This window comes from Protomyctophum parallelum (assembly GCF_964188405.1).
Source record: "Protomyctophum parallelum genome assembly, chromosome: 17".
Taxonomy (NCBI): Eukaryota; Metazoa; Chordata; class Actinopteri; order Myctophiformes; family Myctophidae; genus Protomyctophum; species Protomyctophum parallelum.
The window spans coordinates 29,735,010-29,983,093 of record NC_139719.1 but is presented as its reverse complement, the minus strand read 5'-3'; the positions used below and the strand labels follow the sequence as shown (position 1 = coordinate 29,983,093).

General features: G+C 42.5%; 8 protein-coding genes across 12 annotated transcripts; 4 read left to right on the top strand and 4 right to left on the bottom strand.

The window, feature by feature from the left end:
* Positions 1-1,854: 1,854 nt before the first annotated feature.
* Positions 1,855-2,928, top strand: LOC310874932 (hemoglobin subunit alpha-B-like). Its single transcript, XM_083787866.1, has 3 exons — positions 1,855-2,013; positions 2,137-2,347; positions 2,702-2,928. The coding sequence occupies exons 1-3, from the start codon at positions 1,919-1,921 to the stop codon at positions 2,828-2,830; spliced, it is 435 nt and encodes a 144-aa protein (XP_083643992.1). The 5' UTR covers positions 1,855-1,918; the 3' UTR covers positions 2,831-2,928.
* A 1,818-nt stretch (positions 2,929-4,746) lies between these two features.
* On the bottom strand, positions 4,747-8,511 carry LOC310874930 (aquaporin-8-like). The gene is made up of 5 exons (XM_083787864.1): positions 8,070-8,511; positions 7,750-7,876; positions 7,010-7,224; positions 6,239-6,373; positions 4,747-6,134 (listed from the first exon to the last, which is right to left on the bottom strand). Exons 1-5 carry the CDS (start codon positions 8,327-8,329, stop codon positions 6,092-6,094), a joined length of 780 nt encoding a protein of 259 aa, XP_083643990.1. The 5' UTR covers positions 8,330-8,511; the 3' UTR covers positions 4,747-6,091.
* Positions 8,512-12,324: 3,813 nt separating this feature from the next.
* LOC310874695 (uncharacterized protein) lies at positions 12,325-22,917 on the bottom strand (the record flags this gene model as incomplete). The annotated part of the gene is made up of 10 exons (XM_083787556.1): positions 22,782-22,917; positions 20,884-21,245; positions 20,331-20,457; positions 18,287-18,501; positions 16,854-16,988; positions 13,784-14,071; positions 13,429-13,555; positions 12,924-13,138; positions 12,472-12,606; positions 12,325-12,367 (listed from the first exon to the last, which is right to left on the bottom strand). The coding sequence occupies exons 2-10, from the start codon at positions 21,168-21,170 to the stop codon at positions 12,325-12,327; spliced, it is 1,572 nt and encodes a 523-aa protein (XP_083643682.1). The 5' UTR covers positions 21,171-21,245; positions 22,782-22,917.
* Positions 21,255-35,279, bottom strand: lcmt1 (leucine carboxyl methyltransferase 1). 2 transcript variants are annotated; one of them, XR_014570540.1, is made up of 13 exons: positions 35,078-35,279; positions 34,894-34,972; positions 34,323-34,414; positions 32,378-32,499; positions 32,057-32,133; positions 31,761-31,822; positions 31,136-31,238; positions 28,018-28,138; positions 27,568-27,669; positions 26,722-26,813; positions 26,360-26,457; positions 23,565-23,716; positions 21,255-22,865 (listed from the first exon to the last, which is right to left on the bottom strand). XR_014570540.1 is itself a non-coding variant. In XM_083786871.1 (11 exons), the coding sequence occupies exons 1-11, from the start codon at positions 34,977-34,979 to the stop codon at positions 23,694-23,696; spliced, it is 978 nt and encodes a 325-aa protein (XP_083642997.1). In that variant the 5' UTR covers positions 34,980-35,269; the 3' UTR covers positions 23,576-23,693. The 2 variants fall into 2 exon arrangements, 1 of the variants encoding a protein (XP_083642997.1); XM_083786871.1 differs by lacking the exon at positions 21,255-22,865 and having other exon boundaries at positions 23,576-23,716; positions 34,894-35,269.
* Positions 35,280-53,913: 18,634 nt separating this feature from the next.
* Positions 53,914-98,751, top strand: arhgap17a (Rho GTPase activating protein 17a). Of its 4 annotated transcripts, XM_083787897.1 has the most exons (21): positions 53,914-54,412; positions 66,944-66,983; positions 75,767-75,871; positions 76,833-76,865; positions 77,755-77,831; positions 79,515-79,626; positions 79,844-79,920; positions 80,138-80,255; positions 81,390-81,458; positions 81,790-81,871; positions 83,248-83,375; positions 84,669-84,780; positions 85,011-85,092; positions 85,653-85,847; positions 86,674-86,765; positions 88,085-88,235; positions 90,047-90,313; positions 91,259-91,410; positions 93,456-94,016; positions 94,454-94,479; positions 96,397-96,536. In XM_083787897.1, exons 1-20 carry the CDS (start codon positions 54,360-54,362, stop codon positions 94,456-94,458), a joined length of 2,511 nt encoding a protein of 836 aa, XP_083644023.1. In that variant the 5' UTR covers positions 53,914-54,359; the 3' UTR covers positions 94,459-94,479; positions 96,397-96,536. The 4 variants fall into 4 exon arrangements, with proteins under 4 accessions (XP_083644023.1, XP_083644021.1, XP_083644022.1 ...); XM_083787895.1 differs by lacking the exon at positions 94,454-94,479 and having other exon boundaries at positions 96,397-98,751; XM_083787896.1 differs by lacking the exons at positions 76,833-76,865; positions 94,454-94,479 and having other exon boundaries at positions 96,397-98,751.
* A 13,957-nt stretch (positions 98,752-112,708) lies between these two features.
* grid2ipb (glutamate receptor, ionotropic, delta 2 (Grid2) interacting protein, b) lies at positions 112,709-153,751 on the bottom strand (the record flags this gene model as incomplete). The annotated part of the gene is made up of 25 exons (XM_083787555.1): positions 112,709-113,821; positions 114,710-114,874; positions 115,070-115,188; positions 115,987-116,116; positions 116,197-116,286; positions 117,502-117,657; positions 118,677-118,873; positions 119,865-119,942; positions 121,017-121,104; positions 121,438-121,578; positions 122,226-123,005; positions 125,047-125,085; positions 126,188-126,525; positions 126,707-126,863; positions 127,577-127,662; positions 129,251-129,388; positions 129,826-129,977; positions 131,707-131,862; positions 132,586-132,729; positions 135,278-135,347; positions 136,865-136,950; positions 139,995-140,288; positions 152,053-152,207; positions 152,994-153,314; positions 153,506-153,751. 25 exons carry the CDS (start codon positions 153,749-153,751, stop codon positions 113,750-113,752), a joined length of 4,398 nt encoding a protein of 1,465 aa, XP_083643681.1. The 3' UTR covers positions 112,709-113,749.
* Positions 153,752-157,959: 4,208 nt separating this feature from the next.
* On the top strand, positions 157,960-244,880 carry pemt (phosphatidylethanolamine N-methyltransferase). The gene is made up of 11 exons (XM_083788063.1): positions 157,960-158,398; positions 158,730-158,803; positions 159,558-159,736; positions 160,080-160,205; positions 160,689-160,933; positions 183,311-183,418; positions 201,111-201,226; positions 209,360-209,505; positions 214,469-214,580; positions 232,671-232,745; positions 244,112-244,880. Exons 1-11 carry the CDS (start codon positions 158,276-158,278, stop codon positions 244,164-244,166), a joined length of 1,359 nt encoding a protein of 452 aa, XP_083644189.1. The 5' UTR covers positions 157,960-158,275; the 3' UTR covers positions 244,167-244,880.
* Positions 196,391-197,483, top strand: LOC310875036 (hemoglobin subunit beta-like). The gene is made up of 3 exons (XM_083788064.1): positions 196,391-196,549; positions 196,736-196,958; positions 197,221-197,483. Exons 1-3 carry the CDS (start codon positions 196,458-196,460, stop codon positions 197,347-197,349), a joined length of 444 nt encoding a protein of 147 aa, XP_083644190.1. The 5' UTR covers positions 196,391-196,457; the 3' UTR covers positions 197,350-197,483.
* Positions 244,881-248,084: the final 3,204 nt, after the last annotated feature.

The following is a 248,084-nucleotide window of genomic DNA, read 5'->3' as shown; positions in this document are numbered from 1 at the left end:
TATATGTATACATTTATATTTCAATCTCTTCCGATGGGAAATTAAACTATGACGCAGTAAATGGGTTCAAAATGCCTATACGTTAAAACCAGCTGGCACAATATTGCCACATTATCTGTATAAACACACAAGTGTTATCTTCAGCAGCATGTGCCACCCCCACCCTGCCAACGAGAGGACCAAATGCGTAAGCTTCTTGATTAAGAAAATGAACTTGAGCAGGGTGATAACGATGCCCTGCGTTATTTAGTACTTATGGCATTCGGTGGTCACTGGTGGACCAAAGAACACATTATAGGCTACTAAATTTAACGAGACACGATTTTATTCAATCTGTTTTGCTTAGGCCTATAAGTAAAAACACGTTTGTTCGTGTAATATATTTATTCTGTTAAACGTGCAGAATGCAACATATCACAGGAACCAACATGTTTTTACTCATGCATGCAAAAGTGTTTGAATAAAATCGTGTCACATTATTCAGGTAGTGCCTGAATAATGTGGCTAATACTGTATAGCCATTTATTTATTTGTTTGATTGTTTGTTTGTTTAATATAAGGCATTTTTTGCTGAATTAAGGCATGTCATAATGCCCTCAATCTCCGAACTATATGCATGCAGCAACGAGAAAAACAAACATCGCATGGATATTATGTCCTCAGAGTCAGTGGTTTTGTATCCCAACACTGACTGTATACGGAATAAATTGTTACTGTTAGTATATTTAATAATAATATAGCCTAATTCCAATTTATTTAGCCCTCAAAGACGTATACCCCAACGAAAAACGTTATTATGCCAATTGTCAATGCAAAGAAATTAGCTATAAAATGAAGGCTATATATCTCACCCCATGCAGATGATTTGGCATGGGCTACACATGAAGTAGAGTAGTAGACTATATTTTTATATCCTTTTTTTGTCCCATTGAATGTTCAAACAAGTTGAATTGTGTTGAATAATTATTCTGAAATGAGGGCGACACTACGGTAACCTATTTGTTTTTTAATGGAGGCACTGGGAACCAAGTAACTTTTACAATCGCTTTTCGTAACCCGACTTCGTCTTTCGCGACTCGCCGTTAGCTTATTATCAGTATCAGTTTATGGAGATGATGATGATGATGATGATACATCAGCTATAAGGTCCAAGTCTGGGAGAGGCTAGCCCATATAGGCTATACAATCTAGCCTACATTATTTATGTTAGGGTATAGGGCTAGGCCGTCGTTTTTCTATAATAAGCTATAAGGAGAAATGTGTGGTTTGGTCGACAGCTCTACCATGACGGCGCCGGTAGTCTATTGCCTATACTTGAGAGTGAGAAGTATATTTGCTTGAATTTTGACATGCCACAAGATCAGAATTAACGTCTGACCATCAGCAAATGGCATAATGCTATGATGTCGGACCTAGGCCTAAAACAATTAAGATATGGCCTCCAGTCCATATAGCCAAATAGGCTATATTTAGGAAACACACACTTTTTTCGACCCACACACACACACACACACACACACACACACACACACACACACACGCACACGCACACGCACGCGCGCGCACACACACACACACACACACACACACACACACACACACACACACACACACACACACACACACACACACACACACACTAAAATAAAAAAGATTATTTCACACATTTCGTTGGACTATTTTTTCCTTTATTACTATAGCTTTCATATAATTATGTTAATTGGCTCTCCTCCATGAATGGTTATATCAGCTGAAGATGGAAGATGGGTGCAGGGTGAACCTGCGTCACTGACTTGGCACCAATTCAAGAGGCGCCCCTCCCGAGACCATGTGAATATAAAAGCATGGTGGCTTTGTAGACCACGCCAGTGCATCTCTCCTTTCCCCTTTTGATTCAGCACCAGACACAGAGGGAACCATGAGTCTGACCAGTAAAGACAAGGCCTTGGTCAAGGTCGGGTGGGCCATGGTGCAAAGGAGATCTGAACAGGTCGGAATTGAGGCTATTTCCAGGTATATATGCATATGTTACACATATTATTAATAGTCCAATAAAAGAAGCATATAGCCTTTATGACAATGAATAACGAAAACGTCGAATTTCTCGATTTTTAACATTTTCTGATTATTTGACAGGATGTTCTTTACTTTGCCTCAAACCAAGTCCTACTTCGCTCACTGGGGTCAAGATCTGGGCCCCAAGAGCCCCCATGTGAAGAAACAGGCCCAGAAGATCATGGGCGCTATTACAAAAGCCGTGGCTAACATGGACAGCTTGGACGAGGACATGTTGGCTCTGAGCGAGCAGCACGCCTTCCAGCTCCGCGTGGATCCAGTCAACTTCAAGGTGAACTGAACACTGACACCAACGGATCCTATAGTCACTGGTATAACTGCTGTGCATGGCTGAGCCGCTGAGAATGATATATTTGTGCAGATGAGATCAAATAAAAATAAATCCGTCTCGTCAAATTAAGAGTTAAGCCATAATGTGATGCCAGTGATAGGCTGGCTTGTTTGATAGATGCCAAGCCCTAGACAACACTATACATTCATTTTTTTATATTATTTTATAATAGCCTCTTCCAACAATGCAATTATTTGTCAATTGATTGAGGTCAGGTTCATTAATATAGGCTACCTATAGGCCTATTCATATACGATCACTTCTGACATAATACGCTTTCTTTATTGTCCACAGTTCCTGATCTTCAACCTTCATTTGACGATTGCCAAGTCTTTCCCAGATGAGTTCACTCCTGTTATGCACTTGGCTTTGGATAAGTTCCTGAACCTCGTAGCCCTGGCTCTCTCTGACAAGTACAGATAAGGTGCGCCTGCCCCTGGATAGACTGCAGACGCGCAGTCCGCCGAGTGAAAGGCCACATTTATCCTTGTCATTCCTGGTGAAATAATAAATATATGTAATTGATACAAAACTTAAAACATGTCCTTTATTCAATGTGTCTATATGTTGGTGTTTGTTTGTTTATTTATATATTTATTTTAGAGATCAAAAATAAATCCAGCACAGCAGTTAACCCATAGGTCCAATAGTTGGCCATGCATAATGGGTAAATGGCCTGGTAACAGTAGGTTCACTTCAACATGTCCCTGAGGCCTACATCTCCAATGGATCAGCATATAGGCAAAATTATAGCCTATTTGTTAGTTTTAAGCGAACTTATCTCTAAATGTGCAGCCTATTATTCCTTAAAAAGACATGGCAACAGGCTATATAGCTGCTATATTAATGTATGGTATAGGTGGTCGTAATATATAAGAAAGTTTGTTTTACAGATTAATACATTATTTTTAAATCAATATTATAGTTAATCAATTATTTGGGACAACAGGAAAATAAATTAATGTTACTATTTGTAAATTTGCAATTCAGCAGATGCCTTTAAACGACTAAACAACCATGCGAGATAGAGTGCAAAGAATACCATTGCTACAAAGTAGGGGAATACGTGTCTAAACAACATGGCATGCTATCTAAATAACATATTGGCAATGATGCCCTGTTATCTTCCACTGCTATCCCGGGGTGTGTGCTTCTCTCACCACTATTGTTTTGTACATGTCATCATGAGGACCGACTATCATAAAGTTGGCAGCTGATTGCAGTGCAATATTGTGTCCATGTCGTAATGATTAAACTGATCATGGTCCTAGTGGTGCAAACACCCCTTCTTGGATATAAATGTGTCTAAAACAAAGAAATTTTAAATTAGGCCATGTCAATCTACGCTAAAAAGGGTGACCCAAAATAAATTGCAAAAGTAATCGTTCAAGGTTTTTTATTATCCTTCCAAATAACATTAAAAATCACACCCGTGTGCATGAGGGGCACTAATATATTAAAATCTAACTCATGTTGATTAGGTGATGTAATGTGATGTCAAACAAACGGTGCAAACACAAACATTAAAACGCCACTAACAATAAAGAGACAATATTGTAACGAGGGAACTTCCATCCTGTGCCTTGCTACTGTAAGCCTATTTAGTGTGTGTAGTTACTAAGTCTAATGTGTTCTGATTGGATCTTAGCCTCAGAGGGTTCTGGGTAGTTTCTGTGGAGCCCGCCAGTTTAGTGTGTTGTTTTCCGGTTTTCTATGTGTATGGACGTCTGAGTGATTCCTCCTCCGTCTCTGCCTGAGAACCACGGACCGACAACAACCAAAGAAAGACTTATGCAAAGAGTGTGAGTTTAACTATACTTGCCGTTATTTGTGGCAAGTTCTGTCAACATTATCTGCAACAGTTCTGTAACTCTGCCGACGTTCTGACAAGTAAACATCCTATGGAAACACTTGTTGTGGCATCATTACCACTCGCCTCCAATGCACCACATAATTAAGTCCACAACAATATGATGTAATGAGGCACATTATGAGTAAACTTTCCCTTCATTGTCAATGGCGTTTTAAAAACAAAGATTGAACTAAAGACAAACATCAAACCTCTCAGAAATAGAGTATTATATAAACTGCAGGATCATAGTAAATTCAGAGGTTGAAAGTTGGAGTAGGCTACCATTAAAAACCTATAGGACCGTCCCTATCTGGCAAAAAATAAATCTAATTTTAATTATGCTTTAAGGCAAGCAGCATGTAATGTGTCAAACAGGGTTTTTCATGATTCTGAATCCATTCCAAGCATTAGTTTTGCACGAAAAACACTCATTGGGCCTTAGCCACTTTCTCAAAATGTGCTGCATGACCTCATGACATTTGGGCAAGAGTGATTGATTGATTGATTGATTAACAGATTGGAGAATTACAGTAGACCTATACATTTCAAGCACAACTCAATAATAACTGTGGACGACACCATAAAATCATTACACTTGTTTACAATATGGGTCCACCATGTTCAATTCATCATAACAGAGACGTACAAATATACACTTCTATATAACCAAAAATAGGAAATCAGATAAAAAGCGGGGAAAACATGTCCAGTGAGGGGGAAAAGGGTCGGGTGGGGGAATCAGATTTTACGGGGCCAGTTTCGAATTGCAGCCGTCCGTATAGGTGCTCTTTGAGAGCGCTTTTGAAGGAGTCAAGGGATTCGCATTATGTCTTAATGACTGTTGGTATGGGCGTTTCACATTTTGGTGGCATAGGAGCTAAAATAATGTAGTCCCTTGTTTGTGCCAAATCTGGGTTGCACATGGTTTGTTGAGGGTGTGGACTGAGTTAACATTAAGGAAGTATTTAGACAGGTGCATGGGTATCTTGGTGGTGTATCAAATTTTGTGGAACAGACCCATTGCAAAATGCTGTAGCCTACTCTGTCGTCAACTCTAAGCCATTCCTCCAGCCTATTAAAGTGGGCAGGGGTGAGGTGGGTTTGGGGAGTGAGGCCAAGTAGTAGCCTGACCAGTTTGTTTTTGGGAAGTCTGGAGCCTTGTTTTAAGGGCCTTTGAGGTGCTGTGGTACCAAGAGGTGCATGCATAGTCAAAGAAACCTTGTATGTAACCAATCACATGCAAGGCAACAGGAATTCTGATTGCTGATTGGCCAGTATGAGATGATGCATGATGATGTATTATGTTGATAAGAGCTGATAATTCCGCTAAACCATTATACGCCATTGACATTGAAGGGAAAACTTACGCCAAACGAGCAAATTGGCTAACCAATCACATGTGCAGCGCTTTGCCAATAAGGGACCACCTTATGTAGCCTATACCAATCGATTTAAAATCATCACCTACAGTACCACCAGTGACACAAATATTACTGGTTCAAAACAACAGTACCGAATGCAGGGATTTTGTCCAGCTGTAAACTGGTGAGAGAAATAGAGTAGGCCTACATAAATCCACCAACTCTGTCAAACTGCAATTTATTAAGGCACTAAACCGCAATGTTCCAAAGGTCTATGCAAAAAGGACACATTTTCAGTTTCAGTTTCTAAAGAAGCAAAACAAATAGAAAACTATAGAAAACACAATATGGACTACATTTACCTATAGTGAAATTGCATCTTCAAGTATTTACTGACATCTGCTGGTGGATGAAGTTAGCCTACACAAGCAACATTTCAGAAGGGAAACGTCTACACAGAAGACAAGTTTATCACTTCATAATAAGCCGCATATTTTCATCACCAAGGATGGTCCTGTAATTAAAAAAAAAGAAAAGTAAAAATCAATATATTTTTTGTAGGTGTTTTTGCTTTTTACACATAAGTTCATGCATGGGAAGGCATACCAGGCCTCCTACCTAAGAAGTCCAACAGCCAGCAGAGCTCCTCCTATTGGTCCAGCCCAGTAAACCCAGTGGTAGGTCCAATAGTTGGCCATCACAGCTGGACCAAAGGCCCTGGCAGGGTTCATGCATGTCCCTGATACATCTCCACTGGATCAGAACAGAGAGCACAATAAGAGCTTTTGGAGTAAAAGTTGTTGGTTAATCAGAATTTGCCAATATATTAAAACATTTCTATATTTCTTAGAAATTTCAGAAGGTGTGTACGATACGTGTAAGATGGTGGAAATGGTGTTTTACAGGTGAAGATACAGCGTTATATGTTTTTGCTGTAAGGATGGCTATATGTCCGTCAGTTTGTCCAGCCATCTATAACACTTCTGGCTGGACTGCCATGGAAGTGCAACTCCATGCTCTGTAGAGCAGTGACTCAAGTATTCAAAAAATACATGCTTTGGAAAATATTTAAGTATTGAAAAATAAAAATACAAAATGCGTTTTGTTTTTTATATCAGCATTGCTGTATAGACATTTCATTAAAATATATTCAATATATTTGTAATACGGCTAAGACTTAAGTGGTCAACGAATATATCATTTTCCCCTTTCTGGAAAAGTAGTGGAGTCAAACTGCAATATTTGTTTTGGAAATGTAGTCAAAAAGTGAGTCAAAGTGAAAGTCAAAGTATCGAAAAAAGTACAAATACTCAAATTCAGATTACAGTACAGTATTGAAGTTACTGTGCACCATTTCAAGGAAAGTTGGCCACATTCACATTATCTCACCCAGCCAGGATGTTGGAGATGACGGTGCAGCCCACTAAGAAGGGAGCCAAAGGGGTTTTTGTCTTTTTGTTGACTGCCACTAGCAGCACCACCACAGTGATTAAGCAGGTCATGGCAATTTCTCCAAAGATGGCTCCTGCTAGCTGGTTTTCTGACTTGAGAATGTTGAAAGCTGCCCCAGTGGCATTGAAGTAACGGTCTGCAGGTGTCATGATCTAGTGTGAAATATTTGTAATAATGAAATAAGAAAACACCACAAAATACATCATTTCACAGCTAGAGTGTGTCTTATTATACAGCAGTTTCAATTGAAAAAATAAGTAGCCCCATGCATGGCTTTCTATTAAAGCCTATATTTATTAAAACCCAATATATTTATACAGGTTCAATGTTCATTTGTAAACGCCATTGACAATGAAGGGAAAATTTACGTCATATTGTGTCTTTATTGTTAATGGCGTTTAATGTTCGTGTTAGCACCGTTTGTTTTACATCACCATTACATCACCTAATCAACATGTGTTATACTTTCATATATTAGCGCCCCTCACTTCACACAGATGTGATTTCTTACCTTTTTGACCATCCTTTTTCCCGCCACTATACGAAAATAGCTGATCATCAGGTTCATTGTGTTGCAATGTGACATGTTTGGCAATCTGCTTGGCAATCTGCTATCTTTGAGGAATGTTCAACCCAGAATAGGGATGCTAGGGTTCAAGTGGTTAATTTACACTGACCTTCGCCATTCCAGCTCCCAGGACACCTCCGATGAGTTGACTGGCGAGATAGGGCCCCACCATCATTAGCTCCATGCCTCCACACAGGTAGATGGCTATGGTGAAAGGCGGGTTGAAATGGGAACCACTGGGAGTGGAGTGAGAAAAGAAGAGTGAGAAACAAAGAGCAAGAGCAGGTGCATATTTCCATTGTAAGTTAAGCATATGTGCACTGCAGGTGATGTAATTCTATTCTGAACATGAATTTTCCAAAGGATTCGTAGTAAGACAATGAGAATCAACAAAAAAATCTATTTTATTTGAAACAACACATAGGCTACCTGATGTTGGCCATGGCAGCAACCATCACTGCCACAGCCAGTCCATGCACCAATGCCGGCTGCACCCTTCCTGCTGCAGGCACATTTTCTATGACAGACACACAGCCAATGAACACAAAAAACATGGTCCCCACGATCTCCGCCAGGCAGGGCTGGAACACCTTCTCGAAATTGTTGGGAGGCCTGGCTTCAGGCGGCTCCTTGCCCTTCTCCATCAGTGTGGAGTCAGTATCCTTCATCTCCATTTGTTCAGATGCCATTGTGGGTAAAAACGTATTCTTGACCTGCCTGTTGCCCTGTTATAGTAACAATAAACCAAATGTCCATGTATCTCTGTGGACTGTGAGACGCAAGACTGGATGAGTTAACTCCTGTTATGCACTTGGCTATGGATAAGTTCCTGAACCTCGCAGCCCTGGCCCTCTCTGACAAGTACAGATAAGGTGCGCCTGCCCTGGATATAGACTGCATGCCAGTCGCAGTCCATCAAGTGAAAGGCCTACATCTCATTCATGGTGAAAATAATAAATATGATACAAAACTTAATCATTGTCCTTTATTCAATGTGTCAATAATATGCCCTCCTATGTCCAGCTTTTAGTTTTTGTCCACAAACTTTGTCATTACATTAAGTTAGGGAAAATTAGCAAAAGTTATGGCAAATCTTTATGCACATATAAGTTATTAAGCATGTCTGGGACATACAAAAGCAGGCATGGCCAACTTTTTGGCCAGGAGTCATTTTTGCAGAAAATTAATCGTTGGAACGGATTCAGCACCCCAAAAACCCCTATTTACACATGTCACAAGCTCATATTGGCCAATTTTAAAATGTCCTGCTTTTAGCCTATAGGCTCCGGGTACCCCAACTTTGATTAGCTCCCACAGGAGGGGTCCAGAGTCCAGACACTTCGGAGCATTAGCTAGGCTGAGTTGTTGTGAGGATAAGATGGCATCGATGTCCTGTGTTCGTCATCATCACTACTATGCAACTATAACATAGAGGCATCAAACATTAGGCCATAGATATTATATAAAATATAGGCCGATTTAACCTAGGCGGAGGGAGGGGAGGAACCCTTCTCTTATCTCAAGGCTAAAGTTGGCCATAGCCGCATTACTATCTCACCCAGCATTATGTCGATGATGTAGCCGGTAGCCTATTACAACCAACCAGGAAGGGCCCAGGCAAGGTTTTGTGGCTCCTACTGTAGGAGTTCTGCTCTGCAACTTGCCACAACACAGATCCACTTCATAGCTCGAAAGTTTAATAGTCCTATATATGCTGCACTTTTGGGTGAATAACCTAGCAAATTTAAGAAGTGAATCAATTGCTACATTTAGGACAAAGTAGAAACCTTGCTGATGCAATGGTCATTTATGACCAGCATGGCAGGGTATGAAGTCTACCCCAAAGGGAATGCCATTTGCTGCCAAGTATCACTCTGAACTGTGATATACCAGTAATTGCTTACTCATGATTTTATAGCAAGGAACTGTCAGTGTATTGTTCATTGTTCAGAGTGTATTGTTCATACTATAAAGTATTGTTTTCACAAGTCACTTTAACTGATGACTCTATTGTCCCTTACTGAAACATCATGCAATGTTTGGCTGACAGGACTTACAGCAGCCAAAATGAGTATAGTCCAATGCTGGAAACCTACTGCATCACACACTGGCAGTGGCTACAGAGATTTTTGGACATTGCTTATCTGGAACTGTGTTCAGACTTGCTCAACAAGGCAGGATTTCACTATGGACACATTTAATATAATCAGATCTAAAATATCTTAATGATTAATGATGCAATGGGTATGTTGTGCAACTTGTGTTGCTCAATTAATAGGACGGTGGGAGGAGGAAGCTGGTTGGGAAGGGATGGTGTAACTGCTCCTAAACCATCTTCATCTGGTGCAGAAATAAGACAACGTCCTAACTGATATCGAGAGGGCTTTTTATTTATCCCAAGCGACAACGTGAAAAACTGCAAATAAATCACATACAATATTCATAACAATGAAATATGATATATGAATGTCCTTGTTGTCAATCATGATGTCCGTATTATATAAACAACACAATGAAATGTACACAAAACAATTAAACAATACAATGGCAATATAACTTTTACAGACACAAACAAAACAACTGGGAACATACCGTATGCGCCTTCTGCACAGACTTTTAGGAGTTCAGTTAAGTTCTTGTTCTTTTTTATATCATTTTCTTTCTTATCTTTGTCATGTGACAGACTCTCTGACATGAAAGAGCTCCTCTCTTCACCCCTGCTCTGTTTGTTCTGCTCAACCATACCCAAACCCAACAGGTGATTGAAATGAGGTGATTAGAATGAGGTGATTAGAGCAGGTGAGCCTAATAAAAAATGCCCATGAACCAGACAAACAGACCACAAATACAGAGCACAGTAGATGGCACTATCTCACCATGCATTTACCATACAAATACCCAAATAAACACACATATAATGTTCACATATACATTTTCAGAAAGGTGAGCAATAAAATAGAATATTACAAGATACCCATTGCTGGGACAGCTACAGATGGGATGATGAAAGGTGGGTCAAAGGGAGAATTGGGTATACTGGAATTGAATTATGTTGATTTTGCACTGCTTGAGATGTATATTTGATGTGGAAAACTGTGTGATAACTTATAGGGTTCCTGAGGTTGCCACAAGCGACCTTTAAATATGGGCATGGAATGGATTACCTGGATGGTGCAAAGAAATGTGTATTGCTTTTTATTGACTTCTCCTGCAGCTTTTAACTGTTCCAGCTGCTTCACATTGTAAAACATTGACCATGGATTGATTAGTATGCAAGCTCATCTCACCACTATTATTTGTTTTGTACACACATGTAGGCCTACAGTATGTCATCATGATAACTAATCATAAAGTTGGCAGGTGATTACCTTAGAGTATATTTTACACTATTGTGTACATGCTCAGTAACGATGAAATTGACCATAGTCCAGTCAGGTGGATTAATTTATTGACTGGATATAAATGTGTCTAAAACAAAGGAAATGAAAATGGACTTCAGGAAGCCTCTTTCTATTCATGGCCAGGCTGTTCTACAGTATTTGGGATACAATAATTCATGATAAGTTAACCTTATAAAGTTTGAACCAAATACTGTTGTTGTTTGCACCTGCAAAGACCCTTCAGTGTATTTACAAAGAAAGTTAGTTCAGAGGTTTCAATGTCTACACCACCTTTATGAGAATGTTATATTATTGTATTATTGAATCTGATTAACCTTCTCTTTTATTTGCAGATAATGTACTGTAAAGTCAAAGAAGGCTCAGTCAATTAGGCTATTGCTGATGATAGTCGCCCCTTGTTCAGTGAGTTCAGGTTGGTTTTATCTGGTTGCAGATATAAATTATCTGCCTGCCAAGATGCAGTACCTACCTACCAATAGATTCTGTCCCTCCCTGCCGTTTCTGGCCTTTTAAATAACACTATTTTAATGTGTAGCAGACATATGTTTGTGTGTAATTGCCGTCATTGCCGTGTGTTGGATGTTAATGATACTGCCGACTGTGCGACAAAGTGCCCTTTGGGAATAATAGTGTTAAACCTTGAAATTCTAAAATTGACCTGAAATTATTTTTGTGTCTCAGTCTTCATCTGAAAATCCAAGAAATATAGGCCTATATGGTCATTGGCTGTTTTGACACAATGAAAGGCAATAATGAAGAACAACAGCTTTCCTCTTCAAATAGTTATTCCACTAACTATGAAGCATTTTCCTCCTGTCAACCATTTGGCTGTTGAGCCCTGTCGCCATGTCAGTCTCAGTGACAGAGGTTGTTATCACATTAGCCTACAGTATGTACATCTTACAAAGCAATGTCTCTCACCTGCACAATGTGATTCTGCTGCAAATGTTTTCCTACTGCACAAGAAGCATATTCTGCCTAATTCTATTTCTATTTTGCCGTACAGTATATTTGTGTTGTGTTATCTGACTCTCTCTCTCTACATCAATGTTGCCCATGCCCACCAACACTATCAAACTGCAATTTATTACACTGCAATTCCCAAATGTGTGTGTCTAGAGGACAAAAAGGACACATTTCAGTTACCTTGTTTATTTGATAATAAGTGCACTTCTTCTTCAGAAGAAAAAATCTAAAACAATAGAAAACACAGGGATGCAAGAAGAGTTAGCCTACACAAGCAACATTTCAGAAGAGAAACATCTACAGAGAAGAGACGTTTATCACTTCATAATAAGCCGAATCTTTTCATCACCAAGGATGGTCCTGTAATAAAAAAAGATTAAAAATATAATCAAGATTTATTTTTGTATAGGTTTTTTTTGCTTTTTACACAGTACATGGGAAGGCACACACGGCACACTGTATACCTGAGAAGTCCAGCGGCTAGCAGGCCTCCTCCTATTGGTCCAGCCCAGTAAACCCAGTGGTAGGTCCAATAGTTGGCCATCACAGCTGGACCAAAGGCCCTGGCAGGGTTCAAGCATGTCCCTGATACATCTCCACTGGATCAGAACAGAGAGCACAATAAGAGCTTTTTGGGGGAAATTTGTTGGCTAAATATTTTTATTTTATTTTTATATATATATTTTTTATGATTCAAAGTTTTATTGCTTTTATATGTCTTAAAATTGCCTATTTAAGAAGACGAGACTATGGTGGAAATGGTGTTTTTGTCAGTTAGTTCGTCCAGCCGTGTAACGCTATCCAAAGACACAAATACTCAAGTAAAGTAGCAGATGATAAAAGAAAAGGTATGCACAGTATTGCAGTTTCTGTGCACCATTCCACTTCAAAGTTGGCCACATTCACATTATCTTACCCAGCCAGGATGTTGATGATGACGGTGCAGCCCACTAAGAAGGGAGCCAAAGGGGTTTTTGTCTTTTTGTTGACTGCCACTAGCAGCACCACCATAGTGACTAAGCAGGTCATGGCAATTTCTCCAAAGATGGCTCCTGCTAGCTGGTTTTCTGACTTGAGAATGTCGAAAGCAGCCCCAGTGGCATTGAAGTAACGGTCTGCAGGTGTCATGATCTAGGGTGAAATATTTTTTAATAATAAAATAGATTTATACTGTATTTGAATGTTAAATGTAATAATTTGTAAGAAACTATTAGGCTAAACTATGCCTATATAAACTGCACACACCCACAAGACCCAACAAGAAAACACTATGAAATGCATTATTTCACAGCTAGAAAGTGTCCTACTATACAGCAGTTTCACTTGAATAATTATGTAGCCATGGCTTTATATTAAACCGTATATTTACTTAAACCCTATATACTTTGTTGACCTTTATTGGCTATGGATTTGACACTGACCTTCGCCATTCCAGCTCCCAGGACACCTCCGATGAGTTGACTGACGAGATAGGGCCCCACCATTATTAGCTCCATGCCTCCACACAGGTAGATGGCTATGGTGAAAGGCGGGTTGAAATGGGAACCACTGGGAGTGGAGTGAGAAAAGAAGAGTGAGAAACAAAGAGCAAATTTCCATTGTAAGCATATGTGCACTGAAGGTGATGTAATTCTATTCTGAACATGCATTTAGTATTTTCCAAAGGATGCACTAAGACAATGAGAATCAACAATACTATAAAGCAGCATTTCCATATTCAGTGTAAGTCAGTGTAACTGTAAAGCAAATCTATTTTATTAATAAAGAGAACAAAACCTGATGTTGTCCATGACAGCAACCATCACTGCCACAGCCAGTCCATGCACCAATGCCGGCTGCACTCTTCCTGCTGCAGGCACATTTTCTATGACAGACACACAGCCAATGAACACAAAAAACATGGTCCCCACGATCTCCGCCAGGCAGGGCTGGATCAGCTTCTCGAACTTGTTGGGAGGTCTGGCGGCAGGCGGCTTCGTGCCCTTCTCCATCAGTGTGGAGTCAGTATCCTCCATCTCCATTTTTTCAGTTGCCATTGTGGGTAAAAAGGTATTCTTGACCTGCCTGTTATAGTAATGTAACAACAAAGCACCGGTCCACGACTCTCTGTGGACTGTCAGACGCAACACTGGCACCTGTGATTATATAGTCTGCGTGAACAATATTATAAATGACAAAATCTGGCAGAGCTGGACTGATATGACCACATATCGTAAAACCTCAGAGGGCCTATTACAGTACACCAGCATTCAAACCAGCACATAGACTGACCTCGATCTTTAACCCAAAACCCACTTATTGGCATCTTGTCCAAGCTATTGTGAAGATAAAGCTGGACAGTTTTACATGAAGGGATCAAAGTGACAGTGTATTGAAACGGTTGATGCTGCTAATCTAATCTGATATTAAGCAAATAGTGGTGAAGGACATGGGATGATCAAAGATTCCTCTCTGCAGTACCGAAAGTGGGTGGAAAGTGGTGCAACTGGAGTTAGATTGATTGATTGAATACTTTATTAGACAGAAATGTAACAGTACAATCAAGGTAGGCCTAAAGTCAGACACCATCATTGTTTGTTTGCAGATCCACAAACATCGGTCTGTGGATCTGGTTCAGAATGAAAAACCACCATAGCCCTCGCTCTACTCCTCCTTGATTGTCACAGCCTCCAGGTATAGTACCTCACTCCCTTGAATACTTATTCAATCAGAACTGAATTTGTTAGAAGAATCAATTTGAATTAAGACATTGAAAAAGGCATGGGAGAGACCAACGCATGCATATATATACTATAGTACCGTATGTGCAAACATTACACAGGCTTCATGGCATTCTTATGTGTATGCAAATGTGACTGGCATAGCATACATTCTTGGGGGTCCTATGAGGTGAGATGGGGAGAGAGGTGTAGAAACATTCCTACGTGCATAATTTGGGAACACAAATAATTATGTGCCGACAGTAAAGAAGGAGGCTGTACATTGCTACAGCATGTTAAGGTTATGTTTAAGTGCAGACAAGGGCACTCCTTTATTATGACTTTAATCTAGCTTTATTGTGCACTGCAGTTCAGTGCCCTGTCCTTGCAAAGTAGCATGGTTTTCCATTCTGGAACTTTGAACCAAACAATGATTATAAAAAAAGACAGTAAACCGATAACAGAAACATTTAATCATTTGTCAGTATTGATTTAATTATTACATTTCATACAAATTGCTCCAGCCATATAAACAAATATTTCAGTTCACAAAAGTGGGGTTTCAGGGGTTTGAAACTTTTGACACCCACTAGTGTTAATATTTAACCTCAAATTCTGTTCTTTTATGGAACTTTTGTTTTGCAGATTAATCTGATTTCAGATCAAAGCTGAGTGCATCTCAATCCATGCCCATCCATCTACATGTGACACATGTTATAGATGGATGCGTTTTTGCTTAGTCTGCAAACCACTTTCAACCTGATATCCGTATTTTGTGCATCCGTATTTTGTGCATAGGCAAACATTCCCCACCATCCCCTGTTTTTTCTGAAAAGAGGTTTAAATGCTGTACATTTAAAAAACCCAGTGATGGACAGGTTTCAGTTATACAATCCAATCTCTGTCTTAAATAATATATATATAAAATAATTGGAGGCCTTCTCTAGTCTTCTTTCATCATCATTCGAGTCCCCTGATCTCCAAACAAAAATCTGCAATAAAGAACACAAAGAAATAAGTAAATGGATGTCAGAACTGCCATTGATAGATCAATAAGTTAACACCTTTGTTTCCAAAATCATTATCAATTAAGGTACACCAGAGTGATGTAATACAGCTGTAAAGAAAAGGTTAACATTTTGTATCAGACCAATTAGATTGTGTTATGAAGCAAGGACACAGGTTTTCTGGCCTGGCAAATAGCCTACTGTTAAGCAATCCGTCATGTCTACCAAATTCATGCAGATGGATCTAATATAATTCAGCCGTATGTGTCTTAAGTTTAAATTCACTGTCCCAGTCACCAGTAATACAACTTCAGTTAGTTCTGAAGTCTGTTTGTCTAGACTAGAATCCATTGTCAGACTTCTGATTGGTCCCTACCCAACCAACCAGCAGGCTCCTTCCTCCTCGTTCTGCCCTGGTTTCCTACTGTTTTGTTCTGTTCATCCTAACTTTGCAAAACAATGCAAAAAAAAGTAAACAAATTTAGGAAAAAAAAAGAAAAAACACGTTATGCCCTCCAGCCAAGATGTAACTTTTTTACTGAGGCCAAGTTTAAAATAAGAATTGAATAGATTACATCATGGCATGCAGGAGGGAGTGGTATTAGTTGGAGAGAAAATATGTTTGATCAACTGAGCCCACTAACAAATAATTTTGCTCTGACCATGGTTCACAATATCTTGGATTATAAAGAAAAGTACAATTAAAGCACAACCTGTTGGCTGTTAAAATTGGCATAAATAGGCAATGATAGATATGCTGAAGTTATGTTTGCTAGAATAAAAGGCAAATTTCCTTGCGATAGGATTAAATGATTGAAGTGTCAATAACTCTCAAAATCATCTTTCAAAAATGATCTGACCTATAAACAATCTAGAACGACATTCACGTTTTACCTAATCAATCAGTTGGAATGGATCTAATTTAAGTGCAGCATTTTACTCCCTTTGCACAAAATCAAAACAGCAAATTGGCCCGGCTATAATTTTGCAACTTAAAATAACAGACAACCACAAAATTACTCTAGGCGCCTATACAAAATATGAAAAGACTTGTTTATAAATTCCACAGAATATTCCAGACTCCCATAGCATATAACAGTGGATCCCAGTTGATGGCTAGTTCTACTATCTTATACATACCTGACGAAGATGGCAGTGATCAGTGATCCAGTGAAGGGTCCGACCCAGTAGATCCAGTGATGATCCCAAAAGTTGGCTGCCACTGCAGCGCCGAAGGCTCTAGCTGGGTTCATGCAGCCGCCAGATACTGACGCTCTGAAACCACAGATATTGGGTGAAACCACAGGGATGAATACCAGTAAGACGCCCGAGGGTGAGAAGCGACCTCGCCCTATAAGGGCGAAATCGTGTGCACGCATCCGCCTCGTTGACGGCATACTGCTGGGCGAGCGCTGGTGCTTTGACATGGGATCAACATGGATTGACTTCTGTACTGGCCATATAAGGAGCATGTACAGGGTTTGATGAGGTCAGATCAACATATGGAATGTCAGAACAGGTCAGCTCCATATATGGAGATCTAAGGGTGAGCCAGTGTCTTGAGTGTACAGGGTTTGATGAGGGCCCAGGTGGGGCCGGGCCTTAATTTTCGGGTCTGTTGAGAATTCTAGTTTTCGCTGGCTGCCGGGCGTGGCTGCACTAATAACTTTGGGGCAGGCCCGTCTAGAGTTTGACATTGTAATGGACAGGTATAAGTCAAAAGGGAGACATCAAAGAGGAATGATGGGTGGGGTAGGATCAACAAATTGGTTCTAACATATATCCATATATGGAGAGACTAAGGGTTTGAGGTTATAGATCAGATGTAGGGTTGTTGGCCAATATGATGAAATCGGGGATATCCAAATATGGGCTTAACTGCGACAGCGGATCGCATTTACTATGACATCAGGGATCTCATCCCTGCTTTCAAAGGTGTGATTTGGGGCCCTAAGGAGGATGAACAAAATGAATATCAACATCCTAATATTGTCCAATACTTAGATAGGGAGGGGGGTGAAATTATGACAGGCAGTTGCCGCTGTCAAAATATGACCGTCAAAAAAACACTTTGTGTTTGAAATAGACACTATTGCTTTCTAAGGTGTGATTTGGGGCCCTATACGATGAATACAGAATAAATATCAACATCCTAATACTGACCAATAATTAGATTGGGAGGAAATTATGACGGGCAGTTGCTGCTGTCAAATTATGACCCCCCCAGTCAAAAAACACTTTGTGTTTGAAATAGACACGTGCTTTCTGAGGGGTGATTTGGGGCCCTAAGGATTAATCCAAAATTAATATCAACATCCTAATACTGTCCAATACCTAGATAGGGAGGGGGTGAAATTATAACAGGCAGTTGCGATAAGAGCAGCAGACATACAGACACACAGACCAACCCTCTTCAAGATGGCTCGCCTGCTAAGAGCCATGCTGCAAAACAAATTATAAAATAATTCTGAACATAGAAATATTCCCTGTGTACTGAAAAACCTAATCTATTATACATTTGCAATGATTGATCAAATAAAAATAATTTAAGAAAATGTAGCTCTGAGCCTTACGTAGCCAGAATACAAGCAGTCAGAGTAAGGCCGATGGTGAAGGGAGCCATCAGGGAACTAGTGCGGGCGTTGACAGCTACCATGCACACCACTAAGGTGAGGAGGAAGGTACACATCAATTCCGCCACGGTGGCTCCAGCGAAGAAGTCTGGGCCCTTCACCTGAATGAAGGCACCGCCGGAAAATAAGGCGTACCGTGCAGCGGGGAAAAGTACCTGGATAAATAAGAGAGATTAGGTTAGTTATATTATATTATAATTGTCTCCATCAGGCCGAAGGCCAGGACACTGAAAGTACAACACTTTCCATCGACAGCCTTAGCCACAGAAGACACATTGCCGTCGCTACAGTCATATACAAAATGCACCCCGACCCCCCCCCACTGCACTAGGGACCTCCAGGACATGCTCCATCCACCTTACACCAGACGGCGAAACACCCGCCTATGCACAGCCACAACAGAACATGCTCTCGACCCCCCAGGCTACAAAACACGCACATTGGACAGAATCTTTCTCCACACTGCTGTCCAGGTGTGGAACAGCCTACCAGAGCATGTAGTGGACTCCATCACAGACAAAGGTCTTCAAGCCTTTAAACACAGAGTTCACAGACATCTCCTGACCACCCCTCACACAGACTGTTTTTTTTTTTTTATATATTCTTTATCCCACGATTTTGTAACCCATTTTTCACCCCTGTGTCAATCATCTAATGTGATCCTGGGCTCTACACACCCTCCGCCAACCTGGGGAGAGCAACGGACTTAACTCATGCTTCCTTCATGCTTGAGTGTCCAAGTTGCTCCTTTACACCTGACAGGGGGAGTTTCCCTGGTTGGACGTAGCGCGTGGAAGGACCAGTTCCTTTCCCCTCCATCAGGCGCCCCAGCTGGCCAGGGGGAGGCAGTTTAGAGACCAGGATTACTGCATGTTTTTGTGAGGGTATCTACCCTAGGGGACACGGGGAGAACATGCAAACTCCACACAGAAAGGCCCTTTCGCCAACCCCGCCTTCGGGTATGGGCACTGATGACGCGGAGGAGGAAACACGCCACCAGCACCCACAGCGCCCCGAGCGGGAATCGAACCCAGGAACTTCTAGCTGTGAGGCGACAGCACTACCAACTGTGCCACCGTGCCCCCTCACACTGACTGTTGAGCTGCAGTGCACCATTTGATTGGCCAATGGATATGTATCTTACTTATCTTACTTTAATATGCAATTATTTGTTCACAATTGCATTAAAAAAAAAGGGAAAAAAAAGACATGGGGCGAGTACAGTATGTTTTGCACTCAGTCCGTCCGTCTGTCTGTCTGTCCGTACGTCCGTCTGTCTGTCGTCTGTCATCAGCTAATCTCTGGCACCGTTGGCTTGATGGCAGCCTTGCAGTGCACACACACTCCCTGGATGCCAGAGATGAACCTCTGCCCCACATCTTTCACGTGAGCCTGTTATAGCCGATTCTTGTAAAACACATTTTGACGGTACACTTACAGATTTTGTCCAAACATCACACAAAACGGTACACAGTCTCTCTATAGCTATTAAATGAAACGGGTTTTCAGATTTATCATACTCCATCCTTATTGGCTAAGATTCGCTTCCAAATTTCGCAGGAGTGCTCCGTTTTGAACAGAATGCCTCAAATCATGAACACAGCATATGATTTCCATGACATTTTGCACGCACATTCCCACTGGGGCCCGAGGAAGAAATGTCAATTGAACATTTTCATATCAGCCTCATGGTGGTGCTATAACTGGCCGATTTGTGTTATTACCTATAACTGCACAATCTGTGTAATTCGTCTAAAAGCGCCAAATTTTGCACAGATGTAGCCCAGGGCATGCTCTAATGATTTAGCTAGGGCGCCAGAGCCGGCAACTTTCGGGGTTGCCACAGCGGCCAAATCCATATGGCCACCATTAACAATTTATATAGCATGTGGTGTGTAGGGGGTTTTCATTCATTCATGCACAAAAAAACACTCTACATAGTGGGACAAACTGGGACATTATACTAAGACCAGTTGACTCCTACCTGGGCAAAAGCGGCACCAATCATTGCTCCAGTTAGCTGAGCCAGGGCATAGGGGAACAGTAGGGCGAGCTTCATTCCTCCACACAGGTACACACTCAGAGACACCGCAGGGTTGAAGTGCCCTCCACTGAAACCATAGAGTACATCACCTTAGGTCAACTCTCTCACCTGTTTTCTTTCCTTCTTCTATTTGCATTCTATTTCACCCACACTTTGGATAACAGCATACATCAAATGGCATATTTCATTCTGTTCCATACAAGACAGATTTGTCTGGAATTTTGGGTGGGCATATCTCCAAAGAAACAACGGTGCCAGATGAAAAATGTACATTTCGTTAACAAGTATAAGCTCTGTCTGGGCAACAGTAGGATGCACCTTTGTAATATTTTGGGAATAAAAACTGATCATAACATTTTCTCTCTCATTAAATTAAGACGTGATGCTGTTAAGCCCCCCACTTTAGCCCGGTCAACATTACATTCAAGATCAAGTTCCCATTACATAGTCCACATATAAAGCTTACACACTCAGATATTTCTGTGTGCTTTACCTGATCTGTCCAAACATTGCGATGACCACTGCAAGTGCCAGCCCATGTGCCAAAGCAGGCTGGATGGAGTGTGGAGCAGTGTTATCCATTATTGAGGAACAACCTATGAACACAAAGAGGGTAGTTCCCACCAACTCAGCCAGACATGGCTGGACAATCTGTTCAAACATGTTGACCATCTTGCTTTTTGATTTGAGATTCCCTTGCTCCGTCTGCATCTCGGCCATGGTGAAGACCGCCGGCTTCGTCTCTGTGCCAGACATCTTGACCGTCTCTGTGCCAGACATCTTGACCGTTGTGGTGTGTCAGGTGCACCTGCTGGTTCTACTGGTCAAATGCTCAGATAAGTTGTGGACGCCTTTCTGATGCACACAGGAGAGGACACATGCACATCCCTGGTTGTTTCTGTCGCCCCACCTACTCAGTATTATTCAAGCTCTCATTGTTATTGGCACTAATCCATAGAAAGTATTAGCTCTTGGTGTTATTGGCTATCGAAGAACACAGAGAGACATAAGTATGAGGGATAGCTTATCATTACAATACAACACTATCCAGAAGGATCACACCTTGTTTTACAGATTGCATTTCAAAATAAGTACAGTATGGAAGCAAGGACAATCCTTTTAATGACAAATTTATTTTAACTTATGCAAAAGGATGTCCATTATCACACATGACCAAATGCCACCATTGATGGTTAAAACAAGGCCATTTTTGTCGTTTCCTGATGAAAAGTGTTACTGCTGATAAGTTAATGAGCTACAAGTAGCAGATATAAAAGGTGTTTTACTGATGCTGAGATTTAAGCTGACGATTAAATCTCACCCTCAATAGGACTTTGGCATTCAATAACATCCAGTGGCTTTGGATTGCATTAATACTCCTTGACGTTTCATGCATGTTGTGGTGTCTGAATGCCAATGACATTTTGTGTCAATAGTCAAATCAAAATATCTTTCTAATCACCAAGTGACATTATGCATTAATTATGAGCAGATGAATGACACATGGTCCCAATTTAATCCATTTTGAATTCAGACTGCAACACCAACATGGATTAAAAGTCAAGGTATTAGGTATGTAACAGAATGTGACTGGTGATTACACAAAAAGGACATCTTTATTCAACTGCACCAGATTAGCATTCATCGTCTTATGAGAAATTGGTATCTCAGTTTCTAATATTTGAAGAAAAATAGTTCCCACTATCACATTTATTTATTTCTTCTTCTTTTTTATAGAAAATGTGTTACAGGCAAATCAGCCAGCATTGGCAATTTTATGCAAATCAGGCAATACTAAAAAACAAGACACGCATGCAGGTGAACATATAGTGCCCGATTTCTGTTTTTATGAAAATATCTTTCTGGGAAGTACAACTTATAAATAAATAAAACAAAGAAACAATGGCACAACGAAAGACAAATGACACAGAGGTACAAGGGGTCTTCAACTCAGTCTTGTAAAAACCAGACACACATGATGCTGACAAACTGACTAAGTCAGACTTATACAGAGTGAAACTGATTATTTTACTTCAGTCTATGTTCCATATTTGAAAGGGTTCCAGCCAAGTTATACATATGCCTAGTGCAGAAGCCAGCTTAGTGTATTAAGTCAGCTTTGTGAATTATGCACTGGATGACTAAAATTAGTCGTGGTAAACAAACAAAAAGTATATACCTTTAGGATAGTATAGGCAAAATCAAATCTTATGGTGAAGTTGTTCCATAGCAGCATAACCTCTACTGAAAAATGTTCACTCTGGCCGTGACATTTCCACATGAGATAAGTGATGTTCAGTTTATGGTTCAAATTACATGTAGGAACGAAGTAAAACTGGAAGCTGTATACATCGAATTGATTAATGTAAGCCAACGCTCAAAAATACTCACATTCCTGGGTATTTTGTAATTTTCTTCCTGGACCGACAACAAAATCCCTGGACTGTCCAGGTGAATCCTGGACATGTGGCAACCCTAGAGGCAATCACAAGATCTCTGAAGTTCTTAAAACTTCATTACATTCTTCAATCATCCAAAACATACCAAAACGGATTACACAGAGTGGACACATGATCATTTACACCTGCTCGTGAACGCAAACAGCCTGCTCTTCCAAACGGCAAATACTGGATCAGACAAGGTCAAGAGGTCCATTTACTGATCGACTAGTTTTATACTTTGTTGTGCTGGTGTCACACACCGAAAAGAGCTGCTCTACAAGCTCATAACATGTCACGCTGCGATTTGTTGTGAGCTTGCAAGATTGCCATTTTCGGTGTGCTACACTGATGTGCACCTACTGTATGTATAAATCAGGCTTAAGCATTAGCGCGGGAAAGATGATTAATCTAAGTGACTTTCAAGTGAACACAGCATTATTGTTGGTGCAGTGGTCCTAGCAGCCAGCAAAGGGGGGGGGGGGGGTCCTACTCATTGCTAGGCAGGTGTGACTAATATTTCATGACTTGTTAAATAAAATAAATGGCACCCTGTGATTAGAAAAGATCTGACACATTCCTTCATACAGGATACGCCCTCTGTAGCATCACGTAAATCACCCCCACTTAATCATGGCACAAAACTAACCAAAGAAAAGAACATGCTGCGAACACTTCAGGGACGCAAAGAAAAACAAAGGAGGGGCATTTCAGCTGTTGCTTAGAGAATCCACACGTTTACTGCTTCCAGAGGACAAGCTTGGCGGAGGAAGACGGCTTCCTCTTCCGTGTGCCTCTCCTTCCTCTTCCTACGGCAATCGTTGATTGTGGCGCGCACCGATCGACCAGCACTCTGATTTCACACTCAAAACGACACCTGTGACAGACCTGAGGAAACAAAACATGCTTACAGTAAAACGCTTCAGGGACAGTATAAACTAAAGCATGCATGACCCCATGCTAGTCCGATCGGTGTAGAAGAGTGCATTTAGGTGAAAGGTTGAATGAATAAAGCCTGATGCATACTACACCAGAACTGACATCAGTTTGGAACCGAAAAAATAAATAAATAAACGGTAGACGGACCACGACTTGCGATATTTGCTCTGACTGAAGCAGGGTACACTATAGAGAGTCACAGTCCCGCCCCCTTGAGAACCGGAAAATAAATCCCTGTTCATTTTCCTCATAGACTTTTCAGAAAGTATTTATTTAAAGACGTTTACGCCGCGGACAAAGCCAACTCTTGTCGTGACAAATCATGACAACACACACAATTTTTCGGGCCAAACAAAGAATTAGAAAAAAGCGGCAGGTTACAACACTTTTTGTTGTTTTTCTTCTTTGTGATTATTTGTTTGGTCCAAAATATTGTGTGTGTTGTCATGATTTGTCACGACAAGAGTTGGCTTCGTACGACGGTTAAAAGGTCTTTAAATAAATAAGTTTTGAAATGTCTATGGGAAAAATGCATTGAGATTCATTTCCTGGGCCTGGTGTCGTTATGAAAGGGGACGGGACTGCGACGCTCTATAGCCAGCAGCACTACTGGAACAGATGCAGATGGTTAAATTAATACCTGGATATCGCCTGCGACGCAGAGAATTTCTGACGGAGGTATGGACGTTTTTCCTTTCTATGCGATAGGTTGTTTTTATAAATGTGTTTATAAATGGTCACTAGTCACTAGACAGGTATTATAACACTGGATGGATTGTAACAGTGTGAGCAAAACAATGGTTATTTACAGATGAATAGTTCGTTTTTAGATTTGTTTTGTCTTCCTCGTCTTTCACGGCTCTGACAGCCACACTGACAGTTCTGACAGCCCTGTGTTTTCATGAGTAAACACCTAAGCAAAGCCTTCCGCTGAATCTGAAGTGTGCAAAGCAGCAGGGCCAAGACCGCATTACAAGGCAGGTTCAGAGCATAATGAAACAGTTATCAGGAGTTTTGTTTTGTTTTCAATAAGTCACTCCATCAGAGAAGAGTTCCATCATGCTTCAATCAGCTTTTTTTTATCATTATTTGGAAATTAAATAAAGTAACAATATTACAATAATTAGATCATTAAGTCTGACTTATACAGTCATATTTAAGGTTTTAAATGTACATTATCTGGCGAATCGAGCATAGTGATGGAAGAACTTGGTGGAAGAACTTGGTGAAACATTGCACAAACATTACAGTAATACAAAAAGAAAGATGATTATGTACGCTGCTATGTTAAAGGTATAAGAAAAAGCAAAGCCAACTAAAACATGCTAGGCCTCGTTGGTTTATACTCCGTAGTATGACAGTGTCACATACCAAAACATTAAACAAGCAGCTCTCCAAGCCTACTGTATAGTGTATACCAAATAATGTGTAAGCTTGTACCGGTAGATCTATTCGTCTGTCCCGGATACTTTGTTCTTTTTGGCAATTGACACGGCTGCATGTCGGGTTTTCAACTGGTTGTCCGTTGACCACTGGTGGTCCGTGAAGGTTTTGGTATAGGAAAATGAAGATTTAGAATCTTTTAGATTTAGAAAGGGAAAGCTCTGGGCCACTAGCAAATGTCAGTTAAATGATGACTGTTAAGGGCTTGATTTAATTCACCTCAAATTAACAAATTAAATGAAGCCCTTAACGGACAATATTTCATTTCAAGCCTTTCCCCCCACACCAAGCCCATATCCCCCTCCCAACACAACAGTGGTCTCCAGGTTGATTCTTAGTCAAGATTCTGCTGACCCGTTTCAGATCAACCTATGTATTTGAAAGCGCCTTCTCAACATTATCAAGTCAAAACGCTCTCAGTGACAAGCAGTTGCTGTGTGTGACTGCACAGCAACCTCCATAGATACGACTGAGGAGTGGCCAAAATGCAGACTCAAGTTAAGTAAGTAATTCTCTCTCTCCTTCTATCTCTCCCCCTCCATCCCTCTGTTTTCAAGTGTAGGCCTATATTTAAATTGAGTATTTTGCCTTATTTTCTGATTTATTGCACGGTAACTATTACATTTGGTGAATGAAGCCTGTTTCTTGATTTGGAATAATTTATGTCCAGAGAGCCTTGTGATTATATCCAGATAGCCTGAAAACAAAATAGTTTTCACAACTTCGGTAGACTGTTATTTAAATTTCAGTAGTTATTGGCCTCTTACCTACTGTACCTCTGATATATTTTCAACAGTAATCTGTTAATGTTCTCTTCACATTTTGTGAATAAAAGCCTCCTTTTGTCACTTCAATTCATTATTAATTGATTCCATGTCATGACAATAATGTTGTTCAATGAGGTTTGGCCTTTCCTAGATGGAAATGTAGGCCGTTTTCTGTGTTTCCTCAATTTTTAGACTACTCATAGTGCGTTAGAAAATCACTGACAATATAGGACCAACATTATTTGGGCTTGTGGCCCTTGGACTTTTGTTTTTGCTGAGTGGCCCCTTAGCCATCTTAAATTGAGTAGCCCTGAGATAGATTATGCAAACACACACATGATGTGTAGGCCTATTAACTTCGAGGCTTCGTGAAAAACCTTACCCAGTTTAAGCTTGTCTTTGGTGGCCCAGCAGATGCTGTAGTGCTGAAGGAGTTGTTGCAACAGTTCCCTCTCATCGAGGAACTCCAGATGTTCAATTCTGGGAACAAATGACAAACAGTCCTAATACACGTACACGTAATAAAATGAGACAACAATTATATGTATATGTATTATGAACATATGAACATCTTTGTTTACATTCCAGGCTCACAGCCAGAGGAAGGTTCGGACCTTTCACAGGGTTTGAATGATGCCCATAACAGCTGTATATTTTATGCAGCAATGGACCCATATGGGATGGAACTGAGCAGTACTGATATCCCTTTAAAGAAAAGTCTTGGATGAGGTGGAACTGGATTACCTTATTATATCCTCCTGAGGAAGAACACTGTATACAGTCATCATGTCCAGAGCATCTGCATGCTCCCATCCAGTCTTCAGAAACCGCTCTTTCTGCACACACACACACACACACACACACACACACACACACACACACACACACACACGTCTCAGGCTTATGTGAATACCCCGGGCAGTTATTAAGTTGCTTGATTCTGTAATTAGATATTTGATATTCATTTTGGCTGCCCCGCCCCCTTTCTATACAAACCCATTATAACTTAAAACTCAATCAACACCTAAACTTTTTTCTGTTGACTGATATCGTCCTTCTAATACGTGAGGAGGCCGTGGTTTGTCATTTATTTTTAATAATTATTTTGGAAAAGAACCTTCAGCAACTCCAGCTCCTCCTCCTCCTCACAAAATCAAAAATAATTATTAAAAATAAATGAAAACAGTAAATGACAAACCAGGACATTATCAGTCAACAGAAAATAGGTTGGGTGTTTTCAATGAATCTATCATGGTTAAAATGAAGTTTTAAGTTATATTAGGTTTGTATAGGAAGGGGCGGGGCAGATAAAATTAATATCAAATATCTAATTACTGAATCAAGCAACTTAAAAACTGTCTGGGGTGTTCACATAAGCCTGAGTAGATGATGAAATGACCAAAAGTTTTTTTTTAAAGTGAAATATCCCTTAAGCAATGCCTACAGCAGGCCTGGTAAAGTTTGGTAGAAAGGTTTTCACTTGAAAACTCTTCTTCTAATCTTCATTCTGCGCTATAGCATGTTTCGGCAATGCTAATAGAAACAATATCAGCTGGATCAGCTCATGTGACAGAGGATAATGTGAGTTACCTGGGATTCCAGAGACTGACAGGCCTCTACTCCTGCCAGGATACATTGTCTTCGCTGCAGGTTCTCAATCATTACATAGCCAAAACGATCCATCATGTTCACCTGGATTAAAACAGTTTACCAAATAAGAAGAGAAGCAAGTAGCTTTGAGAACCAATGTTTACTGAGCCATGTGGCCCATAGAACAGGAGACTATCAACAGTTTCTGCAGCGTGAGGCGGCCTGATGTACAAATACACCCCCCTGCCATGACATGAATGTTACCCCCTGGGGGAGCCCGGAATCGGACTGGGAACCTCACGGTTCCCATCTGGGCGTCCTAATAACACAATAACCGTAATCAAGAACCGTTCTACACATAACACATTATTGATCTTTATAACACACTGTGTGTTGAATAATTCCCCAAGCACTGTGCTCTTCTGTACCATCAAAAAGTCTTACAGTTACCTGTTCATAGTTGATAAACATGGCAGTGTGGAAGTTGTCTGCAGCCCAGTGCAACAGGTTGGAGGACTGGGCGGGGGTCATGTAGACCAGCACACACTCTGACACAAGCAGTGTGGGTAGCCTGGTGGAGAATACAATTTGATGTTAGAAGAGAATGTACAGGTATGTTTTAAGAGGAAGGCATTGTGGAACAACTAGAAAGATGCAATCCTGGGGAATTGAGAGTGTGGTTGCCTATATATGAATATTGTCCAATCAGAAGAGGAAAGGACAGATACACATATTGTGATGTCACCGTATATTGTTCAATCATATGGCTGGTGTGTGTAAACATTGTCCGATCAGAGGAGAGAACAAAAAGACCAATAACAATATTAGACGATGAGGGAACATCAAAATAAGTTGCGCTGCAGGGGATGTCAGGGAGACATCCCTGTTTACTGCCCCGCCACCAGGAGATGTTCTGGCTAAGTTGCAAAACATCCATGAATGGTGGTACCCAGCTGATGACCCTGCAATGCTAACTTTTTGGTATGCGGTCAGGTTTAGGCTTGGCTCAGGGAAGAGGACGCCCCTGCCATGCATAGTCCACCATGGGCACCGTTAGAGGTGCGACATTGAAAGCAGGAAGACCATCCTTCTGTATGAAATAATGTGTTTGCCTATCGGCAAATACACTAATTAACGGCAGAAGGGCATTCCATGAGTGCTGGTATTATTCTGCTTTTACGTTTTAACATGGGAATTGACTATTAGAACTGAAAATAACATCCCAGTGGTGGCTGATTATCCATTGTGGAGACTGGTTGAGTAGATCAGTTCAGTATAGAGTATTTTTGGTAATGATCTCCCAACAGAAGTCCCTCACTGTACTGTTAGTAGGGTAGTTTATGTGTAGGTTTATTAAATTCATTTTAGTTAAGGTTAGGATTAGGATATGGGGAGGGCCTTCATTCCATGCCCAGAGGCTGCATTTAGTATTTCCCTGGAAAAGGCAAGAACATCTACAGTTACAGTATAATCAGTTTGTGTGCTGTAGCCTCTGCCTTGCTCACGGCTTCATGTTGTGGACATTCAGGCCCTCATTTATCAATCGGGTGTAAAATCTGCCACAGATTCGAGTGCAGGTTTCGTAGTACACCCACGTCGCCACGGCATTTATAAAGTGATCGCAAACAGCTGATCCTTCCTTAATTTTGTTCTCACGTTAATAAATGTCACGGCTGAATTTGATCTGGCACGCCCTAAGAAATCAAGCCTCGCCCTCGTTTTTGCGACATGAACAACGGCAATACGTTTCCTGAAACCATGGTTACATGAAAAAATAGGTTTCTCCCGTGCCTTGCTGCCCGCCTCACCCCCCTCTCTAATACACACGCACAGCACGCACACGCAACTTGCAAGCCCAACTAACTGGTGTGTTGTTAAACAAATAAAGAACGAACACCTGCATGAATTAAATAAAGTTGTAGGCCTACCCTGTCTGTTTCACTCTCACCTCGCTTGCCTTGCTGTCATGCACGCACGCACGCACCTACATGACACATTAAAATAAAGCTGTCTGTTTCTCCTCTCGCTTCGCTTCCCTTGCTGCCCGGCTCACCCCCCGCACGCAGGCACATATCGCTATTTAGTATTTGCAACTTTCACTGTGTGTTGTTAGTTGTATATTCAATTATTAGAACGAAAACCTGAACCTGTGAACCATAATTAAATAACAAATAGGCACACACACGCTGCTGTTTTGCAGGTGCTCCTCCTGTCCTGTCTGTCTGTCTGTCTCTCTCTATCACAGTGGTCCGTCCGTGACCAACTGACCATGCACGTTCCGACGTTCGCCAGTCTATTTAGATTGCCTCCAGTCGTTAGTCACTGCAGTGGTCGGGACCATAGCCTCATGTGTCTGGTGCATGGGCTGGCTGGGTAATATACCTATATCTCCGATGCAGTTCCCACTTGCGCTGGGAGCCTGGCACGGTACATTTGGCATTCGAGCGACGCGTCGGGTTTATTATATTGCACATACCGTAAGAAAGACATCGGCCTTCATGCTGTAGATTAGGCTACAGTAGGCTATACCTGCACGTTGGGACTCTCCGCAGCTGAGCTGCTCAGCTGCTGCACTATACTCTCCAACGTCCCGTCATGGAAATATTTCAGCACAGACAGCCCAAATCCTCGCATGTATGCGCTCATGCAAAACACTGTTTAAATGGCTTAAGCATCTCTTGCAACATTGTTTTTAATTGCGCGATTTTATCTCCTTGTAATTTCATATGACACATGTATTCCTTAACATTTTTATTTATTTATTTATTACATGTAGCCCATATACATTATACATACATTTTATATAAACATTTTAGGAGTGAATACATATTTGTTTTGATGCCTGTGACAGCCTCTCAGCAGTTCAGACAAGGCTGCTCCGCTTGTAAGACAGAAAAACAGCGTACGCCAGGTCCCGACCAGACGTGACTATTTGTCCTACTCAAGTTCAATTTCAAGCTTTGCCGGAAATGTTAAATGCCGAAAATGTCGGTAATTTCGGCGTGCGCCCATATTTTGGCGTACGCACGGTTGATAAATGAGGGCCTCAGAGTATGGGTTATATGCCATTCAGACTATGGATTTTATGACTTAGAGGCAGCCTAGAGACGAGGCTGCCAATCGTGAAAACATGTCTACTACAGTCGATACTAGAGGTAGTAGCAAATGTAGTCCAGGCGCTTTTCAAGCACCTGGCAAAAAGGAAGTACACGCTATAGGCTGGATAGCCGAAACGTATCTTCATATTTTTCCATTATTAACAATCCGATGTATCTTGTCACTCTGAGTGCGACCCTTCACTCTTGCCAAATGCTTATGTTTTAAGAGGACAACGCACCAGAGCAGTCAGATCACGGTGGTAACAAAAACGTTTATATAGCTGCAATATGAGTGAAATTCATAAATATTTAACCAATGAAAGGTATTAACAAGAGCTTGTGACTAAATAATAACTACACTGGAACCTTTTGACACAGATAATTTTTTTCCATTTCCTGATTACTGTAGTAATAATTTAGCACATACTGTATAATGTTTCTGCCCAACAGGGATATGCATTTCAACTCACTCTGGGTTAATCTGGAATTTCTTGAGTTTCTCGTCTAGACTTGAGATGTCTCTGAGGTCCACTCCAATGATGCAGAATCGGTCTGAGTCAAGGCTATGGCTGTCTGAAGACAAAGGCAGAAAACTACGCAGTAAAACGCTCTGTGTTCATTTAACTTAGATTGCATTGCACACATTTTCATACATATGTACACTCTCTGAGCTACAAAAGGATAAATTAACACAGAGGATTTTTCTTTGTAGGGAAGGTTTGAGAATATTCTGAAAGAGTTCCAGCCAAGAACTGTGTGTTGCCATTTTATTCATGCATATATTTCATACATGTGTACTGTAAAATAATAAATAAATCAGGTGCATGAAAACTAAAACAAGTTTAGGTCCAGTGCTGTAAAATATGAGAGTAGTAAGAAGAGATTAAACCTAAATAAGAATGGTATAAATTCAGAATGCATCACAGTCCCTTGGTTCAACTACGGCCAAAGACCTGTGTTGCATTTTCTACCCCTTGCCATGCCTTCAGCTTCAAGTCTCTCATACGCATTACACAAAAAAAACAACCATCATTTAAAAAGAAAAATCTAAACATATATTTTCTTTAATGACTAGAAATGCGTTTTAAGTATTACCTAATAATAAGGAGTCCGTGGAGTGGGTTTCGATGAGGGGTTTTGATAGAGGTGGTTTTGTCCTAAATAGAGAAAAACAGTAACATTACAGACCGTTATCACAATTCTGTCTCTGTCTCCCGCTACAGGTCACTAGCCCATCTATAAATTCAGGAATCTCTCTCTCTCTCTCTGTGTGTGTGTGTCTTTTATGCCCAAATATAAATCTCCAAAGTTGTTTGTCATAGGCAGGCCTCTGAGTACTCTGATAATGGGTACTGCCAGTATTACAAACACAAAAAGCCAACAGCACTTACTTTATACTGTGGATCTTCCGGGCCACCACCACTGGGAAGTCAACTTCAAAATACTTTTTAGGTAGGAGGTCTTCATCCTGTAAGACAGACAGACAGACACCACACACCCCGACCAACACAACTTCAATTAGTTGCGGTGATATGGGGGTCCATTTGTGGTTGATATCCTCACTTTTGTTTCTGTTGCCATTCTACAGTGCAGTGTACCAGTTTTATTTAATTAGTTATACTTAATATTTTATTATAGTATTACTAATATAATATAGTATTACTATAACCATGCTCTGGACTGGCAGTCAACATGGCTGCCTTGATGTGTACCTTTAGCCTCCAGAATGTGGTGTCTAGACCGGCACCCAAGTTGATAATCTGACAGTTACATTCCGTCTTTCTGATGAACGCATCAAGGAGGTGGTTCACTCCTCGAACCCGGGCATAGTATCCTGCCAGGATAGATAGAAGCATTACACTAATGTACAAAACATAAACAAATCCAATGAGACTATCTGACCACAGTAGTATTTCGCAAACATACATTAGATCTGTGACCCAAAATGTATTGTGTACCCGTTTTACTCCAGACTAAAATAGCAATTAAAATAAATAAGTATTATTTTCTTCTATTATGCTGGTATGTTCAGTTCAGATGCTGTTTAACCCGCTCCCACCCCCTCTCTTTGTAAATGTGTATAACAACAAAGAATAACCCGACTGTGACCTGAAAACCCATGCATGATGTAGAAACGAAAATACAAGGAAGAGTTTATCAAGTTCAGTTGGCTTCACAAACACCATTCAAGCACAGGTGAGAGTCCTTGAGGTGCTCAGTTACAAAAGCTTAAAAACTAACTAATTGGATCATCTCCAAAATAATGACGCATTCTCAACATCCGGACTGGTTAAAGGAATTCTTCCTGCGTTTGAGGAAACTGTTGACAGCAGAAAAGTAAGTCAGTCCATGTGTTTATTTGTGTAGCTGTAGCAGACTTGTTTAAGTTTGTCTGTTAGTTGGTGACTATGTTGCTAGATTACCCTAATGTGCTTCAATTGATTGTTATATAGCCACTGAGCCAGTAGCCACAATTATCAGAGATGAACAGAGATGTGTGTGTACAGTATGTGTGTGTCTCTCTCAGTCACACACAGACATGTAATTTAACCGGAACAGAGCAACACTGATGGCATCATCATACCCGCCTCTACTTTGCCAAGGCAAAGAAGCCCCATTCCATTGGGGAGCAGCTGATAAATCTGTGTTTAAACAGTGTCACAATCTTTGGTGAGGAAGAAAGTTGAGACTTAATTTCAAATTAAACTTTTTGCAACCAGAAAAGATTAAAAACAAACTATTTTCACTGCAGCTACTCTGAAGGAGTCGGACACTAGAGGATGTTGCTGGAAATCCCCCAGTCAATGGTATAAACATTCATGAGAATGTTGCTAAGAATACAGAGACATTGTACGTCATTCATGAGGTGATGAGAAACACAGTCTTAAGTGCTTCTCAAACAAAGGACCCTGTTTTGTTTTGGGTCCATTTGGTCCCATTTGGGCCAGAGAACCAGTGATCTAGCAAACCTTCCTATATTGTAGATCTGTCCCATACACACAATGAACACTCCACAGTTGACAACACAAACCCTAGCTTCAAGCAACTTTTAGATACGACTTCTACTTTGAATATTGAATCTAGAGTTGCAATACCAACCTTTTACAGCCAATACATCCAAAAAGAAAAGTCCTATATGAATAAACTTGAAATATTATTTTTCAGTCGTTGGTATGACCCGGCTGGGGATTGTACCTCAACCTCCCAGTCTCAGGGGAGACTCTCTAACCACAAGGGCCACTGAGCTGGTGCAATTATGTAATAATAATACAAAGGTGACTTTTTAAATAACAGAGGGCAGGGCAGTCCTCTCAACATTATTCATATTGATATTATTTTATTCTACCAGACATGATCCCAGGTCAACAATAGACCATCACCACCACCTACAGGCAGGACTTTGTTTAGTCTTGCATGATGTGAATTATTACTTTACTATACATGTAACTGTTATTGCAGGCATTTTTTCTGCTCAGCTGAGTGCAGACAAAGCTCCACACATTTGAAGTAGATGTATTATGATTGAATCAATTGACTCATGTCAAGTGCTAGTCCGTTTATTTCTCAATAGTAGCAACAATTGAGTAGAGAACAGATAAAATGGTTCACAAAAAGTTTAAATAGTAATAAATAATATTCACAAGCTATCTCACTTACCTCTATTGATCTCAGGAGCCTTTCGTTCCCCCACATTCCTCACAAAGTACTGAATGTATGGATCTTTCCAGTAACCTTTACTGGATGCAAACCTAGAACATTATATGAAAGAGGGTTAATGCATGTTTCCCATTCTGTGGACAGTGTCTCTAGACGATAGACACTGGCTGACCATGATGATACTGTACATCCCCGTTTGGAACCTCACCCTCACTATTATATAGCAGCAGTATATGATATAGCAGTGTCATCATACATGTAACCTAGCCCCTCTCGGAACCCTCCATAAAGCTTTTCTGAAATTTGATGTCGCTTTCTGGGTCGTCAAAAATGTCAGAAACTTCAGTAGCATTGGGTTCTGCTTGTAGGGCTAACATGTAACCCAGCTCAGCCAGCTGTAGTCTGACGCAACGTTACCTCAGTTGTTTACGATGGACGGGCGGTTATAACTCAACTGTGCGTGTGTGTGTGTGTGTGTGTGTGTGTGTGTGTGTGTGTGTGTGTGTGTGTATGTATTTGGTTAAAATGGGTAGGGTTTGTATGTATAAATGAATGAAAGAAACTGAGGTACCGTTTGCAAGTCGTTGCATCGTCACACGTCGCCCTCACACCCTCGTCTGCAATGTCAGTGTCTGAGAAGCCTCGCCGAGCTGCCATCAACGTAGTAGTTTAGTTACCATTCAAACAGTAAACGTTAAATAACAGCACCTGCTGCTATACAGCAGATATTCACAATCACAGTCACACACACACACCAGGCTCAGCTGTCTGAACGGTCTGTCCCCTCCACATGGGACAGAAGCGTGTCTACATACGCTGCTGGTGAGCTATGTTAGATGTATGTGCAGAATAGACAAATAGTCACAGTTAATGTAAGATATGCGATGAATTAATAATATCATGCGAGCAAATGACAGCTAACACGGTGCTCACTAGCTAACTAGTGACTCCACTCCTCCCTATCCGTCTCTCTCTGCCGGAAGTACCGCGGCTTGCCAAAAAAAGAAGGCAGCGTCTAGTGAGCTAATCTAGTGAGCTAATTTAAGACTTCCGGTGGACGATCTCTTCAAAATAAGAGTACCCTCTAGAGTATTGAAAAAAAGTTTAATTTGCACATTAAAACTACAAATTAAGCATTTAAATGATGCTATATGATGCTATAAGACACACATTATGTTTCTGTGTAAGAATAAGTAATTAAATCCTTATAATAATAATAATAAAGTTATCTAAATGGATAAATGCTATTCACTGGAGTGCATGGACTTTATAAAGTGGACACTGGACAAAAGACGGCTCCGCAAGGCAACTATCTGGACATACCCACGCGTTCGGGGAGATGTCCTATACCACACCCCACTCTCCGCTAAGCGGGAGAGGTGTAAAATTCACAGCAGCAGACCTTCTACTGGGGTCAAGGCTGACAAAAAGTACCGTTTCCGGACCCAGAATGGACACTGGACAAAAGACGGCTCCGCGAGGCAACTATCTGGACATACCCACGCGTTCGGGGAGATGTCCTGTACCACACCCCACTCTCCGCTAAGCGGGAGAGGTGTAAAATTCACAGCAGCAGACCTTCTACTGTGGTCAACGCTGAAAAAAGTACCGTTTCCGGACCCAGAATGGACACTGGACAAAGAGGCCTCCGCGAGGCAACTATCTGGACATACCCACACGTTCGGGGAGATGTCCTCTACCACACCACACTCTCCGCTAAGCGGGAGAGGTGTAAAATTCACAGCAGCAGACCTTCTACTGGGGTCAATGCTGACAAAAAGTACCGTTTCCGGACCCAGAATGGACACTGGACAAAGAGGCCTCCGCGAGGCAACTATCTGGACATACCCACACGTTCGGGGAGATGTCCTCTACCACACCACACTCTCCGCTAAGCGGGAGAGGTGTAAAATTCACAGCAGCAGACCTTCTACTGGGGTCAAGGCTGACAAAAAGTACCGTTTCCGGACCCAGAATGGACACTGGACAAAAGACGGCTCCGCGAGGCAACTATCTGGACATACCCACGCGTTCGGGGAGATGTCCTGTACCACACCCCACTCTCCGCTAAGCGGGAGAGGTGTAAAATTCACAGCAGCAGACCTTCTACTGGGGTCAATGCTGACAAAAAGTACCGTTTCCGGACCCAGAATGGACACTGGACAAAGAGGCCTCCGCGAGGCAACTATCTGGACATACCCACACGTTCGGGGAGATGTCCTCTACCACACCACACTCTCCGCTAAGCGGGAGAGGTGTAAAATTCACAGCAGCAGACCTTCTACTGGGGTCAAGGCTGACAAAAAGTACCGTTTCCGGACCCAGAATGGACACTGGACAAAAGACGGCTCCGCGAGGCAACTATCTGGACATACCCACGCGTTCGGGGAGATGTCCTGTACCACACCCCACTCTCCGCTAAGCGGGAGAGGTGTAAAATTCACAGCAGCAGACCTTCTACTGTGGTCAACGTTGAAAAAAGTACCGTTTCCGGACCCAGAATGGACACTGGACAAAGAGGCCTCCGCGAGGCAACTATCTGGACATACCCACACGTTCGGGGAGATGTCCTCTACCACACCACACTCTCCGCTAAGCGGGAGAGGTGTAAAATTCACAGCAGCAGACCTTCTACTGGGGTCAATGCTGACAAAAAGTACCGTTTCCGGACCCAGAATGGACACTGGACAAAGAGGCCTCCGCGAGGCAACTATCTGGACATACCCACACGTTCGGGGAGATGTCCTCTACCACACCACACTCTCCGCTAAGCGGGAGAGGTGTAAAATTCACAGCAGCAGACCTTCTACTGGGGTCAAGGCTGACAAAAAGTACCGTTTCCGGACCCAGAATGGACACTGGACAAAAGACGGCTCCGCGAGGCAACTATCTGGACATACCCACGCGTTCGGGGAGATGTCCTGTACCACACCCCACTCTCCGCTAAGCGGGAGAGGTGTAAAATTCACAGCAGCAGACCTTCTACTGTGGTCAACGCTGAAAAAAGTACCGTTTCCGGACCCAGAATGGACACTGGACAAAGAGGCCTCCGCGAGGCAACTATCTGGACATACCCACGCGTTCGGGGAGATGTCCTCTACCACACCACACTCTCCGCTAAGCGGGAGAGGTGTAAAATTCACAGCAGCAGACCTTCTACTGGGGTCAACGCTCAAAAAAGTGCTGTGCCTTGGGGCATTGACATGAAATCACTTTCTCTACGCAAGCTAAGTCAGGTCAAGGAGTTACCTCTAGCTTTGGAATGGGTGTCACTTGTGTGCGTTGATTGCATCTGTCTGTGCATTTATGCATTTGTTTGTCCTGACGAAACTTGATTATTTCTCGACAGTTTATTTTCTCGTATGACACGACATAGAAACTACTTGTGACTACTGTCTTTGTGTGCTGTCGAGCGGATGTTCTTTGCATCAAAGGTATAGCCTGCTGTGTCATTCGATTCATTTGTCCAGATATGCCATTTATGATCTTTAAGGATGTACAATGACGCATATGGTGGCCTGTCGAAAAATACACACATACTGGTCAAAGCATACTCATTTTGGTGGTACAGACAGGATAAATTGAACGTTTTTGGAATTTTTGTGCCAGCTCTTAACAGGAGAAGTAAGGTCTGTGGGCTGTTAATTACTTCATATGTTGATAAGCTCTTTTCCTGCTGACATGTTTCACATTGTTCAGATTGAGCAGGTAATATTTGTGCAATAGTGTCTAAGATGCCTTTTTGTGACACGTCAAGTGGCTGCACTATGAATTGTGACATGTTCTTTGTAGATGGTAAGGCCTTGTCACCACATTGAGTACAACTATACAGACTAAGACTTTTCAGGCAAAGCAGGTCATCTCCAAGGAAAGGAGACCGAAGTGTGTATTCTACAAAGCTGTTTAATATGGTGCATTCTTCTGTCCTAGAACATTTCTGAGACACTAATGACACTGATGTGTTGGCTAGATTGAATTTCTCAAGTTTCCGTCTAAATGTTGAGTCCTGCGCTGCTGCTTCTTCAAGCCGTGTGTGACATTTTTTGATAGCAGATGTCTGTTGTAGAAATGTTAGAATTGGTAATGGTATAGCTTCACACATATTGTCATTTAGACTTTCATTGCATAAAACCACATCATCATCATCTTCTTCCAAATTGTCCTCCGTTATTGTTCTGTTAATTGCTTTCAACTGTCCAGGCACAGAATGTACAGATGTCTGTATGTTTTGCTTGAACAACTGTGTGGACACCACACATACTCAACCAAACTACTAGTTTGTGTATAAAATCTAATGGGTCATTGTGCATTCCTAAGGCCAAGTAAGATGCTATTCACTAGTTGTTGAGTGACACCACAGATTGTTTTGCAATCAAATGTGTGACCTGGATTTTGAAAAAACGCTTGAATGAGAGCTGCTAAATTCCCCGGCATAGATGACAACTGAACCATCGAAGTAGGTGTCAATGGTTTCAATTTATCTTGTACTACTTGTAGATGCAGTATACCCACGCGTTCGGGGAGATGTCCTGTACCACACCCCACTCTCCGCTAAGTGGGAGAGGTGTAAAATTCACGGCAGCAGACCTTCTACTGAGGTCAACGCTCAAAAAAGTGCTGTACCTTGGGGCATTGACAATTATTTAATTAACGAATTAAATAACCTTATTTTATTCTGAAGGCAACCGGATGTCTTAAATTAGCTAGCTCTCAGACAGGAAATTCTAAATTAGCTCATAAGACGGAGCCAAATATCTGTCTGAGAGTGGAGCCTGCCTGGCAAATTACATGGGGGGTCCTTTTTGTGGGCTTGGCCGAAAGTGGGCGTTACCAAAAGGTGGGCGTGGCCATGGCCGCCAGAAGTCTGTCAGATTTTGACAGCTTCAAATTAGTGTTAAACATAATATAACCCAATTGACTCCAGTCCTCTCTGTTTAATATATCTATAATGAAACTATATAAACTATGCATATACCATGAAGTGCTATGACTACTAGCTCTGGTCCATAGCTCTAATGCGTTTCATTTAGAGCTATGTTACTCTAAACTTCCCCGCTCGCATGAATGCAGACCAGCCTCTACTCTTTGGCGTAAATAAAAATAACGTTTTTGCTACACATAAAAACAAAGGCGAGTTGTGTCATTAGAAAGCCTACTTTGGTAATTGGTTCTAGTTCTAGTGAACAGAAATAATAAATAAATAGACTTGGTAACCTAACTGTAGGGAGTGCAAACACATTAAAGAACCTGGGGGTTATCATCTATGAAAAGGCAACACAATGAGCAGAAAATAAAAATGAACCATGTAAATACAACAAATTGAGCAGAGCACTGCAGGGAGTTGAACCCCATTCCGGTAAACCAGAAGTACCACAACCAGTGCCTTGGTTTTTGTTTTGTTTTACGAGGTCCATTCGTTGAAATGTAAATGTTGCATTGCAACGGTAAAGTAATTTCACAATTGACATTGTAGGCAATAATTAATAACGGTATGGCACCAGGCCAAAGCCATGGGGATAGAGTATGTTTTGCACTCTGAGTGAGTGTGTGTGTGTGTGTGTGTCCGTCAGTTTGTTAACAGCTAATCTCCAGCACCATTAACCCGGTCGATGCCAAATTTTGCACACACACTCCCTGGATGCCAACGATGAACCTCTGTCCCAAATTTTCCAGAACGGCCTGTATAGCACCACACATTTTTGTATGCCCTCCGAGACTATGGACTATAGCCTTTCTCTTTTCCGCGATTTAACCTTTTTTCAAATCGTGAACAATGATGAAGAATCGCGCACTATAGCATGCCACTTAATGACCTTGGGGTCATCAAGGTCATTGATATTGATCAATAACCTTGAGCAGTATAAATGACCTTCAATAAGACTAGTAAATGACCTTGACCAGTATAAATGACCTTGACAAGTACAAATGACCTTGACCAGTATAAATGACCGTGACCAGTATATGACTGACCAGTATAAATTACCTTCATGAGACTAGTAAATGACCTTGACCAGTATAAATGACCTTCATAAGACTAGTAAATGATCTTCACCAGTATGAATTACCTTGACCAGTATGCGGTCCGTGACCATGGACTATCGCCTTTCGCTTTTCCTTGATTTTCACCTTTTTTTTAAATCCTCAACAATGATGAAGAATCGCACACAATAGCGCGCCGCTCAATGACCTGAGACCATGGACCAATGAACCATGTAAATATAACACATTGAGCAGGGCACTGCAGGGAGTTGAACCCCGTTCCGGTAAACCAGAAGTCCGACACCAGTGCCTTAGTTTTTGTGTTGTTGTTCATTTACAGGTCCAGATGTGCATACGCATGTGCGCCTGTGCGTGTGTAGGTGCATTTGTGCATGTCTGTGCACGCTTCAATGACCACTGTTGGACCCCATGGGGATCAAGGACCTCAGGGAGCCACCCATAATTCACAACGGTCACAGCGAACTCTGTTGCATCACAACTGTTGGCCACCAGTTGTGACCAAGACCGCCACCAACCCACAGGAGAATACCATCGCACAGTGGTATCAGACCAACCACAATCAGCCAGCCTTCAAACCAAACCCTTCGACCTAGAAGAACGTGAAACTGCAATGGGAAAGTTGAAACCCGGAAAAGCAGCAGGGATTGATGACCTACTAGCAGAAATGATACAGCACCTGGGACCTAACGGAAAGACCTGGCTTGTGGGGATGCTGAACACATGCATAGCACAGAAAACCATCCCTTCTGTCTGGAAAAAGGCCAAAGTGGTTGCAATCCCTAAACCTGGCAAAGACCCATTATCCCCAAAGAGCTACCGACCCATTTCCCTCCTCTGCATCACCTACAAGCCTATCCCGTCACACCAAATTGGTCGACACAGCCCTAAATGACACCTGTGGCATCATCATAGGATGCATCAAGACAACACCTGACCCTGTCCCAACACCTGTTTACATTCGAGGGTCGCCGGTCCTCTCGAACGGAACAGTTTAACGTCATGCCCAGGACGAAAAGATATAGAGAACACCAACATGACAAATAACAGCAGGAAGGCATGGGCCACAATCCACCGTCTTGGCAAAGACCACACCACCCATAATTCACAACGGTCACAGCAAACTCTATTGCATCACAACTGGTGTAGTTATTGGATGGAGCCCGCACACCACCAAAAAAAAGAAAAACAACATACTATAGTATGCCCTCCGTGACCATGGACTTTAGCCTTTCGCTTTTCTGCAATTTAACCTTTTTTCAAATCCTCAACAATGATGAAGAATCGCGCACTATAGCGTGCCACTTAATGACCTTGACCAATATCAATGACCTTGAGCAGTATAAATTACCTTCAATAAGACTAGTAAATGACCTTGACCAGTATAAATGACCTTGACAAGTACAAATGACCTTGACCAGTATAAATGACCTTCACCAGTAGAAATGACCGTGACCAGTATATGACTGTGACCAGTATAAATTACCTTCATGAGACTAGTAATTGACCTTGACCAGTATAAATGACCTTTAGAAGACTAGTAAATGATCTTCACCAGTATAAATGACCTTTAGAAGACTAGTAAATGATCTTCACCAGTATAAATGACCTTGACCAGTATGCGGTCCGTGACCATGGACTATAGCCTTTTGCTTTTCCTTGATTTTCACCTTTAAAAAATCCTCAACAATGATGAAGAATCGCACACTATAGCGCGCCGCTCAATGACCTGAGACCATGGACCAATGAATGAAATACAACACATTGAGCAGGGCACTGCAGGGAGTTGAACCCCGTTCCGGTAAACCAGAAGTCCGACACCAGTGCCTTAGTTTTTGTGTTGTTGTTCATTTAAAGGTCCAGGTGTGCATACGCATGTGCCCCTGTGTGTGTAGGTGCATGTGTGCATGTGTGTGCACGCTTCAATGACCACTGTTGGACCCAATGGCGATCAAGGACCTCAGGGAGCCACCCATAATTCACAACAGTCACAGCGAACTCTGTTGCATCACAACTGGTGGCCAACAGTCGTAACCAACACCGCCACGACCCACAGGAGAATACCATCGCACAGTGGTATCAGACCAACCACAATCAGCCAGCCCTCAAACCAAACCCTTCGACCTAGAAGAACTCAAAACTGCAATGGGAAAGTTGAAACCCGGAAAAGCAGCAGGGATTGGTGACATACTGGCAGAAATTATACAGCACCTGGAACCTAACGCAAAGACCTGGCTCGTGGGGATGCTGAACACATGCATGGCACAGAAAACCATCCCTTCTGTCTGGAGAAAAGCCAAAGTGGTTGCAATCCCCAAACCTGGCAAAGACCCATCATCCTCAAAGAGCTACCGACCCATTTCCCTCCTCTGCATCACCTACAAGAGAGGCTGCTACTCCAACGCCTCATACCACTCATAGACACCAAGCTGACTAAAGACCAAGCTGGTTTCCGTCCCGTCCTGTGCTGGACAGAGCTCAACCTCACCCAACACATTGAGGATGGGTTTGAGGGAAAACAAATAACTGGAGCAGCAACTGGAGGGCGAAGCAAGCACGCAGGCAGCTTGTGCCTGCCTGCGTGCCTGCCTGCCTTCCTCATGTGGAAGCTGCATAGTTGAGTTTGTGTGTGTGTTTCTTTTTCTGTCTTTCTTTCTTAGGACGAAGATCAAGGTAGACGCCGTTGGAAGGCTCAACACAAGCCGATGCCCCTAGAGATCCATCCCAAAGCTTCCCTCAGGGAGTCCAGCAAGCCAGCTAGCCAGCAAGCCCGCCCAGTCAGCCAACGCAGCCAGCCAGCTCCGCCAGTCAGCCAGTGTAGAAAGTCAGGCTGCCAAGCCAGCGCACATCAGCCCTTGCAGTCAACCATTGTAGCCATACCAGCCTTGCTCAGTCAGCTCAGCCAGGCCTCTCTCGAGGCCTGGCTCTCTGTCTGCCTGGCCCGGTCTGCCCCGCCCTGCCTTGCAGCAACAGAACCAGCCTTGCTGGCAAGCCAGCCAGCTCAGAATACGAGCTCAGCAAGCCAGCGCAGCTGGCAAGCACGCAGTTAGTCTAAACCAGTTTCAGACTGGCAGGCCAAGGCAGACAGACAGGAAGACCGAGGCGCCTAGGCAGGCAGACAGGCCAGGAAGGCAACAAAGTGCAGGCAGGGGGACTGTCCGGCCTAAGGCTGCGCTGCAAGGGTTGGAGCCTGGCCAGCTCCTGCTGGTCTAGACTGAGTGGCTGTGGCTGCACAGTAAGGCTGCGGTAACCTAGTCTGGGCTTGCTGCTGCACTGGCTTGCTCAGCTCGCATTCTGAGCTGGCTGGCTTTCCAGAAAGGCTGGTTCTGTTGCTGCAAGGCAGGGCAGGGCAGACCGGGCCAGGCAGACAGAGAGCCAGGCCTCAAGAGAGGCCTGGCTGAGCTGACTGAGCAAGGCTGGTATGGCTGCAATGGCTGACTGCAAGGGCTGATATGCTCTGGCTTGGCAGCCTGACTTTCTACACTGGCTGACTGGCGGAGCTGACTGGCTGCGTTGGCTGACTGGGCAGGCTTGCTGGCTAGCTGGCTTGCTGTGCTCCCTGAGGGAAGCTTTGGGATGGATCTCTAGGGGCATCGGCTAGTGTTGAGCCTTCCTATGGCGTCTACCTTGATCTCCGTCCTAAGAAAGAAAGACAGAAAAAGAAAGACACACAAACCCAACTATGCAGCTTCCACCTGAGGAACTGAGACGCGAGAAAAGAACTGAGCGTCACTTGGGATGGTCACAAACTCTCCAACCATACCCACCCCATGTATCTTGGAGTTACACTGGACAGGACACTCTTCTTCAAAAAAACACCTGGAGAACACAAAAGCCACGGTCAACACCCACAATAACATCCTGTGAAAACTAGTGAACTCCCAAGTGGGGCGCAGACCCACAAACAATCCGTGCAACTGCCATGGCCCTGTCTTTCTCTACAGCAGAGTATGCCTGCTCAAGCTGGAGCCGATCACGTCACACCAAATTGGTCGACACAGCCCTAAATGACACCTGTCGCATCATCACGGGATGGGTCAAGACAACACCTGTCCCGTCCGTGCCTTTATGCGCTAGCCGGCACCTCCCCCCGCACATCAGACGACTGTGTAACGCTCAAGATGAATGGAAAACACAGGAGATAGACAGTGAAGTCTGGAATGAAATGATAGAGAACACCTCACACACACAGTTTCCTTTCGTGGCCGTTTACATTCGAGGGTCGCCGGTCCTCTCGAACGGAACAGTTTAACGTCATGCCCAGGACGAAAAGATATAGAGAACACCATAATGACAAATAACAGCAGGAAGGCATGGGCCACAATCCACCGTCTTGGCAAAGACCACACCACCCATAATTCACAACGGTCACAGCAAACTCTGTTGCATCACAACTGGTGTAGGTATTGGATGGAGCCCGCACACCACAGGTATAAGAAAGACGTGATGCAGAGGAGGGAAATGGGTCGGTAGCTCTTCAGGGATAATGGGTCTTTGCCAGGTTTAGGGATTGCAACTACTCCAGCCTTTTTCCAAACAGAAGGGATGGTTTTCTGTGCTATGCATGTGTTCAGCATCCCCACAAGCCAGGTCCTTGCGATAGGTCCCAGGTGCTGTATCATTTCTGCCAGTATGCCATCAATCCCTGCTGCTTTTCCGGGTTTCAACTTTCCCATTGCAGTTTCACGTTCTTCTAAGTCGAAGGGTTTGGTTTGAGGGCTGGCTGATTGTGGTTGGTCTGATACCACTGTGCGATGGTATTCTATGTGGGTCGGTGGCGGTGTTGGTTACAACTGTTGGCCACCAGTTGTGACCAAGACCGCCACCGACCCACAGGAGAATACCATCGCACAGTGGTATCAGACCAACCACAATCAGCCAGCCCTCAAACCAAACCCTTCGACCTAGAAGAACTTGAAACTGCAATGGGAAAGTTGAAACCCGGAAAAGCAGCAGGGATTGATGACCTACTGGCAGAAATGTTACAGCACCTGGGACCCAACGCAAAGACCTGGCTTGTGGGGATGCTGAACACATGCATAGCACAGAAAACCATCCCTTCTGTCTGGGAAAAGTCAAAGTGGTTGCAATCCCTAAACCTGGCAAAGACCCATTATCCACAAAGAGCTACCGACCCATTTCCCTCTGCATCACCTACAAGGCTATATGAGAAGCTGCTACTCCAACGCCTTGTTGCCACTCATAGATACCAAGCTGACTAAAGACCAAGCTGGTTTCCGTCCCAGCCGCTCCTGTGCTGGACAGAGCTCAACCTCACCCAACACATTGAGGATGGGTTTGAGGGGAAACAAATAACTGGAGCAGCATTCAGAGATCTCTCTGCTGCCTACGACACTGTCCAACACCGCACAATGGTCAGGAAAAGCCTCCTCAACAACAGGCGCTTCTATGTCCAGTTAAATGACCAGAGGAGTAAATGGAAAGCCCAAAAGAACGGCCTCCAACAAGGTAGCGTGCTCACCCCCCTCCTTTTCAATATCTACACAAACGACCAGCCACTACCCAATGCCCAATGCCAGCGTTTCATCTACGCCGACAACCTCTGCATTACGACCCAACAAGCAGACTTCCAGAAGATTGAGTCTGTCCTTGAAAGTGCCCTCCAAGAAATGTCAAGCTACTACAATACAACCACCTGAAACCCAACCTATAGAGAACACCTCACACACACATAATTTCCTTTCGTGGCCGTTTACATTCGAGGGTCGCTGGTCCTCTCGAACGGAACAGTTTAACGTCATGCCCAGGACGAAAAGATATAGAGAACACCAACATGTCAAATAACAGCAGGAAGGCATGGGCCACAATCCACCGTCTTGGCAAAAACCACACCACCCATAATTCACAACGGTCACAGCAAACTCTGTTGCATCACAACTGGTGTAGGTATTGGATGGAGCCCGCACACCACAGGTATAAGAAAGACGTTCTTTGTTGAAATACTGACAGCGTTTCGATCCATTTGATCTTCATCAGGTCATGTGTACACAAAACATACACTTTTATACTAAGGGAGTGCCCCCATTAAACAATCAAAATACCACATTTTGGTGCCCCTCCCATCACTGCAGGTGTGACACGTCAACCCTGAGTGAGTAGGTGGGGACCCAGACATATTGATGTAAATATAGTCTGTTCAGAAATTGTAGTGCCTCTCATAGAGCTTGTAGGTGATGCAGAGGAGGGAAATGGGTCGGTAGCTCTTCGGGGATAATGGGTCTTTGCCAGGTTTAGGGATTGCAACTACTCCAGCCTTTTTCCAAACAGAAGGGATGGTTTTCTGTGCTATGCATGTGTTCAGCATCCCCACAAGCCAGGTCCTTGCGATAGGTCCCAGGTGCTGTATCATTTCTGCCAGTATGCCATCAATCCCTGCTGCTTTTCCGGGTTTCAACTTTCACATTGCAGTTTCACGTTCTTCTAAGTCGAAGGGTTTGGTTTGAGGGCTGGCTGATTGTGGTTGGTCTGATACCACTGTGCGATGGTATTCTATGTGGGTCGGTGGCGGTGTTGGTTACAACTGTTGGCCACCAGTTGTGACCAAGACCGCCACCGACCCACAGGAGAATACCATCGCACAGTGGTATCAGACCAACCACAATCAGCCAGCCCTCAAACCAAACCCTTCGACCTAGAAGAACTTGAAACTGCAATGGGAAAGTTGAAACCCGGAAAAGCAGCAGGGATTGATGACCTACTGGCAGAAATGTTACAGCACCTGGGACCCAACGCAAAGACCTGGCTTGTGGGGATGCTGAACACATGCATAGCACAGAAAACCATCCCTTCTGTCTGGGAAAAGGCCAAAGTGGTTGCAATCCCTAAACCTGGCAAAGACCCATTATCCACAAAGAGCTACCGACCCATTTCCCTCTGCATCACCTACAAGGCTATATGAGAAGCTGCTACTCCAACGCCTTGTTGCCACTCATAGATACCAAGCTGACTAAAGACCAAGCTGGTTTCCGTCCCAGCCGCTCCTGTGCTGGACAGAGCTCAACCTCACCCAACACATTGAGGATGGGTTTGAGGGGAAACAAATAACTGGAGCAGCATACAGAGATCTCTCTGCTGCCTACGACACTGTCCAACACCGCACAATGGTCAGGAAAAGCCTCCTCAACAACAGGCGCTTCTATGTCCAGTTAAATGACCAGAGGAGTAAATGGAAAGCCCAAAAGAACGGCCTCCAACAAGGTAGCGTGCTCGCCCCCCTCCTTTTCAATATCTACACAAACGACCAGCCACTACCCAATGCCCAATGCCAGCGTTTCATCTACGCCGACAACCTCTGCATTACGACCCAACAAGCAGACTTCCAGAAGATTGAGTCTGTCCTTGAAAGTGCCCTCCAAGAAATGTCAAGCTACTACAATACAACCACCTGAAACCCAACCTATAGAGAACACCTCACACACACATAATTTCCTTTCGTGGCCGTTTACATTCGAGGGTCGCTGGTCCTCTCGAACGGAACAGTTTAACGTCATGCCCAGGACGAAACGATATAGAGAACACCAACATGTCAAATAACAGCAGGAAGGCATGGGCCACAATCCACCGTCTTGGCAAAAACCACACCACCCATAATTCACAACGGTCACAGCAAACTCTGTTGCATCACAACTGGTGTAGGTATTGGATGGAGCCCGCACACCACAGGTATAAGAAAGACGTTCTTTGTTGAAATACTGACAGCGTTTCGATCCATTTGATCTTCATCAGGTCATGTGTACACAAAACATACACTTTTATACTAAGGGAGTGCCCCCATTAAACAATCAAAATACCACATTTTGGTGCCCCTCCCATCACTGCAGGTGTGACACGTCAACCCTGAGTGAGTAGGTGGGGACCCAGACATATTGATGTAAATATAGTCTGTTCAGAAATTGTAGTGCCTCTCATAGAGCTTGTAGGTGATGCAGAGGAGGGAAATGGGTCGGTAGCTCTTCGGGGATAATGGGTCTTTGCCAGGTTTAGGGATTGCAACTACTCCAGCCTTTTTCCAAACAGAAGGGATGGTTTTCTGTGCTATGCATGTGTTCAGCATCCCCACAAGCCAGGTCCTTGCGATAGGTCCCAGGTGCTGTATCATTTCTGCCAGTATGCCATCAATCCCTGCTGCTTTTCCGGGTTTCAACTTTCCCATTGCAGTTTCACGTTCTTCTAAGTCGAAGGGTTTGGTTTGAGGGCTGGCTGATTGTGGTTGGTCTGATACCACTGTGCGATGGTATTCTATGTGGGTCGGTGGCGGTGTTGGTTACAACTGTTGGCCACCAGTTGTGACCAAGACCGCCACCGACCTACAGGAGAATACCATCGCACAGTGGTATCAGACCAACCACAATCAGCCAGCCCTCAAACCAAACCCTTCGACCTAGAAGAACTTGAAACTGCAATGGGAAAGTTGAAACCCGGAAAAGCAGCAGGGATTGATGACCTACTGGCAGAAATGTTACAGCACCTGGGACCCAACGCAAAGACCTGGCTTGTGGGGATGCTGAACACATGCATAGCACAGAAAACCATCCCTTCTGTCTGGGAAAAGGCCAACGTGGTTGCAATCCCTAAACCTGGCATAGACCCATTATCCACAAAGAGCTACCGACCCATTTCCCTCTGCATCACCTACAAGGCTATATGAGAAGCTGCTACTCCAACGCCTTGTTGCCACTCATAGATACCAAGCTGACTAAAGACCAAGCTGGTTTCCGTCCCAGCCGCTCCTGTGCTGGACAGAGCTCAACCTCACCCAACACATTGAGGATGGGTTTGAGGGGAAACAAATAACTGGAGCAGCATTCAGAGATCTCTCTGCTGCCTACGACACTGTCCAACACCGCACAATGGTCAGGAAAAGCCTCCTCAACAACAGGCGCTTCTATGTTCAGTTAAATGACCAGAGGAGTAAATGGAAAGCCGAAAAGAACGGCCTCCCACAAGGTAGCGCGCTCGCCCCCCTCCTTTTCAATATCTAAACAAACGACCAGCCACTTGAAACCCAACCCATCAAAAACCCAACTATGCAGCTTCCACCTGAGGAACCGAGACGCAAAAAAAGAACTGAGCATCACAAACTCTCAAACCATACCCACCCCATGTAACTTGGAGTTACACTGGACAGTTTAACGTCATGCCCAGGACGAAAAGTTATAGAGAACACCAACATGACAAACCCTACACTTAAACCCTCTATATTTAATAAAAAACAATTCTGGACAGGAATCCTGTATTGCAGGGGTGCCCAAAAGGTACATCGTGATCTACCAGTAATCACAAAGGCTGTGCAGGTAGACCATATGGCATGCCCCTGTATATAATCTATCACTTGAATTAAGGTGACTTGACACCAGCTCAAATGTTGCACACAAACATCAGTAGCAAAAGTACAAAGTTATTGTGACAGTAATAATTGCTATAGTGTGTGTTCAGTAACAGGAATATTCCTGTCTCTCCAGCTCTTTAATAAATAGAAAAGGGTTTAATCAGGAGTTGTAGTAGCCACAGGATAATCTAAGCGGTGGATATTGCTCTTGTCTTCATGTCTTTATGTATGTAAATTGTCTTGTTGTTTGTGTCAAATGCGTGCATATACTTGGCTGCTGTGTTGCAAGATAATGGGAGTTACTGATACTATGGGAGTGAATGGGAGTGAAAGGGAGGTACTGTTACTATGGGACTGATACTATGGGAGTGCATGGGAGTGGATGGGAGTGAATGGGAGGTATTGTTACTATGGGACTGATACTATTTGAGTGAATGGGAGTGAATGGGAGGTACTGTTACTATGGGACTGATACGATGAGAGTGAATGGGACTGAATGGGGTGTACTGTTACTATGTGACTGAATGGGAGTGAATAAAAGTGAATGGGAGTGAATGGGACTAAATGAGAGGTACCGTTACTATGGGACTGTGTTTAACAAAAAACTGGAGAGACCGGGAGACCTCTGTTACTGAACAAACACTATAGCAATGATTTTGTCACAATATAGAGCTATTTAACACTGTTACTGAACACACACTATAGCAATGATTACTGTCACACTATAGAGCTATTTAACACTGTTACTGAACACACACTATAGCAATGATTACTGTCACACTATAGAGCTATTTAACACTGTTACTGAACACACACTATAGCAATGATTACTGTCACACTATAGAGCTATTTAACACTGTTACTGAACACACACTATAGCAATGATTACTGTCACACTATAGAGCTATTTAACACTGTTACTGAACACACACTCTATAGCAATGATTACTGTCACAATACAGAGCAATTTAATTTAGGTAACCAAATTGACCCCAATAGTAGATCTTTACACTCTCAATAGTTCAATTGTTGTTAAGCATCTGCTTAATTTCCAAAAAACTACACAATTAGAGAATGTAGAAGATTGCTACTTTTGATCCTTGGATTTTATAATGCTGATTGTAGCATAGCGATAGTGGTTAGTGACTGAGCTTTGTTAACATGAGTGCCCGGGATTGTTTCCCACCAATTTCAAAGAATGTTTGTTGCTTCGTGCCAATTTTCACAGAATGTTTGTCCTTTTACCTACCAGACAATACTCTTCTCACCTCTAGTCGATTATTTATTCAGCGTTTGAGCCACGGACCAACATTTGAGGCCATCTAGTCTCTCAGACCCATTTGAGCCACTGACCACCATTGTGAGAGTCTATTAATGTGAAATGGTGGTCCGTGGCTCAAACATGTTATCACTTTTGAAGTTACTTGTTGTGTTTAGATATGTAAATACTACTCTTTAAAGCCGTGTTTCGGTAGTCGAGTGGGTACTGTCGACGGTTAGTAAACATTGAGGCCGGGCATAGTTGTTTATAAACCTTCGACACTAACCATTCGGCTACTGAAACACTGTTTTACAGTTTCGTACAAACATCATATATAAACATCATAACAAGTAACTTCAAGTGATAGACGTTTGAACACACAAACAACAACAGCGTTAAGTATTAAATAACATTTATCACTTACTTGCTCCGAAGACCGATGGTGACGTGGCACTTCCAAACAAACACTGACCAAACCTACCTCCACGCGTCTCTTCCGTATTTGAGGGCGGCGGCACTTCCTTCCGGTGTGAGGCCACGCCCGCGAGATTTAACCGGGAATCTATTGTAGTCATATTGTAGTCATATTGCCCCTACGTTACATCCGGGTCCCTTGGTCCCATCCGCTTCTAATGCAAAATAGCTACATATGAACGCGTGAATCTTTTTTTTTTTTTTTACAATAACGTTATTTGTCAGAAAGGAAGCCATTGAGGGTTAAAATGGGTCTTAATGCTTCCAACTCATATAACTGTCACCAACAACACTTTTAATGATATTACATGAAGCAGACAGCCCTGTGATGAAACCTTTAGCATTACACTGTGGTTAATACGTTTTTATTCACAATGGAATGTTATTGTACTCTTAATATATCATGGTGTAGCACAGCACAGTAGATTCATATTTCAATCGATCTGGGATGTTAAGATTGTGCAAAACTCTGTTCAATGAATGGCCTCTGCTGCTACATTAAAATTACTAAACATTAAACGTTACTTATACCTGTTATTGAGACTCCTATAGAGCATGTTGACATGGATAGCTTGGTTAGTAGTATCTCTGTTAGTTAATGCAGTTTGATTGATTCAATTAATAGCCTATTTTATTAGACAAAAATGTAGAACAGTAGTGTCATAGAGTGGAAAATGCCATTTGGTTTAATGTCACAGAATGCAGTGCCACGTAGAGCAGCATGATAAATGGTTAACTTTATAGTGTGTTCAAAAATGGCAGATCTGCAAGTTCAGTGTCTTGAATGAGATGTGCTGTGAGTTTGCATATCTGCTATTGTCCAGCATAGGACCGTTGCACAGTGAAGTATAGACAAGGCTTTAGGATTTATAAGTCGTTTTTAGAATATAATAGAATATTCACTCCAGTGAATAGCATTTATCCATTTAGATAACTTTTTGATGTTATTTAATTACTTATTTTTACACAGAAACATAATGTGTGTCTTTACAATAACTGTAATGTAATAATAATACTAATAATGTAATGTAATAATTATTAATTAAATAACCTTATTTTATTCTGAAGGCAACCGGATGTCTTAAATTAGCTAGCTCTCAGACAGGAAGTTCTAAATTAGCTCAAAAGACGGAGCCAAAAAAGAACAGATCTACAAGCTAGCAAAGTAGCAATGCAGCAGCAGCATCTTTCGGTACCTTGTTGTCATTACATCAAGGAATAAGGGATGGAGAGATGCAGCACACACCATGGCAAGAAAGAAAGACAGTTCAATCACTGTTCACTGTTCCATTAATGTATTACCGGTATATAATAATAACTCTTAATCCTCTTTCCTTTGAAAATAACAGTGGAGTACGTGGGCCTTCTTATGTGTCGTTTTGCTATTGCAGACAATTAGAAATGCAGTTTTCGCAAGACAGCAGGTGAGGTAATTCATAATGATTATTTATTACATTGCATATTAATTAAAGCTATTTTGACAGAAAAATAAGCATAATTACATTAAACAGTTTGGGGGGGCCGGGGGGGGGGGGCTGTAATGGACACTTTATTTCCTCTGTATTGTTGATACTTTATTTATTTGTTTATTATTATATATTTTATATAATTTATATTGTATATATTATATATTTTTTTGCTTTGTATTGCTGGGCATACACAACAGTACTTAAGTTACAGGTCAAGATTAAGAAAAATAAAACAATACTTTTTTATTTATTACTGTTGACCTGTAACGTGTAAATCAATCAATCAATCAATTAATCAATCAACCGACCGACCGACCGACCGACCGATCAATCAATCAATCAATCAATCAATCAGTCAGTCAGTCAGTCAGTCAGTCAGTCAGTCAGTCTGTGTCTATAAAAGTATTAAACTTGACTAAAATTGAAAAGAGGTACATACGGTAGTTCTCACATTCCCCCCTTGCTTGCCTTTTCTCTTATCTCCCCTTTTCCTTTCTATTCGCGGAGGGCCGGGGGGGGGGGGGGGGGGCGCGCTGACGAGGCTCGCTGTACTACTTCCTGCCGTTCATTGATGGGCAGTTAGAAACTATGTGCACTGCAGTACTCCTGTATGCTCCTGTGTGTGGCAGCAGAGGTTCTGTAGGCAGCGGCTAGCTGGCTGGCTGCCTGGTATAATGTCCCGTTAACACACTCGTCAAGAGAGACCTAAGTAAGCGTTTAACTTCCTGTCAGTGGACTTCAAATTATCGGTCCTTTGTTGTGACGTTTTTTTTGTCTAGTAGACGAATACAAAAATGTTTTTTCTTTTTTAAATGGCCAGCCCATTAACGATTATGATTAAGTAAAACAAACAGTAACAACATTAGTAAAAAATGTCGAGTCAATGTCATTCTACACTTTCCGCGTGATGAGCTGGTCTGCTATTTTCGACGCGCGACACCGTCGTGTGTGGAATTACGAATTGAGCTTTATTTTGAAGTCCGCCGAACGGAAGTGAAATGCTAGTATTGCTCAATGACGAGCGTGTTCATATTATTTATTTCCACTGAACAACAGAGGTGTCAGCTTCGGGACGGATTATATCCATTCACTGCTAGCTTTAAGTCCCTTAACGTTAGTCGTCAGTATGCGAGACGTACTATGATCACCTGCAGCAACAAGCAGTGAAAGTGGATTTGTGTTTTCATGTGCGACTTTCACGCACGGGAGAGAGGGACTTCCGAGGGGGATCATGCCGTCACCCCAAATGGGATTTTTTTCCTAGACATTTTTTTCCAAATTAGAAAGGGCTAGCCTATGAGCTAGCCGAGCTAACCAACTGTATTAGATTTAGGCTTTTTGGGACCGAGGGCTGCTCAATGGATGTCGCTTGTTCTTTTCCCCTGTCACCGTAACGAAAGCGAGGAGAACGTAAAAGGAGGGGAGTACCGAACTTCATGACAAACCAAAGTGTCCCGTTCTGAGACGATCAAGGAAAGGGACTGAAAATGAAGAAACAGTTCAATCGGATGAAACAGCTCGCCAATCAAACAGTCGGCAGGCAAGTACCGTTATCTACCCAAGTTCATCAACAACGTTATAATAACGTAATTGGACGTAATAGTTTGCCACCAAATGTTTAGCTTAAATGGCTTGACCTGGTTTCAGTGCTCGTCTTTTGCTCGTATAAAGTTAAGACTAATTTATACTTATTCGTACAAGTGTATTATACAGTTGCGGCTATACGTTTCCTACACGTCACTCATCTCACACACAGACAGACAGACTGAAACGGTACATTCTTTTTTAAACTGTTTTATATATCCTACACTACAGTCTATATCTATAAAATGGCAACAAAGAAGCGTCCGTGTGTCCATTAGAAATAGAATGCTGCAGTGTCAACTCAACACATATGCTGTATTAGTGTATTTGGTTTTATTTACTGACAGTCAGCAACTCATTAAGGTTGGGACGGCTTTTAATATCGCTGATGTGGGGGATGCATTTGCTTTAGGCTACTATGTTTGTGTGCATGAGTGAGCTGTGAGCGCACACTGCACTCGGACAGCTTGATGCAACTTGATGAGTAATCAGATTTCATCGTCATCAGCAACGCACATCTCAAGTAGCCTAATGGCCAGCTGTCCATCCCAGCCCATCCATATGGAGACAGTGATGGCCATAATAAAACAACGTTGAGATGTTGGTCAACATAAGCTCATATTCGGAATGCTAACTTAACTTGTATCACCAGTTTAGGTTCAAGGACAGACCAATATCAGTGGGAAGACTAGCAAACAACTTTGACAAGACAGTCTTGCCAAGACTAGCCTAATTATTTTGAGTCTAATGTAATCTGAATTTTGAATTAAGCTATGTTCTGCAATGTCATGCTGCACTGTATGTGAGATCTCATTTCCATGATGATGTCATGTGCTTTGCCTGTAGTCTTATTAATCATCCAATTGTGGGCTGTCATTTTGTCCCATGTGTCACTTGTCAGGGCAAATTCCTTATGTAAAACCTATACTGCACTTAGCCCCAGTATGTTCCCTCAGCGTAGGGAGAGGGCACATATGGGGCTATACTGCACTCTGCAACAAATTATATTTCTTTAGAAGGAAAATGAATGAAACTTAACTACACAAACATAATGCAACAGGACTAATTTATGAGCTATTATTACAATTCCAAGGCATACTTTCACTCAAGTTTCATATACACTTCATAGTGGCAATTTGAGGAGGACCTTCAACCCAACGCATCAAATAATGTAATGTCTTTAAAAGCTACATAGATAAGTATCAGCTGACTATTGCTCCCTGTCTGTGATACTGCCCTAAAAGATTATGCAGATTAAGCAGATGGCAGAGTGATGATATCTTCTTTTTTAAATAACTGATAAACATTCAGAAGATTGATTGAGAGATTGAGAGTTTTGTTTTCCCAATAAAGGGTTTCACTTTGAAACTATACTACTTTCCGATGTCACTCATGGATTGGGGGAACTTCTGATCATTGGGACAGGGGGTCTAGTTGGCATATTTGTAAATGTTTAGAGCCCGACCAGTGCCAGATTTTGGGGTCTGATCATCCTGGTTTTGGAGAGACCTAGACCACCCATTATTGCAGTGTTTCCCCTAGGATGAATGGCTTGTCGATACGCTCGGTTGGTCCCATATTATGGGCATATATGTCCATATTGGGCATAGCGGTCAGATGTGCAGTTTTGTTTTGTTTTGATCTACTTAAAAAAATCACACCTGTGTGAAATGAGGGGCGCTCTTGTCATTGTACATCAATTTATGTTAGCGGACATTTGACATTGCTACATAAGGTACATAAGGTGGTCCCTTATTGGCCAAGCGCTCCCACCAACATGTGATTGGTTAGCCAATTTGCTCGTTTACAATACATATAACTTAAGTTTTCCATTAAATGTCAATGGTTTGATGTTTGATGTTTGATTTACGTCATATTTAGCGGAATTCTGACGTAATTTCTCCGTTCATTGTCAATGGCAAATATTGAGACGGGCGGGGACAAGATTTAGCAGACATTTGACTGGAATTCCCCTTTCATTGTCAATGGCAAATCTTGAGACGTGTGGGGACAAAAGCGGTTTATAGAAGGGGGTAGTTAGTGCCCCTTAAAAAATCAGGACACATTGTCTGCTGCATATTGTGCACTATTAATGTGAAAAATGAGGCAAATTATGACTGAAATATAATCAGTCAATCTGATATATCCATCTGGCTCTACAAATGTTCTTATGCTGATAATTATGTCGAGAAAGAGAGTAGAGAAATTATAAGCCCTGCCCTGTATGGGAGGACAGGAGGGAGACACACATTATGTATAGCACAGCACTGAGCTGTCAGAGGATGTTATTATCACGTGAACCTCAACCTTGCCAGCTGTGTGCATGTGTGTGTCAGCCAGAGACGAGTGTGTGAAATTTTGAATACATGCATGAATGTGTCTGGGACTCTGGGTGCAAGCATGTGGGATCCAACAGTATTTAGCACCTGTCAGCCCTGCACAGCATGGTACCAGATATGCAGGCAGCCCATATTGAGGTATTACATATTTAAATTAAATATTTAATACATCAAGTTATCAAAATATTAACATTTTTGATGATATATGTATATCTGTGACACAAATTCTTGTAGTGAACACGAAGAATATGTCCCAGTCTCCCAGAATGGTGTGCAGGTATCGGTATCTGTTGAACACTATGAAACTGGGCATCCTGAAGCTTACTGGTTTGTTTTCGTAGTGAGATGGTCATGGTTTGTTTATGATTATGTTAATTGTTAAGTGATGTGGCCACGGTCCGACTGCCGGCCCTCCTGCCGGTCCTCCCATTAGCCAATTTTAATATAGGAGCCATGCAAAGGAAGTATTGACACATCCACTTCATTCATTGCAGATGCGGTTGACAGTGAAAACCGAAGCACGAGTAAAGGTCCCTGCACACTGCTGCGTTTTTTGGATTTTTAGCAGCGTCGGTTTTCCAAAAGACTGCAAGGACCTTTACCATGTGGGGTTCCCCGGGGGGTCCCCAGAACATCCACAACCCCAGGAACGCGCCTAGGGTGCCAGACCAGTTCTGGCGAGCCTTCCCGCATCCGAAACGGTCGAGAAATGAGTTACCGTGTTGTAGCTTTCCTTGCTCGAACACAGGGACATACACGTGGACACACAGTCACACATAGCTGCGTAATGGCACCGCGTAATGGCACCGCTCAAAATATATATTTTTTCATGAACAAAAGATCCTGCACACTGCTCTTGCTCAGCAGCCTTTGTTTTTATTCAAATTCACAGACGTTTCAGTCCCTCCCTTCATCAAGAGTGTCTTACTAATATATACATAAAATGCAAAAAACAAAAAAACAAACATTTAAATGTGAGGCAGAATTAATCTAAACATCATGAGTGTAGCCTATGCATTAAACAGTATTGAGAGCTGCCGTAATGTGGGGGAGCGGTTTAAGATGGGAACACCATAATAATGCTATATCGTGATTCGTAGCACTGACAAAGCCAACAGCGAAACGTGTCATGCAAATAAAAAAATCTGACCCGTCTGTCGTCTGAACTGAGTGGTGCTGTACTAGTGTGTGCTTGCGTCCGTGTTAGCCTGCGCAACAGTGACACTTGGTGGTCAAAACCCCCTTCCTTGTCTCTAAGGGAAGTTTTCTGTTTATACCATAACATTGCTGTTTGCCCGTGTCATGGGGCATAATTCAATTAAACTTGTGATGGGATGTGGCTACTTCATAACATAATTCCATACCTGATCTTACCCTCCAACAGTAAAGCCAGGTTCCTAGTTCCTACACTATCTGGTACTGGCCCATAAATGGCACAAGGGCTATTTACTAATTTGTATTAAACTCAACTGGTTAAAGGTTAGTTTGAGAATACAACCCTAGCATCTTTCTCTACTACTAAGCTTATTTATTTGTTGTTATGCAAAGCAATTTGAATCATCATTGGTTGTTATGCATAGCAATTTGAGTCATTGGATTGGCAAAGTCAACGTGGAGTTGGCAGAGATGCACTCACATAAAAGAGTTGCTGTTTCCCTTTGCTAATCCTGCTGTTTATTTGACTGTAACCTTATCTGCACAGTCTACAGAGTGAATCTGCATCAGTGCTCCACTCCACAGCCATGGCCTCAGGATCAATGGTAGCAGGGCTGCTGGAATACTCATCATTTCCTGACTGTATTTTACCAGCAATGAACCGGGACAGGAGTCTGGTGTGCAATGCAGAAAGCAGAAGTTTCTGTTTGAGTATATTTGTGTCTGCTTGTATTTACTATATACAGCATATGCATGCACAATGCACATGAATACCTGTATGCTTGCTTGTGTGTACATACAACTTATGCACTCATACACGTGCATGTGCGGTACACATTTCAGTGTGTGTTTAAGAGTAAATAATATATGCATGAGGGTGCACAGTAGCTGCTGTGCACACAGGCCAATACCTTCCTGAGCAATTGCTTGCCTGTGAGTACTTGGACCGATTAAGCAAGTAAATATGGCAGGCTATTGTCAAGTACATTGTGTCGTATGTGTGTGCCTGATGCCTACAAGAAGCCAGTGCTCGTCTACTAACGTTTGAATGGGGGGGTCCTTCAGTCCTCCCCCTGGGTTCCTGTGATTGTGCGAAGGCAGAACACTGTGTCCAGCCGCTCAGAGGAAATCTCCCCTTCTTCTACAAACAGGAAATGGCCTCCCAGAAAAGTGCTTGGTGAGAGAGAGAGAGAGAGAGAGAGAATTCTTGAAACAGAGATTGCGTGCGCATGTGTGTTTGTAAGAAAGAAAACATTAGGTAGAGAGTTGGTGAAAACAACATGCCAGGTTAAACTAATTGCATTCTCTACATCTGAAGGATGTTTCTATAATCAGCAACACCCTGCTGCTTAGCCCTGTGCTAACACACATTCATGCTATTGTTTAATCTTGAGATTGACATTCCCCCCCAAAACTTGATGAGATCAAACCTGAGCTGTAGAGGACAGCTGTGTAGATTAACTAACTGTAGGCAGGTTTTTGGACACACATAGCCATGTAAAGGAGTGGTGTGTCAATTAATATGTTTATTATGTTATGCTTTTTCCCATCTACATTTCTTGTAAAGTTCTCAACCTCACTAACCTGAAAAGTTAAAAGGTTAACTATTGACTATTAGTCGATAAATAAATTATTTTTGTTGATTTATTTTAGTACTGTATATAGACTTGGGGTAGGGTGGGGTGTACACACACTCACACAGAGACAAACAACTCCAGAAGACACGATGAGATCAACTTGTTTAGTCTGCCTATTTAACAGGATAGATTCGAGCTAGTCTGAGATGGTGACCATACCATCTGTTTGTCAGGAAATCCCTCTGCCCCTTTGATATCTTTAACAGTAGCTGAGGAAGTCATCAACTCATCATGCGGTTAGGACCAATCACAGTTTAAATAGGCAGCTGATTAGAAGCTTGTCGAAGTCATGCCGCGGTAAATCTGAAGATAAGATTTGTAGTCGTCACGTGTGAAGACCAGGGACTTTACTAAAGTCACTCACCTGCATAGATGAACTGATGAGTAATGTTTGACATGTCAGAGCTCATGCAGGTGCTTGAAACCCATGAAAATGCTTGGATTTGAATGTTTTATTTCCAAGGTTAGTAATGTGTTTGGATTTTAAATTAAGTGTTGAAAAATACAGCACCTTTATTACATTGGTATAGTTAAGTATTCTAATTATTGAGACATACTGATACTCTCACAAAACATTGCCTATCTGGTAGAACTGGGTAGTTCTTGACTAAAACAGCAAGGCACCAGGAACGGTTCTGATGATCTCAGTCAGGTATCTCGGCTCCTTTTGGGTGTTTCTCACCCCGCCTGGGCCTCAAGGGAGATGAGGTGTGTCAGTCATGATGCATGAGAGACGTTATATTGCTCATGATGACAATACTAGAATTCGGATGAACTACAACCCCATTAGCCGTGCTTGCTTACAAGAAACACTGGATGACACGGTTGACACCGCTCCAGTTCTCTCTCTAATGTCAGAGACTGCTACAGCCCAAGCCTAATGTAACCCTAATAGCCCATACAACTATATAAACCCTATACTAGGGCACTAGGCTACTTAAAACCAAAGAGCTGCTGGAGTCACTCAATTACTCTCCTGTTCCCCTTTCATCTGCCCCCAGTATCCATTACCTTATGAGCCTTGAGCTGCCAACAACAGACAGGGCCCCACCTACTCTTCTGTATCCCTATTGATTGTGTGCCGTGGCCTGGTAACAGTTGTTGTATTCTTCTTATGGTCACGGTGTTCACTTACCCCCCCCTCCCCCCCTTTGATAGTAGGTCTCCATGGCTACCATTGGGAGTTATCAGCCACACACTGACACAGTGACTTTCTCCAGAGACTAGTACACTCCCTGCTACCGTTATGCCTGCCACACCGTACAGTCGCCTGCAGTGGGGTCAACTCCACATTCACGCTGGTTCAGCTGATGTGGACCAAAACAATTGTTGTTGTCTCCACCAGGCCGAAGGCATGGGGAGAGTATGTTTTGCACTATGTCCGTCTGTCCGTGTGTCCGTCTGTGAACCGTTGGCTTGATCGCAGCCAAACTCTGCACATACACTTCCTGGATGCCAGAGCTGAACCTCTGCCCCAAAGTTCTCATATAGGCCAGTTATAGCGCCACTAAGAGGCCGATATTTGCAAAACACATTTTTGAGGGGCGCTAGCTAGCGCCTCTTATATACAGGTTTAATGTTTGTCTTTAGTGCCTTTTTGTGCCTCTGGGTTACGGTGTCCCTCTCCTATGCAGTTGTTTTAATACTGTGATCCCAAGCACACTGAAACTGGATCAATGACCAAATCACGCTCGTAGTCTGTGACCCATAGTGTTTCGTTTGTGCCCAGAGAGAAGGGCAGGTTCAGTTTTCAGCATGAGCTGCTTGGACAGTCAGCTGTTGAACATGATGCGAGTGTAAACCAGAACACAAATTCTAGCTTCACGCTGTGTGTGTGTGTGTGTGTGTGTGTCTGTGTGTGTCTGTATTCTGTATCCTCCACTGTTCTTATTATGGCCAATGTGGCTCAGATATCCTCCCTCCAGTCTATTGGTTCCTGAAGATCTGTCAGCTTGCAGATCCTCTCTCTGGTACATGTTAGACGTCAGCTTGGCTCGGGGCATCCCTCCAGAAAAATGCTCCTGCACTTGACGGTTCTGGTTTGGCACACTGGGCCCTTTCACCCCCATGCCATGTATCTCTCTCTCTCTCTCTCCCACCAGTCAGTCTTGGTTTCTCTTTCTCCGTCTCTTGTGTTGTAATTGAAAGCAGCTGTCCACCACCACTGTCACAAGGTTACTATAGTTCATTCATACTTACAGACCTTTTTCTTAATTCTTCTCTTTTTTTCGCACTGGGTCTTGCTGTGGTCTGTTCACAGCTCCTTTTATCCAGCATGTGGATCAAAGTTATTCATTCAACCTATTGACTAGTACTACAAAACCTATCACACTATTTCTGGCTGAAGTGAATGCCAGTGCCACAATATAGATAATGTGATGATAAAGGGTGCATTTAACATTACATTCACCGATTCTTCAAAGTATTTATAGCCCAAGGCACTGCGTGAGATCCTGTTGTCCATGTATGATTTATAACTGTGTCACTGTGTGTGTACTGTAGTGTTATTAAGTACAAATTCCAGGCTGTTTACTTTGTTGTGCTTGTCTGCTCATGTCATTATGGCTGTGATATATGGCCTTCGGTGTATGAGTTATGTTAGCCTTCTGATAAAAATACATATGCAATTATGCACTAACCCAGTGGTTCAAATGTTTATATCCCGTGACCCAAAACAGAAATTAGATATTCGCCCACAACCCAAAGTAGTGAAAATAGCAGATCTACCAGCTCACAAGGCGACGCTTCGCGCAGCGTTGTGAGCTTGTAGATTGGCTATTTTCACTACTCCTTAAATATTTGTTCTAATTTATAGAATTTATTAGATTCTTCTTTTATTTCTTCATGAAATTACTGAAACCCATAACAATGTGTCCGCGTCGCGACCCACAAATGGGTCCCGAGTCCCGACCCAGTGTTTGGGAAACAGTGCACTAACCAATATGTTTGTGGAAACTATAATCATGTAGGTCAGCTTGGAATACTGATCGGCCATATCTCAGTGAGTCCATATCTCTGACTGATTGACTGGTACTCCCCATGTACCACGCACGGATGCATAGACTGAAAGTGATGAAGTTACAGCATTATCCTCAGTTGGCCTAACAATGAACTAGCCAATCACATCCCTCCAGGCTTTTAGGCATGGCATGGTACTAACTAACAAACGCAATTAAGATGAATTAAACTTATTGAGTAGCTACTGCTGTTGATGACAAAAGATGGATTCCAATATCAAGTTTTTGTCATTACATTTTACATTACAGGATAGTGCACGAGCTCCAGTCTGAATCCGAGTACTGAACAGTAAATGGGAACCAAACCAGGCTTTATGCAGTGAAAAGTGCCTTTCAAATGCTTGTGAATTACTGACGTGCTGAGTGCTCCCATGTCAAGCAACATGAAGCCATTTGGCAGCATCTGTCACGCCAGGCACAACAGTCACAGGTTAAACTGACACTTCACAGCTGGAAGAAACTCCAGTCACACAATGTTAATAGTATTTGTAGTAGATACAGTATCACAATTTGAAATGTGCACTCTATGGCAGGAAAAATAGTGTAGTCGGTGTGTTTGACTAGGGTTTGACTGGATTGCTGGATTACTACAAATGCTTTGCTCCCGACATGCGTTGCATCGTGCTTGCGGTTAGGGACGGGATTAGGTTAGCCTAAGATTTAGAATCTCGTAGATGTATTTCTTCTATTCTGACATTTTCAATCTACGAGAGTCTAAGCTATCATTACCCATTGTTCAGAGGACTTTTCCCCCCGGACCTAGAATTGCTCTCAACATATACAAATGCAAAATCTAAGGTTCTTACCCGGATGCCCCACTTGTCAGGTCGGCCTACGTCCTGCGTTTAAAACCCGTAGGTCTGTAGTTTACAATAAAAAAAGTGTTTTGATCCACTCTATCTCGGAATCTGTCATCCATCTTGGATCTCTCCTCGTCTTCCCCAATGAGTGCAACTGGCTGCGCAGCCCTGACTGCCAGTTACAATCGAGTAGAGATCCAAGATGGATGACAGATTCCGACTTTCCGAGACAGTGCATCAAAACACTTTTTTTTTAAATTGAAAACTACGGACCTACGGGTTTTAAACCCCCCAATAATCTTCACATGTCACAAGCGCAAAAAGGCAGATCAAAATCACACACGACTTTTATTCCACTACACGGTAGCAAAGCTGGCCTGGTCTCGAGTCTGTGTGACGGACGGTGTTGATAAGCCATTAGAGCAGTTTCCCAGCCCCTTCTCCCTTTAACTAATCTAATCTGTCTGACCTCTCCAAACCCAACTATTAGCCTACTATTTATAGGCTCAGAAGAGGGGAGGGAGGGCTGGGTGGCAGGGCCTGTGTGCAGGGACACTGTCAGGCCTGCCAGCTGTGGCTTATGGCAAAACACAACTTGTTGAATTCAAGACAAATATAGGTGTATGGAGGCTTGTACTGTTTGCAGTTTTCATGAAGCTTCTGGTTATCTTTGAGAATGGTCAGAGTAAAATGTAGTTTTATTTGGTCAGGGATGTCCTTTAAAAGGCATGGAAAAGGCTATGTATGTATATGGTTTCACAAACGCTTAGCCCTATCGCAGAATAATTTTAAGAGGGGTTTGGTTTTTGTGTTAGGTGGTACATTGCTGAAACATGTGCTGGAAAAAATCTGTCTGTGCAACTCGAAGTCACGTGAAATGTGCTTCAGTTTGACTATTGAAAACCTCTACAAACACAGCCTGGTTGCGTTGACCTACATTTTGTAATTTGGATTGATGCCCAAGAAATTGCTGAAACTTTGCCATGACGCTAATGGAGATTTCTTCATTAGTTTTCTTGCTGCAGATTGGCACAAAGTTTGGAAACCGTTTTTTCCTCTTTATGTACATAACGATGAACCTATGTTCATACTGACATAGGTAGGCCACACTTGCATGCCTGATAAACTTTTCCTAATGGTGGACTGGAGCTATAGTAATATTAACAACCAGTTAATGGCAGCACAGCAAAGGAAAGGGACTACACTAATATTGAGGTCATCCTTTCGAGACTTGTCCAACCTGGCAACCTAGCAATACTGTAGGTTTTGGCATAGCCGGACCTTCAGACATTAAACCCTTGCATTGTCATGGAAATAACACTTAAGGATTGATATTGACACAAATTATCAACAGCCTGCAAATCGGCAGCCTACAAAAACCCATTCTGGTGGAACGCTGATTAGGTGTAGCAGTCTTTGACTGTCCATCAGTCAGCTGTCTAGACCACCCACCCAGCTGTAGAGAGAAAATGTGGGCCTCTCTCTAAACTAGTTGAGGAAGAGAGGCTTTTAATGTGGCACTGACTGATGAGTCAGCACAGTCCGCTAATGTGAAGACTTGCATGGAATTCATGTTGTCTCTTCCTCTGTAAATTATAATTTAGGCTTTTATGCGAGTGAACCATTTAGGGCGAGAAGAGTATGAGTGATAGCGGGAAGTGGTTGAGCTACAGATTTAACCTGATGCTGGCTGTGTGTGGTAAAGACTGTTCTGCATATTCTCCACAGAGTTTCACAATATGATTCAGTTGTGTACAAGCTGTAAGCAACTTTTTTATGGTAGAATTTATATTTAACTGTATACACTATTCACAGTATTACCATTAAACAATAATACTTGAATTATGATTACAATCGTTTGCTAAAATCATCTGATCGTAGGTAGGTGTAATTGTGCAACTCCAATTCTGCCCCATGTAGTAACTAGGACTGCACAATAAATTGTTTCACCGTTAGCAACATGTGCAATAGTGACAATGACATTGCAAGGGATAGCTAAGGCAAATTGGGGCAGGCAGTCACACTTCAAAAACTTCATAGAAAATCAAAACATGTGCACTCAGGTAACGCAGTGGTAAAATGCCTGCCGACCACTGCAGAGGTTGTTTGTTTGGCCCGTGTTTGGGGTAGAGAGGGTGTCACTGCACATATTCCTATGGGCTAGGGCGGCACCTGTCCGCAGGGAGTGTTGGGCGGGAGGAGTAGGACAAAGGCTCTATGACCTCCCGGTGGGGGCTCCTCACTGGCAGGATACAACAGCAGCAACAACACAAATGTCTTTGGGGAGGAATTCATTGGCATAAAGGGGTAAAATATGTTATCTGATGATAAATAACATAATGATAATGACTACTTCTTGCAAGTGCATTCACAGAGGTGTCATGTTGAGTCAACCAGATACGTGACTATACTACTGTAACTGCTTTATTGCACCCTCTAAAATCACACTAATCATTTCTGGTGATACTTTCTTGGCAGACCTGCATCTGGTGAAATGATGTAACTCCTGCTTTTGTATATCGCTAATCTTTGCGTTTTCACTTTGTGATGACATTGAGCTGCAGTGTACTGGCCTGTGTTTAAATGTTCCCAGGAATGCCCATATTAATACCTAACCATGGTTTATAACCACTGTTAAAGCTTAGTGTGGAATTTAGACTTTCTGGACCTGACACCAGTGTCCTGACGCCCGCATGTAGTACGTATATGTTTTTACATAGACCAAGAAGACCACACAGCAGAAATGAAGTCCTTGAAGTTGACGCACTCTTTATGTGGGTGATTGTTTGGTGCTTTTTTGAGGGGCGCTCCTATATTCAGCTATTCTGTAGGTGGAGTGACATGTGGCATTTGATGTCACAGATAACTGTTGTCCACAGCACAGTACAATACATGCATACTGTAAGCATGAATCTGTCATCATTCCTCAATGAGTCAGAATAATCAGTTTTGTTTGAACAAGAAGAAAGGGTCAAATAGTGTTCTGGCTTACCTGTGCAATCTGTAGCTAGGGATGGCAAGTTACTAGGTAGGTATGCAGTTTGTGAGCAACATCATGATGTCATCAATATGGATCTGGGCGATTTGACTTCACATCAATATCACACTTACTTTTGCCTTTATTACGATTCATGAACGATTATATATATTTTAAAAAAAGTATGCCACCATTGTATAACGTATTATATAGGGCAGCCTTGTGGTTAATCAGACAAACCGATTTAGTCGATTATAAAACAATTTATTGGAAAATAAGACAATTTCTTCATGTTGATATACTTCTTGATTATTCAATTAACCTACAAAAGCAAGATTATATAGTATTTTCGGTTAATTGTCCAGCCCTACACAGTCTTACCCAAAATTAAATACATAGATTTAGGGTACAATACATACAGACAAGCACTGCTTCTGTACCATGCCGTAACTAAAGTAAACACTATTTAGTTGAATCTTAACTTTGATTTAAAAATAATTGACAACATGCCAGTTTGGTGCATTGAGTGCTCATGCTAATCTGTTGTGTTTCTGACCCACAGAGCGGAGAAAACTGAAGTCCTCAGCGATGACCTCCTGCAGGTAAAACATTAATTTGACACTCAAACTATCTACCTACTGGCTGACTCTCACTGTCTCACAGTGCGGTGCTTAGCTAGTTATGTAAGCATCAAGACTGGAAACGTAAAGTTCACTTTTTGACTGTTATTTCACCATATTACATTAACAGGCTGTTAATATGAAACCTTTATAACGGCAACAATATGAATAAGCAAGTCTAAAGGGCTTTTCCTATGGGGAGTTCTCACTTGGATTAGCAGGGGTTGCACTGCGCCTCTCATGTGAATACAGTCCGTACACAGAGCCTGCTTCAACGGTGTGACGTCGTTGTCCTGCATGTGTCGCGTAGAAGAAAGTTGACCATAATCCAACTCTTGCTGCGGGCAGGCGTGTGTGTGGAGAGAGCACAAACATGACAGTTCCATGGGACTGCGCCCGCTTGTTGCTCCACATGTCCGATTGCCCGCACCTCCGACCTCCCTACCTGCCCACTTGTCTGTGACGCTTCCTGTGTGAAAATCTCTGTGTAACATCTTTTAAAAATATGTATTCTTATCTTAGTTTGGCTCTTACTTTCTCAGACACTTTCTTAGTTCCTGCTTGACTCTTGTGGTTTTTGGTGCCATGATACCTGAATCTTCCCCCGTGGAATATAAGGTTAATTTTATCTCTATCTCAAGCAGTACATTATGAACATCCGTGCAGTTGTTCAAATCCAAAACAGCCAGTGTGTAGGAGTATATTTTCCAGTCTTGGTTGTCATGCCGCTGAAAATTCCCATGGAATATGTTTAAAGTTTCTCATAGATTATTCTCCTAAGAAATCTGCCCTGTGCTCCTGAATATTTAATTTCTGGAGCTCTTTAGCTACGACGGTATCTTAGAAACCTGAGCGTGACTATTTTACAGCCCTTGAATGCACCTCAAGGGTGATCAGAGTTGAGACAGAAGCCATGCTAGGCTTGTGATTTCTTGCTCCTTGTGGTAGTGGCATTACTCTGTAACCGTATTCTTTGGAGCTTTGAGTTTCAATCTGTTTAAGGGGCTCTAGCACCTCTCCTATGTCCAGCTTTGAGGGTTTGTGTAAACACAAACATTGATTGAAAGTGAGGACGCAAATTGTGATTGGCCAGAATGTGTAGGCCTGCATAGCCCTGTGTTTGCCCAGGGCTCTAGACTAACATTTTGGTTGCATGGATGCACCCCACCAGCATATAATTTGGGTGCATCCACACATACACAAACAGACAGACAGACAGACAGACAGACAGACACAAATACACAAATACAAGCTAACAACTCGCAGAAATACAAGCTCACAACTACATGTTGCGATGTGATGTGAGCTGGTACTGTAGATCGTCTCTTTCCTCTATTTTTAAAATATTAGTATTAGTAAAAGTATTCTGAAAGTATTTTCTATACATGCCCACATCTGCCCTGTACAAGTTTGTTTACAAAGTCTAAAAGGCAAACAGAATTGTAATACATTTTTAGTCGCCAAGTAAAATGTCATGATCGTGACACAGTAACAGTAACCTTGATGCGTGTCTGTGTCTGCACTCTGCATGCATGTGTATCTCTGAGGAGGGATTTCCCAGGGAGGGGCGGGGGCTATCCTCAAAACGTCTCAACAGAGGCGACAAGACAGCAGGTGGTGCGTCGGTGAGAATGCCGGGTGGCGGGCACCCGCCCGGCACAGTGCATTCCTACCACTTTGAACCCTTGTCACTGTGGAATGTCCCTCTGTGTGAATGGCAGACATACTGTAGCTAGGGGAACGCTGACTAAACGAGACGATTCCACTTTGTGCCACTCCTTGAGAACAAGTATGGCTCTACATTTCCATGAATGACTTTCTCTGTTGTTTGCCCCAGCCACACCCATGTCACTGTATAAACGAAAGTCAACCAAAGGGAATATCCATAAAAAATATACAATAGAACTGGGGGATATGGATGAAATCAGTATGTCAATATCAATATGTTTGACCAAATACCTCGATATTGTGTTGGTAGAATCATTGATGATTATATAAAAAAATCACACGCGTGTGAAGTGAGGGGTGCTTTACCAACACTTACATTATCGCGATATCATAACATAACATCATATGCTGATTTGCTCAGTGACAGACAAAACAAACATTATACTCTGTCCATTATCTTTGAAGGTTTTATTAAAAAAATTGAATGTAAAATAGGGCATAAGTGGTTAAAAAGTAAAAACAGGAAAAGGCAACCATATCATGATATTATGATAATGATAACCACAACCACAGATGACATCTAGTCCCATATTCCTGATATCAATATAATATTGACGTATGACCCAGCCTCACTGGCCCGTTTGAAACTGAACTAGGTCAAGGGCATTTGTGGGCTGCCTTTACACATTGTAGACTTCACCTACCCACCTGTCACCAACCCTACACTCAGCTGTGCAAAGGACATATCTAAACATAATGTATAGGCCATTTCATATATTGTTGGCTCAGTAACCTTGTTATAACAGCTACTCAGTGATGTAATTAGGTTTCCAATGTAATGAGTCCCAGGATGCAGGGATGTTCTTGTAGATGAGTCCCAGGGACATTTGATGAGTCCCACTTCAGCGACGTTTTGTCAGTCACATTTTGTCATTTTTACAAATTGCAGCATTAAACTATCATTTCATTTTTGATTGTTATAATGTGGTTATATTCATGTAGAAATGTATGAAAGAAGTGAATACAATTCCAAATCTGAAAACTTTAATATTTGCAAAGATGTTTGCAACAACAGTGCAAAGTATGCAAACAGAACAACACAACAGTGCAACGTATGCAGAACAGTAAATAATATAATGGCACCAAAATAATGTAAAATATATAAATAATAATAATAATGTGGTGCAATCAGTGAGCTTAAGTGGTGCATTTAATGCACTGCAGCACAGCTCATTTAAAGTGACTCATTGTCTGTTTGTGAATCGGGTCTGCTTGTCACGCTAAAACATGTTCCCCTTTCTGTCGGAGGCAGCGCGGTTTAGTTGAGAGAGTTGCGACATCTCCGTTCACTGCTTATTCGTGGGGCTGCAACGGGCTGCAAGCGTCACTGATCACTCAATTGTCGTCACTCTCTCTCTAAACGGCTCTAGTCTACTCTAGAGGCTGCGCTCGGAGCGCTCCGCTCCCCGGTCAGAGCTCGCCTGAGCAACATGGCGGCGCGCTGTGTTGACAATGTAGTTACAACAAATTAGTGGTTCTACAACGATTTCTACATGGATTTTATTTTTTATAACATAGGATGAGGTCGGATGTGGGCATACAAAATGATCGTTTCCGTAGATTATTGTTTTACCGCATTTTTTCCCCCCGCGATTTCTTTTCAGTGGGAGTACAGTAGTGCATCCCATGGACGCACAGGTTGATGGTCTATTCTCTATTGCGTCCCAAAACTATAAAGTGCGTTTTTGGACGCAAAACGCACCCTAGTTACATCACTGGCTACTGGGAAACAAGATTCTACTTGTCAGTGTGGCCTCCCTGTGTATCGCTGATGTCATGTTGATGACGGCATACAGATTTTTGCCCAAATATGGCAGGTCGGTGGATTATGAATTCACAAATACTAGAGTGGTGCTCTGGCCTACTTGGAACGATGCAAGTTGGAAATGCATGCCCCACCCAGTTATTATGTTGGTGTCCCTTTTTATGCCCATATATGGAGTTCTTTGTCGGGCATGCCTAAATATGGAGTCTATGCCGATGTCAGAACAGGCCAGCTCCATGATATAGGAGTGATCAGGTCCAGAGCCCGGGCAGAGGCTTTTGTGCTGGTTCTGGACAGCGGCTATCCGACGGACACCGGGCACTGCACTCCCCTCCCTGTGGGGGTGAGGAACGTGTGTGTCGAATTTGACAGTCAGGTTCAGGTTCATTTATTTGTTTGTCCCCGAAGGACGATTTGGTGTACAGACAGCAAAGCATAACGGGCAGACAACATGAACCACATAGAAACGCGCACGGTACCCTCTCCTACACACCTGTGGCCCGTAGGTGTGCAAAAGCTTTGCTTTTTACACATATAAACAATACAACAGGATGGAAGTTCAGGGCATCAGTGTAGCATTGAAATTCATAACAACTACAAAAACAGTTGTATAATAATTCATACAACAAGCGAGTCAAGCGACAAGTTACCTCCTCCTCCTATCGGCATTTAAAGCCTGGATAGACACAGGCACGAAGGAGAACATACCTATTGCTTGTGGCCCCTGGAACCTTTAGGTGAAGGCCAGAAGGAAGCAGCCTGAACTCAGAGCTGAGGGGGTGAGAGTTGTCCGTACAAATGGACTGAAACTGTTTTTGAAATACTTGATCCAGGCTACAGAAATTAACTTCGGCTATCTTTGATGCCGTTCTCACAATCCTACCAAGGTGGTTTTTATCCTTTTAAGTTCAGGTTTCCATTACAACAAGAAGGAGATAACTGACTCAATAAATGCACTGTAGAATAGCTTCATTAGAGATTTATCAACCTGAAATTTGGCAAGCTGCCTCAAACAAAATAGGCGTTGTTGATCTTTCTTACACAGCATTTCACGAATTTCAGCTTGCTGTCAAATGTAGTACCCACATATTTGTAAGTGGTCACCATGGTCAAGTTGCTCACCATGGACAACACTGCTCTGGGGAACTGGAGGGGATCTCCTGAAGTCAACACACATCTCCTTGGTTTTTGCGACAGTGGGGCAAACAGTCAGTGGGGCGAACGGTCAGTGGGGCGAACGGTTAAAAATCACCCATGGCTTCCTGTGAGTTTAGGGTTAGGTTAGGGTTTGGGATAGTGTTAGTAATGGTCTGACTAAAGGGAGGTTGGGCCAATGACATGGCACCGTTCCAGCTGTCTATAGTCCTTGCTACCGCACAAATTCCAGAGAACTACCAATATGCCAGGCTATACCACAGAAGGGTTGCACCCAGGGAAGGGCGGGACTGTCCCATGTTCTCATGGTTGTGACGAAGGAGGATATTTTGTAATATAACAACAAGTGGCTATTATGCAGTTCTGCAACCACATAATTTGTTGACAATCTCTCCAGGCTACCGTCCCAAATATTATGGGTGTTGTCAATACTGTAATGGATAAATCTGGCCTCTCTCTTGCACCATTTCTTTCATTGCTATTTTTGTTCCTTCTGTACATGTCTAGGCATGTTTTTCTCTCAATCACAAACGATAGTGTGCTCACACACACACACACACACACACACACACACACACACACACACACACACACACACACACACACACACACACACACACACACACGCACACACACACCTTGAATGTCTCAATTTAGCTACTTTTTGGTTGCACTCTTTCCTTTTCTTTCTCTCATTATCTCTATTCTCCCACTGTTTTCTATATCACTCCTGCACCCTGTCTGTCTCACACTCTCCTCTTCAGTTTGGGGATTCCCTGTTAAGCATGTGATGCGTCATAGGACTGACACATTTTGGCCTTGTCTACCGATGGGAGAACAAGGCTTTGTTTAGCCCTTCTAGCCCTAGGCCTGGGTTTCTCTACACCTCAGCTGTGTGGGCATGCGTGCGTGTGTGTGTGCATGCGCTCACTCAATAATGTCCGCTATTTATGACCCAAGGAAGCACACAGCAACACCCCAGCGCCATGTAACCCAAACATATCAAACACACACAAACAAAGGTACAGTAAAGGCCCGCATGCGAGACACACACACACACACACACACACACACACACATACACATACACATACACACACACACACACACACACACACACACACACGCAATATTTTCCTTCCTAGCATAGAGGAAGGGGATTCCCCTGTTCCTGTGCCAGGTACTGACTGAGACTAAACAGTGGTATTCCCACGACAAAATCTCTACTCTATGGCTGCATCAGCTTGTCTTTTTTGCCTGCTTTTGAGTGTGTGAGTACACAGTGTGTGCACGGCAAGCTCATACAGTCACGTGTGAGTGACTGTTTAGGATTCTATTATCTGTATTAGCTTGACAGTACAGTATGTTTGCGCCTTTCGTTTGCATGTTTGCATTTCAGCCAGCTGTTTTGGGAATGCCGGAGGCCACCATGGGTCGAGAATGACGTAAGAGCTTTAGAACAGAGGGACTGAGGGGTGTCTGGGAGGCGGATATCTCCTCTCCAGGCTGTGGAATTCCTGAGCTGCGACTCCATGGTTCTGTTTTTGGAACACAATTGTCTGGCGCACCCTTCGTGTTTTGTCCTCTCGTCCCGTTTCGAAGCATTTTTGCCCTTTGGCCCGCACTGTTCCAATTTACGTTGTCAACAATGTTTGTTCCTGCTCTTTAGTTAACCGCCCTCCATCCACCAACCACCTTGAAAGATGAGCCTATAGGAAAAATATGTTTTTCACCCTTTGAGCACATAACCGTAGTTATATAATGGTAATGGGCACAATCACATGGTTAACAATATAAAACATATATATTTCCAATCTCAATTACCTCATGTCAAACAAAACTTGTCTGTGATCAGCAGGTACTACATTTTAACCAATGATATTATGACATGCACCTGTCAATACATTTTTCACATGGGTTTGCTTATGTTTTTCTCCCTTGCTGTTTTTGATCAGCTGGATAGCCCCTCTTTTTGTTCTGTTTTGTTTTGTGTGGTAACAAACGGTGACCTGTCTTTTGACATTCAGACGAGCACTGGGCAGACCAAACCAGTTTCCATTTCTTTTGAGCCCTCGTGTCGGCTGGTGTGCTGGACCAGATCTGTAGAGACATTTCAGATCTATTGATGGGGCTGATGACAGTAGGCCTAGCACAGCCTGTACCGCCTCACGCTGTCTGCCCCGACAGGGCACCTGGCAGCAGAATAGCCCGGCGTCATCAGAGGTTTCAGCAGACCTCTCTGTCTTCCAGCCAAGTTAGCTGTGACTCTATCATTGACCGGCGTATCAATGGCTAGTCTGACTGAAATGCACAAAGTGGATCTGTGTTAACCGTGGTGGCAGACAGGAGAAAGCCTGTGTGCTCTCTCCAAAAAAGGCCCTTTAAAACCTTAGAACAGAATCCCCCTCGCCGCTGGTCACGGCCCAGTGACAGTCTCCATGGAGACGCTTCCGATGATGACTCATGTGTTTCAAAGAGAACATTCCGGCTCTGCCCTGCTGGGATCAGCCTTATCAATCATGTTTGAACTTTGACCCTCCCCTCATCCTCTCCTACTCCCTAAAGTCAGCTGCAAATCAAAAACTGACTCGCATATGAAGCTCATTAGTGCTGCTAAACGGTGGAACCGAGAGAGCGGACCGAGGAGGAAATGTTTTTATTAGAAAAGCAACGCATCTAGTTAATTGTGTTTTCCAAAGAGAGCAAAATCTTGCATTATTACACCATCTTTACTGGCCAAGTATTTAATCTGTACATATCCCTACTAGGGATATGCACAGATGAAAAACAGATGGAAAAACGTGTAATAGTCATGAATTAGGCCAAGTATCTAGGGATTCCCTAGATACTTGGCCTAATTCATGACTATTACATGTTTTTCATTATTGCACCAGATAATCAGGACTTGTCAGAGTAGTATTTTTCCACGTTTGCATATACTATAACTATACTGTATGTGCCATCATCAATGTGTATAGGCTAATGTCATGGGCTTGAATGAACTGGGGTTGAAACATTGCTGTCGATAAGCAACAAAGCATACACAATTACACATTGAAATGTTGCTGCTCAAACCTTTAAATGCATAATGCACATATAGACAAGTGAAATATGTACTGTACGTTATTTTTGATATACTTGTGTATGCCTTCTGCCTCTTGACACTGCTGCTAAAAGATATCATACCTGACTTCAGAGGTTTATCATATACTGTACAGTTCTACATGTATTATTATTATTTGGTTTTTATCTTGTTGTATTGTTGTGTTCACAGTCTCTGTGAATGGTTGTGTTCACAAAGTCTCTGTGAATGATGTTTCACCAACATTAGGCCGCTTGTACCTGTGTGAAGAAGTGACAAATAAATCCCTCTTGATTCTCTCGAGTCTCTCGAGACAGACTTGTTGGCTCACAGTGCAGTTTGTACTTACATTGCAGTCGCATAATTAATTCCCACTGGAAATCAAATTAGTCAGCCTATCTATCTAGTTTACTGCTTAGCAGAAATGGAAATCCAAAAATATATTTTAAAGATTTTATAGTATAGTAGTAGTAGACTAGTAGTATAGTAATGTTGATTTGGGAACGCTGTCGATGCTGATCCATTTATCCATATTCACAGACATATAATGCAGCCAGGTGCTGCTAACCCTAACCTGAACATTTTGGCTTTATATTAAATTGAATTATATCCATATTTAAGAGCTGAAAGAAAGATCTAATTGATTTCCTTTCCCTGTATGACAACAGCTTCAATGACTGGAATTGAACTCAGATAATTTTTTATCTCTCTGTTGACTGCAACAGTGAGACTCTCAGACATTGCACATTTCATTGTGTGTAATAAAACATATTCTTTTAACTGACACGTAATAATTCAAGCTTAATTCAAGATATCTATAGCACAGTATGGCAGATTCTAAACTTTCTCTGTTATCTTCTATTTCTTCTGTCTTACAGAACAACTTGATATGATTATTTCTTTCATGTAAATGAAAGCAATGTCTGTTGCATTTTTGTTCGCTCAGCCCCCATGGGAAACGAGTGTCTTCCCTCTGTGTGCTCCCCAGTCTTGAACAAAGGTTGTATTGATCGCATGGTCTTGTCCTCTGCACAGATCGAGCGGCGCATGGAGACGGTGCGTGTGGTGTCGCACAACACACACAAGAGGATGGTCACCTGTCTGCAGGGCCACATCGGAGCCGACGCAGAAAAACGACACGTAAGCCAACGATGTGTTGCTAATGAATAATGAACAATGATGCCCTTCAATCACAAGCTCCACTTAATGCATTTCCTTTATTTATTTCGTGTTAACCCATTTTGGCCTTAAAAAAATAACTCTTCTGAAAGAATATATATTCAAAGATGTGTGCCGCATTTTCACGATTAAAAAAAAATAGCAGACCTACAAGCTCGTAGCGTGCCACTCGGTGGTGCGGAATGAGCTTGTAGATCTGCTATTTAACACCAAAAGGGGTTCCCGCTCAGAATAGGTTAAAGCTGTAGTGCATTAATGTAAAGATGTGTTCATAACCTGATGTCAATAAATGCTGTTGTTTGCAGCCATCTCAACTGTAAATGTGACATCTTAGACCCCAATCAGACAGAATACAACACAGTCTTTGTCGTTAACTGTGTGTACTGTATGTTGTCAAATTGTGAGTGAAGCCTTTTGCTCACTGCTTTTAAATGTCAGCGTGCCTTGGGTTATTACACTCTATGGACCTCAAGTTCTGGAAGCCCCAATTTGAAAATAATAATAAGTTAATCTCAAAGCAAAAAAGGTGCTGCAAGATTCTTTGCTTTCAGTGCTTTGTAGACTTCACAATAAAGGCACCCCCTGCGTTTTGCATCCTGTCTGTTCGGGGCCTTAGGTGTATAGAAGCTGCTGCTTATACATGGGGACTTATGAGTACCGAATATTCAGAGGTCAGAGCCATTGTGCCCAGACTACATTTCTGTGATCTTAGAATGTCTATAACGGCAGATATCTTTTAATTAGTTTTGTCCCATTTTATGATGTCTGGTTTTCAGGGTCTCACTCAGGGACATTGTGTGTGAAATTAACATGTGACTGTGTGGTTGCAGGATGGTCTCTCTTTAATGTGAGGCCAACCTGCAGCACGTCTGACCCCTGTTTTCTGTTTTTTTTTGTTACCCCTTCAAAACATGCACCACAGTCCGTCCCACGCCTCTATACAGGAAATGGTCAGGTAAAACAAACAAAAAACAAAGCACAACTAGAGATGATCTTGTTTTGTTTTTTTTGTCCTCACACTTCTCATCTCCATATCTCGTCCACCTGCAAGCTTCACTGCCTTCCAATGGGAAAAACTGTGCATGAAACTATCGCTTTGGGGTTATATACCATGATAAAAACAACCTCATTTTTCTCCATAGCTTAGGCTATTGGGCTTTTCAACATGGGTTACCAAACCGTACAACCGTTTACGAGTTGGCACCATTAACCATATCAACCTGTGTCCATATTTTGTATACATGTATTATAAAAATGAATACAGTGTTTAGCTAAAATAGCATTTGTTCTGGATATATCGTGCAGTCCTAGGTAGTACCCCTAACGTACCTGTAGGTGAACTTTGGCTTTCATAATGAGATGCATTTCTATCATGTAATATTGGATTGATTCTCTAGAATGCACCTCATATTCCATTTTAACATCTGCACAGTAGAATCCTCTGGATAATTTAACTCTGAGAGTGTAAAACATAGTTTACAGATCCATTTGCACCAGGTTTTACTCTCTGTGTGAAATGAACATTGAGGATTTTACTGTGTATTCTCGCTCTTGCCTCAAGTAGGTTCTCGCTGCCCTTTGTCTCCTTAACTTTCCAAACTTCCTCTTCAGTCACTGAATTTCAAAATGGAAACTTCTTGATGGGTTTTCCATTGGCTTAAGTACCAAGTAGTGAAGGTAGCAAAACCAACACTGGCCTCGGCCACATTTCGAGGCTTTCTGTGGTTTATTTAATTGCTAATCAGTGGCCACATCTCTCTCTCTCTCTCTCTCTCTCTCTCTCTCTCTCTCTCTCTTTCTCTCTCACCCCCCCCCCCCCCCCCCCTACCTCCACCCCACCACAGAAAAAGCTTCCTCTGACAGCACTATCCCAGGCCATGGTGGATGGTGGGAACCAACTGGGAGAAGACTCTCTGATTGGGTGAGTAACTGGTTGACATCCTAGGCAGCCAATTGAAGCCTTCGCTTGGTTAACTGTGCTATATGGATCAGAAGCACCCCAGAGAGTGTGAAATAGGAGGCCATGTCTTCGGGGCAAGCAATCACTGTGCCTTTTTTATCTACCAATAGGGTTCGTCCCTGTAGTTTATTTCAAAAGAAGATCAGAAAATTCCCTGTTGATAACTGACACGATTCTGTGAGGAAACTGACATGGCTGAAGGATGAAAGGGATCCATTACCGAAATTACAGAGCAATTCTGCTTTTAAAAACAAATCAGAAACGATTGATCTTGGCAGGTCATTAAGGTGATCAGAAACAGAAATGCGCTCAGTAAGAGCGTCGACAGATATAGCTTTGTAAAAGTATCCCTTTTTTACTTAATCAGTCTGTGATGGCCAACACTGCAAATTGTACTAATGCAGCACAGATGAAGGCTAAAGCATGAAGGGGGACTTCTGTAGTGGTGAGACTGAGATTCAGAATTCTGTTTGTTCCCTTCCCTTCATGACGAGTTTGAGACAAACAGTGCCACATAACACATGGAACCGGAGCAGACAGACGTAGACATAGCGGATCTAGAAAGTGAATGCTCCATGAAAAAGTCCCACAGATCCGCCCGTCTGTCTCTATATCTGAATTGAACTAAAGAGGAAGGGAAAGTACCTCTGTCAGCCTCGGCCAGTGCCAGAAGTACATTGTCACACAGGATTATGCAAAAACACTAATGCAATAGTTACTAAAAAAATCTTCAATAAACCTGTGGAACCCCTGGGGGCTTCTCAGGGAGACCCCTTAGGCCTCACTATGCCCCATTGTTAGATATTGGCTGATAACAATAACCCATTTAAAATAAGACAAACTGATACAATAGATTGTATTCAAGCTTCCCTCAATAATCTACTTTTCACCTGGATGATAAACTAAACCTAGTGAATATTAGGTTATACAACTCCAGATAAAATTTAACATCATTGTTTTTATGTATTTTCTACAACATTCCTCCTCCAAATGGAAGCACATGCCTGTTTTTCTTTCTCCCCCCCCCCTTCCACAGGTTTGAAACATGTCCAAGACAGCTGCATTTAATAACGAAAATCCGGAAAACAAACAAAACTCTTTTGTGTACAATCCTCCATTCAGGAATGCATCCATATAAAAATCTATCAAGCCTGATTTACATTTGGTTGTACTAAAAATAGACAATCTGCAAGCTTTGCAACCCGCCGTGTTGTGAGCTTGTACATTGTCTCTTTCTGGTGAATGACACGATATGTCAATACATTATCATCAATTACATGCAATAAATTGATGATGCATACATGCATGCAGCGAAGGATGTAACCAGGACTTTCAGGACCCTGACATGAAATGACAAGCTGGTAATGGCAATGTTTCACTGGCCTGGTTTAGTTTCCCATTATGGATTGGTGCCGAAGGCAGAACTGGTGGGACAGATTATTGACAGATACTTTGTTGTTTGTGGGAATGCATGGATGAACTTGTGATTCATGTTTACTGTGTGTGTGTGTGTGTGTGTGTGTGTGTGTGTGTGTGTGTGTGTGTGTGTGTGTGTGTGTGTGTGTGTGTGTGTGTGTGTGTGTGTGTGTGTGTGTGTGCATGCGTGCGTGCGTGCGTGCATGCATGCATGCATGTTTTTTACAGGAAAATGATGGAGGTGTGTGGAGAGGCAGAGAACCGTCTGGCCTCGGAGTTGATGCAACACGAACTGCAGCTGGAGAAAGATGTTCTGGACCCCCTCAACCAGCTAGCAGAGGTCCGAAAGTAAACGCACCTCACACATGGGCAGAGGCAGAACAGAGAAATATGCAGCAAGATCTTGTTGAGAAGTGTTCATTTAACTCACAGACCTACAAAGGTCAATTTGTACAGCCTTGTGCCATGGAGGGTTGAGTTTCTATTGACGTTAATTCTTGCCTAACAGCAGATGATTTAGCTAATTGGCTGACCATAATGTGGCCTGGTTATCGCAGGTGGACATCCCCAACATCCTGAAGCAAAGGAAGCAGCTGGCCAAACTGGTGCTGGACTACGATTCAGCAAGAGCACGGTGAGTTTATCTTTAATGGTGGTGCATGATCATAACGGCATCCACCTCGTCTATCTGACTCCTGCCTATATAGTCAAATCTTAAGTGTTCCGGGTCTATATGGTTAATTTTCTACAGTCTCATGAGATACAAATGGATAAATGAACTCGGAGGACTTGACAGTGCATCAGCGTTGATTTCAGCCATGAATGTGTGGTGTTTTCCCCTCTCAACACAGATGGTTGCAGGCAACCAAGTCGATAATCTCAGGAACCAACACTCAAGCACTGACGGCCAAAGCTGATCTTTTGAAGGAAGAGGTGGATGAGGCCTTGAACAAAGTGGAGCTGTGCAAGGTAACAAGCCTTGCTGGCCTACCAGGTCAATGGTTGGAATCTCCATTTTGGCCACCACCATTTCCAGAGCTCACATTTTGTTGACAAAGGGAAAGTTATTCCTGGTGGCTTCCTAAAACAATAGCTCAGGCCATTCTTAATGTCTGACCAACAAATCAAGCTACTGTACACATCAGTGAAAGAGGAAGTCTTTAACCAACTGCTGTCAACTTGCTCTGTTTATCTTGCACACAGCCAGTGTGTGGCTGCCTGCCCGCCTGTTTCCCTTATTCGATTGTTTAGGTGCATGTGTGTTTTCACAGTATTTGTCTGCTCTTCTCATTGAGTGGATATGTTCCCATCAATGACAATGCTGAGTCAGTGTGTGTCTCTGTCTTCCTCCTTGCCTCACTGAGCATGTGTGTTTGTGTAAATCTAGTCGTCTAGAGTTTGGTGTGTCTCAATCAGTTTGTACGTACTCCTCGCCTGACTGTATGTGTAACCCTGCACGTGTCAGGTTTTATGTCCAGGAAATCCACAGCCTTGTGTTTCCTCTCTCGCTCTCCCTCTGGCTCTCATTGAGACGTGTTGCCAACAACAGGAAGATTTGTGACTCACAGAGAGTGCAAACTAATGGTCTCAGCTGACCGCTAACTACACCCACCACTCTGCTACCTGGCTGACACAGACTCTAATGTGGGTTTATTTATTAATGATATGTCGATTTGACAAAATCAATGGCCTGGAAGGGCTTTGTGTTTCTTTATAAAGGGAGACATGGCAGACAACTTTCCCTTTGCTTGTTCTATTGAGACGGACAGGAGGAGAGCCAAGGGGGAGATATGATGAGACTGACTTGTGTTGTCAAAGTTGACGGTGTCAGAACACTGCTATCATGGAACAGTGCATATATGTTTTTGCACAATTGCAACATGAAGTCAAAGCCGTTTTCTTTTAAAGACAAAGTACTGTATAACAGCACAATCTTTATATAATAATGATATACCCAGCACTTCTGGTTCCCTATGGCAGACGTCTTTGTTCAGTCATGCAGAAAGGCATTCTGTTTGTTAGTGGCATGTACATTAGTTTCAAATGGAATTTCTCTTAATCTCTTGGTCTGCTTCCAATTGTTTCTTGTATTTTTTGGCACAGGATCAACTTGCAGCTGACATGTACAATTTCTTCTCCAAAGAGGGGGACTATGCTCGCTTCTATGTAATGGTGAGTGTGCTGCATTGACGTGCGCTTCACAAAGCTGTGTGTGTGTGTGTGTGTGTGTGTGTGTGTGTGTGTGCGCGATTCATGGGAATGTTCACAGCTGTACACATTAACTGAGAGAACAGAGAATTGGCCAGCTTCTTATTGACTTTGTGTCATTTCTTTTTTTTAAGTGGTTCTCACTCTCTCACCCCTCTCTCCTCCATGCATCCTTCTTTCTCTTGACTGTCTGTTTCTTCTCCTCTGACTGTTCTATCTTCCTGTCTATTCTGCTCTCTCCTTCACTTTGTCTTTCCGTCAATGGCTATATTTATGTGTTCTGTTCCATTCCCAGCTTCTAGAGGCTCAAGCTGATTACCACAGAAAATCTCTCACTGTTCTGGAGTGTGTCTTGCCGACCATCCAAGCACAGCAAGGTACTGTACAACACATTCACACAAACTCTTTTTTTTTTAAATAATATTTGTTTTATTTGGAAAGAGCAGTACAATACAGATAGCATTTTCACATATGACACACGAGCAATTCCCAAGATTTTTTTTTCCTTTTTTTTTTCACTCACACAAACTCTAACATAGACTTTACACACTTTCCCCTGAACAGCACAGCACTGCCATTCTGCTTCATCCCCCTCCCCACCCCCCTTTTTTCCCCTCAACTTTTTTTTAGAATGACGAACTGTGCAGAACACCACCCGACCCACTTTTACAGTATTCCCCCACCAACAGTACAAAATGCACCACCAGCACCAAAACGGACCCAAGACAACGCCTGTGTCCTTTTAGTTTCAGTGGCGTGCGTTGTCCCCATCCCCCATGCCTTCCTCAAAGCCTTTGTCGTACTGTGCACGTCTAAAAAGCTCCCTTCGGTACCGTAAAGGTTTCTGGCCGAGCACAACAACAGAAACCCTCGGCGGCATGCAGAGAGCCGACAGGCTTTTCACTCAACAGAGGAAAGCAAGTTTAGCGAAGGGCTGCGTTAACGCTGCAGTGCTGCTTTGTGGTCTTTTAATGCGTACTACTGTTCACTGAAGGCCTGTTTGATGGCAGATCCGGCTCGGCAGAGGCCAACTTTGTACGCCACAGATATTCGCCAAAAGCCAGAGTCGCTAAGGAGACGGCTGTTTTGTTTCAGCCTCTCCGTCCCATAGCTGTCGCTTTTCTCGCTCACTCCTTCTCTGACTCTTTTCGGTCTTTGTGGTCGTAAAGTCTTGTCTTGTTCTTTGGAGCTTGTTTTTCTGCGGTAAACACATGTGGTCTTTACCAGACGATGCCTGCTGGCCTCCCAGCATGTGGCGATGACTCACAAACTCCATACGTACGCACGCACACACACACACACACACACACACACACACACACACACACACACACACACACACACACCTTCTCACATCACTCCCACCTGGGTTTTACTTCAACCCCCTGACTCAACTCCACCCAGCCCCCCCCCCCCCTCTCTCTCACACCCATGCATGTAGTACTAGTAGACACAAACTTTTGTAGTATAAAGTTATAAACGCAGCAGTGCACTCACTGTGTACAATTTATATGACGGTGAAAATAAATAAATATCTTCATTCGTTAATTTATTTGTTGTGGTCTTTCACTGTATTATAATTCTACACACTATGACCATCTATTACTCCTCCTGTTTATTCTTCTTTTAACACTATTCTTCACCGTGACCCCAAGAAACAGCAAAATGTAAAATCATGTTCTTTGGCTCACCGCACTCTTTTTTTGCTTTCGCTCTCTCTCTCCCTCCTCCGGCTGTCTGTCTGTCTATCAAGACTCCTGGACAGAAAAGCCGGCATTCGGGACTGCCTTGGACGAGCACCTAAAGCGCAGCAGCAGAGAGATCGCTCTGCCCTTAGAGGCCTGTGTTATGATGCTGCTGGAGACCGGCATGAGGGAGGAGGTACGGGATCAGGGATGGAATGCATGCCTGTGATGATTGTTTCTTACGTTCACAAACATGAACATTAGTTCATCTCGTGTCTCTAGCTCCACACCATCCATGCACCTCAAATCTTAACACATTTTTGGTTGGAAAAGTGAAGTGCTCGAACCATCCAATGACGAGGGCAAACCGTGGCCCGGTGTATTATTCTGCTAATCCTCGATGGAGGAACATTTCAGCAACTGCACTGCCGTGTGAGAACGTTTGGGTTTAAGTGGTTAACGTATATTATCGTCTCCCACCGCCAGAGTTTTGCCTGTCCTGTCAGTCCTGCATGTCATTCAAATAGGCTGCTGTTGTATAGCGCTGTGCACAGTTGCGTGGGACCATGTCTGTCATTAGTGGTTCTTTCTGTCAACAGAGTGAAAAGACATAACTGAAACCAATTGTTTGTTCCCATGAACATCTTCAGTCTGGAGTTCATGGGCGGAGAGATGAACTGTAAACATGGGGAAAATATCCTCCTTTGATTTCCGTAACACTCTTTCCCACATTCGGAGAAACTTGTCAACCACTTGTGCTGTAATAATGATTCATGATATGTTTGTTTTTTGACGTGTCTCCTCCCTTCCATCAGATTTAGAATACAATGGAATCTACACGCCTCCCTTCATTATGAATCAGATGTGCATGTGTGTGTGTGCGTGCGCGTGTGTGTGCGCATAAGTTGCCACGAGTAAAATCCTCATGACTTCATACAGGCCTATTTTAAAGTCCAAACCTAGGTGTAGCATTACGGTCAGGTTAAGGTTAGGATAAGGTTTACAGTTGTGCTAGTGGTGGTGACGATTAGGGATTGAAGTTAATGAAAGGTCTTCACAATTATGGTAAAACAAGCATGTGTCTGTGAGTGTGTGAGGGAGTGTTTGTGCATTTTCTTGTGCATACCGCGTTATTTGTCCTCCCATTCATTCCCTAGTGAGCCCGGGCAATGTCAGTGTGGTGTGAGGACTGGCTAAAAATAAATAAAAGCTGTGTGTGTGTGTGTGTGTGTGTGTGTGTGTGTGTGTGTGTGTGTGTGTGTGTGTGTGTGTGTGTGTGTGTGTGTGTGTGTGTGTGGCACACACACAGACTCATTATAGACTCATTATGTGGACTCATTATGTGGAAGAAGGGGGAGGATGAGGGAATGGGTTGCATCTGTACCAGGGCCTGTGTTTGAATCTGTATCAGTAAAATCCTCAGTGTTAACATTGAGTTATTTTACTGTGTTTAAACTAAGGCTTGCTCAAATGTGTGTGTCTGTCTCAGGGTCTGTTCAGGATTGCAGCAGGGGCCTCCAAACTAAAGAAGCTGAAGGCTGCACTGGACTGTTCAACGTCTCAACTGGAGGAGTTCTACTCTGACCCCCATGCTGTCGCAGGTGTGCTACAACCCAAATTCTGCCGTCATATCTGGCCATTATCTGTGTTGAGCTCAAGTTAAAAATCTATCAGTCTGTCTTTCCATGCACGTTTGGCTTCACCTGACTTATAATAGGAACTAGGAACACTGTGATTTAAGAATCGATGTATTGTTTGTTTCGTACTTTGCATAAAACACAAATCATAGAATCCGGTGTGTTTCATGTCTTATTTTTATTTTTCTGTGCAGGGGCGTTGAAGTCGTACCTTAGAGAACTCCCTGAACCTTTACTGACCTACCATCTCTATGATGAGTGGACCCAAGCATCCAGGTGAGAATGGAAGTCAAATATCTCTTTAGCCTTCAATAATATAGAAATTGCACAGCCTCCAAGTAAGGTGAAAATGCATGTCTGACTGTTGTACTTATGAAAACTGCACATTAAATAGTTTTTTTGTGCTTATGTTTGTATGGATATCTGATAGGGATGTTCTATATCTGCTCTATTCAGCCAGGGAGAGAACAGGAACTGTTACTGTAACTCAGAGAATGAAAGGAAGGGAAGGGTTCTATTGAGTTTACTGAAAATGGATGTATAGAGAGTGGATGTGTATGTCTGTTGTAAGTAGTAGTAAAATGTGTAAGGTCCCGCTGTGCTGTGTGGTGAATGTGAGGTCCTGTTGTCCCTGAACTGTGAGCAGCAGTACTGTACTGTATGTGCCTACGTCACTGTTTGAGTTGTTGATAGCCTCCAAGGTCACAGAGCACATTCCTGTTCTTTAAACCGATGGATCTCGGCTTTGGTCCTGGGAGCAAAGGCTAAATGCCTAAATTGTAAATTGGACCCAGACTACTGTACCTCTTCTCAACCTCTCCCTCTTCCCCTTCCAGTGTGTCAGACCCAGACAAGAGGCTCCAGGCTCTGTGGGTGGTGTGCGATCTGCTGCCAAAGAGCAACAGGGCCAACTTGAGGTACCTGGTGAAGTTCCTGGCCAAGCTGGCCCAGGAGAGCGAGGTCAACAAGATGAGCCCCAGCAACATGGCCATCGTCCTGGGACCCAACCTGCTCTGGGCCAAGACAGAGGGGTGAGAGAGATGGTGGAAGGATTGTGGGAATTACCATTCTGTAACTGTGAGGTTGTCAGTTCAGTTCCCTTTCTGGCCATCGCTTAATCATGTGTAACTTGGCAGAATAAGCTTGAGTGAAACACAGATCAGTGTGTGCAGGTTTTCATTCCAACAAATATCTACGTGTGTTTCTGCACCTGGTAATGCTGGTTTTCCATGTTGCATTCACCTACTACTGTCCACAGTCCTAGGTCTAACTTGTATCTGATTAGACTGACAAGGTGCAATCAATTTCCTGTTTGGATAGAAAACGAGCAGTATGTGTTATAGGGATCGTAGAGGACTAGAGTTATAGTAAAGGCAATTATAGTTCGTCACACGGCTGACAGAAATGACATTTTCAGCATTAAAAGAAGTGTTGAATTTATGTCTTAAGAACCACTGCTCTACACTTCGGCGCCCCACCATGTCACTCTAGATAAGAGTGCCTGTCCATGACTAAAAAGTTAAAGGGAGGGTCGGAGGAAGGAACAAGAGGAAGTTTGATGATGAGACAGACGAAGGGATATAATTCACTGGCTAGCTACTGTGTGTATCTACGCCATCACCAAAGAAGAAGTATGCTTTCCCCTGTGGATATCACACTCTAAACAAAGAGAGTGGACAACATGGCAGGTTTCTTAAGAACATACTCTGTGATATTGTAGTAACGACAAACCGTTATGTTATACTCGTAAGGGCCAAATGGCCCCACAAGTATAGTAGAATTAGAGAAATGGACAAAGAGAAGAAAAGGGTGTTTAATGGTTGTATTTATGTTTTTAACATGTGCGTGTGTACGCAGGAGTCTGGCTGAGATGGCTGCAGCTACCTCTGTGCACGTGGTTACCATCATTGAGCCCATCATTCAGCATGCAGACTGGTTCTTCCCTGAGGGTGAGGAAGAGAGGCCTCGTCATGTAGAATAAAATGACCTTTTAATTGCATGCTATGTCATTATTATTTATTTTTAAAGATATGTTTTTGGGGCTTTTCGGCCTTTATTTGGACAGCACAGTGGAGAGAGACAGCAAACGGGGAGAGAGAATGACATGCAGCAAAGGCTGTCAGGCTTAGGAATGCATTAGAGCATATACAGTATGTGTTATGCGACTTAACCACTAGGCTATCGTCATTATTTGAAAGAATGTATGCAATTTAATGACTTTGACATTAAAGGTGAGAAATATCCAAAATAGTTCAGAAATAGCAAAAATAGCAGATCTATAAGCTCACGTTGCAATGCATTGCGAATTTGCGAGTATAAAATAGTTTAAAGTGGTCAAAGAATACAATTAGAATGCAAGACAAACATCAAAAGCAGCCGATTTGGGAGAGTGCTGCTTTTACAGGTGGCTTGAAAAGCAATGTAGTGGCAACCTTTTCATGTTTGGCTGGTCTGCCTGTCACTCAAGGTGCAGCTGTGCTTTCACACTGCTGAGACAAAAACAGTCCTTTTCATGATGATTGGCTGGCCTCTAAGTGAATAAAAAAGCTAGGGACGGCTGCACGTACCTCATGGTGTATAGTCAATCATATCCTGTCAATTTAGTTTCCACTATGAATAATCCCTAGAAAGTACATGAGAGCATTTTATTTCAATTAATGTCGAAACAGCAGTGGATTTTAGAAGCGGACACACCCGCAATATAACTAACAAGATGTTAATTTAAGCCGTTAAACCTGGTCCCCCAAGGCTCTATCCTTTTTTGAGGGGCGCCAGCCCCTCCTATGCCCAACTTTGTGTGTACCACAGAATTGATGATTTGATTGGCTGAGCACGGAATGTGATGATGTATGTGGATGATGATAAGAGCAAACCTCACAAACCTCTTTGATTATGGTCCCAAAGAATATCACCGCTAATAATTGCAACTCCTAATCAGCCATCAATATCAACTAGCTGGTTTCAGTGCTGCGGCGCGTTGTGAGCTTGTAGATCGGCTATTTTCAGCAAGTGTAAAATCAGCCATTCCGACGGCATCAAGGCCTGCCAAAATACATTTTAGTCGGCTAAATCAACTGCAGATTTAGTCGACTAAAATCGTAAAACTAGACTAACACTAAGACATTCCAAGTGACTAAAATATGACATTCCACAGACTATGAGTAAACTAAAATTGAAATTTGCTGCCAAAAACTGGGGAATACTGGCTGGTTTGACCAATATTCTCTAGTGACTTGTGAATGTGACATGAACCTGCTTTGGCTGTTAGATGTGGAGTTCAACGTGTCTGGCATGTTCGCCATGCCCACCCCTCCCTCCAACCACAACAACCACAACGACTACGACTGCAGCACCATAGAGAGGAAGAGACCTGGCAGCATGGTGGGACCAGCAGACAACGACACACCTCGCAAAGACAGGTAAACAGCAGTGGTGGAGGAAGAAGTACTCAAATGTTTTACTTCAACACTGCAAGGTAGAAATAGTTCGTTACAAGTAAGAAGTCAGGGATTCAAAATGTACTTGATTAAAAGTGCAAAAGTATTGGTATCAAAGTATACTTAAAGGACAACTTTAGTTTTTTTCAACCAAGGTTCATGTTTTAGGTTGTTATTATTTTTTTATTATTTGCTGCTTTCTTTCGTTAGCATACACGTTCACTTTAAAAGTCGGAGTTTGCCCGCCCCCACACTCACTACATACACTTACACTCGCTACACATTGGAACAAGCACACACTGTATACCTTTTGTCAGAAACTTTTACATGGCGGCAGCGTCGCGGTACAAAGGCACAAATTAAATCCGAAATGTGGATGGCAGAAGATCCACCAAGGACAGCGATCCTAGAGTCCGACTTATGGAGGTTTGAAAATCTTGGTGTCAGTAAAAAGGAACATCACAGGTGCAGCACGGTGACTGGGCATATATGTTTTTAGTTTTTTCCAAAAATGATGTTTTAGCAAGTTTTCAAATGTATTAAAAATTTTATATATGTTAATAAATGTTAATCTCAGATCGGCTATATATAGGGCCAAAGTGGTTAATGTATGTTTTGTAATAATAATCAAAATCTACAAAGTAACTACCGTAGTAACTAAAGTTTTCAAATAAATGTAGTGGAGTAGAAAAAGTAGTAAAAGTACAGAAAATTGTAAATACTCAAGTAAAGTACAAAAAAAAAGAAAAAAGTACAGTACTCAGTATCTACTCAGTATCTACTTAGTTACTTTACACCACAGGTAAACAGCCAGGAGAACCACACAGGGGTGTCCCTGGGGCCCGACTGGGGTCCTGAATGATGTTGTTGGCATGTGATCCAGAATTCCAAACATCTCTCCTGTCTACTATTGCCACTCACCACAGTGGTCAGCTAAACACTTGGGCAGCTGGTTTTTAATTGTGGGTGTTTCCTATCTTGCTCTATTTAAGCCTGACGCTATATATCAATATTTATAACCAGCGAATCAACCAAGCCGGCTAATCTGTCTCGTACTGGAATTATACAATCCATTATTAGATGTGTCATAGCAGTAAACACATCTGTCTCTGCACTTGAACGTCAAAACTCCTGACAGCTGCAAAGGGGGCAAAATGATTCAGCATTAGCTCAGTCGGCTTCCATGTAGTTAAACATTTTCCTCTGCATTGAACCACCCATCCTAGCTATTGGGAGCAGAGGGGAAGGGCCATTTATATGGCACACAGGGATTTCTAAGTATGGAATAATGGTCTGTGACAATGATTACTTTAAATTGCATTTGTTTTGTCTAATCTAACCAAATCAGTAACAATGATATGTGCTTAATTGTGTGGTTAATTGTCCTAAGAACTGTGGGTGCTGAAACTGGTAGTTTTCCTTAACTGTGGCTTGTTGCTCCTTTTAAATTCTCCCTGTAATATTAAATATATAATCCCTGTAATATTGCTTCATAATCTACCCTGACTACACTCGGTGTGTGTGTGTGTGTGTGTGTGTGTGTGTGTGTGTGTGTGTGTGTGTGTGTGTGTGTGTGTGTGTGTGTGTGTGTGTGTGTGTGTGTGTGTGTGTGTGTGTGTGTGTGTGTGTGTGTGTGTGTGTGTGTGTGTGTGTGTGCGCGCGTGTGTGCGTGTGCGTGTGCGTGTGCGTGTGCGTCTTTCTCTTAACCTGGTGGATTGGAGCTTTCTAATTTTCTAATCAAAGCTACGGTGTCTTTCTCTCCTTTGCTGCTTTTCCCCCTCGTCTCCCTGTAGCATTTCTAACAAGTATTCGGACCACACCCTCCGTAGAGGCAGCAACACCTTAGGTAGAAAGCAGCATGCGTCACCCGCCTTCCAGCCTCCATTACCCCCCGTGGAGGCTGCGGGGCCGGGGCATGGGGCTGGGCAGGTGGCGCATACCGTGACAGAGCCCCCAGGGGGCTTGGGCTCATCTGAACCCTGCCAACCTAGCTTGGCCCAGAGCATGGCTGCTCTAGCAGCAGCCCAACAGCTTCTAGCCCAGCACACTGAGGAGCTCAGGTAAGGGGCTGCTTGTTTTCCACTGGGGTGGGAAGGGAGAACACAGCATGCCATACAGACATGCAATTACAAAGCACAATGAGAGGAAATGTATTCAATTGCATGTGCAGGAAATACATGAAAGACTTCTGGAAGTGCTGCCAGATTTAGATTTGTTTCCACGTTAATGGATAAGATCAGTTAAAAATGCTGATCTTGCAGACACACTTTGTGCCTCTGGCAAGGCCACCAGTCTTAAAACATCTCCATCACTTCTGGCAGACACAGGCTCGTCTCACTGCCCTCACTGCCCACTGAAACAGTCAGCAACAATGGCTGCTGTCACGTCTTAACATTCCCTGCCAGGGCGCTGTCCTCCAAATGCCTCCTCCCTCCCTAAAACACTGGCATCAGCTGGAAACTGGGACTCAACTGCTCCGGGATGGGAGCCTGGACGTTGGTGCTTCTTATGTAACCATTGAAGGGTGTCTTTGAGTCAGTCAGTGAAAGGAGGCCATTCAGAGCACAAGGCATTTCAGACAGATAACTCCATTCAGTTCCAGAATTCTTATTGATCCTACAGGCTAAAAAGGTAAACTCAGGAAAGAGGCACTCTCACAAATGTGGTTAGATACAGTAAGGCTTCTTAAAAAAAGGGTGAAAAAATTTACCACTTAAACTCTATAGTTGATGGCAGTGACCAAGCCTACACTCTAGGCCCCCTCTTTTCCCCATTAAACCAAATATCTTCGCTGAACATTTGCAAGCTCACAATGCACCGCATCGCATTGAGTTGGGAGCTTTTAGATTGGCTGTTGTCACCGAACGTTCGCTCCACTCCACCGAACACTAGAGTTCTTGTCGTTAAAAGCACTCATTGGTTCCACATTGTGATATGATGTCTCTATGTCCAATGATTATCATCCAGCATTTTGAAGAGCTCAAAACATCTCTCTCTCTCTCCAGCTACCCGAAGCTACGCGACTCCACCTTCACCCCCACCCCTCTGCTCCAGAGGAACGGCTCCGCAGGGGGGCTAAGTGGAGGGGCCGGGCAGCTGAGTGTGGGGAGCCCCGGGGCCGGACCCATGGGGCCCAGTCCTCACATGATGCGCAGAGGTGAGCAATTAAAATCTGCACACCATATACCAGATACATACTGTATTATCTTCACTCACACCCCTTCGCCCCCCTTATTTTTTCTCAACCCCTTCTTGCCTCTCGTCTTTGCTCGCGTCATAATTATCCCTTCCATTTTTGTTTAATCCTCACTGTTTTCTATGCACTGTTGGTTTGACCTTCTGTTTACTATTGCGTGCTTGTAATATCGTAAGCTTATTTTGCGGTTACACTTGTACATCGCTCTGGACAAGGACGTCTGCTAAATGTCTAAAATGTAAACAAAGCCCTCTTTGTACTGTGTAAAGCAGTAGCCAATGCAGAAGTCCCTGCATTAGTGCTGCAGACAAGTCATTATTCAGTGTTCAGCACAGTAGACCCAACTTAGTATGAGTTCACACAAAAACTCAAATGTCTCTGTCAACTAGCTAACAGACCATTGCCTTGTAACGTCCAACCTTCAAACAATGTATTTTGGCTGTTGGATAAGTTGATTAAGCAGCATGGAGTGATGGTTGGGAATCAAAGGCCACATCTGTGCTCCACTTTGTTTACTAGTTAGAGAGAACAGGGAAGCAAATATATGACTGTACAGGCTCCAGGAGCTACACTATGTGACTTTGTCTCAATGAACTGCAGTGTATCAACAGGATTTAATTAAATTTACCTCCTCCTGAAATGCTAAAAAAGACCTGTTAGTTGTTGGACCATACTGCTTTGTCCATGTTCCTGCATGGAACACGTGAAATCATTTTAGTCTTTATAAACTTTGTTATTAATTGTATTAAAGGCATTATAACTTGACACAGGAACACAAAGGACACTTGCTGCTGCTGCTTCTATTTAAATTTGATGCACTTAGGTTGTTATGTTGGTTTTAAGGTACGTCGTAGTCCGATTTTAAGCAATTCAAAGGAAGCATATCAGCGTTCTTTAGGTAGTGTATAAACACTTCCACTCTTTCAGTAAATAATCATTTCGATGATATTGGATCATTCTTCATTGTGTCTTGTTGGTACAGAAATAATATACATTCTCATTTTGCAGTTGCTATGGTACTTAGGGAACATGTTACAGAATAGACATATAGACAAGGTAAAGAAACTAACCTTCCTTAGTCCTTTATTTGGTAATTGATCTCATAATTTCATACTGCATAGAGCCTATTGTACAGTCCTTGTGTACTGCATTTCCTGCATGTCCTGAATTAGTTGCGACCAAATTACGCTCCGTTTCCTGTTGCGTCTGAACCACCTTTTTGAATGTTCTGTACTTTGGATTTGATTTGATTTGATTTGATTTGATTTGATTAAGGATCCAGCTGGTGCCATAGCAACACGTAAAAACAAAAAATACAGTTAAAACCGTGAACTCAAAATACAAAATCATTAAATGTCAGTACAGTACTCAACCCAGAATAAATAATAAACCAACTAACATAAAGAAAAGGCAAAAGAATCATAACAATAATAAATTAATGCACCAATAATCAGAAATGTGAGGGATGTAGACTATTATTCAATTTTAAGGGCCATTATAAGCAGGCCCGGATTAACAATGGAACCTACTGGCGCTTAAGCCCCACGGCCCACAGTTTACAGGGCCCTGTGCGAGACAATTTCAAATATGTACAGCTATTGCTTCCGTCAAAACCGTATTCATAGGTCACTGATTTTAATGTAACACAACACAGGAACCCCAGCTAGTGTTTTTGGTCGTCCAACAGGACTTTTCTTAACTACTCAGAGGGAGGAGACTCAAAAATAGCAGATCCAGCGTCGGGGAGCAGCCTTATAACTCTATGGGAGCAGCGGCGATAGTGCTGGGGTGTGCTGAACGCACGTGCGTTCGTTCACTGGGCGCGTGAGCGCAAAAAGTCTCGTCCTTGATTGTGTTACATGCGCGTGAATTTGCGCGCATGCATGGAGCCTTTTGATTTGGCATAGTGCCAGGGCCCACGGAGGGGTTGATCCGTCACTGATTCCAAGCATGTTTGTAATTGTAATGTAACTGTCCAGCATATTGATAATGCTCTACACCTCCAGGTACCAAGAAGCCAGCTCCTGCCCCTCCCAAGCCAACCAACCCTCCTCCTGGACACCCCACTAGCTCCACCAACACCCACCCTTCCTCTACAGGCTCCTCCCAGTCCATCAGCCCTACCCCTCGACCCCTCTCCAGCCACTCGCCCACCTCGCCCACCTCCCCTACCCCGCTGCAGCCCTGTGCCACACCCAGGCGCCACTCCAACAACCAGACCCCCATCCAGGCACCCAACCATCCGCCCCCGCAGCCTCCCACCCAGGTCAGCCCTCTAAGCCAGCCTCGGTCACTTTGCCAGCCCGCCGCGGACCATCACCAGGGAACTGACCATTCACCGCCAGGTACCCCCACCCCTCCAGACACCCCTCCACCTTCCACTGCTGCCGCCAGCCAGGACAGCCCTGCACCTCCTCCGTCCCCCTCTCCCTTCCAATCAGGCTCCCTCCCACGGCCACGGCCCGTTCCCAAGCCTAGGAACAGGCCCAACATGCCGCCTCCGCCCCAACCCGCCACACCAGCTAGCGATACCAATGGGATCTGTGCAACCGCTTACAAGATCATGGGTGAGTGTCATTACCCTTGTAAAGGTTGAGGTTCATTTCATTGCTCATTTTTGCCTCCTGTTCTCACCTGCCATGTATTTGCGATAATAGTGGGCATTCTATCTGAAGTGAAATGTTCTTCATTTGATTATTGAAAATGAATTGCGGAATACAAATGTATACAGATGGTGTGTGTGCGCGTGTGCACGTGTTTAAAACACAGTCAAATTGGACCAGTTGTATAATCAAAATATTCCACTGATACACTAAGTTTTGCATCACCAAAGGTTTTGTTTAGATTGCAGCTTATTGGTTGCTTGTGCTGCCGTTGGTTGGCATAGTGTGTAGCGTTAGTTCAGTCCTCAGCCTTTCGTGGGACATACAGTATACTATGAACAGATGCTGTCTTTACAGCTGTTCTCTCTCTCTAATAATGTTGTATTGCAATGCGTCCACAGGTTAAAAAAGGAGCACTTGTGGAAAGGTTTGTTGTTAATTGGACCTTTACATTTGCAGCTCGTGCACCTTTTTTGTTTATCTTTTGCAACATTTATCACCCCGGGCCATTCTTGTTTGCCTGCCTGCTGTCTACACAGACACCATGGTCACAAATCATTAACCTCCATTCCAAATGACTGACATGTCTTTTCAGTGACATTATTCACCAAGGGTTTGCAACTGACAGCAAGGTGTTGACGATCGAATGCACATTACATTTCTCAATGCAAAAATGTATTTAGCTAATTCAGTCATTTGAGTTTCAGTGTGTCATTTTCAAACCCTAAACACCCCACACAGTAAGGTTTTAATCAGTCAGAATATAATATGAGAAAATCTGATCTTGGTATTCTCATCACAATGAGTCTCCACATTTGTACAACAAACACTATGAATCATGTTTTAAGTCTGGAATGCATGCCTATGAGTGGCTTTGTACCTGCTATGTATTGCCTATATAGTGCTGTGGTTCTCAAACGTTTTGATTACAAAGCCCTCCCCCATAACTTTGAGAGTGTACATATGGAACCAAAAGGACCCTTATGAGTCAATTTAATTCCATGTGTACACTCCCACAGTTGCAGACGAGACCATTTGGAACCCTCTCAAAGAACCCCAAGGCTCCCTGGCCTGGGGACTTTGAGAACCACTGGTCTAATGTACTGTACCATATGAAGTCAGAGTGCATAACAGCATGCATGCTTCAAAGCATCCAAAGCACACACAATATGCACTCTGCTAAGGCTTTCAACCATCAGCTGTTTGGTTTCCCTGTCTTTGGTCTGGAATGGGGTTTGGTTAATGTTCGGCTTTAGTCAATTCTATGCACTTTTTAATCCTACATAGTCGTATTCCTTTTTCTCTGCTGTTTGTTAAAAAAATAATTTTTTTAACAAATGAAGGGGGGGGACATTAGTTTTTTATTTTGCAATTTACTGGTCACTTTAAACAATTATGATTTCGATCAATAACCAGCCCTATTTCAGATTGGCAAAGCTTTTTACAAAAAAGTATTATTGCAGTTATTCTGTCACCTCAGTTTACCACAACTTGTTGCATGTTCCTTGTGATGGCACTCTCTGGCCAAACGGCTCCACCTGCTGTTAAATGACAAATCTCTCACACTTGTTTGATTGCAGACTTTTGCATTTTCCATTCGTTTAACAGAAAACTATTATTTGTTGAATGGCACAAATGTCATTAGTCTCTTCAGAACATTGAATAACTTTAAAAGAATAACTATTTTGTTTTTTGTTTTGTTTGAGTTGTTCATTGTTGGTAAATGTGGGCATGTAGTGTAATAATTACCGTGTCAAGATATGTGTTACATAACGTGTGGTTGCATCATCACACCTCATTACATGTAATGCATGAGAGAAGGGTTTGTCCTAATTTACTAACTGAACAGAGTTGTCGCAGCATGCAGCTTTGATTATGGCAGCCATATAGGAAAAATAATTATAGTAATTAGTATGGCTATTAATATTCTGCATTATTGTGGTCCATAATTAAATTTATGACGAGTTGTTCACAAGCACCCCCAACTATAGGACATTCAGTTTATTTGCCGGAACACATGAAACACATGATACCTGCTCATAGTAGACAAAAGGCACATCAAATATCGGCGACACCATTCATTGAATAATAGAAATGGAAAGATGACTCGGGAAGTACAAGCATTAGAGGGAGAGACTTTCTACGTGGAAAAAAGAGAAAAAGATTGTCAAAAAAGTAATACGTATTTGGAAGTAAAAGATGGGGGGGGGCAAGTTTTCCAGGCTGAAACAAGTTGACCCAAAGACAAATGGATAGACACCACTTTGGGTCAGACCAGTTAACAATAGCAATTAAGAAAAAAACACTCGCTTTTTGGAGTTTAACGTGACTGTGTTCTTTTCAGACCCAGCCATGTCCTTTAAGGGGTTGACTCGGGCCCTGGTTCCCGAGTTCGCTGTGGAGCAGCAGCACGTGACCACTGGCCCCACCTCCTTCATACTGACCCCTCCCAAAGACTGTGACCTGGACACGGAGAGTACCGTCCTATGAAGAAAGGAGAGAGGGAGGGACAGAACACCTCCACACCTTGGGTCCTCCACCCCTTCTCATCCATTGTCCATCATCCTCTTCAATCACTACACATATCCGCTGCCCCCCAACACAGATACACAAACCTGCTGTTTTCTTGCCCATTCCCCACTCATGTGTAACACAACACGTATACACATATACAGTACACACACATTCTGCTGCCACCATACTCCACTCCATACCAAATCAAGACAATCTGCTGCAAAACAGTAGAATTGAGAGGGTCTCCTCCCTTTTAGCACCCTTACCTATATACGATTGTAACCGTAGCACTGACAAAGCCCTTCATGTAGCTTTGTTGAGTTTTAGATGACACAGCAGTGAAGAGCTCGGCTGCTTCCTTTGGAGGAAAACGGCATGTTGTTCGCCAGGGCGCCTGAATAGACATAACTAACTGGGGGTTGTGGGTTTCATTTGGAAAATGTGGATTGATGAGGCTTCTTTGGTCATTTTGGTGTGAGGTGTGAGTTTTTGTTTTGTATTTTTTTTTAGGTGTTGTGGGAAAAATGGCCTTAGAACATTAAATAATGAAAGGTGTTTCTGCAGCACATGGGGACGATAGAAATAAAAATGTTAGAAAAGTGAAAGTGTTGCTGAAGTGTAGCTGGTGACTGCAGGCTTCCAGTCATCTCAAACACTTCCCCCTTTGTCCCAATCTTGTTTTTTGTATGAAACCTGACCTTTGCTCTCTGTATCTTTATCTCTTGTATTTATTTACAAAAAATACACATTCCCTGTGGCTTTATGTAATTATGCAGTCTTTGAAATCAAAATAATGCCTTACTGGTTCCTACTAGAACCATATAATGATAATGATACTTTATACTTTACTGTATGGAAGAGTCAGAAAGTGACTTAATACTCACACAACAGTATTTACAAGGAACTGCTGTCACTTGGCAACACAAATAGTTTGGGGATGTATGAAGAGTCTAATTTACCCTGCCTGTGAATATACTGTTGTACATCAAAGCTGTATGTTTAAGATATGTCTTGGATGTGCAGTATTGACTTTAGGTTCCACAAACAGGAAGGCTACGTTGCCACAAAGTGACGCATCTGAAACGCCCATCGCCCTGCAAAGCCTACAGTATGTTGCTTCATGGCAGCCAGCGTTTTAATTGTAAATGATGACTACTCTTCCTTCCATGACTATTCTTATGTCATCCAAAAATCCACGAGCAGTCATAGTAGAAGGGTGAGCATAAAATGTTCATACGGCTAGAATGTAAAAAAGCCTTTCTAGCAGGCCATCAGTATTTCACCTCTTTATCTCAACTTGTTCTGTCTGGCGTTGCCAGGGCATTACGAACGACGGACTCTGTATGAAATGAATGTTGGTAAAAGGATGATTTTCAAGGCACTTGCCTGATAACTCATCCTTGACAGTGAATCGCTTACAATGGTTGATATTGCACTTGAGCACCACCCAAACTCAAGGAGCTATTGTTTTTTGGGTGTTTTCTTGCCGGTTTCCCCTAACTGGGAAGACCTTCTCTTTCCCCACGGAGCTGAGTGTACAAAGTGCTGTACTAAACTCAGTAGTGAGGTGGTGTTAGATTTTTGGCAGACAAAATGGTTTTGTGGTGATTTCCCGATGTAAACTCTCTCTCTCTCTCTCTCTCTCTCTCTCTCTCTCTCTCTCTCTCTTTGCCTTGAATATAACTCGGGAGGGGGGAGGGGTCCGGTTCCCAAGGAGAGCCAGCCCAACATGGTACCAAGGGGAGGGGAAAATATGTCTCAGATGCTGCAGTTACCATGGAAACAAATGTTTTTGTACTGCATATCAGAGACCATCACACATTGTAATTGTTGAGTCAGTCTTCCCCCCCTTGTCTCTTTCTGCTACCGTACCTCACTGCCTTATTCTGCATCAAGACCGAGGGTCTCGCAAAGCTCCTCAAAGATAAGCAAATGCCATTGAAACTTAGAAAACAACAGTGCTGCATTTATAAGCTCAATTGTTTTGTATGTACAGTATGCTGTCTGGTGAGCTTAAAACCTGAAGAAAAAAACAGATGTAAGGTAGGATAAGGTAAAGCTTTAATGTGGTTTGCAACAGCAGTGGAGAAAATGGATCAGAATAAAAAGTATACAGGTGGTATACTGAAACATGAATGCTTGGTTATACTCTCTTTCCAAAGAAAATAAAGTGTATGGTTAAAAATTGGCAAAGTTGTGAATTTGTGCTCATGTCTTACTTTACTTTACTTTTGTTTATGGCCTTATGGTATAATATTTTATATTATATTTAGATTTGTTCATAAGATTTGCTGAAAATGATTTGTTAAACTTTTTACATTGTAATTGTCACTATCGTCACTATTTTCCTTTATGTATGTATAAGAAACCACCAAAATTCATTTCAAGTTCATTTTTCAGGAAATGGAAAAAGCAGTTCAATTGGTTCAATATTTATTTTAACCAACACATGTAAAGGGTGTTCAGTAGCACTAGCAATACTAAACAGCTTGATAAACTGTACTCTCTTTGTCTGCCAGTAAATTAGAGAGAACATTCACCATGGCTATAAGGAAGTTAAGGAACAGGGGTTCTGAGGAAGAACCTGGACTGGCCCAGCTGAAGTGCTCATGGTTAAGATGAAATCTACTATACGAAGTTCAGACCAGAGTTTGATGACATATGGAGTTCCCTGACGTCAGCACAAATTGCTATTGTTAAGGGCCATTCACACGGAGCACTGTAACTATAATAATGTCGTTCCAAGTCAAAGCGATGCATTGTCAGTGCAGTAACCACAGCAAGTTGTTCAGTGGTGGTGCTATTGACCATTTGCAGACCGCGGCCATCAGAGTTTGGAAGCACTCGTTTTCAGTAAAGCAATGTCCTGCTGCCTCCTGCATTATGTGCAAATTCAAAATTAGATGGTACGCAGGGCAGTTGAGTGATATCTAACGAGCACTTCCAAACGGCAACACTTAAAAAAAGAATCACCTGCAAGGACAGAAAGTAACTCATAATATGTCTACAGTGGATTTTTATGAAACAAACACTTTGAGGATAGAAAGAGAATAATTCAAGCTTTTCGTACATCTGCAATGTTGGTGATTTGATGTTGTGTAATAGCCTACAATCAGATAGGACTTTTCTGTTTGGATGAATGGGCTGTCTATGGGAAGTTGCACCTATAGGTAGCACCTTGCCATTAACTTATATGGTAAGATGGCCGTGGTCTGCATAGGGTCAATTGGGGGGCAATGCCAACCCATATTGGACATAGTGCCCCTCCAGTCCAGATTGGCCATGTTCTTCATGATTATTAAAATATACATTTTCAAATTAATATTATTTGAGTGCTCAACATAATTGTATTTGTTTGTTGTGATGCATTTTTCAACACATCACTGTGTTTATTGCAGCAACATGCTATGCTGGTTGCTGCAACTCCTGAACGGCCGGTCCAGTCCAGGCCAGCCACCAGCCGTTGTTGTTGTTGTTTTTATTATTATTATTCAACTCGACTATTTAATTAAGATACACAATTATCTTTTTTTTTTAAAGATTTGTTTTTGGCTTTTCTGCCTTTATTGATAGTATCAGGTGAAGATAGACAGGAAAGAGGGGGGGGGGAGAGAAGGGGAGAGACACACAGCAAAGGTCGTCATGAACGGGACTCGAACACTCGACGCGCTGTCAGGCCAAGGCCAACAGTGGGCCTATGTGGCATGCGCCGCCCTGGACCACTAGGCCAGCAGGCGCCCCACACAATTATCTTTTGTGACATTATGTTACAATTTAAACTTAAAGCAACGTGCACAGCAGCCTGGCACTGCTGGACAGTGCTGGCATGGTGGCTGCAGCCTGTGTGACTGTCACACACACAGTACATAGCCACAGCCGGACTGCCGGAGGCAGACTCAAGGAGACTAATCAGCTCTACGGCGTTCAGCTGTGGCCCACTGCGTCTGCTTCGTAGTAGGCCTACTAGTACTACTGTGGAGTCGGCCGTCGGGCCGTGTTGCGCAGCCATGCAGAGACAGAGAGAGTCAAGACCCCCTATACACGAGACAGACACAGCGCGGCACCATCGGCACGCACAGCTGACCTGAGAATGACCTGGGCTGGCCTGCCTGGCCCTGAGGGGGAAGAAGGGCAGCCGAGAGCAGGAGAAATACAGTTTGCTGGGTGCACGGTGCAGGTCCCAGGATTCCCAGCACGTCGAAGCTGAGACACAATGACAGGTATAGACACGGTGGAAACTTAAAAGCACGTTCAAAATGGCTAAATAGCAGGCGATGCATTTGGTAACACATTATAATGAGGATAAATACTTCGGTAGTCCAACTCCTTATAATGCATGACTGAATGCACAATGCTTCTTTGTTGCTTGTAAATTGTTCATCAGCAAATTATCAATAGCAAGTCACTTTGTCACTATATGAGATGACTTGACTTTGTTAATTACAGTAGAAGCCAACAACGACCAGTGGCGATGCACCCGAATCCATGAGCGATCGCGTGTGCAATCAGAAGGTGCACATATGCACATTTATTGCACAACATGATCTTTCCTTTACAGTGTCACAGCCTCTTATTGAGCTAATCAAACGTGTTGCACAGGATAAGAATGCACTGTCTAGGTTAACTGTGTCAAACACACAGGCGTCTTATTGTGTACACATGGCATTTCCTCTCATATAAAGAAAGAGCTGTCAAGCAAGATGGAGAGACGTTTTTATTTATTTAAATGCAGATGAAGCCACTAACGAGAACATGGACAGGCTGCTCAATGTTCTGGTGCGTTATTATGATGAGGATTTGGGGAAAGTAGTGACACATCACTTAGGCTCAAGAAAAGCCAATGTTGCTGATGCAGCAACCCTCACCAACGAATTGACATCAATTCTGGAGTCCTATGGCTTTAGCTGGAATCAAGTGGTCAGCATCAGCATTCTGTTGGACAACTGTGCAGTGATGAGAGGGAAGAAGGGTGGAGTGGAGACACTAGCGAGAAAGGAGAACCCTTCATTGCTTGACATTTGTGGAGACACAGTTCATATGGTCTCTAATGCATCCAAGGCCCTTTTGAGTGAATTCCAGTCATATGTAGAAAACTTCTGCTCTGATGTCTATTATGACATAGAGAAGTTTCCAAAGTATTTATTGTTTATTTATTATTTATTATAAGTTATGTATTTCTTTATTGCAAAACTGTTAAAAGTATTCAATCAATCAATCAGGTTCCTGCAAATGCTGGAGGTCTGCAACAGAGTCAAAGAGCTCATGGATGTGTTGATTGTGCACTACTACAGCAGCCTGTCTCCTGCTGACCAGCACAAATACAGGTAAGATATACCTAATAATCTTGATGCACTTTTTTGATACTTGTTTTGGGATTTTAGCTCTTTGTCACGGGGCAGTAGACTATTAGACAATGATTGGGGATATTGCAATACTTTTTAAACTGGGGTAATGGCCTGCTTGCTACCTGATCATGAAGAAAAATCACACCTGTGTGAAGTTTGGGGTGCTCTTATTATTTGCATACTGTATGTGAGTAACCGCTCCCCTCTGCAGTGGCATTCCTGTTGATTGGGAAGGTACCAAGTGCTGCAGAGGAGATGGGGTGTTTGAATTGCCTTTGCTGTGATATAATGTGGTGGTTTGGTATGTCTCACTCCCTATAAAAGGGAGCCTGCAGGTGATGAGTGTGAGTTAGACCTGATTGTCTTTTTGCAGCTTTGGCTGCTCGGCCAACTTTACACTCATTATTTAAAAGGTAACTGTATTTTGTGGAACTATGATGATAGTTTTATAATTTCACAAATCTTCTAGGCCCAATTCCAATGGGAATTGAATGGGGCTATGGGGTGTTGTGCTAATTCGCTTATTTCCATCGCTCAAAAATATTATTTCTTTGTATATATCCTCTCTTCATAATGTAAATAATATCCCAAGCGGCACAGTTTACTACTTCTTTCGATGGAAATAAGCGAACTAGCATAACACCCCATAGCCCCATTCAATTCCCATTCAATGCAATGCAATTCATTGAGGGCTTATGGTAGGGAAAATAGCCAATAAGGAGTTTTTGCACAAAAAAACACCTGGACCTCTTTGGTGGGGACGTAACAACTACAAAGAAAGGTAAGAAAGATAAGAAAGCATTCTAGCATGGAATTCTCCTTTAAGGACTAAATCCATCCAAGTCCTTTTAAGTTTGAGAGAGAGAGAGAGAGAGAGACTCTGTCCTAATGTTATGCATACATGTTTTGTTTGTGCTTGTAGACAGCTCTTTAACCAGGTTCTTGAAAACCATGGAGTGACATCGGATGAAAAGGCCAGAATAACTGTTCTGCAACAACAGCAGTCCAAATCTGCAGCGGGCACTGAGGTCAACAAGAACAGGAAGGAACGTATCTGTCTGCTGTTCTCAGAGTTCGACAAGCTTACAGCTTTAGTTGATCTTTACAGAGGTACGTACTGTATGTTACACATACTACTACGACTACTTTTACACATTCAGGACGGGAACCCCTTTTGGTGTTTTTTAAGCATTTTTATACTTTAGCTATTGAAAAATAGCAGATCTACAAGCTGCGATCTTGTAGATCTGCTATTTTTGAAAAATCTTGGAAATGTGGCACAATTTTGGAATATATTCTGTCAGAGCGAACATTTTTAACTCAAATCTTTGCTTATGGGGGTCCCTGGAACAACATATTTTCAGATTACATATAATTGTCTGGGTCCTTGACATGAAAAAGTGTGAGCATCACTGATATAGAAACATAGGTTTTTCAGAACTCATGATTTAGAAGACATTTGTAGAATCTGGTCTCAGTCTTAAATGGGTAAACAAATTTAACATGTTAATCTTATAAATGTAGTAATCTAACAAATCACAACAGCATTGATGACAATACATTTGTGAATAAAGGGTGAATATTTTCTTGTGGCACTGTTTAGTATTTAGATTTCTTCGCCCCCTAGTGGCGAAAAATACAACTTCTGGGAACTTTAAATCCATGTTAGCCATTCATCAGTGGTGTATTTGTTACTGTACCGGTAGTTATTTTGGATCATACTGTATCAGGACTTTTAAATTCTATCAATATAACCAGAAATGTTAACTTGCAAATATTATTGATATTTATTATAAAACGATTTTTATTATGTTCCACAACACTTGACACATTTTTATAATAAAAAAAGCACATCTGGTCTTGCATAAAATAGCCTCTCTAAAAAATATACAACCAATGGACTATTTTTTTTTCAATTTGGTGTATGGGCCTAAGGCACAGTGTGAAGTTTGTGAACTCCAAACACAACTGATCTAGCAGCATTTTCAAATAAACTAGCAGTTTTCTGGAATGATGGGCACAGCCCAAGTGCTTGACAAGCTAGTTCAGTGCAAGCAGTTGAGGAAAAGTAATTACAGTACAGAACAAAAAAAAGTGAGTGCTAGTGAGATGAACCATATACTAAGTATATTCACTCACTGAGTGAGGTATTTCACTATGTTGTTGGCAATGGCCAAGGTCTGGTCATTCACCAAGACAATGTCAAACCATTCCTTATAAGACTTCTTCATATTCTCCACCGTCTTCAGCTCCTCCTCCACCTGAGTTCAATACAAACGGGAGAAGAATAAACTGTAAGTTCATGGGTAATAAGGACTAATGTTAAATGTAAACATGACCATCAAAATGTATAGTATGTTACCTCTAAATAAGTTAGAGTAATGTGAAGGGTAATAGTTTAATAAGGAGCCCGTTGTGGGAGGACTTCACGGCCGAAATGGTGACAGCCAACCAGATTCGTCTGGAACCAGGCTATAACCAACCAGAGCCCAGTATTCAAATATGGGGAGAGACATGGGGAAAAATCGAACACTGAGAGGGACGAGACTAATATACTACGAGAGGCTAATGTACTGTATACCCATCCTCTCATCTACTAGTACTTACTTATGTTAACAGTGTTTAACCAAACCCTATTTTATACTGAACTGTACAGCATTGTTGCATGTTGCAAATAGCTGATCCGCAAGCTCACATGTGATGTGATGCATTGTGTGCTTGTACAATCGTCTATATAAACTATTTTTGAACACTGTAAAACCTTCGCATATACAGTAATGACATGCCCAAATTAGGGATGCCAGGTTGGAAGTGGCATTGGTGATGCCATTGGTGATGAATCAGTTGAGTTGAGTTGTAAACCTTGTAACTGCAGAAGCCAATCTTGAGGATGCTCTGATTGCCCTCGATGCCTTCAGCCATGGTGATATCTCCTTCAGAGTCTCCCAGTAGGAGCACGTTGTGGCGTCCTACTACTGCTGCCTTCACTTTCTCCAAAGACTCTGAGGTGAGCAGATCAGCCAGCTTCTTGTTGAAGATGTGTATCAGTGGATCTTTGAAAGCCTTCAACACGTTCTGGAGGGGTCCATGCATGGAGGTTAGGATAGGAATGTGTTAACGTACAAATACAGCACACACTCAAAACTCACTTCGCCATCAAACTCCATGTAATTGGAGACAACGTTGACGTTTGCGTGGAAGACCTCATTCTTTAGAATGACCTCCTCCAGGATATCTCCTAATCCGGCAGAGAATATTGTCAGTGGGATGCCTTTCGCAAGCAGGTCATTGAAGAAGTCCTCGTAGCCCTCCCTGTGGAAATAAGTCATCATCACTGGAGTTAAAAACGAGGATAATGAGTCTGGAAGTACATCATAAAATGGGTGCACACTTCGTCCATTTGTGCTTAACATGCATGGGCTCCTACAATGTTAAGATCTGGCACACTGGACTAAAGAAAGATTGTCCAAAAGATTCCTGGACATAGATCCATCATGTAACAACCACTGTCGGGAGTCCACAGCCTCCTATGTGCACGTTCTGGAGCTGCTCTATCCTGTCACAATTGGACCAAGGTATTTGGTGTTTGCATGTCTTAAAAAATATATTTGAAAAAGATGATAATATATACTTTTAGGATATCTTTTGCTTTTACAAAAACTCATTATGACTTGTGGTCTTACCTCAGCTCGGCATTAGATTCGCTCACCGCTTTAATAAGATTGGCTTTAGGCAGTTTCTGTTGCAGCAAAAGAACAAAGGTTATTTTCCACCTGTGAGATGCAAAGCAGACCGCATCCAAGTTGAAGGGTAGCCAGAGGACACAATAATGGCAATACAAAGGCTTGCACAGAGATGTCTGTCCATCCAACTCACCAATCCACCATTTCGGACCGCTTCTTGTCTATCTCGATTTTCAGATTATGCTCTATGGGGAGGTAATGAGCTACCAGCTTATCCGACAGAGGGAGAATGGACAATACAATATGTGACTGGCTATTATGCATCTAGAAGATACCCAGCAATGTTTACCCCAATTGGCATCAGTGAGGATCTTGCGGATGAGGTTTCCTGGCACCATTTTATCATAAGCAGGGTTGTGCACTGTGACCAGTGGTGTCGTGCTCGTTGCACGGGGTAACATGGTGTGGTACCGGAAAAAATGCACATGCATGCATACAATGCTAGAATGCGGCCCCCTAGATTCAAGACGCACCAAGTTCCCTAAATCATATGGCTACTTTGCTTAACAACAGTCCGTTTTTGCTTTGATTATTACACCGACCTTCCACCCAGACTCTACAAACTAATATCTATCTATAAATTCAACATCCTGGTGTAGGCTAGCACATGTCTAGACTAGAGACTTCTGCAGGGTTGGTTTCAAGAAATTCCAGGAATCTCTATTGCTACATACTGTATGTATATGTCTGTCTGTCTGTCTGTCCTACAAATCTCTCAAATGTAAAGTTGTTCAGACGAGCAGTTCTCCAGAACCAAAAAGTACCTCTTCTTTTAGATCATCAGCGATATAGTTGCTCTTAAGCAGAATTTCTGAAAGTAAAACACACAAGCAACATCAAAATCACAAATAAAATAAAATAATTATAATAATAAATAATACATATTTCATATTTATAAAAGGTTACATTCGGATGTAATTAGACTATTAATCGTAAAACTACATTTACAACTTACTATGACAGCTGGGACTTCCAAATATTGTGAGGGTATTGTCGAAATAGGAGATCAGATCACCTTGGACAAATATAAATCACATGAATTAGGACATTGTCAGTGTACTGCAGGCACAGTATTGCCAACAAGGGAAACAACCCAGATATACAAATAGTATCCAATGGGGGTCTGTAGCCGAATGCATATCAAACTGGGGGTCCTTCATGGTTATAAATAATAGAGAGGTATGGAGTTGCTCACCCACATATTAGAGCTATAAATAAGGGGGTCCTTTAGGCGCGATTCATACTCCTATTTTAGAGCCGAATAAAAGTCGGTTCGGCTCTGTAGAGCCTACAATGTGAGGTCATTTGAGGTTCGGGGGGGTCGGGTACCGTCCTAAAGTTACCTCTTCGGTGCTACTGAAAATTTCTGACGAGCCGAAATCATTTCGGCACTACAGCACCGAAACAGCGGTAGCAGGTTTGCTCCAAGGTGTTAAGACACAACATTTCGGCCGTGAACGGCCTTCATCAGGTGATGCACCCATGGCTTTGCCATTCATTAAAAAGAACACACACATGTAAGTTACTCTTACCTTGAATTTGCTGGTTGTCACTCTGGTTTCACTGTGTGTTCACTGTACTTTCCGTTGTCACAAAGCCACTATACATGTGTGTCTGGGGGGCAACCCGTATAGCTCAACCCACTACACATGGTTCCTATACCTATCATGTAGAGATCATTAACGTCTGTTTTTTAACTTCATAATTATTAATTTCATACAAACACACTCTAAGTTGTCTCATCTTTTACATTTGACTTTCATCAAAAACAGATCATAAAAAATGTTATTCATACCATTTTTACTGCAAATTATGACAATAGCATTTAGAACATCCAATAAGACAATTATCAGACTGTCACATGCAATGCAAAATATATATAGCTTATTCCATTTAATATTAAACTGCAGTGCTGTGTAAGCCTGCCAAAAAACTAGAGGAAATTAATATAATTTCTGACTTCCTCTAAAATAATAATAAAGGCAGCTGTGCACAGTAAAGTGCCCCGCTAAATGCATTTAACCCGAAACCTAAGCGTTAGCCTCAGCTATATACCTCGTTGCATCTCGGTGTGCCGCGGTGTAAACCACAGAGCTACAAGCTCACATCGCATCACAAATGTGACACGCTATGAGCTTGTATATCTGCTTTTTAATTCGGCATGAATTGTGCAAACTTATGCTGTGCAATGCAGTGCTTCGTTTAGAAGACCCTCTCATTCTGACGGATAATTACAACTGGAAATATTAAATCACAGGAATTCATGCCCGGCGCCACGGGGGTGCCTGAGGGGGCATAGCACCCTCAGTTGCAAAATGTGCACCCTCAATTTATGTTCTATGTAAAGTTATGAAAATAACAAAAATATATTCCGAATATTATAATTGTCATAGAGATAACAATAACAGTATCAAAACACGCAGTTTTACCCAGTAATATTATATAGCCACAGCCAGCCTATCAATTGCTCGTTGTCGTTGCAGCGCAGCTCCAGTCTAATTCCACAATTTACAATCACCTGCCTGCGCAGGCAGTAGCCTGTTATTCAGCAGTCAGCAGTGGCACCGTGACCACGGACAGTTTAGTGATTTGAATTTTGACCCTATAGTTTCACCTCGTCCTGACTCCTGTTGTGTTTTGTTGTGGAAAGTAAAAGCGTGCAAAACAAATTAAAACAAAGTGATTCAAAGACCGAAGATCTGCCCTCTCCTGGCTCTAGCTGTGGAAGAACTCCACCTCGGTAAGCCTAAGCTTGCCACCACACCACACACCCGCCGCCGGTTGATTTGGGGACAGAGAAGCCATGGAGCTACAATCCTACCCAACTCGAATATTTTTCAATAAAACAGCTAATTATTGGTAGGCTGCAATCTACTGACTGGTTCAGTTGGAATTTAGCTGGCATATTGTTCTGCTGGTTTTATTTGTCATGTCTGTCTGAAACAGGCTATTTTAGGCTATGCTATAGGCTTAATTCTTTTTCACTATTCTATTTTTTGTATCATTGTAGCAGTAGCAACAGAATGGTGAACTTGGTGAAGGAATGGCTGTCTTTTTGAACGAGCTCGCGCCTCTATTTCTCTCTCTCTCTCTCTCTCTCTCTCTCTCCACTAGCTGCTGAGCTGCGCGAGTGTGTGTGTGTGTGTGTGTGTGTGTGTGTGTGTGTGTGTGTGTGTGAGAGAGAGAGAGGTCTATCGGTTTATAATAAATTAATTTTAGCATAATAATTATTATTAGCAACAGCATCTCAAAAAGACACTGGACGTGTACTGGTTGACCCCAGTCATGGTGGTGGGGATGAGCACAAAAGGGACAGTACTATCTAGTAGTAGATTTGTGGATCCGTGTTTGAAGTTGATTAGTTGGACGGTGACACGGTTCTTGAGAATAGAATAGATACCATGCAGACACACACAAACCTCCCACGTTACATTGGTTCTAAATTTGAACTTGTCCAAAACTCTCTCAACCTCAGATCAAATGGTTCGTTACGCTATGTCGTGCCCCCAACAAAATCTGAGGCTGGGAAAAAAAGCATTGCTTATTTCGGACCCTGGTCTTGGAATGACCTACAGTCCAGACTCAAACTGGCTGCTGTGATTCCCCTAGTGAGCTTTAAATGGATTGCCATGGGCACACTTCCCATACACTGCTCCTGCTTTGACGTATAGCAACTGTCTGCTTTCTTTTTTTTAGTCAACTAGCAATTCCCGTTGCTTAGATTTTTTAGTCCTTATTGGTCGCGTTCCTGTTCTCCCTTTTAGCTTCTTTGGTAGTGGGTACTGTATTTATGAGCATTGTATGTCTGTCCTGTTTTTTTTGTTGTTATTTTTTGTTACTGGCAGAGTTGTGTCACTTATTTTGCCTATTGTTCTGGCCAGTTCACACTTGTAAAAGAGACTTCAGTCTCAATGTGGTTTTTACTGGTTAAATAAAGGTTAAATAAAAAAAATCAGATCTCTGTATTCGCCAGGCCATGTCCCTTTTATGCCCATATATGGTTATCTGATTTGACGCCATGATGACACATTGAGGTTAGAAAACACACTCCATATTTGGGGTGCAGCTGTGTTATCTTAGTGACATGGCTGGGGTTTGTTTATATTGTCTTGGTGACGGCTGTGGTTTGTTCATGGTTATGTCAGAGAGACTTGGCTGTGGTCCGCCTGCCAGCCCACCCCTCCCATTAGCCAATTTTAATATATAGGATTATTATTATTATTATACACCTGGGCTGGAACTACAGCATTAAGGTGGTTGTGTAACAGAGTTTAGTGGGTTCCACTTGCTCCATCAGTAAGGACATTTCTTATTGGTTAGTGGGCGGCAGCCGCGGCACCCATTGAATAACACTGGCGTCCACGTTTAGAGTGGTGGTGTCAGTCTAACATGAGACATGCCCATGGTAAGATGTGTTCCTCAGCACACTATTTTCAACAAGAGTCTGTATGTTTACTGTGATGAATACTAGTTGTTCTAAACATGCTAAATGTACCAACATGAAGTTGTTTTGTACATGTTTTCAATTAATTATTTTGACATACTAAACTGTAAACTGTTTATAAAAAACATGCTCTTGGTCACGTTGCTAATTCTGTTATAGACGTGCTGAGGATTGGGTGTGTTACACAGACAGAAGCTGACCATATACATCTGTGTATTTTACCAGGTACATTGTGTTGTTATTGCCTTGAAATCTCTCGTATGTTCATTGATTATGGTGTCAGTCTAACATGAGACATGCCCATGACGTGCTGAGGATTGGGTGTGTTACACAGACAGAAGCTGACCATATACGTCTGTGTATTTTACCAGATTAAAAACTGTCAACAAAGAGAGAAGTCGTCCGGAACTTCATTATTCCACAACACAACGCAGATCACACGTTACAGTTGCACACTGGGCGCGTTTTTTGGAAAACCGATGGAAAAACGCAGCTAAAAATCCGAAGACTTGTCCAGTGTGCAGTGACCTTTATGGCAAGTGCTAAATATTATTCTATTACGACATTGCTGCTGTCAAACTAAAGAAGCAAAACACAAGGATGGCAGGCGATTTTATTTTCAAGCAGGATCTTTTACACAGATCAAAGACATGTTCATTCAGTTGGAAGCGTTTGAGCAAACGGAGGTAAAATATAACGACACTTATGTAAGTAGCTTTCAATGAAAACATATAAAAGTTAAAAAATACAAATTACTGTATACTGTATAGGTAACAAATGTTTACTAACATAAATATACAGACTAACACAATTGTTTTAACTATAGTCAAAGTAAATTAATATCAGATGCTTGTAACATGAAATACAACAGCTGCACCAACATGCAAATGATCTGAACAATGTGTACAATGAGTGTTGTACTGCACAAGTATCAGCCAGGATTACTTTTATACAAGAATCACAGTTACCTTGAAAGCCTGACTAAAGCTGTGCATAAATACAATTGTGCTTTCCTGATGAGTCATACATTACTTGACAGAACAACAGTTCAAAAGCCTAACATTGAAATTCCTTTAAGAAAATAAATCGTTTTCAATAAATCGTTTTCAGGTCAGGACAGACTTGCAGGACATACGGGCATATCGTACAAACATTTAACAGTGCATAGCAAACTATTAATGTGCATTTAAAACGATACGTCCTCAAATATAAAATACAATATAGCTACAGTACAGGTGCATTGTGGTTCATCAAGTTATCATGACAGGCAGGAGGAGCAATTTATAGGTACGTTTTTCTTTCATTTAGCAGCCGTCCACTTATTACGCGCAGGGTTATGTTAAAACTTAAAGCACTCTAATCGTCTACTAGGAAGTGCAGAACCATTACTCTATCAAAAGCTCACGAACCAGCTTTTTTTTTACACAAAAAGGTACAAACATGAGGAGAGGTCACACAGCTCGTCGTGACCACAAAAAAGGTTTTAATAGGAAACCTTTCAGCGTTTCAACCATACACAGAGGTCGAAACATTGGTGCATCGTGGCTACGAGCTGTGTGACCTCTCTTAAAAGGAGAATTCCAGGGTAGTTGTTTTCTTACCGTATAATGATGATAATATATCTTTTAAGTGTGCGCGCCGAGTCAATCGCTTATTTAGATCATTCAACAATTCATTATATATATGTTGTCCATGATGTTGGAAATAAGTCCGCAGAGTGTTGTAACAAATTGGCTTCCGCCTACGGCAAGAGGCCGATAGAATCCGCCTAAATGCTTAAAGGTAATTATTGTAATTATTGTAGGTAATTATTGTTCTTTTTTCCGCCCCTACCAGTGGTTCATGAATATATTATCAGAATTCGGTAATAAAAGACGTACTCCAAAATTCTCCTTTATTGTTGATACCTTTGCACCGTGGTCGGCAGCTCAGCACTACTGGTGTGCTCCGTTCCAGCCTGTTTTGTTATACAAAAAGGTACACCACCTTTTGGTGTGAAAGAAAAGCTGTTGATTTCTCTCCAAAGTGAGAGAACGGGAGAACAGAACATTGGAAACATATTTACTATGTACCACCCATACATTCAATTAAACCGAGATAATTTATGGTCTGGCATTCACAAAGTGTCTCAGACAGTACTGTGCTGATAATATCATTTTACTAGAACAATGGATGTTACCATGAATATCGCCACAACTGGCAAGCTGATTCTAGATCAGCACTCGAGACTCTAAAATGCTTAAGATACAGGCTGTGGTATATGTCAGGAGGAAGTACGAGTGTGACTGGTGTAATAGTATAGTACTGTACGTATTTGTTTTGTGACTGAAAATCCAACCTATGGGGTATTCAACCACATTTTCTCATTACTGTATAGTGAATTACAACGATACTACTGACATTCATTGCATTCTGTGCATCTCAGTCCAACAGCAATTCCAATCAACCAGCTTCGATCTACATGAAATGGCTTGTTGCAGTAATCAAATATATTCAGATAGAAAATATAGTTACTTTATAGTTTATAGTTTATATAATCATTGTAATAAATGTACAGTAGTAATTGGGCTTGTATAGACTATCCAGAATATATATTTTGGGTGGGTGATGGCAAATTTAACAAATCACACCTGGACTGAGTCAGTCTAATTACACTCAATCGTGACGTGCACCCACCCTCCAATCACTTTTACACTGGTAATATACAAGTGAGAGGCTATGTTGGGAGAAAACATTATCTCAATCCATCTTTTATAGGAGCCTAAGGGAAGGAAACACTGGTCTGAATATTTTCCTTGTGCAGTGATTTACTGACTTATTGACTGTGGACACTGCTCTAACCAGCACCGAAAAGTATAGTACTGTTGCACAAGGGCCAATCACTATTCATCTAGTCTTACTATGGCATGTTTGGAGAGTGGCTACTCAATGCTTAGTGCTTACGATAGGACATTCCAACATGTTTACCACAAAGTAACTGTAACTTTATCACATCTTGACACAGAATCTAAGAAAAACACCAAATCTATATTAGGCAAAGGCCTAACATAGCTGATCTATAAACTTGATAGATTTTTGGCCAATTCGCGCCTATTATGATATGCCCAGAAAAGGGGACACTAGGGTTGATTCATGTAGTACCCAGTGCATGTACAGTATGTAAGTAACCAGAGGTGATAATGTTAGTCTTTGCTTTGGTTGCCACTCTGACATGGTGGCATGATCCATAACCATTTGTTATCTCTCCAAACATTCCTTGGCAGGCCTCTATTGTGTAAACACACAGTAATACCGTATGACTAATATCTTTGCTATAGACTACCTGGTCTCTGTCTATTTTGGTCTGTGTGTGTGTGTGTGTGTGTGTGTGTGTGTGTGTGTGTGTGTGTGTGTGTGTGTGTGTGTGTGTGTGTGTGTGTGTGTGTGTGTGTGTGTGTGTGTGTGTGTGTGTGTGTGTGTGTGTGTGTGTGTGTGTGTGTGTGTGTGTGTGTGTGTGTGTGTGTGTGTGTGTGTGTGTGTGTGTGTGTGTGTGTGTGCGTGTGCGTGTGTGTGAGAGAGATATCTTGGCACTTTGGTTGACGAGGGCAGGGTGAAGATGGGGATAAACAGCCTCTTGGTGTTGGCTAGATGGTTAACCAAGTTTTCTTTTTTTTACCATGCCGGTGGAGAAGACAGTCTGGGGCTTCTGGGGTTGTCTGTGGCCTGGGTCTCGTTGAGGGCTCTCTGCACAACACATACGGTACATTTTATTATTATTATTTATTGTAGCCAATTATGTTTTACCCCCATTTTCTCCCCAATTTACTCCTTATGCCAGGCTACTGTTTTGCTCTGAATAAATGTATCAAATAAAAGCTTTAATTGTTCTGATGAAGCAATATGATAGGCCGAGTGTCAGTGTTGTGTTATTTGCTATAACATCACGGCAAGAGTTTGTTAGCAATGTATATAGTTATTTATATAGCTGAATTATCTCAAACCTTGATATTTCAGTGTTTAATTCACAATTAATTTATTATACGAAAAAGTATAAAACTTATGTGAGGTGGTAGTTTTGTGACCTACTGGCAGTAAACAGAAGACATTTGTCAGTGACTGCTCCAAATGTTTACAAGATTAGCTTAAGTTAAGTACATTTATTTACATACATACATACAAACATACATATATACATTTAAATCCACTATTACTAGTGGTACCGAAAAGGTGAAGACTGAAGCCGAGGCTTATATTGCCTACCCTTTTTAGAACAAAAACAGACATTGATTTCACAAAAAAACTGAAAACATCAGACCATTGATTTCGGAGGAAGAGTCTAAGCCGGGCTTATATTTTGCCTACACTTTGCTCTCACACACACACAGACAGACAGACAGTAAGACAGACAGACAGACAACCGATCCTCTTATAGTTGGCTAGGCTCGTAGCCATCTAGATTGCTCGGCTGCATCTTGTGCCTGCAGTAATAGCTGTGATGGCATTTTACCACCCCCCTATTGCTTAAATAATTATGTAATTTCAATATTAATATTAAGTCTAATTATGAAACGCTTTTGTCAATCAACATCATCAATCAATCCAATCCAAACCACATCATTGTATTTTGCTCACCTCAAATTTAGACATAAACTCGGCAAAGATGCCAAAGAAGGTCTCTGTGCTGGTGACTTTGCTGTCCTCGCCGAAGTAGGAGGCCACCTTGGAGAATTCGTCCATGGCCCGGGTCTGTAGAGACCCCAGAGACTGGACGGCAGGGTGGCTGTTTTCTAGGAAACTCTGCCACAGTAGGGGTCAAGGGTCAAACATCAATGTTGTAGTCATGGAGGGAAGTTAAATGCACCATAGCACCATAGCATTATACATATTTCAACCTGATAGTAGCAACTTTGTTGTATAAAAATGTGCTTTATAAATAAAGTGGATTGGATTGGATTGGAGCCATGATGAGGGCTAGTTTGGGCGGAAGGATACACTCATGACAGATGTGAAGTGGTCCTCAGGTTTGGCAGGTATCTTCAGACAAGCTGCTCTGATGTCCTCGACGGTGGACTGAATGTCACTCAGCTCTGCAGTAATGGCTTTCTGGTTCACTGGATGAAACGGTCATAGTTTACAAACATGCTTTAATCCGTCGCTAAATTTATAGCAGCTCCGCTGCTATAAATCGCTGGGCGCTATGATTTAATGGATTAAATAACCCTGGGCGTTCGGGGTGTTAACACCAACATACTAAATGAGACAACATACTACACACAACCATTATGTAGGTTATTACCTTATTTGACCATTATTATCTAAATACATTTTTATCCCAAGAATTTGCAACCCATTTTTTCACCCAGTGTCAATTATCTAATGTAATCCTGGGCACTACACTTCCTCTGCCAACCTGGGGGGGGCAGCGGACTGACCTCATGCTTCCTTCTATGCATGACGAGTCCAAGCTGCTTCTTTTCTGACAGTGATTTAAATATACTTTGCCAATATGATGTTAGTTTAGTGCAGTGCCAGAACATATGAGCTAGAGTGGCCGGCAATATAATAATAATTGACACATACTGTAGATTATGAATCAGTTAATATTTATTTTTGTTAGTTGCAGTCCTGGGAGAAGAATAAACTAAGTGAACATAATCTCTAGATGATAGCTGTGAGAGTGATGCTAATTTCCTGCACTAATTGCTAACAGTTTGTAGGGCAATGGAAGTGGGAATACAGTAGTAATGGAATACAGTAGTAATGGAATACAGTAGTAATGCCCATTGCCCATAATAGGGAGCAGTTCAGTCGTAATAAGAACTGCCCTTTCACATGCCGTTTCATTCTGCTATCAGTTAAATGGAAGATTTCAAATATAATTTGAAATATAATTATTATTATTATGTTACCTTTGGCTGCCAGAGGCACTGTTGTAAGGTCTCTTGCAAAGTTGAGCAGCTCGGGAAAATGTTGGCATAGAGATTTGGCCAGGATGTGAAGAAAAGTTGATTTCCCATCTACTGTTTTGGTCGTGCTCAGCTGTATGAAAGAAGCCAACAGTCAGGTGTGACCAAACAGACAGAAATTAAGTTGTTTCCGAAAATACTGATCTGGCATACCTCAGTTAGAAAGTTGATTTTAAAACCAGTGGTCCTGCTGCTGCACTTGGGCTGGCCATTGTTAAGGTAATTCCCCATGGCCAAGACAAACTGTAGAGCAAGGAGGCAATAACTTTAACCCCAAGCTACTACATCATTTTCAAATATTTTAAGAATGTGTTCAGTGTCCATTAAATTAGACCATGATAAGAAAGAATGAACCAATCTATAAACCAATCTTTAAATTGAATTCCCATTTACTGAAGGGGAATACCACTCATTTTCAACATTGAACTATGTCATTAATATACTGTAGAGTTGTTGGAAATAATACTGTTTAGCCTTAAACTGGAGGTCTAGCACTTGGGGTCATGTGATCAGTGACATCACAAAGGTGTATTCCATATAGACATAGAAAGGGCCTCTTCCGGCTCTGGGGCGAATGCTCTCAAGGGAGGGCAAGCTTCCGCGTTGGTGCTTCACAGAAGCTTCCGCGTGCGTCATAGAGCAGATGTTCGGGTCTGACAAGTCCCGGAAAAGATGCGCTGTGATTGGCCAGTAGTCCCTTGAGTGTCATCGTGGCGTGGCGTGCCTTCCGCACTTCCAGCGCAACCCTAACCCAGAGTGTAAATTGTTCCGCCCTCCCGTCAACACACATGGCTCCAAGCCTCCAACAAACTATAGCGGCCAATGGTTCTATTTTTTTGAGGGGCGCTATCCCCTCATCTATACAGTTTTAATCAGGTTTGTTTTTAGTTCAATGTTTGTTTTACAAACGCCATTGACAATGAAGGGAACATTTACGTCATCTTGTCCCTAACACAAACATTAAATGCCATTAACAATAAAGAGAATTTCCCAGGCGGTGGCGTAACCGTCTGGGCACCCGACTGGTAATCCAGTCGCAGTGTGCCGCGGGTTTGACTCCCGAGCCCGACACGGCCTTTACTGCATGTCTTCCCCCATCTCTCTCCCGTTTCCTGTCAGCCTACTGTCTGTCCCTTCAAAAAAAATACAAATAAAAGGCGTAAGAGAATTTAATGTTTGTGTTGGCACCGTTTGTTTTACATCACCATTGCATCACCTAATCAACATGAGTTAGACTTTAATATATTAGCGGCCCTCACTTTATATCTATTCTATGGTGTATACTGCAGGCCAAAAAGTACACCTTCGTGATGATGTCACTGATCACATGACCCCAAGTTCTAGACCTCCAGTTCTAGGCTAAACAGAAGGGGGGAATTAATTGTATTATTTCCATACAACAACTCAAAGGTATATTAATGACAATGATGTTTCCTAATAAAATGTGATTGATTGTACCTCAAGGATTTTGGCCAGTTTCTTGCTGCTCCTCAGCTCCATGGAGGCCTTGTAGATGTAATCATATGCCACCTTCATCTCCTCAGCCCTCTCCTGCAGGGTCGTCTTAAAATAAAGACTCCTCAGTCGAGTCTTATACTCGGGCACCATCAGCATCTGACAGAAAGAAAATAAAGAATATATTCAGGCTGCTACAGTACGTGGCCTTCAAATCTAGTCAAATCTAGTCCTACACTACACCATAAATAAATACTGAAACCAGATATAATCATTAGGGAAGGTGTATGCATGTACTGTACTATGTCAACTCTTCATTGCCATTTTCCAGCCATTCAGTTGCAAAAATAGAGAAAACTTTTTTGTTTTTTTGGGATCCCCCAAAATAACCTGTGGGTCGCGACCCACGGGTCTTCCACCACCTTTAAATGTATTTTGTGATACTGTAAGTGTATGATCAGATTACTTTTTTTGGAGGGTAAATGCTGAACTACGTTGTTCAGCATTGTTCAGGCTCCCTGTAGCCTGTTGTGTAGCAACCAGAAGGAAACAAAAGCCATCCTGACAGAGTCAACAGAGCAGCGGACCAGTGGCGCAATGGATAACGCGTCTGCCTACGGAGCAGAAGATTCCAGGTTCGAGTCCTGGCTGGTTCGAAGTTTTTCCGCTATGGGAAAGAATCGAAGCAATTTCATCCATTGACCATTTGAAGTGTTATAAACACACTGCTTTAACACTGCTGTAATGCCCCGTATGTATGTAATTAACGCAGTCTCGCTTTAATGTTGTCAAACCCGAGTTTAACAATGTTAAACTCACTTTGCCTGTGACTTTGCCACTCAATTTGCCATTCACTTTATGCATGCACAATGCACATACCCTCTATTGTTAGATAAGATTATTTTTCCCACAATTCCATGCTCATGCTGTATTGATTATGGTAGGCAACCATTGATCAAAATAACACATTCTAATTGTGTAGACATCGAGTAAATTAAGTAATGCAGATGTTTAACAATAAGTAAGTAAGTCAGAGAAGCTTATTGTCGGTATCAGCCAATTGAACTCTTGAGAGAGAGCGTACAATGAAACCAAATGGACCCGTAATGGTCCATTTGTTTTCATTTTACACTTAAGACCACTGGTTGAAAACCACTGCCGTAGTGGCAGCTTTATACCTGGAAGATGAACTGGTCGGGGTCGCTGAGTCTGGCCGGGTCCTGGTCAAACTCCTCGTACTGCTTGACCTCGTCGTCGTTGGGCGCGTAGAGCAGCAGCTGTTTGATGTGCGCCGGCTCCAGCCTCTCCGTGGTCATGTTCATAAGAACCTGGCACAGCTCCTCTGGGGACAGCTTCAGGTGCGCTATCAGAATGGCTGGGGTGTGGAGGGTGGGTTGCAGGGGTGGTTTGTGAGTGTTTGTGTGTGTGTGCACTGTGCACTTGCCTCGAAAATACAGATATTCATATTGGTAGTCATAATTTCAGTATGCGCTTTTCTCGCTCTCTCTCACCCCAACCCGCCCCCTTCTCTCTGTACAGCACATGCAAAAGCTGTTGCACACTGTACGTGGAACTGCATAGGTGGGAAGGATAGCTGCTTTCAATCCACTGTTAATAAGTGATACGGTGCGTGTGTGTGTGTGATACGGTGATAAGATGTTGGCTCATGGAGCTGTCGCCTCGAGTCAATTGTTTCTGTTACCCGCTCACATTTTTTCACTGCACTGTACACTATACCGTATACAGTAAATACACTATACCACTACTAGATAGTTATTTTAGCATCATACAACCAACATGGTTTCTTGGCTTCCATTTAACAGGTATTTTGGTTAGGGGAACTCAAACTTACACTGGACTCTTTTTAGGCTGCCTTGAAAAAACACCTATTCTCTCAAGCTTATGGCAAATAGTTGTTTTGTTTGTTTGTTGGTTGTTCATAGTTTTTGATGTAGTTCATTGTTTTCGATGTAAAGTGTCCTTGGGTTCATGAAAGGCGATATATAAATTCAAGCTAGAGATTGTTATATTCTTCAGAATAACATTAATTAGGTTAGTAAGAAGATATAAGAGAAAGGATAAAGCGTGTAGGTGTTTGACAGCTTTGGGCTTGAGGCATGTACAGTATGTATTACATGGCCATGCATTCTGTATCTGTGTGTGCACACGTGCCTGTTCCCGTGTGGCGCATGTGTGTGTGGGTGGGTGCATGTCTGTAACTGAATAGTGTGTGCTTGTGTACATGTGGGTGTTTTATTATTTATGCAGTGCTTAGGATGCTAAGGTTTCTCTCTCTGTTTGATCTCCAACGATAATGAATTGCCTCCATGAATCTCGGCGTGAAGTTGCCTCTCTATCATACTTACAGGCGTTGTAGGCCTTCTTGTGTGAGAGAATCTCCACCACGTCTTTCTTTTTAAAGTTCTCGGGCAGGAAGGCTGGCTCTGGGGGTGAAACTGATAAGTTGAATGAATAGTGTAAGAATATGTTCTCCAGGCACCGGGGGATGGACACTAAACAGACTGGCTATACAAATAACAGCTGGCTGATACTGTAATAGAAGTATGTCACAGAATGTTTGGAGAGAGATCTTTTATTAAATAATTTTCTCCCAGACAAAACAAAGAAAATGCCTCATTTCGGCACAATGTGCGGGTTGGGGAAATTATACTGTAATATGGAGAAATGGGTCAGGGACGGATAACCAGGTGGTGACATTATACAGTTTAGTTATTTGTTTAATTTCCGCTCCAACACGTGTCAACCCACCACATGTATGTCAACTCTTCAAACATTCCATAACGCACTTCTGTTTCAAAGGTATCCAATAAGAGAGCTCTGGGTTTCTCTGCGAAAGCACTATGGGTCTACATACAATGCCTGGACAAAAATGCTGAGGAAAGAATAGAAAATAATACCCAGAATGGTTCAGCAAGGATTTTAGGAAAAGCTTTAAAGTTGCTATTTGCTTAACAACAGAACTCTCATTATTGAACTGTGAGGATGTTAGAGAGGGGTGGGGAGGAGATGGTGCCTTGTGGAGAATGCATTTGATGAGGAGCTGAAAAGACAGGCTCCATAGCAGCTTATGGAGCACATGGTGGAGGTGAACACTGAACATGGTAACTGTGAAGGTACAAAACAGGCAATGTCAGTAGCATCAGTATAGTCACAGCCTACAGTATCTTCAGGCAGTCATGAGCTTTCCAACACCAGAACCAGCTAATACAAAAGCTACACCATGCTATGCTATCATATATTATGTCTTTTGTTGTTTTTTAATAACTAAAACAGTAGGTGAGTAGGTCATGTTTTGTGAGACTCACAAAACATTGATTACAGCATACAATTGAAGCATACAGTTTGCTATATGTATTTCTAGCATCTGATTGAATACCTCAATGAAATACAAATGCAAATTAATACAATTATATATTTTTTGATGTATGGATGACACACTGATGTGATGTATGATGTAAGAAGATGTACACTCAAGAGAACCAGACGCAAAACCTTACTTGATCTGCGCTGAGTCCCAAAGTGCAGTTCCAGGTCCAGGTATTTCACCATGTCGCTCAGTTTGTCATACTCTGAGTCTTCTCCGAGCTACGTACGTCCACCAAAAAAATAAGAAAATATTTCAAAACCACAGTTACAGCTTTTCTCAACTGAAATGTATATTTCATTAGTGGACTGACCTCATGCTTCCTTCTATGCATGAGGAGTCCAAGCTGCTTCTTTTCACCTGACAGGGGGGCGTTTCCCTCCCTGGACGTAGCGCACGGAAGGAGCACTTTATTCCAACCAGTTCCTTTCCCCTCCAAAAAAAACGTAACTATAACTGGAACTAGCGCCTGTCCCTGTTATTGTTAGCACCCGTTTGGACTATTTATAGTTTATTTTTTTCTTGTGCCATAACTGACCACTCCACTCACTTACCTGTCCCCATATGGTGCCCTCAGAGTTCTCCACCTGTTCCCAGCGCAGTCTCTTCACACTCATGTGACTGGTGTCTGAGGCGTTAGGGGGTAGTGGGGGAGGATCACAGGGTGGTAATGGTGGAGCAGGGGGCGGGGGTATCTTGGAAAGTCAGATAAACAACACTTATTATTATTAGTATTAAATATTACTATTTAGTATTTAATACAGTCCTGACTCCGAGTCAAGTGTGCCAGTTCACAACTTCGGTCACAATGTTTTGAAAAACGTGTCCAAAATAAGTTATGCAAGCTCTGCATCTGCCATTTTCTGAATTTTGCTCCTGTTTATTCTAGTTTTAGTGTAAGATATCCACTCTTTTTTGGCATTGCAGTACATTAAGAACAAGTCCCTGGTTTTAAGATTAAGAAATGTTCCTGAATTTCTCTCACAAAATCTCTTGACTGTTGAAATCATGTATAAATTGGTACTTTAAAGACAAAAGCAGAGTACAGTAAATCTCTGTGTAACATTCATCACAAAAAATATAGAATTATGAACTAAAGTAAATTAGCCTAAATCAAATTAGGAGTGCATTGTGTATGCATCGATCCTAAGGTGGCAATGGATCTGCATCGATTTGGAATGTTGTCGTGACTTATAATAAATATTTAAGACAAAATAAAATGTTATGATAAAAGACACTCATTTTTGAGAACTTGGTAAATACTTTTTATTGTCTATAGACATAATCCACTACCATTATCATAGATTTGTACAGCCCTACTCCATATCAAACATCCTGTTACCTTTTCTGACTGTAGATCTGGCTTCTCATAGGTCTTGGTGTGGGTGGGGAGAGTAGAGTGACCAGCTGGAGATCTGGACAATTGAGAGGAGGCAGCGAGGACATGGCTCGGACTCTGGCCATGGGTCTGGGACTTGGCCAGGGTCAGGGATTGCATCTGAGTCTGAGTCAGTGACTGGGCTTGTTCCTCCAGTGAGGGTGGCATGGGTCCCTGGTAGCTGTGTTGGTGGTGGAGCTGGTAGTGCCTCTGGAGAACAAGCTGGCTGGGTCTCAGCGGCTGGGGGGAGGGCTGTGGGGACGGCTGACACAGTGGCGCCGGCTGGCTGGCCTGTCTGGGCAGGCGGCTGGGCCGCGAGAGCTTGGGAGAGCGGCGGGAAGACAGGGTCTGCGAGTGTGATGCGGGCGGAATGATGGTGTTCCCCATGGCAGCAGTGGTCCTGCGAAACCGCGTATCAAACTCCGGGAGGACTTTGTGCAGGGGAAGCCGGCTGGAGAGGAAGGCCCTCATAGGGGGCGGAGGCGGCGGGATAATGGGGTGCTGTGGCTGGAAAGTGGTCCGTGTGCGTGGCATGTTCTCTGGGGAGAAGTGGATGGCCGGCAGGGCGTCAGTGAACTGGATCGGGGGAGGTATGGCGACCTGGAAGGGTGGGGGTGGCGGCGGGCTCATGTCGGGCGGAGGGGGGATGATGTGGTCGGAGTCGGAGGAGTAGCTGGCATCATCGCTGCTACTGCTCAGCTGGCGAGGCTGGAGGCCCAGCTCCTGGTCCTCATGGAAACTCATCTGGAGAGAAACGGCACAGCGTCACAGCTCTACCTCCTCCCTCCTTTACTCGTTGCATTTTTAACTTCAATACAATTTGAATTTCTTATTGTTTTTTTTTTAAATATTTGTTTTTGGCTTTTGTGCCTTTATTGATAGTTACAGTGAAGACAGACAGGAAAGAGGGAGAGAGAGAAGGGGAGAGACATGCAGCAAAGGTCGTCATGAACGGGACTCAAACACGTGACGTGCTGTCAGGCCAGAGCCTATATGTGGCATGTGCCTGGACCACTAGGCCAGCGGGCGCCCCAAATTTCTTATTGTTGTATTAAACATACTGTATAATACAACAGTGCAAGACGGTACAGCGTAGTGCACGAGTGCAGTTGTAGTAGCAGCATTATATAAACAGGATGGTACTGCATTTATTATGAGGTGTCACGGTAGGCAATAATATTTGTAATACGTAATATTATTACATCAATAGGTACACGATAACACTGGAAAGAGTCTGAAAAACAGTAGCAGAAGGATATTAGGGAGATTATGCTTGTTTTGAAGTAAATTGTTGGACCGACCAACCAAACATCAGTTCCTCTGCTAGCGGGGCCAAAATGTTAAAGCTTTCACATTCTACGAACAGTGGCAGCCTCAAGAGGTTGATGTTTTGACACTTACATCACTGGTTGAAGCAGACCGCTGCAAGTCATTGTATAAATGTACAGCAATTCAGGTGCAATGAATTGATTCATTCAATTCAGGCTGATCTACAGTATACGTTTTCAATTTGTGTGATTTTTTTTTTTTGTGATTCTATAACTTTTTGTATATACATATACAGTATATATATTTTTTTCCTCTACATTCTTATCCCGCAATTTTTGTAACCCATTGTTTTCACCCAGTGCCAATTGTCTTTGTAATGCTGGGTGCTACACTCCCTCTGCCAACCTGGGGAGAGCAACGGACTGGCCTCATGCATGCTTCCTTCAGTGCATGAGGAGTCCAAGCTGCTTCTTTTCACCTGACAGGGGGAGTTTCCCCGGTTGGACGTAGCACGTGGAAGGAACACGTTATTCCAACGAGTTCCTTTACCCTCCATCAGGCGCCCCGGCTGGCCAGGGGGAGGCAGCTTACATTTTGTATTTTTGCTTAAAATCTTGCATAAAGCATGGCTTTAAATCGCAAGTCAAATGAAATATTACCTCTAGATGAATTGATTCTTGTAACTATTAGTAAATACTCTTTAGGATACTCTAGGATTATACATCCCTCAGCAACACAGTACCATGACAACACAACAACCCAAAGAAAGGCTGAATAATATAGTCACAAATAATGTCTCTCAGTCATAGCAAAGCTTCAATACAGCGCTTAATACCGTTACATAACATATTGAAGGAGCACTTCACCCATGTCCAACCTTATCTTATATAGTTGGTACTCACTAACATTACAAGATTTCATGCACAATGTCCATGCACTATGCTCACTGTGTGTCTCACTGTGGGCTATGGACAGCTCAGAAACCTACCAAATGACATCATCGACTGGGATTCCAAGCTAACTATAGACTTTCTCTTCCTGGAAAGTTAGCATGCTAACATAGAACAGGAAATAGAAGCCATTGTTCTTGTATTACTAATAATTATAATACAAAAAGAAAAGAGAAAAAAACCCTATACCGATGTTCTCACGGGTAGGCCGGTTTCTGAACTGTCCACAGCCTTCCTCTGAGACACAGACCGCGTAAAAACCCTATACCGATGTTCTCACGGGTAGGCAGGTTTCTGAACTGTCCACAGCCTTCCTCTGAGACACAGACCGCGTACTCGTCAGAAATGGTGCCATGTACTGTAGGTTGACGATGCATGTTAAGTTATCCTTTGAGTTTATCTTCAACTTGTTTATCTTACGGTGTGCATACAGTATGTGCATCAAACAAAGCTTAGGCAGTGGATGAGCAGTGTACTGCTATACACCTTATAGTTATAACTTATGAGATATACTGTAATTATTCAGTATGATCCAAAACTACTGAGGTTAGTCAATTGTTACTTACAGACACATCTCTTCTTCTGTAACCGTGACAACCCGATATCTGTTTATGTGACACAAGCGTTCATTGTAGCATACTGTACATCAGTGTTGCTCAACAGTTGCTACAGTTATAACTGATGTACAATCATTGTTTCATTCATTATTCAACAACAAATGTGCCAAATACATCAACAGCCCCAATGCAATGGCTGTAAAGCTTTGAAGCAAGCAGTGGTTCTCAAAGTGGGGTCCGGGGACCACCAGCTAAAAGAGTTAATATCTAAGAATATCTAAGAAACTAAAAAGTGAGGCAGGGGCGCTCTTATCATCATACATCATAATACATCATCTCATTCCGGCCAATTAGAATTTGCGTCATCGCCTTCGTCTTCAGTGTTTACGCAATGTTTGTGTTTACACAAACACTCAAAGCTGGCCATTCATTGTCAATGGCATTTAATGTTTGGACATAGGAGGGGCTAGCGCCTATATAATATATAAGCCTATATACATTGGTTATTTGAAAATAGCTGATCTAGATAGGTATGTCATAAAAATCATTTTGGAATATATATTTTCCATGGCACAAAATATTTTCAGATGGGGATCCGTAGCTAAACATATTAATGTGGGAGTACTTGACACGAAAAAGTTTGAGAAACATTGCATTACAGTATGGTGAAACATTCACTCACCCTAGCCGAAACCCTAGAAAACTAGCATATAAAGAAAAATCACACTCGTGTGAAGTGAGGGGCTCAGCCAATCAAATCATCACATTCCGTGGTACAAACACACAAAGCTGTGTGGGGCTGGTGCCCCTCAAAAAACATACATGGACATTTAAATTATAACCGTATAGACTGAACCCCGCCTGGCCTTACTAATTAGCACACATTTTACGCCCTACCCAGCCCAAAAACATCACTTAAAAAAATAATCCCCAGACCTGTTGTTTCAGCACCACCTCGCCCTTTAGGGCTTACTGGTAAACATACTGTATACAATATATAGTATATGTATAGAAGTATAATATATTGTATGTATTTCAACGTATCATTCACTGACCCATTTGCATTACACATAAGTAGTAGTAATACAAATAATATGATACATAGCGTAATGGGCAAGGTGATGGTGATGACGATGGTTTTGTTCCTCACCTCTTCGTAGTCATTCTCGCCAGGTATGAAGTCGTCTACCAGCGTGACGCGGTGGCCCAGCTGCTCGCTCAGTGCATCCAGGAACTTGTCGGTGTCGCGGCTGCGCGGCGGCCGCGAGAACGTGAACAGCTTCTTGCGCCGGCTCATGGGGCTGCGCGGCACGCCCCCATCCTCCTCCTCCTCCTCGTTGTCGGAGCGCTCGGGCGAGCCGGGGACCAGGGGCGGGCTTTCCAGGGTGACGTAGGGGTTGGAGTCCACGCTGCTCTGGTGGTACATTCCATACATTTGGGTGGGCAACGGGTCCTTCCATGACAGGGACAGACCTGCCTTGCTGCTCCCTGCAGAGATGGTAAGAGAGCAAGGACGAAGGGGGTGGGTTAAACATCACCATCACAGGTGTGCTAAGTTGATGAGTCGTGTTTAATGTGGTTGAGTTTAATTGGTGTCCATGGTCCCACATCATGAGTGCGCGCGTGTGTGTGTCATGTACAGTACGACTATGTCTCGCCGCCAGAGTACCTTTGAGTGGGGGGAGTGTGAGGGGGGACAGAGGGCGGCTGTAGCCCTCAGTCTGCTCTGGCCCCGGCCCCTCTGGGCCCGGTGAGGAGACGGCCCGCAGCGGTGACACACTCTTCCGCGTGTACACGTTCTCCAGCTCAGTGTACACGCCTGACATCTATGGGTGGAGGCGTGGTTAAGCTTTGGTTAGCACAGACAGCCTGCATGGCAGCACACACACGGTTTGAAGATGCTCTCGCAGACAAAATGGACTGTAAATAAGATGCGGGCAACTTCTACTTTGACAGCCACATATGTCTTTGGTACATATAGGTACTATAGGAATGTCCAACTGGATTATGTTAGTCACAATGTGATTTACAGTATATATTGTAGAGATGTAGCTACTGCATGTGTATACATTTAGAATTTGAGTAGATTTGCAGTGGGTTTGATTCATCTGTCAAACAAATGACCCCTGCACTGCACCTGATCAGTCAATTGTCAATGCATTGTGTTAGGGTTAGGTCATTTAATTTCATTGATTTCTTCCACTGAGTGGGCAGGTATTTTTATCCCCCAATATGTTCATCAAAGGGGCCAAGAAAGTAGAGTAGAGCAGACCTTCAAATAAAGTGAAAACAGAGAAGCACAAACAACATTACATTGAGCGGCATTGCAACATTGAGTTCAGATGTTGGTTAGAGGCTGGAGAAGACCAGTGTTTCACAACCCGGAGACACAGGCCCTAAACAAGAGCAATACGGTGTTGTATTGTGTAGAAGTACAAAGAACAATACAAATAATGATATGACTTAAAGGTCAATGTAGAATTGGTGGTAGGAAACCATTTCGGAACCACTGGTGTAGGTTAGCAGTAAGTGTACCCACATGTTTGAGGTCGGGGGACTCAGGAAAGGAGGTCCCATCTCCACACTGTCTCTCCTCTGGGCTCCCAGACGCGTCGACATGAATTCCTGAAGCACAACAAGGCATGATTGGGAACACATGGACAGTGAAGCCTGATTTATACTCAGTCAAACGACTGTGCCGCTTGCCGATAATAGCAGATCTACAAGCTTGTAGATCATATTATATATCGGCTTATAGATCAGCTTATAAATTAAGCATGAGCATCTCTGTTCCATCTCACCACTTCCTCCAGATATGAGGGAGGGAGGGGGTGGGATTCGTGACAGAAGAGCATGGGAGAGCAACAAACAAAGCTTAGCTGTCTCCTACAAGCAGGAGCTGGCGATGGAAAACAGGAGAAACATCGACTGTTTCTTCCTGAAATTGCCTCAGAAATAGCTGAATCCTGATGAATTACACGCTTTTTATTTTTTGTGTCGCTAATGGGAAAAGCCAACTGATATGAACTCAAACTGTGGTTTAGTTGCATGGTTTGCTTTAGTTTAGAAATGGCTTTTAAGGCTTTCAGCCTTTACTGAGCAAGAGAAATTGTGCTGAGAAAGCAACGTTTCTGCCGGGACCCTGCCTCTTGTATTCTTGGAGTTTGCTTGCATTCAAGGTTAAAGACGGGAGCTTCCCCAGTACAACCACAGCCTTCTATACCATCAGCATGTTGTACTGGAGCATATTCTCCATGCACTATCTATTCTATTCTATAATACGCTGTAGTAGTTAGTGTAACACAATCCAACAACTGTTTTTGAAAACTCTCAATTTGGATTCCAATAGCAATCCCCCTTTACTAGCAAATAAAACCACTTGGAATGAAAATTACTAATGACATGCAAAGTCATGCTGTTTGTTCAAAGAGCCCCTAAAGCACAACGCTTGCCTTGATCCTGCTGTGTGGGTGAGCATAACAGTCATAGTAGAGGAATGTATTCATTAGATATAGTTATACATTAATTAACGGCTGTCCCCTTGGAATCAGGCCTCACACAGTTTGGTTGATTAATTACTTCTCTGTTGATCTGGAACGTTTTTATTGGAATTGTAATGGATTTTGTTTTATTACTATTAGGCATGTTAGGGCTGGACAATATATCATTATATCGACATTGTGACATGAAAAAGGTGTTGCCATTTCCTGGTTTCAAACAAGTACTATTAAAAGAGGACAGGAAGCGAAGACCTTATGGTGGACTCCATGTTGCTCCCTGGAAGGAAAGAAACATGTGCAATGGGCTATATGCAGCCAACACTTCCGCGTTCAGCTTCCTTGGTCTCAATTGCGCATGTTTCTTTCCTTCCAGGGAGCAACATGCAGGAGTCCACTTACCCACTTAGTTATTATAGGCATTATGATTATTTTATTTATCAAAAGTCTCATTGTGTAATAAATATTTAAAGCATCAAAAGTCATCCCTAAAACAGCGTCACAATATCGATATTGAGGTATTTGTAAAACAATATATATCATGACATTTGATTTTGTCTATATTTTCCCAGCCCTAAACCAAGTACTTATCCTTGATTCGGTGGGTTGCTCTCATAAAAGCTATGGTTGTTGTTGGTATTGTTGTGGTCTGTGGTTGTTGCTGTGATTATGGTTGTTGTTGTTGTATTGTTGGTGGTGGTGGTTGTAATTTGTACCCCTTCCCAGGTGTGTTCCTATGATGCAGTCATCAGAACTCCTGTCTCGGCCCATGCTGCCTCGGTGGGAGGAGCTAGACACCCTCATGGAGCTGCTCCGACGATGGTGTTCTGGACCCAGGTCAGGCTCTACTGCTGCTCAATGCACGCACGCACACACACACACACACTCATAATTATTCCACTTATGTAAATACTGTAGCTGAACTGTAGGTTCTGCATCAATGCGTAATATGAGTATTTTGCATAATTATTTTACTGTACATCTGCTGCTCCCTTGGGGAGTGTAACAAATACGTCCTCTATTACCTATTTTGCAATACAGTACATTTTTGTACAGTATTTGTAACATGGATGATTGATTTAATTGCACAGCATATTGGCACTTTAGTCACTTTAGTTTAGAAGTGCAATAATGTGGAGTTTTATTATTGAGGTTTGCTTGAATGCCTAACAATTGCCTGTGATGTGTTTCAGTAAAAAATAGGGCTGGACCATGTCAGGATAGCAGAGAAAGGTTATGACGTGGAAACAATGTGTTAGAGGTATAGGGTGTCTGTGCGTCTTTCTCTCACCAGCACTCTTGAAACCCAGGAACCGTGAGATCTTGCTCTGGCAGTGTTCTTGCTCTTCGTAGGTCAGCAGCTGGTAGACGAACTGCCAGATCAGCTGTTTGGCTGGCGTGTCCAGCACAGGAAACACGTCCACTATCAGGGTGTCCACGTTCCTGTAAAACATGTAAAACATAAATGCTATGCCTGACATCCTTGTGTTTCAGAACACACTAAACAAACTAGAACTAGTTCCGTGTTCGTTTGTTTATCCCCTGGTGTATTGCCTGTGTATCTTATTTTGTTCCTGCATTTCCCCTGCCCTTGTTGTTGTGTTACCTGTCTTGTCTCACCTGCCTTGTGATTATTAGTTACTAGACCTGTACGTCCCCGTCACAGTCAGCCACCCGCCTACTTGGGAACGATGCAACATGGGAACCTAATGATATACGTTGTCATAGCACCAGTTTTACCTGTCAGCCGGTGTCCCACATGGAGATCTGTATACAGATCAGGTGTTTCCACACCTGAGCAGACAGCCGCAGACGTTTTCTCTGTCGGCCAGAGAAAACGGCTCTCTGGTAAGTGTGGCAACACCCTGTATGTGCCTGTGTGTGAAGACTGCAAACTGAAAAGTGTACTTGGCAATCAATTCGGCCCAGTGCCTTTCTCGGCCCCACCTCTCTCCCTGTGTTTTAGGATCCAAGATGGCCGCAGCACCAGGAGGGGGTGGCCTTACTGGGCTGCGTTCACAAATTCAAGACACCTGTCTTGCGTTTGTCTTGTGTCTGTGTTTAATGGCTACTCCAATGCATTTTCAATGAAACCCCATGGTTTGACCAAACATTTTGTTTGATGGGGGGGGGGGGGGGGGGGGGGGGGGGGGGGGGGGGGGGCAGCTGTGTTCAGACACAAGTCAGGTGTCAGACACAAGGCAAGTGTCTTGAATGCAGCCCAGTGAGGTCATATGTCAACCCCGCCCGCTCACCTCTGTGTATTCAGTGTGCAAGACCCACATGTCATTTGCTGATGTGGCAGTCAGCTGACCAATTGGGCAGGGTATTTAAGCTCACCTAGACTGCATGCTTCTTCCTGCCTTCCTCTGCATATGGTTCCTTTGTTGTTATCTGATGTTTGCTCCCACCGCCACCCCAGTGACTCCAGGCACCACTGGTGGGCTCTGTTATTTCTGTTTCCCATGGGGGGGGTTGTTATTGTATATCTATCTCCCTGCTCTTAATGTTTAATGATGGTGTTTAATTGTGCCGAGCAGGGAGAAACAATGTAGCAGAGCCAAACGCCAAGATAAAATATTATATGCACACTTTCTTTATTCTCATTCTATAATACATATTGGTTAAATCTATTCGTGAGTTATCTGACTGAAATACAGTAACTGTTGCTGTGAGCCCTGAATGCTCTGTTTAAAGTTGTGATTCCCTGTAGAGGGAACCCTTTTCGGTTTAAGTTAATAAAGTACTGTAGACTGAGGTGAACTGATCAGCTCATCAGATCAGATCATCAACTGGTCATCTGGTTTTTAGGTCTTGCAAAACACCCATTTGTGACAGTTTGTGATCAACAATGAGACCGACTTAGTTTGATGGTTCAATTTATAATTGTAACTGCTGTTTACCAGTAAATATTCATAGTAATGCATCCCTGGCCTATTTTAAGCTATACAATTCAATTTACAAAGACTAAAAAGAGTGAGTGATATGACTTTCCACACAAAGTCAAATGAAGTGCCTACACTTAGACAAATAAATAGAACATTCTGTTTCTGATCCCAAATCTGATTCAGAACCAGATTGTGATCCAGATTTTAACTCTGATTATTATGACTCTAACCCTGGTTCTGATTTAGTTTGCGGTTCAGGTCCTGATTCTTGTGATGGGACTGACCTGTGTTGGAAGAAGGTCTCCAGGGACTTGCAGACAGTGTATCTCTCCTGGATGGTGAGGAGGTGGTCTAGCTGCTGGCTGAAGGTGCGTCCGTGGACTTTGATGCTGGGGGGAAGTATCTCAGCAACCCACTGGAGAGAACTAAGGGCTGGGGACCTGGACGACACACACCCATACAGCACTTTATCACTAACCAGGTAATACCATAAAATACACATGAAAGTTCATGTTAAATATAGTTTAAAAATAAAAACAAAAATGTGTGGCCTGTGTAGCAAGACAGTACAAGCTATAACATGCAAGTAAAAGGATAATGCAGTAAGCACTTAAAATAATTAGGGAATAAACAGGCATAAAACACAATACAGAAATAAGTAGGCCTACATGAAAAACAAAATGAATCAAAGCAACATTGAAAGATATAACTCAACTCAACAATCAAAACAATTACATACAATCTTTAAAAAAAAGGATAATCTCTTTAAATGTACCTATTCCTTTGTGCTGTTTAATTTCAATATCACCAAAATGACCACAGACCGAAAACTAAATTACCAATCAGAAATAATCCTCTGTGTTTGATTCACTCACAAAACCATCAACATCGTATTGAGAGAATAACTCCTAATTTATGTTTTGTCTGCGTCATGTTCTCGTCAGCTTGTAGGTCTGCTATTTTCAGCGCACAATGCTGCCATGAAGTATGAATCAGGCATATAACCACTGGAACCCCACAATTACATACAAAGTCAGTGCAAAGACGAGAAGTTGCGCGAACGGGCGCGGCATAAACGGGGCGAACCGAGCAAATATATATATATATATATATATACTGTATATTCAGGTCTGAATGCAGCTTGGAGGGTTTAAGTGGTTCACCTGGAGCGTGGCAGGGCCAGGTTAGGGGAGTCCTCGCCTTCGTTGTGGTCTGAGGAGTAATCACATGGTCCCTCCTCCACCACCAACGTGGGCATGGCTCCGCTGCCCTGCAGCATGGACACCACCTTCTCATGGGAACAGTTCCTACACCACAGGACAGGACGTAGAGAGAGAGGAATCAGGGACATGGGTGAAGGTATGGGGGGCAAAGAGGAGAGGGGAGCAAGTCAAAGAGATGGGGAGGGAGAGTCAATGGTATAAGCCAAGGCACACACACAAGGTGTGTGTGTGTGTGTGTGTGTGTGTGTGTGTGTGTGTACAGTATGTCCTATATTAAAATTGCCTAACGGGTGGGTGGGTCAGTCGGTCTATGAAGTCAATATCGCCCAGTCCTAGTCTATGGCATTCATGAGAACCACACGGATAAGAGGCACTGGAGTTTCGTGTTACTATAACTAATCTATAATAATAATAATAATAATAATAGGAGAAAAGGCATATTTTCGTATATATTTGTGGGGAAAACAATATATGGCTTAAGTGGTTAAACTAAACAAAAGCTCTGAATATAATGATGTACTGGACACAATGATTCAAAACTACCAGCTACAGTACTGACTGAGATTCCCAACAGTTGTGCAAAAGCCACACCGAAAATAGCAAATGGTGCATGCACAATACAGTTACACAGTGTCTGAACATCATCGTTCTCTGATGAAAACCTCCCACCTTTTCTACCACTGCATCGTACTCTAAAACCATGCTGTACCATCCAAGTCCTGTACATCAGAAAAACAAATTTAGCTCTGGCCGCAGCCATGGGAACAAGCTACAGTAGTGCGCAAATCTATAATTGAGTTGTCAAGTTGGTCAGGGAGTCAGGGACAGATAAACAATGTTTCTGTGTGAAATTGAAAAAATACTGACTGTGCTTTGTGAGATGAACTCTTAAATAAAGTCTAATGTAATTTCATCTGGGGTTGCTGCTACAGTAAAGGTTCTGACACTGGGAAAAGTGGACATATGCACATCATATCACCACGCACGCACGCATGCACACACGCGCACACACACCTCAATAGTGCTTGTTGTAGCATTTCACTCTGAATCAGTGGTTCTCAAACTTTTTTAATTAAAGGACCCCCAGCCATAACTCTGAGAGTGTACAAATGGAAGGTTCCATTTGGTTTCATTTGTACTGTTGTACACTGTCAGAGTTTCAGACCTGTAAGCTACATTTTGGAACCCCCTCAAGGATGTCTACTGCTGAGCTAAGTTGGAAAGCCTATCTTTGCAGGGAGATATTGCGCTTTGAGCTTCATGCAGTATCATCCTCTTTTAGTGATTAGTGATCCCCAACCACAGGATCTAAATGTCTCAATAGAAAAGCAGGGAGACCACCTCCAAACATCACAGTTGTTCAATATATAATACACCCCGAACGACCGGGGTTATTTAATCCATTAAATCAGAGTGCCCCGCGATTTATAGCAGCGGAGCACAATTAGCGACGGACCAGGTGCTATCCCGGATGTAGCTGAAGTAGCTTGATGTAGCCAAAACACCCCTGAGGCGAACGACAACAACAGGAGGTATGATTAATTCTAATGCGACTAGCGACGGGACCGCGATCCCAAACACATAATCTTTGCTTAGAATTGGACGGAATGATTTAGATCAAGAGTTATACACATTTTAAGATTTTCGGTCTCGTCGGCTAAAACATTTTCGATGACCGGAAAATAACATTGAATGTTGCGCAACAGACGCTCCCAGCCTGTGGAGCAATCGTTTTTTCTTTTTTTTTTTTTTTTTAAGATATTTTTTGCGGCTTACGCCTTTTTATTGATTTTTGAAGGGACAGACAGTAGGCTGACAGGAAACGGGAGAGAGATGGGGGGAAGACATGCAGTAAAGGCCGTGTCGGGTCCGGGAGTCGAACCCGCGGCACACTGCGACTGGATTACCAGTCCGGTGCCCAGACCGTTACGCTACGGCCTGGGCCGAGCAATCGGTTTTGATATCGATAATCTCCGTCCTTTTTATTAATCTCCGTCCTGAGCGCTGGGTGTTACTAAATAAATGTAAACTCCATCCATGCCGCTTAGAGTTAACATACTCTACGACTTTTGCCAATTTTCACTGAATGTTCGCCGAATGTAACAATTTATTCACTAGACAAAGTTTCAGAAACATGCATATGTTTATCCCATGCATATGTTTTTAATACCATATTTTGTCATAATACAGTGTCATATAAATTAGCAAACCAACCACATTAGCTTCTGTTATAGCCATGGCCTTTGCACGCTCTTTTCTCGGAAACTACGGCGTTATCCGTAGTTTTGAACTAATTGCTGATGTTTGGAGGGCTTTTCTGATTATCCAGTGAGTGCGATGGGAACATTGGCGTTTTCTAGAGCAAGGATGGACCTCATTTTAGCTCGCTAGCATTGATGCTATCCTTTATATAGCATCTAAGGAAGCGCATCACAATGGAATGGCTACTCATCACGTGGCACCCAAGCACCACCACTTTCGTCCACCAGGTGGCACTCAATGTGTTAAAGTGATTAAGTCTGTCTGTGGTTTCTATAGTGAAAAGTATTAACTCCATTGGAACACAGTTTTCCCCCTCCATTTCCTGAAAAGTACTGTTTTTGGCAGCAACGATATACAGTGTAGAACTGACCTCATGTCCAGTCCATTGAGGAAGAGGATGCGATCACCTGGTTTCATACCACAGTCTTCAGCTGGGCTATCTGGGAGCAAGACGGGACATGGGAGAAAAAGGCTCATTAGGCATGTCTTCTGGGGATAGTGCAGAACTAGCACGCGTGCACGCACACACACACGGACGCGCGCGCACACACACACACACACACACACACACACACACACACACACAGTGCATACACACACACACGCACGCACAAACGGGTGCATGCACACGCACACACACACAAAGTAGTGATTGATGAAACGGTTAGACCAGCGTTTATATAGTATGACTATGGTCGTATCGTAAATGTGCAGTAAAGCCCATTTAGAAATGGAACAGGTTATAGTAAGTAGGCTAATGAAATAGGCATGGGAATAAGAAATACTACTTGTACATACACTGTACATGCATACAGTACATAAAATGCTTTGCTACTAGTATAGTTAGGCACTTTATTGGCAGAATGGGTGTTCTGCATATTGAAAATATTGACTAGTATTGACAAATACCTTCCTATATACAAGGCAATGATGTTTTCAAACGGCAAACAATATCCAACATGTGAAAACAAATGGTTGTTCTCCAGAGATGTGAGGCTAAATCTTATTACACAGTGTAATGAGAGTCTCTGAATGCTAGAGGGGGGCAACTGTTCCATTTTGACAGCGCTCATGCTATCCCCATCATTCAGGCATTACCTGCTGCCTGTCTGCTTGCCACAGCACTGACTGACTCTCTCTTAAATCAGATATCATGTACTCTTTCTATCTCGCTCTCTTATCTGACACTGGGGATATTGCGTAACAGCCTATTCATGTGGTAATCTCTAGTAGACACATTGTCCCACCACGGTGAGTCTTATAGCGTGGCAGCAGCAGAGCTTTACACCAATCAATAAAAAAGGATTTCTGTTTGAGTCACGGCGGGAGCCTCAAGGGTTTCCACCCCCGCCATTTCCATATTGGGCTCTGAAAGTCCCACAGAGTCAAGCAGCTTCTGGCGCCGCTAAGCAGAGGTGGTGGTGGTGGGCAGGCGTGATGCCATCCCCACCAGAGGAGGTGGTGGGCAGGCGTGATGCCCCCCCCCCCCCTGATCAGAGGAGGTGGTGGGCAGGCGTGATGCCATCCCCCCCCCCCCCCCCCCCCCCTGAGCAGAGGAGGTGGTGGGCAGGCGTGATGCCATCCCCCCCCCCCTGAGCAGAGGAGGTGGTGGGCAGGCGTGATGCCCCCCCCCCCCCCTGAGCGGAGGTGGTGGTGGGCAGGCGTGATGCCATCCCCACCAACACCCCCTCCCCCCCCCCCCCCCCCCCCCCCCCAAATCTACAGTATTCTCCTAAATTATTCATCAGGATACTCTTCTCTATTTCTTCTATCCTTTGTTGTATTTCAATTTGAGTTTAATTGAAATTCTTTGAAAGTCACTCTGAAGCTTCTCAAAATTAGTTTCCACAAGAACGCTACAAAGGGACAGAGATGTCTGTCTGTCTGTCTGCATGCACAGGGAGGGTGAGAGGGAGTCAAGCATAGGAGTCTCAACAGTTTAGAACAGAAGCACTACCTGCGATGACAGAATCGATGCAGACAGGTGCATGGCCTCGCAACGTGAAGCCAAAGCTTTTCTTTCCCCTGTAGACACGAACGGTCCTGAGGGAGGAAGGAAGTGGGGGAAAGAGAGTGGGGTAAACGGAGACAGAGGAAAGGCTATGATAAATAAATTAGTTCAGAGAGGTAGCTTCCTGTGAAAAGACTTTTAGAGCGCCATGAACCAAATTCATTGTGGTTGTCTAATAAGGGACTAATTTAGGGACACCAGGAAAAGCAACTAACATTAGAGTCACATTAGAGACAGGCTGCTCTGTATTGCCCCTATTAGTCAAGGAGCTGTGAGTGATGACACAGAAATGCCAACGCTAACCATACTATCTGTCGCCATGGAAACTACTCAAGGCTACACCAATGCGAGATGAAAACGGAGGCTTGTGGACATACCGTACAAAAATAAGAAAAGTGAATGTATGTATTCTTTGATATCCCCCACAGTATTGCAGTAAGAAAAGTGTTATGAACAGACGTGGCTCGAGTGAGCGGAAGTGTAGCCTAGCCCCGGACCTCAATTTTGAGGTCCGGGCTTACGCACGTGACGTCATGAACGTCCGTCCACCTCCATGAAAGTTCTGCAATTCCACATTTCGGTAGGTAGTGGCAGCTTCAATGTTGGATAGCCTTACTGGGGGCTTGTTCTAGACAGACTTAATTAAGTATACATGCATTTCCTTTTGGGAAATGTAAACTCAAACTCTGATATGTTTGAAATTACAAAGATCGAGGCATATGATGAAGACCATTTGGTCAAAACATTTTGGCGTTTTGGCTTTCACATAAACATTAGTGTCCTTAAATTATAGCATGTGTAGAGAAACCTGCACTGTGAGCACATGCCTGATTAGGCATTAGAAAGTGCTACCGAACAAAAGAAAGAAAGATATACTGAAGTAAAATGTAGGTATTCAGGAAGTACCAAGGGCGTTTTATGAACGTACGTTTGTACGTTTATGAACAAGACATTATCGTGAAGGGCTGTGGCTGGTTCATTTCAGTGTGTAGCTTACAATGGCCACTTAAAGCTGCTAAAGGTATTCTTACCTAACACAGAGAGCTGTCCTCCATCATTATGTCGCATACGGCAGTGAGCTGTGTCCTATAATTATGTGACCAGCCAATATGAATACACTTGACATTCACTCACACTCCATCAAGGATAAGTGAGTGAGTAACCAGGGAAGGGGGCGGAATATATGTGTAAAACATGGACAGGACCATGGGTTGGTTGAATGGAAGGTCTGTGTGGAGTGTACTCTAGATTATACAGTAAAGCTGATGTTCTTACTCAGAAAGTGTGGCTGGGGAACAGGGTGAGAATTTGGTGTCTCTGTGTCAGTGTGTGTGTGTTAAACCTTTATTGAATGAAGCTGATAATATGTGTGTATGTGTGCATAGCCTACCTATGCTGTTACATTTACATTGTAACCATTCCAAAACTGTGTTGACTTTTGGGTTGTATTGCTACCAGTCACACCTTTAGAACAAATAAGCATAAGGACTTATATTATGTAACGGAAGAGTGTTATTTGTCTTAAGTATACATGATTTGAACATTCAACAATTAAGGCCTAATATGTCTACAATTGCTACAAATTGCTACAAAACCTGTATAATTGTTTTGGGCATAAACAAAACGTTGAAGGGTAAATTGAAGCCTGATAATGATGTACTGTACCATTTATTTTTTACATTTTGAAAAAGAAAATAGCTAATTAACATTGAGGTGCTCACTATTCTTGTATCCTGCCCAGGTACTGAGGTTCTGCCAAAGTTCAACTTTAGATCACTTTAAGCAGAATAAGCTCCCAATTACAAGATCACTGGCATTACATGGAAAGTTTGTAAACTATAACAAGCCTATGGCAATTTAAATGGTTTTACGAGGATCAGACCTAGGGTGCCCACTCAATATTTATGTGATGCCAGAATTATCATACATTATGCATATGGGACACACTCTGAGGGACACACGTGGCTGGTGTGACGTTTCTCATAGCAGAGACCCTGAACAATGTTTGTCGCAAGTTTGGTGCAGATCAGAGAAAAAGTGAACGTGACATGCCTGGACGTTCACCCACCGTCCACTGATTAGGCAATTTTAATGTAGGATGACAGAATTGATTGCCGGCGTAAGAGAAGTCTAACAACCTAACATAATGTGTGTATAAAGCAGATTGGAACTCAAGTTACAGTAGGCCTACAGACTGTGTCACATTATGACAAAGAGAGGTGCCTGAGTATGTGGGAATGACAAGAAGATGGGAAAACAGAATAAAGACAGGCACAGAAACAGACAGAGACAAGGGTTGTGTCCCAAAGCCACAGCTCACGCTGTTCCAAGACATTTCCCCAGTAAAATACCTGAATCCTGAATACATTTTTAAAACTTCTCTGTTGGCAACAAACATTGACTGAATTATATTATACAAAACATATATTTTATTCTACATTCAACAGCAAGTATAACAGTATGTAATTTAAAGGACAACTTTAGTTTTTTTCATGTTTTAGGTTTCAGTAGAAAAAGTAAAAGATGAGTGTTACAATTTACAATTTAGGCATTTAGCAGACGCTCTTAATCCAGAGTTAATTTTGTTTAATTTGCTGCATTCTTTAGTTTTAGAGATTTTAGTTATTTTTGACACATTATAGATCCCGTGATCTTTTGTGGCCAGATGTAATTTCCTAGGGTCTAGTAGGACTATAGTAAATAATATTAAAGAAATCGGCGTACAATTTTGTAAAACAATACGTATTTAGCCCCATGTTCGAAATGCCCCCACCCCCTGTCAAAAATAGCTAAAATCGCTAAAACTAAAGAGTGCAGCAAATGAGAAAAGTTTAACCCTCATCTTTTACTTTCTCTAATTACAACCTAAAACATGAAAAAAACTAAAGTTATCCTTTAACCACTTGAACCCTAGAGTCCCTAATCTGGGGCCAAACATTTGGCGAAAATGGTCTACAAGACAGATCTACAAGCTCACAACGTGGCTGCAGCGAGGACCACGTCAGCATGTCAGCACACAAACAACTGATTCCCACGCATGACTCATGCACACACCGACACCGCTCCGTATACCCACCTCTGATTGGCTCCCACATGTCCAGATATTCCAGAGGTGGACTTCCTGTACCCTCTGTCTCGGTCTCTCTCGCCCCCTTCTCCCCTCCCACCGCCTGCCTCTCCGCCGTTGTCCCCCCGCGGCACGGAGCTGGCCCGCTTGCCGCCGTGGGCGCGATCGGGGTGGTCCTCGCTGCGGCTGCGGCGGAGGCTTCGCGGTGGCTCGCTGATGCTCTTGCTGCGGTAGATGCGCTCGATGAGGTTCTGCGAGATGGCCTCGTCGAAGCGCTGCCGGTGCTTCTTAGGAATGAAGATCCTGCTCAACATGGCAGGAGGAGAATGAGAAGAAGGTATAGAAAATAAAGGAGAGGAGAAAGCAGCATAGGAGGGGAAAAGTTTGTTTTGTTCTTTTTGTCGACTAGTTGTCTTTAGTTGTCCATTCACTCTTGGTAAAGAAGATCCGTATTAAATGTGGTGGAGGTGAGTGAGGGAAAGGAACAGCCGCAGTTTGTGAGGGTCAATAGTCAACGTATTGTCTATAGAGACTGCATTACTTTGACCTGCAGTCTAAATTCTCTGTCTCTGCCTCGTGAATTCCCCTCAGATTATTTCAAATCCATGACCAAACAAGAAAGAAGAAGTCTTGAATTTCTAATTCCAGATAAAATAACAGCCCAGAGACGTCAGCGGCTCGCCACGCATCCAGTACTGGGGGAGCCCAGGAGGGACAATGAACCGGACCGATAGTTTGCTCTCATAGTAACGAAATTCACTTCAAGAGGTTTCCACTGAGTGAGACCCCCATAAAAAGTCATGTGTAACATAATAGAGCTGATGCCATCCGTGAGGTGACGGTCAATCCTTAGATAGATTAGAAGAAGAAAAAATAAGTAACTTGGAAAGCTGGTGGTGCCAAATCTGCTGATATACAGTGTGTCTCTGAGGAGAGCCAGAAACACATGCATCTGACTAGCCTCTATATCTGTTCTGTGGTGCCTAGTCGATGCAGAGCTGCTGGAGAGACGGAATAGCAACAGCAAAGGTGTGGGAGTGAACAAGTGGATTTTTATTCACTCGCTCCTTTTGTTTGTGTGTCTCTCTCTCACCTCTCTCTCTCCTCCTACAGTATGTATCCATCTTTCTTGTTCTGTATGTACAGTATATCTCACTCTCTTCACTTTCATTTCTCTTCTTCCTCTCTTGCTTATTTTTGGGATTTCTTTTATGGCTTTATTTATAGTAAAGAGTGTTAAGGAAATGGGGGTGAGATTTGAGGAATGACATGCAGTAAAGGCTGTCGGGATCTGGACTCAAACCCGCAACACGGTGGCAGGCTATGTTGGTCCGGATCGCCCCGTTTCACTCTTATACCTGATGTATTTATACTCTGTTGGCCGTGTTGCACACCAAAAATAACAGATCTACAAGCTCACAATGTGTCACATCTCAACTAGCATATAAGTATAAATCAGGCTTTAACTTTCTTCTGGTCTATTTCTTTCTCTCTCGCTCTGTTGTCCTCACATGCACATGTACAGTATACCCACTCACTCTCTGCGCACATCAACTCAGTTCACCACCGTGTCAAGCTGCCATCATTTTGCTGACTTAAGGCCTTTTGGATTTTCACATTCCCAAGCACCAGACAGGTAGACATAGACATCAACACCATTATTTCAGGATCTCAGCTACAGTGAAGCTCAGACGAGGCATCGCTGTGTGTGTTGATTGATCATCAACAGACAGTATTCACCATTTACACACGGTTAAGAGTGGTGATGTCTCTTGAGTAGTAGAAGATATAGAACAAAATTGTAAGTAAGTCAACTTTATTTCAAAACAAAAGTTACAAAGTTCTGTACAATGAACAAAAACAATCATCCGTCCATCTTCTTCCGCTTATCCGGAGTCGGATCGCGGAGGTAACAATTTTAGCAGAGAATCACATGCTTCCCTTCCCAAGGCCAGCGTGGATATTGAATCCCCCATCTGGTCTTTAGTCTGCCCCATGGCCTCCTCCCAGCTGCACATGTAGCGAAAACTTGACTATGGAGACGTCCAGGAGGCATCCTGTGCATGCCTGAGCCCTGAACCACCTTGGTCGAAAGGAGCCACTTTATGCAACTGGATGCTGCTGAAATATGTCTGTCTGTGTGTGTGGTTGTGGTACAGCACTATTAGAGGGCTGTTTCTGCTCCAGCACTACCCCGGGGACAACATTTCAGCACAGATATACTGTAGACTGTAAAAAAAGAAATGGACAAAATGATGAGCCAGCACATGTAATGCTTTATAGATGATTAAAACCTTTTTAATCATCCACTTAACGTGGTTAGACGTCTTTAGCAGCTATTCAAGACAGGATGAAACAAAAGCATGAATGATTTTATTTGGGGGAACCCTACTGGTATGTTGGTGAAATTACAAAACATAAATACAGCCAGATGTAACTTGTTATAGCAGCAGAGTATACATACTGCGCGCACGCACGTGCACGCACGCACACACAGCAGAGAAGGAAATGAGTTGTTCTCCAATGCTATAGTTACTGTATCGATTTCAAATAATTGAATCGTATCATATCGCCATAATGTACCAATATCGTCCATGTTGTCGTATCGTCAACCTATATCGTGATACGTATCATATCGTTAAAATGTATCGTTACACCCCCACTAGCAACGATAGTTAAAGATTGAACAGGGAGGCTCAGGCCACACTGCTTAGACACTCGTTTGCTTTTTATGCTTCAAACACAGTTTGATCATTGGTACTTCCATGCTATATGCCTTTAGGTCAAATACATTGGAGCCCTGTACATGAACAGAGAGCTATGTATACAGGAGGAATCACGTGGCATCTTCCTGAGCAAAGACCCAGTGCAACAGCTGACAGCTGAGAACAACATCTTATTCAAGTGATCAGATTCACTGGCAGGAACGCCCACTTCACATACACACACACACACACACACACACACACACACACACACAAGTGTATGTCCACGTGCAGACGCGAACACTCCACTTTGTGTGCAGGCATGCAGGTATACACCATACTTGCATGCATACACAGACAAATGCACTTGTGCCCTGAAATGCACACAGACAGAGGGACAGCTTAGTAAAATAAACAAGTAAGGTGCGGGAAGCAAACAATTTACAATTTAGGCATTTAGCAGACGCTCTTAATCCAGAGCGACTTACAATAAGCAAGAACAAAAAGCATGGGAATACATCACATAAAAGCATTTATCATGAAACATGCGTAAGCTAAGAAAGTAACAGTGGAATATCTATATAATGAAACTATACATATAAACTATACATATATACTACTATGCTATACATATGTACTATGGCGTGCTATGACTATATACAATGCAATTATAGTGCTGTCTACATAACATGCTATAAGTCTGTATCAAATGCTATCTAAACAAAGCTGTTGTGGCAGTCTGACACACACACACACACACACACACACACACACACACACACACACACACACAGAGAGACCTCTGTATCGTTCCAGTATACAGTGTCAGTGTCTTGCGCCAAAACTACACCAGTCAATCAGCAGACCCACAGGAACGTGCCTAGAGTGCCGGCCCAGTTCCGGCGAGCCGCCCCGCGTCCGAAACGGTCCAGAAATGACAGTTACCATGTGGGGGTCCCCAGGGGGTCCCTCTACTTTACTGTACTGTACATGTTACACCCGGAATCATCATATATAGTTGTGTGTGTGTGTGTGTGTGTGTGTGTGTGTGTGTGTGTGTGTGTGTGTGTGTGTGTGTGTGTGTGTGTGTGTGTGTGTGTGTGTGTGTGTGTGTGTGTGTGTGTGTGTGGGGGGTGATCACGTGTGATCAATTGGCAAATTTGTGCCCTGTCCAGAGCCTGGGTAGGGGACCTGTCCAGAGCCTGGGCAGGGGACCTGTCCAGAGCCTGGGCAGAGGACCTGTCCAGAGCCTGGGCAGGGGACCTGTCCAGAGCCTGGGCAGGGGACCTGTCCAGAGCCTGGGCAGGGGACCTGTCCAGAGCCTGGGTAGGGGACCTGTCCAGAGCCTAGGCAGGGGACCTGTCCAGAGCCTGGGTAGGGGACCTGTCCAGAGCCTGGGCAGGGGACCTGTCCAGAGCCTGGGCAGGGGACCTGTCCAGAGCCTGGGTAGGGGACCTGTCCAGAGCCTGGGTAGGGGACCTGTCCAGAGCCTGGGTAGGGGACCTGTCCAGAGCCTGGGTAGGGGACCTGTCCAGAGCCTGGGCAGGGGACCTGTCCAGAGCCTGGGTAGGGGACCTGTCCAGAGCCTGGGTAGGGGACCTGTCCAGAGCCTGGGTAGGGGACCTGTCCAGAGCCTAGGTAGGGGACCTGTCCAGAGCCTGGGCAGGGGACCTGTCCAGAGCCTGGGCAACAGTGTATCCCACCGACTCCGGCACTGCACTCCCTGTGGTGGTGTGGAACGTGTGTGTCAAATTTGAAGTTGGTGGGGAAACTGTTCTCGAGTTACGTGGATTACAGACGTACATACACACGTACAGAGACTTGGTGCATTTATAGATAGCGGTGCCCATTGGGGACTGGCCTACTATCAGGTGTGATCAATTGACTAATTTGGTCCCTGTCCAGAGACCGGGCAGAGGCTTTTGTGCTAGTTCTGGACGGTCGGGGCAGACAATTTGCAAGAAAAACAGTAGAGAAACAGTGGTCAAACAACACATTTATGTGGAGGTTATCGTGAAAGTGATAGATTCTGTCAAACTATTTTTACTTGAAAAAGTTACACGGTATGACTTTAAAACGAACTCGATGGTTGATTTGACCTCATTTACGAAGACTGGCAATCTATTAATATCTGGTGTGGTGGTGGGGGGGGGGGGGGCAGAGGAGGAGGTGGAAGGACGAACATTTGGATTTCTCCAAAGGGAGGAATGACAAGCAGAAATCTAAAGACTTCATTTCAGTTCCAGATGTGGGCATGCTGAGGCTGATATGCTGTGTGCACTCTCTGTTAATATAAATAGTGTGTGATAGTGGTTGTGTGGGCTCAATATTACAGCAGTTAAAGCTACTTTTTTTGTCATTTCAGTAGTAGGTGACTCAGTCCAGTGGAACTCTCATATAATTACATTACTCATAATCTGATATTATAGACACACTCACACACACACACACACACACACACACACACACACACACACACACACACACACACACACATTTGAAATGTTTACTTTATTTATGTCCACATAATGAGAAGTACAGGAATACCTTGTTACTGTACAAAGGACATAAACACTGCCAGTGCAGTTTGACAGTGGGAGAGCAGCCAGTTACAACGTGCATGGACGGCAAAGGAAGGTTACATACAGTACAGCTGACATGTCGGACACCGGGCAGCAGACATAAATCAGGGATAAAGGAAACAACGCCTCCTCCAAATTGAGCGGCTTCCTATAATGGCTGAAACTGAGCAATACCTCGCTAACTGCTTGGCTCTCCTTTTGGAAAGGCCGGCCATTTGTAAGCCCCTCACAACCAACTTATGCACATGCCCTAGGCTGCCAAAGATAAAAACTAAAAGTTTACATCTGTAGCCTAGCTGTGAGATGGTCTGCATTAGCTGCTGATACTTCAGCACTTTGGTTAGAAAGGCTTCTTCCAGGCTATAGTCAAAGGTACAGCCGACCTCGAGAATGAACACCTCTCTATGGTTTTCATTTACAACAATGACATCAGGGGTGTTAGCTGAAATGTTAGAGAACACAGAATCATCATTACACAGGTTAAACATCCTCGGCTTCACAGTAGAATGCTTATAAAGCATGATGGAGGACCTGAAAATGGAAGAGATGTCTTTCGATATCAAATCCACTATTCTGTCATGCCTACATATGTAAAGGCCCCTGTAAACATGGCAACCATTTAAGATGTGGGACACACACACACACACACACACACACACACACACACACATCGTGACTCATGTCGGCTGATGAGTTCAGTCTCTTATCCGGAGGACAGCAATATGTACTTTGATGAATATCAATAATGAACATGGGGAAACATGGAACAGTGAGTCATTGCATGTTACATGTAGTATGATGTTAAAAGTTCCGTGAAGAGAGTCATATTGAGTAATGACACTCAACTGACAAAACAATTCAGTAGTTGGATTGATTCAGCATTGATTCTGAGCTATATATTTCAAATACCCTGCAGGCTACCACACAAAATAACTAGGTTAGATGGGAAATGATCACCCAACAGCCAGAGCATTTTCAGCTGGATTTAGCAAAAATGAGGTCGTCTCCTTGGTATTTCTCTTTTATTGAGGATGCAAATAGAATGCAAAAAAGTATCCTACATCAATACCTCAAAGGAAGACATTACCAATATTTTCAACCGTATCGTCATATAACTGGTACTCACTAATACTCAGATGCCAACATTCCCATCATTACATTGGGCTGTAATCGTTTCAGAGACCTGCCTAACAGTGAATGTCATAATCGGTGTGGATTCCTAGCTTATGGAAAATACAGCCTTTCCCTTCCTAGAAAATCAGCATGCTGAAATAGCATGAAGCCTTTGTTCTCGCATGAAAAAATAAATAAACGATTTGAAATATTGTTTGAAGTTACCACCAATTATGTCATCGCTACTACTTGCAGGACACATGCATTGGCTACTCCCCTTCAGTACTATTACACTATATTGTTTATTTGGATCCCCATTAGCATGTTACCAGGGCAACAGCTACTCTTCCTGGAGTGAAGTTGTCATCAGCACACACACATAATGTCGCCAAAATCAGTAGGGCCATCTCTGCTGATTGCACACACATGCACACACACACACACACACACACACACACACACACACACACACACACACACACTTTATTTTTTACGCAGACATAATATAGACATGTGAAGGATCATACCACACACAACTCTAACATGTATTTAATATGCACTTTTAACCATTCCAAAGTGAGGATCACCATTGTGTGATCAATAGCAACTAACAGCAGGGACATGCACATGGCATGCACCAGAACACAACCAATGGGCAAACTGCAAACTGCGTGCCAGGTGGCAGGATGATCCTGTCAGTCGCCCGCTGCTCATCAATGTCCGGCTCTCTTGCCACAGTGCCTTGCTGCAACACAACCCCTGAATGTGTCGACAACACCACAAGCCCAACCAGTGTTTCTCAAACTTGTTTCATGTCAAGGACAACCACATTTGGCTGCGTACCCCCATCTGAAACCATTTTCTTCCAGGGACCGTCAGAAATGAAGATAATTTTTTTTTAAGATCGAATTGGTCCTTAATTATTGAGCTACAAGCTCACAACACGATGCATCCACTGTGAGCTTGTAGATTATTTTTTTATATCCAAAGTATTTGCAAAGAAAATATTTGCACATCCACTTCGTTCAGATGCAGGTGCGTTGGACAGTGACAAATGAAGCAATCATGAATACATTTTCATGAACAAAAACTTTAAACTAAACCAAAATTTGAACCTGAAGTGAACCTGAAACAGAGTTGAATTGAACAACGTTCCTCACCCCAGACAGCTCATCTTGTCAGCACTCTGCCATGCTTCACCAAATCACTGAGCCCCGAACCAGACAGGAGTAGATGCTGCTGTGTCTGTCGGCAGTGAGCAGGAACAGCGGACAGAACATTATTCCACATGTAGCTACACACAGCGCAGCACTTATAGGAGGACTGCTATGATAGCTGGAGTCAGAGAAACATGGAGGTGATGCCTCGGCATGTTCAGGCAGCCCAACCCACTGAGTGGGGAGGGGTGGATACAATACGCATGCACGCACGTGCACAGGCACACGCACACACACACACACACACACACACACACACACCGAGAGTGGTACATAAAAGAGAGAGAGATTGAGGGGGAGTACGAGTCAGGTGAGGTACAGAAAAGAGCAGTGGTGGAAAAAGTATGCTCAGATATGATTGATAGAAATTTTACAATGTAGAAATACAATGAAGATGATATTACAACATGTATACAAAAGTCCTGTATTCTAAGTTTCAAGTAAAAGTATTGGCATCAAACTATACTTACAGTACCAAACATAATTTCACATTATAGAGTGGCCTATTAGTAATGCATTAATGTGTTGTTCACCACCTTAACGTTGCAGCTGATAATGAGGGTCTGATTTAATTTCTTTATATGCTCCTGCTGGGTAGTCTCTTTTTTTATATATATTCCAGCCACATAACGTTCCTGATCAATTTGTTTTCGTTAAATTGACCACTACTGTATAAGATATTTATAATAAATAAATGTATACCGGTATGTGTATTGATTGATTTATATCTTTATTGATCGTGATGTCACATGTAACAGACATCTGACCCACCATAGTCAAAAGGATAACACAACTAGAAAAAGTGCCCTTCTGGGCACAGGTCTCCACCAGGATTTCTTCCTCAGCCTAGTGGGAATATGCGTGCACAGTTTCATCGCAATCGGATGCTGCGTTGAGGAGTTGTGGCGATTTGTACAGCACTCCTGTGAACTTTGGAAGCCAATCTTAACCAATCAGGATGGAGTGTGAGAAATCTGAAAGACCGGTTTCGTTGAATGGCTCTAGAGAGACTGTGTACCAATTTGCGTGATGTTTGGACAAAATCTGTAGGTGTACTGTGCAAAAACTTGTTTTGCACAAAGCTGCCTCCTGGTGGCGCTATAACAGGCCGTTGTGGAAAGTTTGGGGCAGAGGTTCATCGTTGGCATCCAGGGAGTGTGTGTGCAAAATTTGGCATCGACCGGGTTGTTTTGCACAAAGCGGCCTCCTGGTGGCGCTATAACAGGCCGTTCTGGAAAGTTTGGGGCAGAGGTTCATCGTTGGCATCCAGGGAGTGTGTGTGCAAAATTTGGCATCGACCGGGTTAACGGTGGCCGAGATTAGCTGTTCACGGACACACGGACACACACACGGACGGACGGACACACGGACGGACGGAGTGCAAAACATACTCTCCCCACATGCCTTCGGCCTGGTGGAGACAATAAAGCTTACAGCTTGTTTCCATTGCGGAAAGTATGAGGTGTGTATGATGTCATATTAGCCCAATCGTAACATAGTCAGACATAAATAAACAAGACAAATCTTAAAACCCTTCAAGCAGCAGTTTTCACAGTAGAGCAGTGGTTCCCAAGGTATGGTCTTTGAGGTGGTTCCAAAATCAGTTTAATCACTGTAACCCTATACAGTATATGCTATACATATTCATTGGAGGATCCTTGCCATGAAAACTTTGAGAACCACTGCACTGGAAGAAAGGCCACAGGGTCACCAAACTCAGTAGAGTTCATCCTACAATATGACTATTTATGACATAATTATTGGGCGTGTGTTCCATTCCATGTCATAAAATTAAATGGTGACAAGATATGATCTTGTGTGCAAAGTTGTCATTCTGGCCTGAGGGTGGCACTAGAGGAAAAGCCATAATGTCATTCTAATGGTTTGGGATACTCTTCCAGGGAGCATGAATGCACTAATCTGCCTGTTAGAAAGTTTTGTCCTAATACTTTAGGACAATAGCCGATCAAACATCGGTTATTTTCTGCATCCGACATCGCCGCACAACTAAGAATAAATCCAGCTTTAGGGGTAGTACTAGCGGTCACCAAAATCAGTCAGGCCATCTCTGCTGATTGTGCACACACATACTGTACACACGCGCGTGTACACACACACACACACACCCTATAAATTGCAATCTTGTGCACTTCGCATTTCCAAATAAAAGCTTTGACTTTTTGCAGTTGCCAGCATAACCCTATAGGCCTATACTGGACAGGTCAACCAATACATGACCACAGAAATACTGTGCTATATCTCCTGAAGGACATTCTCTATGCGGAAGTATCGTCTGACAAGAGGGACCGTCCACAGCTACTGTACCATACGCTATAAGGGAGTCTGACTCTGCAAGCAAGACGTCATGTCATTCAACGTCAGCCCTGTCACCTGGGAATAAGGAACTCAGCAACATCTTTATTGGTAGCAGGCACTCCACGGCGGGTTGCTGACACGTGAAACCACCCTGGCTCTACATCATGAAGCAAAGAGGACAAAGAGGAATCAACCTGCCACAACATCAACATCATCGAGACCCGCCAACATAATTTATGTAACATCTGCCTCTCAGTCATTGGCCTTCTCAGTCATAGCAGAACAGACACTGTCTGTGCTATCTCCCAGGCACAGGCAATCTATGGTATTCTGAGACTGTGGTGCCAATGATGACTGCTCTCATAACCCTGGTCCATTTTGCCACACATGCTGAATAATGAAAACATTTCACAGAGAAGATCGTGTGGACAATGCCTGTATTTAGGAGTCAAGGACAGGTTTTTGGAGCTTAAAAACAGTGTGCGGATGTTTTATCCTCTCCCAGAATGAAAACATTGCAACTGAAACACATTGGCCATGGCACTATGCATTACATTCAGGTACACAGTCACAGCAAGGTGAGAACAACCTGATTAAAGTGTCCCAAATCCACCCCTAAACCAACGAGCATACAGTTTTTATGTCTATGGTAAAAAAGAATTGTGAACTGTGTGAAAACGGCCTTTGTCTACTGACAGCTAAACTTCATAGGAATCAACCACACTGCTGCTTTGCACACTGCTGATACAGTTTTAGAGATATTATAGTGTTGGTAGATTAGATTTAGTATTTTAGATAGTATAGAATTTTATTTTAGGTCGTCTTTTGTATGTGTATTTTATTGGCATACACGTATAGAGGCCCGGCTGTATTTCTCTTTTCTAAGTATTTTGGTAATAAATATATATTCCTATAAAGTCGTTGTTAGAGTCAGTCTCTCTAAGGTTGGCTCTTATATTTGGTACATTTATTTCTGTAAACTTGGTGAGATAATTCTGTGTACTGGAGCTGTTGGACAAAGCAAATGTATATATCAGAGTCAGTGGGCTGTATTTTGCGTGTCTTAAGTACCAGGTCTTATTACTTAATTTAAGACCTGGAGGCGTGATCAATGCCATTTGGCTATTCTGAGTGGCCAAAGAGCATTGACCACGCCTCCATTGTAACTGAGACGGTCAGTCACTGTGTATTCCTAATGCTGGCTGACAGATGGAGCCCACCTAAAGTGCTGTGGGGAATCTTGTACCCTCCTAATCTTCCCCCCGGCAAAATGAGCAAAAGCAATAGCAGGTTTACCAGGTGATTACATTTAAATCCCTGCAGATTAACATATTACTTTTCATTGGCACTGCAATGTGAGGATAGGAGATGCATTAGAACAGAAGCATTGGAAAACCAAAGCTGTACAACGAAGTATGCTCTGCTATGAATCCTGCATTCTATTTTGAATGCATTTTCTACTTACATTTACAGAGTGGCCACTAGGTAAGGTAACATTACATTTTTATCCTATACCCATTTTATATGTAGACATAGGTGACTATTACATGACCACACAAGTTATGAAACGTACAGTGGAATTTGATGGAGGCCCTGGCCACTATGCCCCGTCAGTTTGATCTTATAGAGCACCGATGTCTGACGCATCCTACCTGGGTCATGTTTTTAACTTTTTTTCCCCCCCATTCAGAATTCCCATACAGTCGCGTCAAAATAACAAGTGTATTCCAAAAATAAACAAACGATCATGGCGGTTTAACTCGCATGGATGAAGCATCAACTGAAGGTGAGGAAATGCTAATAATCTAAATTATAACGCTCTTTCCAGTCCACACAGCACCATCTGAACTCAGCCAGACGTCTGTAGATTAAGCCCCAAATAAGGCTGGTCAATTTAATGATTTTGAGTGCTGTTGCCTTAACGAAACCAAATTCTGAGTTGTCTTTCAGCCATACATTTAGCAATCCAATCCTTACTCGGAAGGAACGGTATAATTTTTTGCTCATTGCCAGGATAAGCCTTCTTTAGATGTATTGTCCGTGCTGTACTTGCATTTCACTGTTCCTCGTAAAACAATAATGGCATAGATTGACGTGTACAGCAGAGCAGAGGCAAAAAAGAGTCCACGGTTACCTGATGCTGGAGATAAGTTGACGCTGCTCATCAGTGATCAGTATGTCTGGCAGGACCGAGGCCAGCCACTCAACTTTCTTCTCAGCAGCATACTGCTTCAGTACAGAAAACAGCCTCTCTTTCACCTCCGGCTCTGCACCCAGGATCTGCTCGATCTGAGGACAATGAATGAGAATGGTTAGAGAGGTTCATGAAAGTTGATACCAAGGGTTTTTGGAGCGATGCCGATATCATAGCAATATTAAAGGAAGTTGTTTTGCTTGAAACGTCATTGCATTAAATTAAACTCTCGTTCTGCTCTAATATACAGGGCACATGATATACTTTGGTCCAGCATCTGGCTTGTCTGTCACGCATTATGTGAGTCCACACTATTTCCAGTGCATACATTATAACCCCATGCCCTATGGACACATATACTCGAAAGGAGGAGTATGCACTGGGGCCCCTTTTCCACCGGTTGGTTCCCAGTGGGAACCGGTTCAGTTCTTTTTGGTAATTGAGTGTGCAAAACCATACCTATATTAGATTATTATCACCATGACATTTCCCCAATTGAGTACTTACACGAAGACAATGATTTATTGTATTACAAATTTTACATTTTTGAATATGCAAATGAGGCATTATGTAGGAAAATATGCAAAATAGTCGAAAATATGATAAAGCTACTACTGTGGAAGGGTTGTCGTGTATTAACTTGTATTGATCCTATAAACAATTTAATATAGGGTATAGTTTCCCACCAATTTTAGAGCTCTGGCTCATGGACTAAAAACCAAAAAGAACTGAACTGGTTCCCATTGGGAACCAACCGGTGGAAAAGGGGTCTCAGTGAGCAACTTAATTGAAATTAATATATGGACAGGATTCTTGGTTACCACTCCTCAGAGTCCCCACTATAATATACAACTCACTCTATGCTTAACCCTGACACTGACCTTCCTGTTGAACTCCAGGGCCTTGTGTTTGCGGTCGGGCCTCATCCCCAGCTGGCTGTCCTCCACGCTGCTGCTGCGCTTCTGCCTGGGGCCAAGGCAGAGCACGCCGAGACGCAGTGTGCGGCCCTGGCTTGACTTGATGAGCGTGGCAGCCATCTCGTGCTGCCTGACAGGGATGCCATTGACCTCCATGACATAGTCGCCGGCCCTCAGGCCGCTGCGGCCCGCTGGAGAGCAAGGGGAGCAGTCCTCCACCAGCAGGGGGCAGTCTCCCACGATGGTGAAGCCAAAACGACCATCAGGTCCGGGAATAATGTCCATCTGCAAAGGGTCCGTTAATTTTTATTTGATTATAATTTGCAGTTTATGATAAGTTAATCAAAAGCCTAATTGAAGTAAAATATAAATAAGTATAACGGGGGGACAAAGTAGCAATATCATGATGAATCATTATTGTCCAATGGTCCATAAATTGTGATATTTTGATATTATTTTGACCAACTCTGCCGTACTTGTTGTATGCGTGACACCACTCCAATGCTTGGCGGGATGGTCTTCTGGGTCTGGGCTATGGCGATGACGGCCTGGGAGCCTAGCGTCGACACACTTTGCCCTTCGATTTCCAGCACCTGGTCCCCTGGCTGCAGCCCCGCCAGGTAGGCACTACTCCCTTCCTCCACGGCCAGGATGTAGGTTGGGCCGTTCCCTCCCAGCTGGAAGCCAAATTCTTCAGGCCAGCCGTGGTTGGATGTGGGCATGTTGATGACTGGAGGGGAGAGTTAACGGTTCAGAGTTCAGACTACTAAACACAACATGTATGTATCCCTTCATGGCCTAAGATCAAATCAACCCTCTTGCATCTTTTGTCATTGGTTCCCTCTCAGCTTTGCCATCGTCTTTCTCAATAAATGTAGAAAGATAATAAGGGGAGAGTTTCTCCTTAAAAACCCAGTAAAGCAGTTAGGTAGTTCCCTGCGATAACAAATTGTTACAGCCATGCATCCGACAGAAATGTCCTTGAGAAAGACCTCGACCTCTACCCACTCAGTCGCTTTTAACTTGGAGCTCTGGATAGCACCAGTTGAAGGAAGAATAACATTATACGGTAGATGTGTCATCTACAGTACATTCAGAAGGAAGAACACCCCAATTGTTTGAAAGCTACGGTGGAGTAAGAGTTTCATCAAAGGCAAAATACTGTATCTGAGCGTGAGACAGATGAAGACATTTGGGTCAAACAACACACCATAACCTAAAATACCCTTCCCTCCCTCAACAATTGAGAGAAAGAGCGAAGATGGCCTGTGGAGAAGTAATATAAGACAGATGAAGGAAAGTATTCACGCACACGCACACACACACACACACACACACACACACACACACACACACACACGCACGCATACAGTACCTGTTTCTGCCATTGTAATCAAACTACTCTATGTCAGAAAGAAACAGAGATCAATAACTCCTCGAGTCTATCTATCCAATTAAAATGGAAACAATTGTCCCGGGTCACTTGCTCCTTCTGTCATCTCTCCTGCCTCAATGCCGGCTGCCTGCAGTGTGGCTCTGTATCCCTCTGCTCTGAACTATGACACTCTCTCACTCTCAGTCAGGTCCCTAGCTGACTCTGCTCCACAGCAGCCAATCAAATGATAGACTTTTTGACCTTGATGAACTTGAAGGCACACCTCTCGTTGCACTCACTGCACACACACACACACACACACACACACACACACACACACACACACACACACACACACACACACACACACACACACACACACACACACAGCTCTCTGCTGTTGAGTGATTGGTGCTTCACAAGGCCTATAGTAATAGGAGAAATACTATCAATAATTCAATATTTTATCATTACAGGTTATTGTGGTTTTGGGGTGTGCCATTGTTTAAGGGCAAATTTGGACTTTATAAAATAATCAACCAAACGTGACAGGGTCCAAACATCTTCCTGGCAAGACATACCTTACCCTGCCAGAAAACAGAATATCACTGAATTTAAATCTGGGCTCTTTTTAGTCTTCCCTTAACGGTACAACTCAGCTTGAGTGGAAGTGGTGTAGCACTGCAGCCTCCAGAGCTGTGGGTCCCATGGTCAGACACAAAGCTTTGACACACAGAGGACTTACAGACATCTCTGGTTGGAAACCGAGCATTGCGCTTGCTCTGTCGACTGAAAGACTGTCTGCGCTTTTGGTTTTGCAGGAACTTCTTCATCTTGAATCACACTGCGTGGGATAGCAGGTGGCTGTAGGATCCAATGTGTCTTCTTAACTCTCAAAATTACAGGTGAAAGGCCAATGACAAAAAATGAAAAAAGGGGGAAAGAGCTCCCGAGCTGACTTCCCCCTTGCCCTCCTGCAACAACATCAGGTCAAACCACAGAGGAGAAGAACCGCAAAAGTGCTGCCCCATCTTCATCCTTCTGCCATGGACAGAGCATCGTCACCTCCCTCCACAACAAGCAAAGGTGACTGTGCAGGAAAAAGGTGTAGTCTCTGTGTCTGGGTGTGCAGAGCGAGTGAGTGTCCTGCATCTCATTCCTGATTCATCCTCAGGGCCAGTCCGCTCACTACAGTGTTAACCTGAAAACTGGGACACGTGCGCCCGCGCTGCTCCATTCCTTAATAACTCTCCCTCCGAAAAGAGCTAAAGTGAGGCCTCATTTTTCTATAAATACTCCACTGTGTCTCTTTTCCTTTGTCTTCTCTCTGCTCTTCTCCTTCTCTCTCAGCTAGGTGGCTCTCCAAGGGACCCGTTCTGGCCCAGAATCACTCACGCTCACCGTCGAGGCATGATGAGCACTAATTGAATTGCATGCCTAACTGGACGTGTGTGTCCGTGTGCATATGTGCGTGTGTGTGTGTGTGTGTGTGTGTGTGTGTGTGTGTGTGTGTGTGTGTGTGTGTGTGTGTGTGTGTGTGTGTGTGTGTGTGTGTGTGTGTGTGTGTGTGTGTGTGTGTGTGTGTGTGTGCATTCACACATGAGTATGTGTGTATATCCATACCTGTATGTGTGTGCAGTGTGTTCAGTCCATTGAGAAGTAAGAGCGGGGGTGGGAAATTTTGGACTTTAGGATTAGTAGGATTATGGGTTGGATTTTCGGATCTCCTGAGGTGTAAACAGGGGCACATGGTCCCCTGCCTCAAACATACAGAGCAGTGGACTCTTTAATTTGCGGGCGCTGGGACATGTGTTAAGCCTGTTACCTCCAGCCCTCTGTCATCTCCAAGTCCCTACCCTCCACCCAGGACGATAGATGACCACCCTGCCTTCACTGTCTGGGCTATGGCCCCCTGGGAACGTTCATGGGACCCATGCCTTATCCCTGAACGAGAGAGTACTGTCACACGTAAGAAATACGTGTGACTGTATTGTAACAGTGTATTGCCAAACAGTTGAAAAACAACTGCACAATGTGCATTGAAAACAATTATACAAATTGATGTGTCGGCTCTCATTCAAAAGACTGTTAGACCGCCCTTTGAATGAGAGGAGTTAGTAATCACTGAGGAAGAACGTGTACGTGGCATGTGGCACACAGGTCTGTCTATGAGTGAACCGTCATTATTGGAACGACCTGCACTGCACTAACTGAATAATTCAACACAAGTGGTTGGATTTCCACATGCACGCCCCCGCGCGCGCGCACACACACACACACACGCACGCACGCACGCACGCACGCACACACACACACACACACACACACACACACACACACGTACACACACACACACACACGTACACCTCAGTCAAGATGAGTAAAAAAGAGCATGGAAAAAGAGTACAATATCCTTTGTCACTAAATACTGTATTTGGATTAAATCTGCTGTAGGCGGCCTACTTTGAATTTCCTGGGGAATCTTGCATCCACGTATACATTACAAAACAGTAGGCCTATTACAACAACCACATAACTATAATAATAATTGTATAATAATTGTATAATAATCAAACCTACTGCTGTAACAGCAGGTGTTGCTTTTTGAGAGCATGCTGCATACAGTTAAGGACTTATGGTACCCCTACCTACTTACCTCAATTTTAAAAGAACACAAGGGTAACTCAAGTGCAAACTCACATGCAACACACAAAAATACATGCAAAATGTACAACGTTTTTTAAATGTGCATTCCTTACTTGTTTAAACAGCATCCGCATACATGCAGCCTATAAGTGTGTCTGAGTAGCCTACTCCTGTTCTCTCACTGGACATTGTAACTTGAGTGTGGACTGTGGAGCAACCAAGTTGGCAACTAGATCCAACAGGTGTGATGTGATGATGCCCTGCTGCACTGCATTGCAGTGCAACAATAGAGGGCAGAGAGATGATCCAACTTGGTCCAACTAAAGGATGATTTATGATGGTCTGAGGTAGTGGTAGCATGGCACATTGATAATAAAGAAAATATAATAATAATAATAATAATAATATTAATAATAATAATAATAATGATGATGATAAAAAGTCATAGGTTAGGTGAATATAATTTATAATATATTAAAACTAAAACTGCAAGGCAGTGCAACTTGTGCAAGCTGTAGGTGAAGACAGAATGAAATATATGTAGGGCGCCTTGAAATAACACTGGGATTGCCTCACAACAACTCCGATGACAACTGCACAACCGTTGGTGCCTTTAAGTGACGTCACTTGCCAAAAAGGACAGATCTACAACATGAAATTCGACCTATCGGCGAAGCGCTGTTGGCTACTTGGCTTTCAGATCTGTTCTTTTCGGCACGCTAGCTTTAGCCAGATGATACGGAAGTAGTTAAAACATGGGTCGAAAGTGAGTGAGGCGTTTTCCTCTTTTATGGTTTAGTTAAGTTTCCCTACACACACACCATAATGTGTTCACTACAGTGCTGCTGTTAGTTGTTTACTGCAGCTCCAGCTAACCATGTTGATAAAGTACGTGCTATGCTAACGCGGTAAGGGACAACATTTTATGGACAAAGAGAAGGTAGTTTTTCTCTCAAGTTCTGTACAATGTAATGACAGCAGGAATGTTACACAAAAAGCTTTGCCAACAGTAGCATAGAGCTAAGCTGCTGCTAACAGGTTCCATAAAGACTGGGAAAACACATTACAAACGTTGCTATAGTCTGCTAACGTTAGGGTTTTTACTGGGTTTGTACTATCACTGTACAGCAGTGATAGTACAGCCAGTGTGCCACCAAGTTAACGTGGTGGTCTTCTACTGCCACAGAAGTAAAGTTACTATTAGCCTGGCAGCAGGAGGTGAACCATGGACTTCCTCACTCTCTTCGCTATCTATGTTGCTGTGGTGCTGACATGTATCGCCCTGGTCTGCAAATACTCGGGACAGCGACAGACCCCGTTTAGTGTCCTCCTCAACCACACATCCACGGTAAGGAACTGAACACGGCTGCAGTTCAATATGTAACCACAGAGTGGCACTGCAGCCTTGTAATAAAGTACTGAATAGAAATGGTTATAAATGATTAGTATCCATTTGCATTTTATATGTTTAATGTTTATATATTTATTGTTGAGTGAATTAAAAAAATGATTAGTGAGTTGTAAGTTAAGTTAAAATCAAATTTTGAGCCAACTAAGAAACATGTTTAGAAAACAATTGCACTTTGGGAGAAATGCATTATCCATCCATAGTCATCAACTGTAACATTGATATGCAATTTGGACATAACCCCATCACTTTCGTCTTGTTTTGCTCCCAGTTACTTTCACTAATTACACCAAAATGGCTTCAGAGGGTCTCGCAAAGGACCTTACACAGACTGTTTCACCAAAGGTGGGTCACTGGTATTCAGCATGGTCAAGTCTTGTTTCTTATTCGATTACCTACTTGTACTCTAAACTACTCACTCAGTCAGAGTACAGCTTTTCTCTTTGCCAATGAAGCTGATTCGGTTTCTAAAGCATCTTGCTATAGGCCTACTAGTATTTTCCCATCACAGTGAGTGAGTCTCACACAGGTTTATTTTTGAGCGGTGGTAAACCGCTCCAAGTCCAACATATGACTTTGTGTGTCTGGGTGTTAGCATGGTTACTGTGGTTAATCAATCAAACTTTACTAAAGACATGGTCCATAGTAACATAAAAATAACATACAAATGCGAAGACAAACAAAGGCTGACATGTCCACATAAAATTCATATACAGGCTTACACGCCAATGGTTCCACAAGTTCTAGATAAACCTGACTAAACTCAATAAAAGGTTAGTCAGAACAAAAAAAAAAGATGCTGTTGGCAGAATCAGACAGTCTAGTGAGCCTACACATTTGTACAATGAGGTTTCCGCAGCACAGCGGAGCAGGTGGGTACACCGATACTGACAAACATTTTGCTTGCACTTTAAGCAGCAGTCTCACGGTCACACAAACATTGTGTGTATGCATTATTATTCCGCCCCCCAATTCCCATTCAAGTCGATGGAAAAATAAATTACTATGATGTTCAGACGTTATGACCTTGTCATCATCTTCATGATAAAAGGCTTACTTGATTTTTCTTTCTTTTTGTCTTTTGTACGTTCTCACACAGAAACAACATGTTCATCTACCTGCACCTCCTGCTGGAAGGTGCTGTGTATGCAGAGTTTACTTACGAGGTGTTTGGCTACTGCAGGGACATGGACACCACTCTAGCCAGCCTGTCTGTGCCTTATGTCCTACTGGCCATCAAGACCTACCTGTTCTACCGCTGCATCACAAAAGATCCAGGTTTGTGATTCTTTCTCGTAGTGGTTCATATCCTCTCTTTATGAATGAACCACACAGAATGTACAAGTTGTAATCAATTTTTATCACCAGAATACAAAAATTGTATTTTGTCATACGTATGACAGCATTGCACAGCACAAATAGTCGATCTACAAGATCCCAATGTGTCACAATGTGACGCATTGTGACCTTGTAGATCTGGTATTTTCCCTATTTTTGAAACACCTTTAATGTATTTCCCAAGATATGGACACTAGATTGAAAGTGGTTACATTGTATCTGGTGGTGTCACTGACCCAAAAGGTTTATTCTATTTTTAACAGCTCTTCTTGTCCTTTCACAGGCACAATAACAAAGAAGAGAGTGGGTGCCCTGCTGCAGTTGTATCCTTATGACAAGAGGATGTTCCACCCTGGGGTATCCTGTCCTACCTGCCAGCTGGTCAAACCAGCTCGCTCCAAACACTGCAGTGAGTGCTGGAAATACTATATGGTTTGAATGGCTCTCGTCGTCCACCTAGCATCTCGCACGTTGTTCTATGAATCTTGGTTTAACACGTAACAAAGAACACCACGTGTGTCTCTCATGATCTCCTTGCTGAGAATGTGGGGAATCTATAGACATTACTCAGCATTACATCAGGCTAGAAGAGAACAGCTGAACATACTATTGTTTACGTAGGAGGCGTGACACTCTCAGATGTGCATGGAAGTTGGACATGTCCAGTCGATATATAGACAACTTAAACCTAATTGTAAGATTGATTGAATTCTTTATTGGTTAGAAATGTAAACAGCACATGGTACAGTAAGCTAAAACACCAAAAAAGTCCTGGGAACTTTTCATTGCGGTCCTATGTATCCAATTAATCATAGAGTTCTTAGAGCCATTAATGGCTTTATTTTTCAGACTTTGTATTTTGAAAATAAATGTACATTTATGTACATTTCAGGAGTGTGTAATAGATGTGTGGAACGCTTTGATCACCACTGTGTTTGGGTCAACAACTGCATCGGGGCCCAGAACACCGGCTACTTCCTGATGTACCTGTGCAGCATGTGCGTCATAGCCGGAGACATGGCTCTGCTCATAGCCGATATGTTGCTACACGCTGTGCTGAGGTCAGGGCTCCTGAGAGCCAGCTACATAGATGAGCACGGCCAACAACAGCCTGCAGGACCACTGTTTGTTATACAGGTAAGAAGAACACGAGTACTGTTCAAATACAGCACAAACACAGTGCAGGAATTGCACTTGCCACTTACCAAAAACGTTGCTTAGTGGGCTAAATTGCTATGGGGGTATTTCTGCTGTGTAGCAATGTGTTAATTGTCAATTATATCAGGACAGCATACACCTTTTGGCACTTTAATTATGGTCGGCAGTTGTCCATTCCCCTTTTGAATAGAAACTCGGTAATTAAGTGGATTTCAAACTTATTTCAGACGTTTTTTTTCTTCTTTTTGAGAAAAGAAAGAACAGCAATGCCCGTGTCCGTGTGTTCACCTATGTGTTCAGTGTTCACCCATGTATGTGTTCATTAATGAGTACCAGTTGCGGCGCTGTTTGCCAGAAACAGAGAGAGAGAGACAGTGCTGCACTGTTGCCTGCTAATGAGAGAGAGAGAGGGGGGGGGGGGGGGGTTGGTGTGATTTTTAAATTACACTCTCCCTGGGGGGTCATATTTTGATCCCCCAGTATTAGGATGTATTAGGATGTTGATATTCATTCATCAGCCAACACTCCCCACTCACAGGTAGTAGGATTTCAACATATTTTGGTACTACTGCAAGTGTGCATACGAAGTTTGGCACTTATCTGCCTATTGGTTTGTGAGATTAGCTCTGTACAAATGCACATGACACACAGACCAACCTTCTTACAGTCAGCCATAGTCCTGCAGAGCCACGCCGTGAAAACAACCTCTCCCCCCTGACAGCATCTGTTCCTGACCTTCCCACGGATCCTGTTCATGCTGGGCTTCCTGGTCTTCATCTTCCTCCTGCTGGCCGGCTATGCTCTGTTCCACGCCTACCTGGCCCTAGTCAACCATACCTCCAACGAGTGGCACAAGAGCCGAGGCTACGTCTGCCAACACTGCCACCCCGCCTCCGCAGCGGACCACCTCCACGGCCCGGCTCCGGACCACGCCAAAGGACACTTCTACAGCCGCGGAATAATCCGAAACCTGAGAGAGGTTTTCCTCCCTCTACGACCCGGTGCCGTTCACAAGAAAGACAATTGAGCGATGCGTTGTTGCAATGGTTCTCAACTCCGCTCACCCAGACCACTACTAGTGGTTTTCTGTCGGTGTCACTTGATCCCTGATTTGACTGCTGGAATATAGAAACCATCAGTACTGTTGATGTCCAAGTTTAAATGCTAAATCTTGAATGTTAATTTAACTCTTGAGAGTGTACAAATGGAACCATTTGGTTCCATTTGTACAAGAGTTAAATTAACAGTAATCAGTATTTTGCTGTGTGACATGAGAGTCACTACCGTATTGTACATATTTGTTTTAGATTGTGCTGTGCTTTATACATTGTAAAGTAATGTTTCTTTGTATGGGGAAGCAGGGAATTTAATAAATTAAACTTTGCTAAATAATGTCTAATATTTTTTCACATATTTTGAGTGATTATTTTTTTGTAGTATTGACTTTAGTAGTATTGACTGCAAACATTAATATACTTTTCATATATATATATATACATTTCTAGATAAAAAAAATGCATTTTAGTGGTCATGTAATATTCTAATATTTTGAGATAGGATCTTTTGATTTTCATGAGCTGTATGCCATAATCATCAATATTAAAAGGATTTCAATATTTCACTTAAAGCGCAATGAATCCAGAATATATGATTGAGAAGGATCTGTATATGCACGCACGCATAGATAGCTCACCATAGAGTGCATGGGAGGGGTTAACCAGGATTTAGTTGAGTTTGTCCCTTTTGCCCTTCCATTTGGAGGCAACAAGAGCTGGCCTTTTTGTGATCTTATTGAGCTTGTTCCGTTCCCAGGCTCCTCTGGAGGTACAGTCTGCTCTGTCCCTTTTGTAGACAACTTCTTTGTTGTCTCTCCAGTCCAGATCTTTGTTCAGGTGGATGCCCAAGAACTTGTAGGAACTCTACCTCCCCCTGAATGGTAATGGTACCGGGGTCCTCTTCTTGCTCCACCTGGTGTCTATATGACCAGCATTATATAACATGCTAGAAGAGGGGAAGAGGGGAACAGTCTGACCCGAGGATTAGCCATCAGAACATGTCCTACATGAAAAGGAGACCTCTCATTCAGAGTGATAGAATACCATGACCCACCAAATGCAGGAAGCTTAGCAGAGAATAAAACCTAATGCATAGTGTATTTTTGTGTGTGTTTGTTGGAAATCCGTTAGTTCCAGTGGGCGTCAAGTGCGTATGAATCTTTATCTTTCCATCCAGCCTATGCCTCTCTCTCTCTCTCTCTCTTCCCCCCCTCCCCCCCCCCCCCCCCTGCATGGCAGAAGTGATCTGATGGTGGTGATGAGGCCTAGGTTTCTCCTAATGAACTCCTTTGTTACTGTTGCATGATATTGAAGTGCAATGACATGTCTGTACATCAGAGGGCAGTCTTGTACTGCAGCTTTTCAGAGGAAATTCACACATAAGTTGCTGGCCTGATCTTTGAGAAACGGAATAGAAATGTGGAGAGAAAAGATCTCTGCATATTGTATTAATTGTAGAACAGCAATATTTGGAAAGAGATTCTCTTATAGTTCATGTGCAAGGTCCAAATCAGAGAGAGATAGAGAATGTGAGTGTGACAGTAAGACGTGTATACATACAGGTAAAAGGCAGACAAGGTGTGCGCAAAATATGCGTGCGTGTGTGTGTGTGTGTGTGTGTGTGTGTGGTGTCATTGTGTAAATACTGTAGGTAGGTTTATCCCTAACTGCTTTACTGTAGCCCTCATGTGACTTAACCAAGGCCATCTGTTTCACTGGTATCTGTCTCTGTCATTAACCTTGTTAAAGGGCAGTGCACCGTGACCCCAATGGCTCCTTTTAATGAGTGGTAGTGGTGTGTGTGTGTGTGTAGGGGTGTGCCTGCATGGTTTTGCATGTGTATGTGAGTGGTGTGTGATGCATGTTTTACCAGCCTGGAAGTGCGAAAACGTGCATTTGCATGAAAGTGCAGCGACCAATCAGGCATCTATTTTTTTATATCAGGCATCTATATTTGTTATATCTATGGTGTCACCCTCTAACATTTAGTATTTCTAGTTTATTGAAATAATGTCATGCATATTTGTCCAGTGCATAGCCTATTGTAGGTCTCGTTGACTAGATTTAGAAGGCATTTTGAAGCTCTTGCTGAAACGAGAACTTAGGACAGTCTTGTCTCCTCTCTTGTCTTGCTAACGTGCATATTGGACAAGGACGGGTTGGGGAGGGACTTAGTGAAGGGCTAATTATTGGCTGAAGAATGTGACAAAAACTAAAAGATCTCCATCAATTCTTCTTGACTACTCTTTTAGCCAATTTTAGTTTAGATGTCCCCCTCCTTTAAATAATCGATTAGGGTTAGTAGGGTTAGTAGTTAATAATTAACTTTAGAACTTGTTGTGTAATACTGCCTGGTGTCATCTTATTGTATGAGCCTGCCACTCAACTGAATATATGTACTCATTAGCGGTGTACTTGATGAATCAAAAATGGATGGAGTAAATAGCTTACTCCATACTGTATAGACAGAGGTTTGCAAGGCCAATGTGCTTGAAAGGTTTTCATTATGCAAATCTGTCCTGTATGAAGATATGAAAAGGATGAAGGTAAAGTCAACTCATTGTTTGAGTGTTATTCATTGCTTGGTGACTGCATAGACTCATGACGCAGTACAGTATGTATATTCAGAGCATATCTGGATATGTGATACAGGGGAGGTTGCCTTTCTGGGTTGCTGGGTTTACTCTGTTCTCTCAGGCCTGTAATCCACAGGATTTAAGATTCTGCGTAGCACAGACAAACACAATTAGTTAACATTGTGGGTAGGTGTTTGTGTGCTCGTTTCTTTGTGTATGTTTTGTACATAAGATTTCATACATATATACATACAGACGTACACAGTACAGTACTACACACTCATGCACAGATGTCACATACACATTATGTATGGATGATTAAGGGACAGACAGGCAGAGAGTGGATCTTGTATGTATAAAAAACATTTTGGACAAGCAAGACAAAGGGACTGTTCAAAGGCAGACAGGATTCTCAAAACAATCTGCTGAATGAAGGAAGAACATTGCAGCAATAAAATTAACTAGATAAAGTGCCCCTCTCGAGGCACAGGTCTCCACCAGGGCTGGTCAGGTAATGGCTTCTTGGTTCTATAATAGGCCAATGTGAAAAGGGTGGCATTTCTTCTGCCTTGGATGGCAATTGGATGATTTGAGGCGCACACACACGGACGGAGTGCAAAACATACTCTCTCCCCATGCCATCGGCCTGGTAGAGACAATAATTGATGTTGACATTTCTGCTGCAGGTTCATGGACCTATCTCATTGTGTGAAATGTTTGGTTGGTGAGTGGAAACAGATGTGTGGTTAGTCTTATGATTTAAGTGGTGTGTGTGGCCTTCAACGGTACTGTGCTAGCCATTGTCTTCCATCTTGCATTTATCACGCACCCCGGATTGAGTGGTTAGCTTCGTGATAGTCTCAATTTAAGCATTCATGCTGAATTATATGGCAAATGGCCTTGACCTGTGCGCGTGCGTGCGTGCTTGTGTGTGTGTGTGTGTGTGTGTGTGCATAATATAGAAGGAAAGGGAGAGGAAAAAAAAAAAATCTGATCACAGATGGGCTCTGTTCACTGGTTGTGATCTAAATTGAGACCTGGCCCCTGACAACATCATGGTGCCAGTGTTACCAAGGTACTGGCAGACGGCGGTAACAATTATCTGCATTTAAAGGGTAACATCCAGGTTCTTTTCAGTATACCGCAGGTGCCATGTTTCTCTATAGAGCTGTTGCAAATTGCCTTTGCCGCTTTCCAGAGAAGACCCAGACTGCAAACCCAACACACACTTATTGCACCACATTCATTTTGAGATGAGGTGTCTCATGCCATCCATCATCTGAAAACATTCCGATTCAAGTGGTGTTGGAGCAGGCATAGTGCAGATTGAAGATTGGCACTCTGGTTTGGAGGTTTGGCGGGCTCACCACCACACAAAATCAATCTCATTACAGCCAGTCGAGCTTGCGCACACACCCACATGCAGACAGCAAGTAGGCCTATACTTCCCACACCATGTGAGTGTCTAAAAAGAGAAATAAGGAACCTGTCTGTCTTCACTCATTACTGCTTGTGACACACAGTACACACTCCATGAATGTCTATCGGCTATCAAGAACTGGATGGCCAGCAATCTTTTGCAATTAAATGCAGAAAAAAGTCTTAATTGTTTGTTGCCCCAGATAAAGTCGCTGCAGATGTTGCCAACCACCTCGGGTCACTAAAGACAAACATTTGCTCCAACCCTAGAAACGTAGGAATTATTGTAGATCAGGCCATGCTTCTGGATAAGCATGTCAAATTTGTTTCCATGCATTGCCTGATTTTACCACCATCGCAATATCGCCAAACTCAGATCTGTTGTTTCACACCTGCAGAGTTAGAAATGATCATCCATGCATTTGTATTCATCACGTCTAGATTACTGTAATTCCATTTCCACCTGGTTCCCAGTAAATTATAGAATTCATTTTAAAATTCTTGTCATCACACACAGAACCCTCCATGGCCACTTGGCCAGGCACCCCCATATATTTATGATTTATTCCACTCATATGTTCCTATAAGGTCCCTGAGATCCTCATCCCAAGCCTTGCTGGTCGTTCCATCCACAAAACTAAAAACTAACGGTGATCGAGCCTTTGCTAGTTTCACCCCCAGTCCCAGGCTATGGAACGACCTCCCGGACCACCTGAAATCTGTGGCCTCTGTGGACCTTTAAAAACTGACCTTTTTAGACAGGGTGTTTGTAACCAGAGCCATAGAGTAAGACAGAGTTACGACAACTCCATTCACTTCAAGGGGCCAGGCATACATGATGACATGCATGATGTCTGTAAAATGTGCTCTATAAATAAAATGTACTTACCTACTACTTACACAGGAGTGGGGCAGATTATGCTCAGTGCTCATAGCTGTCAAAATATACGACAGAAATGCCACAAAACCGTGTTAGTGAGATAATATATTACTATTTACTATATATCTATCTGATGTGTGCCTGCTGGTGACTGTGGAGGCCAAGATGTGAGTAGAAAAGAGTCGCAGGTGGACAGGGTAACATAACTTAAGATGTTGGTGTCTTTGTTGACGCTTCGCTTTGCTTCCTCCAACATTGAACTCCAGGCCTGCACTCTCACAATGCTTTGACAAAAGCATCGATAGATGTAGGTCAGCAGGAGAGGAGGCTATGAGGCACAACTGTCATCAGTTATGTGACTGTCATGTGTTTTGTATTGTACTGTATTTTTCATTCATCTTGCGGTGTTTCCATGGTAATACCACGCCCAACAGGTAAGAGCGCCCCCGGAGTATGGCAGAGGCAGAGAGATAGCAGGAGCACGCGCCCGCCACTAGGCGCGATTGTGGAAGGAAGATACATACCTCGTTACCTACTTGATCAGCTGGAATGCGCGGCACCTGCGTTCACCTGCTAGCCAGCCCATTGAGCCCCATTGTGAACCCGGACATGTTGAGTACACCAACGTTTTATGTTAGAAATGTTGAGTATGGGTCCTCAGCATGTAGAAACTGCCGGATGCTAACTTGCATATGTTGAGCAATTTTCATAATTGGCATAATACTGTATGTGACCCTACCATTAACAACCTATAGAAGGCAAAAAAATCATGCTTTATGTAGCATTTATTAGCAATTCATCATAACATTTAGAAACATACAAATTAGAAATATACACGTCTTCTATATAGCCCAAAAAAAAGGAAATCGTCATCATAAAGGAGGTAAAAAGGGAAAAGAAAACATACAGTGAGGGGGAAAAGGGGTGGGTGGGGATTCAGATTCGAATTGCAGCCAGGTACAGTAGGTGCCCTTTGAGAGCGGTTTTGAAGGAGTCATGGGATTCGCATGTCTTAATGACTGTTGGTAGGGCGTTCCACATTTTGGTGGCATAGGAGCGAAGTTTGGTCCCTTTCTTTGTGCCAAATCTGGGTTGCACATGGTTTGTTGAGCTCCCTCTGGTGTTGTGGGTGTGGACTTTGTTGACATAACCACTTCACTGCTTCGGCCATTTGAAAATCGCTGATCTACACGCTCACAAATCTGCTATTTACAAAAGATTTGTATACATTTTATACAAAACTTGACATGGGACCTTCTGCATAGTGAGTACTTTCTACTTTTGGTACTTTAATTACATTTTGATACCAATAATTTCATACTTTTATATATACTTTTTATACATACTCAAGTAAATTTAGAATTCCAAACTTTTACTTTTACTCAACATTTGAGTACTTTTTCCACCACTGCATAGGACTAACTGCCATTAACTTTGTCGTACGTCTAATAGCAAAAATAGCAGATCTAAAAGGTCTAAAATGCATCATGTTGGAAGAGTTTGCAATTGTTTGCAAACTCTAGCCAACCTAAATTTCCAACTTCACAATGAGCCAAAAATGATGTTGGCCTAAGGTCAGTAATCAACATCATGTGTTCCAATGTTGGGTCAATGTTATGCTTGCTGTTTGGAAAGGTGGGGTAGGAACTTTATGATCCCATACTCTACTGTATGAGCCTCTTCAGTACCTTTTTTACTTTAATACTGAAAGGACTACTTCACCACTGTTCAACCTATCTTTTTTATCTTGGTTAATTGGTCCTCACTGATATTCATGATAAAACTATACCACAATTTATTCCTACTCAGTCTGTGTCTAGGCTGTTCAGAAACCCGTCCACCAGTGACATCATCATTAGGCAGATGTTTGTTTAAACAATATGTTTTATTTATTTTTATATTTTGATTTGTATTGCCGTGAGAACGATGGCTTCCATTATCGCATTGCAACTTTTCAGGAATAGAAAACACGCAGTTTCTATTAGCTTGGACCTGCTATGAGACACAGACCGAGTAGAAACAAATTGGCATTTTACCATGAACATCAGTGAGGACCAATTACATGAAGATAGGTTGAAAAGTGGTGAAGTGGTCCTTTAATAATCTGTGTAAACATGTACAGTATATGTAACTCAAAGGTTTTTTTGATGTTTCATTGTGGTTGCTGATGAGAAATCCCATGCTGTGTTTTTGAACAAAATATAAGTCTGCACACACGCACAGTCTCACACGCACGCACGCACGCACACGCGCGCGCCCACGCACGCACGCACACACACACACGCACACACACACACACACACACACACACACACACACACACACACACACACACACACACACATACACACACACACACACACACACACACTATTGTGCATTGTCATAGTTAAACTGTTCTATAAAACCAGTTTAAATTGGACAATGGATGTACACCATGGTGGATGTACCCCATGGTGATTTGAACCCTGATGCTTTTGCATAACCACTTTTCAGTCTATTTATTTTTGTTGAGGCCTTAACGTGACTCATGGCTTTATTTCAGAAGAGTAAGTGTGACTGGAGCTGGCACGCACGCACGCACACACATGCTTGCGACCCGTCATCGGATGTCACACATGCACGTGCGCGTGACCCATCGTTGCAAGACACACACACACACACACACACACACACACACACACACACACACACACACACACACACACACACACCTGCACCTGTGTCCTGCTCAATTGTTGTAAATAACATGCTGCTAGTGCTTGCTAACGCTGAGCTAGAGAGAGAGAGAGCGAGAGAGGCCTTCATTCTCAAGAGATCGTGCATTAGTTGCAACCCCCTTTGCGATCTCTTCAATATGTCACTAACCACCTGTCAGATACCTGCTGTCTGGAAATGTTCTCCTGTCACTCCATTGCACAAAGTGGGCGATGCATTGGAACCAAACAATTATAGACCCATCTCAATCATCTGTTCAATTGTAAAGACTTTTGGAAATCTAATCTATAACCAATTATCACACTACCTCAACAAGAATAATATTTTATCACCCTATCAATCTGGATTTAGGTCAAATATTCCACAACCACTGCTTTATTGAAACATACAAGTGATATTTCATCAGCATCTGCCAATAAAAAAATAACTGGAGCAATTTTCATTGACCTCTCGGCTTTTGATTTGGTTGACCACTACCTCCTTTTAGACAAATTGTACTCTGTTGGTTTATCTCGTAATGCTTTGTTATGGTTCAATTCATATCTTCATAATAGAAAGCAATGTGTCGTTATGCAAGGTTGCAAATCTGATCTGACAGTTCAGGAACGAGGCATGCCTCAAGGCTCATCCCTTGGACCACTTCTATTCACTCTCTTTATCAATGATCTGCCTTCAATCTGTTCCACATGCAATGTTCAACTCTATGCCGATGATACAGTACTATACACCTCCAAAACCACTATACCAGAGATTTAATCAGCCCTACAATCAGACTTTAACACTTTACAAAACTGGCTAGCAGCCAATAAACTGCAACTCAACAAAAACTAATCTTTCACAATGATCTTTGGAACACATCAAAATATTAAATCAAAATCTTTAAATAATTCCTGCTCTATTACCAGCTTAGATGGTACTCCATTGCAAAGAGTTGAACACACAAAATATCTGGGCATGTGGCTTGACACAGAACTTTAATTTAAATGTCACATTGATCACATTGTAAGAAAATACATTTTCAGCATTGGTGTCAGGAAAAGACTAGTTCTACAGCTTATCTTACCCATATTTGATTATGCCGTGTATCAAACCGCATCTAAATCCAATTTGAATAGTCTCAATATAGTTTATAACAAAGGTTAGGTTGTCATTTTACAACTCACCATTGTACTATGTATGAAAATCTTGAGTTGCCCTCTCTCACTATAAGAAGACAGCGTCATTGGAACCATTATGTTTAAATGTATACACTTCAACTACCCTCAATATCTCAAACAGTATCTAGTACCATCCACTACCAATTACCAGTTGAGGCATTCCACTCAACCCTATTTTTCTGTTCCATATTTAAAGCCCCCTCTGATTGGAACAATAACCAACCCATATTCAAACCATTTCATCTTTTAATATGTTCAAAAGTGTACTGTCTTCTTATATTACGACCTCTGTACATGCCCATGCCATGACCATCTCACTCCATTTTATTAACTGTATCTTAATGCTGACCTACGGTAGTGACAATGATTTTGACGGAACAAATGATCCATCTTACTGTACTCTGCTTGTCTAGCAACCCTGTTTTGTGTTGTTTTTTGTTGTTTTGTAACAGTTTGATTTGTGTTTTGTTGTTCTTTTTTTTTACTGAATACGTGTGGACCCTCTCGAAAACGAGATATTGTATCTCAAGGGGTATTCCAAATAAAGAATTTCAATATATATAATATATTAGTAATCGTAACACGATTAGCGAGGCTAACGATCTCTAAAGCGGAGCTAACAATCGCTACATTTATTTGGTAGATATTCTAACGTAATTGTTAGTGCCCATCCGCCAGAACTGAAGATGAGTTCCTAATTGGTCTTGATGCATCATCATCACCATGCTGTCAGCACGAATGTGGCAGCTGATAATTCATTTATTGGCCATTCAAATTCTTGTTTCAATTCTACCCATTTTTATTTATTTATATGCCCCAACATATAAATAGACTGAACAGCAGTTATGCAAAAGCATTATGTGAACAGGGTCAAAACACAATGGGTCACACCTTTTTCCAAGTACTTTCGACCGCTACAAACTGTCAAATCTCAGTAATGACTACTTGTGCCTGATATGGCAGTGGTGCCAGAAAGAAACAATGGTAATTGTTTTTATACACTTCAGAAACATAATGTTGTAATGAATACGTAAGTGACGACTTTGGATGGTGACGTATATGTCAATCAGTGCCTCCCAAGACTAAAACATATCATCATTGAGAGCTAGTTATACATATACACACCATGTAATCTGGTCCCAGCAAATCAGGCACAATTTGCTGGGACGGTGCATACGCATCAAAAGTGGCGGGTTGGCTGGGACGGTGCATACGAGCCGGTCGTACTTGCAAGTAGTAATAATAATAATAATAATATTAATGTAATATAGTCTCTGTCAGTGCATTTGTAAGTGTGTATGTTTTAACTGAACAACAAAGACTACCGGGTAATGGGTATATCTATCATTAAACCATTATATTACATAAGGCTATTAAATGAGGCTATGGAATGAGATATGTCTAGATAACGTGCCCCTCGGGGCACAGGTCTCCACCAGGGCAGGTCAGGTTGTGACCTCCTGGTGGCGCTATAATAGGCTAATGTGATAAGGGTGCCATTTCTTCTCACGCCTTGGATGGCAATTGGATGATTTGAGGCATTTTGTTCCAAAAATGTGTTTTGCAAAAATTCACCTGTTGGTGGCGCTATAACAGGCCAATGTGAAAAGGGTGGGATATATTCCTCAGCCTAGTAGGAAAGTCTGTGAAAGATTTCATGTAAATTGCATGCTGCGTTCATGATTTGAGGCTTTTTGTTGAATGATTTGCGGGATTTTTGGACAGAATCTGGAGGAGTAATATAAAAAAGTCGGCCTCCTGGTGGCGTTATAACAGGCCGTTCTGGAAAATGTGGGGCAGAGGTTCATCGTTGGCTGTGTGTGTGTGTGCAAAACTTGGCATCGACCGGGTTAACGGTGCCGGAGATTAGCTGGATAACAGACGGACGTATGCATGCACACACACGGACGGACACACACACGGACGGAGTGCAAAACATACTCTCTCCCCCATGCCTTTCATTTTTCATTCATGGCAAGAGAGCGTGTTTCTGCACCAACCACCATGGAGCTGGCACAAAAATGAATTTCACCCACTCTTTTACACCTGTAAACCTGTGTTGTGACAATGAAGTTGATTCTAATTCTGATTCTGATTAAAAAAATTCAACAGAAGCAGCAACAGATTGTTAAATTCTGCACAAGCTGTCAAGCTCACCACTCACTGTGGAATATAATTTTGCGTCTGTCTGTGTGTGTGTGTGTGTGTGTGTGTGTGTGTGTGTGTGTGTGTGTGTGTGTGTTTGTGCGTGCGTGCGTGCGTGCGAGAGAAAGAAAGACAAAGAGAACATTGAATGTATCATAATAGCTCAACTTTGCTAGTATACAGTACCTTCAACGACCACCTCAGGTCAACAGGAGTCAGTCATGATGAAGTACTGTAGGCTCCATGATCACCACGCCATCAACACCACACCATCAAAAATATGGGTGTTTTTTGGGCTCCCACAAATACACAATTTTGAACAATCAGGCTTTCTCATCATATAGGGGCTTTTATGGAAATTGCTCTCAGGAACAGCTCAACTGATTTGGTCATATATATGCGTGATGTCATTAGTATCACCCTACTTTGTATAATTCCTCTTCAGTCTTCAGTTCCAAATTAGCATTTCCACTTTGTTTACAATGTCCACCATTGTTGATTTTCCAAACTGGCATGGAATGGAAAGTTGGAAACAAGCCTGGTTTTATCTAGCATCAGTATTATAATGACTCAAATATTAAATAATTTGCATATCAGCACCTTGGTGGTGGATATTGTGGTACTGCAGCTAAAACTGCTTCAAAGTCCAGAAAGAAATGACAAGGACTGGTTATATCAGAGTGGTGATTGATGCTCAAACCATTAAAAATAAGTTTGAGGGACATACAGTAGACAATATGATTATTAATATTAAAAACAGTTTTAAAATGCCCTGACTGTGTGTGTGTGTGTGTGTGTGTGTGTGTGTGTGTGTGTGTGTGTGTGTGTGTGTGTGTGTGTGTGTGTGTGTGTGTGTGTGTGTGTGTGCACCCTACTCTATGGTGTGCACCCATGTGCCTATCAATAGCAACATGTGAATGATCTTGAGTGCATGAATGTGTTTATGTGTTTGCTTGTTGCATATGCACGCATGTCCATGTGTACGTGCATATTGACGTGTGTGTGCACTCAGTTATGTATGTGTGGAGTGGATGTACCGCGTACGTGTCCATAACTGTGCAGATTAGTATTCCCTGTCTATCTCATGCTGTGACTACATGATGTTGCATTGATGCAGCGTGTCTCTGTTTACACTCAGAGCCTGTTTCTGTCTCTGTTCCTTTACAACATAATTACCAATGAGGGGGATTTGGTGGGAGGGAAGGAGGGAGAAAAACTGAAAGGGAAAGGATGGAAGGAAAGAAGAGTGTGTGCATTTATAGCAGGGGCTGAGGGAGGGATGCAGGGTGGAGAAGGGATTTTTTTGCAGGGTGGTGGTAAGGGCTATTTAAGGTAGCTTTTTCTTTTGTTGCTTAATATGCTATAGCATTTAAAATTGACTTGACTATATTGACAATATGCTTTTACATACATTTCAGCAGTTCATGAATTAATAATACATCTTACCAATAAGACCTTTTGAATTACAATAATCAAACTGCATTGAATGCAATTGAAATAATTATGCTGAGACAACATATTAAATGTTGGATGTTGATGATGCACTTCCTGTGAATCAGTTGTTCATGTGACAGTAGTGGTAGATAATGTTGTACTGTACAAACAAACTGTGTCCTTGTCTTACCCGAGACTAATGAGCACACACAAATGTGCGCGCACATTCGCAGATTTTTTGTTGCTTAGACGTATTTGCAGATAAGAACACAAACAAACACATGCCCACATCTGACGTATCATGCCAGTATTAGATTACAGCCCTCAGTACAGGACATTCGGGAAACCACTTGGCTCTTTACGTAGGTCCCAGCACTTAATTGACGAACAGGCACACTGGCTGCAACATCTCATAAGGACGAGGAGGAGTAAGCTACCTGGCAGCCCAGAGGCCACACACCTTCAGCTAATTGGACAACAGGACTGCATTGCTGTGTCATATCAGAGATACCAGTAAGACGCCTGAGGGCGAGAAGCGACCTCGCCCACATACTGTACATGCCTCATTGACAGCAGACTGCTGGGCGAGCACTGGCGCTTTGGCATGGGGGGTCAGATCAACATGGAATGAATTCTGTACTGGCCATATAAGGAGCATGTCTTGAGTTGAGTGTACAGGGTTTGATGAGGTCAGATCAACAAACGTACTGCGTGATGACGTGTCGAGGCCCACATCAATAAAAGCCAATAAAAATTAAGCTCACCGTTTGATTCCCATTGCTGCATTGTCCTCCAAACACAGCTGGTTTTGATTACAAACTACTCAATTCTTTATCTCATTCAAGACTACTATCTCACTTGTAAACAAACACAGTCCATGCGTCCTGTGTGTATGTGTAGCATAGCTACCGTCCCATCGCCCGAAGGGATGCGACGCTATTGGTTCAGAAACTTCAGAGCCAGCGTTTCAAGCTGAAACTTCAAATAAAATGCCCAAATTAACCATTTACTTTGACATCAGGGTCTCTCTCCACATCTCCATCCCTGATGATGTCACATGATGTCACTAGACCTGGGTATATGGTGCCCGTCCAACACACCAACTGACAGGAAATGCACCTATTCCATAGTTAACTGCGACCTTCGGACACAACAATACACAATATACACAATCAAGTGCATTAAAAAAGACACATGACATAGCTAATTGGGGACAATGCCACAATTTTATCTATGTTGGCTTGTCTTTTCCATCAGTTTCCTGTGGTTTCCTGTTTCCTGACCACTGTTATCTGATGTGGTGCTGCGTTGAGACGAGCCAGGCGGTGAATATCTCCACAGTAACACACACATATATATCACTTATTTACGTTTGTTTATGTTGAACAACTTCTGCTGAAAGGACCATCAGCCTGAAAGAGAAATTCACTGAAGATCGATATAACATTTGTTTGCCTGACATGATGAGCCTACTAACTGTACATAGGGCTACTACATGACGTACAGTATATGTAATGCTTTTACCATGCTTTATAGACTGACATGTCTGTGCATGAAGACAACTGATTAACCTTTTTGGTGTCTTTCCTTGCAACTGCATGAATCAGCCACAGCAGCTCGGTTGTTTACAATTTAGGCATTAGCAGACGCTCTACCCAGAGCGACTTACAAAGTGCAAGATCAGAGTATGTGGCATGAACCCATGTCAACAAACAACAGGAGAAATATAAATCACTGAACAATTTGCATCAAATTAAATATGAGGTGGACAACATATTTTTGTGTGTGTGTGTGTGTGTGTGTGTGTGTGTGTGTGTGTGTGTGTGTGTGTGTGCGTGTGTGTGTGTGTGTGTGCGCGTGTGCGTGTGTGTGTGTGTGTGATTGCGCATGTGAATCAAAACACAAACACACGTGGTTCTCTGACTCCTCTTGCATAATCCACGGAAAAGCAAACACTCCCTGCTGTGTATGTTAACCATGCAGGTTGATGCAAGTGGCAATGTGATTGTGTGTGGGTGGGTGTCCATGGTGGGTGTTGGTGTGGGTGTATGTAAAATTGAACCAATATTTAGCTAACAGGTCAACATTTCCAATGAATCACCTGAATCACTACAGAATTGAGCAAACACGTGCCTGACATTTTCTATAAATTTAAAGACTGAATGATAGCAGTCCATGGTCGTGCACTGTGAGGGCTGGGTCCAGACGTGGGCCAGGTCCACGTCTGGTCCAGGTCATGCTCTGTGAGGAGGCCGGGTCCACGGTCACACTTCTGATGGGCTACATGAAGAGGCCTGGTCCAAGGTCACACTCGGCAGTCAGTTGGGGGTTCATATATTAGAGGTCCACGGAGCTGCGAAGTGGAAGATGAAAAGACCCCGGGGAGTGGCTCCCCGGATGTCGAGTTAGTGGCAGGCCGTACAGGAGCCTATAGGCCTACAGTGTTTATTACAAGCACTGCTGGGAGACAAACCCACACAAACAATGTACGATTTTGGCATTTAGCAGACGCAGGGGAGGTTCCCCTTACTCAGTTCTCACCCTTATTACTTTGTCGGGTGACTGAGTATACTGAGGACAAGTCTAGCTATAGGCTTTGTCGTAGAAAAAGGTTTTTAACCTAGTCTTGAATGTGCAGAGCGTGTCAGCCCCACGAACGGAAGCCAGGAGAATGTTCCACAGCTGAGGTGTCTGGGACCTAAATGCCCTGCCTCCTATTGTAACTTTTGATATTTCTGGGACAGTAAGCATTTTTGCATACTGTGAACGCACTGGTGTTCTATTTTGGTTGTAGGGATCGATGTGTTCTTTGAGATATTGTGGTACCTGACCATTGAGAGCTTTGTAGGTGAAAAGGATTTTGAACTCTATTCTGTATTTAACCAGTGTAGAGAGGCCAGTGAAGGAGTGATATGGTCTCTTCTTCTGGTACCTGTCAGCACACGCGCCGCAGCATTTTGAACTAGCTGTAGGCTTTTCAGAGACATAATTGGGCATCCTGATAATAGCGAGTTGCAGTAGTCCAGCCTTGAGGTAACAAAGTTTTTCTGCATCACTTTTGGACAGGATGTGCCTAACCTTTGCAATATTACGCAGGTGAAAAAAGGCAGTCTTTGAGATTTGTTTGATGGGGGATTTGAAGGACATATCTTGGTCAAAGGTAACTCCCAGATTCTTTACAGTGGCCTTGGAGGCCAAGGTAATGCCATCTAGGGAAAAGTTCTCGTCAGCTAGTTTGTCTCTTAGGGCAGGGGGTTTCAACTGATTGTGAACGAGGGACCACCACCCTGACTTAGAATGAACCTTGGGACCACTGTTGTGTTGGGTGGGGACCTGGGCTAAGATCAGTTGCTATGCATCCCATGTGTATACATTTCTCAACCAATGGTCCATTGGTTGAGAATGGACTACTGATCATTTCCTAATAATAATGACTAACTAGACAATCCGGTGCACTTCCCCCTCTTGAGATTGTAACTCCCTCTTTCTGTTGAATTTCTTGACCTCCAACTTGTCAGTAAATTACTACATGGACGGCCATCATAGGTCAGCAGGTCATTCTCAACTAGTGGAAAGAAAAAGTAAAAAATCTACAAATCCTACATTACTAAATTTATGGTCAGGGACCACATGGAATACCTCCATGGACCGCCAGTGGTCCACGGACCACCTGTTGAAAACCCCTGTTTTAGGGGCTTAGGGCCAATCACGATAACTTCCGTTTTGTTGTTATGTAGAGAAAGTCACATAACTGTTTGGCGACTGCTTTCTCGAGGATTTTGGAGAGAAATGGAAGGTTTGATATGGGTCTATAGTTAGCTAGAATACCTGAATCAAGAGTAGGCTTTTTGAGGAGAGGTTTGATTACAGCTACCTTAAAGGATTGTGGCACGTAGCCTGTCACCAGGGACATATTGATCATATTGAGTAGGGATGTACCAACCGGGGGCAGGACGTCTTTGAGTGATCTAGTCGGAACTGGATCCAGGGGACATGTTGTTGATTTTGAGGAAGTTATCATTGAAGTGAAATCAGAGAGCTCGATTGGGGAGGAAACTGTCCATATATATATTTGGGTGTGCGGCCATCTCTGAGACCACCATATTTGAGGGCAGTCCAGTGGGGGCCGAGAGTAGTAGTAGATCAATTTGATCTCTGATAGTTTCTATTTTGCCATTGCCATGTTGTCTGTACATACTGTACATGTAATGTACAGTATGCTACAGTATGTCCATGTATATGGACATGAGTGGAAAGGATTCAGGTCTATATCCTATATCAGTGATCTTCAAAGTGAAGTCCGGGGACCCCCATGGGTCCTGGACTGGTTCCAGGGGGTTCCCAGCTAAATGAGTTAATACAGCTTTTTAACCACTTTAACTCTATACACATGTGATAATTGTTGTGATTTTGGCTGACCGCCCGAATGGTCCCTCATGAGTCTCCATAGAAACAGGGATATAGAGGCAGAGTGTGAAAAAGGTGGAGAATGAGTGAAGGAATGTAATGTGGAGAAAGAACAGCAGAGAAGCACTTAATGTTGGTAAGGGTGTGCTATTGTGCTAAGTTTGGACCTACCTGTATAATGGGCCTTGTGGTCAGCCCAGCTGACTCCTAACACTACGACACTTGGTCGGGTGTAGGCATGGGGAGAGGAGATGAAAGAGGATGTAAAGTAGAGCAGCAGGTAGGTGGAAGAGAACAGTGTCACTGCAATCAACCCACTCAAGACAGCAGCACTCATGCACGCACGCACACACACACACACACACGCACAGGCGCGCACGCACGCGCGCGCGCACACACACACACACACACACACACACACACACACACACACACACACACACACACACACACACACACACACACACACACACACACACACACACACACACACACACACACACACACACACACACACAGTATTCCGTCCCCTCCTGGCTTCCTACCTACTTCCCTCCTCTCACCCCCCCTCTCTCTCACACATCACTTGTTCACTCACTCACCGACTTAATCAATCAGTCTCCAAAGCACTTATGCATTTGCCACGTGCGGTCATTCGCATGACTTCTTCTTCTGTCTGCGTCAATATGAGAAACATGGATACATAAAGAGAGAGTGGTGAGATAGAAGAACACTAGGAATGGGTTCTTACACTGTACCACCCCCTTTCCCCACTGTCACTTCCATCCAAATGTGATCCACAGATTGATTGAAATATTTATTAACAGTTTGCAGAATTACAGTACATTTCAAGCACAACTCAATACAAAGACTGTGAGTGGATGGACCCAATAAAGCATTACACTTGTTTACAAGAGGGTCCACCTTGTTCAAATCATCAAAACATATTAGAGACGTACAAATAGACACTTCTATATAGCCAAAAAAAGAGAGATGTGGTGGAAGTGGTGGAAGTACTCAGATTTTGGACTTTTGGCAGTAAACAATAAGCAATACCACAGTGTAAAAAATACTTTGTTATACACAAGTAAGTCATACATTAATTTACTTAAGTCCAAGTAACTATAAGTATTAGCTTCAAAATATAGGCTCATTAGGTAAAATGCCCATTTCAATCAAATATATCATGTTTTTGGAGAATAGTCCATAATAATTATCTATAATGTAGAAATTATAGCGATATTAAAGCGGTCAGGATAGCACTTTCGGGGAGGGTCGGGGTCAGATTCAATGATGGACTTAATTTTATACTTTAAAAATGGCAGATCTACAAGCTCACAACACATCATGATTTTAAAATAGTTTTGTTTGCCCTATTAATATTTTGTATTAATATTGTATATGTTGAGTACTTGAGTACAAAAAATGTGAAGTAACTATAGAAGCTGTTAAATAAATGTAGTGGAGTAAAGGGTACCGTACAATATTTGCATCATGAAATGTAGAGGAGTAGAAACCATTGAGAAATGGAAATACTAAAGAACAGCTAGAGTAAATGGCCTTTATAGTTAGCCTACTTTCCATCAAAACATTTTCTACATTTAATATGTCCCATGCTTGATTTACATAGGCTATACATGACTTCTGAAGTTCTGATGAATTTAAAAGGACCCTGATATAAACAAGTTTTAGTGCTATTCCTGGTTTCATCCTCGTAGCATTTGTTGTATTGACATTATGCTTTCGTTGCCTACCCATTCTACAAACTGAATAACATTTTTAATCAATCAATTTCTACCTGTAGGTGTCGCTGTGGCATAAAGGGGGAAATATCCAAAGACTGAGAAATGTACAGGCCTAACTGCAAGTGGAATGCTATGTCTCTTGGACTGAAATACATTTGTGTTGTTTGTGGAACTCTGAACTGGCATTAGGTTATTCCCGACTCCCGAGATCTCATCTGGCCTGTCATTCACACTTCATTCTTCCCAAAAAGAAAGGCCATAATAAAAGCTAACTTTTGAACTACATTACCCATAAAGCATCGAGCATTATCTGTCATCAACATGCGAGGCGAGCAACTGTGCTCGATATAATCCTCCATTAGTGTAAACATTATCCTTTTGTTGTGCAATATCCAGTTATCTCTCCCACGCGCTATAGATAAAGGACCCTCTTCAGGTGTCCATTCAGTACATGAGCGACGCTGCAGTTAGTGCCACCGCCGCCGTGAATAACAATAACAACCCAGTGTTGGATTGTTGTGGAGGGTTGAACAACGTGGACTACAATAAGGTACTTGTGCAGATTCTGCAATCTGAGACGCGGGACAAGAGACGCGGCTGTATAGCTATCACATGACATAACCGAGGAAGAGTTGGGGGCTGGGGCCATGGTCTCTAGGCAACCGGTGACGATTGGCAGGCAGTTTAACAAATAACATGATCAATTCATTCATTGTATAAAGCGTTCGATAATATAGCAGGTTATAAAACATCTATGATCTATGTATGTTAGCCCCTCTCGGAACCCTACATAGCCTAAAGCTTTTCTGACATTTTGATGAGTTTTAAATTTCAGTAGCATTGGGTTCTGCTTGGAGGGCTATATGTATGTCAAGTTTGACTACACCAAATGTTTAATTCAATTCATTGAGACTGCAATTGCAATTTGTACATTAGATTATAACGCCTGCCCTAAACTGTTTTATTTGGGGTCCTTGCAGAAATGGCTAGGACATCGTTAGTTTAAAATGAAACTCAGGTGCGTGCTGTGTGTGGCGGCTCAACAAAGTCACCAAGAATAACATACCGGTAACTACATTTAGATTAACCTACTAATCGTATAGTAGTAGGCTTTGGTAACCTGGGATTTTATATCACAACTGATTAGATTCACATTCCTAAACAGCAGACAGTGAACTGAAAGCTTTTCAGGAATTGGCATTATTTCTCATACTGACAAGACAATCGTTTTTCCCTTAAATCATTGCGAAGTGTTTTCAGGAGACAGTTATTTTATCAGCATCACCTGTTTATATTTGTTTGTTTGATTGCTATTCATGAGTTTCAAATGTAGTCCTACACCTTCAGGGATGCCAACATTGGACTGTGAGAATCCAGGAGATCTTTTTGGCTGGTGGGGGGGACTTCCCAAGCTGGGGGTCTGAGGGTCCTATAGTTTGATACTTTCAAGAGGCTTGCTTTACTAATTACTAGCATTGGAGAAATGCAGGAGAAATGACAATGCAGGGGGACCTTTCTGTTTGGATGTATGTATATGGGCTGTCAGTAGCATGGTGTTGCAACTCTAGATTCAACCCATTAAAAATAAATCTAGTGTTGCAAATTGCAGTTAATCTGCATGTAGCCTAGTTACTGCATTCTTATCTGCATATAGATATATTTCCATGCCATCACATTATTATGTGATTATCTAATCTTAAATGGTGTTGTCTTCAATTATATATTTTGATCGAGAGTCGTTGACACGTCACATACACATTGGGAAAACAACAGGTGTCTTGTGTTCCTGGGATCTGTTTTTAGCCTCAACTACAGTAGGCGAGGCACAAATGATGGTGAGACAATAAACATTGCTGATGCACAGAATAATACCACAATTAGACTGGTGCACTATGGGCAGGGCTTAAAGTTCTCAGTCCTGGGGACTGATTTCAGTCCTGAGGATCTCATAGGGGCCATTTAATGAGATCAGTGCAGATTTGCAAAAACACATTTTTAGTCTTGGGATTGTTTTTGGCTTTAAGCCCTGACTATGGGAGAGACATGCGGGTGTGTGTCTGTAATGTGTGTGAAACGTTATGTAGGTAGCTCATGCCTTCCCTTGTGCACGTGTTTGTATTTTTGAGCATCTCTGTTAATGCAGACACAAGGGTGATGGCCTCGGGAAACAAGAGGAACGGTGCAAAAAACTATTAGATTAAGTTCTGCCCACATATGATTTGCCTCCTGCAAACCACAACTGTACATACCAACTCCTAGCTTCGTTCCCATCTGCAAAGAGAAAAGCCTGGTCACGAACTAAGGCAGAGAGTGTTTTCCGAAAGTGTCGGTCCAGAACATCCGTCGGAGGTATTTTCCCCTGATAAGTTTTCAACGACCAATCACAACACTTGTTTCATTTACAGAGAATGTAAACAGATCTGAAAAGCGTCAAAGCCCTTTCCTTTGGCGGTAAATCGGCCAGAATTCCGCTACTTCTTTTAAACTACGTACTCAACAGGCTAGGTCTTGCCCAGCATGCTAATGATCTCATTGTTTGGCATTAATTAGCCCCTACCTCTTCAGACTCATGTTAGTGATAGTATCAGCCTATCAGGGCATTAGAAATAGTAATAGCTGTTTGTTCAAGATCACAGGATGAGCGTAGAGAGATCAGTGAAGTCTGACGTCAAAATTAGGCCTAATGGTGAATTAAAACTATAATTTATCCTGGAAGCAGAAACTAAACACTAAACTGCACTGATCTACAGTTACTCTTCTAGACTGCACTAAATTACATTGTCTTAATTCACAAGTTCTGTCTTTTCTTTTAACACTCAGGTGGACATGTCTGTGCTGCAGGAGGCTTTGAGACACATTGATGTCTCTGACTCGAGGTTCTGGTTCGCTGTCATCGCTATCATCTTCAACCCCCTCTTCTGGAATGTGGTAAGTACTAGATAAAGCGGTAGATCAACTAATCAAATGATTCCCGAACGCACACAGAGCGCTCCAAGAGATGGGTCAAATGCAGAGAACAGATGTCACTGCAGTAACATGTGTGACAAATCAAACAAACTTTGACTTTGAGATATACAGTGGCATTTAGATTTTTTTTTTTTAGAAATTTAGAATGGCCTCAGGCTTGTGTGATGTCAGAGAGCACATCGTCATGTGTGTGCCTGCATGGACTCTTTTATGTTTACTGTGGTGGCACTGGTGACTCACTTGGGCAGCAAAGTCTGGCTCCTAAAATTGTCAGGTGCTTTGTAACGAGCTCTGGAAGCTGTCAGACAGCCTCCAGCATCCACTAAGAGACGCCATGTCAGATGCTGATGACGTCATTCTGTGCTGGGGGAGAATAATTGTGACCAAATTTGACTGACAGACTGCCATTGGATTTTTCGTTTTTTCATGTCATATGAAAGCAGGGAATCAAATTGACATATTGGTTGTTCAGTTTTACCCACCAGTTTTGGAGATGGCTTATAGAGTAAGCCAGTAAGGTCTTGCAGAAAACAGCAAGTTGAGAAAACAGGCTTGAAAGGTTCTCTTCTGTGGTCTCTAACATTACACCTAGCTACATGTTTAAGCATTTATTTCATATTTACATGTCGATTTCAGCTCTGACACTTATTTCAGACATGCTCTAGTATGTGAAGAGTCTGCCTATGCTATTAACCCATTTTGGAAAAAAATCATTGTGTCAACTAAATCCTCATTAATTGCAAACTAGATTCAACATACTCAAGCCTGCACACATTCTAAATATGCCCCCGAAATATTGTACTGAGCAAATGGACCTTCAATAATAATGATAATAATAGTCTTTATTGTCTCCAGATCATATATTTTCTTTGTCATGGACACAGAACATTAATAATTCTACTCGAGTTGGAAGCATTAAGACCCATTTTAGCCCTCAATGGCTTCCTTTCTGAAAAATAACGTAATTGTAAAAAGATTCACGCGTTTAGATATTCTAATTACAATGAGATGCGGACGGGAGCTGGTGCCACTTGGACCCGGACGTAACGTACTGTAGCACTACAAAATGACGTCGGACTTAAATACTGAATGGTGTCTATCAGAAATGCAAATGACTTTGGACAGGTGAAAACTTTTGTTAAACTTGCACCGGTCAGGTGGTTGTGCTGTAGTGTCATTAGGCCTTTGAGTTAAATTTGGATATTGTGAATCTGGATATTGTCTTAAACATCAGCCCTGTGCTAAAGCCTGGCTCACTCCCAATCTGTTGTTGTCGAATATAATTTAGTACACTACACCAGTAAGATGCCTGAAGGCGAGAAGCGACCTCACCCTATAGGGCGAGGTTGCGTGCACTGGCCATATATGGAGCGTGTCTTGAGTGTACAGGGTGTGATGAGGTCAGATCAACATATGGAATGTCAGAAGAGGTCCGCTCCATATATGGAGATCTAAGGGGGGCAGCAGGGGCAGTGTCCATGACGTGACGTGATGTGACAAAAAACGCAAGGTTTCATAGTTAACCGCAACGACCTTCGGTCGCAACTAACCTTTTTTTTCCAGTTCCACCTCGAATCAAACTTAGTTTGAACTGAGCCTTAATATAAATAACTGAGCCTGCAATAAACAGAAAATTGGCTCAGCATTATCAGAAGACATGAAAATCAGAATAGAATAATGGTTCTACAAATCATTGAAATGCATCGTGTCACACATCAAAGTTAGCAGATTGTAATGTGTAGTGCCTAAAGTCCTATACTTAATGGCACTACTGGTTGCCGACGGCCAGGTGGAAGTTCTTATGTGTGCCAGTACAAACTGATCTCCAAAACATGTCCGTTGAGTTTAACTTTACTTTATTTAACACAGGCGACCAGTCACCAGCCCTCCTGAACACAGTGGAAAACTGTTAGCCTCTGTGCCTGATCAGGAGCCTGGTTAAATACCTGGGCTGGCCTTGACATTGACCAAGCTGCAGTGACATTGTCAATCTGGAAAACATTAGGTCATAATGGCTCTTACACTCTGTATCTACTATTTTCTATGCACGACTCCAGTGCACAACTAATCAGTCTTTATAGTCTTATGTTTTGAAAAAGTTTCTATTCACTGAGGAAAACCCATGTGGGTTGAAACCGGACGTTATCCTAATTCGATTCGTTTTTTTGTTTGTTTTTCTTCTTGGCTCAAAGCGAGTATGCCTGAAGAAAGGTCAAGGGCTTTACTTTTGCTCTACACTCTGCATCGTGTGGATATCTTTGTTCTTACAGTCTTATCTATCATGTAGGGTTCTGATAGTCAGCAGCGTAGTACTAATCATATCATATAGTGTTTGTAATTGGTCATCATCCCGATTATGAGCCTTTGTGGTTGTGTAAACTGACACCTGAGGCACATACTGTCAGCTCTTGCATAATATTGTACATTTTCTGGCTGAAGTGGGTGCATTCAAAACAACAAAATTAGAACACCCAGTCTGTTCTTCACTTTTTCACATGACCTTTTGACAAGTTTTCTAAGATCTAATCTCAGTAATGTGGTGTCATTAGAGGTTATTTTAATGAACAGATTATTTTGATTGCTCATTGAAAATGTTTTGATGGTACATAGGTTTTCAAACAATAAGAGAAATCTGACTATTACATTTACATACATGGCCAAATTAATGTCTCAGATCTGCAGATCTGCCAACAAAGTGGTGACATTGAGACATTTTAAATTTTTATACATAATTGCCCAAATCTAGTTGAAACAAACCAAAGATGAGTCTCATTCTGAGACCCTCATTCTGAGTCTCAAGAGCATCTGGGTTTCTTTATCTCCCATGTACTGTTGACTCCCATGTACTGTTGACTGTACTGTTGACTTTACTTTGTGTATCCTCTGCTTTTGTTGTGTCCATCGATTGCCTGAAGGACCCTAACTGAGCCTTGAGTGACACTCTGGCACAGCATCAAAGGATATGTTTGTGTCTGTGAGGTCATTTTGATCAGCAGGGAAACATAATGATGATAATGGGACAAGAGGGTCGAGCAGGAGGGGGAAGCTGACGCAAGGCCAATGTAAAGCCTTCTCAAATGACTAGCACACACATGCATGTAAACAAAAGCACGGCCAGACTTACTGTACCTTCGGAGCGCTAGCTTTGTTATCAGCCTACAATCTACTCACGTCACAGTTTCACGGCTCTATGTCCCAAAATAGGGAATTTTTATTTGATGTGCAAACAACTTCTGTTGTCCCAAAAATCAGAATAAATGCATTGCTTGTATATACTGCTTGTTAAGACTCACCCATATGCAAAACATGAACACTGTTTATTTTTCAATAAGGCATTTCTGTTAACCCACCGTTATGTCATAATTAGCTTCCTGACGGTGTCTTTGTGTGCAGCTTGCGACATGATTCCTTAATGTGAGCTTTTTCTGGGGAGAAGTAACATGTATTCAGTCAGATATTCTTATCGTTTGACGCACAGCATTTTTGCCAATTACACGTATATTAAATGGGTGATAAGGAGGGTGTTATATTTAGGCTGATTACCTAACCAAGACTCAGACAGTCAGTCAGTATAGAGCTGGTTGGTACAGTGAGTTTGGTGCCATCTGAGCCTGTGTGAGGAATGTGTTTATTTTTTGGCCTTACATTTTAGAGTAGCAATTATTCTTTACTCACTTTTTATCCCCAATTTAGTATGCCAATTAATTCCACTCCCTACACATCCTACTGACTCACTTGCAAGTGAGGTATGTGTTTCCTTGGAAACTCTTCCCTTTAACAACACAAACCCTAGCATGCCTACTCTGGGCATGCCATGTAATAAAAGGAAGTACCGGTAGCTGATCTACAAGCTCATAATGCATTGTGGCAGCTATTTTAGCAAAGATATTTGGTGTATAGGGGAAAAGGTGGGAGCCAAGTATAGATCCCTGGGATACCCCAGTCATAGTAAACTCAGCACAAAAAGTTTGGAAAGTTAACTTTGGTCCATTATTTCTCCACTTTAATAATACCAATTAGTACTGTATTTTATATCATTTTTATCAGTGATTAGTCACATTTACAATGAGGTAAAGCTTACAACAAGGACCAGGCATTCGTAGAATGAGCGATACATGCAAAGTTGTTGTGGCTGTGTATGGATCTTCCAGATGCTACTGAGTTCCCTAACAAAATTGATATAATGTAAAAATGGCCAATATGTGTTGTTTTTGTCTTTATTGCTGTTGGGGAGTGCAATCATTCAATTCACTAATCAACTCAAAGCAAGGGTGAATACTAACCATTTGCCAAGTTTTGGAGACGATACCGACACGTTTAGCAGTGTTGCTCATTCCACGAACGCCTGCGGTCCTTACAAGCTGTACCTTGTTGTAAAGGTGACTAATCGATGATTAATATGATACAATATCAATTGGAATAATTAAAGTGGAGAAATTATGGACCAAATTTAAGTTTCTGAACTTTTTGTGCTGAGTTTATATAGGGTTTAAGTGATTAAAAGGGAAAAATAAAAATAGTAAAATACACAATTTGCTCATTCCATAGAGATATACAAAAATATTTATATAAATTATTTTAAGCCTAGATTCAAGCCATACAGGATCCTGGTGATTCATGACCATATAATGTTTAATTATATGATATAGTACTATTTAACAAATACCCTTTTGTTAAGCATGAGTTCATGAGTTCATGAGTCCGTTGCTCTCCCCTTGTCCCCCATATAGGTTAACTAGGTGACTAGGTTGGTGGAGGGTGTGTAGAGCCCAGGATCACATTAGATGATTGACACAGGGGTGAAAAATGGGTTACAAAATCGTGGGATAAAAAATATATTAAAAAACAAATACCCTCACAGAATCAGAATGGTTTTATGGTCATGATTCACCCGAATCCTGGATGGCTTGATTCTAGGCGTAAACATTTAAATATTTTCTCTATTTAAGAAAATATATCTCTATGGGAAAAATGAATGGCGGATTTTTCAGTGGAACCAGAAACCACTGCTATGCCCTAATATATACACCAATCGTTACTACAGGTGAATTACTTTAGCTAATTTAAACTTCTGCTGCACCTCTTCCCTGATGGCAATAGGGTGTACACTGTACAGGCTGTTGAGGGTTCCTCCCCTCCCTGTAGTATGTAGTCCACAATGACCTCTGTGGTCTAGGAGACCACGCAGTGAGAAGCAGCTCACACCACTGCTCCAGGTTGGTCACTTTCTCTATACGCCGCCTCATGGCCACCAGACAGTGAGCAACCCCACCACTTTGTGACACTTATGTCATCTGCAAAACTTAACAATGGTGTTTGAAGTTCATGATGCCACACAGTTGTAAGTCGGTATAGAGGGAACAGGGAAGGGAATACGGAAGTGGGTTTAATTAGAACACAGCCCTAGGCTGTGGCGCCTCCGTGCATGCTGAGAGTCAATGGAGAGGAGGTGCAGTCACCCACTCTCACCACCTGGGGGCGGTCTGTCAGAAAGTCCAGGACCCATTCAGTCCCAGGTCCCTGCCTGGAGTGCACTATGCTATTGAATCCATGAACAGCTTTCTCACATACAGTAGGTGTTAGAGCGTGGCTGATGGTGTCCTCTGTGCTACTCCTATTGGACGACAGGGGATCCTATTGGTGAACTGCAGGGGATCCAGGGCGAGGTCGAAGCATAGGGCACTGTAAAGCAGTGGTTCCCAAAGTGGGGTCTGGGGACCCCCAGGAAGTCTTGAATCTTAATTCATAGTTTGGAACCAAATGGACCCTTATTATGGGTCTGTAACTCTGAGAGTGTACAAATGGAACCAAATGGAGTTAAATTAACATTGATTTTACAATATAAATTGGGATCTCCGAGATAGAAATGCCATTAAATAGGGGACTGTAGCCTAATTGAGGTCAAACCGGGGGGCCATTGAAATGAAAATGGTTGAATATCACTACTAGAGCCGCAAAAATCTTCTCTTATGGGGGTCCTTGGCATATCATTTCCAAATGGAGTCCGTGGGCTAATGAGTGTCATTTTGGGGGTCCTTGACATGAAAATGTAAAAGAAAAATGCAATACGAACCACTGCTGTAGTGTAAAGCATTAGTGCTTTAACCAGTTCCTCAAAGCACTTGCTGGGGCTGGCTATATACTGTAGGAGTGACAGCTATGGGCTGCCAGTCAATGAGGCTGGTCGCCTTCTGCTGTTTGGCAGCGATGGGAATGATTATATGGACTTGAAACGAGTGGGGGCAGTCCTGAGCGACAGGGATTGGTTGAAAATAGCAGCACAGGGGCACGGTGGCACAGTTGGTAGTGCTGTCGCCTCACAGCTAGAAGGTCCTGGGTTCGATTCCCGCTGGGGACGCTGTGGGCACTGGCGGCGTGTTCCCTCCTCCGCGTCATCAGTGCCCATACCCGAGGCGGGGGTTGGCGATAGGGCCTTTCTGTGTGGAGTTTGCATGTTCTCCCCGTGTCCCCTAGTGTAGATACCCTCACAAAAACATGCCGTAATCCTGGTCTCTAAAACTACCTCCCCCTGGCCAGCCGGGGCGCCTGATGGAGGGGAAAGGAACTGGTCTGAATAACGTGTCCCTTCCACGTGCTACGTCCGGCCGGGGAAATTCCCCTCTGTCAGGTGAAAAGAAGCAGCTTGAACTCCTCATGCATAGAAGGAGGCATGTGGTCAGTCCGCTGCCCCCCCAGGTTGGCAGAGGAAGTGTAGCGCCCAGGATTACATTAGATAATTGGCACTGGGTGAAAAGAAAACTGGGTTACAAAATTGTGTGGGATAAAAATTTAAAATAAATAATAATAAAATAGCAGCACATGATAAATATTGTACACTATAGGTTTTACTAGTATAACTAATTTATAAATTATAACACATTTTCAAATGATAACACAACAAATCATCTGTAAATAAATGGTTAAAAAAAGGGTCATAGGTATAGTATAGTTTGTATAGTTTATGTATTCTTAAAATATTTATACATATTTTGGTATGGTATACATTGACTTGCATTAGTTCATTTAAATACAGTATATATATTTTCTTTTATATGATTAGTTTATGATGAGCTAATAATTCATTCATAGCTTATACAGTAAATGCCTTGTAAATGGCGATCGCACATATAAAGTGTTATCTCCAGCAGCATATGCCCTCCCTCCCTGTCAAAATTGCATACGCACTTCTTGATTAAGAGAAGGGTGGAGAAAAGAACGAGAGGCACCAATTTGGCAGAAGATGCTGCCCTCCTATTCTGGTCCAATTGAATCAAGTCTTAGGAACCACTAGTACCCACTTAGGGCTTAATGTCTGCCCAAGACACTCTGAGAGGTTAAGGAGACAATATTACCAGAGTGCCGTGCGTTACATAAAATTCTTTATGTAACGCAAAGACAAAAGTCAAACTGACCGATGAACTGATGAATAAATGAATGTCATTGTGTTCGTACAGCCTATGATGATATGATCGTGATGATTGCAGCAGGCTCTCTCAGTGATACATCACCATGTCATCTGATAGCCTGTCTCATGTCATCATTGGCCTTTTATCTAAAAGTGTGTGTGTGTGTGTGTGTGTGTGTGTGTGTGTGTGTGTGTGTGTGTGTGTGTGCGTGTGTGCGTGTGTGTGTGCGTGCGTGCGTGCGTGCGTGCGTGCGTGCGTGCGTGCGCATATTTTTCCACAGATAAGAAAGGGCATCCATGTTCTTGTGCTTTCCTTTTAAATGCTCTCTCTATCTTTCACTATTTCTCACATGCATCCACATTCTATCTTTCTCTCACTCAGTTGTGTCTCACTTCATTCTCTCTTTCTCTGTCTCTTTCGGTCATGTGAATGTGTAGTCCACGACTCAGAGTGTACCTTTTTTTAAATTTTTTAAATTTATTGAATTTTTTTTTTTTTTACATACATAATACAGACAATACAATACAATTACTTAAAATGAAAAACAAACAAAACAAAACAAAACAATAACATACATATATAAGTACAGTATAATAAAATAATGGCACTTAAAATGGTAACAACAACAACAACAACAGAGTCCTTATGGCCACAAGACCAAACAGCTGCAGAGAATAAAATTAGACAATTTCCACCATTAAATAAGATAAATCATTAACCGTAATATATTGGAAAAACCTTCCCCATATCTTATCAAACATCTTCTGTTTATTCTTCAAAGTATAAGTAATTCTTTCCAGAGGAAGACACAATGATAACTCCCTAAACCACTGAGCAATACTGGGTTTGCCTATCTTTTTCCACGATAAGGCTATAGCCCTTTTGGCTTGTAGTAAACATAAATCCAGGAATCTTTGTTCGCTACTCTGAATCTTATGGCCAGGTGGGTAAAGACCTAATAGAAACAGTTTTGGGTCAAGCTCAATATCTATCGACAATATCTTCTGAATCTCTCTCCTCACTTCTTCCCAGAATTCTTTCACTCTTGGACATGCCCACAGACAATGGAAAAGTGTACCTTTGTCTTTACCACATCTGATACAAGTATCTGGAATATCTGCACTAAATCTATTTAATTTCTCTGGAGTGATATAAACCCTCATCAGCCAATTATATTGCAACAGTTTTAACCCCGTCTGGGATTGAGCATCCATACAGGCTGAGCTCCACTCTTCCAATGTCAATTCCTCTTGTAGATCAGCATTCCATGCATTATATTTGGATTCAGAGGATTCAGGAGAGAATTCTACTAACATAGAGTATAAATCAGAAATGATGCCCCTATTAAAGGGGTTTCTGATAAGCTCTTTTTCTATTGTTGACAGGGGAGGGAGTGTCAGAGAATTCAACTGTTTAACCCCTATAAAGCTTCTGAGTTGTAAATACTTAAAGAAGTGTGTACGGGGTAAATTGTATTTAGCAGCTAGTTCATCAAAAGAGAATAGATTCCCCCTTTTGTCAAAAACATCCTTCCATTGTTTAATCCCTTGCTTGGCCCATATCTTGAAGCCCCCATCCGCCCTTCCTGGGGTGAAATATTCATTTCCCCAAATTGGGCTGAATCGAAAACTGGGTTGGATATCCAAAAGATAAAGTCTACTCAGAGTGTACTTGAATTTACTGCCATTTTACAAAGCATATCACCCTTTGTTCTCGCCTTCCTCTCTCTCCTCCTGTCTTTTTCACTCCGTTACTTCCTTGTACTTTTTATCAGTTTTTAAAATGTTTGTAACTTTTCACCTATAATGAATGATTTGCTCAAAATAGGGACAGCAGGTTGACAAACCCTGAAAAATGAAATGACAAATTAGCCATATTCACATGGTGATGATTTTGCTTATCTATAAGGATACTATACTGTAAGGGCATATACAGTACCGGGTGCTGTGTGAAAATGGTCAACTGGAAAAAGCCTACTGTAGATCATCTGTCTATCTAATATATTTTGTTTGTGTAGGAGAACTGATGGTTCTGGCAATCTGATGTGCCTTCTCCTCTCCTCCCCTTCCCTCCCCTCCCCTCCCCACACCTTGATTTAAGCATTTGTAAAAGGACAATGGGTGCAGAAGTCCTCCAAAATATAAATGATTTAATCAGCATTGTGGAACATTGATCGTCTTTAATGAGAGCCCTGACATGCAAGTCATCTCCCCATGTTCTCATTCTGTCTTTCCCTATCTCTGCAGTCTCCCATATGAATACATGAATATGTTTTGTGTGTGTGTGTGTGTGTGTGTGTGTGTGTGTGTGTGACTGTGTGTGTGTGTGACTGTGTGTGTGTGTGTGTGTGTGTGTGTGTGTGTGTGTGTGTGTGTGTGTGTGTGTGTGTGTGTGTGTGTGTGTGTGTGTGTGTGTGTGACTGTGTGCGTGTGCGTGTGCGTGTGCGTGTGTGTAATGGAATATCCTGGAATATGTGAACCACCTGCTTCCCTTTTTAAGGGAACGGTTTACCTTTAAATTCTGTTCAGGTGTTTAAGGAATTAATAGAAAGTTTGTGTCTGGACTCTGGACCTAACAAGTATTCCAATCATTCCTTTCATATCCATCCATGAATCCATAGAACTTGCATAAGGTTTCAACAGCATAATTCAATACAACATAATAACATACAATATATCACAATAACATTCATTGGCCGGTCTATTTTCAGCCATCTCCCTGTCCTCTGTTTTCCCCTTTGTACATCCAGCCATCTGGTAGCCTAATGTTGTCTCCGACCATAACCCCTCAGAGAGCTTGTGTCTTGGGCAGACATTAAGCCATAAGTGGGTACGTAACACAAACTAGTGGTTACGTAAGACTTGATTCAATTGGACCTGGAGGGCTGCAAGTTCTGCCAAGGTGGCGCCCCTCATGCTTCTCTCCTCCCCTCTGTTAATCAAGAAGTGCGTAATTTGGACTCATGTTGACAGGGAGGGGGGGCATATGCTGCTGAAGATAACACTGGTGGCACTTGATATTGAGGATCACTTTGGCGAGTCATTTATATGCTATCAATCGTGTGTGTATGTGTGTGTGTGTGTGTGTGTGTGTGTGTACATTTGTTCCTAGTGCTTGCTTTGTCATTTATTTGTAGATTATGCATTAATACAGTTACAGCCTATTATTATTAATAGTTTTTTTTAACTGTTGAGAAACAATAAAAAGGTTTGACCACAACTCTGAAAAAAGTAATGGTTTTTAATGCTTAATAAATTAGTAATCCGTGTTTAAAGAAAAACATATTAAACATAATAGAAACAAACAATGACATGTCTAGTAATTATTAAAATGAGCACCTCCCTCCAATTTGTAAATGGACTAGAAAAGCCCTCTATAAGTTTAATACCAGAAATTACCCTCTGATGATAATTTCAAAGTACATATTAGCACAAGACTCTCCTCCACCCTTCTCCTTACTTCTAAAACACTTGAGTCCCAGGGGGTGAACATTCACGTATGATAGCCGATCTACAAGCTCACAATGAACATAGTGAGCATATAGAGCATGTATTGTCGCACCAAGTACAGTTGTAATTCAGGTCCGTTTCACTATGTATATAGAGGGTCACGGTGCACATAGTGAACATGTAGCTCTGATATTTTTGCAACCAAGTCAAGTACAGTTGCAATTCAGGTCTGTTTCACTATGTATAGAGCAGTCGTTACAAAACCTTTAAGCTCGAGACAAAAAAGAGAAATCTGATGTCACCCTGTGAAAAACAAACAAACCCGATGATCGCAGGCCATGGCGTCAAGATCCTGCACGGCCTCGACAAGGCTATGAAGAACATGGACGACATCAAGGAAGCCTACAGTACACCGAGTTGAGTGTTATGCAATGCACATCGATCCAGACAACTTCAGGGTAAACTGTATTAAGCATTTTGGGCGGGAACCCCTTTTGGTGTTTTAAACATTATGTTATAATTTAGCTATTGTTGTGGAAGAAGCAATTTTATTGAGCAACGTTTTGGTCTTGCGACCTTCCTCAAGCCTGAGGAATGTACAATTATGTAATTACATTATTTCCAACCACTTTCCACAGCATCCATTTCTGATTTACTTTACAAGTTCAGGTGCTACTCAGGGGGCTTTCACATAGGAAGGAGAAAAACCCTGACTGTGTTTTTATTTCTTTTATATAATTTTTTCTAGTTGTGGCTCACACCCTGCGAAGGAATGTAGGACCCAAAAATGCAGGAAAACAGCCACAGGAAACAAGGAATTAATTTGGTTGTTACTTAGTGAAACTGAAAACAGAAACCTGAGTAGGTGCAGCAACGAATAGCAAACAATAATACAACAACCAAACTTATGACAGAACGTTCCTTAAATACACTTCCAAGTCCAATTACAACTGGGTTGCCAAGGTGGAACCAGTCTCAATCAAGGCCATACAGAGAAGGGAGGAGGTGAGCAAGATAGAGAAGGGCCAGAGTTTGAGGTACTATAAAACTTTTCCATTTTTCTAAGGTTTATTTAGCATTATTTAAGTAAATATTATTCAGTGATGCTGCTAGAGATATAGACGGCAAACGGGAAGTTAAAAAGAAAGTTTATTGGGCTATATATACAAACACAACATATCTTGTCTCCTCGCCTTCCTTTATATTGACCTACATTATCTGGGCTTTTGTGGGCAGGGGTGGCACATACAATATGCCACTTGAGATAACACTGTAGTGTGTGTTCTTATAGATAATATTGTGTGGGGGAAACTGTGAGACTTGTGTGCAAAAAACACTTTTTTAATACATTCACTGCCACATACTGCAGGTTAATTTCCCATAGGATAATATTTAAAGAAAACAGAATGCATTTTACTTGTGAATAATAGGACTGAAGAAATCAGCTGCAGTGCAAATATTCTATAGAGGTAGGATAGTTTTCTTTCCTTCAATGACATTGGATGACATGATTCCCAAAACTGTCAAACCAGTACGTGGGTTGCAGGATGCCCAATAAAAATGGATACATTTTGAGTGAGTATTGTTTATCCATTTTAAAGGAAGCTATGTTTAATTTAATTTAAATACAATTCAACTAACTTCTTTTTTACAGAAAATTATAAATTATTGTAAAGAAAAAGAAAAGAAAAGACAAAAAAATCTGCCGTGTTTGTTTCATTTGCTCATTAGTATTTTTGAAGACTGAGGGGGATACTGCATTGACAAACAATAATTTATTGTTAATTATGTTAATCTTAACTTTGACTTTTTTATTGCATAGGGTCCTGGGACAAATGTACCTACAGGCAGGTCAGAGCATGAAAGGATTTTGGAACCCCTGTACTATAACAATAACCCGATGACCAGTCCTGTCAAATCATTTAGATAAGCAGACCAGTGCTGTACTGTGGTGGGTGTAGACTAAAATCCAATCATTCAGAAACTACTAGAAAAGCTGAGGCTTATCAGAGACGTGTCATCTCCAACCTATCACAACTAGCCTAATTTGTTTATGGGTGGAGGCTATTTCAAGTATTTAAAGAGTGTCGGGGCCCTAGATTGGACAGTTTTTCTTAGACTGACAGAAATCCTCAAGAAGCAAACATGGTTGAGTGGACAGATGATGAGCGTGCCTTAATTGCAAAAATCTTCTCCACTCTGAACTATGAAGAAGTGGGACCCGCGGCTCTGTCCAGGTATATAATGTTCATCTCCTTTGAAATGTCCTTATATGCAATTAAAGACAGCAAATATATATATATATATATATTATTTTTACTTATATCATATTCATAATGAAATGTTGTTTAAAAAGATTATTCAGATTTTTCCCTCCAACAGTAGTTCAACTTACTCTATCAATATGACATTTATTTCCCCAGGTGTCTGGTCGTCTACCCCTGGACCCAGCGGTACTTTGGTAATTTTGGTAACTTGTACAATGCAGATGCCATCACGGCAAACCCGATGATCGCAGCCCATGGCATCAAGATCGTGCACGGTCTGGACAAGGCTCTGAAGAACATGGACAACATCAAGGATACATACACCGAGTTGAGCATTATGCACTCCGAGAAGCTTCACATTGATCCCGACAACTTCAAGGTAATCTATATAAATTCAGTCCCACTGGGGCCCAAATGCTTAATAACTTTTTATCTAGCACTTTTCCAACCAATAATACACACTAATAGAACACATAAATGCAATGGAATTGAAGTGAAAAATATGAAACAAATAATACCAAGACAAATTAGCAGAAAGGAGAACATGGACCATGGGACTTAATGTGCTCAGGAGTGTACAGTATTTAACAACGTTCACCTCCAACTCGGTAATCTAACAGTATATTTTCTCTGCCACACAGCTGTTCTCTGACGTTCTCTCCATCACCGTCGCCGCCAGGATGGGAGCCACATTCACAATGGAAATGCAGGCTGCCTGGCAGAAGTTCTTGGCTGTTGTGGTCTCAGCTCTGGGCAGGCAATACCACTAGATGTCCATCATCATGCTGGATGATGAAAAGCAAGCTCGTCGTTTTAGATGTAAAAGTCCTGAATATCTGTTTCTACAGAGGGTTGTTTAAATACACTCAAATAAAACAACTGATTCTTGAGAGAACCATTCTAATGTTGTCATTTCATTTGTTATACTGTAGGAACCTCATTTTCAAATATCTCTGGATGATTCGTAGATTTGTAGATTCAAGGGGCATAATTTTTCATTATAGTTTACCGGTAGTTTGAGTTAGTTTTGAAATTTTTTTTAGTTAGTCAATTTTGTGACAAAGTTTTAGTTTAGTTTTTATTCGTTTTTTTCTGCCCTTTTCAACCCTGCACCTGACAAATAAGTCAGGTGCAGGATTGAAAAGGGCCAGAGTAAGTATTGTGTAATAAAAACTCAAGAAATATATATTCAGTTACAGATTAAGCTTATAAATAAATTGACAAAAACTAAGGTCATTTTGTCTATCATTTTAGTTAGTTTTGTAAACACAAAATACAGTTTAAGTTAGTTTCTTTTTTAAATTTAGTTCAGTTAACGATTTTATTTTATTTTTATTTTTAGCTATAATAACCTGAGGCGTGGATGTAATTCTGTAATTAAGGCCTGAGGAGGTGTTTTGGTGAGGAGAGGATACTGCAGCTACCGTATGTTCCATGGCAGCCAAGGTGCCAATTACTCCCTGTGCTTTGCTTCAGCTAGACCAAGGTTATTATAGTTAACTAAAACTATTAAAAAGAAAAGAAAAACGATAACTAACTGAAACCGTATTGTGTGTTTACAAAACTAATTCAAACTAGCTGAAATGCTATAGACAAAATGCCCTTAGTTTTAGTTTTTGTCAAACTTTCAACCTATGTTCATATAATTGATCCTCACTAATGATTATGATAAAATAACAAAAGATAACAAACTAAAAGCTGGACATAGACCCTCAAAAATAATAATAATAATAATAAACTTTATTTATTCATGCCAGAAATGCATCACAAAGTGCTTTAAGGCAGAGAACAAACATATAAAATACAATCATATAAAATATACACACATACACACATATACATCAGTAAACAAACAAACAAAATAACGTTGAGGCAATTACCAATAGCAAAGGGCATAAAACCGGCAGCAAATCAAGCAGTGCAATATGACAGTAAAACAATAGCATAGAGCATAAAACCGTTGAGTACATGAATAAGAACACTCAATTAAAAGCAATAGTGAAAAGGTGATTCTTGAGCTGTGCTTTAAAAATATCTACCGAGGGAGCCTTGTCCAAGCTGAAGCGGAAGTTTATTCCAAGCCATCAGGCCATAAAAGCAGAAGGCAGCCTCACCATATTTACAGTAAAAGCAGAAGGCAGCCTCACCATATTTACAGTAAAAGCAGAAGGCAGCCTCACCATATTTAAAAGCAGAAGGCAGCCTCACCATATTTCTTGGTCGCCATCTTTTTAGGCACCTCGAGCAGCCAGTGTAATGAGGCTAGAATTGGGTAATATGCTCTCTCATTTTAGTTCTTGTTAAAATCCTGTCTGTTGTTTTCTTTGGCAGACCAGAGAAAAGGGCATTGCAGTAATCAAGTCTAGAGAAAACAAAAGCATGGATCAACGTCTTTGTATCTCTAAGCAGGCTGTAATCCGTGCTATGTTTCTCAGATGAAAGAAGGCCGTCCTGGTTGCCTGCTTAATGTGTGCATTGAAGTTCAAATCAGAATCACAATAATAACCCCAAGGTTCTTTACCGTAGCGTTACTTCCTACAGTCAGATTACAGAGTCTATTTTTTATCAGTTCCTTCTGCTCACTACCTGTCTTATTCTCATCATCTCATCCATCATTTAATGCTGGACAGACAAGTGCAAAGCTCTGCCTGTTGTTGTTTCAGACCATACATAACAGTGTAACAATAGTTCAAGATCACGTCTACATGTAATGGTTGCACGTTTTCTGTTGGAGTGGTACCGTAATGGCTAATGAACCTGCTGTGAGTACCGCTGGTGAATACAAAGCAAATCATTATCCTTGTCAGGAAGAGAAGATATGTTTTTGTCCCTGTGTGTGTGTGTGTGTGTGTGTGTGTGTGTGTGTGTGTGTGTGTGAGAGTATGTGTGTGTGTGACTAATCTCAGACACCACTGGAACAATCGCCGTCAAACTTTGCATGCACATAGTTCAACTATATATATTTACCTCCCCCCCAGCTTCTGCGGTCTACGCCTGAGGAAGAAAAGTTATGTTTGCTTTGGTGGGTTAATCACACAGACCAACTAAACTAGTTACCAGGTCGTGCCCAGCATGCATTCCTATTGGCTGCATGCATGGTAGCGGAGTGACAAAACTAAACTAAACTAAAAATAAAATCCACGGAACATCAGGATGGATCCTAGGCTAGTTCTTTACTGTTCTCCTTTATAACCATGTAGCAACCATGGGCGCTTTTTCTAGTCTATAACTGTAAACTCATCCTGAGGGACTGTGGTCTCTAGCACCATGTATAACCTTCTGCTGACATGTACACAGACAGATTGTGTCATGAATCTCTGAATAACACACACGACCTTGCTTGTCCATGTTCACATGGACAAGTCTCTTTGTAGAAATATGTCATGATGGTATAAAATCTCAATCCATGCAAAAGGCGTCCTTTTTAACAAATTGTTTGTTTTGTTGCTTCACCAAATAAGTTATTCTGGGCAAGTGTGCACCCAGGACCATAGTGTGAACCTTCTTACCCTTACCCTTCTTACTCTTTTTTTCTCTCTCTCCGGAGAAGGGTGGTGATGTATCTAAATGAAACACCCGCACGCGTACACACACACACCCACCCTCGCATCATGTATGCATGCACTCTGTCTTTCTCACTCTCCCCTCCAATAGATACCTGTGTTGAATGAGGAGGGAGGAAGAGGGGGGTGGGGGGTCGTAGGGTGCTACTTTTCCTTAAAAGCCAAGACGAGAGTATGAGGCAATGATAGTGGTTTTTGTGATATCTTTCTGCCATAAAGGTAGAAGAAAGAGAGAAAGGGAGCATGTGCTTTCATGATGATGATGTTAAAGCCATTAGTAGCGAAGCCAGAAAGCGTTTTTTTGTGTGTGTGTGTGTGTGTGTGTGTGTGTGTGTGTGTGTGTGTGATGTCCATTCGATGTGAGTGTATTCAATTGGGTTAGGAGAAAAGGCTTCTAAATCGTGGTAACATCCAGCACGCTGCCGGCTAATGGAATAAAGAGGTTGATCATCTGGTAATTGTGGAGTTCACTAATAAGACCTGTAGATGAGATTACATGGTGGAGGTCGTTGCGTCCACATGTGTTGATGTCCACTCACTGACCCAGAACCTGTGTGTGTGTGTGTGTGTGTGTGTGTGTGTGTGTGTGTGTGTGTGTGTGTGTGTGTGTGTGTGTGTGTGTGTGTGTGTGTGTGTGTGTGTGTGTGTGTGTGTGTGTGTGTGTGTGTGTGTGTGTGTGTGTGTACATATTACAACTTGTTTTAGGAATCATTGCATTGTCTGACTGGACACTAAGAAGAACCACAGCAAAGCGTTTGAATTTTGTTTGCAAAGTATAATCACCAGGCTTTGACCTGGTGACAGTGGTGCAGGTAGCCTACTACACTACAGTACACAATAACACAAGACTAATGTCACATTGCTAACCAGTTATTAACTCTCATCCTCTCTCTCTCTCTCTCTCTCTCTCTCTCTCTCTCTCTCTCTCTCTCTGTCTCTCTCTCTCTCTCTCTCTCTCTCTCTCTCAGGTAGCTCGCTGGGAGTATCGCAGCCATGCTCTGACCAGGCTGTTTGGAGGCCCCTACCTGGCCTGCTACTGTCTCGGCTTCGCCATTGTGCTCCTGAATGTCTACCGCAGCCACAGGTTAACACGCATGCACGCACGCACAATGTGTTCTATAACTATATCATTCACCATTGTATTTTTTTGTGTCTGTGTGAACCACTTGACTTAACGATTTTTAAAACTACATTTTTATTATAGTTACAGTATAATGGTCAGTAAGTCGTGTATGGAAAAGCAGTGCTCTGTTGATTACATTTTGTGTTATGTTTTGGTATTTGTTCAGATTTTTGGCAAATAAGGAACCAAATGTAATTTCCCTATTTACCATTTACTATAAAATAATAATGATAAAAATGCTTCTGCATAGAATTGTACCTGTCAGTCTGCCTACCTGGCGGTTCACTCTATTCTTAGTCTGTCAGTAGGTGCTATTCCATCAAGAATTTTCGAAAATGGGAGTACTTTCCTTGCACTGGTTAAAATGCGCTTCTTGGGATATATTATATAAGCAGTAGGTGGCGCTATTTTGCCAGTCAAGTGAGACGCACTTACATGATTATCTTATCATGACACACACACACACACACACACACACACACACACACACACACACACACACACACACACACACACACACACACACATTTTAATCATTTATTTATGTCCACATAATGGATACAATACACAAATATTTACAAGGTGCTGTACAGAGTGCAATCAGCAAATCCACACACACACACACACAGTTGTCTGATTTGTGTTTCACCACGGTGCATTTGACGTTCTTTTAGACTATATAAAAAAATATTATACACGGACTGCCTGGTTGGTGAATGGTCTGCAAGTCCACTGTCCAGAGTCTTTCGATCAGGCTGTCTGTTAAATAAATAGGCCTGTGTTGTTGACTTGACATGGGGCTGGTATAGTTTTGTTTTCAAGTAAAGGGACGAGGGACCCCTGCCCTGCGACTTGATATTCAATTTCCATTTTGGCCGTGTTGATGACGCTTCTGTTGTTGATTACTAGTCTCCCCTCGTCCGTTCCGAGCTAATAGGAGAAATATCACCGATCTAGCTTCCATGATCAACGTACTCACCGGGAGAGAGCAGGAGCCTCAGCCTGCAGACAGAGGCTTCGAGTGTGCAAATTAATGTATCCACATCCCACCCACCCTCCCGTTCACTCCACTCCTCTCTCTCTCTCTCTCTCTCTCTCTCTCTCTCTCTCTCTCTCCCTGTATATCCTCCTCCTCCAGTTATTTCTTGTCTTTTCCTCCCTCCCGTACCACTCGTTCCTTTTCTTTTTCTTACGTTTCTATTGATATTCAAATACACCTACACACTCCTCCCATTGAGAATTTAACACACACACACACACACACACACGCATACACACACACACACACACACACACACACACACACACACACACACACACACACACACACACGCATACACACACACACACACACACACACACACACACACACACACACACACACACACACACACACTGAAATGTGTTATTTCTTTTTGCAAGTGTCTGTTGCGATGCAACAGTTTTGTATTATTTAATCCCATGTTTAGAAACTGGTGGCTCCGTGCTTTAAAATGCCTGTTTCTGACACTTTTTATTTACCAACCAACCTTTACTACAGTAACTATCCTCTTATTCACCCCATCTCTTTAATTCTCTCTCTCTCTCTCATCCAGACACTACTACACAACACGATAACAATGGATGATGATGATAATGTGTCAGTCCTTCTATTTGATAACAGATAACAGAAATCTGCTTCTGAATATGGGTCAGTATGTGAATCTTGGCAAGGTGGCGTTGCAGTAGCAATCATTGGCTTGGCCCATATGTGTCACTGTGTCACTGTGCCACATGGCTTGAACAGAACGGGTCCAAACGACCATGGAAGGTCGCTGGATGACGTTGGAGACGATGCGCGGTGAAATGTGCCAAGTGTGACGGCTATGCGAGGAAGGAAAACACGTGTTTCACACTTGGACCTTTTACATTCTCTCTTCGACAAAAATAGCCAAGTACAGAGCTAAGTCAGCTCCAGTTTACTGATCCTACGTTTTAACAGCAGGACAACAGCGATCTCCTAGTGAGCGTTCCTGCTGTCGTTTGTCATTTGGCAAATCTGCAAAAAAAATGCTAGCTTTCTTCACAAATGTGTTCATAAAGGTGTTTACAATGTTACACATGTTCCAACCCAACTCCCTTGAGAAACTTTGTGACAGCTGCTGAAAGTTGGGGTACCATTAACAACCAATATAAGGCACAAATTTCATTATACTTTAAGTAGCATGTGACGTGTCAAACTAGGGGGTTTTCATGATTCCATTGCAAGCATTATTTGGAAAGAGCAGTACATTACAGATAGCATTTTCACATATGACACACAAGCAATTTTTTCTTTTTTTTCCACCCCTCTTCCCTCCCTCATCCCCCCTCCATGTGGCTCCAACTCCAATGTCTCTGTATAGTCCTTTTTCATATGACATCAAGTCCACACTTAAACAGGGACAAACAGGGAAAAGTTTCAGTTCTGTATATTTCTATCTGGGATTTATCATTCTGAGAGGAGAGCTGAATCCTCAGCTAAAAGGAACAGGCTACAAAAATGAACAGCCACACTACTTGCGTGTTTTGTGGTGTTATCCGTTATTTGAGAAATCTTAGACATCCACACACTACTACACAACACGATAACAATGGATGATAATGTTTCAGTCCTTCCGTTTGATAACAGAATATATAAGCGTTCCATCTGCTTCTGAATATGGGTCAGTATGTGAATCTTGGCAAGGTGGCGTTGCAGTAGCAATCATTGCCTTGGCCCATATGTGTCACTGTGCCACATGGCTTGAACAGAACGGGTCCAAACGACCATGGAAGGTCGCTGGATGACGTTGGAGACGATGCCCGGTGAAATGTGCCAAGTGTGACGGCTATGCGAGGAAGGAAAACACGTGTTTCACACTGTACCTTTGGACCTGTCGTCCAAAGATACTGTACAATATTTTCATATTTTTGAATGACATTCCTCTGCCCACTTTTCGACTATCACCTCTTCGCCTGCTATCGCCAGTAGTCCCATAGTAGTAGTAGTCCCACAAATAACACACTTCTGGAAAATACGCCAGGCTGTTGCCCGCTGTTGGATACTGTTTCTCTCTGTCATTTCCTCATGCATCTCAATGGGTGAGAAGGACGGCTTGCCCCGTCTCCTCGCTGCTAACATGCCTATTGGATAAGGTTGAGTTCTTAGCAAAGTCCCTCCCCAACCCATTCTTGTCCAATAGGCACGTTAGCAGCGAAGAAAGCTTGACCTGCATAGCAACCGTTGCTAAACTATTTGGATTGGCATTGGACAATCGCATTTTGAGGTGGGATTTAGTGAAGGGCTAATTGTACAGTAATTGTGGCATATGTGAATGTGGTGGTTTAGATGGTTTAGATGCCACATGGTCCAATCTGACACATGGCATGTGTGTCATTTCCCCTGTGTCTAGACTCTGTGCCACTGCTTCTGACCAATACCATCTGGTCATGGGGAGGGTGTAGAGTAGACGACCACGTGTCTCAGTTCCAATTCCAAAGCTTAAAAAATACATTAACCACATTAATACACACCATTTTCGGGGGAGTGGGTCTTTAGCCATTATTTAGAGCTACCTTTACCTAAAGTACCTTTGACGGCTTCGAGGAACCAAGTTGGAAATACAGTTGGTTCTAGTGTTGTTTAAAAGATGGTAAAGTTCCTCGGTTCCCCTGAAAGTTACCGCGATCGAAATAATTAACTGTCACAGATTTTCTGTCCGTCCGAGACAGACATACAATTTCAATTTGGTTTGATGGACAGGCAGGCCGGGGTATATTTTAATGTGTTGTCCTCTCCTGATTAAGCCCACCACTTGTATTCCCTAAGAGAAACATTTGCATTTATAATTCAGTGGTTGTGTTTTCAACAGGAGACTGTAGTATGTATGCCTGTGTGCCAGCGTGCATGGGTGTGTTTGTGTGTGTGTGCATGCTGTGCGTGCATGTGTGTGTCAGTGTGTTGGTGTCCAATTGTGCATGCGTGCTTTTTATGCATGGTTCGTCCATGTGTTTGATCAGTCCTCTAAATAACCAGTCTGGCTCTCTGGCTGTTGATATCCCCAAAGGCCCCAGAGTTTTAATTTTAAGGTTTAATGTTATTATGTTTATTTGCCTTGTTAGACTGTGAATACTAAAAATAGAGGTATGCTTAATTGGTCTTCCAGGGACAAACATTCTGTTAACCCACTCACAATGCTGTTGAATAACCTCCTGATTAGATTTATCTGCTTGATGACAGATGACAGATCTATTTTTGGTCTCTACTATCTGCCTGTCAGTGTCACAGACTGTGTTGAGCTTAATGATGACCACCTGGTTCAGCTCACTCACTGTACCTGCCATTCAATTTGCTACACCCCCACTAGAGATCCAGGAAAAACAAACGGGTGTCATCTATAACACATCTGAAAGCAGTGTAACTAGGTACTAATTTAAAGTAATTCTCTGATTCTCTGATCCTCCACTCCACCCCTATCGCATGATCATACGTACAGTAAATCGTGGTCTCTGTCTTAATATACTGTACGTTCATCATCATGCACCTTTATAGATGCATATAGAAAAGAACTTAAACAGCCAATTCAATCAAAACAAAATATCTCAATTGAAACAGGTGCAATCATGGTTAAGTGTTTAGGACCATTACTCTGAACTGACCAAATTATTTCAGGGAGCTCACTTTTAACTTACTGTAAAAAACTTACTTGGCCCCCTCCTTTTTTCTTCTATACACCAAATATCTGTACATGTATCTGTTATGACATGCCCAGAAAAGGGATCTACAGTTCATGTGGATAAATATTTTGCTACCTATCTTTACATTTAACACCTCCCAGCCCACTCCTTCATAATCACAAATACTCTTCTTCTCTCTGGGCCTTGACACACTTTTTTTCAGCAGTATTTCCACTTTGTAAAAAAGGCTGTAGCAAAGAATTGTTTATAAATTGAATAATTGTTCTATACTCAAATAGACTTGGTCATTGGATTCATTGTAATTAAAAATATTTAGTATTTGGAATGAGAGCAGCTACAGTTGTGTGCTGTACATGTATACAGTATACGCTAACTAACACACACACACACACACACACACACACACACACACTTGCACTGATAATCATACAGTATATTCCACGGTCTGTTTGCAACAGTAATACACATACATACACGCGACCACACACACAAGCTACATTGCATTTATGAAGTAAAATCTTCCATTCTTGAAATGTTCCATTCTTCCAGTCTCTTTCAGTGCAATGAATGTCCAGTCAAGCTATCCACATGATGTCACTGAAAGATTGAAGGCAGTAAGACGTTCAAAGACGGTCCCACAACGGCCCATTTACTTTTACTGACGTTGTGGGGTGCACGTGCCCTATCCGCTCGTGCTAATCTGCATGTCAGTGCATTCAGTTGAGCTGGCGCTTGAATTTTCACGTCAGTTTTTTTGTTGGTGCGTGCTTGCGTGCGTGCGTGCGTGCGTGCGTACGTGCGTGCGTGCGTGTGTCTTTGTGTCAAGCGGTCTACAGTATGCTCATAACGTCTATATACACGTGCTTGGTGTGCAAGTGCGCGGATAAAATCGTCATTGTTCATTTAACACTGAGAGTGTACAGATTGAACCGAATTAACCAATGGTCCATGTGGTTGCATTGGTAACTCTGAGTTAAACAAACACCATCAGTTTGACTGTGTACAGCAGCTGCTGTTTAACTTGGGGGTCAGCCTACTGTGATGGAGTGGTCACTGTCGTGGTAAATGGTAAATGGTGCATTTATATAGCGCCTTTATCCAAGGCGCTTTACAGAGATTGTGCATTACATTCACCCATTCATACACCGATGGCAGTGGAAACCATGCAAGGCACCAACTAGCACATCGGGAGCAATTAGGGGTTCAGTGTCTTGCTCAAGGACACTTCGACAGTAACTCTGGGGGAGCCCGGGTTCGAACTGGCAACCTTACGGTTACCATCCAGGCACTCTACCCCTGAGCCACCGCCGCCCCCGTGATTGTGGCTCACTTAGTTACCCTCTGTGTCACCGATGTGGGTCAACGGCTGAGTTGGCTTGTCATGGGCTGAGGTGTGTGTGTGTGTGTGTGTGTGTGTGTAGTCTTTGCATGTGTTCATTAATGTACGTGTTGTGATGACCCGCTCTGCTAGTAGTTCTTCTTTGTTGTTCCATGTGTCCAACTCGCCCTTCCTTGCGCTTTTGCAATTGCAACTAATATGCACCCTAACCTTAACCAAACCTTATCTCACAAACATTATGCCTGACCCTAACGTTTAATGTCACAAAAGTCTAACTAAAGTAAAACTTTGGCGACATAAAAATTTCATTGGATGTTATTTAAACCTGGCTCCGCCCCCTTTCTGACATAAATTAAATCATATACAGCCAGGTAGGGCAGGTCTAGTGGCGCTGTCTGTCCGTACGTCCATCTCGTCTCTGTCGTGTCGTCTCTGTTTCACCAGCCAGAATTCACTGAATTAAATACATTTTCGCTAGCAGCTTCAAGTTCAAGAGGCCAAAGCATGACTTATAGCAAGTGTGCCTCCTTAATTACCCTGCATACGCACACAACGCATGTACTGTAAGTGTACAGACACAAACCCAGATGCACGAACACACGCGTCATTCCGTACCGCTTCCCCCAAGGCTGTTTTCAATCCACGTCACAGTAGACGTTTATCCCTCCTGGACTGGTATAATACTTATACTACTACATCAAATCACACTTCCTGCTTCATGCACCAAAAAGAAATGTGTTTTTCCCTTAACCCGGTTATCTTGCCTAATAATGATCCATAATGCTACTCTTAATTGAGAGTTTGTCATATAATATTTGTCTGGAGAAAACATTGGTTTCCAGGCAGGAGGCGTCCAGAACGGGGGCACTGTGCAGGTGGGAATGGCCAATGTGTTTTCTAAAGGCCACGCACGCACACACGCACGCACGCACACACCCACGCACGCACGCACACACCCACGCACGCACGCACACACCCAGCACCCACGCACACACGCACACACGCACGCACAGTGAGGTTTAATCCTCATTATCTGGGGATCCAGGTTGTGGCCCGCTCGAGAAAGGGGATTTTTTGACACACTGGAACACATACAAGCCATCAAAGACAGACCCCCCTACCGGGCTACAACAACAGAACGAGATGTAGTTTGGACCCGTCTGCAGGTGTTGGCCTTCTTCTACACAAAAAAGACCACAGAAGATTTCTGTCACAGTTGGCCCCATCAAACTGGGTTAGGGGAATCACACTTATGCAGTTGGCATAAGTGGAATGTTATATTTGTGCGATTTGTTTGTGGTTTTGTTTTAACCATGTTCAATTATTTTGGGCAAATCTTCACTAATGACATGCCCAGCATAGGGACGTTAGGGTTCATGTGTCATGTTCCGTGACCAGTTCTGTAAACCTGCTGTGATTTCTTATGTTCCTTGTTATGGGTTCTACTTTTACCTTTTATTTTGTAGTACCTTGTTCCTTGACTCCTCGTTTGCCCTGTATTTCAGATCCCCTAGTGTTTCCCTTTGTACTCCTTGTTCTCTGTGTTCTGACTGCCTACCCGTATTTTGACCTGTGCCTGTACCTGGACTAAATACCTTCATTTGAACTGAGCTGCCTCTGCCTCTGGGTCCTCCTACACTGTCTTGACTCGAACCGTGACATCATGTGATTAAACTGAAAAACCAAATGACAGAATAGAAGCAATGAAGAGGTGGAAAGCTGTTTTTGTGCATCTGAAAGGGTGGTCTGAAAGGGTGTGTAAAGATGGCACCTTTTGTAGATGAAAAAAGATAGGATAAAATGCATATCCCACATTTCTTTAAACACGGTGCCGGACCCAAAAAACACTCAAGTGAAGAAAAGGGGAATGTCCGCACACATACTGCTCTTCCGTCTTTATTTATTTATTTAACCAACAATAATGAACAACGTTTCACCCATGTAAGGCTTCATAGCCCTATACACAGGCGAAACATTGTTCATTATTGTTGGCTAATTATACAGACGCTTGGGTTCATGTCAGTTATAAATATCTCCTTGTATGTTTTCCTCTGCAGTATGACCGTGGTGATGCAGGCCCAGCCAAGATGGGAGCTGATGGCCAAAGACGGGGTCTTCTACTTCGGGGGGGCTCTGGTGGTTCTTGGCACTCTGTTGGTGGTCAGCAGCTTCCTGGCTCTGGGATTCACAGGCACCTTCCTAGGTGGGTGTCTCAGTGTCTCTCTCTGTCACACTCTCTGTAATTTTAGTTATAAGCACTAATCTACAGGTATGCAAGATTATAGATATAATTATAATACTTGACCTTACTGTAAGTAATTATAAAATGCTTTATAAAGTATTATGATTATGCTATGGTTATGAGTGCTTGCTTATAATTAAAATTGTACAGTGTTACACTGTTAAGCAGATTATAATGTATAAATGTCTATTTATACATTATAATCTGCTTAACAGTGTAACAAGTGTTACCAAACTTTCTAGATTTGCTTCTCTCTCACACTCGTTCCATGCAGTGTTATAAATTATATGCGAGTGTCTTGTCTGTGTGCTTGATCACTTTGTACAGGAACAAATAAACATTGGCCACTGGGGGAAGTCTTGTACTATTGGTCACTTAGAGCTGCCCAGTAAGCGCTGCTGGGATCAAAGAAATGTCCTCTCTGGCTGTGGGCATAGCTTAAGGATCAAGGGCTAGCCACTCCTTCCTTTAAATTAAGATACTTTTAGATGAAAGGAAGCCCTTGGGCTAACTCCAAGCACTCCAAAAGAGCAAGAATATCTCCTTATTCTTGCTTGTCCAGAATGTGCTTGGAGTAAGCCTAAAGCCTTCCTTTCATCTATAATCTGTTTATTGACGTCGTTTAACCACTTGGACTAGCGTTGTCACATATTGATCTCTAACTGAGATCACCTGGATTGTTTTTGCACCTCGGTTGTTGTTTTTTGCCAGTAGCTAGTGGATCAGGACTCAGGAGGTAGGTTAAACAACTACTGTACAGTAGTTGTGAACGTACCTGTCGCGATTGTGAACAGAACAGTAGCAGCAGCCTGTGAAAACATGCCCAAATTGCGTTTTGGTTTTATATAGAGCTGGGCACTGTACACTACAGTAGTTGTGAAAGTACTTGCCGTCGGGGGAGCCCAATGCACCCTTGCCTCTTCTGACTTTCTCCAGTTATTGCCATACACCAGGGGTTCCCAAAGTGGTGTCCGGGGACCCCCAGAGGTCCTTGAGTGAGTTCCAGGGGGTCCCCAGCTAAATGATAGTTAGGAACCAAAATGGACCCTTATGGGTCTGTAACTCTGAGAGTGTACAAATGGAACCAAATGGCCATTTGTACACTCTCAGAGTTAAATTAACATTGATTTTACTATACCGTATAAATTGAGGTATCAGAGATAGAAATGTGATTAAATGGGAGTCTGTAGACTAATGCATGTCAAACTGGGGGTCCTTGAACTTTAACGGGTTGAGAATCACTGCTAGAGCCGTAAAAATCTTCTCTTATGGGGGTCCCTGGCATATCTCTTCAAATGGGGGTCAAGGGGTTCTTGACATGAAAAAGTTTGGGAACCACTGCCCTACACACTCCACCAGACCAGAGCTGTTGAGGGGGCGGGGCACCTGTGTGCTAGCTAACTGTTATTGCATCTCTGTATGTATTTATCATTTTATTTAACCGAAGGCACGGATGGGCGGCCGTGTGCCCCAAATGCCTCTGAGCCTCAACGCAATTGACCTATAGCTAAGCCCCTCCCCAAACGCTATTGTCCAATCACAGCTAAGCATAACATGGGTTCCCAAACCTTTTTGGCCATGCACCCCCTGTTACCTCCCGACCTAGCTGATGCACCCCCCCACATGGAAATATAAATTACATAAGCTATCTAGAGACATATATTAGCTTTTTATCCGCATATATGCACATATATGAACCTGAATATGGCATAATATATGCAGCATAGGCTATATGCATTACTTGCCATATTTTGGCATAATATGTTAATATATTTAAAATAAAACCATAGCACCACCATTAGACATTTCATGTCGCGCACCCCCTAGAAGGCGCTCGCGCACCACAAGGGGTGCACGCACTAAAGTTTGGGAACCACTGGGTTAGACAAACCTCTCAACAATAGTTTTCCTACACTGTTTAAAAAAAGAAATGACATGCACATATTTTTCCAGTGCATATGGCAGGCTTTTTGGAAGAGAATTGGAAGGTCTGGTTCCAAAAATGAACCAGTATTTAATGTGTAAAATCCATGATATTTACATTGGAATGAATGAGCCCGGCTGGAAAGTGTCCAAGTGGGAGTGTCTAAGTGGGAGAGGCCGGGTCTTAATCGTACCAAGCGTACCAAAATCTCCTTGAGTGGGCGTCAACATATGTGTCACGTGGTAGCGGCCGCCATACTTGTTGGCTTGTCTGGTTTGTTTACATGAGTGACTATCCGGTGTGCTTGTATACCTTCTTTTTTTAAACTGACCTCACAATGATGCAGACTTGCTCAGTAAATAAGTGCCACAGCAGGTCACGTCGAGGGAATGAGTCAGAAAACGGAATTAGATTTTCAGCTTTCCAGCATGGAGACGGCATCAAGGAACGCAGATTGACGAGTTTACAAAAAGACGTAGAATGGCTTGGATCTCGGCTGTACGGCGCACGGGCGCAGATACATAACGTTCAACAAAGTATTTAAGCACAACGTGTTTGTTCACAACATTTTCCTTGTCCTTGTAAGGTATTTGGGCCCGACGTTATTTCTATCCATCCTGGTGTTGGTTCACTATGTTGTCGCCAAGAACGAGCTCAATATTTACAAAAACATACCACCGACACTATTCTGAGTGATGTGGGCTTCCAAATCTTTATGTTGGCTTCCTGTGGATAAGCATAATGAAAAATATAGAACAGGGTCATGCTAGTCAGACAAGGAATAAACAGTCCCAGCAGTACTACCTTACATGGGTAATTCAACAGGTTGATTCTCTGCATGACACAAGAGAAAGTGTTGTTTAATAGACAAAAAGCCTTCAAAGTGGGGAGGTGGGTCAGATTAAGGGATTGGATGGTTTTGCTTGCTTGTGTGTGTATGAATATCTACTATAGCCATACTGTATACTGTATGTGTGATTGAACATGTATTTGATTTGACTTTATTAGACGTCATGAAAGAAAAACAAGTTACATCATGTTCATCAAAGAAACGTCAAGGATACAAACACAAAGTCTTTTGACTTATTTCCATTGTAGTCCTTGATCTGTGTGTGTGTGTGTGTGCGGGGGCGGGCGGGAATGTGCGCGCACGTGCGATTTTCTATGATTCAATGATATAATATAAAATGTACTTCTCGAATATTCAATTAATTGAAAAATCTATTAATATAGTAAGTAGTATAGTAACATTATCGACGGTTGCAGCTCGTGTGGGTGTGTGTGTGCGTGCGTGCGTCCGTGCGTGCGCGCGGGTGGGAATGTTATGTAGTTATGATGACTTGCAAGGTGCCACGAGTTTCAATGAACCACATTCTCATTCAGCAGCCCACTGCCCATTGACTGGTGATTGGTACACCCTGACCTGCTCACCTCTTCTCCATATTTCTCAGGCCGACACATGCTTTGACCCATTTCATTTTTCATTCAGTCATCTCCTTTGTTCCTCTTTGCTGCTCTGCTCTGCCCCCACACATTTCATTCACCGTTTCATCAGTTCTCAGCCACACGTTTTACGCCTCTGTGGTTCATTGTCCACAGTGGCGTGAGGTACATAACATTTGTTACGTCGGGGCCGCAGTGCATGCCGTTATGACAGGCCACCGTGCACACTAGATCACTGGTTCCCAAACGTTTTCACATCAACGACCCCCAAATTGACACTAATTAGCCCACGGACCCCCATTTGAAAAGTTATTCCAGCGACCAGTGGTTCTCAACCCGTTTAATTTGAAAGACCCCCCCCAGTTTGACATTTCATATTAGTCTACAGTCCCCCATTTAATGGCATTTCTATCTCTGGGACCCCAATTTATATTGTAAAATCAATGTTAATTTAACAAAATGGAACCAAATGTAACCTGTTAGTAATAATAATAAACTTTATTTATATAGCACCTTTCATACATAAATGTAGCTCAAAGTGCTTTACAGAGCAGAAAAGATAATAAAAACAAAAGCAAAACAAAACAGCATTAAAACAGGCATGCAGTTAAAACAATAGGACAATAACGCAGTGTCAAATCAGGAAAAGGCAGTGGTACAAAGATAAGAACAGATAAAGCAGGGCAACGACATTAAAAAAAACAAGCAGTAATACAATACAGTGAGGACATGAATAACAAAAAATAAAAGATCACTTAAAAGCAATGTTGTAGAAGTGGGTCTTGAGCTGAGCTTTAAAAATGTCTACAGAGGCTGCCTGACGAAGGTACAGTGGGAGCTTGTTCCAAGTCCGACGGCCCGTAGAAGCGAAAAGCTGCTTCCCCGTATTTTTTAGTTGCCATTTTTTTAGGCAAAGCGAGCAGGCCAGCAGTGGAAGACCTTAGGGGCCGGTTTGGGACATATTTAGGCAGGCAGTCAAGTAGGTAGGAAGGTGCGAGACCATTGAGAGCTTTATAGACAAGTAAAATAATTTTAAAGTCAATCCTAAAAACAACCGGAAGCCAGTGCAGTGATGCCAAAACTGGAGTAATATGTTCTCTCATCTTAGTTCTAGTTAAAACTCTAGCTGGTCCATTTGGTCCAAAAGCTTGCGGTACGTCAGGATAGTCTAATTGTAAAACATGTATTCTAATGAGATGTGTGTGTGTGTATGCGTGTGCGTAGCTCAGCAAGCTTTTTTCAACCACAGAATAATAATTGTAGTAATATTTGTAATAATATCGTGGAGCAAGGCAGCCGGCCAACGTAGCCAGTGATAATTCTATCTATTGGCCAATTCATGTTTGTATCAGTCAATGGCCAGTATTTACTGGCTAACGGAGACCTTGATATAAACGCTCATCTCCCACCTGCTGCCTTAATTGTCCCTTGTATTATAAGACAGACGGGTACATGTAGGTCGGTTTGAAGAAGCCAACTGTACGATTTACGATGTACTCGTGTGTGTGTGTGTGCGTGTGCGTGTGCGTGTGTGCGTGTACATTTATGCTCTTTTAGGTGACTACTTCGGGATCTTAATGGAGGATAAAGTGACCAACTTCCCTTTCAACCTCATTGAGAATCCAATGTACTGGGGCAGCACTGCAAACTACCTTGGCCTGGCACTTATGTAAGTTGGCATGCATGTCTAAAAATACATGGCATTTCATTACATTACAGTACCTTTTTAGCTGTGCGCTCATTCTGCCCAGAGACCTCCCAGAGAGTGATTTGTGTTTGAAGTCGATCGGTCGGAAGGTTCTCAACATACGTGAAGAACAGATAACGCTCGCATACGCAAAGTGTTGAGTATGGAAGTGCAAGATCAGAGTAAATGGCATGAAGTACCCTAGTCCCACGGTTCCCTTTGCCAGGGGGTCCGTTGAAATAAGTCAGATTTTTATTTTATTTTTTCATTTTTTTGCCAGTGAATGTGTATGTGTGATATGTGACCTTACCATAATCATAGTAATCCTTAAAGGTAGTGTAGACAAGTTTCCAGCCAAAATTTTAAATATATATGAATGTATTTTGTTGGCCTTTTTTCCCTCTATCTTTCCCTTTATTATGATGCTGAGGTGTTCTCCTGGTTAAAGCAGCGTCACAGGGGATGATCAGTGTCATTTGATATCGAAAGTGCTATCCGTGTGATGGCCTTATTGTTCATATCAGAAAGTGTTGGTGTAGGTCAGGAAGTCCGATGATCTCTGAAGCAATACGGGTAATACTGAAAAGTTTGTTCCTGTTAGGCATGGACAGTATGGTGTAGAAACATGCAGAACAGTACAACAGAACAGGTTGAATAATGCGTGACCGAGATTATGTTTTGCCCCCTGTCTGTCACTCACTCTCTCTCTTGCCTCAGTTCCTTTTAGACCTCACCTCACTATGGTAAAACTGTGTCAGGGACTCACAGTTTATTTCATTACAGCCCTTTCTTTCTCTCTCTCCCTCTCTCCCTGATTGAGAGAAAATGAACTTAAGCTCATTAAAGCTAATACATAATAGGCCTACCATTAATTCATTCAGGATATAAGCATAAATACACTAATTGTCACGATTCTATAATTTAGATATAAATTAGTTAGATACATTTTTATAATTCTGATCCACCACATGTTCATCTGTATTATGTATTATTGTGAAAAAGATCAACTGTCCTACCTTCGTTGCGTTGTTGTCGATGTTGACGAGTGTCCTCATTCACTGCTTATGAAACATTTTCTCACAATAAGTCTAGTTTCTCAGGAACAGGAGAGGACAAATTACATGCATCATGCATGAACACAAATGAATTGGTTGTAAATATATATGAATGTATTTTGTTGGCCTTTTTTCCCTCTATCTTTCCCTTTATTATGATGCTGAGGTGTTCTCCTGCAACAGCACACTCTCCCTTTGGCCCCCTCTGGCTGGTTTATATCCACTACAGTTTACTACTCGGGACATTGGAGGGGATTTAAACTTTTAGCCAATTGCAGCGCGAGGCTGTGACGGTGTGTTCAACCCAGCAGTATTATAATGAAAACGCGATGCGATTTCATTGCAATGTATAATATTATCCCCATATCTTAGTTTCACCATTGTTCATGTGAAATAGTATGTTTATGATTTAATATGTAAGCCTATTGAAATTATGAGAATCGCTATGTATAGCGCATGGTTGGGTGGTCCGGCCGGCTTGAAGCATGCATTCAACCCGTGCTCGCCAACGGTGACAAGCCGTCGCGGATCATCATAGCGATATTTCTTCATTGCAATGAATAACCGTGGACAAAGTAGTTCACATGAACGATGCTGTAGTGGCTGGGGCATTTGAGGGGCAATATGTTTTATATGCACGATTACAAATAAAAGATAATTGAATTGAGAGCCAGTGAGTCTCCTCCACTACTTCCTACTTCCTCATTTGCGGGACTCGTCGTGTCAGTCTTGTGATATTGTGATTATGCTACAGTTACCCTTAAAAAACATGTCAACTCAATGTCATTGTTGTAACTATGATATCGATAGAAATTCATATTTTTTTAATGTCATATTTAGTCATACGGGCGCAATATCCATAGCGTCCCTCCCAGCAGCAACAACAACCCCATAGCCTGAAGTGACCTGGCTCAGCCAATAGAATGACGGGGGGAGGGGGGTGGAGCTAGATTTGAATTTGTTTGGAAACACTCAATCACTTCTGTGCCACAATTTTTTTCCACCCTAAAACATGAGCATCAGGTATTATTATAATATAAGGAGGAAGAACTTGTTCCAAAAAATGTACAGTATGTGTTCAAATCAAATGGTTTGCCTGATGGGTGGTGATCCACCTGAACTGAAGCTGCACCCACAGCTGTAGTTGTATGACAAAGGGGGAGGGGTTAGGGGAGGGGCTTATAATGTGATGTCACTATATTACTGTTTATTTCATTGGCCCGTTTGACTGTCAAGTGTTCAGCCTCCAGGAAGAAACCCACCATTGCACATAAAACCGACTCCAGGGTGTCTAATGAAGTAGGCATAGACACATGAAAAACTGGAAAAATACAAAAATTGTGGCACTCCCTCTTTAATCATATTCCATCATTCAAGGGCTTTTGGATACAGAAAAAAGCCATGCAGTCACTTTCAGTTAGAGTGCTGCAGAGGCTGAGTGTCTGTAGCCTGGTTAATAAACCAGACTAATATCGCACGGACCGCGGGATATTAGTCTGGGGAGGCTCAGCTTGGATTTCATTTCCAGGGAAACATTTTCTCTTTGACGCAATTGGTCAGAGCTACTGTCAGTCAAAGGTCTCAAGCATTGAAAGTCACCAAAGCCCGCCCATATTGCATACCGTGTCCCGATTGGCCGCCCACATTCTCTGGTGTAGGAAATTGGTGTACAATTGAGCCTCTCCAGACCGAAATCCGCCGGCAGGCAATTTATTTTTGCCAACGGCTGATTCGGTCTGGTTTATTAACCAGGCTAGAGTGTCTGAGGGGAAGGCAATTATGTTTCTGCACTGTCAAATACATCTTAGAATAGAATACATCTAGTCTAAGATAGGATCTTAAACTAGAAGAAATTGCAGTGTGGTTTCCGCAATCGCTTACATAGGCCCCTCCCACTAATATTGCCAGCCAATTACAATGGAATTTCTACCTCTGATAAAATGCCTCACCGCATGCATGTAATAAGCGAGGAACGGACAAAAGTTGTTACCTTTCAGTGGAAAATCACTTCCCACTGCGGGGGGTGAGACCTGATGTTTATATACCAGAGACATCTCCATGGCAACCATGGAAACATGCCAGGAGTCCCACGGGCACAGCTGCCGTTGCTAGGATCCGATCACAGCGGGACGGACACTAAACTCGTAGTTTTCTGATTTCCTTCGTTTTCACGCAGCCACTCAGAACTCTCTTTCTCTGTCTGTCTGTCTGTCTGTCTGTCTGTCTGTCTGTCTGTCTGTCTGTCTCTTCAGATCACTGGCGGTAGACAAATATGAGCAGTCTGTTTCTGGGATGTCATGTGCTCTGAGACCTCACTTGCTCAGTCCTCTATTTGTACTGTCCTCACTACGTGTACATTAGTGTACATAGTTAGACAGTCAGTAAGAAATTACATGGTAGTCAGGATGTAGCGTCCAAGCTCCTGTGTTTTATTGTCACACTTGCACATCATCAAGTAATGGAGTAAACTATGAAAAAGACAGAAAATGACAGGCTGTAACAAACTATCAAACAAACAAGCAGGTGAACACACTGAGCTAATCTACACAGCGAAAATCCTAATCCTAATCCTGACCATAGCACATGTAAAAATGTATCAATTATGCATGGACACACTCTATAAAGTTGTATACCAAATCAGAAAATACTGTACTCTGTGAAATGAGGGATTTGAGAGCACACACATTAATTATGTGACATAATTAAGAGCACATACAGTACACCTGTGTGCTTCTCCTAATCAGGGCAATACACAGTAGGCCTACACCTGTTGTATAAAATACATTGAATGGCCAGTAGGTGGCTCTGGCAACACTTGCCATTAGAGGGCAGAACAATTATAATGGTGGTGTATTGTAATATACAGTAAAATCCTGAGTGATATTTTGACTTTGAGATTGTGCGGATGAAACCAAATAGACCCCTATAGAGCGTCGCAGTCCCTCCCCCTTTCAGAACAACGAGTGGCCCAGGAAATGAATCGCAATGCATTTGTCCCATAGGCATTTCGTGCTTTATTTATTTAAAGACCTTTTAAGCGTTGTACGAAGCCAACTCTTGTCATGACAAATCATGACAACACACACAATATTTCAGGCCAAACAAAGAATTAGAAAATAGAAAAAAACCTAATGATTATATCTGGTTTCAGTATTAATTCATGATATATTTTCTCTATTATTAAGGTTATTTTTGCAGTCATTTTGTATTGTATGTATTTGTAGGGGGGCGGGACGGGGGTCGCAAGACATGGCCAAAGCATTTCCGGGGGTCCCCAGCCAAAAACGTTGAGAACCCCAGCTGTAACCAACCAATGGGGTGGAATAGTGCAATAGTTTAGACTCTTACCGTTTGTATCACCATTTTTATGTGTCCCATCATGTGACAGCCCCTCCCTCATGAAACATTGCTAATTAACGTGTTACGGCCCAAAGTGGCCATATTTCCTAAAACAAATACAGTAAGAGGCTTGCTTGCAAATGAGACAGAGCTTCTATATAGAGTTCTATTACAGAGGCCCACACTATTGCATTTGGATGTCATAGCAACAAGGCCATCGCTACTCACAACCTGTGTGTGTGTGTGTGTGTGTGTGTGTGTGTGTGTGTGTGTGTGTGTGTGTGTGTGTGTGTGTGTGTGTGTGTGTGTGTGTGTGTGTGTGTGTGTGTGTGTGCGTGTGCCCGCGTGCGCAAGGGGTGCATGTTTGTTCGTATTATGTGCAAATGCTTGAATTGCTTTGCCCCCCAAGACCTTTGTTATGTTGCTGCAAAGAGAGTGCGTGCGTGCGTATAAACCACCAACGAATTGTAGGCATGTGATTGCAAAATGGAAATTTTAATCAAATCAACAGACTCTTCACAGTCTGTTATTTGGAGTTGAAATCATATAGGTTCTTTAAGGGCCCCGTGACTTCGCTCACTGCAAACCCTGCAACTGCAAAGATAGTACAACAGTCACATAATCTCTGAGAAAAACAGTGTCCCCTGCTACTATCCGTTGAAAGTGTTCTTATTGTCCCCGGCAAGTGTAATAATAATAATCTTTATTGACCCGAAGGATATTTGTCTTCACAATCTGTCCAACACCCACACAGAGCACATGAACACCAAGACAATACAAAAAAAACATGAGGTCCCCACTGTGTACAGAACCATCCTATCGGCGGGGCAGTTTGTTTAATGCCGTGATGGCTGAGGGGACAAAGCGCCTACTAAAACTGACCTTTTTCCATGGCAGGGTTCTGTATCTTTGTCCAGATGGCATGAGGTTAAAGCAGCGACACAGGGGATGATCAGTGTCATTTGATATCGAAAGTGCTATCCGTGTGATGGCCTTATTGTTCATATCAGAAAGTGTTGGTGTAGGTCAGGAAGTCCGATGATCTCTGAAGCAATACGGGTAATACTGAAAAGTTTGTTCCTGTTAGGCATGGACAGTATGGTGTAGAAACATGCAGAACAGTACAACAGAACAGGTTGAATAATGCGTGACCGAGATTATGTTTTGTTTGTTTGTTTGTTTGTTTGTTTGTTTGTTTATGTCTGTCACTCACTCTCTCTCTTGCCTCAGTTCCTTTTAGACCTCACCTCACTATGGTAAAACTGTGTCAGGGACTCACAGTTTATTTCATTACAGCCCTTTCTTTCTCTCTCTCCCTCTCTCCCTGATTGAGAGAAAATGAACTTAAGCTCATTAAAGCTAATACATAATAGGCCTACCATTAATTCATTCAGGATATAAGCATAAATACACTAATTGTCACGATTCTATAATTTAGATATAAATTAGTTAGATACATTTTTATAATTCTGATCCACCACATGTTCATCTGTATTATGTATTATTGTGAAAAAGATCAACTGTCCTACCTTCGTTGCGTTGTTGTCGATGTTGACGAGTGTCCTCATTCACTGCTTATGAAACATTTTCTCACAATAAGTCTAGTTTCTCAGGAACAGGAGAGGACAAATTACATGCATCATGCATGAACACAAATGAATTGGTTGCTACTGAGTACTGAGTGTGAATATGAGTAATTGTGAATATGAATAACTTAGTCAGCTCCACTGTTTGATGTGCTGACTTGGCACAACGTTGCATTGAGCGGTGTGAACGAGGCGAACCACGCAACAGGAATTATTCGTTTCATCGCTTCTGAGTCTTCTTCTTTTACCCGATATAATAAATTCAGTAAAATAGATTTCTCATATGGGGGGCATACCATACCTGGCACTGATGACGGGTGAGTCCCTGACACAGTTGGCAAAAGGGCCTTTCTGTGTGGAGTGTTCTCCCTGTGTCCCCTAGGTTAGGTACCTTCACAAAAAACATGCAGTAATCCTGGTCTCTAAACTACCTCCCCCTGGCCAGCCGGGCGCTTGATGGAGGGGAAAGGAACTGGTCGGAATAACGTGTTCCTTCCACGCGCTACGTCCAACCGGGGAAACTCTCCCCTGTCAGGTGAAAAGAAGCAGCTTGGACTTCTCATGCATAGAAGGAAGCATGAGGTCAGTCCGCTGCCCCCCCCCCCGCCCCCCAGGTTGTCAGAGGAAGTGTAGTGCCCAGGATTACATTAGATAATTGACACTGGGTTAAAAAATGAAGGGGCAAATTGGTGAAAAATGTCTTAAGGAATATACCCCTTGTCTGGGTGAAAATCAGGTTAAACAAGATAAATGTTTTTCAACCCCGTTTATTTATGTTAAAATGTAATGCGTACATCATATGCACTGTAATATTCATTGAGGAGTTGTATTTTCTTAAAGGCAGACTTTTAAGAATCGCTGATAGCATCAGTTGAACTGCTCCAACTCCATACAGAGAACGCCATGCAACCATGCCTGCCAGGAGAGGGGTGTCAGACGCCAAGTAAACACGTCGATGTTCGCCTGACAGCTTGTCTATAGATCCATAACCTCTATGTATTTGTGCCTTTCAGTTAATGGACCATTCTACACACACACTTGCACGCACGCACACACACACGCACACACAGTGGACAAGAGGCTCTGTAATGGGATTGCCTCTAGGTATTTTTGACCTTTACTATCAACATGCATTAGCTGGTCACAATGACCCCAGGATAGATGCAAATCAAATCAAAGGCACAAATGCATATCGGAACATTGGTTTACTGACATTGAGGTGACTTAACATGTTTAACCAAGTATTTAATCAGTGTTTAAACCAGTGCCATGGGGTCACGCTAACCAAAGGGATCAGAGCAGGACATGAGGAGCAATTGGCAACATCACAGATCCCTGCTACTGCCAGGGTTTTCTTGGGGACACACAGGGACAGAGCTTTAACCGTCTAGTATGCGTGTGTCTGAGCTGTATGGTGCCTGTATGGTGAAATTCAAGCTCTTGGCATTGCAAACAACACAAAGTACAGTTAATGCTGTTGTATTACAGCAAGTAGGTCAGTGTTTCATATTTCATGCAGTGAGTCACACACTGCCAATGTGACATATTGTTCATATTGGTTTTCTTTCTCAGACTTCCCCTCATGGCCATCAGATTTCATGACAAGATGAAGGGAAGAATGAAGGACACTTAGGGGTGATTCACAATATGGTCCCGGGTGCGCACTCAGGACCACTTGGCAGATGTTGTGGTAGTGTGAATGATGCGTACCGTTCCCGGGAGCGGATCGCCCAACCGTCCCCGGGACCGCATGGGGGGCGGGTCTCTGGACCGTTGAAGTGTATTCAGATACGGATCGTTCCAATGTGAATGCATGTGTACCTAAAGAAGGAAGTGGACTGTTTTTTTTAATGAACGTGACATAACCTCTAATCGACGAGCCAAGCGTAAAAAAAAACCCAACACAGACGCTGCACTACGCGTAACACCAGCGCATTTCTCAACGCCTCCTGTTGAATCTGCGTATACACGCAGCACCGCAGTACGCATTCTGCGGACTACACGTGGCTCTTGGGCTTTGCTTGGCATAGTTTCCAAAGTAAAACAAAATAACAATAATGCTAAAGTAGAGTCCATAGCAAACTAATATCAAACACGACACTGGAGCACAGAACTGACTGACACAGTGAATAGCAGGCAGGCTGACAGTGAAGTAGTATAACGGTCGTCGAGAACCGACCTCGCCCTAAAGGGTCTCATCCGCCTGGGTGACGGCAGACTGCTGGGCGAGCGAGAGACAACTTTTTTGTTGTTATTAGAGAAAGTATTTGACCCCCCAGTATCGGGATGTATTAGGATGTTGATATTCATTCATCAGCCAACACTCCCCACTGACAGGTAATATCCCCCCCCTTCCATATAGGTCCTTAGTCCTACTCCTCCTCCCAGCCAACACTCCCCACTGACGGGTAGTTACCCCCCCCCCTTTTGATTTATTTATGTGAACTCAAACCCACAATTCAACATTTTGGTTTTAAGATGTTGATGTTGATTGGGGGGGGGGGGGGGGGGGGGGGTAAAGTATATTTTTGGAGCGAGTGGCAGACTTTGGCACACAAATTGTCATATGAACAGACAGGGTGGCACTGTGAATCAGCGGTTGACAGATTTTCTCACAGCGAGGAGGTCATGGGCTTGAAGCCACTTTCCATTCATCATTAGGACCCCAAATCACCCCCCCCCCCCCCCCCCCCCCAGCGAGGACGTAAAAGATGATGATGATAATTTTAGCTATTTTTTGACAGGGTGGCGGGGGCATTCGAACAAGTGGGCATGTGAGCTCAAACCCACAATTCAACATTTTGTTTTTAAGATTTAGATATTCACTTTCCATTCATCCTTAGGACCCCAAATCCAACTAAAGCTGTCCTTTAAATGATTGTAAAGTACTGCATGTACTGATTTCACTTAAACACACGCACATGTCAATGGCCAGTCAATACTTGTTTCCCCTTGAGAGAGCAGATTGTGTACCAGTCAGGGTTTTTTTTTAAACATTTCATCATTTTGCTCCTATGCTTGCCGGCTTACATTGTCATTGGATTTTGAGTTTTGAGTTTGGGTCTCAGTCTCAAGCTAAGCACTATAATTGGTTTTGACATTTATGTAAAGTACCCTACTTCTTCCAAACATCTGCTCACTCGGAGAGAGGGAAATAAGAAAATGAGGAGAGGAAAGTGTGAAATTCTGATTAATTGAGAGATATAGCTATATAGTTTCATTATAGTTAACTCTTGATGTGGAGAGAACACAGCAGGCTCCTGTCAGAGAAGTAGGTGACAGTCAGAGCTGGTGTCATAACCTATTGGTGCACTGCAATGCATTTCTGTTGAGCGGATGTCCCCTCAGTGTATTATTACACATCAACATTTGAGGTTCCAGGTTCCAGATGAGCACCCGCTGAATTAATAAAGCTCTGACTGGTAGAACATGTGCGCTACTGTACGTGCATGCACTTTCTGCACTTTGTGAGTCACGTCTGCCACTAGATATGGTACAAGTTTAGCAGAGCAGTCATATCATAGATGAGTGGGTAGAGAGGCCATCTGGGAAACAGAAGGTCCCCGTTTCAACCACCGGCCCCCGTCCATGTGCCCCCGTCCATTCATTGTATAAGTATGAGCTTATTCGTCGAGAACCGACCTCGCCCTAAAGGGCCGCATCCGCCTGGGTGATGGCAGACTGCTGGGCGAGCGCAGGTGCTTTGGCATTGGGTCAGATCAACATATGGAATTAATTCTGTACTGGCCATATATGGATCGTGTCTTGTGTGTTCAGGGTTTGATGAGGTCAGATCAACATATGGAATGTCAGAACAGGTCAGCTCCATATATGGAGATCTAAGGGTGGCAGCGGGGGCAGTGTCTTGAGCGTACAGGGTTTTATGAGGGCCCAGGTAGGGCCGGGCCGTAATTTTCGGGCCTGTTGAGAACTCTGGGGCAGGCCCATCTAGAGTTTGAATGGACGGGTATCAGTCAAAAGGAAGACATCGAAGAGGAAGGACTGGTGGAAGGATCAACATACAATATGGAATGTCAGAACATATATGGAGATCTAAGCGTTTGAGGTTTGAGGTCAGACATATAGAGTTGCTGGCCGGCTTCATATATGCAGATCTAGGTGATGATCCAGTCTGCTCCATGTATGTTGTTGTTGCTTTTTTAGTATTTCTTTGTGTACAGCACTTTGTTTCAACCTTGTTGTATAAAAATGTGCTTTATAAATAAAGTGGAATTGATTGGATTGGATTGGAAGTGTATAACCTATACGCAACCTATACTCACACACAGTCTCATGCAAATTAAAACAGGGTAAATATAGAGAAATATATATATATATTAATAATAATAATAATAATTAAATATTTTTATTTACGATTTTACGACATGAACAACCAAACAATGTATGGAAATGGTAAAGCCAATAACAAAGACGTTTTTCCCGCTCCGTTGCCTGTCATGTCCACGTCCGAACACACACGCACACACGCGCACACGCACGCATGCGCGCACACACGCATGCATGTGTCACACAGATTGGGGGGGGGTACAGTATATTTTTGGAGCGAGTGGCAGACTTTGGCCACCCTGAACAGACAGGGTGGCACTGTGAATCAGCGGTTGGTAGATTTTCTCACAGCGAGGAGGTCATGGGTTTGAAGCCACCAGGCCATTCTGTGTGGGATGTTCTATCTGCGTTCACGTTGGCTTCCTCCACGTGCTCTGGTTTCCTTTCACACCAAATAAGCGCATGTTAGGGACACTATTGACTAAAAGAACTGGCCTTAGATTTTGGACCGTGGTCCCGGACGCTGTTCAGTTTGTTGTTATTAGAGAAAGTATTTGACCCAACACTCCCCACTGACAGGTAGTTACCCCCCCTTTTGATTTACATCAAAAGGGCATGTGAGCTCAAACCCACAATTCAACATTTTGGTTTTAAGATGTTGATATTCACTTTGTATTCATCCTTATGACCCCAAATCACACCTTAGGAAGCATGAGTGTCTATTTCAAAATAAGTGTATAAAATAAGACTGATTTTGACAGCAGGAATTGCCTGTCATAATTTGACCCCCCAGTATTAGGATGTATTAGGATGTTGATATTCATTCATCAGCCAACACTCCCCACTGACAGGTAGTTAGCCACTTGTTCGAATGCCCTGTCAAAAATAGCTAAAATCGCTAAAACAAAAGAATGCAGCAAATGAGAAAAGTTTAACACTCATCTTTTACTTTCTCTAATAACAACCTAAAACATGAACCTTGGTTGAAAAAAAACTAAAGCTGTCCTTTAAATGCAGAGTGTAAAGTACTGCATGTACTGATTTCACTTAAACACACGCACATGTCAATGGCCAGTCAATACTTGTTTCCCCTTGAGAGAGCAGATTGTGTACCAGTTTTAAACATTTCATAATTTTGCTCCTCTAATATGCTTGCCGGCTTACATTTGATTTTGAGTTTTGAGTTTTTGAGTTTGGGTCTCAAGCTAAGCAATATAATTGGTTATGACATTTATGTAAAGTACCTTACTTCTTCCAAACATCTGCTCACTCTGAGAGAGGGAAAGAAGAAAATGAGGAGAGGAAAGTGTGAAACTCTGATAAGTGGAGAAATATAGCTCACCCATTCTTGAGATAAGGGACAAAACTTTTTTCAAACTGGATTTTTTTGTTTTTTTTAAGATACATTCAAATCAAATGGATGTATTTGTAGACACAGGTCTCAACTACCAATATTGAGAAGGAACAGGTTTTTCGCATAACATTTCTTTCTAAAATGGGACATTTATGCACTTAATACCCGATTCATGTCAACTCCGTCAGACACACTAAAATACCTTTTAATTGAATTTGATAATTTCAACAATAATATAAAGTCCTCAGTTCTCTTATAATGGCTTTCAGTAATCAAGTTAAGTAATACAATTATTTTAATATTGTTTTTTTCCAATATCACACTATTATGAAATATCCAATTTCTCAAATCCGTCATTTCAACCTCTATTTTCAATATTATAACATGAAAACCATGTAAAAAAAAATAATAATCATCATTACGTATCATTTCAGTTGGTGTTTCAATACATATGCACAAAATATTTAACATCACATTTTCTATTTCTTTGGAAATTAACAAAAACATCACGGGACGAACATCTGACGGAGTTGACGAACATCTGACGGAGTTGACAAGTTTAACTGATTTAGGTTCTAGATCACCTAGGATCTTGATTCTGGTGACTAATCCCACATTTTCAAGGATGAGGAATACAGTGGTACTATTTATATTGGCCCTGTGACCATGGCAGCCATTTTCAAAATGGCAGCCACCTGCTGTTATCTTACAATAACTCAAGTTCTACACCACCTAGGATCTTGATTCTGATGACTAATCCTACATTTTCAATGAGGAGGAATACAGTTTTATCTATTTAGATTTATCCCGTGACAATGGCAGCCATTTAAAAAAATGGTGGACCTGCTATTATTTTACCAATTTAGTCAGGGAATAGGCCTATTATCAGAATAATGTCAAATCTGTGAATACATTTCTTACCAAGAATTTTTTCACCAATGTGTTTGTAAAGGTGTCTACTAACATATCCCACATTGGTTTCTATTGAACCACCCTAGAGGCATTTTTGACAGCTGCTGAAAGTTGGGTACCATACCAAGTGGCTATGGCAAAACTAGGGAGTCTATGGCCAAACTAGGGGTCAAACCCCTTGGGCTAAATTCGGCCATATATCCACTTGCCCAAATGTGCTGACCTCATTTTGTGATGATGGCTATGGCCGTTTTCAGCCCAAGGAGTGTTCTTCGTGCATAGCTAATGCTTGGAATGCATTCAGAATCATGAAAACTCCCTAGTTTGACATGTCACATGCTACTTAAAGCATAATGAACATTTTGCCTTATATAGGTTGTTGATGGTACCCCAACTTTCAGCAGCTGTCAAAAGGTCCCCTAGGGTGGTTGAATATAAAGCAATGTGGGATATGTTAGTAGACACCCTTCCAAACACATTGGTGAAGAAAATTCTTGATAAGGAATTTATTACCAGATTGTATTAATATCCCCTGACTAAATAACTCATCTTCTAGACCACCTAGACCCGACTTCACAAACAGAGACCCGATTGACACCTAAACAACAAGTTTGGACAGCCCCACCAATTAGTGTTCCAGAGGGAGACACAGAACTTAGATGCGGCTCACATGTTGCACGACTCCTCAACAAGCTGCCACCAGGGATGAGAGCTGAATTCTGCCGCACAATGCTCTGCGGCCCAGGAGCAACCAACACCCTGTTGGAGTTCTCTGAGTGGTTGAAGCATGAGTCCTAGCCATATAGCCTGTGCAAAGGCAAACACCTTGAAGACCTGCTTGAGGTGAACAGTGAGCAGTGAACAGTGAGCGAAAGACTGAAGACAGAAGATCTGCCTTCAGGACTATCAGGCAGGATGTGCAGACACTGAAGGCATCAGTGTCGTTCTGTGTCCCCAGCATGTCAACCAAAGCAATGTTACCAAATCAAAGGAGCCTTCACCTCAAGTCACCTGGGGCTGGGTGAGCAATCGTATCCTGTATCTAGCCTCACAACTAAATACAGACACTTGGCCAGACTGCCGTTTGAAAGGGTCAAACCCTTCATCCTGATTGGGGAAGACCACCCCACCTAATCACACCAACCAAACAAGTGAGGTTGGGGCCTCCAGGTGGGCCAGTAGCCATCTGCACAAGACTGGGCTGGACCCTGCAGGAAAGCAATCTCCAGCCAAGACAATGTAAGTTGACTATAACAGAGCCCCAGAACACAGAGCTCATGAGAAGGATGGAGAAACACTGGCAGGAGGCCACCAAGATACAACGCCACACTGCAGTGGCCAGTGAAGTCAAACTGTGCGTCTGTACCTGAAAGAGACAAGTCAAAGGCCAGAAAGCCCACCTCCTTTTAATGTCCTGTCAGTAGCAACTCAACCTGCACCTGAAATAAGCCCTGACCCCTCCCAGAGAAAGTTCATCCTTGAAAATGTAATGATTAGTCGCCAGAATCAAGATCCTTGGTGGTCTAAAACTTGAGTTATTGGTAAAATAACAGCAGGTTGGTGGTCACTTTGAAAAACAATGGCTGCCATGGTCACAGGACAAATCTAAATAGTACCACTGTATTCCTCATCTTTTAAAATGTATTATTAGTCGGCAGAATCAAGATCCTATGTGGTCTAAAACTTGAGTTATTGTAAAATAACAGCAGGTGGCGGCCATTTTGAAAAACAATGGCTGCCATGGTCACAGGACAAATCTAAATAGTACCAATGTATCCCTCATCCTTGAAAATGTAGTCTTAGTCACCAGAATCAAGATCCTAGGTGGTGTAGAACTTGAGTTATTGTAAAATAACATCAGGTGGCGGCAATTTTGGAAAATGGCTGCCATGGTCACCACGAGACAAATCTGTGATGGCCCTATAGCCAAAAATGTTCCTTAAGGCATGCTCTAACTGTGTGCCAAATTAGAATACGTCCCATTATTCAAAAACTATAATTTTATTGTTTTAGGAACACTTTTGTCAACTCCGTCAGATACATGTCAACTCCGTCAGACACAAAACCTGACGGAGTTGACGTCTGACGGAGTTGACAAAATGTAATTTGTTTTCATCTTAACCCTCTGTAGTACAATGTAGCCATTTTGTTTTTGCTTCATTTGTTAGCTAAACCTAACCCTAAACTTTTATAATAAACATTATTTTGGAATTCTTAACAAAGATCATAATAATGTCCTGACGGAGTTGACATGTAAAAGCTGTGACCACCCTGATATCAACATTGTTTGTTTAAAATATCAAACAATTGAATGCTTTTCAGACCAGGTGCTCCACAGTTGCAACAAATACAAACGGGACTTGGAAAAGGAGTCTTCAGGCTAAATCTGTCGACAATATTTTCTGATTAATTTAAGACTTTTAAAAAACCTGACGGAGTTGACGGGAGACGTGGGACACACATTTGATATGAGATATCTAATGGAAAATATAAATTAAAATTATTGTGTATATTGTTTGCTATGTTGTTGACAATCTACTTTAATTTAGTATGTATATTTATGTGATTGTGACAGTATTAGACACTTTTTTAGCAGTTTGAAATTATGACCACTTGCTGGGGACAGGCTAAATACAGGCGTTTTTGGGTACAGTGCCTGCTTTTAACTAATTCAGATGGCATATGAAAACAATTATAATGAAATTAATGGCATAATAATACACAACTGTATTACATTTAACTTTGCAAGTGCTTTTATTTTTATTTAATTTATTTATTTTTAACAATAATAAGGCTCTTATGTGTGGGACATGTTTTTTCCACTTTTGTCCCTCATCTCAAGAATGAGTGAGCTATAGTTTCATTATAGTTAACTTAAATATGTTGATTTGGAGAGAACACAGCAGGCTCCTGTCAGAGAAGTAGGTGACAGTCAGAGCTGGTGTCATAACCTCTTGGTGCACTACAATGCATTTCTGTTGAGCGGATGTCCCCTCAGTGTATTATTACACATCAACATTTGAGGTTCCAGGTTCCAGATGAGCACCCGCTGAATTAATAAAGCTCTGAAATGAAACGCTGAACACAGTCTGCACTATCCACCGTGTTTTCGGACGGAAGCACTCTAGATTGAAAGGGTCAAGGGGCCGTTGACTAAGAGAATAGAGAGCTTTCACACAACAATGGCCAGGTATAGTATAGTCCCCTGAGGCCATGAAACCAGGTCAAGAGAAGGTAAGCAAAGGGATTGGCACTTTCTCTAAAAATAGCCACTAGTGAGTGCCTTCTTTATTCATCTTTAGCCCACCAGGACATCATAACAGCCACAGGACACCCTTCCACCTGTTGAGAATAGAAACCAAGAAAGATGTTCTAACAATGCCCTTTGCTCTGGGTTTGTTCCAGTGAATGAACCATACAGTATCTTCTCTTATGGAACATGTGATAGATCTGTGATCGAATAAATATATATTGATTAGTTCTGGATAATTTAGTCCTGACATCCTATAGGCTATTTTAGCATCATAGCATGTCCTCTTGGACTGACTTATACATTTACAAGTGACATCACACCTCCATTTTATCGTCACGCCTCGTGACACGTCACGCCACCATACAGTATGGCCATCTCACGACACTGACCTCATCTAACCCTGGATAACCATACATGAAGACTGGATCATCACCTATAGATCTGCATATCTTGAGCCAGCCATCAACTCTATATCTGACCTCAAACCCTTCGATCTTCATATATGGAGTGGACCTGTTTTGACATTCTATATGTTTAGTTTTAGTTTAGTTTATTAGTTTGTTTTTTCTTTCCATACAAAACATTCTTAGTTCATCAGTTTTTTTTCTTTTTCTTATTCTGGAAAAAAAGGGTATAGACTGAAGCCTAGGCTTATTACGTCTACCCTTTTGTCCATTAAATAAAAATTATAAAAATTATAATATATATGTACATCCCTTTTACAGGTCCTCAAACAACATTTCTACAGAACAGTGCAACATTCAAGTTATTTTTTCTTTTTTTTCTGAAAAACAAGCAAAAATAAATAAATAAATAAACACAAGCAAAACAATATGCTAATAATAGTCACAGTAGTAACATGTTCACAAAACCAAAAGAAACAGATGCCACTTGAATTGAGCCTTTACTCTGTATAGCTATTTAATATATATTTTTAATACCTTCTTAAATTTATCCTTAGCTACACAGTCTTTCAATTCATCATCACATCTATTCCACAGCTTCACACCCTTTATCGTTATACAATTACTTCTCACGTTGATCCTTTCTTTTTTTTTGTTTGAACATACATTTTCCTCTGAGTGAATAACAGCTCTCTCTCATTGTGAACAACCCTTGGATACAGTCTGGAAGTGTTTTCATTTTGGCTCTAAGCTGTATTTCTAACTAAATCCTTAAATTTCAATGTACGACATTTTATAAATAATTCATTGGTGGGATGAATATAGTCAACCCCATTTATAATCCTTATGGCTTTTTTTGCAGTAGGGTGATACAGTTTGTATTGGTTGTATAGGTGTTGCCCCAGACTTCAGCGCATGTTGATCCTTTCCCACCTGTCCTTCCTGTTCTGACATTCCATATGTTGATCTGACCTCATCAAACCCTGTACACTCAAGACACGCTCCATATATGGCCAGTACATAATTACTTGCGCAAGCAGAGCGTGCAAGTACTAGTTTCGCCCGGGACTCGTATGCATACGCATCAAAATTGGCGGGACGGCTGGTACGGTGCATACGGCGCAAAGTAACCACAGTATACGGCTAATCAACTTACAAATTACATATACATACATATACATAGTATATGTGTAACTAGCTTTCAATGATGACGTAATAAAGATGTAGATTAAAGGACCCAATGCCAGAGTGTTTTCGATGGTGACGATATGTTTTAGTGTTGGGAGGATTAAAGGTAATGCTCCTATGTAATCTGGCACCACTGCCATATCATGCACAAGTAGTCATTACGTTACATGCATAAAGTAGGTAGGTAGCAAATAGTTAAACCTAATAATTCAACATTTCAAACGTTCCTTCAAGGAGAAACTGAGACTTGACAATTTGTAGTGGTAGAAAGTACTTGCACGCTCTGCTTGCGCACTAGTAGGCCATTTATGGCATACTAGTGTGCAACAAGCAAGTATGCACTCGACAGAGTGCAGTTCTAGTTCATTCCATATCTGACCCCCCATGCCAAAGCGCCAGTGCTCGCCCAGCAGTCTGCCGTCACTTAGGTGGATGCGGTCACGCGACCTCGCCCTGTAGGGTGAGGTCGCTTCTCGCCCTCAGGGCGTCTTACTGGTGTATGTGTATTATGGAGCATCCCCCCTCAACACAGATAAATAAAAACAGTGCATAAATAACAATACTAAACTTTAGCAAGGCCATAATACCACAGAAAGTTAATTGTTCATTGTCTCCTGCATTATCCATTCAAGAACTAACCTGGCACTGTTTGTCTGTCTCTCACCCTATGTGCCCCCCCCCTCCCTCCCTCCAGTGGTGCTAGTCCAGTAGGATTGGTTTTGACGGCGATCGTTGCGATCGTTTATAAGGTGGCCATCGCATTCGAAGGGTAAGTCTGTGTCCATTTCTTTTCAATCTAAGACATGCTTTAAGCACACCCTGAGAAAGGATACATTTAAAAAGCCTTTAGTATACTTACAGGGCCTGAGTGGACCCTTGGCAATTTGGTCCGATTCCGAGCCGTTCCAACTTTCTTTCTTTAATTATGGTCCCGATTTTTCCGAGATCTGATTGATTTAAAAGACCTGAGGAGGAATCCATGATTGTACGCCGGTGTTTTTAATTTAAATCAGCCTGGCAGGCAGTGGCAGCTGTCTTGCCTTGCAGTATGGTACGCTACACATGCATTGCGTAGCTCAACTGCTTTTGTTGTGCTGATCCTAAAACATCACGTTAGTTAAACAGCACTTCATTGCATTTCTCTCTCACCAGTGCAGCAGGAGCACACACGGTCATACAGTGTTACGGGTCTTCTCAGGGTATTACACATAGACAGACCCAAGTTCCGCGGGATATACAGCCGACTCCGACCCGGCTCCAAGTGATTGTGATAAAACACGGATACGACCCATACAGGTCGGGTATTTTCGGAATCGAGGGCCTGTGAAGAGCTCTATTATAGTTTTAACTTTGTGAGCACCTCATCACCACCTCGACTGGAGCACTTGGCTCACCTTCTTATTCAATCTAGTTTGTTCAATAGGTCTTTCAAAATCTGTCACACTCTGTGATTGAGATGCTGCGTCTTGCACAAAGTTGAAATAGTTAGTGGCCTGAGTTCAGGGAGCATGTTGAAAAAAATAAACAAACATAAAGAACAATACATGAAGGGCAACACAACAAGAGAAGCAGAAATTAAGTGAATACTATTTTCCTGCTGCTCTAACAGCTATAAAGCCCAGGGACAATTTTAGGGCAAAAGCAAAGCCGCCGGGTGAAACAGGTGTGTGAAAGAAAGCTGTGTTCTCATCCAACCTCATGTCCTTATCCTCACCTCCCAGCTTAGTAGTTACAGTAATAGTCACTCACCCTGCCGTACCCTGACTCAACCCGGTATGGACGTCCTCTCTTTCCCGTTTTGGATTGTCTGTCTAATGGATAAACTGTTTAGTTCTAGCCTCATTACAGGAAGTTGTCTGTCTGGTCTCGGGAGGTGAGCAGGTATGTGTCACCCGTCAAACCCAAATTCACCCGGATCTGTTCTGAGAACAGGGAGATCATCTCGTCTGAGTATTCGTTACCTCATCGATTAGCGAGGAGTCTCTGCGTTCTTGTGGGTGCAAAACATAAACAACGATGCATAACTGGCAACCTGAGGCAACCTGAGGATATGAGGATACAGAGGCAGACACAGACGAGGTTTTCCTCTGGTGTCTCCTCTCCCCTTGTTTCCTCCCCTCTGGTGCTCCCTCTCAAACTGCGTACAACATACAAAACACTTCTAATGGCGACCTCAGAAAACACGAGACCAGAGGGGCTTTTCCCACCTTCCTTTTACTCTATACCGTCATTGCCATAACATTTTCTCTTGGTATTGTCTTGCATGCATTTGTAGGATGCTGTTCCAGTTTATATGTAGGGTTTTAAGAAAGGTTTTAAATTACTGTCATCATGGCGGGCTCCGAAAACCAGAGAAGATCGAAGGATTACAGAGAGCTTCTTCCAGCGATACACTTTTAACCCATTGAATTGAAAATACTTTATCAGCTACAATTTACAATTTAGGCATTTAGCAGACGCTCTTAATCCAGAGTGACAACAAAAAACATGGCAATACATCACATTTTGTGCCAAAATGTGCCAAAAAAACCTTTTGTGCCAAAAAGGTAGATGATAAAGTATTTTGTCTTTGCTTGCATGTGCAGAGGACGGTCTGCTATTAAAAAAGGATACATAAAACAATGCAACATTATCACATCCAGGCAGGACACATTAAAACACATTTACATGTAAAAAAAAAAAAATCACGCACACAATAGAAGCAGGCTGGCTTCAAGTGGCTGTCCTTAATATTTTTATGGCATCAAGGATCAGATGTAGCTGAAAGTGGTTGGATTTCAGGGTTGGCCATGATAGCCTGAACTTTTCAAACTTTTCCCAGATACATACCTGAGGAGCTTTTCTCTGGTCGTGGGCAGTATGTCTCATCCTCCACTAACCATGCTTCACGAGAAAATCTAATTGCCTTCATTTTACCTCTGCTTCATGAGAATGGTCCCTCATTTCCTCTGGTAATTTTCAACACAATGTGCTTGTTTTCTACGCAAGACATTTCCCTCAAAGATAAACTCCCAACAGAAAGTTATTTCTTCCACACCACTCTCATCCTCCTCTCTCCCGCAGTAACATCGCTCCTCTTTCTCCCTCCTTCTCTCGCCACAGGGCATAGGGGAAGGGCTCAACACCTTTTTGGGATATAAAGCCACACCAGTTGTGCACAACTCCTTGCAACTAGTCGCAACCTCTTGCAACAAAACAAACCACACCACTCCTTAAAACTGACATTGGTTATAATGGTTTCAAGTACTGTAGTTGCAAGGAGTTGCGTGGCGAATCATTGGTGTGGTTTGGGCCTAACGACCAGTGCAGCCTCTAGCAGGGTTGTCCATACACATACACAAATACAGATGCATGCACACACATCTACAGACACATACACCTACACACACACACACACACACACACACACACACACACACACACACACACACACACACAAAAGAAGACACACAAATGCAGGCTCAAATCTAACCAGCCTTCTCCAATATGCCTCCCATAGATGGTCTCCTCTGTCTCAGTAAAATATAAAATAATATGGCTTTGTTATTCAGTCACGTTGCCTGTCAGTGGCACTTTCTCTATCTTCGCAGTACATCTTCACAAAGGCCCGTACTTTTAACCAACCGACTGGAGTCCCCATTGGCTCTACACTAGGCCTGTTTTTGCTCGATACTAAATCACTGTATCACTGAAAATAGCTGATCTACAAGCTCATAACAAGTTCATGGCACACTGTGAGCTTGTAGATCAGATTTTTTCACCTACAGTAATGTTCACGAAGGGAAATGAATGCCTACTCAGGTGGTCCAGAAGGATGCTGAAGACCTAATTATTTCACAACTTGACTGACCTACATTTAACACGCCCACACACGCAACGCACACACACACACACACACACATTTGGACAACGGCAGAAAACTACTGTTGAGCAGCTTCCTGGTGTGAATGTGTGTCAGAGTTAAGCAGGATGCTGCTGCAAGCATGCTGTTTGAGTAATGGGGAAAAGACGTACTCACTCGGTCATACTGTCGCATGCACACACACACACACACACACACACACACACACACACACACACACACACACACACACACACACACACACACACACACGCATAGAAGCACTTGAAATGTATCTTATGACACTTTGACACCTTATGACACCCAATACTTGGGTAATTGCTGTTCACTATTCCCTTCACTGTCGGTACATAACGGTACAGCTGATAAGATACATTTCGTATTTCTGTGAATCCACACAATGTTCACCATATTTTTATTTAGAGAAAGACTTGGACACTTTATCTTAATTATACTGCATCTGTATCAAAGTTAATCACTAGAATTTGCAATAAAGGGATTGATCCCACAAATACTGTCTGACACAAAAAGTTTCGGTCCTCACCCGGTTCCTTTTCAAGCAGGTGCGTAGGTGATATGGCAGTATAGGTAGGAGATAATAGGACCCGCCACTTGGTTGAAGAGAGTGTTTATTTAGGAGAGCAACGTTTCTGCTGTGAGACCTCTCTCAGCTTGGTTCCTTGGTTGGGACAGGCTGACAAAATCACTAAATACATTTGGAAAGGCGTCAACAACCAATGAGTTTGTAGTATGTGTATCCAGTATGCCTCACGTTGTTTGAGTAGTAGAAGGTCATGAATACCACCTCTTCTGGGCAGGTTGACTTGTTCTATACCAATAAAGCGGAAAGTGGAGATGTCATGTTAAAGTAATTTCTATGAATGGAGCTGTTCACTCATTCTCTGTCTAGTCAACCGATGTACGCTAAGTCTAACTTTTAACTTTTACATTGTTTAGCGACCTCCGACGTCACAGAGGGAAATTAATGCCTTCTTAGGTGGTCCAGAAGACTTAATTATTTCACTACTTGACTGACCTACATTTACCACGCTCGCACGCATGCGCACACACACTCACACGCCCACACACACTCACACACACGCGCACTATGACGACCAGCTACATTGAGAGGGTCCTATCTGCAGTGGGAAACCAGTTAACATACTGTTGTGAATGGGTAATGGGCAGTGTTGATTTCCTTCGACTAAAACTATGACGAAAAATTGTCGCCGACTACCTTTTTCACTGACAAAAACAGAATAAAAACTAAGCTATGATAACTAAAACTAAGACTAAATATACTGGCAATTTCGTCAACAAATAAAAACTAGACAAAATTGTTAGTCATTTTATGCCCTGGTTGTGTGCGTCTAGTGACACGTTGTGAGCTTATAGATCTGCTATTTTTGGCACACAGCTGAGTATAAATCAGGCATTTCAACTGTAGATTTACTCAGCTAAAATATTATGGTATTTAGTCAACTAACACTAGACTAAAACTAAAACATTTCAGGTGACTAAAACTAAATGGAATTTTATTCAAAAGACAACAATTAAACAAAAAAGAATGCTGTCAAGATCTACAGTACAGCCCAGTGTTGTTTTTGGCAGCAAATTGTTTTAGTCATAGTCTCTTGAATAGTTTTCATTTATTTTTAGTCACATTTTAGTCACCTGGCATGTTTTAGTGTTAGTCTAGTTTTAGTTGACTAAATATCATAAGATTTTAGTCGACTAAATCTACAGTTGATTTACTGTATAGCAAGTGTAAAATGACAGATTTTCCACAACGCGTTGCAGCTGACACGTTGTTTGGCTTGTAGATCGGCTATTTTCAGCATGCAACTAATTTTATTCTAGTTTTAATTTGTTGATGAAATCGTCAGTATATTCAGTCTCAGTTTTAGTCATCATAGCTTAGTTTTTATTTATTTATTTTAGTTTTCGTCAGTGAAAAAAGGTAGTCGACGAAAATGTCGTATTATTTTTAGTCGACGAAAACAACACTGGTACAGCCCGATAACACCTTGTTCTGTCACTGTAACTGTAAGGGTGAGAATGTTCTTGGTCACAAGAGCGGGAAGTGCTGACCAGCTGGAACTCCTTGGCGAAGTATCTGTGATGTGATGTGTACATAGCCTTGTGTTCATTCATTCATTCAAACCTTTATTTATTCTCGAGAGACATCGAGGTTTCCCTAAAATAACAACAAAACAGTGTGTTTAAAAACAGTTGCAGACACTTGGGGGTAAGTCCGCAATCAAAGATTTAAATTGACCGTATGTAACGGGAGAGCAGATCTTTAATTTAAGCTGTAAGTCATTCCACGTGGTTGGGGCACTAAAACAAAAGGCTGTTTTCCCCAGTGCTGTGTTTACATTTGGAACCTTTAGTGTAAGTCAGTGACTGGATGTTCTACATGCATGGACATTTCCTCGGCTAGTTATGACTGTACTCCAGTTCACTGCAGGGACAGACAAGTCTCCCAGTTCTGTGCCCGAGCTAGAGTGCCTTAATGACCATAATTGTAAATGATCAAGCCATCCAAGTCAATGTGTCACTTTGTGTGACTGGAAATTGTATGTACTGACCTGACTGAGTGCAGTAACGTCCTCGTCGTGCCAGTCATTACCCACTCCTCTTACAGCCAGCAGCACGACATTACATTGAAGGGAATTACTTACAGCTAAGGTGCGATTCATACACCTATTTTAGAGCCGGTTCGGCTCTAAAATAGGTAGAGCCTGTGATAGATTGTACTCTGTGTTCTATTAAGAGTACTGCACGGACTGTTGTGTGATCGACTGCTCATGTCTGTTGTATCCATTCTGATATACTACCCAGTAAACTGGACCTGCTACAATATACTCCAGTGTGTTGTACCCCTCACTGGAAACCTGGCTGAAAATTGGCGCAGGTGGGAACAGCGTTTTCAACTATATATGACAGCCACTGGAGCTATTGAAAAGGATGAGAAAATTAAAGTTGCCATACTGTTACACACTGTTGGTGAAGATGCGTTGGATGTGTTCAACACGTTCACATTTGATGTCGGTGATGATGAGAAAATGGACACAATCCTCAAGGCATTTGAAACATATTGCAGCCCACAAAAAAATGTTGTTTTTGAAAGACACCAGTTCTGGTCTCATGCTATGGCAGAGGGGATGCCAGTGGACAAGTTTGTCACAGAACTGCGCCAGAAGAGCAAGAGCTGTGAGTTTGGAATAAGTGACACTGACATGATAAGAGATAAACTGGTGTTCAGTTTGAATAATGCCTCTCTGAAAGAAAGGCTACTGAGAGAAAAAGATTTAACCCTTGAGAAGGCAGTAACTTTGTGCAGAGCGTCGGAAGCTGCGAGGAGCCAGATGCAAGCCATGACAACACATGCCGTGGGTGAGTCACATGTGCAAGCCATGAATAGAGCCCCAGCTCACACAGAGAGGGGGAAATTCTACAATGACAGGAAGACAGACAAGAGAAATAGAGAGTGGAGTGCCTGCAACAAGTGTGGGAGAACACATGAACCACGCCAGTGTCCTGCTTATGGTGCGGCATGCCACAAGTGTAACAAGCAGAATCATTTTGCGAAGATGTGTGCCACACCAGCTGACAGGACGGGCACACCACCTAACAGAACACTGACGAGACGTGGTGTCCATGACCTGGAGACTGAGGTAGATGTGGACTCGCTGTTTATAGGTACTGTTGCGTGTGTGGAAGTGAATGCAGTCACTAAAAGCAAAGACACCGCATGGTACACTATGGCCAGTCTTATGGATGTCCCGGTCAAGTTCAAAATTGACACAGGGGCAGATGGAAATGTGCTGCCTATGTCCATTGTTGAGACACTTCCAGGTCGTATTCAGCTACAGCCCACAAGAACAGTGCTAGTGGCTTATGGAGGGACCCGTCTGAGGCCCGAAGGGACTGTGTCGCTGGTGTGTGAAACTGCTAAGGCTAAAGCCAAGCTTGATTTCTACGTGATCAACCAGTCAGCCGTGCCAATCATGGGCAGAGAGGCAAGTGAGGAACTGCGGCAGACAAAGTACTACAGGCAGTGATACAAGCACACCAGAAGGGCTGGCCACAGAGAAGACAACGCTGTGACGGCATATTACACCAGTACTGGCCGATGCGTCACGCAGTGTGCATCAAAGATGGTGTAGTAATGACAGCAGACAAGATCATCATTCCTCAAAGCATGAGGGGAGTCATCATGGATAAATTACACCTGGCGCACCAAGGTGTCCAGCGAATGAAAGCCCATGCCAGGAAGGTCCTATACTGGCCAGGAATGGGCCAAGACATAGAGAAGAAGGTAGAAATGTGTGCCACATGTCAGCAAATGCAGCCACAAAACCAAAGAGAACCTCTCCAGTCACATGTGGTACCAGAACTGCCATGGTCGAAGCTGGGGACTGACATATTTGAGCTGCGTGGACAATCCTATCTCGTGATTGTAGACTACTTGACTAAGTATCCGGAAGTGCTCAACCTGCCAGACAAGACTGCCCACTCACTCAGTCATACAAAGGAAGAAGTCGGTCTTTGCCAGACATGGGATCCCCAAAGAGTTGGTGTGTGATCATGTTCCTTTTGCAAGCTTTGAGATGCAGAGGTTTGCTGCAGAATGGGGCATCAAGCTCACAAGCCTCACACACTCTAGTCCCGGATACCCACAGTCCAATGGCCTTGCAGAGAATATGGTCAAAACAGTGAAACGTGCGCTGAAGAAAGCAGCAGCAACAGGGATTGACCAACATTTGGTTTTGCTGTCACTGAGAAACACACCGGTGACAGGCCTGGATGTCTCCCCAGCACAGATGTTAATGGGACGTGTCCTGAGAAGCCTGCTGCCGTGCACTAGTGCAGTGTTGCAACCATCCACCCCAAGAGACGTCCACGCCAGACTCAGGCACCTGCAGACGCAACGGGGGCAGTACTACAATGTGGGCACCAAGCCGCTTCCTGAGCTGACTCCTGGAGCTGCGGTACACATGAAGACGAGGCAAGGCTGGAAGCCTGCTGTCGTATTGAGCAAGAGAGTAGAGCCACGCTCTTACAGTGTGGAATCTCCGGCAGGCGTGACCTTCAGGAGGAACAGACGTCATCTGAGGACCGTTCATCCGAGCCTGCTTGGAGATGCTGATGCTGAGTACGTCTACCAGCCAGAGACTCTGCGGGACGTGCCACCTACCCCTGAGGCCCAGCAGGACCAGGCCGGCCGGTCCGACACGAGCGGCTCCGCTACATGCTGCACCAGATCGGGGAGGGCCGTCGTTCCACCTGTAAGGTACAGGGACTATGTCCTGAGCCAACGCTGAAGGTTGTGCTCCACCGGTGGGCCATGTTCTGGAACCTCTGACCCCATGCAAGACACCAACCCGCTTACATACACATAGAGTTAATACAAGAGACTTACACTTTTACCAAAGCTAGAGACTTACACTTTTTCTGCCGGGTCCTCCGTTCTGTTTTGTTTTTTGTGCTTATTGTTCTGCTAAGTTAATAGAAAAAGAAGAAGAAAAAAAAAGAAGGAAAGTAAGTGGAATAACTGTTCTGATAAGAATTTGAATGTGAACTTCTTTGCTATCTTGTTCAGCATTAACAAAGTTAAGATTCTCCTTAAGAAAGGGGGATGTGATAGATTGTACTCTGTGTTCTATTAAGAGTACTGCACGGACTGTTGTGTGATCGACTGCTCATGTCTGTTGTATCCATTCTGATATACTACCCAGTAAACTGGACCTGCTACAATATACTCCAGTGTGTTGTTGTCTTATTATTATAAAGAACCCAACTCATAAACTATAACAGAGCCTACAATGTGATGTGATTTGAGGTTCGGGGGGGGGGCGGGTACCGTCCTAAAGTCGGCTCTTCGGTGCTACTGAAAATTTCTGACGAGCCGAAATCATTTCGGCACTACAGCGGTAAGAGTGGCAGAGTATGAATCGGCCCTAAGGGTGCAACAGTTAATCCAACTAATTGGATTAATCGATTATAACTTGTAAATTGATCTGGATTATATGCCTAAATTGTGAATTGTACAAAATAATCGATCATTTTCATAATGCGACACATTATGAGCTCCTAGATCTGCTATTTTCACAATTTGTGCACAACACCGCTGTGTGACAGAGCATAAAATAGGACTGGCCTTGTTAATGGATTGGCAGCCCTTGGTTTAAGGCCTATTCATAGTCTGGATTTTCGGTGGTGAGGTGACCACCGCTCCGGTGGTGAGCTGACCACCGGAGCTGAAATAACGTTGAGTGGTGGTGAGTAAAAACAGAGAGAAGGGCTGGAGCGGTGGCGGTGGTTTGCTCTTCACCGCGGCTCGTGACGTCATGTTGTAGTTCGGTGGTCACCTAACCACCGAAAATCCAGACTATGTATGAGCCTTTACTCTTGGAATGGGGCAGGTACCAACACCTGTACTGGTTATTCGTTGACATTTAGGTATTCAATATGTTCTGATGCCTCATGGTCCTGTGATAATAATGGAATCAACACCCTGGCTGGAACAGAATTAGATGCCATGCAAAGTAGAAATGACGCTGGAAATAATTACACAAATGAAAGGTTGTGTGCTGTCTAGCTTCCTCCACAATGCTCAGGCAAAGAATACAGAGTAAATGTATTGGTCCATTTTGTCATTGAATCAATCAAGGAGGAACCATGAAGCAGAAACCTTAAAAGCTTACAGTGGGAAGACAAGGCAACACATCCATTAGTACTGTAGCTGACAACTCTGCAAGTGACTAATGTACCACTCTCTACCCCATGAATCTTATCCCCTCTCTTTAATATTCCTCCTGTACTTGCTGCTCGAAAATACACATGAATGAATGAATGAATGAATGATATATTTTGGTCCTTGTTTACAAAAAAAAACACTTGTGTGGACTTATAACAAGAACATTATTATCAGAAATGTGCATGTCCATCCAAATCACACACAAAATACAAATTCCTGACTAAAAAGGCATAAGCTGAAGCATAGTGCTTATTCTTTGCCTATCCTTATCCTATACAATCCTTAAAACAATACATTTTAATATTTTAAAAAACTATTCATTTAGCTCATCTGTCATTTACCTCTTGTTCCAATGTTGTTTTACGTTCAATTATATATTGTCCCTTGTACTCCTTACTGTTGGTTGCTTTAATGTTTATCAATCTAAGAATTGGTGGTTATTTTACGTCTCGACAAATTATAAATCGCTTCAGGTAAGAACGCCTGGAAAGTGAAAATGTAAAGAGTAAAACGTAGCCTCACCAATGTATGCTGGACCTAATAAGTTACCCTGTCCAGTGGCACTCTCATCCACTAGATAAGAGTCGACATTCAATCAATCAGTCTTTATTTATATAGCTCATTGATTATAGCATACAGTAAAAGAAGAAGATAATAACGTTCAGATGTAAATTGAGCGTAAGCGGGAATCGCCATTCACCTTTATGAGATATGTGGTAAGAGAGTGCAGTGGTCAGTGGTGCAGAATGCTACAGTACATGCACCCATGTGTGCACCGATGGAGATCAAAGCCGGAAACACAGGGCACGTACAGTACAGGAACACCAGCTTCCTGGTGCGCGCACTTGTAATAATACACTGTAAAAGTTTCACTCAATAACATAACAATCACACCTGTGAGAACTGAGTGGTGCAACTCCTCTCTCTCTCTCTCTCTCTCTCTCTCTCTCATTAGCAGGCAACAGTGCAACACTATCTTTCTCTCTCTCTGTTTCTGGCAAAACAGCACCACTTTTGCCCCTACTGGTACTCTAAACGGACATAGTCACATAGGTTAGGACATAGGGACACTGCTGTTCCCTGGAGTCGTTGCACCACTCAAAAGGTCTATATATGCACATATAGATGGCTCTTGTATACTCACATACTGTATAGTGTATACAGTACAACCCCCCCCCCCCCCCCAACAACACACACACACACACACACACACACACACACACACACACACACACACACACACACACACACACACACACACACACACACACACACACACACACACGACACGACACACCCCTCTCTCCACTCAGAGTCCCTCAAGGATGGTTACCCTTGTGTACACACGCACACACACAAATTCATGCTTGGACACACTGTGTGTAGCCTATGTGTGTGGGTGGGTGTGATTGCGTAGAGAGGGGGGTCCCTGGTACGGCCTGGTACGGATCTACCCAGCAGCTCTGATTTATTGCCCCATGATGTGTTTGTTCTCCTGTGTTTGCAGACCGTTCACCGAACACATCTATCGGGAGAGGAGCCAACACTGGAAGCAGAAATAAGTCCGCTATGTACATGCGAGCGTGCACACACAATCAACCTTCACACCGTCTCAGTATGGATGGGGGATGGACGGACAAACGAATGGACAAACAGTCCTCGCGCTACCTCAAGGTTATTAAGGACACGAGAAGTAAAAGTGGAATCACACACTGTACATGTGTATTGTTGTCTATAGTTGTGTAGAAAAACAATATATATATATATATAGTTCACTGACTAGTTTGTGATTTGTGCAGTCACATATTGAGCTCCAGAAACATGAACCTCCCCCATCTTCACATTTTGGTCAAAGTCTATAGTAGAATACTGCCATGGGGGAGTTACTGTCTTCTACTGTAGCTCAAACCTGTTTGCACAATCACTTTGCTTTTAGTGTTTTATAGTAAGTCCCAGTTGTGTCATTTTGTCGAACAGAAGTCCCAGTTTTTAATGCACAAACAATTTGTATAAACCTACTTTATACTTTCAAAGCTTTTAAAATACAGTCACAATAGCTGTTATAATAACTCACACTATGTCTTGACGTAAATGGATCACTTTGCAGTCTTAGAAGAAATGTGTCCCTGTTTTTCCTGAACAGTATCTATGCAATAACAGACATTCCAAACTGTAGTGTACAGTATCTACTGCTGCCTGTGTTGTATGCCCATGCTATAACGTGTCGATTGATAATAAAATGCTGTGTTTTACTTCCTGAAGCGTGCGTGCGTGCGTGTGTGTCGGTGTCATCTCATCTCCCTGCACTATGACACAGGCCTGTGTTTAGACTGTGTTCTACATGTGTTTACAGTGAGTGCCAGAACTCATATGTCTAACAGAGGAATGATGACTATAGATTTACCGTAATGGAACACATCCAAGGACTTGCCTGATCCCAAAGTAGGCAGAGATTTTCAAATTACATTAGTTATTACTGCATTTTATGTATTTTCTATCATTTCACGCTATGCAATGTACTTTAGTAGAACCATTGTAAAGTCTTATAACAGCTGCTAAGTCGAGGAGACTGTCTCCACCCCTCCATTCAATAAACTGCAGTTGGTTAATAGTTTCAGCAAAGAGAGCGTGTGTGTGTGTGTGTGTGTGCGTTTTCACTGAATGTACACCTACAGTATTACAATTACAACATGCAACGTGTGTGTGTGTGTGTGTGTGTGTGTGTGTGTGTGTGTGTGTGTGTGTGTGTGTGTGTGTGTGTGTGTGTGTGTGTGTGTGTGTGTGTGTGTGTGTGTGTGTGTGTGTGTGTGTGTGTGTGTGTGTGTGTGTGTGTGTGTGTGTGTGTGTGTGTGTGTGTGTGTGTGTGTGAGAGAGAGAGAGAGAGTTAAATCAGCCCAAGGGAATCAATCGACACAGAACATTCAACAGTGCCTTGGAGTCAGATAAACAATGCATCCTTGAATGTAGTCTGAGCACTGAGTGTGCATGCATTGTGTGCATGCTTGTGTGTGTCATGTACTCTACTCTACTGTATGTACTGTACATGTGATTGGTTATGGGCAGCCCACCAGCACTAATCCTGCTCTCCTAATCAGTATCACTATGAGCTTTACTTAATTTATGATGGAAATACATAATTGTAACGAGGACTGTTTATCCATTCGTTTGTCCGTCCATCCCCGATCCATATTGTGTGTGTGTGTGTGTTCCTATACAAATTAATTGTCATGACAATTCTCCTTTGGATCTGAAACCCACCCATCATTGCATTATTAATCATAGTCCACAGTGAGGATTTTTAGATTCTAATAATATTATGATTGTTTTTTGTCACTTCTTTGCTAAGCTTTAGAGGTTGCTATACTTATTATTTACATGTACGCACTCACTGCATGAGTAGTGACACAAAATCGTGTCACAAAATCAACCACACACATCTCACTGATTTTTCCCTCCATTCTGGAATAATGCCCTCCTTTTCTGAGAGTTTGATTGTTGATTGCTTTGCCTTTCCCCTAAACAAGTCTCAGATGATGGATGCTGGATCCTCCTCTTTCAATCAGGGAAAACTCCCAAGCAAATGTCGGCACAGACTAGGAGGATGAGCTCGAGGCTGTGGCATTGAATTGCTTTGCGCTCTCACTATACTTTAGAAATGGTCTTGCCCACATTTTCTACCTCAAATCAGTCAAATGTAGGACATGGTACCGCTACAAGCGCTTATGCGTGAGCCTGGAACAGGTTTTGATTACATAATTTGATACCGCACTTGCCACACCTGGCTTTAACATATTCCAATAGCCTAGGTATAGGTCCCAATAAACCTTGAGTTTGTTTCCTGTATTTAAATGTATTTGACTCAAGTTTCAAAGCTTGTCTCATTTGGCGATGAGGCATGTGGCTCAACTGTGCACACCTCTAGGTTGCCATTGTTTTTCTATTTGTTGTCTCCGCCAATCCAAAAGGCAGAGTCGAGACTATCTTTTGCATCCTCTCCGTACAGTATGTGTTTCTGTCTGTGATCAGCTAATATCCGTCACTGCTGGCTTAATCGCAGCGAAACTGGATGCCAGAGCTGAACCTCTGCCCCAAATTTTTAACATGGGCCTGTTATAGTGCCACCAGGAGGCCGATTTTTGCCATTTCCGTGACTTTTTTTTTTACAAACATCACATAAATCAAAGTCAAGTGATCAAGACAGGTCGGTGTGATTTTTCATATTCCATCCCAATTGGTGAATTCCGAACATTGCTGGCCCACAAATAACCTACCTGACCTGGCGGAGACCTGTGCTCCAAGGAGCACTTTTTCTAGTGATGTTCATGTCTCGTTTCACCTGTGTTGTTTCGTGAATGACCTACTTTCTCTCTCTAATGTGCTAGAAGGCAATGCAGGTTTTCCCTCCCACGATATCAGATCTCCTGTGTGACGGGTAATCGTTCTCATTGCTTATTGTTAAGATGCAATCTATGAAGTTGTAAATAATCTAGAATCTGACTTTAGGGCTGGTGCAGGTGGCTGTCTGTGCAGTATGTTCACGTACACCTGCTGTTACACATGCAAAACATGTGCTGTGTGTGTGGTAGAAAGTGGTTTATTTGGCTTATGTGTTTTTTTCTCACGCCGCTAACTAAATTCACATGGTCTATTAGATGAACTTACTCGCCCTCGCATCCACCAACACGTTCACACACAGACTGACACACGAACACAGCGTGCCTGGTCTTTATGACCCTGCCGGTAGTCAGGTGTTTGCTCAGCGTCGGCACCATTTGTTTTTCCATACAGCTGTGTGTCTCCTGTTCCATGCACTGCTGTACTTTGCTTGGTTCTACCGTGCTATCATCCCCAGCCCCCCACCATCACCATTATCTGTTTATCTGTCTTCCCGTTTGCCGGTCATGCACTGTTCTCTTTGATATGTGCTTTCCACCTCTCTGTCCATCATGTAGGGGGAAAAATAGACATGTTGCCCTTTTTCCCCAGCTCCTTGTGTATCTATATATGTATCTGTAGTACAGTACGAAGTCTCTGTCTGTCTGTCTGTCTGTGCTCGTCATGAGACACGGCACGGCGACTAACAAAAGTGAGTGAATGCAAAGATTTAGAGGTGCAGAATGACTTCTGAATGTTTCTGTTAAAGTGTACATCATGAGTATGACTCTCACGCAACATGACTGCTTATGTGTGTTCATGGTTATCATCTTCTGTGTTGATGCTGTCTGTCTGTCTGTCTGCCCAGGGTCAAGCCAGGGTGAAATCATTAGGCTACTTTCAGTTGATATAGTTTAAAAAGCAGGTGGCTTGCGCACATCCAGTTCCTGGCTGGTGCTGGACCAAGGTGGACATACAGTGTGCGGACCACTTCTTCACTGTACTTTCAGTTGATTTCCATTCCAATTTCCAGTGCAATACAGAATGAAAACCCCATCTCTCTAATCCAATGTATTTTACGTCACCATCATTTTTGATCAGCTGCC

Bases quoted from the DNA above. Each gene is read 5' to 3' on its own strand.
- LOC310874932 (XM_083787866.1), top strand. From the start codon at position 1,919: ATGAGTCTGACCAGTAAAGACAAGGCCTTGGTCAAGGTCGGGTGGGCC. The intron at 2,014-2,136 runs GTATATATGCAT...ATTATTTGACAG, and splicing joins GGAATTGAGGCTATTTCCAG to GATGTTCTTTACTTTGCCTC. The intron at 2,348-2,701 runs GTGAACTGAACA...TATTGTCCACAG, and splicing joins TGGATCCAGTCAACTTCAAG to TTCCTGATCTTCAACCTTCA.
- LOC310874930 (XM_083787864.1), bottom strand. From the start codon at position 8,329: ATGGCATCTGAACAAATGGAGATGAAGGATACTGACTCCACACTGATG. The intron at 7,225-7,749 runs GTCAGTGTAAAT...ATTTCACACTAG, and splicing joins TGGGAGCTGGAATGGCGAAG to ATCATGACACCTGCAGACCG. The intron at 6,374-7,009 runs GTGAGATAATGT...GTTCTGATCCAG, and splicing joins ATCTCCAACATCCTGGCTGG to TGGAGATGTATCAGGGACAT.
- lcmt1 (XM_083786871.1), bottom strand. From the start codon at position 34,979: ATGGCAGCTCGGCGAGGCTTCTCAGACACTGACATTGCAGACGAGGGT. The intron at 27,670-28,017 runs GTAACTGTAAGA...GTTTTAATCCAG, and splicing joins TGTTTATCAACTATGAACAG to GTGAACATGATGGATCGTTT. The intron at 23,717-26,359 runs GTAAGGTTTTTC...TTGTTTCCTCAG, and splicing joins CAAAGACAAGCTTAAACTGG to GTCTGTCACAGGTGTCGTTT.
- arhgap17a (XM_083787895.1), top strand. From the start codon at position 54,360: ATGAAGAAACAGTTCAATCGGATGAAACAGCTCGCCAATCAAACAGTC. The intron at 77,832-79,514 runs GTGAGTAACTGG...TGTTTTTTACAG, and splicing joins GGAGAAGACTCTCTGATTGG to GAAAATGATGGAGGTGTGTG. The intron at 80,256-81,389 runs GTAACAAGCCTT...TTTTTGGCACAG, and splicing joins ACAAAGTGGAGCTGTGCAAG to GATCAACTTGCAGCTGACAT.
- pemt (XM_083788063.1), top strand. From the start codon at position 158,276: ATGGACTTCCTCACTCTCTTCGCTATCTATGTTGCTGTGGTGCTGACA. The intron at 160,934-183,310 runs GTAAGAAGAACA...TTTAACACTCAG, and splicing joins GACCACTGTTTGTTATACAG to GTGGACATGTCTGTGCTGCA. The intron at 201,227-209,359 runs GTTAACACGCAT...TTTCCTCTGCAG, and splicing joins AATGTCTACCGCAGCCACAG to TATGACCGTGGTGATGCAGG.
- LOC310875036 (XM_083788064.1), top strand. From the start codon at position 196,458: ATGGTTGAGTGGACAGATGATGAGCGTGCCTTAATTGCAAAAATCTTC. The intron at 196,550-196,735 runs GTATATAATGTT...TTATTTCCCCAG, and splicing joins GGACCCGCGGCTCTGTCCAG to GTGTCTGGTCGTCTACCCCT. The intron at 196,959-197,220 runs GTAATCTATATA...TCTGCCACACAG, and splicing joins TTGATCCCGACAACTTCAAG to CTGTTCTCTGACGTTCTCTC.